Here is a 247,657-nt window from a genome sequence, read left to right as displayed (position 1 = left end):
GCATCCGGCTCCCTGCTCAGTGGGGAGTCCGCTTCTCTCTCTGCCTCTCTCTCCCTCTGCCCCTCCCCACTGCTTGTTCTCTCTCTCTAACTCCCAAATAAATAAATAAAATCTTTAAAAAAACCCCAACACCAACAAAGCACACAGCAGGCTTTAACGTGTGTGGTTTTCAACTGGGGACAGTTTTGCCCTCAGGAGACCTGTGTCAAAATCTGGAGATGCTTTGTTGCTACAACCAGTGAGTGCTACTACCATCTAGTGGGTAGAAGCAAGGAATGCTTCTAGACATCCTACAATGAAGGACAGCCCCCTCCAACAAAGAATGATCCCGCCCAGAATGTCAGTAAAGCAAACCTGCTTTACGGTGATCAGACTCCATCTCTTGCTCCTCCACGTTGCAATCCCAGGTAACTTCGTAGTTCCTTCCCTGATCATCCTTCTTGCTATTGAAGAAACAGGAGTTTAATTCACTAAATTGTGCCGAAGTTATTGGCTGATCGTACAACAAACCATGGTGGCTTTATTAATTAGTATTATCAGTGTTCGTTTAGAGAAGGAGAATCATTAGGATTATGTAGTCTGTCTATATGTGGGATTCATTACAGGGTTTGACTTTACTCAATTATGGCTTTGGTTCAACAGTCTCTGGAAGGTTGTCTTCGTACCTGGTGGTAGAGCTGGGTATCCAGAGGGCAGGCAGTGGGGAAGGGAAGGTGGATAAAATGTGAGGGAAAGCAAGGACAAGACAGAGCCTGTGAGGACAGACAGGAACATGTGTCAGCTCTCACTGCCTCCAGAGTTCAGGAAGTGGTGTCCAGCAGCTGGTGGCCTTTGTTGCAGAGCTGAACACAATCTTGGCCCAGGAATGTGAGAAGCTGTAGAAGGACCCAGGGGAAGTTGTAGCAATTGCTGGTCCAACTGCTGCCCCACACTAACAGGGTTGCTAACAGACAAAGTACCTGCCTTGACCTTGCAAGCGTCAACACAAACTGGCTGTTGCTTCAGTTCAACCTTCCAAATCTTGCACAAAAGTCTCTTGAGGCACACCCCAGCCAGAAACATTCAGGAAGGGAATTCTGGGAAATGTAGTTCAGCCTAACCAACTTGACATGTTACAAAGCAACAACCACTGGATCTGCATTTTGAGAATGTGTTCGTGAAGGATGAGCCTAGAGTCCACACCTGTACAGGTTCACCAGGGCTGCATGATGATGCTGAGTGCGGAGGTTTTGAACTTCTTTTTCCTTCAGAACAATAATATCACATGCAAACATTAGGATAACTACTCACTGTTGTGATCAAAGGAAGTGTTTTCTCAAATTTGGTAAGAACTTCCATATTCTTCACTTCAAGTGCTAAGATTGAGAGTGACATAAGAGCCCTCATATGATGGTCAACTAATCTTCGACAAAGCATGAAAGAATATCCGTTGGAAAAAAGAAAATGTCTTTAACAAATGGTATTCGGAAAACGGGACAGCGCCATGCAGAAGAATGAAACTGGACCACTTTCTTATACCATACACAAAGATAAATTCAAAATGTATGAAAGACCTAAATGTAAGACAGGAAACCATCAAAATCATAGAGGAGAAAACAGGTAGCAACCTCTTTGACCTTGGCCACAGCAACTTCTTACTAAACACATCTCCAGAGGCAAGGGAAACAAAAGCAAAAGTGAACTGTTGGGACCTCATCAAGATAAAATCTTCTGCACAGCAAAGGAAACAACAAAACCCAAAAGGCAACCCATGGAATGGAAGAAGATATTTGCAAAGGACATATTGGATAAAGGGTTAGTATCCTAAATCTATAAAGAACTTACCAAACTCAACACCTAAAAAACAAATAATCCAGTTAAGAAATGGGCAGAAGACATGAATAGACACTTTTCCAAAGAAGATAGCCAGATGGCTAACAGACACATGAAAAGATACTCAACGTCACTCATCATCAGGGAAATATAAATCAAAACCACAATTAGATACCACCTCAAGCCTGTCAGAATGGCTAAAATTAACAACTGAGGAAACAAAAGGTGTTGGTGAGGCTGTGAAGAAAGAGGAAACCTTGTGCATTGTCGGTGGGAGTGCAAACTGGTGCAGTCACTCTGGAAAGTAGTATGGCGGTTCCTCAAAAAGTTAAAAATAGAGCTACCCTATGACCCAGCAATTGCACTACTAGGGATTTATTCAAAGGATACAAAATACAAAAATGCTGATTCAGAGGGGCACGTGCACCCCAATGTTCATAGCATTATCAACAATTGCCAAATTGTGGAAAGAGCCCAAATGTCTATCAACTGATAAACAGATAAAAAGATGTGTGTGTGTATGATTTTATATATATATATGCATATATACATATATATGTGTGTGTATATATACACACACAGAATATTACTGTGATCAAAAAATGAAATCTTCACATTTGCAACAACGTGGATGGAACTAGAATGTGTTATGCTAAGCAAAATAAGAGAAAGACAAAAATCATGATTTCACTCAGGTGAAATTTGAAGAAACAAAACAGATGAACAAAGGAGAAGGGAAGGAAAAGTAAAATAAGATAAAAACGGGGAGACAAACCATAAGAGACTGAACTATAGAGAACAAACAGGGTTGCTGGAGGGGAGGTAGGTGGGGAATGGGCTACATGGGTGATGGGCATTAAGGAGGGCACTTGGGATGAGCACTGGGTTTGTATGTGGTGATGAATCACTGGATTCTGCTCCTGAAACCAGTGCTGCACTGTATGTTAACTAACGTGAATTTAAATTAAAAAAAAAAATTATTTAAAAATCCCTGCTATGAAAGGGATTAGAGAGGCCAGAGACATGAAAGGTCACATATTGTATGGTTCCATTCACATGAAACATCCCGAAAAGGTAAATCTGCAGAGACAAAAAGCAAACTTATGGTGCCAGGGGCTGAGGAGGGTGGCCAGCAAGTGGGGAGTAATTGCTTAATGGGTAAAGGGTTTCCTTTATCGGGAAGATAAAAATGTTTTGGAACTAGAGGTAGTGGGTGTGAGTGTATTGTGAACGTACTGAATTGTTGACTTTTTTTTTTTTTAAGATTTTATTTATTAGAGAGAGCACAAGCACGGAGAGTAGCAGAGGGAGAGGGAGAAGCAAGTTCTCCGCTGAGCAGGGAGCCCGACACCAGGCTCAATCCCAGGACCCTGGGATCATGACCTGAGCCGAAGGCAGACGCTTAACCAACTGAGCCACCCAGGCGCCCCTGAATTGTTCACTTCTAAATGGCTATGTTATGTGAGTTTCACCTCAATTTTTTTAAATTTAAAAAGTGTATTAGAGTGGTGCCTACCTGGCTCAGTCTGTAGAGGGTGCAACTCTTGATCTCGGGATCATGAGTTTGAGCCCCATATGGAATGTAGAGATTACTTTCAAAAAAAGTAGATTAGAAATTTTAGTAGTTTTGATTTCTGATCTCAGTTTTGCCATTGCTATAATAAAATAGAGTTCTAAATATCACTGATTCTTTCCCTGGCTTCACTGAGGTATAATTGTATAATATAAAAAATAAAATTGTATATATTTAACATGATTTGATACATATTATAAAATGATTACCACAGTTCAGTTAATTAACACATCTGTCATCTCATATAGTTACCTTTTGTGTGTGTGTACGTGGTGAGCACATTTAGGATCTACTCTTAGCAAATTCTAGGCATATAGTATAATTAACTATAGTCACTACGGTGTACATTAGATCCCCAGAACTTCGTCATCTTATTCATTGGGATCTTGAATACAAAAAGAAGGAGTTTGAAAAATAACTCCTTGAGCTGTGCTGAGATCTGTATGATATTACAGTCTGGGTAAAAACTAGAAGCCTAAAACCTTCTGTTAGGAAAAGGAGGATCCCATACTTCCCTGTTTCTAGTGCTCCTAGAATTAGTGGAAAGAGGTACCTGAGTGGCTCAGTCAGTTGAGTGTCCAACTCTTGATTTCAGCTCAGGTCATGATCTCAGGGTCGTGAGATCCTGCACTCAGCAGGGAGTCTGCTTGAGACTCTCCCCCTCTCCCTCTGATCCTACCCCGTCAAATAAATGGATAAATCCTTGGGAAAAAAAAAAAAAAAAACTAGTGGAAAGAATTCCTGTCCTCACAAGGCAGGTGTGAAAACCTCTGTGTGGGGCTGGCCCCTTTAAGGCACAGAGACTGAAGCAATCTGGTAGCTAAGGAGTCATAATGACAACTTTCTTGGGTAATTCTCCCTGGAAATATAGTTCTTACTCTCCAGGACCAGAAATACTGAGGAGTGGTGCCACCTTCTCCTCACTTTGGTTGGTGAAAGATATATGTAAATGGGCTTATATATCTCTGGCTTCATTTTCTAAAATCCAGATGTCCTTGCCCTAGGCAGGAGACCATGTTATTTAGTTTGGGCTCTTTCCTATCCTTTGGGGAACACAGAGTTTAGTGAAAAAAATTCCCCTGAAGTGTGGTGTACATGGCCAGTTCTATTTCTAGAGCCTAGGAGGGAATGGAAGGGAGAAGGTCCTGGCCCACGAGCATCTGCAAAACCCACGGCTAATGTAAATGCATCTGTCGAAAAGAGTGCATGTAGCCTACGTGGAGGAACATTACTTTGGATTTTTGTTCAGGTTTTTTGTGAATCCTCCAGGACTCGCACTGCAAGTACAGAATGTGGGAGGAGAGAGGTGCTGAAGCCCACCATCACGAGAGCCTGTGACTTGGGCACACACCCTCCTGCATAGACTCCCTCGTCTTCCAAGACAGGGAGCCAAACTGCTATCTGTCACTGCAGGAGATGGTGGTTTGGAAATGGACATGCTGGGGGACCTTGAGTCCCTGCAGTTTGAGTATGGGATTCAAGAGGAAGATCGCAGCTGGCTGTATTTGCAGGGCCGTTCTCGAGGGCTGATGATCAAGGCCTGTGCCCATGCAACCTTCTTCTGCAAGCTACTCTGTAATTTGAGGTAAGCTAGGTCTCTAAGGTCAGGCAGATGGAGAAGAATATCCCTGTGGAGAATCCAAATGACTTAACTTTCTATATTGGAGGATACCTTTGGCAGGGGGAGTGTCTTCCTAACTTTTCCAACCCATAGTCAATCACTCCTGGTCCGAAGACACTGGGAAATGCATACCAGAGTCTCGGCTGTGGTTACATACCAAAGCATAGCTTGTGGTGGTTTCCTTTTGGTGGGTGGATTGATTAAATGATCATTCATTCACCCATTCACTCACTTACTGGGACCACAGCTACCAATGACTAGCTATCCTGTGGCTGTTGGCCGAAAATGAGGTTGGTTCTTCCTTTCAGGGCTAAGCTAATAGTGGAATTCTCCCTAACAGGAAAGCCACCTGAAACTTTGGGGGTCCTTTTGGTCAAGGGATTTTCATGAAACCCAGGGATACTGATTTGCAAAGAAGCTCAGTCTAGTCCTGACCTCTGGTGTCTTTGTACAACATGGCTTCGGACATTTAAACAGAAAGTATACCTAAGCCCAGACTCCTGAATTCTATAAGCTACTCCTGGAACATTGGTAGCGCCCCCCCCCCCCGACTACTTTTTTCTGAAATTAGATCAACTCCTGGATGGTGGGACCAGATCTGAATTGAACATGTTACAGATAATAGCAGATACACAAAGAGGCAGGCTGCTTAATGAGTCTGCTGATTGGTTGACTGATACGAATACATAAACCTTCTGGTTGCATCCCAGATGAGTGGTGAGAGACCAAAATGTGAATTTTCTGGGAAGCATTTTATATTTGGCACAGAGAATACGCTTAAATAGAATGCCTTAAATAGAAAGTGGCTTGTGATGTTTATATGGAAACTCCAGAGCTTAAGACTAATTTTAATAGAAATAGAGAACAAATAGAAGATTGTCATATAACAACAGTAAACAATGCCTTATATATTCAGACATCAGACTTTGTTCACCTTAGGCCAAGGAAACATATCCAGAACCAACAGTAAGTGAGCCTCTGGAAAGAGTGACCTCAAACCTTTGATCCTCAATTTCTCAGCTTTGTTTTCCCCTATATACCACTTACTTTTATATAAAAAATCATATGCTTGAAAAAAGCTGTTACCTGGTTACCCAGATGTATGCAAAACTAAAATAGTAAACCAGAAAGAGTAGGTGTATGGTAGGAGGGGGCTATGCTTCTCATGGCAATGAAAACTGACAGCTGTCTGCTCAGGAAGCAATGAAGGAGCATATTCTATTCCAGGATGCTGCAGAAACAGTTGGCTGTTCACAAGGATCGTTCTGAGTCAAACAGTTAAATATTCAGACCTTGTGTTTATGAAGGCAGGGAAATGCATGGTACATGTAACAACAGCAAAGTATGTTCACTTAAAAATGTTTTAAACAAGTTTTGGTCCCTGAAGGGGTGTGCTTTACTTTGTGGAAAATTCACTCAGGGGGAACATTTCTTTCCCCAGTAATGCTGGATAAGTAGCACCTATTTGGAATGCCTTATCTCTGGACTACTGAAGGTGCCACCAGGCTGCCACATGAGGAAGTTAAAGCAGAGAACATCGGAGGGTGACAGTTAAGAGCTCCAGGGTGTACGTGTATTTACTTATGTGTCTGTGTGTTCATTCTCCAGGGAATCATTCCATGAGAAGCAAACTTCCAGCTGTCTCTTGACTGGATTGCTTACTGGCATTCGTGATGATGATGAGTTAAAGGTGGGCATCATTGGAGGTGGCCACCTTGGGAAGCAGCTGGCTCGTGTACTGCTTCAGCTTGTCCCCATCCCTGCTGAGAACCTGAGGATATCCACTCGGAGGCCAGAGGCCCTGGGTGAGGAGCAGTGTGTGGCAGAGAGGGACTCGGGTATTGATGAGGCCGTTTTGAAAGGGTCCCTTGAAAAAGGAATCCCTGCACGCAGCATTCTGAGTTGTCTGCTTGCTAGCCCTGAAAAAAGAAAGGTGTGTGTGTGTGTGTGTGTGTGTGTGTGTGTGTTTAAAGATTTATTTATTTATTTATTTATTAGAGAGATCATGTGTGTGCGAGTGGGGGGAGGGGCAGAGGGCGAGGCGGTAGAGAGAGAATCTCAAGCAGACTTCCTACCGAGCATGGAGCCTGAAGCAGGGCTCAGTCTCATAATCCTGAGATCATGACCTGAGCCAGAATCAAGAGTCAGACACTCAACCGACTGAGCCATCCAGGCGCCCCAAGTGTGTGGTTTTTTAAAAAGATTTTACTTTTTAAGTAATCTCTGCACCCAATGTGAGGCTCAAACCCACAACCCTGAGATCCAGAGTTGCAAGCTCCACCGACTGAACCAGTCAGGCGCCCACAGAAATATGGTATTTAACGTTCCTTAGAACAACTTTCTTATGCTCCTGTTTCTCTTCAGATCAAATAAAACTTTATCTTTTTACTAAAAAAAGAGAAAAAGGAAAAAGGAAAACTTTCTTCTCCATGTAAATGTTTGCTATTCATCTCTCCTCCCTGTGCCCTTGGCGGTAAGATAGCTTTCTGGGTCTTTGATACAGAGAAGCTTTCCAAAGAGAGTTCAAATCTTCTAACTGGACCAGTTAGAGTCTGGTGAGTATTAACGAGTTCCAAATATTTGACCTTGTGTTTTTAAAAATAGCAATTAGTGGGGCGCCTGGGTGACTCAGTCAGTTGAGCATCCAAGTCTTGGTTTTGGCTCAGGTCATGATCTTGGGGTTGTGGGATGGAGCCTCGTGTCAGGCTCTGCACTGGGCATTGAGTCTACTTGAGATTCTCTCTCTCCCTTTCCCTCTGCGCCTCCCCTGCTCATGCTCTCTAATTAACTTATTGAAATCTTTTAAAAAATAAATAACAATTACAAAGTTAAAAAAATGTTTTATAATGATTCCACTTCCTAGTCTATGGTGATAGAAATCAGAACGGTGGTGACTGACTGGGGGGTGGGAAGGGAACTTTCTAAGGAGATGAAAGCGTTTTATATCTTGAGAGAGGTATGAGTTACATGGGTGTATGCATTTGTCAAAAATGATCAGACTAGATACTTCAGATCTATGCATTGCCCTGTATATAAATTATACTCTAATAATAAAAATGTAAAATAATAGTATGCATATTATAGAAAATTACCTCTATAAGGAAGTAAATAATAACTATCTGTGATATCTTACCAGGGTTATCATTTCCTTCCTGTATTTTTCTGATTATATCAAATTTGATCAATAATTGGTACTGTGACAAAGTTGTCTGTAGTCTGTATTTTTCACTGAGTATCGTGAGCATATTCTATTATTTAACATTCTTCAAAATCATGATTTTAAGGTTACCTAGTCTGACTCTCAACCAACTGAGCTACCCAGGTGCCCCTTAATCACCGTTTTAATAGGCTTTTTAAATTTTTCTTATTTTAATATATTCTTCATTGATCACTAGAAGAACTGAATATGTTTTATAGCTTTATTACTATTTCATTTTTTTGAGTTCTTTTTGTCCAGTTTTTCTGTTGGAATGCCTAAATTTTTCTTATTAATTTGCAAACATTCTTTCTATATTAAACTTAAAAAAAATCTTACCATGTAAGACAAATTTCTCAAATTTTATAGGACTAGTATATATGTTTCAATAAGGTGCATATATTCGTTGGAAAGCACTATATTTATTAATAATAAAATTACAGTTTTAGAACATCCCTGCATGTTGTGTACGGAAGAAAGAATTCAAAATGCTTAGCATCAATTTCGTTTTTCTTTTTCTTTTTTTTTTAAGATTTTATTTGTTTATTTGACAGAAGAGTGCATGAGCTGGGGTGGGGGAGGGAGAGGGAGAAGCAGATTGCCCACCCAGCAGGGACCACCCTAAGGATCATGATCTAAGCCAAAGGCAGATGTTTAACCGACTGAGCCACCCAGCACCCCTCAGCATCAGATTCTATACACTTTTGAGAACAACCTTTGAAAGAAGAATGGATGAGAATGTTTTCTAAACTTCCTCTTTGTCCTGTTCATCTTCCAGGTTTACGAGGGCCCAGATAACATCAGCATCAAATGTATCATGTACTCTTGGTGGTTAAAATAAGAACTCACTTCTCCAATGTCTGTAACATTCTGTTTTCCAATAACCCTTAAAACACACTACCTTATGTGAGTTTACACTTTTACTTTTGATATTCCTATCGAATAAGTACAAATGATTAACTGCCAGGGACTGAATGCATATACATGAGTCATCACATTTCTCTCAACTTTTAAAACTATCTTATTCACAGTAAGTTGCATATACTTTACTGAAACTGTAAGTATATCTTTCCAAACTCCTCCCAGCCTTTGCCCTATATTCTTCCACCCTCTTAGCCTTTCCCATCAGCTCAAGCCCCATGATTTCTCAAAACCTCAGTTTCCTCATCTATATTATAGGAATAATACTAATCTCAGAAGGTCCTTGTGAGGATTGACTTGGATAATGTACATAAAGTACTTTGCACACTACCTGGCACGTGATAAACCGTCAGTAAATTAGAGCAAGAAGGCTTCTTCCAGATTTTTTTCTTCCTAAAAACCAGACAAACCTACCTAAAAAATTCTAGCGTTTAGTGTAAAAATAGGATAAGGATGAATTATAATCTCAAGCCCGGCTGCAGTGACACTGGCTGCTTTGATAATGGGGTTAGGGCACGGCCCGTGTCTCTTAGAAGATGTGAGGAGGGGGTCTCTTTGATTTATGTGGAGACAGGACTTGAGAAAAAGTCATAGTGATCTTCTCCCCACAGCTGAGGTTTAGGTCAAACTCCTTTGTATTCTAATCTTTCTTTCTTCCTTTATCCCCGCCCCCCAGATGAGTTCCAGAAACTGGGAATCCAGTGTTTTTACCACAACCCTTATTTGGTGGACTGGGCCAATGTGATATTCCTCTGCTGCCTGCCATCTCAGCTGCCTAACATCTGCCTAGAAATTCAAACCCGCCTTGAAAAAGGCTGCATCGTGTACAGCTTCGTAGCTGCCGTCCCAATAGCCAGGTATCCTGTTAGGGTGAACCTGGAGCTGGCAGAACTGCTCCGTCCCCTCATATCTGGCTCCTTACACACACACACACACACACACACACACACACCCCGCCTTGGAGTTGATCATTCCCAGTAATAAGGTGGAAGCAGCTTCACCTGCAACACCCAGCCAGCGTTTCTAATTGTGTCTTCCCCACTTCTCCATAAACAGCCCTTGTGGGTGGACTGTTTTCTTTGATGCGCAAATGTTTAGAACTGCAATGGAGCATTGCTTCCCACCGCTGGAAGCTAACTGGTGTGTTCCCCTTGTGCATCAGTGGGAGGGGAAACCAGCAGTCCACAACATGAAAAGTGATAGACAGCATGTGTCAAATATTATTTTTGCACCCCTGCTGTCTAGCCTAGTGCCTGGCACGAGACAACATTCACTAAATGTCAGGTAGACTGCTGAAGGATCCAACTGATAAGGAGTGCCCTCAGTGCTGCCTCTGAGCGGTGCTGTGCGGGGCAGGAAGTGGTTGGGGTTGGATGCGATCCAACGCAGATTATGGAATGGCTTATGGGAGTCCTGGCTCTGCACCTCCTGTCTTGGGGGCTTTCCTTTTAGGTTGAAACTCCTACTGAACCACACCAATATCTTGCGGCCTCAGTATCATTGTGTTGAAGATTTTGTCAACATCTGGGGGGCCCATAAGGACATCACGGCTGCTCTCCGAGATCCTGTGATTCTTCAGGCTACCTGCCCCTACAGTCCTGCTGGTAATGGCTTGCTTCGTTTTGGGCACTCTTTTGAAAGTTACTTTCCTCTTGGCCTGGTGCTATTTTATAATCCCTGTGTGTGTGTGTGTGTGTGTGTGTGTGTGTCTTGGGTGTGTGTGTAGGGGGATACAGGCTGGACACTTTCTGAGCTCTTTAGTTTTTTGTTTTGCTTTGTTTCGTTTTTTTAAAGATTTTATTTATTTATTTGACAGAGAGAGTAAGAGAGAGAGCATAAGCGGGGGGAGAAGCAGAGGGAGAAGCAGAGGGAGAAGCAGGCTCCCCACCGAGCAGGGAGCCCAGCAAGAGGCTTGATCCCAGAACCCCAGGATCATGACCTGAGCCAAAGGCAGATGCTCACCCAACTGAGCCACCCAGGCACCCCCAGCTATTTAGGTTTTGAATGGGAACAGTTTTGGTGGCAAAAAGCCAGCCTTCTTTTGGGAAAGCAGAAGTCTGAGCCTTCAGACCTGTTAAGGCTGAACCAGAAACAGCCACACATGAAGAGCCTATTGAAACAGGAGAATGTGATGTCTGGCACTCAGCAGCTTTTCCCTGCTCTAGTCTTGTATTTTTCCCAAGTCTCTTCTCCTCATTGGAAGGATCATTCTAGAGATTTCTAGGATGCTTTTGCCATTAGCAATGTCTACATTAGTCATACCTGTCCTCCTATGGTAGGGTTGACACACAATTTGTTATAAAGGGCACAATTAGGGCTCTTGGCTTACAAAGAGGAGTGTTTGCTTATCTTCAGGTGCATATGACCGACCTATCTTGTCCTACATTCTAGGCAAACCCTTTCGGTGGTGCTAACTGGTATTTCCCTCCCCATTAATGTGTAGGGGGAATAATCCTCAATATCAAGTGGTTGGAAGGAGTGTTGTACGTGGTCCTAAACATCTGCACCGCAAGGGACATGCCTCACTTACAAGTGCTACAGCTTCTGAATGAACTGTTACTCTCTGTGCACGTTGAAGCCTGTGAGAAAGATGGAGCATCTTGCCCCATATTTCAGTTACATGATATTGTCAGCCAAGTCTATAGCAAGAACCTATCTCAGCGAAGGTAAGGCATCAGACAGCTGGCTATTCTAATTTCTCCCACACTGTTTTCTTAGCAGGTGCTTTTTTTTCTCTTTTTTGCCTTTCATGTAGTCTTTAAAATAATACATTCTTGGGGTTTTTAAAAAAATATTTATTTGAGGGAGAAAGAGAGAGAGGAAAGGAGAGAGAGTGCACGCGCATGAGCAGGGGGGAGGGGCAGAGGGAGAGGGAGAAGCAGACTCCCCGCTGAGCAGGGAGCCCAACACAGGGCTCAATCCCACAACCCCAAGACTACGATCCAAGCTGAAACCAAGAGTCAGACAGCCAACTGACTGAGCCACCCAGGGGCCCCTATTTTGGATATTTTCTTTTTTTTTTTTTTTTAAGATTTTATTTATTTATTTATTTGAGAGCAAAAGTGAGAGAAGTCACAGAGGAAGAGGGAGAAGCTGACCTGCTGCTGAGTAGAGAGCCCAGTGCAGGGCTCGACCCCAGGACCCTGAGATCATGACTTGAGATGAAGGCAGACGCTTCGGCATTTAACTGACAGAGCCACCGAGAGGCCCCTATTTTGAATATTTTCAAAGATTTTTTAAAAAGTCTCCAAATACTCCTTTTCTATGTAGCATACTGTTGTCATTTCACTATGCAATACCATCTCTTATCCCTTTAAGATTGTAAATGAAAGAATTTTTTTCTTCTGTGAGGAGTCTGTTTCTTTCAGGTTGTTTTCTGATCATTTGTTTTGATCTCTATCACTCATTTGAGCAGCTTTATTCAGTATATGGAGAACTTTGTCTGCTTATATTTAAGATCCCAGTACTAGAAAGTTGCTTGGAAACTCTGCAGTCAAATGTTCTACCCCTGAGCTGACCCCCTTTTGGAAACTCTGTGCTACTGTGGTCTTTATTACAGAGTGATTTGATCAGCTGTTTCCTTGGAAAACCTTGAATATTGGTATCTTTAAGTCTTTGGTACCCAACTTGGGGAAAGAAAGCTGTGTAAGAGGAGGGGTGGTCTTATCACTAGATTTTTTCTTCTTTTTTTTACTTTTCCCTCCTCTATTCAACAAATTCTTTCCTTCAACAGTACCTATTGTCTCCCTGTCCAGAGACCCTCTATTTAACCCTTCCAGAGAATACATCTTCTGTTGGGGAGGAGGAGGGACAGTCTTCTGACTATACAGTTGGTAGGGTGCTGTGAGGGTCTCTCTCCCTTTTAAGATTTTCAACCCATCATCCTATTTTTAGTCCCATCTCAGTTCCACTTCCTGATGTACTTCCTGAGTCTTTTGTGGGTTCTATGATGTAAATGGACTGTGTCTTGGTTTTCCCTATTGTGGACTTCAGATTCAGCTCAGTGTTATCATTTGTCCATATTTTTTCCAGCTTCCAACTTGTTGCTCTTGTGTTCTCTCTCATTCTCATTTTATATTGTTTGTCTATTTTTCTTTTGGATTGTTTGCTTTTATTTATTGTTTTATAAAAGGTTTTTAGTAGGAATATGTTATGTATTTTGGAAATAATTTTCATATTTTTCTTACTTTTTGGTAACTTTTGCTGTTCAAGGATTCTAATTTTTGTAGTCAAAATTGTCAAATTACTTCTTTATGACTTTAGGGTTTCAAGTCATACTTATTAAGAACCTCTTCATCCTAAGATATTCTATCTTTTCTTCTAGTAATTTATTTTTTAAATATTTAAATCTTGGATCAGTTTGGGATTTTTAATATCTTCTATTCATTTTGGAAAGCCAATTGTCCTAACATTATTTATAGAATAGTTGTTTCTTTTCCTACCAGTTTGAAATAAGATTTTCATCATTGGCTAAACTGCAAGATATTTGTGGGTATATTTTTAGACTCTATTCTGAACTGTGGACCTATTTTTCTATTCCCATGTTATGATTAATTACTATAATGTGTATCTATATTTTGGTATCTGGTAGGCCAAGTCCTCTTTAACATTATTTTCCAAAATCTTAATCCTTCTTACACATTTATTCTCTGTGTGCATTTTTTTTTTAAAGATTTTATTTATTTATTCGACAGAGAAAGAGACAGCCAGCGAGAGAGGGAACACAAGCAGGGGGAGGGAGAGGAAGAAGCAGGCTCATAGCGGAGGAGCCTGATGTGGGGCTCGATCCCATGACGCCGGGATCACGCCCTGAGCCGAAGGCAGACGCTTAACCGCTGTGCCACCCAGGCGCCCCCTCTGTGTGCATTTTTAAAAAATATTTTATTTATTTATGTGAGAGAGAAACAAAGCAGGGGGGGAAGGGCAGAAGGAGAGGGAGAGGGACAAGCAGACTCCCCACTGAGCATGGAACCTGACTTGGGGCTGGATCCCAGGACCTGAAGATCATGACCTGAGCCAAAATCAGACACTTAACCAACTGAATCACCCAGCCGCCCCCTTCATGTGAATTTTTAAAAAATGACCTGAAAAATTAGAAAAATAACAAATGTTTGTGGTAAATAGGGTATCAACTAAAATGTACCAAACAGAAAGTGAAAGTACCTCCCTCAAATCCCATTTTCCAGAGGTAACTACTATTAACATATGCTTTGACAAATGAACTTGAAAAATAGGCTGTTTTTAATGTTAAGTCACTGAGTGGGACGTTTGCTCTTGGCTTCTGGCACTACTTATCAAGTTGAAAATGAAGAAGGAGTGATGGAATATCATCTTTTTGCAACCTTTAATGAAATAATGAATCTAGGCAACATTAGGTGAAAAGTTGACGGGGGAACTTCATAATGAATAGATCAGACTGAATCTGTTAATCAGCCTTAACACTGCAGAAGGAGAGACAATGTGTTTCTGGATAAAAATAGACACAAATGAAAAAAAAAATAGACACAGATGAGATATTCTTATCAAAAAAAGTCAAACCTGAATTTGATCAAGTCTATAGATACAAATTCAAGAGACAGTAAAGTGTTAAATGACCATGAGATATAATCAGCAAAATCCAGAATATGGGAAACTTTAGAGGATAAACAACCCAATTTCTTCAACAAATAAACTGCAAGAGGAAAAAAAAAAGAGGAAGGGGAACTTACAGATTAAAAAAAAAAAAAGACTTAAAAGTTACATTAACCAGGCGCCTGGTTGGCTCAGTTGGTTAAGCAGCTGCCTTTGGCTCAGGTCATCATGGTCTCGGGGTCCTTGGATCTAGTCCCACATTGGGCTTCCTGCTTAGCAGGGAGTCTGCTTCTCCCTCTGCCTCTCCCCCCCCCCCCACCCCTCTGCTTGTGCACACATGCTCTCTCTCTCTCAAATAAATAAATAAAATCTTTAAAAAAGAAAAGTCACATTGACCAAAATGTATGTGTAGACTGGGTTTCCTATCTCTCCCTTCCTTTAATTAATGTTGTAAACAACATAAATAGATTTCCTAATATTAAGCTTTCATTGCATTCTTAAACTCTACTTAATAACACGCTTCCAGATCTGTTTTGCTTGTATTTTGTTTAAGACATTTTCATCATACTGAAAAATAAAATTGGTCTGTAGTTTTCAAATTTGGTATCAACACTGTGTTAACCTCATAGAATTAGGAAGCCTTTATTTTCTGGAACAGAACAGAGGAATTTAGAGGTTTCTTGAAGATTTGACAGAACTTTACTGCAGATCTCTCCGGTCCAAATATCTGGCAGGGAAAGTTGCAATTCGACAGTCTTTTCAGTTTTTCCAATTTATGATCTGTTCAGGTTTACTACTTCCTGAGTCAACTTTGGTAATTGGTATTTTTCTAGCAAAAATATTTCATTTTTATCTGGATTTCAAATTTGATGGCCTATAATTGTACTTGTATTTTTAAAATCTCATTAGATTATATCTTATTTTGCATTTCTAAGATTGTATATGTGTTTTAAAATTTTTCTTGGTTAAATTTGCTAACAGCTTGTCTATTTTATTGATCTTTTAAAATAATCAGTTTATAGTTTTATTTATTAATTCTACTGGTCAACTTTTTAATTCAAGTATTTCTACTTTTATCTTTAATAATTAGTTCCTTCCTCTTTTCTTTCGCGTTATTTTGTGGCTTTTTTTCTTAGCTTCTTGAATTGAATATTTATGTCTCATTTAATTTCAATCACATTATTATTATAAAAATAGTAAGAGCTAAGAAGGCTCATCTAGCCTCTTTGGCTATGTGCTATTGGTCTTTAAAATAACGATGACCTTGTTGGGCACAAAGTTCCTGTGTTATTCAAATCCACTATATCCTTGTTACTCAGACGAGCTGGGATCCACGCCATCATCTGGAAATTTGTTTAGAAACAGAGAATCTGGGGCCCCACCCTAGTTATATGGAATCAGAATCTGCATTTTTACAAAATCCCAAGTGATAACCACATTAAAGTTGAAAAAGTGCTGTTCTATATTTTCATCAGATGATTTGTTAGACATGACATATTAGTATTTCTAATTAGTATTTCTAATTAGTATTCCACTCTGTAGTTTCTCACATGCTCTTCATATTTCTGATAATCTTTGTAAAGTTTGAAGCCATATCATCTGATGAATAAAAGTTCATAACATTAATGGCTTCTTGGTGAATTGTACTTTTTTTTCAACACTTGTTTAACGTTTTTTAAAGACTTAATTTTTTTAAAGATTGTATCCATTTATTTTTGTGAGAGAGCATGAGCGGGGGGCGGGGCAGAGGGAGAAGCAGACTCCCCACTGAGCAGAGAGCCCGATGTGGGACTCAATCACAGGACCCTGGGATCATGACCTGAGCCAAAGGCAGACACTTAACCAACTGAGCCACCCAGGTGCCCCTGAATTGTACTTTTTAATTCCATCCCCACTCTTTTTAAATTTTTTATTTAAAAAAATATTTGAGAGAGAGCAAAAGCAAGAAGGATCACAGAGGGAAAAGGAGAGGGAGAAGCAGACTCCCAGCTAAGTGGAGAGCCCAACGTGTGGTTCAATCCCAGGACCCCGGGATCATGACCTGAGCCGAAGGCAGATGCTTATCTGACAGAGCCACCCAAGTGCCCCATCCCCACTCTTTTAAAAAAACAACTTTTTAAAAAATACTTATTTATTGGGGTGCCTGGGTAGCTCATTCACATGCAAAAAATCATTCACATGAAAAATAATACAAACAAATTCCATGTACCCATTTATCTACTTTCCCCCAATGGTACAAATTTTAGTACAAATATCTCTACATGGATATGATAAAACTATAATAGAATACTACAACCAGGATAATGCTACTGATATAGTCAAGATCTAGAACAGGTCTATATCACTGAGTGATCCTTCATATTGGCCATCTCCTCCTCAACTTGGCAATTGTTAATCTGTTTTCCATTTCTGTATTTTGTCATTTCCAGAATGTTACATAAATGGAATCAGAGAGTATGTAACCTTTTGGGATTGGCCTTTTTCATTCAGCATAATTCTCTGGAGATTCATCCAAGTTGCTGGGTATATTAATAGTTTATTCCTTCTTATTGCTGAGTAGTATTTGTAGCATGGATGTACCGTACTTTACTCATTCATCTGTGGAAGGACTCCTGAGTGGTGTCCAGTTTAGCTGTTTTGTTTTTGTTTTTTCTTTCAGTTTTTGGCTATTATGAATAAAGTTGCTATGAACATTCATGTACAGGTTTTTTGTGAACATGAATTTTCATTTATCTGGAACAAATGCTCATGATTACAATTCCTAGGTCAGTTGGTAGTTGTATGCTTTTTGTTTTGTTTTGTTTTTTGTTTGTTTGTTTTTAAGACACTGCCAAACTGTTTTTCAGAGTGGTTGTATTGTTTTACATTATCGCTAGCAATGTATGTTCCAGTTTCACTGCATCCTCACCAGCATTTGGTGTTGTCATTAATTTTTATTTTACCATTACATCTGTAGATCAATTTGTGGAGAATTGACATATTTATTATGTTGAGTTTTCCCATCCATGAACACAGTATGTCTCTCCTTTTATTTAGCTCTTCTTTATTTCGTCAGCATTTTGTAGTTTTTAGTATGCAAGTCTTTTTTTTTTTTTTTTTGTAAAGGTTTATTTATTTATTTGAGAGAGAAAGCACGAGCATGAGCGGGAGGGACAACGGGGAGGAAGAGAGAATCTCAAGCAGACTCTGTCCTGAGCACAGAGCTGGACACCAGGCTCAATCTCATGACCCCGAGATCATGACCTGAGCCAAACCAAGAATTGGCCACTTAACCAACCGTGCCACCCAGGTGCCCCAGTATGCAAGTCTTATACATGTTTTGTTAGATTTACATCCAAGGTTTCCTTTTGTGTGTGTGTGAATGGAATTGCATTTTTAATTTTAGTGCCCAAGAGTTCATTGCTAATATATCTATAAATAGAATTGGTTTTTGTATTGCTTGTTTCCTGTGACTTTGCTGAACTCATTTATTAGTTCTGGGAATTCTTTTTGTGGATTCTTTGGGATTTTCTACATAAATAATCATGTCATCTATAAGTAGGGACAGATTCATTTTGTCTTTGCAATCTGTATGCTTTTTTGCCCTTTTCTTGCCTTATTACATTGTCTACAACTTCTAGTACTCTGTTAAATAAGGAGGGTGAGAGCAGATATCCTTGCTTTTACTCTGATCTTTTTAACACTGTAACAACCCTATGTCTTAATACTTTTTAACTTGAATTGACTTAACTTGAGTAATACTTAACGTTGCTCTGCTTTTATTTGCATATTAACTTCTACTTCTTTCCCTATACAATTGAAGAGGATATCTTATAAGAAATGAGATTTTTTTTCTATTTTTAAAAAAAATTATTTATTTATTTGAGAGAGAGAGGGTGTGCACTGGGGGAGGGGCAGAGGAGAGGGAGAGAACAAGCAGACTCCGCACTGGGTGTGGAGCCTGATGTAGGGCTCAATCTCATGACTCTGAGATCACAACCTGAGCAGAAATGAAAAGTTAGACACTTAACTGACTGCACCACTCAGGCACTCCAGATCTTTTCTATTCCTAATGTCCATGATCCTCTTATGTATCCTTCCTTCCTTCCTTCCTTCCTCCCTCCCTCCCTCCCTCCCTCCCTCCTCCTTCCTTCCTTCCTTCCTTCCTTCCTTTTGAGAGAGAGAGAGTGAGCACATAAGCAGGGGGGAAGGGCAGAGGGAGAGAGAGAGAGAATCTTAATCAGGCTCCATACTCAACACAATGCCTGACGTGGGGCTTGATCTCATGACCCTGAGATCATGATCTGAGCCAAAATCAAGAGTCCAATGCTTAACCCACTGAGCCATCCAGGCGCCCCTTATGTATTCTATTTCTAAATTCAAGGAAAATATACTGAAAAGGATATCAATGTCATTATTATAATCATTCTTTAATTATGAATTCCCTCCCAGATGCACTTAGAAAAATGTACATATATGCAAAATGCATCATAAGTACAATTAAATCCACATAGTGAATAGTTGTAGCTGAATGTTTATGAACTTTAATTAGCTTGATATAGAAAATACAGAACCTTATTTCCAAGTGTTGGGAAACTTTCTTTAAAAGAAATGTTTAACAGCCAAATCAGATGTATTAAACAGACATGAAAAACTAACAGTATTTTTTTTTTCCACCCCAGGCCTTTCCCCTGGTTTGATCTGACTGCTGTGCAACTCAAGGAAACTCCCTTTAGTCAGCATCTCTCAGCCAGTACTGCTCTCCAGGACCACCTTACCTATCGATACTGTGATTCATTTGGTATCTCCCTACCCAAAGAACAGCAGCCAGGGGTTTCCACAGGCTCTGCCTCTCAATAAGAGAAGAGATCTCAGGAATCAGGATTTTTTTCCCTCCACAATGCTTGTACCCTGATTATCACAATTGACATTGGAAGTCATGTGAGTGCCTTGTGTTTGCCACATGTTTGTCCATTAAGGAATTAGAAAAGCATACTAATTGTTCTTTAACATATAGAATAAAACAAGAGGTTTTTTACATCAGTATATTTGGGTATATCTGGCTTTTGGAAGCAACCAAATGAAACTGTATAACCTGACACACTTAAGAAAGCTGCTTCCCCAGGAAAGCCATGTTAATATAAAATATCTTTCTTCTAAAAGCTAAATTCAAGAAGTTATGTCATTATTAGACTGTACAGACTGCAGCTTGTTTTCCTATAGCAGTGTGTAGCTGACAAATGATACAGCTTGATTTTCCTACCATTTTGGATAAAGAAGTAAAATGTGGTAAACAATCTTAATTGAATTATGACTCATTTCATGCTTATTTCAGCTATATAGGACTGTCCTGGAACTATCTTGTTTAAAGCTGCTCCCATTTAAACCACTTTATTTTTATTTTAAATAGGTAAGAAAGTATTTATTGACAAAGAAAAAAATAGCTCATCTTAAATTATTGGACACTTGGAGAGTTAGGACCCTTTCTTCTGAGATCTCTTTAGGCGATTTACATAGAAATTCTTCCTGATGGTACCCTAGCTGCCCCTCACTGACTCATTTAAACCATTTTAAACCATAAAACCATTTTTATAAATAGCTGGCATTTATATTAAATGGCTAAAAATAATTTTGCAAAATATAGATCTTATTCCTACACTGCAAAGTTATTTCCTTAATGTTCTGCAAATACTTTATGTCAGTGATATTGAGTAGAAAACAGTAGAAGTGAAGTGACCATCAGGCTGAGGAGGAGAACTATGCTGTGCCATTGAACAGAACCACTGCTTGCTAAATGTGAAAGTGCTTTTGAACAAAATCATTCACTATACATGTAAACCAGCATGGTGTTAGGTTAATCATTTACATTTTTCTTTTTTGCATAATTGTAAGCCAGGCAAACTCAATGGCATGGTGTAGGATGGTCTGAGATAAAATTTCATTGGTCCTATTTGGGAAAAAAGTAGGTTCATCATCAGATATTAATGTTTGGTATGAATGCTAATTTGAGGTATTGTTCCTTTTCTCAGAAAAGAAAAAAAAGAATTGGGATTCCTTTGACTATTCATTCAGGTGTAGGGAACTGGACAGGGCACATCATTGTCCTTCTGGATTATGGTAGTCCTTTAGTGGCTTTTAGGGTTAAGAAGTGAGGCTGGGAAGAGAAAGAGCAGTTAAGTCTATAAAACTAGACAGGAACTGGAGTCATTCAAGCAAGAAGTATTTTGTCATTTCTTTTGAACCGTCCAGTCATGGGTAGACTCTAGCCTGAATTCATTCATTCCTTCCTTCCTTCCTTCCTTCCTTCCTTCCTTCCTTCCTTCCTTCCTTCCTTCCTCCCTCCCTCCCTCCCTCCCTCCCTCCCTCCCTCCCTCCCTTCCCTTGTAAACCCTACCCCCAATGTGGGGCTCAAACTTAAAACCCCAAGATCAAGAGTACATTCTCTACCAACTGAGCCAGCCAGGTGCCCCCTGAATTTCATTTTATAAAGGTCTGGAAGGTATCACATAAAAGAGTCTTGTAAACAAACCCCAGTCCCTATTCCATAGTCAGTGGTACTTCTATAAGCCAAGTTGTTTGTAAGGATGAATATAAAATTTAAAAAATACTAAAAGCTTTTTTTCTCTGATGCAAAAAAGAACTCCCCTCCTCCCTTTTCTTAAAACATTTGCTTTAGAAAACATGTAATTTAAATCCTTTTTCTGTTTTTGAGATGTATGTAAATCCTCTAACAAGCTGAAGGAGTCACCTGCCAGTTTTACATTCCAAGACTGTTGGGGAGGCTTTGGAGCCATCTCTTTGAAATGGGAGCACTAGGGAGGATGGCACCTTATCTCCCTGGCCTAAGTGACTGGCTCCACATAGTAACTTCCTGTTTGTCACATAGATATTAGAAGTTTTATTTTTCCTTTGGATACAGACAGTTAACATGTAAGTAATGGGTTGTATCTGCCTGGCTATCTAAAAGGGTGGGATTTCCTTGAGTTCGTAATCTTTTTTAGCAGCTTGCTTGTGATGTCCATCACTGTCTGATTTAGTGCTGATTCAATAATAGAACTGTTTCTTTTTCTGCATTTATGGAGAACCTTATTTGGGTTGGCAGGAGATTTTACTTTTAATTCCATTTCCCTAACATGTTCCTACTACCAGGTGCATTACTAGAATTTATCAGGAATCCTTACAATACCCAGAAGGAGAAATACTGCTATCTTTGTTTAAACACGGGGCTAACTTGAAACACAAATAAAGGGAAGGTGCTGAGAGGTGGTGATAGAACGAGGAGTGGAGCCTGCAGTTCTAACTCCAGTCCTTAATGAAGAGGAGAACAAGAGAACCCAAAAGAACACACTTCTTCCCCCAAGTAGTTTAGTTTGATCTTTCAAGGTAAGTGAAATTGCTTTTCCCTACGGTTCAGTGTAATGCAATGCTTCATTCTCTTCGGGGGTGGTTATTTTTGGAGCATAATCCTGTAATCCTGCTGCTTGCACAAATTCAGAGAAGGTCAAGGAATCAGATTTTACCCCAGTATGACCTTTTCGCTCTAAAAATAAGCCGATGTTGTCCCTGTAGGGCAGGGTGATGGTGCGACTGAACAATGGCTCTTCAATTCCCAGGAGCACCCGTGTATGCCGAGAAATTGCCTACAATACAAGGATAATTTTTTAATGAAAAATTAACTGAAAATATAACTAAATCAAAGAAGTTTTACTAATTTTCTTAGGTCTCTTGAATGCTAACCTCTTATATCTATGGGAAAATAAAATAATGAAATAACACATGGAAAGCCTTAGTAGCCAAGTTCTTATTAAAATAAAGTTCTTAAGAAAAACATCAAGTAATTTATCATCTTTTTCTAAGTTCCATTTGTTTCTAGGCCCCTGCATCAGCTTGCCATGGATGGGTTCATTTCTTTCTTTGGGCTGAGCAATCTGATCAACCATATAAGCAGATAATATGTTTAGATTAAGAGCCATGACTATCTCTGGGAAGGTTAATAAATAACAACTTGTCTATAAGGGGCTCAGTTAACTTGCAATTAAGAAAAAAAGTCATCACTCAAATAGTTATGCAATTTGTTTGACTAAAAACAAATCTCAAACACTAAAAAACAGATATTAAAGTTCAGGCTGTATTGGGGAAGGCGCAGGTAAAAAAGTTCCAGGTGTTTTATTAGTACCTATACTTGTGTATTTTTTTACAATATCCTTTGCCACAATTTTCAGTGTCTCTAAAACATATTTTGTATTCATTGAGCACCATGCCACTTGATATCCTAGATTAAACTGTCACTGCATTTTCAAATTCTAGCTTTAATCATAGGTCTGCTGTAACACTCCTATCTGAATTCATATTCTGCATCTGGATGAGAATGTAGCCCATGAAATTTCTGCTAGAACACAGCCAAAGGGGTGAGCGGGTTTTTTCTTTTTTCTTTTCTTTTAGTTTAGTTTAAAACTACTGGCCATGTTACAAGGTTGTAAAATGCATTTATGTTACAATTCTTAACCTAATGCAAAATTGTCCATTAGTAATGCATTTTAGATAGATAAGATACAGGGCACCAGGGTGGCTTAGTTGGTTAAGTGTCCAACTCTTGGTTTTGGCTTGGGTCATGATCTTGAAGTAGTGAGATTGAGCCCTTTGTTGGGCTCCGAGCTGAGTGTGGAGCCTTCTTAAGATTTAAGATTCTCTCTCTCCCTTTCCCTCTGCCTCCTCCCTGCTCATGCATGCATGTGTTCTCTCTTTAAAAAAATAAAAACCCAAAACTATTTAAAAAAATAAATAGACAAGGGACACCTAGGTGGCTCAGCCGGTTAAGCGGCTGCCTTCAGTTCAGGTCATGATCCTAAAGTCCTGGGATCAAGTCCCAAATTGGGCTCCTTACTCAGTGGGGATCCTGCTTCTCCCTCTGCCTGCCTCCTGCTTCTCTCCCTGCCTCCCACTCTCCCTGCTTGTGCTCTCTCTCTCTCTGATTAAAACAAACAAACAAACAAACAAATAAACAAATGTAGGTAGACAAGATACCTTTTTCTCAAATCTTGCTTGAATTGGTTTTGTTTAGACTCTAGAGATGATTTGTGGGTAAGAGAGTCTACACAGTTGCCTTGTATTCCCAGTGGGAAAATAATGGAGGTCTGTAGCAATTGGGGTTTCTAAAAGTTTAGATCCAAATTACTACCCCTTAAGAATTCTCATTTGTAATTGATGTAATTGATGCTGCCTGCACTGAGTACCTTGTTTGGTCTGCACCTCACCCTGAATGCCCCTTACCAGAGCAGATTATTTCACAAATTCACTGAGGTTTACAGATGGTGCCCTGGAGGGACCCTGTAGTCATAAACAAATTGATTCACTATTAACCAGAAGAGCTATGTGCCTACTGTAGGCTGAGAAAGTCCAGTACTATTTAATATTCTAATGCAGAAATTAAAAGTGTTAACAAAACTACTGGTTACACGTGGAATCAGGAAATATAATCTAATCATCTTTCTTCTGCAAAGAACTAAGAGGGTCCTTTGATGGGCTATAAATTAATCTAAAGCTGTGAGTTCTTTCTTTAGTTCTGATGAATAACAAGCAACAAATTTTATTTTTGCCTGAGACTTAGAGCAATTTGTTAGTAACTTAATTGAGTTAGTAAGGATTATTAAATATTGGTATTCATGAAGACTATCAGGGTTTTCTAAGGATTCTTAATTCCACATTCTAGGATGGTGGCCCACGCTCAATGCTTGGCATCACTGCAGGGCACCTACTTCACATGGTCTCAAGCAGATATTTTAATGCCTATAGTTTTCAAGAGGATTCAAATATTACTATATCATCACTGTATTCTGTGTTGATTAGGGTTTTTAAAGGCTGCTATTCTTTTTTTTTTTTTTTTAAGTAGGCTCCACACCCAGTGTGGAGCCCAGTGTGGGGCTTGAACTCACGGCCCTGAGATCAAGACCTGAGCTGAAATCAAGAATTGGATGCTTAGGGGCGCCTGGGTGGCTCAGTCGTTAAGTGTCTGCCTTCGGCTCAGGTCATGATCCCAGCGTTCTGGGATTGGGCTCCCTGCTCAGCGGGAAGCCTGCTTCTCCCTCTCCCACTCCCCCTGCTTGTGTTCCCTCTCTCGCTGCCTCTCTCTCTCTGAAAAATAAATAATAAAATAAAAAATCTTAAAAAAAAAAAAAAAAGAAAAGAACTGGATGCTTAACTGAGTGAGCAAACCAAGTGCACCCAAAGACTGCTTTTCTCTTATTTATAAGCTACTGATGGTTTTGCTTTGTCATTACCAATTTAGTTACACTGTTTGGTTACCTTATAGTATGTAACTATGCACATCTGCATAATTGGAAGCTATAATTTAATTAGACCTGAAGACATCTTGTTATGATTGAAATATAAATCATCTACACCACCATTATTAAAGCAGATGTATAGTCTCCTTAAAATCTGCCTGTCAATTCATATAACAATGTGGATTAATCTTAAATGCATTTTTCTAAGGGAAAGAAGCCAGACTCAAAGGCTACATATTATTTGATTCCATTTATGTGACATTCTGGAAAAGGCAAAACTATAGGGACAAAAAAACAGATTAGTGGTTCCCAGGGCTTGGGGTAGCACTGTGATAGGCTGACTACCAAGGGGACACAAGGGGAATTTTAGGGTGACAAAATTGTTCTGTATGGTTCTGTGTGGTGGATACATAACCCTATGCATTTGTCAAAACCCACAGGACTGTCCACTGCAAAGAGTGACTTTACTGTATGCAAAATTTTAAAAAGCCAGGATGTCTCAGGAACCCATGATAGAATATAGGCTGTGGACAATGAATCTAATTGTATTACAAAGTAAGACATAATCTCACTGAAGCGGGTAGGGAAGAATGGAGCTGACCTAAATAACTTTAACTTTGAAAAACAGTGCTTTGTCTAGGTAGTGTAAGGCTAAAGACAAAAAGAACTGTAGACAAACACTGTACTCTTGGTAAATTTGTTTCTCATAGGCATACATATTTATAGATAAGGAGAGACAGGTTTCTCCTCTCAGAGAAGGAAGTTATAAAGAAGCAAAGTGAGGTAGGGAATAGGAAGGATGGGAAGGCTAGAATGAAGCCAGTGCTGGGCTAGAGCTGGAGATAACAGTATGAACTCATGCTTACAGAAAGAAGACAGAAATCTGTATATACATGGGATTTGTATATATGCATATATTTCCTACATCTTTCTGCTCAGAGTGCCTAGAAGCCATGACACCCCCACAGCAACAAATACAAGTAGTGCCACATCTTGGTTTCTAAATACCATTCACTGACAAAAGCAACCAGGGCTCCTTGGGGACGGTCTGAAGTAACATGTAATGCTCTGGCTAGAGTACTAGTACTAGAAAAAAAGAAGGGGAGCATGTCAGGAGGACACAGGGGCCAAACTGAAAGTGTTCCCAAATGGCGGAGAAGGGACAATTAAACATAGAAGTCCTTACAAAGGGTTCCAATTAAACATGGAAGAGATGAGGAAAAGAGAAAATCACCATTAGAACACCACAGTAATGACTGCTGCAGGCAAGATCCACTGATGGATGCTAAAATCAGTAGGCCAGATTTTAAGGAGAAACTGGATATTTGCATAGCCTCAAACTACTTTCTCCAATGTATTTATTACTGTGGTAGTTTTACTATATGTTCATAAACTCTGGTACTCCTCCCTCCAGGAGGTGGATCTTAATTCCCTCTCTCTGAGTGCGGGCTGGACCTACTAACTCACTTCTAATAACTAGAATATGAAAAGAGAACACAGTAACTTTATAGTGAAGAAACCTGGCAGACACCACCTTAACCAGGTGATCAAGATTCACATCTCCAGTAATAAATCACATTGATATCATGTACTCCCTAATGAGATGAGACCTCTGTGATAGTCTCCCTGAAAATGTGTATCTTCATGGGAAACATGAGATAAACTAAAATTGAGGGAAATCTTCAAAAAACTTGACTACTGCTTTTCCAAGTGTCAAAGTCATGAAAGACAAAGATCAGGAAACTGTCACATATTGGAGGAGACCAAGGAACAATGATAGCTAAAGGCAAAGCAGTATCCCTGATTGGATTCTGGAACAAAAAAAAGGACATGAGTGGAAAAAAATGCAGAAATCTGAATAAAGTCTGTAATTTGTTTAATAGTATTGTACCAGTGTTATTATTATTTTTTTAAGAGCAGGAGAGAAGGGTGGGGGGCAGAGGGAGAGGGAGAGAAAGAATCTTTTTTTTTTTTTTCCCAAAGATTTTATTTATTTATGTGACAGAGAGACAGCCAGCGAGAGAGGGAACACAGCAGGGGAGTGAGAGAGGAAGAAGCAGGCTCCCAGCAGAGGAGCCCGATGTAGGACTCGATCCCGGCACGCCGGGATCACGCCCTGAGCCGAAGGCAGACACTTTAACGACTGCGCTACCCAGGCGCCCCGGGAGAGAAAGAATCTTAATCAGACCATGCCCAGTGCAGAGCCTGAGGTGGTGCTCGATCTCACGACCCTGAGATCAAGACCTGAGCCGAAATCAAGAGTCAGATGCTTAATTAACTGAGCCACTCAGGCACTCCAATTTCTTTGTTTTGATAAATGTACCATGGTTACGTAAGATGTTAATATTAGGGGATGCTAAGTTAAGAGTGTATAGGAGCTTGGTACTATCTTTACAACTCTTCTGTAAAACTAAAATTATTTGAAAATTGAAGGTTGAAAAAAGAAAAATATTTTTGTCTAGTTATAATTTGCTCACATGTTATGAATCTGTGCTATTCAAATAGTTTGCATCAAGGCAAGTGTAGTAAAATTTGCTGGCATATAAAGCTTATGAGGCTATATTTTGTAATATAAAATCAGGCATACCAAAGGAATAAGCAATTCACCTATATTCTTCTTCAAATATTTATCACAGAGTTCTTCTGTTCACTTGATGGAGTTAACAGTTAAAAATATTTTGAGAACTCTTTTTTTTTTTAAAGATTTTATTTATTTATTTGACAGAGAGAGAGATAGCCAGTGAGAGAGGGAACACAAGCAGGGGGAGTGGGAGAGGAAGAAGCAGGCTCCCAGCAGAGGAGCCTGATGCGGGGCTTGATCCCAGGACCCTGGGATCAGGCCCTGAGCTGAAGGAAGACGCTTAATGACTGAGCCACCTAGGTGCCCCTTGAGAACTCTTTTCTAAGAGACAAAGCTGGAGCAAGTATAATGCTATCTTGTCTAGCTTTTCCCTAGAATAAATAAGATTGATTTCTCCCCTTTTTACCAAGCTAATGTATCACTACTAATTGGAAAAACAAGGTAGTGGCTTCAAGAGCTCCCTTGGCCAGGTTCAAAGAATTAGTGTTTCTTTCCTTCTGTACTCCCCATCAGTCTCACCCACCCAGTGAGCTCTTCTCTTGTCTTCTCAGTATGGTGGAGGAAGGGCAAAGGGAGCAGTTAAGCTCTTCCAGCAGGGTAAGCATGAATAATTGCAAAATTAAGGAAGTAAAAGGAAGTTGAAGAGAACAGAAACTGGCCATACATTAATTGCAAGACTTGTCAATGGGATGCACAGTTCAAATGTGGTTCAGTTTCTCAGCAGCATGCCCAGAATTCTGCACTCTCAAGCCACCTGCTCTTTCCCCAGTCCTGCCACTCTGCCAAAGCCCATGAATGATGATGTGGGAGAGGGTTTGTTTGTTTGTTGTTGTTGTTTTAAGATTTATTTATTTATTTATTTGAGAGAGAGAGAGGGAGCAAGCAAGTGAGGGGAGGGGCAGAGAGAGAGAATCTTCAAGCAGACTCCCTGCTGAGCATGGAACCGGTTGTGGGACTTGATCTCATGACCCATGAGATCATGACCCATGAGATCACGACCTGAGCCGAAACCAAGAATTGGACACAACTGACTGAGGCCCCCAGGCGCCCCAGATGATGCGGGACAGTTAGCATGAAAAAGAGTACTACACTGTTTAAGTGTTGTTATGGGATAAATTGTGGATATACTTGGTGCTGTAATGACAATGGTGGGATTAATAATGCTTATATATCAGTAAGAAAGGTAACTACAGCATACTCAACTGTTGGGGAATGTGATAAAAAAGATGTGACTGCCGACTGACCGGTGAGCTGGACCCAGGCACTCAGAGGTTCCTCACCCCTTCCCCTGTCCTTGGAATGTGGGTTCCACTTGCCTTTCCCATTCCCAGAGGCTTCTTCAAAGACATGGCCTTCAGAGCATGACGTGGTGTTGAAAACACTTGCACAGTATATGTTACTGAACCCAGTTAGGGCCTCTTTGTAAACTTTTGAGATTTAGAGGCCAGGCATGGAGATCCATGCATCTTGCTGCGGCCCAAGACAAATCTCACGTGTAAATTTCCTTTGTTATTACTAAAACTGCCACCTACCAACCAGGAGTGGCCTGCCTCTTTCTTCAGTCTCTCCCTGCCCTCTGAGTACAGGAGCCTGTTTCAGATTACACAAGGAAAGAAGGAAAGCTCCCAAGAGGATTGAGAACCAACATTAAGCTCATGTATGATCTCTAAAAAGTTACCTCCATCATGGTGTATAATTAGCTTTCTTATGTGGACCTAAGTGTCAGACAAAGCTTCTCTAAGTTACCTTTAAATGTCTTGATCTTTATCACTCTACTGACTTCAAGGAGAGGCCACATTTGTCTGGTGACTTTGATAAGTATTCTCAAGTTTGCTTATTCAAAGTTCTTGGGGTATAAGGATAGATCACTGGATACATCATTTATTCATAAGGATTTCAGAAGATTTTTAAGACCTCTTATTTCTTGCAAGGCCAGAAAAAGCATAATTAGAATTTTTCTTATTGCGTCGTTGATACTGTATTTTTAGAATCAGAATGTCAAAGAAGCAAAATGAATTGGCAGACTCTGAAAAATGCTTTCTCATAAGAAGCTGAAATTCTTGGTACTTAAACACTTCAGGAATTTGTATTACAAGTTACTATTTTGCTAATTCTATTCCTTATTTTTATTTAGAAAATCCAAAACACTATAAACATAAGTAGAAATTGGAGCTCATAAACACAGTCGTATCATCTTTGAACATAAAGAGAGTTAAGATATTTTATCTAGTGGTACTTGGTAGCTATGTGAAAGTATGGCTGGAAATACCAATTTGTAATGAGTGGTCCTCATCTACATTACGTATGTAGTGGTTCATGGTTACAAAATTGTTCATTTAGAGAGGCAATATAGTATAGTGGTTTAAATAGAGCATGGAAGTCACACAGAATGGATCTGAATTCTGGCTCTTAAACTTACTACCTGAATAATCTTGTGTAAGTGGCTTCATCTTTCTGGGCCTCAGTTTTCTCTTCCATAAAATGGGGATTAAGTGAAATAATATATGTATGTGCCCAACACATGGCAAGCACTCAGAAGATAGCTATTAGTAGAGTTCAAAAGATTAAATGTTCACCTAGGACCACATTTAATAATTTAGAGGATTTCTTTATATCTTGTTGCCAGGAGAAGGGCTCAGGTATTAACAAGTATAATTTTTAAAATTTTCTAACTCATATGACTTATGGAATTACATGGTTTTAATGCCTGATCAAGAGTCATGTACGGAACAAATTCCAGGGCCTACGCCAGACCTAATGAATCATAATCTCTGGAGCATGGAGCCTAGGAATTAAAAAAAAAAACTGATCTGATTCTGAAGACTATTCAAGTTTGAGAACCACTGAGGCAGAGCTGATGTGTAAGAGTGTACTGAATGAACGTTGGTATGTCGGAGTGGGGGGTACTAAAGGTAGGGTTATAAATATGATTAAGTGTGCGAAGCTTCGTGAACTATAAAACACTATAAATGGAGGGTAGTGTTATACAAAGAAGCATGATCATAGACTGCTGGTGCTGGAGAGATCTTAGGAAATTGAGGTCCAGTGAGGTTAATGTAACTTGTTGCAAAGTTAGGCAGCAAAGCAGCCAAACACATACGGTGTTATACAAGTGCCAAATGGGTGGTAGAGACATACAATGTGTGAGAGCTTGGGGGGAGAGGTTATTGGGGTTGGGGAGGTTAGGAAAGATTTCATGGGGAGATGAGAACTGAGCTGGGTCCTGACGGATGAATAAGGTTCATATTGGTCATACAGGGGGAGGGGGACTGAGCAGAGATGCAGAAGGAGGAATGCCCAGGGCAGGAATTCAAGGGTGTGAATCAGACCCCGTGAGGCTGAACAGGAGACTCCTGTAGAGGTAGGGGAAAAGAGCAGTGGCTGGAGAAAACTTGTGGAGTGCCTCAAATCCTAAGCTAAGGAACTGAGACTTTCTTGCAAGCACAGGGGATCCAAAAAAGGTTTCTGAGTGTCTGAATAGTTGGAGGGTGACAGTCTAATACCAAGGGCATTGAATCCAAAGGGTGTGTGGACAGAGACTAAAAGCAGGAGGCTACTGGAATATTCTAGGAATGAGGCAAGAGAGGTCTGAACAAGTGAGAATGGAGAAAACCAGATGCTATACAGGGAACTGACAGTTCTTGGGATCTTTGTGGGGATCAAAGGAGACAGAGGAAGAAACCACTGTGTGTGGGAGGGTGGGGGTAGGGGGGATGGGACTGGGTTTATGATCATATCACTGACAGAAATAGGAGGCCAGGTTGGAAGAAAAGGAGATTGGTCTGAGATAGTGCTCTATAGGGAAACATTAAACACAACTCACCTTCATGTCCTCAAAATCTGTTATCCCCATCTGAGGGAGGTTTGAGCAGTTTACGTGAATGAGCTTTCGACCACAGATGAAGTTTGTGGTAAAACACTCCTGTTAGTACAAGAAGAACATCACTCAAATGATTATGGTAAATAGAAGGAAGAAAAGAAAGAAAAGAAAGGAAGAAAGAAAGGAGGGAGGGATGGAGGGAAAGAGAAGAAAGTGTTAGGGCAAGAGAAGGGAGGGAGGGAGAAATCAGGTTTGTTTCTGGTTCTGTATAGGGAAAATTTTTTAATTTAGTTTTAAATTAAATTCAAATTTAAAATAATCCTAATAATCCCACATATTTTCCATCTAAGCTCTCCATTAAATTTCATACTGTTCCTTAATATTTTGTTTGGCATGATACACCTAATGCTTCTTTCATGCCTCAATGACATTTTTAAGTAGTACAAAAGATTTCAGACCTTGTGGTTTTTTGTGGTACCTAAGAACATAGTTGGCATCAATGAAATAAGAGGATTCATCCTATCTTTTTTTTTCCCAGTTTCCTCTGTTTTTTTTTTAAATTTTTATTATATTTTTTATTGACATATAGTTGACTATATTTATTGACTATATCTTTTTAATAAAACTACTCTTGGTGAATTGGCTATTTATTTATTTTTTTTTAAAGATTTTTATTTATTTATTTGACAGAGATAGAGACAGCCAGTGAGAGAGGGAACACAAGCAGGGGGAGTGGGAGAGGAAGAAGCAGGCTCATAGCGGAGGAGCCTGATGTGGGGCTCGATCCCATAACGCCAGGATCACACCCTGAGCCGAAGGCAGACGCTTAACTGCTGTGCCACCCAGGCGCCCCTGAATTGGCTATTTAAATTAATACTGTTAGGTGCTCATGATATACATGACATATTTGGGGCAGACACTTAAGATTAATAGTACAAATTAAGGGAGCTGCCACTAAAACAACTGAAAAAGTACCAAAAAGTCTACCTTGGACAAAATCTGTTTAAAAAAAATAAAGTTTTCTGTGAGAAGAGGCCTATATAAATTTCTTAGTCTTTATTCAAGAATTGCAGAGAAGTATACTCATTGTGATAAATAGGGAAAACAAACAAATGTGACCCTCCCTTCCTCTATCAAAATACAAAATATATCAGTGGAAAGGACAAACTTTAAATCCAAGTTACCTCTACCATAGTCCAGGGCTTTTCTGTGCTCTTTCTAGTGAAGAAGAGGCAAGAGCTCAGGTAAGGGTAAGAGGAATAAGAGATAGAAGGATGACAGAATGTGATTTTTAAAAATGTTATTTTTGTATACCTTGTATTGAGGGAAGCCTAGCTCACTAATCCACTCTGCAACTTTCTCTGGGCTCCACTTAAGATACTCAAATTGTAGCTCAGTACTTTCTTTTGGCTGGGTTTCTTCATCTTTGTGTACTTGTTTCAACTCTGGGGACAAATCTACAACTTTTTCACTAAAAGACTCTTTCAAATCCCTCTGAGTGTCTGAGATGTAAGAGTATAAATCATCATTGATATCGGTAACCTCAAACAGTCCTTTAAAATCCTTAGAAATCTCATAACTTACACTCACTGTGTCTACTTCACTTACTGTGAGAGACCCGAACATAGACTCTCTTTTAGCTTTCTTGGTTTCATTTACTGACCACTTTGTTTGATTGTCAGAGTGTTCTTGCTCATCCTTGTCTAGAGAATACTTAAATTTGACTGGTTTTGGCCTATCTTCCTTGAAAAATTCTGTATGTGACACTATTCTTAGTGGTAGTTGGGCTTTATCTGGTAACTCTAGATTTTTCTCTTCAGTTTCCTCTGTTTTTATCTTCTCTTGAACCTCTGGTTTGGTCTTCGGTGGTGGTATTTGACCTGTCTCCTCAGTTGATTTTCTCTGCTTATCTTTGTGATCTGATGGTTGAGTGTCCTCTTGTGGTTCTAAAACTTTCTTCACAGTTGACTCTTTCAGTGTCTCCTCTTCAACTTCTGGTTTGGTCTTTCCTGATGGCTCTAGACCTGTTTCCTTAATTGATTTTCTTGATTTTTCCTCAGGAAATTCTGATTTGATCTCTTTGAGTGGCTCTGGAACTTTCTCCTCAGTTGACTTTCTTCCTGTCTCTTCACTAGACGTAGTTGGTTTCTGGTCTGGAAACTCTGATTTGGTCTGCTGAGGTGGCTCTGTCTCTTTCTTCTCAGTTGATTTTCTTTGGTCCTCCTCTGGATTCTCTGGTTTAGTCTCTTTTGGTGGCTCTACACCTTCCTCCTCGGTAGACTTACTTCGTTTCTCCTTTGGAAACTCTGATTTAGTCTGTTCAGGTGGCTCTGTCTCTTTCTCCTCGGTTGATTTTCTTTGTATCTCCTGTGGAACCTCTGGTTTAGTTTCTTCTGGAGGTTCTAGACCTGCCTCTTCAGTTTCTCTTTGTTTCCCTTCTGGAAACTCTGGTTTGGCCTGCTCAGATGGCTCTGTCCCTTTCTCCTCAGGTGACTTTCTTTGTGCTTCCTTTGGGATGGTCATCTTTGGCGGCTGTAGATCTGCCTCTTCAATTGATTTTCTTGGTTTCTCGCTTGGAAATTCAGGTTTGGTCTGCTCCGGAGGTTCTGGACCTGTTTCTTCATATTGCTCTTTAAGTGAATCCTCCAGAACCTCCAGTATGGTCTGTTCTAGCAACTCTAATCTTGTCCCACTGAGTGAGTCTGAAACATCAGGCCCTGTCTCCTTTGGTAGCTCCAGATCTGTTTCCTCAGCTGACTCGATAAGTACATCCTCTGTAACTTCTAATTTGCCCTCCTCCGGTGACTCTAAATCTGGCTCCTCTTTATCATCCATAAGGACCTCCAGCTCCTTGAAAAGCTCTCCTTCCATCTCTCTCAGTATCTCTGACTTTGCCTCCTGCGGCATCCCTGGATCAGTCTCGCTAGGGAGATCTCTCTCAGACTCCTTGGGCAGCTCCTCGTTGGACGTGCTGGTTGGTTTTACGTGTAGGTGTACATTCTCTGGTGCCCCCACTTCGAGATCTTTTTCCTCCGTCTCTGGCTGGGGTTCCTCGTCAATCTCTACAGGTAGCTCCGGGCCTACCTCTGTCATGGTGTCAGCTTCGGCATCTTGAGCCATTTTAAGAGACGCAGGCAGTTCGAGTACCTCATACTCCAGATCTTCTCCTTCAACCGAGCCGGAATCGTAATACTCTGGGTCTTCAGCCATGACGCACATTAGCCGACGCGCCCAGGCCTCCTAGCAACGCCAACTTCCGACAGCGTCTCTATGGATACCATGATTTCCGGCCGAGTCTTCCTGAATCTTCCCCAGGTTTTGTTTGTTCTGTCAAACCCTGACTAAAAACCTGCGATCAAAAGCACGCAGTCACGCTCCCCGCGTCCGCGTCGCCAGCCTCGGCTGCCCAAAGTCGCTGGGGCCGTCCGGGGGCTGGCGCACTGCCTCTTCCGGCCCGCGGGCCCCCCTCGGCTCCTCCCGGCGCGCTGCCGCCGCCGCCGCCGCACTCGCTCGGCCTTCGGCTGTTTCCGGAGCCACTCGCGGCCGGCGGCGGAGGCGCTCGCGGAGCCGGCTGCAGATGTCGGAGCGGCAGGCGGCTGGGGGGCCGGCGGGCCGCGGCGGGGACGGCCCGGGAGTGGAGGGGAGCCAGGCGGCCGCCTCAGGTACGCAAGCCGGGGACCGGCGGATGGGTCCGCCCGGCCTCGGGGCCCCGCTTGTCGCGCGAGGCTCGGCCGCGCCCTGTCCCGCTCTGCCCCGCGCCCCTCGTCGGAGCGGACCCGCCCGGGCATCCCCTTCGCGCGCAGAGCCCCCGCCTTCGCTCCCCCAGGCCGCGCCCCGGCCGCCTTCTCCCGGCCCGGGACTGCGCTCGAGCTTGCTCGCTAGTCCTGTTTCGAAATGCCGTGGTTCCTGCCCCTATTCCTTTCTCCGATCGGCCCAGATGGCGGTGGCGGGGCTGCTCTGCCCCCGGCGCCTCTTGAGCTTCAGCTCGCCCGCGGTTCCCTCCTTGGCCGCGGACTCCAGCCCCGCCGGCCTCGCTGCCCCCTGCTCTTGGCTCCGCACCCCGCTGCGCACCTCTGTCCCGGCCCAGCCTTTCCGCGCGCTCTCTGCCCGGGTCCGGCGGGGCAGCCTCGCCTGCCGCCGGCCTGAGCCCGGCTTGGCCCTGGCTCCGCAGCCCACAGGCCCCCGCGCCTCGCCACGGCCCCGGTCGCTGAGTGCGGGAGACGAGCAGCAGAGTGGGAGCCGGGAGGTTCTGGGGTCTTCTGAGTGAGCGTCGTGGCCAGAGCAACGGCAGGACCTAGGCTGAAATAGGGACTTCGGCGACCTCCCTCATTCGCCGGCGGCACCCTCGTCTTCTGGTTCAGAAGACCGGCTCCGTTTCTACCCACGCGAGTTCCTGCGCGGGAGTTACTTCAGCAGTCAGAGGCGAAGGGTGCATCCATTGCACTTTGACCTCTCGGGCCTCCTTATGCTCACCACACAGGGAGGTTCAGAGGGTAGGGGCAGAGAATTGGTTTCGCTAAGTGGCAAGTGGAAATTAATTTTCCAAGTCTGAAATGAAAATAGACACCATCTACTATAGTAGAGGTGGTGCGGGGCACCTGGGTTGGAGTCTAAATCTTCAGTGTACTGATTAAGTGACCTTGGGCCAGTCACTTCTCCTTGTCTCAGTTTCCTCGCCTGTAAAATGTGGGTACTAATAGTACCCGCCTAATAAGATTGCCGGGAGAGTTACATGAGCCACGGTGGGTGAGGCACCGTGCCTAGCCCCCGGGACACACTGTAACTGGTGTTATTCATTGTCCTGAGAATAAGATCTGTTTTTGCTCACCTCAACTCTGTGTGCTGTCAGAAGTGTTCCCGCATGTGTCTTCTTGCATGGTGATTCTTCTCATCTTTTACTTCCATCTCAAATATCTCCCATCCTCTAATGCTACTTCAGACACACACACACACACACACTTTTGAATCACCCAGCTTTCCCCCATGACTTTATGTTCTCTTACTTTAAAACATCTAACAATTTTTGTGTTTTTTTCCTTTGTATGAACTTTTATGCTTTGTAGTATATTCAAAATTGATGGCTTGTATTTAACATTATAGCCATAGAAATTTTAAGCATTATTTCTAAAAGATTCAGCAGACAGAGTCTCATAAACATCTGTCCCTTGCGTATGTCAATATTTATAAGTTGAGGGTTGGGTGCTTTTTTTTTTTTTTTTTTACTTCCCCTTAAGCTCCTTGTGTGTGTTTATGGCAAACAAATCCAAACATTTTAAATAGCAAAGTCTTAAGAATAGTCAAATATATTGGAGGATGGTGGGTTTGTTTCTGAGTGTGTCTTAACTCCCCCCGCACCCTTTTTAATTGGGTCCTGCATTCACTTTTTTCCCCCAGGACATTGATAGAAATGCTTCTGGTTACTTTCTTCCTCTTGCCCTTAGCAGGGTGAGTGTTGGTTTCTTTTTATGTCATGTACGGACTTGTTACTGTAGCCCAGAGCACACGCTTCCTCTTGAGGTAAGATTTGTTGCTAATAAAATAATAGTAATGATAACTTACATTAACTGAATGCTTCTTTGTGCCAGAAAGTGGACAAAGATTTACTTGTATTATCTGACTTAATCCCATCAAAAGTCATTTTTTCCCATTTTATTTTATTTTTAAAGATTTTATTTATTTGAGAGAGAGCAGGAACAGTTGGGAGGGGGGCAGAGGGAGTGGGAGAAGCAGACTCCCCACTGAGCCCGACATGAGGCAGAGCTGGAGCCCAGGACCCGGAGATCACAACCTGAGTCGAAGGCATACGCTCAACCAACTCAGCACCCAGGTGCCCCTTTCTCCCCATTTTATAGAAGAACAGACTACAGCTGAGAGAGGTTAACCTATCTGCCCAAGTTAGTGTGGCGATTTTACTGTCTGTATGAAATATCACCTTGTTGTGAGGAAGCTTACAATCCTTTGTTTTTATTGGCTGTTGATCCAGTATTGGTATTCCAGGGCAGGTTATGGTCTTTGCCCTCAAGGTGTTTTTAGTTTGGTGAGATAAGAGTACCCCAGGAACAGACATCAGCAACTCAAAACATTATATAATTGGGTGTCTGTTATTACAGTTCTTTATGTACTTACCCCCAAGAAATCTGCTTGAGGGGAGGGACAGAATCTGTCTCCTCTGTTTATCTCCTAGAGCCCTTGATGTTGGGTCCTAGAGGTTCTATAAATATTTGCTGGATTATGAGACAAAGTCTCAACACAGAGATTTGGAGGAGCACCAAATGCATATGAAGAATTAGGTTGAGATAATTAAGAATGTTCCTTGGGTTAAAGCAGTGGTTCTTAAGCAGGAGCGATTTTGCCTGGGGATGCTTGGGGGATGTTTTTGGTTGTCACTGCTGGGGCTGGGGAGGAGGGGGAGGGCTGTCAGTGATATCTAGTGGGTAGAGGTCAGGGATGTCGCTCAAAACCCTGCAGTGCGCAGGGCAGCCCCCACAATGAAGAATTATCTGGCCCCAAATGTCAGCAGTGCTGCTGTTGAGAAATGTTGAGTTAGCGTGAAGCTGGAGTTCCAAAGCAGTGTGGAAATCATGCATCTGGCTTGGCTCAGAGTTGTATAATTTGGGGAATAAACTTAAAAAACTACTTCAAATTAGGAGTTTGATTGGATCCTTCTGCCACCTTCCTCTAGAAAATGATCCAGTTAGTAAACAGTAGAGGGCTGAAATAGAATGAAATTGAAGGAGGTTTCTGCCGTCTTCTCTTAGAGGGAAAACAGCAATAAGAAATGAGTTTGGACATTCTGTTGTTATTGAGTTAAAGGTTTTGATTTTTTTTAAAGATTTTATTTATTTATTTGACAGGGAGAGAGAGCACAAGGAGGGGGAACAGCAGGCAGAGGGAGAGGGAGAAGAAGGCTCTCTCACTGAGCAAGGAGCCCAATGCGGGGCTCGATCCCAGGACCCTGGGATCATGACCCGAGCTGAAGGCAGCCGCTTAACCATCTGAGCCACCCACGTGCCCCTAAAGGTTTTGAATTAAAAAAAAAAAAGTAAAGGTTTTGATTTTTCAATGTATCTTATTCCTTCAAAGCAGGAATTTATAATTACCCAGAATAATCATAACTTGTTTTTTAACAGTATTCTCTGCAAAGAGTACCTTTTGAGTGTCTTCATGTTTGTTAGCTGAAGTTTTAGTGATGGAGTAAGAAAACTTCTTTATGTTCTTCTCAGCTAAGCTTTACGGTGACCACAGTGCTCTTATTGTTTTGTAAACTCTAATTGTTTCTAATAATCTCTTATTTGGGGCACCTGGGTCCTTCCGTCCCCAAGAGGAAAGAGGTATCACTCTATAGTGAAACTCTCTGAGGCATGTGTGTTGCATCACTTAAGAACACTTTTTTTTTTTTTTTTAAGTTTAGGGAACTTCGTGGAAAATAAAGGATGAAGTCCGTTATGACCTTGAAGTCAGCATTAGAAATTAGTTTGGTTGGGGCGCCTGGGTGGCACAGCGGTTGGGCGTCTGCCTTCGGCTCAGGGCATGATCCCGGCGTTATGGGATTGAGCCCCACATCAGGCTCCTCCACCAAGAGCCTGCTTCTTCCTCTCCCACTCCCCCTGCTTGTGTTCCCTCTCTCGCTGGCTGTCTCTATCTCTGTCGAATAAATAAAATCTTTAAAAAAAAAAAAAGAAAAAACAAAAAAAGAAATTAGTTTGGTGTATATGACCCTGAGAGCTATCAAGGCACTTAGATGCTAAGGACCAAAAACGGGTCGGGTGAATTTGTCATGATTCTTATGGAGGTCCTAGAGCAGTACAATAAGTCTTTCTGCAGTGATGGAAATGTTGCATATTATGGCTATTTCAATTTAAATTGAAACTTAAAAATTGGTGGCTATCCTAGTGGATGGAACAAAAAAGTGGACATTTATGCCAAAGAGCCCTTATGGTTTTTTGGTTTTCTATTGTAGTTTTATATCAAAATGGTATAAATTTGTCTGCCTGTGGTAATTTTTTTTTTCTGATAATGGTTCTGCTTTTGTGGTGTTGAGATAGCCAGTTAGCCCTGTCATCATTCGTTCCATGACAGTATAAACCAAGGTTTGTAATCTGAATGACCACTGAGGAGCTGGTTTCACTCATAAGGACTGGTGAGAAATTGGATCACGTGATCTCGGGATTTGGTTGGAATATAAACTCAGCCAGTTTCTTTTTGTTTAAGCCTCTTGAGTCTATAACCACATAACCTGCTTTTGGTTCCTCTGCCCTTGAATCTAAAAGGCCAGGCTAATTATCTCTTTGCAGCCTGTTTAGTGAAGGGGAAGTCCTATGAGACCTGTTCTAAAGAACTCTGACCTGATATTCAAATGCTTTAGAAAAAAACTGTTTTTTGCTTCTCTTTGTAGAGAAAGTATGAAGTACACAATAAATTTAAATCTGTAGCACGATCAGAATGTCTGAGACCGTATTCTGGTAACATAGAAAGAAAACTAGTATTTTAAGTATTGTCAAATATAAATCATTATAGGAAAGTTTCTTTTCTTTCCTCTTCACCTTGCTTGAGAGGCTGTCATCTATAAAATTTAGTTATTCCTGAGCTTCCATTTTCCTTTCTCCGTTCATTGTTTCTAAGATTTGGCCATGTGGGTACCACGTCTTGGTGTTTGCCATGTTAGAGAATATATTCCAAAATTACTTGGTTACCATTTTTCTTTAAATTGACATTTAAAATTTTGTTTCATTCTAAATGATATTTGTGCTATTACTATTTTGATGTAACAGCTTTTCCTAATACGTGTTAAAATAAATACATACCCATTAAAATTTTAAAAACCCCACATTTTCCCATATACCATCTAAAGCTGCAAAACTTGTCCTGGTTTCTCTGGTCTCTTCTTGGAATACTGGTAGAACTGGCCTATATTTGGCTGACATAGTAAAAGCTCTCTATAGAAAAATGGGCTTTTTCTTCTTCATAGTGGTCTAAATGTCACTAAATAAATTTAGGAACCCCAACAAGCTGTTTGTGATGGTTTTCTCTCTCTACAACAGGACTGCATCTTCCACACTTGATACTGCTGGAAATAAACTTAAGTATTTCTTTCTTCTTTTCTTCCTGCCTCTCTCAATCAAGTTACAAGTTGTTTTACCAGTAGTTCTTACATAATTTAGCATATACCTTTAACCTTAAAAATCAAGAGCACTCTCTCTTTTCACTCTTTTCCCCCTACATTTAGCTGTTAAGGTGCTAGGAGAAGTGGCTGCTAGCAGATGAAGAATGCTTAACCTAATTTTTGTTAAGGGACGTGGAAGTGATACATACACTGGGCAGTTTGGTGTCTCACTCTGCTGGTAGGGGTGTGCAGGAACAAGCACTTTCATGCATTGCTGTTAGCAGTGTAAATTAATACAAATGCTGTGGAGGGCAATTTGTCAATATCCATGAAAATTACAGAATATGCTCTCATTGATCTATTCCTTCCAGGAATTTATCCTCTAGATTTATTCTTGAGCCTATTTAGTGACACAGACACGAAGTTATTATAGCATGGTTTATAATGGTAAAAGAAAGGACAGAAATATCTATCCATCAATACGGAACTGGTTAAATAAATTACGGAATATCCAGCCAATGAAATATTAATCAGCTGTAGAAAAAATGAGAAAACTTTTTACGTATAGTTATGGAAAGATCTCTGAGATATAAATGGGAAAAAAAGTATGTTTAATATACTCATTTGTATAAAAAAGAATATATATGCATACACACACTTAATGTGCATAAAGTAATTCTGGGAAACTATACAAAACCTAATAATATTGGTCGCTTTTGGTGGTGGGGACTGAGAAGGGTGGAAGTTTTCACTGTATACTTTTATGCTTTTTGAATTTTGAATAACGCGGATATATTATCTATTCAGAAAAAAACACAAATGTGTCATGAGATTCTTCACTATGCTTATTTGTAAGAGACATTCTGTACATCTCTTTTGCCTTTCTGCTCATCAGGAACTAACCCTTTCTGGACTTTTTTCTCTCAGATGAATTTTTTATGAAATATAGGTTGTAAATCTCTCTAGGGATCAATTTTATGTTATTCTTTAACTCCACTACTGTTTTTCATTCTTTTTGTGCTAATTTCATTTCTGCCTAAGGATAAATCAAAGGGGGATAGAACCACCACTTAGATGAGCTGATACTGTCAGCCAATGACAGAAAGAAGGCAGACTTAAAATTTCTGTTTTGTCTCCATTTTATTCAGTAAGGTATTTTCAGACTGAAAAAGGTAAAGAGGCAATGTTGGTTTCTGTTTTGAGTAATGGCAGACTAGGTAATTAGATCAGTTCTCCCACTGGGGACAATTAGAAAATAATTGTCAGCATATGAATATTTGCTTGAAGATCCTGGAGAGCTAGCCAGATAATGAATTACCAGGCTATAATCAATGTGAGAGCAGAAATATTAAGATAGAAGTCTAACAATGAGAGTCCATTTTGAGGGCTCCTTTCTTCTCTGATGGCATATGCTGGATTCTTGAGTGAGGAAGCTTGTCAAGGCTGCGAATGCGCCTCTCTGGACTAAAGGAACAAGGATTAATGTTCAGAACCAATCAGGTAGGGGGAACACCGGTGAACCCCCTTTTCTCTAGGTTGGGACTATGAAAGGCCATGTTCTGGAAGTAAGGGGAAATTAGAAATAGGCCATTGCAGGGACTGCAGCTCAGTTTCAGAAAAATCTAAGTTCATGAAATTGGGTTAAGGTGCCCCCCAGGCTGCTAGTGTCCCCAGGTATGTGGAAGTAGCAAAGGCAAACCTCTGGAGGCTTATTTAGATTAGGCTTCAGATTGTTTCTACAAACAATTTTGTGAGAACAGTTTCTGGCACATTTCATAAATGACCAGATTCCTGGAAGAGAACGTGAACAAAAATCAAAAGAAACAATAGTATGAATCGATCCAAAGGGGCAACAGACTGAAACATAATTATATTTATTATATTCAAGATAAAAGACAAGTTTGAGAACTTTGGCAAAGAATTAAAATTTATAAAAATAGAACCAAATAGAAATTCTATAATTAAAACATACAGATGAAGATGTAGAACTCAGTTGATAGGTTTAGCAAAAAGTTACTATGTCTGAAGACAGAATAGTGAACTGGTCAGAAGAAAAGTCAGAAGGAAATATGTAAAAATATCCATGCAACAATGGGAAATTCAGGAAAGAGGTAAGAGACCTAGAAGATATGGTGAGAAGGTCTAACCTTTATATAACTGGAGTCCTAGAACGTGAGGAGAGCAAGAATGGACAGAAGCAATGTTTGATGAGATAATAGCTGTGAATTTTCCAAAGCTAATGGAATGCACAGATTTAAGAAGCCCCATGTATCCCAAGCAGGATAAGTATGGTGAAATCTACAGTAGATACACGTTAAGTTAAAACTGCTATAAAACCTGGGTGCCTGGGTGGCCCAGTCAGTTAAGCGTCTGACTCGTGGTTTCAGTTCAGGTCACGATCTCATGGGTTGTGAGATGGAGCCCTGTCTGTGTCAGGCTCTGCTCTCAGCAGGCAGTCTGCTTGAGACTGTCTTCCTCTTCCTCTGCGCCTCCTCCAGCTCACACTCGTGCGCTCTCTCTCTCTTTAAAAAAAAAAAAATCTTTAAAAAATTGCTATAAAAGCAAAGTCAAGAGAAAAGTAGCCAGAGAAAATTACAGTTTGCCTTTAAAGGAATAGCAATTGGACTGACAAGCTGACTTCTGCACAGGGCAGTAGAAGCTACATCATCTTTAGAATACTGAAGGAAATACCAGTATAGAATTTTTTTTTTCAGGAAAATAGTCTTTGAGAATGAAGGTGAAATAAAGACATTTTCAGGCAATCAAAAACAGGATTTATCATCTGCACACTGACACTTAAGGAATAACTAAATTCTTCAGGCAGAATCACAATGACCTCAGATGAAAGGAAAATCACGTTTTCATCTCACTCATTAACATAGATGCAAAAAGTCATGAACAGAATATTAGCAGACTAAATCCAGGAATATATATGTGCAAGTGGGGTTTTTTCAGGAATGCAAGTTAGTTTTAACATTCTTTAAAAGTCAATGTAAATCACCATTTTAGTATATTAGTGGATAAAAATGATCAGTTTAATAGATGCAGAGAAAGTACTTGATAAAATTCAACCTCCATTTATGATTTAAAACTCTTAGCAAAGTAGGAATAAAAGAAAACTTCCTTAATTAGAAAAAACATATCTACAAAAAGCCTATAAGCAGCATCAAACTTAACTGTGAGATTTGAAAGGTTTCTTCTTGAGATTGGGAATAAGACAAGGGAGCCAACTCTTACTGCTTACTATTCATCATTTTATTGGATATTCTAGCTAATATAGTCAGGCAAGAAAAAGAATATATGAAAATTAGAAAAGAATCCTGTTAAATCTATTGTTTGCAGATGATGACTATATACATGGAAAATCCAGAAGAATCTACAGATCAATTATTAGAACCAAGTTTGGCCAGATTGCTGGGTACAGAGCCAATATGCAAAATTTCATTGTGCTTATATATACAAGCTTACCTCAGAGATATTGCAGGTTCAGTTCTAAACCACTGCAATAAAGCAAATATTGCAAAAAAGCAAGTGAAGTGAAATTTTTTGGTTTCTCAGTGCATATAAAAGTGATATTTACACTATGTTGTAGTCTATTAAATGTGCAAAAGCAGTATGTCCAAAAAAAAAGTATAATACCTTAAAAATATTGCTAAAAAATGCTAACCATTATCTGGGCTTTCAGCAGAGGTGTATTCACTGATCATAGATCACTATAACAAATATAATTTAATGAAAAAGTTTGAAATATTGCAAGAATTATCAAAATGTGACACAGACATGAAGTGAGCAAATGCTGTTGGAAAAATGGTACTGATAGACTTGCCTGACACAGGGTTGCCACAAACCTTCAATTTGTCAAAAAGGCAATATTTGCAAAGTGCAACAGAGTGAAGCACAATAAAATGAAGTGTGCCTGTACCAGCAATGAAGTTAAAAAATATATAAAAATATTATTTACCATAGAGTAAAGAAGTTCAAATACCTAGGAATAAGTCTCACAAAATATATGCAAAGCCTTTGTGCAGAAGATTATAAAACATTATTATTATTTTTTTAAAAAACCAGAGCATTTATTGTGTGATGAATTGTTGAAATCTTTAAGAAGAACTGGGTGCTGCAACAGCTGCCCTCTTGGGTTTAGGTGATGTTCCTTCATGGAACCCAGGCCTGAATCTGGAGTATGCAATTTTTAGCTGCCTCATTCGACCAGCCCCAGTGGTATTTTGTCTTTTAGCCTTGGTACTCCAGTCATACTTTCTCTTCCTGTTGGCAGGATAGCTATATTTGCCACAGGTCGACTTCCAAAGGTGGTAGGCCTTAGAGCCATAGTGGTGGCACAATGTGCACGTCTTATTGTGACACTTTCCAAAGGATGATGTCCCCTTTGTCATCTTATTTCTGTGGCCAAGACCCTATAATTATTGAGAGAAATGAAAGAATAAATAAATGGAAAGATGTATCATATTCTTAGGTTGAAAGATTCAATATTGTAAAGATGTCAGTTCTCTCCAACTTGTTATATAAATAAAATAATCCCAGTAAAAATCCCATCAGGGTTTTGGTGGGGTTTTTGCATGGAAATTTGACAAGCTAGTTCTCAAAAATATAGGGAGGAATGAAAAGCCATAAATAGCATATATAAAAATACTTGAGTGAATAAGAACAACAAGATGGAAAGATTTGCTCAATTAGGTATCACGATTTATTCTAAAGCTTTTATGGAATAGTCTAATAGGCCCTAGGAATAGAATAAAATCCTAGAAACAAAATCTTTGATTTGCAATTAAGTTTGTACTGTAGAGCAGTGAGGAAAGAATGGTAAATATTGCTGGGACTATTGAATATCCTAAGAGAAAGGAAAGGAGGGAAAGAAAAGAAACTTGATCCTTACTTCACACACCACACACATAAAAAATCAATTCTAGTTGGATTGGATACCACCCCGTGAAAGGCAATACAATAAGCTCCTAAAAGATAATATAGGAGAATATACTGACCTCAGTGTAGGGGAAGACATCTCAAACAGGACACACGAAGGGCTAAAAAGGAAAAGAGTGATAAATTTTGACTACATTAAAATGAAGAACTTTGCATCACCAGAGGACACCATTAAAAGAGTGAAAAGGCAAGTCACAGGGTAGAAGCAGTTATTTGTAACACATGTAATTAATGAAAGGTTTGTATTTAGAACTCCTATAAGTAATAAAAAGACAATCCAGCTTGCAGCTTTTGGCTTGGAGTTGGCCAAGGTGCAACTTTCTTTGGCTGCCCTTAACCCAGGTTCATCTGACACCAGCTGCCTGCACCTTGCTGCCTAAATTGAACCCCACTGAAATCAAAGTCATATACCTGAGGTGCACCAGTGGGGAAGTTGGTGCACTGTCTGCCCAGGCGCCCGAGATTGGCCACCTGAGTCTTTCTTCCAAAAAGTTTGATGATGACCTAGCCAAAGCAACTGGTAATTGGAAGGGCCTGAGGATTACAGTGAAAATAACCCTTCAGGACAGACAGGTCCAGATTGAGGTGGTACTTTCTGCCTCAGCCCTCATTATCAAAACCCTCAAGGAACTGCCAAGATATAGAAAGAAGCAGAAAAACATTAGGTATGATGAAAATATCAGTTTTGATGAGATTGTTGACGTTGCTGGACAGATGGGGCACCTATTTTTAGTTAGAGAACTCTCTGGAACCATTAAAGAGATCCTAGGGACTGCCAGACTGGGCTGTGATATTGAGGGCCGCCACCCTCATGACCTCACAGATGACATCAGCAGTGGTACAGTGGAATTCCCAGCTAGTTGAGAACTACAAAGGAAAATATTTCAGTAAACAATCGATTAAAAGACACTCCAACAGTAAAATAGGCAAGAGACTTGAACAGGCACTTTATAAAAGAGGGTTTCCAAATGGTCAAGAAACATGATAAGTCATCAGTGATATGCAAACTAAATGATCATACACCAATCAGAATGGGCCAAATTATTAATATGACTAAGTATCGGAGAGGGTACAGAGTGATAGGAGTGTTTCTCGGTACCAGCAGGAGTGCACATTTGGTACAACTCCTTTGGAAAATAATTTGGCATTTTCTACCAAGGTTTATTGTGCATATTTCTATGACTCAACCATTCCATTCCTAGGTTTATATACAAAATTAATGCATGTGCATGTGTACCAAGATACAGGAACAAAAATATTTATAGCATCATTCATAATAGTCAAAAACTAGAAAGAACCTAAATTCATCAATGGTATATTGATAAGTTATGGTATATTCATGGAATATTATATAGCACTGAAAATGAATAAACTTACCTACAACAACATACTTGAGTCTTTCAAACATAATGCCAAGTGAAAGAAGCTAGTCTTGAAATGTTCTGCATTATTTCTCTTTAATAGAGTTCAGGCAGAATAAAGTAACACTATTTAGGAATGCATATTTAAATGGCCCAACTATAAAGAAAAACAAGGACAAAACTTGACCCTAAGTTAGGACGACGGTTATGGAGGAAAGGAGCAGGTAATGATTGGGAGGGTCATGAATGGGGCTTGTAAAGTGCTAGGAATGATCTGTGTCTCGGCCTAGGTAGTAGTTAATATAGGTGTTTGCTTTTGATAATTTATTGAGCTGCACATTTTTGTGTACTTTTCTGTAGGTGTGTTATATTTCACAATATAGATTTGAAAAGGAATCAGTGTATAATATAGTTATTAAGAGTGCTAGCTTTGAACTTGGACTGGCTGAACTCACATCACTTCTGTTCCTATTTGCTGGTCATCTTGGGCAAGTTACTTGGTTTTGCTGAGCCTCAATTTCTTGAATGATAAAAAGGAAGTAACTGTAGTATCAACTTCAATGGTTATGCAATTGAGTGAGATTCAGTGAGGAATCAAAAAGATGATGACTACAAAATGCTTAGAAAGTAACTGACATATAGTAAGGATCACTAAGGATAACTAGGTGTTGGCTATAATAATGAAGATGATCAGAATGAAGATAGGATATCTGACTACTTCAAGTTCAGATTTTTGGATCCAAGCAAATGCTATCTAGGTCTTAGAACTCTAATCAAGAGTTAGAACTCTCTAATCAAGAGTTCTTGATTACAAGCAATAGAAACTAATTTTGGCTGCTTTGAGCAGAAAATGGATGACTGGAAGAATATAGGAGGCTCACCACATTGTTGGAAGGCTGGGGAATAGGCTGGTCTAGAGGCTAAGCAGCAAGAACAATTTGGTGAGGGCTGTTTGGCTACCGCTAGATGAATTCTCTCCCTCCGTTGTGCCACTGCTATTTCCAGTTCTTTTTTTTTTTTTAAAGATTTTATTTATTTATTTGACAGAGATAGCCAGCGAGAGATAGAACATAAGCAGGGGGAGTGGGAGAGGAAGAAGCAGGCTCCTAGCGGAGAAGCCTGATGTGGGGCTTGATCCCAGAACGCTGGGATCACACCCTGAGCCAAAGGCAGAAGCTTAACGACTGCGCCACCTAGGTGCCCCGCTATTTCCAGTTCTTGGTGGGAATATTTTAGGTCATGTGCCTGGTCCCTAACTTCCCGGGTTTGGAAAAAGAAGGATCTTCCATTCTGACTTCCATTGTGTACTGTTTACAAAGTCAGTCCCCTCCAGGAGAAGGTTGAGTATGTGAAAGCCTAAAGATCCACAGGTGACTGCTACATCCAGGGTCCTGAAAGAACCGGCAATTGTAATTGTGTGTAGCTAGTTCAATGCTATCTTTGAGGACTGTCAGGGACTAGAAATGAACCTATGTATCAATTACCCAAAGAGGAAAAGAGATTAGAATCCAGAATCTGTAGACCATTAAACTTGATGCAGCTTCTCAGCAAAGTTCTAGAATATGTCACAGATGGTTTGTGACCATTTAGTAAGGAAATAAACACGGCCAGCACAGGCATCCTAAAAACAAACTTGACCACCTAATGATTTTCTTATTGAGTTCTCTCTACTCTGTCTCTGTTATCACTTACTAGATCCTCATTATTTCTCATGTGAACTTTGCCAAGGCCTCCTATCAGATCGGGTAAGATCCATCTTACCATCAGCTGCTATAGAATCCTACCAAAAAATACAAATTTGACCATGTCATTTCCTAGCTTAAATTTAAGCCGAAAATTCTTGGTCATCTGGGGGATAAAGGTCCTTCTCAGTCTTCCCTGCTAGACGAAAGCTTCATGAGGCCAGAACTCTGTCTGCTTTCGTGCATCATCTCCAGTATCTAGTGTGGGGCCAGGCGCTTGTTAGGAATTCGTTCGGTATTGAGTTAAATTGATGGGACATGTGTCTCTTGGCTCAGGTCTCTGCACACATTGAACTTGCTATACACACTGAACAGCCTTGGCGTTTTGTTTGTTTTACTAATGTTTATTTTTTTATTTCTGTGAAGTGTTTCTAAGTATTTCCTTTTATTTTTTTGTGTACAATACAGTATTGTTAATTATTGGCACAATATTATACAGGAGATCTCTAGAACGTATTCAGCCTATGTAATTTAGACTTTACACCCGATGATTAGCAACTCCCCATTTTCCTCTCCCCACAGGGCCTGACAAACATCATTGTACTCTCAGATTTTCGATACCTCCACAAGTGGAATTGTGCAACATCTGTCCTTCTGTGGCTGGCTTATTTCATTTAGAACATTTCATAATGTTCTCAAGGTTCATGCATGTTACCACATGTTGCAGGATTTCCTTCTCTTAAAAAATATTATAGTATTCCATTGTATGTATCTACCACTTTTTTTTTTAATCCATTCATCTGTCATTGGACAGTTAGGTTGTTATCACATCTTGGCTATTGTGACTAGTGCTGCACTGAAGCATTGGAGTGCTAATATCTCTTTGAGATCCTGATTTAAATTCTTTTGGATAAATACCTGGAAATGGGATTGGTAGATGATATAATAATTCTATTTTTAATTTTTTGAGGAATCTTTATACTGTTTTCCATAGTGGCTATACCATTTCACATTCTCTTGTAAGTGCAAGGGTTCCAGTTTCTGCACATCCTCTGCAATACTTGTCTGTTGTTGTTGTTATTGTTTTGATAATAGCCATCCTACCAGTGTAAGATGATATCTCATTTTTGTGGTTTTGATTTGCATTTCCTGATGATTGGTAATGTTGAACATCTTTTCCTATTCTTGTTGGCCATTTGGATATCTTCTTTGGAGAAATGTATATTCCAGTGTTAAGCCCATTTTTATTTACTTTTTTAAAGATTTTAATGTATTTATTTGACAGAGAGAGAGAGCACACAAGCAGGGGGAGCAGCAGAGGGAGAGGGAGAAGCAGGCTTCCTGCCAAGGAAGGAGCCTGATGCGGGGCTTGATCCCAGGACCCTAGGATCATGACCTGAGCTGAAGGCAGTTGCTTAACCGACTAAGCCACCCAGGAGCCCCAAGTCTTAAGCCCAGTTTTACATTGGGTTATTGGATTGTTATGCTATTGAGTTGTGGGAGTTTTATTTTTTATTTTTTTTTTTTAAAGATTTTATTATTTATGTGACAGAGAGACAGCCAGCGAGAGAGGGAACACAGCAGGGGAGTGGGAGAGGAAGAAGCAGGCTCCCAGCAGAGGAGCCCGATGTGGGACTCGATCCCAGCACGCCAGGATCACGCCCTGAGCCGAAGGCAGACGCTTTAACGACTGCGCCACCCAGGCGCCCCAAGTTGTGGGAGTTTTAAATTTATTTAGGAAATTAACCTTTTTTCAGGTATATGGTTGGCAAAGATTTTTTCTCACTTCATATGTTGTCTTTTCACTCTGTCGATTGTTTCCTTTGCTATGCAGAAGCTTTTCTGGTTGATGTAGTCCCACTTATCTCTTTTGGCTTTTGTTACTTGTGCTTTAGTGTCATATCCATAAAATTATGAAGCTTTGTCATGAGACCGATGTCATGAAGATTTTCCCCTATGTTTTCTTCTAGGAGTTTTATAGTTTAGGCCTCATGTTTTTTTTTTTGTTTTTTTTTTTAAGATTTTGTTTATTTATTTGACAGAGATAGAGACAGCCAGCGAGAGAGGGAATACAAGCAGGGGGAGTGGGAGAGGAAGAAGCAGGCTCCTAGCAGAGGAGCCTGATGTGAGGCTCGATCCCATAATGCCGGGATCACGCCCTGAGCCGAAGGCAGACGCTTAACCGCTGTGCCACCCAGGCGCCCCTAGGCCTCACGTTTTTAATCCATTTTGAGTTGATTTTTGTATGGTGTGAGATAAGGGTCCAGTTTCATTCCTTTGCATGTGGGTATCCAGTTTTTCCAACACAATTTGTTGAAGAGACTGTCCTTTCCCGGTTGTGTATTGTTGGCACCCTTTTTGAAGATCAGTTGACCATATATGTATAGATTGATTTCGAGACTCTTACTCTGTTTCATTGATCTATACGTGTCTTTATGCCATACTCTCTTAATTTCTGTAGCTTTGTAATATATTTTGAAACAGGGAAGTATGATATCTCCAGTTTTGTTCAACTTTCTTTTTTTTTTTGAAGATTTTATTTATTTATTTGAAAGAAGGGGAGGGAGAGACAGAGCATGAACAGGGAGAAGGGGAGGGGCAAAGAGAGAAGCAGACTCCCTGTTGAGCAGAGAGCTTACGTGGGGCTCCATTCCAGGACCCTGGGATCATGACCTGAGCTGAAGGCAGCCGCTTAACCACCGATTAAGCCACGCAGACACCTCTAATATGGACATTTTAACTGTGTGAACATGGGATGTCATTCCATTTTTTTGTCTTCATTAATTTTTTCATCAGTCTTCTATAGATATGCCATGGTGCTTTTTTGTGTATTTGCTTTTGCTCATTTAATCCTCTCTGCCTGCAATGCCCTTTTTCAATGCCCTTGCCTGTGGCCAAGCCCTACTCGCTCTTTAAGATAGCATAATTGCCATGTCTTTCAGGAAAAGTCCTTTGATCACCTTTCTTCCCTAAATTAGTTAAATACCCGCTGTGTTCCTGTGATATCAAGGGCATAATTCTATTCTAAATAACAACACATTTGTATAACCATTGTCTATGAGTTTCTCTTCTCTGTAGACTGAGCTCTTTAAGGGCACAAGTCATGTCTAATGTAACTATATTCCCTGGATGAAATATGGTGCTTGGCACACAGCAGGGACCCAGTAAAGGTCTGTTGAATGTATTGGGCAAAGCCAACAGCTAATGGTTCTCTTTTAAAAATTTAATTTAATTCATTTGAGAGAGAGAATGAGCAGGGCTGGTGGGGGCAGAGGGGGAATGAGAAGCAGACTTCCTCTTGAGCTGGGAGTCCAATGTGGAGCTTGATCTCACGACCCTGAAATCATGACCTGAGCCAAAGACAGACACTTAACCCACTGAGCCACCCAGGTGCCCCTCATGGTTCCGATTTTGATGTGGTTGCTGTATATACCTTTTCTCATCAGAAAGAACCAGGACTCTTTAGAGAAATGACTGGGGCAGAGCATTTATAAGATGAGCTTGACTATAAGCAAGACTACTCGGGCACAGGAACCAACTCTAAAGAGCTCCCAATGGCCAAAACTAGGAAAACTTGAAACACATAAAACATGTTAAAAACTGCATGTTTCTAACAATACTTTACAAAACCCCCAAATCATTATATGGAGATTGCTATGATTCTTAGTATTCTGATAATTAGGGAAGACTCAATCTTTTATCCTGCCTTTTATGAGTAATACTTCAGAGTAACCAAATGGTTAATGGGGAGGAGATATTTTTTTAATAGAAGAATTCTAACTAATAAATGTAGAAGGTGCTAGAATTATGAAAATCATTTTCTAGTCTCTAATGAAATGATGGATCTATTTTAGTCAATGATCATGAATGGCTACTAAAGCCATTAGGTGAAATAAGGCTGAAAACTTGAACCCACTCACCAATCTTTACATCATTAAAGTTGTGATGAGCATATATTTTGTACTTCCTGGTGTGATCCAATAGGAATTTCACGTGCCATGTCTGGAGTATTCTTGTGAGATCAAAACTGAACCTGAATCTATATCTGTAGGTCAGCACTGTCCAAAAGAATTTTCTTTGATGATGAAAATGTTTCTGTGCCATCCAGTACCCACTAGCTTCCTGTGGCTATTGAGTACTTGAAATGTGGCTAATAAGACCGGGAGATTGAATTTTAATTTTTATTTAATTTTAATTAATTTAAATTGAGCTACAGGCTAGTGGCTACTGTATTAGATAGCACAGCTCTAGATCTAAGATCAATTTACAGGTAATACAGTGAACAGAAGAAGGATGAAATCGTGAAAATTCAGTCAGCCAGATTCAGAATGTGGGAAAATCTACAGGTCACGTGACTTTGCATTTCAACAAATATATTGTATGAAAAACAATGGGGTGAGGAATGATATAGATTAAGAGACCTAAAATACATATAAACTAAATTTAGTGTGTGAACCTTATTTGGATCCTGATTTCAAGCAAACTGGTTGTTAGAAAAAAATCTGAGACAATTGGAGGCATTTGAATGTGGATTGGGTATTAAATGATACTAAGGAATTGCCAATTTTGCAGGAACAATAATGGTACCATACCTGTATTGAAAGTCTTTTTCTTTAGAGATGTATTCTAAATGAATATAATAAAGTCTTCACTTTGCTTTAAATAATCTACTGTGTGTATGGTGGTGGGGCAGGAAGGTAGGGGACAAAAGAAACAAGATGTAAAATGTTGAGAAAATAATGAGTCCATGAATCTCTATTCCACTGTTCTCTAATTTTGTGCCTATTTAAAATTTTCTAAAATAAAGAAGTTTTAACTAGAATTTAAATAAAAATTTGAAAAAGAAAATAAAGAAGTTTTTACAAAGCAGTAATATACCTAAAATATATAAAGAATGACAAAGGAATAATTTACTCAGAATTCGGAATACGGGTGATATGATTGGGAAGGGGCATTAGACAGAGGACTTCTAAAGTACGAATAATTACCTCATTACTGACTAAGAAGGTATTGGTATTAACATTTTTAGTTTTGTGTCTCCTTCTCATGCCATCTGCAAAATATGTATTTTTCAATAAAAAGTAGAAAGCAAGCAAGCTTACTGTTAGGACATGAAGAAATCTTACAGAATCCAATTGCAGGGGCGCCTGGGTGGCTCAGTCGTTAAGCGTCTGATTCAGCTCAGGGCGTGATCCCGGTGTTCTGGGATCGAGCCCCGCATCAGGTTCCTCTGCTGGGAGCCTGCTTCTTCCTCTCCCACTCCCCCTGCTTGTGTTCCCTCTCTCGCTGGCTCTCTCTGTCAAATAAATAAATATAGTCTTAAAAAAAAAAAAAGAATCCAATTGCAGGAAGCACTGATGGACGTTATGGGAATTAGAGAGTGGTCAGGTAGACTCTCTGTGTCTCTTTTCCTCCTGGACCTCAAGGTCCCTTGTTTCTACTTCTCTTTGCGTGAATGATCGTTTTCCTGTCTCTGACAGTGGTCTTCAGTGCTTAGTCATCTGCTTTTACTTGGCCTGTGAAGGCTTCTCCCAAATGGCAGGCTCTGTCCCTGATTGAAACTCTTCACAGTCTGCTTTGGCCTGTGGTACCAACCCCAGATTTTGGGGAAGAGAATTGGACTGACTTTGGGGCAGTTATTCACCCAAAACCAATAAGCATGGCCAGCATGGTAGACCCCGGTCACCAGGACTGCCCTTTTAAGGCTGTGAACAGGGGACGTTCTTAAAGGGTTGTAGACATCTCTAATATAAAATCATCATTTATGACAGTGAAAGATTTGAAACAAACTCCAGCTCTAACAATAGAAACTTTAGGATTGGTTGAAGAAATTTTAGTATAGACTATTGGATAATATACAGCCATTTAAAATTATGATATAGTACCATTTCTATTGACCCTGAAAAATGAATAATGTTCAATAACATTTCGTGCATGTCCTTTCAGAAATATAACAAATATGTATGTGTGCGTGTGTGTGTGCATGTGTAGATTTGAGCCCTAGAATGAGTGGAAACTCTGAAACATTAATGGAATAATTAATGAAAAGCTGTATGTTAGAGAACCTTGAGCTAGTTGGTATTGTAGTCCCAACTGATCAACTCATGGTACATTATTTTCCAGGAGAACTATGGTCTTCATGCCCCACACAAAATTAATGACTGGAGATAGGGGGCAAAATATATAAACATATAGATATATATACATCTCTTTTCTCCCCCCATATATGTATAAGTATATTTATAAATATATAAATATATTCTTTTTTTTTTTAAGATTTTATTTATTTATGTGACAGAGAGACAGCCAGCGAGAGAGAGAACACAGCAGGGGAGTGGGAGAGGAAGAAGCAGGCTCCCAGCGGGGGAGCCCGATGTGGGACTCGATCCCAGAACGGCAGGATCACGCCCTGAGCCGAAGGCAGACGCTTAACAACTGCGCTACCCAGGCGCCCCTATAAATATATTTCTGAAAGGATATGCACCAAAATGTTAACAGAGGTTATCTTTGGCTAATGGGATTGTGGTTGATAACATTGTTTTTTTTGTTTCTTTTTGCTCATTTTTCTACACTGAATAATGGATTATTTGTATATTAAAGTCTAGAAGGGTAAATGTAAAATGTTTTCTTATCTGTATTCATTCTACAATGAGCAAAGCATGCATTATTGTAATTTCAAGAAGTTAATTTGAAATAAATAATATAGATATGCAAAGTCCTGCATTAAAGTTAAAAAGTCAATTATTTTCCAAAAATCTGTTTCAAAAATAGAGCATAGGTGAGACTGGGCTTGAAGTAGTTTATTTTTATATGCCCTGGAGATCTTGATTGACTTATTTAGGCTAACAGGATAAGTCTGCAGTTAAATCTAGTGCCCAAACCAAGAAACAGACTCTTGACTATAGAGAACAAGCTGATGGTTACCAGAGGGGAGGTGGGTGGGTGGGGGATGAGTTAAATAGGTGATGGGGATCAAGGAGGGCACTTGTGATGAGCCCTGGGTGAGTTACGAAAGTGTTGAATCACTATATTGTACACCTGAAACTAATATTACATTGTATGTTAACTAACTAGCATTTAAATAAAAACTTAAGAAAAAAGAAAACATAAGAAAACAAACACAAAATCTAGTGCTCCGTTAGAGTATTAGATCAAGAAATATTGTGTCCTTATTAAGAGTTTATAGTCTCAGTGTACTCTTCATGAATTAGAACACATCTGGAAAAGTCCATTTTAGCTCCTTAGTTCAAATGGAACAGAGAGGAGCAACAAAAGGAGGCCAGTGTGGTCAGAGGTCACCTGACGGATGATGGAGACCTGGAGATGCAGGGATGGTGGAGAGACCTGGAGATGGTCAGCCTGAGGAGGAACTTGCGGGAAAGGTGATAGCAGGCTGTAAATATTTGAAAGGGTATTGTGGGGAGGGATTTAAGAGAGAGGTTATTAGGAAGGAGATTCTACTCAGGTCAACATAGGGAAGAACTTTGTGTTCCCATTATCTCTTGGTCAAAGGGCCTCTTCGCAAAGTAGCAGAGACTGGGGGAACATCTGACAATTATCTGAGACTCAGTTTCTTTGTGGGGAGGTGTGAAGAAAGCTTCGTCCTCCTGAGTTTCTCCTTTACTCTCACACGACTCCCGTTCACAGCACTTCTGACAGCAGGTGGGTTTTCCCCTCACACCAAGCAATTCTGTGACGGTGTGTCTGGGTGTTCTACAATTTAACTGAATTACGACGCTCTACCTGGAGACAGTGTCAGATCCCACAGGTGAAGGGCTTTGTCCCATGAGACTGTCACGCACCCCCCCCCCAACTTCAGATGCCAATATCAAGCAGTAGGTCCCAGGTTACCCATAACTGCTGTCTGACTTGACTATAAAGTGGAGATTCCCATGACCTCCTCCTTCTTGAATTTGATTTCCTAGAGCAACTCAGAGAACTCAGGGAAATACTTGCATTTACCAGTTAATTAAAGGATATGAGAAAGGATACAGATGAATGGTCAGATGAAGAGACACAGAGGGCAAGGTCTGGGAGGGTCCTAAGCTCAGGAGCTTCTGTTCCCTTGGCGTTGGGGTATGTCACCCTCCCAGTATATGGATGTGTTCACCAACCTAGAAGCTCTCCAAACTCTGTACTTTGGGGATTTTTATGGAGGTTTTATGACATCAGTGTGATCAGTCATTAACTTCATGTCCAGCCCCACTCCCCTCTCTGGAGAATGGGGGTAGGGCTGACAATTCCAAGCCTCTGATCGTGGCTTGGTCTTTCTGGTAAGCAGTCCCCATCCAGGAGCCCACCCAGAATCACCTCTTTGGAACAAAGGACACTTCTATCACTTCTGTCACCAAAGAAGGTCCAAGGGATTTATGAACTCTGTGTCAGGACAGAGTCGAAGACCAAGCATTAGAACAAAACATGCTCATAGTGTTTTTTTCATTAGGAAATCATCAGGATTTTTAGAGTTCTGTGCCAGGAACTGGGGGCAGAGACTGATGTATGTATTTTCTGTATCGTCACAAGAGGAAAATTGGGTGGCATAAGCTCTAAGGTTTTTCTTTCTACCTATGAGAGTGTGAGCTGATGAAAAGAAAAATAAATCTTTTCACGGATAAAAAAAGTGAGACTAGATTTAAGTTGGATCACAAATATTTGCCCATCATTTGTACTTTTATGTTGCTACCAAACTGACATTTTGCAGTATTTGAGGTTTACTTCATTTAAGTTGTATTTTGTACTGAGAAGTGGACTTTGGGCTTCAGTTTCTTGTGATCGTAACCAGAGGAGGTCCAGCCAGGGCCTATCTAAATACACTATGCTTTTCTGAGTGCTCAAGGGAAGGCTAGATCAATAAACCATAAAGCTTAGTAGCACGTAAAGGTTAGGCGCATGACTGCCTGGGTTTGAATCCTCTCTCTGTGCCTTAGTGTCCTTTCCTGCAAAATGGCAAACATACTGGCCAAAGGCTTGTTGTGAGCTTGGGAACATGGCCTTCATTATGCATTTCACCTGGATACTCCTTGAAGCTACCTACCAGTTCTCCAATAAGTCACTGGTGAATGAGCGAGTGAAAGAAATTACAAAAATCCTTTCCTCTACCTACAGTGATGGGAGCTTACTGAACGTAGACGTGACACTCCACCCTGTGATGCTGGATTTCAGTACATTTCATCCTAAGTCTCACTCTGCCTTTTATGTTTTGCCTAATTTAACCATATACTTCCTGAGAAATGTGATTCTTGAATTGGAATGAATTTTGTAGGGGCTTGTTTTGGAAAGGAATGTATTTTTGTCATGAGTGCGTTATGCTGGTCTGAGAATACTTGGATGTGAGAACTTGAATAACTTATGCACTGGGCCTCTCAGAGGTGGATGCCCAGACTATTTTTGGAAAGAGAAAGATGGTTGAAACTACCAGATTTTTTTTTTAAGATACAAAATAATAATGATTGTGTTCTCTCTCAAATACTGAATTTTTCTTTCCATGATTTTCTAGAGAATGAAGATCTAGAAAACACCAAAGTCACCTCTGTAGTGGCTTCTGCCTCTAATCCGGAACCCAGTTCCTCACCTTACAGGTACGGACAGCAACTGCTTGGTTCCTAGACGTTTGATAAGGAATTGATGAAAGGCGTGGACAGCGACTTTAAGGGGGCAGACAAGTTGGAGTGAAGACTATAGATGATTTGGTCATTAATTAGTCAGCCCTTAGGTGTGTTTAGGGGCAATGTCGGATCTCTTTCAGGTGACGAAATTTTCTTTACTCTCAGAGAACAAAACTGTAACAAATAGTGTAGTGTCTTTGTCTTCTTCTGAAGCCCAGGTTGAAATGTTAAAACATCACACATGGATCCCAGGTGGACTTTCAAGAGAATGTGTGTTTGGTTTTTACCCATAAGATGCACGCACACGCACACAAACACACTTTGGGAGGTGTTTTTTTTTTTTTAATTTTTAGATTAAACTGGTACGATGACCTTCAGATTGTTAATTTCCTGCTCCGTGCATTTCATCTACCTACTGTCATTGATACCACAGTGTATAGGGGAAAGGGAAGAGTTGTATTGGCTCTGGAATAAGGGGAAACATGAAACATTTATGGAATAATTAATGAAAACCTGTATTTTGGAGAAATAATGGAGCTAATAGATATTATAGTCCAATTGATCTGCTCGTGGCACAATATAGTCCAGTAGAACCAGTGTGGTCTCCATGCCTCACAGAGAGTTGATGGCTGGCGGTAGAGAGGAATGTCAAGATATTTAAACAATCTGTTATTTCTCTTTAAAATTTTTTAAAATTTTATTTTAAAGTAAATTCTGTGCCCAGTGTGGGACTTGGACTCACGACACCGTGATTAAGAGTCGCATGCTCTACTGACTGAGCCAGCCAGGTGCCCCCAATCCATTATTTCTTGAGTGGAAGTTCTTTCTTCTTACTTTTATAAATGAAATAAAACTTTTTCCCCCCAGAATTCAAATGATGGAAGATAATAATGATTAATATAATAATATAGTTGGTGATCTATAGCCATACTTTATTGAATTTTTCTCCATAATAATAATAATAAAATACTTACTTTTTATAGAATATTTCTGTTTGCTCAGTACTATACTAGGTGTTAAAACGTATTATATCATGTAATCCTCATAACAGCCCTGCTGAAACAGGGGTTTTTTTGGTTTTTTTTTACGATGGGGAAAACAAAACAGGGAATTGAAAAATTTTCCAGGTTCATAGAGCATTAGGTTTGTTCTACTCTAAAGCTTGTTCTCATAAGTCACATTAGAAGGGTTTTGAGTTCCATGCTTAGAGCTACTAGGTTATTTATATAACAGTCCTTTTAGAAGACAAAGCCTCCCCAAGGCTTTGATGATTTGAGACAATTCCTGTCCTCATCAAATCCCAGGAGAGGAGCTCCTTTCCGTCTTCCTGCCATCACCCTTTTTCTGTACATGATGATTTGAAGGATATTTGGGGGATGGCTTTGGCACAGAACTGATTTTTCCTCCTAAGAGTAAATAAAGTTTTTGAGTGAAGAATGTACAACGTTCTTAGAAAAAAATAGGTTTAATGTTAAAACTTGGTTTCTGAAATCTAGTGTGTGAAGAAAGAAATCCAGCCCAGATGACGCCTGAAGTGTAGCGTTTATGTTTTGTATATATTAGAACTGGAAGGGCACAATTCTCTCTCTTTGCCGGTGAGGCTGGCCTGGCTCTCCCCTCCCTTGGGATGCCCTCCCTACCCTGGGTCAGCACACACCAGCAGGCTTACAGCGGGAGTTTTTCCTTGACGTGGTTTATCACTGGCATCAAATGATTTGCAATTTATCTTTCCCAAAATACCCTTCATTGATTCTTCAGAGCATAAAATGCTAATGTGAATATTAAATTTATGTGGCTGTTGCATGTCCTGTTTAGAATTGTTTTTTAATAAGCAGAACCATATTCGTGCAAAGTAGCATGTGCAAAGGCAAAGAAGAGACTTTAGATGCATACACAGTAAGGTCAGGCTAATGGTCAGGTTCACTGTGGTAGTCTCACATGCCAGCACTCCTCTTTTGCTCCCAAAGAAAAACTAACTTACTCGTTTATTTGTTCAACAAATATTTTGGGGCTGTCTCCCATTTATTCAGTCAACATGTATTTGTTGAGAGCCTGCTTGCTATTTACCTGGCAGTGTTCTAGGCAATGAAGATAGCACAGATGAACAAGCAATCCAAGTCCCTGGGTTCATGGAGTTTACATTCTAGTGGGAGGGCAGACAGAAAGCAAGTGTGCATCATATTTCACGGACTCTTAAGGTGCCATCAACTGTAAGAGGTACTGTTATTTTATAAACTACCAAGAAAGGGAAGAATGCTCAAGGTAGAGAGTCTAGTAAGAGACACACACACCCTCCCCCCACCCCACACTATGGGGCTAGGACACCAAAAGCCTAAACCTTCAGTAAAAAGATAAGACAAAAGGTCCCTCCACACAGAAGGATTGCAAGGAAACTTGAATGTCTCCACCTTGGCACTGTGTAAGCGGTGGAAAAAATATCTCGCCTGAGAATATGAACCACAAGTCTGTAGTCACCAGTTTGTGGTCTAAATTCACTCTGCCAGTGTGATCTAAACAAAACCCTCACACATAACTTATTTCAAGTCATTTCATTTGGAAGCCCTCGTGAGTACTGGCAGGAGCAAACGCAGATCTGGAGAAGGACTCCGTGTCATTCCAGGCCCCGGGCAGTTGTAAGACACTACTAATTTTAAGGACATCCCCCATTTTGTTTATATTAAAATCTGAAAACAAATATATAGTCTTGGCAGTCAACAAAATATGGTAGGTACATAATATGTCGGGCAGTGGTGAGTGCAGTGAAGACGAGTGAACAGGGTAAGGGTGTAAAGACTGATGGGGCTAGGATGGGATGAGCCATTTCACCTGCCCACCTCTGGGAGCCTCCCCAGAAGTGACAGCTGAGCAGAAGCCTGAAGGAAGGAAGCCCTCAGGTAACTGGCAGAAGAATGTTCTAGGCTGAGGAGACAGCATGTGCAAAACCCTCGAGTGGGAGAGGGCTTGAGGTCTTTGAGGATTCTCAGAGGTTCAAGAGGCCACTGCGACAACAGCAGACCAGGCAAGATGACGTGACGTCATTCTAGGGGATGAGAGTTCCATGACAGATCTGGCGTAGATGCTGTGCATACCGGGAGTGAGACCGGTCCCTGCCAGCATCAGGCTCACCTTCTAGTAGAGGAGACAGATCAGGATAAATAGTGTCAAGAAACAAAAGTGGACTGTAATTTCTGGGGTTAAGAGAATAAATAGGCTTACAGCCTAGACTAATTTACATTTTACACAGGATTACCCAAGCAAACCCATAAAATCAACAGCATCCCACACCTCTGATTTTTACAGTGACTGCCTCTTGTTGTTCTGAGGGAGGTTGGAATGACTTGGATATCCCAAAAGATGGCTTTATTTTGTCTGAAAAAGAGGTAATTTGTAGAGTGATTTTTTTCTTGTTTATGTTAAAAAAAAAAAAGAAGAAAGAGAAAGAAGCTAATATACACCAAAGCAGTCTTCTGTTACCCCATGTTGTCTATAGTACTGTTTTCCCGTCATTTACTCAGCTTTCCTGGGAAAGCGATGCTTGAAAGCAGTGGTTCTCAAACTTTTACACAATTCAGAGTTACTGAGGACCCCAAGGAATTTTTTCTGTGGGTTGTATCTGTCACTGTTTACTATATTAGAAATTAAAACTAAAAAATTAAAAAATAGTTGTTGATTAATCTAAAAATGAAAATAACAAGCTCATGGCATATTAATAAGTAATATATTTTAAATGGAAAACAACTATTTTCCAAAGCAGAAATAATTTAGTGAGAAGAGAGATGTTGTAACTCTTTCATGTCCGGCTGCACAAAGCAGTCAGATCCTTACATCTGCTTCTGCGTTCACTCTGTTGTGAGATCACAGGTCACGTACTGGAAAACTCTATACTCTTGAGAAGGTGAAAACGAAAAAAAGGCGATCATATTTTAGAATCATTATAGAAGAGTCTTCAGAGCCCCAGTGGTCCCTGCACCATTAACTGATACTCTAAAGAATCCATGCCACCTCTTGTTGGCAACAGATTTCCAAGAGGCCTGGGGTATGGTGCTACCACCCTGGCCCCTCACTTTCTTTTCTGGGCTCCGGAAGCCAGGGGAAAGGGAGGAGAGCAGAAATGATTCCCTTGCTTCCTTGAAAGTAACTATTCAAATGCTTGCATTTTAAGTCATTGGGATAACAGATTAGTGTGTTTAAAAAAGCAAAGAAAGTGTTGACCGTCTTTTATTACCCAGTGAACTGGTGTGAGGTGGAGGCTGGTAGGAAGTGGAGACACCAGAGAGGCTGCTCCGGGGATGACCAGAGGGGGACTGCCTCCAGAATCCGTGTGCACTCTCTCTGTTGTGGTGAATTTCCAGCTGAGGCGAGGCCTAAGGGACAGTAGACCTAAATGCCAGAGGAAAGCAGAGGTTGGGAGGTGTCCCTTGAGGGGTATTTTATTCCTAAGCTTCTCTAAGACTATCGTGCCTTTTAAAAGAGTCCTTGAATTGACCTGCTCTCTTCCTCTGAGAGGTCACAGATGGTATCTCCCATGAGTGAGGATGCCCCAGAAGATCCACGGAAGACAGCTGCTGCCTCGGAGGCACAGGCCTTGGTGGGACAGGAAGTGCTGCCTGCAGACCAGGCCCAGGTCCTCAACAAGGTAGGGAGGACACTGTCGCCGTCTCTTTCGTGGCACCAGAATTTAGATGCACATGGGTGGGTTGGCACTTAAAGCATTGAGGCATCTTGGTTTTAGTTATTTGGAGAATGGTCCCAGGTATCACCCTCAGGGCCCATCAGTGAACTAGCAGCTATTCAAAAAAAATGAAATGTGGGAATGAATGCTCGCGTGTTGTCTAAAATCCTGTGGATGTGAGGAGCCTTGATCCGTGGGATTGTGTTTCAGCTTCAGTTTTCTTCAGGTAGATGTACTCAGTATTTATGATGAAGTTTCCTTAGAAGTTGTATAGGTAGCAGTGGCCTCCCTGCCACGGAGGAATGGGTTTGTGTGTGATTATTAGCACTATTATAGTGCTAATATAGCACTATTATAATAACAGATGGTATTAGTGTCAATAAACAGTGCCAAACATTGTAATTGCATTTGCATAATGCTTTATAGTTTACAAAGCATTTTATCCACAATAGTTTATTTACTCCTGAGAGCCAACCTGTGAGACAGGTACCATCATGTTCCCATTTTACAGATGAGGAAACTGAAGCCAAGACCTATCAGTTGACTTTACTAATGCTGCGCTGCTAATATGTTGGAAACTAAATCCTTTGTTTAGCCTTCTGGAAAAGGAAAGACCCACTTAAGCAGGTTAGCCAAAGTCTCATTTAGCTCATTAAGCAATGCAGATAAAGAACTGTAGGACTTATTCTCCAGAAAGAGATATTATGAGAATATAGTCTGGGAGTAATTCAAAATTTCTTTCTCGCAAATATAAATCTGAGCTCCTAACTGGACAGCGTGGGCGGTGGGTGTGCATGTCTTGAGTTGCCTGCTGACTGCTTGGAGAAGGAGCAGGAAATTACGGCATCCAAGCAAGAAACAGGAACCCTGATCCGAGTGGTCTGACGTGAAGCCCACAAGAGAGAGGTTGAAGCCTCCTGCCATGGGCTAGCGAGGGCTTTGAGTTTCAAGTGACGCTCAGACTCTCCATGCAGGTTAGATGTCTGGCAGCAAACGTACTGTTTAAATACACTGAAACAGGTGAAATGGCGATTATGTATAGGACACTGTTAGTGGATGTGACAGCCGGTGGCATGGGACGTCCCAGGTGTGTAATGGATGAGACAGAGAGAGAATATAAGCCAGATCCTCCCTCTGCAGTGCTTTGGTGACTCGATTGACAGGGCTCTGGAGGTAACCGGGAGTGGGAATTGTAGCAGGAGCAGAGTGGGAGTCGGGCTAAACCCCGGCTGCAAGGGCTGCCACGAGAGGGGCCATCCGGAGGGGCTGTGCAGGCTGAGGCCAGGCCAAGGCCCGGCACAGAGACGCTGTAGGTGCAGAAGTAAGTGGTGAGCATGGAGGATGTTCACGGACAGATTTTATAAAGGGTCCTCGGGGAGAGTTGCAAAGGGAGGAGGGAACATAGCTGCAGGCTTTGAGCTGGGAAGGTGGAGGCCATGGGGGAGGGGGTAGCACCTTCGGGAAGGAGACTGATTGGAATCTGCCCCTCTAGGAAGTGCTCTAATCAGAGTTCCTTTGTGCAGATGGCCAAGTACCAAGTTCCACAAAGGTCTGGGGATATCTTTATGATCCAGTCTGAGCACACAGGAGCTATAGATATCCTTTCCGCTGATTTGGAATCTGCAGATCTCCTGGGGGATCACAGGAAAGGTGAGACCTCTGGGGGTATGGAAGGTGATTTCTTTGTTCCCAGTGGGTGCTTAAAGAAAGCCAGGCAGGGGGCACCTGGGTGGCTCAGTTGGTTGGGCATCTGCCTTCGGCTCAGGTCATGATCCTGGGGTCCTAGGATCGAGCCCCGCATCTGGTTCCCTGCTCAGCGGGGAGCCTGCTTCTCCTTATCCCCCTTCCCTCTGCCCCATGCTTGTGTGCTCTCTCTCTCAAATAAATAAGTAAAATCTTAAAAAAAAAAAAAAAAAAAAAGGCAGGCAGACTGATGGAAGGAAAGTGAGAAGGTGACTTGTGAAAGGCAGTCAAAGAAGCCAGGAAGTAGAAGGAAGGGCTTTGACCACGACACCCTCCCTAAACCAAATGCCAGATGTCTTTGCATTTCCTCTTAGTTTCTCAGTAGTGAGCTGCCTGTCTTTTCAGTATCCCCACCTCTGATGGCTCCTCCGTGCATCTGGACCTTTGCCAAGATGAAGGAATTCAAAAGCAAGCTGGGCAAAGAGAAGAACAGCTGTCTGGTGGTGAAGCGGGGTGAAGTGGTGACCATCCGGGTACCTACCCATCCAGAGGGGAAGCGTGTTTGCTGGGAGTTTGCGACCGATGACTATGACATTGGCTTTGGAGTTTATTTTGACTGGACCCCTGTAACCAGCACTGACATAACTGTGCAGGTCAGTGATTCCAGTGAGGATGAGGATGAAGACGAGGAAGAGGAGGAAGAGATGGAAGGTAAATTTAATTTTAACGTAATTTGCGATTGGCTTTTTCTGGCTCAACCCAATTTCTAGTGACCATTTCCTGTGTTATACCAGTCCTCTTCCTTAGAATGCAAATGAGGGATCTCTTTCAGCATCGTAAGTTAAACTGAGTGATGTAGGCCAAAGTCAGACCCTCAGACATTCTGGTGGAGATGGTATTGGTGCCTTGGTGGAAAGCTTCTTTTGCTTTTTAATCAGTACCTAGCTATGTCCCCAACATCTCCTTGGGGACAGGGATGAGGTGGGCAGGGAAGGGGTGGGTCATTGCTGCCATATATAGATCATGTATAAACTTGAGATTATTTTATATTCTCTCATAGTTTGGGATATTTACCATTTTTAGTCTGGAGCCAAACCGGGTGATTACAGTTTGCTAACTGTGCTCGCCTCCAAACTGTCACAGTTGGCTGACTACTGTTTACTTCTTTCTTCATGCCCAGAGCAGTTTTCTTTTTAAAGCTTTTTTTTTAAAGATTTTATTTATTTATTTGAGAGAGAGAGAGAGAGAGTTAGCGTGAGCAGGGGGATGGGCAGAGGGAGAGGGAGAAGCAGGCTCCCCGTTGAGCAGGGAGCCCCGACACAGGGTTTGATCCTAGGACCCCGAGATCATGACCTAAGCTGAAGGCAGACACTCAACCAACTGAGCCCCTCAGCCACCCCCAGTATTTTTTTAATTAAAAAAAATTTTGTATTATGTTAGTTTGATGTGTACAATATAATGATTTAATATTTGTATATATTGCAAAATATGCCTGGAGCACAGCACATGCCCAGAGCAGTTTTCAAAGTGCTTTCTGTGCTCCATTCCAGTTATTTGCAGTGCCTACTTAGGATGACCCTGAGGCTTTTTTTGTTCTTTTTTTGTTTTTTAATATTAAGAGTAGGTTGTAAGTAGGTTCCAAGCATCTTGATTTTTCTATATAATCTTAAAATCAGTCCCTTGCTTCTTCGTGGAAGAGCAAGTCTGCAGGGAAATCTTTAGGTATTTAGGCAGGAGAACCTCATGTCTTAATTTGCTATTTTGCAGGTGGCCAAGTAGAAGTTCTAGGTCATTCTGTACAGTGTGTTTGTATTTCCTACCTCTGTTAGCTGTTTCTTTTTCCTGCTGAATGAAAAGATGTCAGAATCTTTCCTTCTAAATATCTTTTCTTGGGGCTTCTGGGTGGTTTAATTGGTTAAGCATCGGACTCTTGGTTTCAACTCAGGTCATGATCTCTGCTCAGGTCATGATTTCAGGGTACCGAGATTGAGCCCTGTGTCGGGCTCCACACTCAGCGGGGAGTCTGCTTGGGATTCCCCCCCCCACCCCCGCTCCTCTCCACTGCTCACGCTCTCTCCTCTCTCTCTAAAATAAATAAATAAATAAAATCTTTAAAAAATAAAATAGGGGCACCTGGGTGGCTTAGTTGGTTAAGTGTCTGCCTTCAGCTCAGGCTGTGATCCTGGGGTCCTGGGATTGAGCCCCGCATCAGGCTTCTTGCTCAGCAGGGAGTCTGCTTCTCCCCCTCCCCCCCACCCCACTTGTGTGTGCTCTCTCTCTCTGCTTTCTCTCTCTTTCAAATAAATAAATGTAAAACAAATCTAAAAAAATAATAATAAAATAAGTATCTTTTCTCACCCTTAGAAATGTCCAGACACTTCTGGAACTAAATAGGCTCTATAAGGCTAAATCATTGTATCTCAGTGGAGACATCACTGGCATTTGGGGTGGAACGCTTCTTTGCTGAGCAGGTACTCTCCGGATGTTAAGTGCTCCTGGACACTTGGGCACCGAATGCCAATATCACCCACTAGTTGCTGGGATGGTCAGAAGGCCAGCAGACATTTCCAAGTCCTGTAGGAGGGCAAGAGCATCTCCCTGGCTAAAAGCCCCTAAGTCACCTGGTCCATTCTTTTACCCTGAGATCGGACTTATTCTGTCTCTGAAGTCACACCCAGACACCGTGCCGTTTTGCTCACACAGACCCTGTCCCCGTTGGCGATGTGGAGAGAGGCTCCAGGAGCTCCCTTCGAGGTCGCTACGGGGAGGTCATGCCTGTGTACCGGCGGGACAGCCACCGAGACGTGCAGGCCGGCAGCCACGACTACCCCGGCGAGGGCATCTACCTGCTCAAGTTTGACAACTCCTACTCCCTGCTCCGCAACAAGACTCTGTACTTCCACATCTACTACACGAGCTGAAGGCCCGCTGGCGCAGGAGGCGGGGCCGGGGCAGGCGCACAGCCGGCGCCTCTTGTTCTGGATAGGCAAGAGCTCAAAGTTGAGCGTGAGGCTCCCGACCCTCACGTCCTGCCTGGCATGCCTGACTGTTGACCCCACGTAGCTTTTCCCCCTTCCTGGCTTCCGCAGGTGGTGGTGTAGTGCTCCTGTTCTGTGGTCCCTGACTCACACTCCTCTTGCTTCAGACTCCAGCAAAACTCCCTCTGTGAAGGACCCCGTCAGGCAAAAGCCTAAAGGGAGGTTGGGTGTTATCGTTTACAATCAGGTCTGTTTGGGTCCAGGGTGTTCCAGTTGCTGCTCTCTCCTCTCCCGGAGCCTTTGTTGCAGATGTGTTCAGTGGCACCCACTCTCCACCTTTTGAAAGTTCTGGAGGATGAAAAGCACATTGTCCGTGAAGGAGCCCAGCCTCTTGGATGGAGAAAGCTCCGTCCAGCCTCTCACCACTGCCATATTCCCGCCTGCTGGTTCTTCGTGGTCTGTAGCACAGGCCGGGAGCCCTCACTGCCTTTGGAGGGGTGTCAGTGGTCCCGATTTTGCGGCTCTGCCTCTTGCCCTCCTCTTGCCTTTCCCCACGTCTGTGTCCGTGCCCTTACAGCAAGACCGTCCATGCCGTCTAAAGTGGTGATCACGTAGTCTAACATCTGGGGGGTAACCGCCTCCATCACTTCCTGCTTCAAGAGGTCGTGGCCGGTAGCCAGGGTGCTGGGTTGGAGGGGAAAAGGTGGGAAGTAGGTACTGGATTGATCTCAGAATCCACACCTTTGAAAGTCAAGTGTTACTGCATTACTTTTCTTGTATAATCAAAGAAGAAGGGGTATAATCTGAGAGAGAAGGTTAAAAAAATACAACACTCCCGATTCCCCACCACTCTTTTTTAATCTTTAGGGTAGGGGTGTTATTTAGAAATTTTGCTTCAGAACCCATCGGGTTTCCAGTGTTTCTGGATTTAGTTTCTTGCATTGAGGGCTTCAAGCTTTCAGAGTTCAAAGCCTCTTAGAAAAGGTAATGAAACTTCACTGTTACTGCTGGTGGGAGTTGTTCTTTACCAGGCCAAAGCTTGCATCACCCTCCCCACCCCCGCTGCATGTGACTGCCTTCCCCCCTGCATTAGCCCGGAGGCTGGAGTGCTGGGGGGGGGGGAATCAGTGGAGCAGCAGCGCAGGGCCTTGGGCACAGAAGGCACCACTGTGCTCGTCTGTGCCTCCTTGTTTCTTATTCCTTGTGTAGAGTCTGTTACTGCCTTAGAATTTTGAGGAATAATTCGATTTATTTATTACTTTATTTATTTTTGTAGCACATTTCATTTTGCCTTTGAGACAGTTCTGTCTGTTTCTTAGAAGGCTTCGGTCTGCTCTGAGCCATTGAGGCCCCCTCTTCCGTGGAGTCAGATGACGATTTTAGGAAATGTTAGGAAGTGACAATGTTCCCTTCCTGCAGGTCAGTCCCGGGATGCTTTGGGAGGAATCTGCCCTTCTGAGATGGATGATACCATCTTACCCTGGCACCCCCTGTGATGAATTCTAGGTTGTGAGGGATCCGGCCCAATCGCCCAGATGGAGTGCAGAGGAATTGACTTGCCAATCAGGACATCGTCTGATTCTGGGATTTCAGAGTCCTACTCCGAGGGGTCATCTTCTTCATGACAGTTCCTTTGGCCCATTCCTTCCTGCAGGTGTCTTGCGCCAAGCCTCCCCCCGCTAGGGGGGCAGGAACTCGAAGACCAGGGCCCCTCACCATAGTTCTGTAGTCGAATCTGTGTCCCAGAACAAAGGGCCAGACAGCCTGTACTTTGTGTCGTCCTGGGAGCAGAGCCTCAAGTAGGACAGGATGGTGTGGACTGAGCAGCACCTTACCTCCCTTGTCTTCTATTTCAACGTTTTGTAGAGGACACTGGCCAAAATGCATCTACCTTGTAAGAAATTAGAAATTATTCTAGTGACTGTTTGAGCCACGAAAAGCAGACTCGCTGTGCGTCATGTCATCATCAGATAAGCCGAGGCAGCACTCTTTCAGCGCCGAAGTTGAGTCACGCCTTAGCTAAGTGAGAATAATCCTTATAAAAGAAGTTTCTACTGAGCTGTTCTCTAGTCAGCTCAAGCCTTGCTTATTGTTCCTGTTTATTATTAACTTCTGGCTTTGAGCTGTCAGGCCAGAGCAAGCACCCCAGGACAACACTCTCCGTTTATTTTTGCCATGAGATGCTCGGTACTTATTTTCTTCGGCATCCTAGTTCTGGTGTACTGGGGAAGCCGGAGGGGCCTGTTCCCATCACCTCTGTGTGCCTCTTATTGTCTGGGCACTTTTGAAGTCCTGGACATGGTTACATTTCATCCTGCACGGGCGTGTCTTTGTCCCATTCACACAAAATGGCTACAAGAAGATATTGTCACTATCTGATCCATTCCCTCTTCTACTAAATTTCTGAAATCATCAAACTTTAGGGACCAAATATTACTTGTGGAAGCACATGTAATTAGTGAGAATTTCGCAGCCCAGCAAATCCTCAGTGGTAGTCCTTTCCTTAATCTCTCCCTGCCCAAGTTTATCGAACCAAACAATGAAATCAAAGTCATCTGTCTCACCCTGTTCTCCAGAGCACAAATAAACACTAACCAACAGTCGGAAGAGAGCGCTTTGTAGTGGGGGAGAGACTGAAATTCTCTACACAGAGCGGCTGGCTTCTTCAATTTCTTCAGTTTGTTTAGCCTTGCCACACTGTTGGGGCTTTTAGAAAGGAAGACCTATTTAAAGTGTTAATTTGTTCTAACATTTCATCACGAAAAATGTTCAGCAAACAGAGAACTTAAAAGTAGATAGTAAACACCCTTAGCTATACCCACCACATAGGCTTTAAAATTATAAGCTGCTAATTCATTAAAACAAAAACGATTCTCCCATTCTGTTCCTTTTGACAAGTGTCCAGTTAAAGTGTGTTCCCTGCACAGATATCAGCTCTCCTGTGTCAGAGGACCCCTGATTTTTTAGCAGATTTGTTTCGTTCAGCATGAGTTACTTGGAAGATGGTCCTCCCACATTTAAAAAAAAAAATGTTTCTTGATCTCCATCTTTCAAAAACTCCTGCTGTATTTCCCCTTTCCTCAGGCCAGAGCTTCACTCTTTTCTTCTCGAACTGGCACCCTGGAGGGAGGGGAGCCGGGAGGCTACTCTAGAAGGACTTTAATCTGTTGCTTTACAACAGGTCCTCAAACCTCCGAACTTAAAACTCTATCCTTAGACAATGAATAGCTTTGTGATGGAAGTAGGTAACAACTTGAAATAAGGCCATTCTTCTTCTGCTTCTTTTTTTTTTTTTTAATAATTCATGCACTTTAAAAAAATATTACTTAAGGAAATCTCAGACTTTTTAAAAGTACATATTGCCCCTTATTATGTGTATACGAAAGAGTTAAATCTGAGAGTTCTCTGTCTTTTATTAACCAATGGGATTAGATATTATTGTAAAACCAGTTACAGAAAATATCTGAGTTTAGATGTTTTTGATGAGCCCCACCCAGTTCCTCTTTGAAAGAATTGGGTGAAACCCACATCCTAAAGTGTATCTTTATATTGATTTTTTAAGACCATTTTTCTGCAAAAAGCTGCCTTTTAACCCCGAGGTATATAATTCTAAGGTATGGAGTTGAGTGACCCTACCCTTTACATAAAGGACTATTGTTTCAGTGGAGGGTGAGGGAGGGCAGGAATGAAATAGTTTTGTGAAGCTTGAGGACTGCTTTTTAAAATTGATAGTAAGAAAAAAAAAACAATAGAATGAGGGGAAGAGAGATAAACTGTCAAATGTATTCTGAAATTTTGCTCATATCCCAATTTTGTTTAGTTCTTTGTCTGTATGTCATTAGTTGGAATTGTTCTTTAAGCCAGAAGCTTACTGGTTTTCATTGTGCTTGTTGGAGAAACACCAACCCCCTTTGCTGTCTTTTCCAACGGAATCGACTTTAGGAATCTTTTGTGAGTAGATCTCCTCTACTAAGTGTAATCCCCTGACCCACGGCTGCATTTCCCCTCCCTATTCTCCGGGTCTTAGAGTCCAGTGCCGTGCAAAGGGTGGTGAGACTAGCACGAGGCTGGGAGGGGGTGCAGCTGTGGCCCTGCAGCCCCAGTTGGTTTCGACTGTGGCCAAGAAAGGGATGAAATTGGTTAATTTTGACCAAATCACAGAAGGGCCTCGAGCCACAAGCTGTGCCCCTCTAGGCTGACCTCCCTGTAAGGGGTAGGACTCACCATCTTCTGTAATCTTTGTGGGATGGTCATACACACAGCCGTAAATGGACTAGTTTGTTCTCCCTTTTAAGAGCTTCCATTTAGAATTTCTCCTGGGCCTGAAAGGTCCACTAGTTAAAGGTCTTTAGTCTCTTTCCACCTGGCTAACAGTGTAGAACTCCTGGAAACCTGAATTGGCTGGAAAAGGGAAGAGCACCGTCACTATAGAATCTCAGTGGTTGAAGAGAGTTGGAAGGTGAGTTGGAAGGAAGGTCATTTCATTTCTTCTGTTGTGAGCGGTAGCACATTCAGGGATTTATGTTCTTTAGAGAGCAAGTCATTGCGTTCTTTGTGCGTTGGATTGTGCTCAGGGAGCCATGATGCATGATTCTTTGGGAAGTAAGTAGGGAATGGGTGTCTAAAACCAATCACAAGCTGGGTGCTTTCCAGCAACGCCGTCTGTGATGAGTATCTTCATGGCCAAATACTCAGTCTTCACACAGAATCCTGTCCCTGGGCCCTTATTTCCATATAACTGAGAGATAAGGAGGGAGTAGGCTCCCTCCATTTCTCTCTGATGTCTTGATTATTTACCATATTGTTTAGCATTGGCAGAATGGTATCTAAGGCCTCTGTTTACCTGATTAACCAGAATTGATTAACAGTGTTTGTTGAGAGGGTAAGGCAGTCAGCTTCCGTTAGAAGTAGGACCGGGGAGGGATTGTGACTTACAGTCCCATATTGGGATAGCTGGGAGATTTGTGGGGCTGTCCAGTCGTCAGTTGGAACTCTTGTGAACCTCACCAAGTGAATGAAGGAGGATGTGTCAGTGAGATACTGATGAAGACAACAAATTATTTGAGTTGAGTAATAAATAGAGCAAGCCTTCCATCTACAGGAACTGTTGTCTGTCACTGGCTATACAGGCAACTGTAATGTGAGTTTGGGGCTCCTCAGTGTTCTCAGAAGTAGAAGAACCGCCTGGGAGTTGGTTCTCGGTGGCTGCTTTCCTGGAGAAGGGGGAGGCACCCAGAAAAACACTGCTTTGGCTCAGTGGGTACCTGGTGATGGTCAGTGTCACCCCTTTGCTCTGTCTAACCCATCCAGCACCTGTGAGCACTCCTTTGATATCTACGGAGTTATTTAGATTCTGAGGTTCGGGCAGGATTTGGGACCCAAAGGGTGAGAGAAACTTTGCTAAGTGTCGTGTGGCCAGATTTCAGAAATCACCGCTCCCTCTGAAGTGTTGCATTGTCCCTGCCTGAGCCACGAATGCCACACAAAGCCCCTGCTGTTTGAATCTATTGTCATTAAGCTAAGAAAACCCAGTTGCCCAGAGCCTTGGGATGGAGTTCATTTACAAATAGTCGTTCCCTCACAAACTAAGTCCAAAAGTAAGATGCTGGCTTTGAAATTATTTGTGGTCCTGGTCACTGGTTTGAACTCATGATCTGATTGCCATTATATGTACTTTGATTTCTTTTAGGCCCCAGGCATGTGGACCAGAGTTAATTTCATGGCTCTTCTTTACCCTGAGACTTGAGGAGAAGGTGTCTCAGAAATCTAGATATATAGGCTTAAATTCCATAGTTTTCTGTCCCTTTAAGTACTTATTTAAGGGTCAAATAATATATGTGAAATGATCTATATAGCAACTAAAAGTTGCTATATAAGGTCATGAGCAAGTCTGGAGTTTAGGTTTGGAATATTCTAGCATATAGGGTTCCAGAAGAGCCCTTAGCTAACAGTCAGCTTTAGGAGTTCTCTTCCTGAACTCATTTCTTCACTCAGGTTTGATATCTCTCCGTCGAAAACGTTCCTTGTTGTTGTTGTTGATTTTTAGGTTCAGGCCAAGAATCGTCTGGAAAACATTATCTTAATTCCTTCTCTCATGTCCTAATTAGTACATTTTACTAAGAAATTCTATATTAAAAACTCTACTGACATCCGTTTCTGAGATTATTGTCCCATAAGTGAAGTTGTTTTTATTTAATCAAGCTGAATTATTTCCATTTAGCCACGTTCAAGAGCAAGTCAAGTCTAGAGAAAGCCATCCTGTAACCCATGACTCTGGCGTACCCATTCGCCCTTAGTGATGGGAAGCATTTTGAAATTCTCAGGAGAAATTTGCTTTGTAATCGAAGTGATGGATTTTGAGAAAGCCGGACTTTGGGTAAGGATACTTGGAAGAGAGGGAGGTGCTTGCAGACTTCCTGAACTACTTCATGCCATTTAGCTTGTATTCCTGAAAGGCCTGGTTTGGTGCCATGCACTGAGATCTGTCGGTTGATTCAAAGATGAGTATGCTTTCTTGGCAATATTTAAGCAATTGGCAACCACAAAGGCATTCTTTCCTTACTGTTCTCTACCGTGCATTGGCACTGATGTTACAGAAAGGGGTCCGGAAGGGAAACGGTGTCGCCGTCTTTTCTTTAAAGTAGAAAATAGCCCAACAAGTCATTTATTGCAGTCATCTTGTTTTACGTATCCCCAGAGAAACGCTGTCAACATTTCCTGTGATTTCTAAGAGCTCCGTACCAAATTGTCATTCAATCGTTTTGTCCTGCTGAGTGGGTTTTCCTTTAAAATACCTTCTCTTACCACCCTGTGGCACTGAATGTGTTGCTGTGATACACAGATGATTCCTGAGCTATGGGTCTTTAAATAGCTCAGTTCTTGTGTTTTTATATTATGTAACAGTTTTGTGATGCTTTTGTGCATTTCTCTTTGTCTTCTCTTCCAAGTTTTGAAATCTGTCCTAAATAAACTTTTTCACTATGCACCTGAAACGTTTGAGTTCTATCTTAATGAACCTGATTTACATTTTACATTTTTTAATTCATCTCTGCATTCCTCCTAGACAAAAGGTATTCTATAAACCTATATGAATTATTCTGTAATCTATTGATTATAAAAATTTAAGAAAAATCAACAATTAAGAAAAAAATTGAGAATGAGATTAATGACAGATCTTTCAACTGTGTTTAAATTCATGGCAGAGTATTACAAAATGGGAACCGGGTTTGGCCCAAGGGCAGAAAAAGTGGGTTTAGAGCGATGATCACTAAATAGAACATTATACAGTTTAATCAGTATCTGGTGGTTTCCAGTGATGTTCATTTTCCAATGAACTTCCTGTGTTCAAATTTGGAACTGGTACGTTGGACACCAGGGTAATCATGAACACGGTCTGGGTGATATTAATTCAGTCTATTTTCATTTCAAAAATGACGTCCTAAGATGTCTTAGACATCTCTTAAAATGCTGCCTGTGCACGTCTCTGGCGTTTATTACAAAATGACAAAGACTCCTAATCTGAGCAGGAAGGGTACCACTGAAAGCTTTTCCTCAGTGATATGTGTGGTTCTATGAAAAGCCTGTTAGATCTTTCTCTGCTTTCCTTGCAACATAGTTTAGAGGCTGGTGTATAAAGGAGGAAGAGATTGGAAATAATTGTGAGTTAAATGAATATAATCCGTCCACCAAACTACAGCACAACCAGTAAAAAGCCCGGGCGGACTACATGGATCTAGAGGTCTTTAATGAGTTATGTCTGGGTATGCTGCGTGTAATATGTCACCGCTAACACATAACACATTGAAGTTTATTTTATTTATTCATTTTTAAAGATTTTAGTTTTACGTACTCTCTACACCCAACGTGGGGCTTGAATGCACAACCGCAAGATCAAGAGTTGCGTGCTCCACTGCCTGAGTCAGCCAGGTGCCCCATACTGAAGGTTACTTTTTAACTTTTAAAGGCACTCCTATCAGGGGCTCCTGGGTGGCTCAGTCGGTTAAGCGTCTGACTCTCGATTTTGGCTCAGGTCATGATCTCAGAGTCGTGAGACTGAGTCCTGCTTCGAGCTCCATGCTGGGCCCAGAGGCTGCTTGAGATTCTCTGCCTCTCCCTTTCCCTCTGCCCCTCTCCCTGTTCTCTCTCTCTGAAATAAAAATAAATAAATAAATAAATAAATAAATAAATAAATAAATAAATAAATGACAGACTATGGACTCTGGGAAACAAACTGAGGGCTTCAGAGGGGAGGGGGTGGGGGAATGGGATAGGCCGGTGATGGGTAGTAAGGAGGGCACGTATCACATGGTGCACTGGGTATTACACGCAAGTAATGAATCATGGAACATTACATCAAAAACGAGGGATGTACTGTATGGTGACTAACATAATAAAAAAATATTATTAAAAATAAATAAGTAAATAAATAAATAAAATAAAAATGACAGGGCACTCCTGTCATTTCACTGACCGTGACCCAGCTCGGGGTTACACGCTGCAGCGCTTGACATTCCATCTGATGTGCTTTAACCCATGAGGTTCTGGCTAAATTCTGCGGCCATGTTACTTCACAGGTTCTCCCAAAGTGGAATGATGCCTGCTGGTGACTTTGGAATCGAGAACCAAATAAGTTATGTTTAAAAGTTAGGAGGAGCCGATACAATGAGTCCTTATGAGTATGTGTATGAGCCGCGTGGTCAGTAAGCTTACTACTTCCCTCAACGGATATGTATTTTGCTTTGGAACAAAATCCTATATAGTCTGCTTTGTCCTCAAGTATTTCCTGGCAGCTCCTCTTTACTGTTTTCATCCTTTTAGGAGGATTTCCCACTTCTTAAGCGGTGAAAGACCCTTTGCACTAATTGGCAGCATCAGGCCACTCCAGCGTCTGCCCGTCATCCCCTGGGCCCGCTCCCACCGTGGCTGCAGAACAGGTCTCCCTGTGGCCTCTGACGTCCAGAGTCAGGGATCTGCCAATTGTTCTCCACAGACCTGACAACTGAGGTGGAAATGAAGGACTTTTACCACCCACTCAGCCTGTGGAGAGAGGCCCCTGCTGGAAAATATCCCCTAGACAGGTGATGGTTTTGTTTTGTTTTGTTTTGTTTTTTTATTATTTTATTATTTTATTATTTTATTTTTTTATCAGGTGATGGTTTTGAATCGAGAGATACCTCCGACCCCTGAAAACAAGAACTTAGTTGCAGACCAGGAAGTCACAGAAGAGGTAGTCTTCAAAACCCTTTAGAGAAGCCTAATTATTGCTAAGTCTCACAGCCATTTGGTCTGACCAGTCTGAGCACTTAGGGCAATTTTTGCTCCTTCATGATCTTCTAGGGCCCCCAAAGAGGAGAGACATTCCAGGAGGGGAGGGGGTTGCCAGCCATGGTTGTACAGGAAGGACAGGTTTCCATCTAACAAGCACTTACGGAACAAGGCTAGCCACCTTGCACGGCACGGGGGTAACGGGGGGTCAGGAGTGCAGCCCTAGAGATGCTGGAGGGAACTCTGCTCTCAGGCAGGGAAGATGGTTAGAAATTCTCTCACTCCCTGGAGCACAGCTGAGTTCCTCTAGGAATAAAGAGGGTTCTCCTGTCTCCCATGTGTCCAGCCACAGATCCCCAGAGGAGGATTCCCAATGCTGGAACCAGCAAAGTCTCGGGTCTCCACATCCCTCAACAGCAGGTCAAGCTAACCATGCTGTGACCTGGACTCCACGGAGGGCCCAGGGTTGGAACACAGAGTGACAGCCTCTCTCTGACTCAAAACTGTAAGCCCAGAAACCAGACCGCTCTCCTTTCTCATAAGCTGTGGTCCTTCGGCAAGGCCAGAGCCTCTGCGCATCCCAGCACCCCTCTCCACACACTCCTACCCCAGTTCACCCTGAGGCGGGGGCTGCCTGGGCCTGCCTTGTCTTGCAGCCCCCCAATGCCACCACTTCCTCACAGGCCCGGCCCCCCGAAGCCTGCGGGAGACACCCAAGTCGTTGTAGGCCCTGGAGAGCCCAGGCACTCTCCTCAGGTCTAGGCGAAGAAGGTAGCAAGGATGATCCCCAGCCCCGGTCCTGAGACGAGCCTGTGGTGCTACCAGCTGTGTGGAGCGCTCCGAGGTTCAGGTTCTAGCTTTAAAAGACAAAAGTCTCCTTTATGAAAACATCGTGAGATAAGTTGTTAAGTGTCTGCCTTCGGCTCGGGTCATGATCTCAGGGTCCTGGGACCGAGCCCCACATTGGGCTCCCTGCTCAGCGGGAAGCCTGCTTCTCCCTCTCCCACTCCCTCTGCTTATCTCTCTCTGTCTCTCTGTCACATAAATAAATAAAATCTTAAAAAAAAAAAAAAGGAAGATGGACCACTGTCCTCGTAAAGCCAGTGCAGCCGAGAGCCACAAAGTTTAGTCACTTCCTCTGAGTGGTGCAGATAATCCATGTGGGATGCTTGCAGGAACCCAACACGTTCCAGGTGAGTCACCCCAGAGGAGCCCAGGGTGAGTTTCTCTGGCTTGGACACATTTCTGTTTTTGTGGGGGACGGTCGGGTTTGTCTGAGTTTGGGGGTGGAGGCTCACCCAGGAAGGAGAGCCTCAGAAATGGGACTCCAAGGATCTCTGCTGAGCCCAGAGGAAAACCCACAACACTTGTTCTCTCTCCTCCCAGCCCCCCACAGCTGATGTTCAATGTACATCCGACATATACCAGAAAACTGTTGACCTAGAGGACCGGAACTATGGGAACTTTGAGAAAAATTAATGTAAAGTGAGTTTTGTGCAACAGACGAGGGATGGTTTCGATAATGTTTTGACAACAGAGGCTGTATCACCACTTTACCTGATTTAGGTTTCCTTACAATCCATTAGGCTTTTGCCACCAGTTTCAGGATGGCTGATAGAGTCTCCGGTTAGAGTTAATACTCTGACAGTGTCTAGGAGAAGACCTGAGCTGAAATACGGCAACTCCCAGAAGTCATCTTGGATTGGACAGACAAGCAGATAGGTAACAGACTAAGCATGTTGAACAGGAGAGTTCCAAGTGACCAAGTAAACGTCCCAGAGGAAGTGAGGGACAAGAGCTCAGGAAGAGCAAGCGCCATGTCTGCCACATTCCCAGTCACAAGGCCACACATTCCAGCTCCCAGGTGGGGAAGTCACTGGGGAAGGCTCACTGCAAGCTGATGGACTGAATGGCAGGGGTGGCAAGCCCATTACTAGCTGGAGAAGGACAGCCACCAGTTTTCTTCCAGGAAAACCCATTCACCCCCTCAGTGTAACGAGTTTTCTCTAGAATCATTCGGGGCAGGGGAAGCAGTCTCAGGTTGTCTGTCCCTGTACCCTGTCCTGGATGCGGACTCTATCCAGTTCCCTTACTTCCCAGAAGTCTCTTGTCTGTTGCCTGGAGATGGCACTGGGAGGAGGAAGGGGTGGAAGGTGGTAACCTCAGCAGTGGTGGAAACCAGCTCCGATCATCTGGGCTCCCAAAAGCGCCTGCCGGAGGGGGGCAGAGCAGCCGCCTCCTTCTTCCCTGGCAAGTGGCAGCAGCACCCCATCTGGCCTTGCGCACTCACTGCTCCTCGCCCATCCCACTGCCTCTCCAGGGCCAGCCTCCTCTGCCAGGGGTTCCTGCTGTCTTACACTCTACTGGGCCTTTATTCACCTTCAACTTCCAACGTCCAAATCAGGTGCAAGTCCTGATCCCTGGGCTGAGATTAGTCTCTTGAGTCAAGGTTTCCTGGAGAGAGCCCAGGTGGGAGCTTTACCCAGCCAGGCAAGTCTGGAGGAAGCTGGGGGAAAGATGGCGGCGGGGCAGGAGGAGCCACCGAGTCCCCCTCATCCCTGCTCTGTCTCACGTACCGCCCTGTGCTTGTTTCTGGCTCTGCCAGGACCAGCGCGTCTCAGGAGCAAGAGTGGCCCGCTTTGGTCACCCTAAAGCCTGGAGCCCAAGTTCAGGAAAGAAAGGCCACAAAGGAGCCCAGGAGGATGGGAGAACTAGGTGCCCTGGGATCAGGGCTGAAGAAATGGGACTCACGACTGAGAGCGGTGGCTTCCATTTGAACCAGACACTTCTGATTTCACTATTTAAGCCTTAGCCATGCAGGGGAAATGAAATCTCAGGTACAGGATGGAGAAGTCATCTTGTTCCACTTCCAGAAGGGACCTCAAGGTAAGCTGCTACCTGGGTGGGGTCCGGAGCCAGCCCGGGCAGTGGCGGGTCACGCTGCCCATGGAGGAGCCTGCCTCCGGTTCCCAGGGCCCTTCATGATGGGATTTATTCCAAGTGCCTCCTCCTGGGACTGGTCCGGAGGCCGCTGGCCCTGAAGGTGTGGGACTGGGTTGAGAGGGCCAGCTTCCCCCTCCGTGCCCCAGTGGAACACTTACTGGTACCATTCTAGCCCTGGGAACTCGGCTGGTCACAAAATGCTTTCTTTCCTGCTGCTTCTATCTGTTCTCTTCTGGATCTGATCGGATTCTCTCTGGCAGGATTTTGGACTTGTTTCTCTCCCGGCCCAGATTCAGGGATTCCAGCTAGGAAGAGTGTTCGTCTTCTGGAACGCAACTTAGCCTTAACTGACCAGTCTGGAGGCTGGGCTTCAGTTTAATGATCACGTTTCGATGTGGGCGTTCTCGGGACTCAGGCACCGCCGCGGGATGGGAAGAGGCGCGCAGGCTCCCTTACGTCTCTGGTGAACCCGCCAAGCATTTTAGGCTACATTCTCACCTCATCTTCACGACTGCCCCGCGACACAGGCGACCGATCATGTTCCTGCCCCGCTTCCTCCCAGCATCCTCTCCCCCACCCTACCCACACTGGACAGATGAGGGGACTGAGGCACAAAGAGGTTCAGTGGGAAGGCGGATCCAGGGCTAGCGTCCAAGTTCAAGGAGTTCGGGTCTCCTGCTTCTCCAGTGAGTGCGAGCTTGTTTCCAGGCCTGTTCAGCCACCCCCAGCTTCTGCTTCTGCACCCTCTCCCTGCCCCCTCCCCCATGGGGCACAGTCGGAGAGCTAGGCCCTCAGTTCAGGGGGTGTGTCTGGCTGCCGGCAGGGGTGAGACACTTGGAAAGCCTCCAAGGCCATTAGGGTCTTGTTGATGCGGCTGATGGTAGGGTAGGGAGTGAGATCCACCTTGAACCTGTGGCAGAGAAACACCTGTCTAACACCATCTCAACACCAGTTCTGCCGGGGCCCAGGGAGACTGCCCTGGGGGCAGCGAGGGACACACTGAGGCAGGCTGGAGAGGCCCCGGGGGCTGACCAGGGAAGGACCAGGAAGATGCCCGGCCACGTGGGGACCTTATTCACAGGCGGCTCTGCGGATGGGCGGGTCTCATGCAGTAAGTCTAGCATCTCTGCTGCTTCTGTTCCTATTCCAAGCCATGGCTATTCACAGAGAACCTACTACGTGTAAGGCACAGTGCTCACCATTTACATACACAGATAATCTCTCCACCCATGTCATAAGCTTCTCAGGGGCAGTGAATGTGTCATAACCCCTGTGTCCCAACGGGGCCTGGTGTGATGCCTTCCACAGAGGTGCTCTCTCATGCCTCACTGAAGGGCTGATGGACAACAGCAGAGGAGAGCTCCCTGCCAGGCACGGACACAGCACGTCGGGGGGAGCAGGCTCTTGGGGTGGTTTCTTCGAGGGGTATCTACCAGGCGAGCCGCCGTCTCTTAGGAGCAGAGGCTAGACAGGATCAGATGGACCATGATGGGCCTGGTAGGGGGCGTTCCACTGATGTCTGCCGCCTGTCTCTTCCAGGCCACAGGGGCGGGGGGGGGGGGGCTGCCACAGGGGGCTCCTTGGCCAGTTTGGGAGAGTGTCTGCGTGAGAGGCTTCCCCAGTAGCTGAAGTTAGGGCCTGACTGTGGGAGGAGGCTGGGCATTCTGAGGGGAGGAACCAGGTGGAAGAGGGACGGTGGCAGGGCTCTCTCTTACCTTTCTGCGTTTGCCACCTGAGGCACTAAGCAGAGATCAGCCATGGACACCTGAAAGAGGGTTGGGTGGGTCTGCATCCGGGTGTGTGTCCCCGACTCACCGGCTGCACTGGGTGTGTCCCCTGGGGTGCCAGCCCCTGACATTTCTGTCTGCTTCTGGCTCTTCCTCCCCACCCCCACTGCCCCACCTCTCTCCTCCTCCCCCCTGGGCCTGTCTGGGTCTGTCCTCAGAGCTGCCATGCTTCTCCCAGGCCAGGTTCCAGTTGTCCTGACAACCAAGTCTGGGGGTGGCCAGAGGTCTGATTGTCTCAGTGGATCTTACTGTGCTTGTTAAAAACCACCAGCATAAGCACTGAGGGCTCCCAGCAGGGAGGAGACATCTCAGGATGAGATAGGAGGCCCTGGAACAACAGTTATGACCTTGGTGCTCTCCCCACCCCCACGCCTCCTCCAGAAGCTCTCTGGCCTGCCCCTGCCCCCGGGGTGGAGGGAGAAGGCTGCTGTGGGAAGGCCGGGGGAGGGCTTACCTCGTCTCCCACACAGTACTTCCCTGCTGTGCTCCACAGGACCTGCTCCAGAGCTGTGGGGAGGCCACGCGGATAATCTTACTCAGGGCACAGAATGGACCTCGGCCCCCACACTTCTGAAATGGGCAGCTCTCTGAGTGACAGGCTGGGGCATGTGTGCTAGAGGGAATGTGCCAACAAGATCTGGAGAGAGTTCATGGGGACGTGGGGACAGATGATGTTTTCCTGGGCTCCTCGAGCCCAGCTGCCATTCCCTCCCCGAGAAGGGACAAGATCCATCGCTGGCCAAGGCAGCAGCTCTCACGCGGATGGGCTGGTGCGTTACTAGCCTTTGGTTCCTGGCTGGAGTGGGCAGGGAGGCAGAGTGTGGACCATCCAGCTCCAAAGGGTTGTGGGCCTCAGGTACTGAGGTTCTCGGAAGCGCCCGAGGTTGAGGCGAGATCTGGATGCCATCCAGCCCTACTGCCTCCTCAACCCTGCGCCCCTACCCTCACCCATGCCATTGTCAGGAGCAAAGAGCCTGGGAGGCTGTGTCAGATGCCCAGGGCCCTCGGCACCAGGGCCATTTCTCTGAGCGGTCACAGGGTGGCCTGAAGGGGGAAGGACTCACCGTTAAAGCCAGAACGGATGGCCTTCTGGGCCCAGGTCAGCTGGTTCTCCTGTCCCACTTGCTTCAGGACAGACAGGTTCTATGCAACCAAGGATAATCAGTGACCGGCTCTGGGAGCCGGGCTGGGCCTGACCCCCGGCCATGCCCCCTCAGGGAAGCTCAGTTCCCACCCCGCCCCCGGCTGTCCATCTGTCCTCTCCTGGACTCCATGAGCCCCCTCTCCCCATTAGGGCACTGGGAGGGGGTGAGTGACCCCAGCAGCCACCTTCTCAAGTTGCTCGAATGGTCCGTTACCTGGAAGCTTGTGGCCCTGGCAGAGACGTGCAAGGGTCGGGGCACAGGGCGCTGCTGTGGCTTTTAAGTGTGTGGCCATGACCTAAGGCCCATCTCCCCTGCATCCAACTCATCTCCCTTACATGGCTCCCCATGGGGGGTGGGGTGGGGTGTGGGGGGGGCGGTGCAGCACAGGGGCGGGGCTTGGAGGAGGAGCATAGGAGTGGCTTCAGGAGATCTGGGCTCTGGTTCCATCCTTACAGTCCTGGAGCCATTTCACTTCTGAACTTTGGCTTCCTCATCTGTGAAATGGGGCTGTCTGTCTGCCCCAACTTCCTTTGTTAAACAAGACAAGCTAACACGGGGATGGGGGCACAGTGCACAGTTGGGGGGCCTGGGTTGCTCTGGCATACTTAGCTGAATGACTCTGCAAAGTCCCTCCGCCTTTCTGGGGCTATTTCCTCATTTGCAAAGTCAGGGGTTAACACAGATGAATCACTTGAATACTTCTTTTTTTTTTTTTAACCAGTGAAAACTTTAAAAAGTAAAATCTTTTGGGACGCCTGGGTGGCACAGCGGTTAAGGGTCTGCCTTCGGCTCAGGGTGTGATCCCGGCGTTATGGGATCGAGCCCCACGTCAGGCTCCTCTGCTGGGAGACTGCTTCTTCCTCTCCCACTCCCCCTGCTTGTGTTCCCTCTCTCGCTGGCTGTCTCTATCTCTGTCAAATAAGTAAATAAAATCTTTAAAAAAAATAAAATAAAATAAAAAATAAACTCTTTTGAGACTCCCCAATCTAGAACACAGAACAGATGAGAGGGGGGCTCTTCTGGTTAAAGGCGGGGTGGGGGGTGGGCCTGGGCCTGTGCTGCTCAGCCTCCTCCCCCCACCCCACCACCTGGCCCCTCCCTCTCCTCGAGCACATCTGGACGAGTCCTTGGAAAACCTGGGGTTTCTCAAAATGCGGCTGGGGACCCAGCAGGGCAGATGATTTCTGGGACCCCTTGCCCCTCTGCCACATGGTCTAGGTCTAAGCCCCTAAGAATCCCTCCTGTCCTCCTGCCACCCGCACTCCCAAGCTGGGTGCCCCACTGTGGCACCTCACAGCGTGTGTCTAAAGGTAAGCGCGCGGGAGGGGAGGCATGCGAGAGGGGTGCAGGGGTCTGCAGCCACACCTGCAGGGGCTGGATGCCGCTGGTGATGACGTCGGAAATCATGCGCACCTGGGCCCTCTTCTTCGGGTCCTGCGGCAGGAGGCGTGGAGTGGGCCGAGTTTCCTCCAGGTACTCAACGATGGCCAGCTGTTTGGAGGGGAGCAGTGAGGCACGGCGAGGGCACGCGGGCCCCTGGACCAAAGTGACAGGCCAGCAAGCTCCTCCTCGCCCTCCTCAGCTCAAGCCCCTGAACCCAAAACTCCCCAAGGGAGGAGCTCCTTTTGGACCCCCGTCCTGCAAAACTTGGCTCCCCATAGGCTTGAGTCTCCCTTCGCCTCCCCCAAACAACCAGCCAACCTTCCTTCCTATGACAAAAACTTATTATGTCCCTACGAAGGGCTAGGCGCTTGGCCACGCAAACAAGAGCTGTGAGGTCCTCTCGTTCAGGGCATGGCTCTCACCAGGGGCCTCCCAGGCCCTGCACTCACCGACTGGGCAATGGTGATTCCGTCAATCTTCAGGGCCGGCACCTGCTTCATGGGATTCAGTGCCTGGAATTCTTCAGAGAACTGTGGAGACAAGGCCCTGAGGAGCGAGGTAGCCTGGCCCAAGCTGGCTAGAGCAGGACCAGGCCAACAGGAAGTCCCCAGGCCTGCGGCCCACCCTACGTTCCTCCCCTGGGGAAGGCCCTGGCTGCAGAGAGACACCTGGGGGATCCACGCCGTATCCCCAGATCTAGTGGCTGCTGCGCTCCAGGATTCATCCCAATGGCCTGGCTATGTGTTTTTCCCTGTACCGTGTATCAGGGAATGTCCAGAGGGCCCAGCATGGGGCAAGGACCTACTCACCTGGGGTCAGGCACCGAGAGACCTGGCTGTGACATGGGGCCTGGAACCTGGATCCTTCCCATGGCTCCTTGTGCTGCACAGCCTGCCCCCCCACCCAGTCCCCTGAGGGAATGCCGGCAGATTCACCTCTTGGGGGACAGAAGACTGCACCCTCCGCTGGGTCCCTCTCCAAGACCTCCAACTCCCACATTGTGGCCCGGGGATGGCCTCCTTACCTGCTGTCCCCCATCCTTTATGAGGTTGATAGGTATGGTCTCATAGTCGATGCTTTTCAAGGCCAGAGCTATGAGAAACAGCAGAGTCAGGGGACAGCGTCTGGCTCTACTTCCAAGGGCTACATGAGGCTGCTGAGGGAGGCTTCTTTCCCCACGCTGCTGGGTGATCAAGACCCAACCTGGCCCTGTCCCCGTCTCTCCAGCTTCCCAGGTCACCAACCATTCCCCCACCTCAGGTCTCTGACGCTCTGCCTCTCTTACCCCTTGAACTCCCCAGCCTTACTCTCCACACCCCCATGGGGTCCCCGCACCCCTGGGTGGTGCTGTCCAGGTGTGCACCCCAGCAGCCTGGGAGCTCCTGGAGGGCAGCGGGGAAGTGTCCTGATTACCTCTGCCCCCTGCAGGGCCGTAAACAGTGGTGAGAGGGTTTCTTTGTTGGAGACTTGCCATTATTGCCTCATGAAGGCATCCGAAGACCAAGGAAAGGTGCTCAGGTGACCACAAAGGGCTCACACAGGCAGTGACACCCGCTAGAGAAGGATCCCTTTCCCATCCATTTTCTCTGGCCTCAGAGGTGCTGACTACTGATTCTAAGCAGAGCATCAGGGCTCTTCGGTGGTCTCACAGCATCTGCTGTGACTCCCAGGGACCAGATTTCCTCTCTGTGCCCTCTGCTCATTTTCCCCGGCAAGGCGAGGGTAAAAACACTGGGTCAACCAAGTGGCGACTGTGTGTGTGTGTGTGTGTGTGTGTAGCATACACGCACACGTGCACTGAAACATGGGGATGGCTGGTCTCAGGCGAAGGCAAGGGAGTGAGGGAAGGAGAACGAGACACGTCGCAGTCTGAAGAGAGCCGGGGAGACACAGGGCCCCTCCTCAGCACTAGTCAGTTCCTTTGTGGACAAGTGGCCGGGGCCACACGGGCCCTGCAGAGACAGCACTCCTGTGGCTCCCATCTGGCCCGCTAGGGCAGAGGCTCTGGGCTCAGGGGAGGTGTCTTCTTGAAGAAATGTGTCCTCTGGCACCCCAGCGCTCTTGCCTACTGATTCCAGCAAATACCAAGTGACTGACGGTGGGGTGGGGGAGGGTCGCGGTGGCCGGCTTCCCGGTGAGGGCCACTCCCTCCTGGAGGCAGACAGCTTGGGTTCAGATTTCATCACATTTGCTAGCGGTGCGGCCCTGGGCAAGGAGCTTAATGCATTAATGAGTCTCTGTCCCTCAGTCTCCTCATCTGACAGGCAGCGCAGTGCAGTCGTTAAGAACATGGACTCTGGAGTCAGATTAGCTGTTCGAATTCCATCTTGGCCTCTTGTTAGCTACACAGTCTTGGGCAAGTTATTTAACATCCCTGTGCCTCAGTTTCCTCACCTGTGCAATGGGGACAATAATGATCCCTCCCTCCTAAGGTTGCTGAGGTTCCAATGGAATCATGTACATAAAAACACTCAGCACGGTTTTCCCTCGGTATGAGTGGTGCCTATGATCTTTGCCAAGGGCTGTGCTAAGCTGAGGGAGGGCAGGGTCAAGCCAGGACCACACCGGAGGGCCCGACGTTCTGCTTCCTTGAAGCCTCTGGGGTTGACACTGGCCAGTTCTGTTTAATTTGCCAGATGAAATAAGATAAGAACTGAGGAAGACCAGCTGTTCCCTGCCAGTTACCAAGCACCTCTGGGTTCTGTGAGCCCGCTTTAAGTGTGGTTGCTAAGTGGCTTTCGAGAGCAGTGTGGGAGAGGGAAGAACAACCCACCCTTCCTGCCACCCTCACTCTCTTCTTGTTGGACTTCCTAGGTGGAGATGCCCTGTCTGACAGAACACCCCTCCGTCCCTGGCCAGCTTTTCACTCAGGGCTCTCTCTACCCCCATCCCATCCCACCGAGGCTCTTGGTGGAGGCCCAGCTCTTACCAATTCGAACTCTCCACGAGCAGGAGCTCCGGAAATAGGAATAGAGGATGGGCTGAGGAAAGACAGGATAAGAATGCACGTTAACCTATGCTCCTGGGATTCTCAGCCCCTAGAGCCCACTGGAGAGGCAACAGCACTCAGCCAGGGGGCTCCAAGCCAGCTCTGTTTCTTCCCATCCGCCAGGCCTCTTTCCGCACCTGAGGCCGACTCAGAGCTCTCTGGGTCAGAGGACTCGGGGTCCCTTAGCTCAAAAATGTGCCGTCATGAATCCCTGAGGTCCAAGGGGCCCCCAAAGGGGCAGCCAGCCAGCAAGTGCTCTCCTTACCTTGCCAGACTCAGTCATGGTGTCGTGGTGACCCTTGGCCTCTCAGGAATGTCCCCTCTCCCAGAACTTGCAGAACAGGGGGAGGAACCCTGAAGGGGGTGGATCCCATGGGCCAATGGGAAGCTGGGCGAGACAGGCTTCAGGGAAACTTTGACTCTGGTAGGAAAGGGCATCTCTTTCCAACCTGTGGGAAGGTTTTTCTGTTCCTGGTGGAGCCAGGTTTGGTGTCCTGATTTTGAAGCAGTAGTTCATGTGATGTGGGCTGAGAGCTGGCGTACCTGAGGTCTGGTCCCAGGGCAGGAACCAGCCCGGCATGACCTTGGGCAGATCCCTGCCTTCTCTATTCCCTAGTCTTTTCTCCCTCATCTGTAAAACAAAGGGTTGCCTTAAAATGATAGCTGAATTCTTTCCAGCAGGGACAGAAAGACCAGGAATTCTAGTTTTTTGATGCTTTGGTACTCCTCTCTTTCAGCCCACCACCTACCAGTCCTCCAGGTTCTCAGCTGGTCTCCTAAAAGCAGCTGGGGGATATGCCCATTGACTCCAAAGCTGAGGTCACAGGAGGACAGCCCACAGTGTTTGGTCTACTTGTACTTAAAAATGTTTCAATTAGTTGCCAACATTAAAAAATCGGGCTGTTTCATATACAAATCCTATTGTCTGTTTTTTCTTAAAAAGATACAGTGGTCTTGGGTTCCTCCCATCTGATAGGAGACAATGAATAGCCTCCTTCAGTCTGGGCATGCCCTCTCTGATCTGCCATGTGCCCTACCTGGCCCTCTTCTCTCATTTTTGTTACCTCGAGACACTGGAGGAGGCGAAGTGCGTGATCTCTAATCTAAAGTTTAAGAGACTCAAAGTTAACCCCCCTGGTGCTTCTTGGGTGATCAGCATTTCAAAGCAGGGCCCAGGATGGAGTTATCAGTAATCAGCACTCATGAATCTTTGGGAAGACATATGTGTATCCATATGATGAGGGACAGAGAACACAACAGAATTTCTAGATCACCCCTGTCTACCATCCCTCTGACTACAGACATTTCACCCAAGTTCCCTCTGTCTTCTGCACCCCTCAGCCCACCAAACTTCTCTGTGACCCTGCCTTCCCCATCCCTCAACTACCAATTCTGTCTTCTAGGTGGGCAAGGGCACAGTGGGAACGCAGGCCCTCCCAGGTTGGTTTCCAGGAGACACCTTTTGTGGGGAAAGTAAAGATGGTCCTGGTATGGAGGGCAGGTGATAGACAGCAGGTGTCCTTGGAAGGGGAGGATTTAGGAGGCCAAAATTAGCTGTACCCTATTCAGAGGTACACCCCTGGTCAGGCTGGAGGGGTGCCTGGGGCCAACAGGCAGGGACTGCTGGTGAGGCATGGGACCACTAGAGAGCCTCAGACGTTACCTTAGAATCCCCGGAGAAATGCTTTACCAACTTACTAAATGTTCCATCTTGACCTGTACTAAGGGTGACCACAGTCACTGGGAATGCCACTGCTCTCCAGTTTTCTACTTATGGGCCATCAGGAAACATCATGGAGAGCAGTTTCTGCTCTTCCTCTTACCAGTGATATAAACTAGCCCGTGTTCCTTTTTGCACTTGTAGAGCCAAGTTTTAAGCCCAAGTAAAGTATTCACCTCGTCACCACTCCTGGAAGAACTTTGTTTTCAATTCAAATATGGATTCTGACCACTCTAGCAGATTTTATTTTAAAACCATTTCTCATGCATGTTTTGAAAGAAAGACTCCTAAAATCCCATTCGGGAGTGGGCGGGCCAGACATTATTAAGGTGATGCTATATTCCACCTGATGTGCCTGCCACCTTTCTGGGTGGTTCTCAAACTTGAGTCAAGACTTTAAAAGGCTCCTGGGGGCGCTTATTAAGCATGCAGATTCTCGGGCCCCTTCCCCCAAAGATGATCCCACGGCTCTGGGCCGGGGAGTGCAGACTGAACCCGGGAAGCTCCCCAGGTGACGGCGACGACCTGGAGGGCTACTGGCTCCACTCGCCCCAGGAGCTCTCTTAAACGGCAAACCACCCGGAAAGGCCCTCGCTGTTGGACCCGTCGGGCCGAACGGCCAGAAAGAGCACGCGACGCTGTACCGAAGAGGGAGGCAAGGGACGACGTCTGGAAAGTCTAGCAGAGGGGACTATGAGAGACAGCTGAAGCGCGAGGGTACAGCAACTCCACAGCGCCCCGCAACTCCACGAGCGCAAGCCGCCTGCGGCCCAAAGCTCCCGGGACTACAGGCCCCAGCGGGCAGCCGGGAGCTCGCCGCGGGCAACGCGCGTGCGCGCAGAGCGCAGTCCGCGAGGCGCTCTGCATGCCGGGAGTTGTGCGTTGTGGAAGCCGCAGGAGGGGACTGCCGGCGCACCTTTGACCCCCGCCCCCAGGGTTTCTCAGTGTCTCTCAGTAGCGCCCCTCTCCCCGGATGCGTGGCACAGACCTTCCCCGCTTGCATCTCGCACCTCGGGCCACCCCTCTTCCAGGCCTGGGACTCTCGTCGCGGACTGAGGCCCAGTGAGGTCCCGACACGTCAGAACCAGCGCTTCCGTCGTGGTAAAGCGAGGGGTTAGACTAGAATGATCTTTACGGTCTCGTCTGGCTCGCCCCGCCCTGCCGCCACGCCCCCCCTCCCGAAGCTACTGGGAATTGCAGTTCTTTGAGCCCGTTTTCTCCCCGACCGGCCCGCCGGGCCCGGGCGATCCGTCATGCTCTGCGCCACCAGCCGCCTCCTAGCGGCCCGGACGGCGACCGCGCTCCCCGCCCAGCCCAGAGGCGGGGGCCCCGGGGCCCGCTGCCGGCGCAGGGAACTACATTTCCCAGGGCACCCCGAGGTGCCCCTGGGTGACTTCTTGGCGGGGCGGCTCGCAAGATCGAGCGTGTTGGCGAGCCGGAGGGCGATCCTGAGGAGGGGCAGGATGCCGCCGGCGGTGGGCGAAGGCTCGGCAAGGTCCGAGCTGCGTCCCCGGCGGGGCCGCTGTGGGCACCAGGTTACTAGGGCTGTGGGCCCGGACGTGGCCGCGGCGGCTGCAGCGCGGAGCCCCAAACGGCCTGCTCGGGGCTCGCGGCGCTTCGAGGCAGCCGGCCGGTGGGCCCTGCTGGCTCTGGTGACGCTGCTGTCCTTCGCCACCCGCTTCCACCGTCTGGACGAGCCGCCGCACATCTGGTGAGTGACAGGAGGGACTCGGTGGGTCCCATGGCAACCGGGTGGGAGTGATGCGCCCTCTGATTGGCCCGGGGGCATAGAGGGGGCGGGAAACACAGGAGGAGGGGCGGGACTGCGCTGGAGGTGAAACATGTTGCTAGAAGTTGCTTTCCGCCAGGTGCAGATTCCGTGAGACCAGTCGTTTTTGCTCCGGTGGGTAGCAGTGGGATTCCTTAGGATCCGAGGAAGCAGTCTCTCAGATTGTGGCTTTGACCTTCCAAGGAGAATTGGAAATTCTTAGTACAGAATTTCCTAAGGCCTGAGTTCCTAATCTGCAGGATTTCCAGGCATCAGGGGAGGTGAAAATCATCCTTGGGAGCAGGGACAGTTTGTGTGTCCAGAGATGGTGACAAGGGAAGCAGGTCTGGGGTCATCTTGTGAGGAGAGACTTGTTTTCTTAAAGGTTTTATTTTATAGGACTCAGATTTCATGCGATAAGCGTAAAAAGTCTCCAGCTAGAAGGAGGAAAAGTTTTGCACAATCTGAAAATAGTTAATTTGTTTAGCCAACAAGTGATAACATGTTTTGTCAGTATCCCTGACCAGAAAGTTAGTGTAGGGGATGTTAGAAATGGAAATCCTTGACCAAAAAGCAAGCCAGCTAAAAAACTATCTGAGCTGACCTGCTTGGAAGTGAATAAATTAGCTTGTTATTGTTTCATGAGTGCTGGCAGAAGACAGGAGACTCATGGGTCAGAGACAAAGGACTCATTACTCACAGGGCAGGAAGCAGGATGAATATCAGCGAACCGGATTAAGTTTGAATCTCCCCTCCCTCCCCTACCCCGCTGATCTGGAGTTGTTAGAGGGAGAGAAAGATCATGTCCAGGAATAGTCCAGGAAGAATCTAAAGTTTTAAAAATGTAGGTTTATATAATCCTCCACCTCTTTCGTCCTGATCATTACCCAGTTGGTGGCCAAGAGGAGACGAACCCTTTCTGGTGATGACTGCATTAGGTGACCAAACTGCTTTACCAAGGTGTGTGAACCAGGAGGAGGTGAGGGAAGTAGAGTGAGAAATCATTTTGAGAAGATTGTTCCATGCTTAACAATATCAAATGCCTTTGGAGGGTAGGGAGTGTGGAATGTCATCAGATACTTAGACTGTTGGCTCATTATTATGTGGCCATTGGGGGAAAAAAGTGCGCTATTGTCAAACTGTAGATGGTTTGGAATGACATGGTTTAGTTTCAAGTGCTGCAGTGACATATGTGGAGTCAGATGATTGGACTGGAACAGCATCATCAACAATTTAACCTGAAAATGTGTCAGTAGCAATGAGGTACCAATGATAGCCAGGAGAGGGGAACAAAGTCCTAATATGGTCAGTTTCCTGTAGCAGGCAGCGCCAGTGCCCCATTGTGGCCTCCTTTATTACAGGATAAATTGGCCAACTTTTGGCAGGAGTCACGAGTCACCACAATTTCTGCTTCAGAAACCTATAGTCCTTTACTTTGTGCCCAGTCCATGATGGTAGATGTGTTTCCACGCATGGAGCATTGATGAATCAAGGTGGCAATGGCAGTAGCATGGTTGGTACAAGCTTGATCTGCAGCTTGATTTCAGTTAGTCTTATCAGAATACTGACCTTTACGGTGGGCATCTATATGAGTGATCCAGATTGTCCCATTGACAGGCAGCCATGATTTTTTTGCCACAGGTCTTGGCTCTGAAGAGGGGTGATTTACATTTCTCAGTATATAGTCCTATAGGTGGTACACCAGAAGCTAGGCTCATGGCAAAAGTCCACGAGCCAATAAAAATAGAACTTGTCTGTTTCTCAGGAATATTGTGTAAGGCAAGGGTGATGACTTTCAATTCAGCCGGTTATGTCCATCAACCCATATTGCAGTTGGCCTTCCCGAGTTGTCACTGGGACTGGATGATTGCTGCTGCCCAGTGGACGCTATCAGTGAACCAGGCATAAATCTTGAGAGAAACCTCTGTGAATCAAGGCTCCACTGAGCCAGTGGTTTTGCTTCAGGTGGCAGAGTGGAAGATAGTTTCTCCCAAAGTGGGAGCTCCCACCTCGTATAAAGTCAAGATGCCTCTAGGGCCAGGCCAGCTATATCACTTCCATTTGACCAGCAAGCCTTATTGAGCCTTTTTGTTGGCCTTATATTCCAAGTTGACTCACCCCAAAGTGGCAATATCAAGTCAAAGAGTCCTAAGGCCTTCATCCAATAGGCACTCAGTTTCAATAAAAGATTAGTAGCAGGATTGATAGCTGTCCTTTTAAAAGAAGTGTGTGCTTGGTACCTGCGTCCAGCAGATGGCGTTGTTATCCTGGATCATGGCCTCTCTTGACTCCAACGGCCATTATGTCTTCAAGGCTGTGATTTCCCTTTCTCTTCTTGGAATTTATGTTATTTCTCCTGGACCACATGGCAGTCCCTGATGGCATAATCGTCTTTGCCAGCATACATTCCACAGTGGGAGCCACAACAGTAGTACAAGGGCCCTACCCACAAGGTTATTTTACCTTCCCTTCCCCACTGGGAGCTTGGCTCAAACCTATCAGTTGAATTTGGGTGCTTTCCCCTCCTTGAATTTATGAGTCTAACAGGCCTGCATCAGTAACTACAATGGCAGCCATCCAGAGATTATGCCATTCCCCAGTGTGGAGTGCTGGATGCAGGGGATGGGAGGAAGCTTTTTTCTTTCCTTTAGCTCCTCCATGGGCGTGGCACCCCTTCTTTCCAGCGTGCTTCCGTGTGTCAGTGTACTTCCGTGGTAAGCCCCTGGGCTTAAGGGCCTTTTTCTTTCAGTCCCTGTACACACTGCTAGGGCTCTCCCTGCAGTCCTCAGCACCTCTGGTAACCCCTGTATCTAGCAGATTGTCCCTGCTCCCTGCCATGAAATTGAGTGAGCTGGAGATGTGGGTCCCTGCCCTGAGTTTGAGTCCCTCTTTTCTCTGGAGTTCCCCAGCATACTAGGATGCATGTGTGTGGCCTTCAGGCCCCTTTAGGGACAGGGAAACCTTGGCCCCCGCCTTTAATCATCTTACTCCTTTAAACACAGCTGAGATTGGGGGGGGGAGGGATCATGGGACAGAGGGAGAGAGTGGCCGTGAGCAACTAAGCAAGTCACATTTCCTTTTGTCCTGAGCACACAGCTCACCCAGGGACTTTTCAATGTTTTCATTTTGCCCAAAGTTCTGTATTGAATAGCAAGGTCCTCACTGCTGGCATCATTTATGTAAACTTTGGCGACTCCTTGATTTAGCAGCCACCTCCATACTGCCTTTTGGCTAGGGCTGCTAGGCTTGCTGCCCCACTGTTAGGATGACATCTCTTTCTGGTTTTACCCAGGAGAGAGAGAGCAGTAACCAAGGCAGCATTCAAACTGTTTCTTTCTCCATTCAGCCTCATTAATAGGTAGGACAGAGGGAGACTCTTACTATCTTCCTTGCGCACCACTCGGGCAAGGGCTTTCACTTACCAGATTCCATCCCCAGCTTATTGTCCTTTCTCTTACAGGAAGGTATGTCTCAGCATCCTATGCTTGTGACCACAAACTGTCAGGGTCTGGGATTTTATTTTACCCAACTTGCAAACTAGTAAGTTAGCCTGTCACTGCTTTATGGATGCTGGCAAATGACAAAGTACTGAGTCAGAGACTTGGACTTTATTTCTCGTGGCACAGCAAGCAGGGTGAGCATCAGCATGTTGGCCTCAGTTCCTCTTGCCCCCGAAGTCCCATGTGATGCCCTGGGTCTGAATGAATGCCTGCATGTGCAGGGCGTTGTATTATAGCTGAGGGATATCGAGCTTGGGGAAGCCACTGTTATATAATAAGCAGTAAACAAGAATGCTCTCTGTCCCAGGGGGAGATCTAACTCTTCCCTCAAGGTTGTTTTCTGCAAACATAACCCTGAGAACTGGCCTGAGTAAAGTGGCCAGGACCTTGCGTTCTTGGCATACCCTGCAAGGTCTGCAGGAACAAGAGAGAGCCAGGAAGGATTGTCTCTCCCAACACAAACACAATAAAAGCTGAGAAGAAATATGAATGTTACTACTAGTTTTACTTGGGAAATTTTTGAAGTAAAAATCTCGTATGTTTCCAAAAAGACCTCAAAAGTAACCACAAGTGTTGGGACAGTTTAAATAATGCCCAGTTGGGACAGTTTAAATGTGTGGGACTTTATAGTCTACAGAGTTCTTTCACATTTCTTTTTTTTAATTGAGTCCTAATGCTTCCCTGTGAAGGGCACATGGCAGATATTTTTGTTGTCTTCATTGTGTAGACAAGAACAGAGATCCAGAGAGGGTGACTTTGGCAGGTTGATCCATTAGTAAGTGGTGGAGCTGGGACTGATCTCTCTTCTTTCTGCAAATCTATTTTGTCACACTGCTTGGGAATTATTTCTTTCTTTGACATCACCATGCCACTGTCCTCACTTTCTGTCAAGCAGAGTGTTTAGCAGATAGTGGACACAGAAGTAGATTTACTGTTCTGCCTATTTATTGGACCCACTAATTAAAGGGAAAAAAAGAACCCTACATTTTGGGGAAAAGCATTTTCTGCCCTAATGTTGCAGGTTGGTAATAATTGCTTATGGAAGCTGACCTGGAGATGGCTAGTCACTAGAAAGCAACTGCTCTTCTGAACTGCGGGAGGGACTGACAGAAGTGGCCAGGCTGTACTGGATAACCAGGCTGCTGCCGTCAAGTCTTTGTGTAGGATGTGAAAAGGTTTATGTGGTTGTATGGAAGAACAAGATTTTTGTGTTGTGTTTAACAGCTTAGGTATTAGAATCACTTATTTACTTGCAAAACAATTTATGCAATAAGGATAGCTTCTAGATAGGCTCTTAACTCAATTTTTATATACTGATTAGTTCATTATAATAAGCTCAGTGAGTTCGGTGTCAACAGGTTAATTATCACAAGGTTAATGAGCAAAATTAGACCCCTGTGACAACCGTAATTTGTAGGCGCTTCCTGATCTGTAGCCCATGGTGTAGTTTATAATAGCAGTAGTAGTCTACGTTCTACTAGCAGAAGTAGTGTCAGGGTCAGAATGTAACAGATTTGAAAGAGACTCTTACTACAAACCTTTCTATATTATAGAAAAACTCTGCTCTTTTAAAAGAAATAGAAACTCAAGCTACAGAATATAGATTTCACTTAAATTTATAACTGGTTGGAATGTATTTGCTAACCTTTCTCATCTATCTAAATGAAAGTTAACAATCAGCCTGATGGGAACGCCTGGGTGGCTCAGTTGGTTAACTGCCTTCACCTCAGGTCGTGATCCCAGGTCAGAGTCCTGGGATCGAGTTCCGCATTGGGCTCTTTGCTCAGTGGGGAGCCTGCTTCTCCCTCTGCCTGCCGCTCCCCCTGCTTCTGTTCTCTCTCCCTCTCGCTCTCTCTCTGACAAATAAATATGTAAAATCTTAAAAGAAATAAAAAACAATCAGCCTGATGTCTTGCTTCCTCAAATCACTTGTGTCCAAAAAAAATTTTTTTTTTAAGTAAACTCTACCCCCAATGTGGGACTCAAGCTCATGGCCCCTTGGGTGGCTCAGTTGGTTAAGCATGGGACTCTTGGTTTTGGCTCAGGTCATGATGTCAGGGTTGTGAGATTGAGCCACATGTGGGGTTCCACACTCAGTGGGAGTCTGCTTGAGCATTCTCTCTCTCCCTCTGCCTCCCCCCCATCCCTCCCCCAGCTCTCGTGCACACATGTGCTCTCTCTCAAATAAACAAATAAATAAAAAAAGAAAACCTCAGAACTCACAATCCCAGGATCAAGAGTTGCATAATCTACCAACTGAGCCAGCCAGATGCCCCAATGCGTCAATGATTTTTTAATCCAAATTTTCTGATTAATTGCTTGAAACTTATAGTCTTTGGTTGTTGTTTTTTATATAAAGATTTTATTTATTTATTTGAGGTAGCACAAGCAGGGGGAGGGGCAGAGGGAGACAGAGAAACAAACTCCCCACTGAGCATGGAGCCTGACCCAGGGCTTGATCCCAGGATTCTGAGATCATGAGCTGAGCCAAAGGCAGACACTTAACTGACAGAGCCACCCACGTGCCCCATAGTCTTCGGTTTTCACTGTAATTTTAACCATGTTTTATTATGGCTATTTGGATTGCATGATAATTTATTTATTTTTACGATTTTATTTATTTGAGAGAATGAGAGAGAAAGAGAGAGAGAGAGAGAGCACAGCAGGGGGAGGGGCAGAAGGAGAGGAACAAGCAGACTCAAGCAGGGAGTCCGATGTGGGGCTTGATCCCAGGACCCCAGGATCATGACCTGCCCTGAAGGCAGATGCTTAACGGACTGAGCCACCCAGGTGCCCCAGATTGTATAATAATTTAAAAATTCTCATTTCTCTTTCTGTTTTTCCTTCAGTTGGGATGAGACTCACTTTGGAAAAATGGGAAGCTATTATATCAACCGCACCTTTTTCTTTGATGTGCACCCACCTCTGGGAAAGGTGAGTAATGTGGTGACTGAAAGCTCTCTTCAAAGAGTTGGAGCAAAGTCTCAATGTTGGATTTAAATCTTGGGCTTGTGGAAAGAAATCCATGACATTTCAGGCCAGCTGCTTATGTGGAAAATCTTTGATGTTTTGAGGAGTTCTCTGGGCCCAGAAATGGAGAGGGAGTCCATCAACCAATGGATGGATATACAAAATATGGTATAGCTATATGATGGAATATTATTCAGCCATAAAAAAGGAATGAAGTGTTGCTACATGCTACAGCAAGGATGAATCTTGTAAACATTATGCTGAGTGAAAGATGTCAGATACAAAAGGCCACATAGTACATGATTCCATTTATATGAAATGTCCAGAATAGGCAAATCCATAGAAACAGAAACTAGATTAGTAGTGGCCAGGTCTGGAGTGATTGCAAATGGGCAGGGGATTTCTTTTGGGGTGATGAAATGTTCTGGAATTAGGTAGAGGTCATGGTGGCACAACCTTGTGAATATTCTAAAAACCACTGAATTGTACACTTTATAATGGTGAATCTTATGGTATATGAATTTTATCTCAATTCAAATAAGTAGTGGAGAGAAGGAATATGTTGCATAAAGCAGAGATTGCTGGGAAGAGCTGAGAAGAGCAAAATTCCTTTCGCCTTCCCGCTCCCAGCAGGCACATTCTTTGACCTGTACCTCTCACATGTTTTACAATGAGAAATCCCACAGTGAGAATTCATTTTACTCCCCTAAAAACAACGACCTCTGAGAAGGCTCATGGATCAGCCCTTTCTTCCTAACTGGAGGCTGAGATCTTTGGCACCAAGGGGACAAGAATTGTTCTGTTAGGAGTGGGGTCATGATCCTGGAACGTGGAGTACTTGGGGATGAAGGCAGAGGTGATGGGAGGCAGGGGTGGCAGTCCGTGAATGGTGGGCTTAGGGGCACGAGAGCGTTGGGTAGGGACCAGAGAGGGTTGGAGAGGGAGGTGGGATAGTGACCTATTTCAAAATTAGTTCTGAGCCCAGAGCTGGAGTAGAAAATATTATGCCTCTTCCTGTCTTCTTTATAAGCTAATAGCAATAAAAATCAGAACAATTGAAAACTTAATCTGTTCTAGTCACTTTTGGTGATTATCTTATATAATCCTCAGAATAACTTATGAAGTAGGTACTGTTGTATCCCCATTTTGCCAATGGGGAAACTGGGGCACAGAGAGGAAAAGAAGTTTGCCATAAGGAAGAAAGTCAGTGAGTGGCAGACTCAGGGGTCAGGCTGGTTCAACGTCTACTCTCTTAACCCTTATGGCACACTGCCTTATGATACTTGCCCTGCCCCACCACTTGGATGGTATCTGTCAACTACCGTAGGAATAAGCAATACAATGTGTTGAATGTTTGCACTGGGCTAACCTGGGAACCAGATCCCCTGGTGGAGGAGATTTTTTTTTTTCCTAGGGAACCCAGCCCAGTCTTTCAGCTGGGGCCTGCCTGTCCGTGTTTGGAGTCCCCGAGTGCTCGGCACAGTGGAGACGTGCATGTGGAGCACTGGCTGATTTGTTTTTACCTAGGCCTCCCCTGGCTCACATCTGGTCCCTGTGGGCAGGGAGAAATGTGAGGTTTCTTTCTGAAGCTGCCCCTGGGGAGTTCAGTCCGTCTGCCCCCCTCATTTGTCTGCTGACGGTCCTGTGCTCTACCTGGTTGAAAGAGAGTGATGAACACAGTAGCTTTCACAGGTTCTAAGGCCAAGCCAGTCAAAGAATCAGAAAGCCCCTTGAAGTTGTGAATGGGAGGTTTTCTCCTGCAGTACTGAGGCTGCTGGCTGTCCCTCCACGCCAGCCCCCGTAGAAATGCCTGCGCAGAGTGAAACATTTGATCAGCACAGAAGGAGGTCAAAGGTCAAGAGCTACCTCTCCCCACATTTCTATTAGTTTCTTATATATGTTTTCTTAGAAATTCTTTACACAGGGCGCCAGCGTGGCTCAGTTGGTTAAGCATCTGCCTTTGGCTCAGGTCATGATTCCCGCGTCCTGGGATTGAGTCCCACGTCAGGCTTCCTGCTCAGCAGGGAGCCTGCTTCTCCATCTGCCTTTTGCTCTGCCTACTTGTACTCGTGCTTGCTCTCTATCTCTCTCTCTGTCAAATGAATAAATAAAATCTTAAAAAAAATTCTTTATACAGGGCACCTGGGTGGCTCAGTCGGTTAAGCGTCTGCCTTTGGCTCAGGTCGCGATCCCAGGATCCTGGGGTCCCACATTGGACTGTTTGCTCAGTGCAGAGCCTGCTTCTTCCTCTGCCCCTTCCCCCACTCATGCTCGAGCTCCCTCTCTCTCTCCCTCTGACAAATAAATAAATAAAATCTTAAAAAAAAAAAGAAATTCTTTATACAGATATGTGATTATATTTATAGACGTGCACGTGAACAGCTTATATATACAAATAGGACCAGACTAAAATTGTTCAGCAACGTTTATTTTAAACGTGATCTATAGTAACTTCTTTCCACATTAGCACGTAAAAATGTACTCCATTTAAAAAAATGTATTGTATTTTATTTATTACTATTTTAATTTGCATAGTTGACAGACGATGTTATATTAGTTTCAGGTATACAACATGGTGATTTGATAAGTTTATATGTTACGCTGTGCTCAGTGCAAGTGTAGCTGCCATCTGTCCTGTTACATCGCTACTACGATATCACTGACTGTAGTCCTTATGCTGTGCTTTTTATTTCCGTGACTTACTCATTCCATAAATGGAAGCCTGTATCTCTTACTCCCCTTCACCCATGTTGCCCATCCCCCACCCCTTTCCCTCTAGCAACTACAGTTTGTACTCAATATTTATAGTTCTGATTCTGTTTTTGCTTGTTCTTTTTTTTTTAATATTCCATTTATGAGTGGAATCATACGGTGTTTGTCTTTCTCAGTCTGGCTTAGCATAATACCCTCTAGGTCCATCCAGGCTGTCTCAAATAGCATGATCTCATCCTTTTTTATGACTTGTATGCCATTCATTTTAATGGCTATATATTATTCCATTATACAGATGTGTCATAAATTATTTTACTCATCTTTAATTGGTGGACATTTATGTTAATTTCCGTTTTCAGCTATTACAAAAGATTTTGCAGTGAACATCCTTGTACATTTATCTTTTCATAGTTGTGCAGGTGTATCTAAAAGGTTCTTAGCAGCCAAACTAAAGAGTCAAAGGATATACACATTTAAATTTGTGTTAGATTTTTTCTGCAAAATATAAAATGTATTAAAAAAGTTTATCTGCAAAAATATTGAGTAATATATATTCCCACCAACAGTGTATGAGGGTTCTTGCTTCCCCCACACCATTGCCAGCACTGGTATGATAATACTTTCAAAACTTTGCCAATGTGAGAATAAGAAATGGTGGGTCACTGTTTTCATTTGCATGTCTTTATGAGTTGGGTTGAACATTTTCTTCATATTAGCCATTATTATTTTGTTGCCTATGAATTTGCCTGTTATTCTAGTAGGTTCCTTTTCTTATTGATTTGAATGAGTTTGTTAGGAAATTAGCTCAGGGCTACTTTTAACCTTCAGGGAACCAAGAGGGAACTGAATTTCAAGTACCTGGTAAGGGCTCGGCAGAGTGCCAGGTGTTTGACATACTACATAGTCTCTGATCCTCACAGCCCTCCCCGCGCTGCAAGGGAGATTTTATTACTTGTAGCTCAGACATATTAAGTATTGTCCGCAGAGAGCTGAGATGCAAACCATCAGTGCATTTCTTCAGTCTACCAGACCAGCCAAGCAGTCTGGGAATTTAAACCAGCACCAGGCCAATTTGTCCTCTGAGATCCCAGGTGGGAAGGGGCATGCATTTGTTTGTCACCTGTCAGTTTTTGTTCATCTAGGTATTTGGATGACTCTTTCTTTTCAGTACCTTCTCTTACTTTATGTTAAAGTAGTTACATTAATTTCTGAGCCTTAGGATTCCTTTTTTTTTTTTAACAAGGCTTAATAATCATTTACTGTTGAATTTTGGCCTCTATTCCTTGAAACTATAAAGAGTGACTGGTTAGAGCTACTTATAATAAAAAGTGAGCTGGTTCATGGTCCAAACCTAAGGCCCACAGCAGTGCTGCATGGAGGGGCTTTTTTCTTTTTTTTAAAGATTTTATTTTATTCATTTGACACAGACAGAGAGAGAGCACAAGCAGGGGCAGGGGCAAGGGAGAAGCAGACTCCCCACTGAGCAGGGAGCCCGACTCGGGACTTGATCCTAGGACCCCGAGACCATGACCCGAGTCAAAGGCAGACACTTAACCGCCTGAGCCACCCAGGTGCCCAGGCGCCCCTTAATACAGGCAGTATATTCTGTCCCTCTACACAGCTTAACTGGAGCACAGAGGTCCGGCTAGGGCAGCCTGGGCCTGTTAAAAATGCTTGGTATTTGCTGACAGTTTTTATGGCTTAGCAGCTTCTGGTTGCTTGTGTGGAAAAGCAACTTCTACACTGTAAAAAGATGGAGAGATAGAAGTGAAGAAGCTGATCTTCTTGAACGTTTTGAAGGACTCACAAATCTCAGTCTTAGTTTAATAGTTGATTTGTTCTGGTTTGAAATGTGCCACGGTTGCCCTCCTTTGAAATATTGGAAATAGGAGAAACTGGTCTCTGGCCTCTTGGTATTTTTTTCCACTGGGACTTTTCTCCTCTGGGGAAATGTGTCTGTCTTAGCATTCTTTTTCCCCACTTTCTTCCCTTCCTCCTGTTTCTGGTGTGGAACTCCTTGGCCACTTTTCTTCCTCCTCATTCTGACTTGGAACCTCATCTTCCTTTCAGAGGGTCAGTATCCCAGGAATCAGCCCCTGCACACGGCCTCCCCCATGGGCTGTCATGTTTTATTTCTTAGCAAATGAAAGAAGGTGAATGAGAGAGCCCTTCCTGGCCCTGCCCTTCAAATTGTGGGATTTTTTCTTCCTAAGTGTTCAGTCTGCACTATTCCCATGAACTTGGCCGTAACACAAGGGAGGATTTGTTTCAAGAAAAGAGCTCTGTAGACAAAAGATTCTTTGCTCTGCAACAGCTGCAGGGGAAAATGTCACATTGGCAACTCCTATGGACAGTTACCAAGGGAAGCCGAAGTCTGGGTGCAGCTGGAGGGAAGTTCAGGGGATAGAGGAATCTTAAAGATCTCTCATCATCTTTTTGTTTGTTCTCCTTCTCTCCTCAGATGCTGATAGGTCTTGCTGGCTACCTGAGTGGGTATGATGGGACTTTTTTGTTCCAGAAGCCTGGGGACAAATATGAGCATCACAACTACATGGGAATGAGAGGAGTAAGGCTTCCTGACTTGCTCTAGACTGAACCCTGGGTTCATACTCAGTCAGAACTTATAGTTGGAAGCCCTGGAGTGGTGGCAGGTGTAGACAAAGGGACTTTGGGTGGCAGTGGGAGGGGAGGATGATTGGACCCACATCATGTAGTAGAGATTTAGGTGGAGAGATTCAGAACTAGGGTGGGCAAGAAGGGGAGGGGAAGCCACATATAATACAGAGATTTCACGGGTAGGAGAAAGCACACACTGTCACCTATTGCCGAGCCCGTGTGAGGCTTCAGACTTTGGGTTGGAGAGTAACCTAGGACCCAGGCAGCCAGGAGTCTCCTACAGTCCCGACATTGGCCTCGGCACATTGGCAAGTCATTCCTCTCCACGGCCACAACTGCTAGAGTATTGCCTACCTCTGAGGGCCCCTGTTAAGATTTCAGTATCCCATATTCCTGACACCAGCTCTCTGCTTCTTTCCCCATGAAGGTTTCAGGCACCCAAAAGGGATTTTCCAGTCTTGTAGAGGGGGCTGTGTGTTTGCCCTGAGTCACAGCACCAGCCTTGACGGAGCATCGCCAGGCTTAAGTACCCAACCCTATGGGACCCCTTATCTGTAGCTAAATGAAACCTGCAAAATCTGACTTCGGACACAGAGCTCTCAGGGCAGGTTGATGCATTTACAAGCTCCTTTCCTTAAGAAGGAATGTTGTGTGCTTATGTGCGCTAATCATTGGGTGATTTGCATGGTCATATTATACTGTATTAAATAAGGATTGCCCCAACCCTCGAGTTCATATTCCTAAGTGGTTCTGCATCTTCCTAATGACTTTTGAATATCACATAGCATATGTAATTGGATAGAGGCTGACTTACTGTGGGCTTGATGTAGAAATCGAGAAGGCCAAGTATAACAGCCTTGTTCTCTTTCACACTAGGACCCATTGCTTTCAGTTGACAAAAAGTGACAACTCAAATGTGAGAATTTCCATTTCTCTGGGCTTGTCTATTAACTTTTGATGGACAGGGTAGGGAGGTACAGAGAGAGCTGGTGGTTCCAAACAAAAAACAAAACAAAACACAACTGTCCACATACTGAAGTGTTAGATTTTTTTCCCCCCGGAATCAAAATGCAACCTGTAGATAAAAGAATGATTTCTAGTGTGATTGAAGAAAAGAACCAAGGGAAAAATAACAGAAATAATATTAGAATTCTCTAGAATATTAAAACAACATAGAGAGGTCTTTCTCTACTTGTACCCACAGTTTTGTAATAGAAGCTAATGTTTATTGAGTACTTTGTGTGTGCTAATAAAACTAGATGACTTAATCTCCAGAGAAACCCTCTGAGGCAGGAACTCTAATTTTTCATATGACACAGACGGGGAGGCTGAGATTCAGAGATGTACTATTTTAGGGTCACAGCTAGCAGTTGATGGGGCAGTCCCACCTCAGAGTCCCCTACTTGAAACCATATGCCATCCTGCGCACACCTCCGTGGCTGAACTCTGCTGATTTCATGTCAGTGTTCGAGGTGGTGCTCAGTGGGCACATACATGTCGCTTGATTTGACGATTCACTGTCACACCATCCCTTTCTTGTTTATAGATATTCCAGGTGATTTCAGGTCACCAAATCATGCCTGTATCAAGGTCCTCCATTTTAAACATTAGTTTGTACCAAGTCAAATAGGTCTCTGATGCTTAGCTTAGCTGGCTGTTTGACTGCTTCTCTTTTCCTTCCATAGTTCTGTGCTTTTCTTGGTTCCTTGCTGGTCCCCTTTGCCTACCTCATTGTATTGGAGCTGTCCAAGTCTCTCCCCGCAGCACTGCTCACTGCTGCCCTCCTCACCTTTGGTAAGTTGTCTTATACCATGTTCTTTAGGAAACCGACTGCCACATTATGAGCGTAGTTGGAAATCAATACATTGAAGGATCCTATCCGTGGGCCCAGTGCTTAAGTAACTTTAGGACTGGGTAAATGTATAACAACTCTTATTTTCTTCACCAGTGATATTACATATAAAAATAGTTGTGTGTAACAAACCTTTGTATTATTAGAGGGGAGTGCTCACATTTATAAGTAACTTTAGGACTGGGTAAATGTATTACAGCTCTTATTTTCTTCACCAGTGATATTACATATAAAAATAGTTGTGTGTAACAAACCTTTATATTATTAGAGGGGAGTGCTCACATTTATAATCTTAAAGAATGGATTATCTCCAAGTTATCCACATTTGAGTTTGGTGTGGATAAGAAGATAAATTTGTGTGTGCTTGTGTGTGTATTTGAAGGAGGCTTGCAATTCTAATTCTGCTTCTCTCAGGTTACTATCAAGATCTCTCAGATTACTATAAGTTTGCACTCCTTAAATTGATTTCAACTGAATGCAAGGGCAGATGTCTCAGAAGCAGCTGGGTGGCAGGAAATAGCAAAATAGGAGCTTTATTTTCTTTGGATAATTCCCACATGGATAAATGAGAGTTGATCTGTAGAAATTGATTCTGTGCTATTCTGATTTTTATGAATGTGAATTCATGACCTCATAGCACTTAACATTTAAAGAAGTCCAGGCCAAGTTAGGTGGGTATTTCAGGGGTAATTCTGGCTTTGTTTTGATAGATATGTTGCAAGATTACAGGGCTTCTCTGTAGAGGATTGGTGGCTTTTTCCTTGTGTCTTTAATTTCCCTTTTCAGTTATTCATCCTCTGTATTTATTCTTTTTTTCATTCCACAACTGTTTTTCAAGCATCTCCTCTGTGCCAGGCCACTTTTCTGGGCCTCAGAGGATATGCTGATGAGACCCTGTGATGTCATGGAGCTTACCCGCTAGTGGGGCAGGTGATAAATAAACAGGTAAATTATAAGTCTGAAATATAACAACATAAGCCATAGTGCAATGTAGAAAATAGAGTAGGGTAAAGGAGAGAGTAATGGGGAGGGATTCTGTTATAGGTAGCGTGACCTGGAGCAGAGACCTGAGCGAAGAAGATTAAGCCATGCAGAGATCTAAGTGAAGTGTGTTCAGGCAGAGGGAACAGCATGTGCGGTGGTCCTGGTGCAAGGCAGCATTTGGTGAATTCAGGGAACAGCAAGGAGGCCAAGTGTGGCCAGAGTGGAGTGAGTGAGGCAGAGGGTGTTGGAAGGGGAGGTTGCTTAAAGAGCGAGACCATGCCGGCTTTGGCAGTCGTCATGAGGACTTGGTTAGTCTGAGTGAGATGGCAAGACATTGGAGGCTTCAAGCAGGGGCTTGATATAATGAAATTTTGTTTGAAGAACAATCACTTTGGTGCCTATGCAGAGAATCAGCTTCCAACAGAGACTTCAGGTAAAATGCTAAGACTCTGTCCTAGGTTTAGGTAGTTTGTGGCTATATAAGCAGGGAGACAGAACTCCCTTTTTGATGGTGGGAATGAGGAAGAGCCCTCGTCTCTGGACTGCTCTATCTGATCGAATGACATGGTTGTTTCTTGGGTCACGGGCCTGAAAGCCGTGTGAGATACAGTTTCCTATCCCTGGGCTTTTGTGTACCCCAAAGCTATGGCCTTCCACCTCCCTGATAACTCAGCGGATCATCTGGTCTTGACCGCATAAATGCTTGCATACAATTCAATATAAGGGACACTATTTCTTATTGTTGGGGTGTTTGGTTCTCAGGGAGACCCATCTCTGATTCCCTTTTTGACTGCTGAACTCATGTTTTTCAGATACAGGTTGCCTCACTCTGTCCCAGTATATCCTCCTTGACCCCATCTTGATGTTCTTCATCATGGCTGCCATGCTGAGCATGGTCAAGTACAACTCCTGTGCCGACAGGTCAGAAACACCATCTTTGCGGGTGGGCGTTGGGGGTCAGAAGCTGTAGCAGCTCTAGAACTTCTGTAATGGCCAGGGACAGGGTGGGTGCCTACAGGACTTATCTTAAAGCAGCACTTAAGACAAGCATACTTTTTTTTTTAAACTTAGATTGCCCATTTTAAGTCATAAAAATAGATTTTTAATATTTATTTATTTATTTATTGAGAGAGCACACACGCCTGCTTATGCGCAGAGGGGGAGGGGCAGAGGAAGAGGGAGAGAGAGAATCCCAAGCGGACTCCACACTTAGCGCGAGTCCGACGCAAAGCTTGAGCACATGACCCTGAGACAATGACCTGAGCTGAAATCAAGAGTTGGATGCTTAACCGACTGAGCCACCCACGCACTCCATAAAAATAGATTTTAATATGTTTTCTAAACGTACTTTTTTATTTTGCATATGACAAAATAAATGTCAATTATCTTTTTTAAGAATAGTATAATGGGTGGATTTGGGTAGGGGTTTGTGGATATCATGGAGGAGTTCTAATGCCTTCCCCCACCCCACCATCTTCTAAGCCACCCTTGGCACCAGTGCTGGTTAGGGATCCCAGGATAACTTTATCCTTCACATTCTGTGTCCTAGAGGGGAAGGAACCAAGACAGAAACTGCCTGGGAGCTATTTGTCTCCCTGCCCTCAGTGGTTGCATCCATTCCTGACCTACTGACAGGAATAATGTATATAGAGGTTGGTTTAAGCAGTCCATACCAGTCAAGAGGATCTCTGCAGGCCCTGGTCAGTTCTAAAGCTGTTCTGGTCTTCTTCCAGAACGGTCTTTTTCAGATCATCCTTTTGCCTCTAAGAGAGTAGAGTAGGTCATTCATTTTATTCAAACCAAAAGAGCTGGCTCCGCCTAGGCTTTTCTGAGTCAGCTTGGTTTCACCGCGACCAGGCTCATTAAATCACATTATGCTACTAAAGCCAGATCCAGTGACTACCATCTTTCTCTGGCTTTGGGTGATTGTCTTCTTCTACCATGTCCACCTCCACCTGCCATTTCTTGAATACGTACTATGTGCCAGGTACTGTGCTGGGAGTCGGGGGTGTGGAGGTACATGAGTCTCCCAGTTAAGGAGCCTTCACTCCAGCAGAGGAGGCAGCCAGCTGGTGGGAAAACTGCAGCACCGAGCACTGGGTCTGTAAGTGCAACAGACCTTGGAACGGACTGCCGGGGTTAGGACCATGCTCTACCGCTTGCTAGCTGTACTGCTTACCCTCTCTGTACCTCGATTCCTCCTGTGGGAGAAGGGGATAATAATAGGACCTACCTCCATGGAGTTGTAGTGAAGGTTAAAGAGTTTACACACGTAAAGTGCTCGAACAGCGCCTGACACATAGTAAGCACTCAATAATTGCTGGCTTTACAGCAGGTGACCCCCCAGGAGAGGGCTGACTGAATCCAGTGGGCTTCTCTGGATTTGCCTTTTTCCTTCCACTTGATTGGTCACTACTGAAGAATAAGCCTTTGCTTGCTTTGAGCCCTGTAATTAGCCGGGAAAGCTATGGCCCCTCCTCCCCCAGAAAAGTACCCTGCTTACTCTCCTGCGGTTTCGGGAGTTTCATAGACCGCATGCTCCTTGGAGCCACGCCATGGTCCCCTGAGGTTAGGAGCCCTCAAGAAAGGGCAGGCACAGCCTCTCAGGGTCACAGAACCTCTGCCCTTCCCCACTGCTGCTCTCTTTTTTGAGTTTGGTTCCAGCTGCCAAACTGAACCTGTGTCTTGTTGGTTTTCAGGCCCTTCTCTGCCCCCTGGTGGTTCTGGCTCAGCCTGACTGGCATTAATCTGGCTGGTGCTTTAGGGGTCAAGTTTGTTGGCCTCTTTATCATCCTGCAAGTGGGGTGGAACACCATTTCAGACCTTTGGCACCTGCTTGGAGACCTCAGTCTTTCAGTGGTGAGAACGCAAGTGCTTGTAGAAATGTCTTTGCTCCCTGGTATTTCTCAGCAGAGCCAGTGGCCTTTCTCTGCCTCTGCTGCAGGTGGTCAAGTGGCTGTATTCTGGGCCCGAGCTGGGCTGGATCCGGCTGTTGTCTGTAGGCAGCATGACAGCAGGAAGTAGGCCATGCTCGGAGGCTAGAGAGATTTAAAGGGAGAGGATGAACTAACATCCTTGGAATTTTCTTTTGGCATTTGTTTCTGTGATATTTTTTAAATGCTCTACAAACTACCCAGCCAGGGGAGTCTGTCTAGCCGGGCTCATGCCAAATCTACAGCAGACGCAAGCTGCATGTGATCTTAGGTAAAATGGTAGGATGACTTTCTGACTCACAATTTTCTTTCTCTGACCCAGGGTCTCCAGATGTGGAGGCCAGCAAGGGCCTTTAGAGTTTATTAAAGTATTCTTTACTAAGAGCTGATTCTGCGCCAGGCGCTGTGCAGAGTGCTTCACCTTCACTGTCTCGTTTACCTCTCCTAACAGTCCTGGGAGGTTGTCATTACTACCCTCTCTTTACAAATGAGGAAGTCCAGACCTAGAGAGGTAATAATGTGTCCGAGACCATACAAGTGGTAAAAGGTAGATGTAGGATTCAGACTTAGAGGAGGCTGACTCCAGACCTGAACTGCTTTGCCACAATGCTTCACCATCACCTGTGAACCAAAGTCTTGATAAGTTCATTTATTTATTCAGAAAATATAGACAGACTACCCTTTAAGTCTGAAACACAGAATATGCAGATGAATAAAACAAGGATTCCTGCCCTCCAGAGACAATGGAAAGAGAGAAATAAGTAAACAGGTGATTACAGTCCAGCCAAAAAGTGCTGTGAAGGTACAGTGGAGGGTGTGAGCTCGGGTCCCGTGGTCCAGGAAGGTTTCTGGGGGGAAGCCGAGGCCTGAGCTGCAGATCCGGAGCACTTACGCATGTGGTGGATGGGGCTGGCTCAGTACAGGAAGCGTGGGGACCATGCGGGGAGCTGTGTGGCTGGGGTATAGAGGGGACCGATGAGTGACGAGGCTGAAGATGCAGGGACGGGCTGGGATCCTGAGTGAGGGCCTGCACAGGCAGCAGAGGGTTTGCCCATGTTCGACCCCTTGCAGTGCTGGGGTGGTGGGGTGTTATGGAAAGGCTAGGGTTTCCACGTATTTTTTCTTGTTTGCTGTTAGTTTTTCAATTTTTTGTGATTTTGACTTACACTTAAAAAGTTACATATAATGCGCGTATAAGGTAGAATAAAACCCCATATGCCCAGCACCCCACACTGGCTCTCTTTGCAGGTGACTGTGGGGAAACACCTGACCGCTCGCATCTTATGCCTCATAGTGCTGCCGCTGACTCTCTACACGGCCACGTATGCTGTTCACTTCAGGGTGCTGAACAAAAGGTACAGCAGAGCCTTTCCAGCCTCTTGCTTCCCATCTTCCTCTTGCCTCTCAGCCTGTGGGTGGGCTATGTGATTTCCTGGGTCTGTGGTTGGGATGTTAGAGGGACCTGGTGGGTTTTATCTGTTTGTTTCCCCCTATGCTCCATCTTTTGGGTATCCAAAGGGCTCAGAAAAGCCAGCACCTAAAGAAAGAGGAGAACTTCCTAATAGCCAAACTGCCCCTTATCCCTAAGCACAGTCCCTGTGCTTAACAGCGATGGGCCAGAATGAGGTGTGCAGTTGGAGGAGGGTGATAATCTCAGCAACACTAGCCGTGGCTCCCATTTACCAAGTAGTGACAAGTGTCAGCATTTTGTACATATTATCTCACTTCATCATGATCGTTTTTGAGTTCTTTTGATTTTTTATAAATCCCCAATTTATAAATGAGGAATTGAGGCTAAATAAAGTTAGGTACTTCTGAAGGTCACCCAGCTACTAAGTGGCTGAATTGAGATTTGGACCCCCGGTTCTCCAACTCTGTCACCGGTGTCTGTCCCATGATACCACACTGCCACTCTGAATGTCTTCTTTTAAACCAGTTGCACAAGGCTCTTCCTAGGGTTCCCAGGAAATTAGAATTTCTCTCCAGGAACTTGTGTGTCTTCTGCTCCTTTCCCCACAGTGGTCCTGGCGATGGCTTCTTCAGTTCTGCCTTCCAGGCCCGGCTTTCAGGCAACAACCTTCACAATGCTTCCATCCCCGAACGTGAGTATCTCTTGGCCTTTATGAAGGTAGAAGGGCAGAAGCCTTTCTGGGTAGGTGACTTGAAAAAGACAAGTATGATAGTCTGAGTTATTTTAGCCTGTAGATGGCAAACTGAGAGAAACATCCAGTTAGATCCGGTATGAGCACTCAAAGAGAGCGACTGGGGTCACAGGAAGTGCAGCCCTGAGCAGCAAGCTCTTTGACTGTAAAGAATAACTTCTCCCTTGTGGCTGTGGAAGAATCCAAGTCAGCTCCATGGGAAGGCAACCAGAGAGAATCTGGTGAAAGGACAAGGCCCTCTGGTGCTAGTGGTCAGTTTCCACCATCGTATTCTGTGACTCATAGCCAGTCACTTGTTCACAGATTGTAACTGAGCACATGATAGCCACATTGGAGGCTGTAGATGGATGCCCTCCAGAGTAGAGGATCCAGTGACCGTGTGGGTTAAGTATATAAGGGGGATAAAAGGGTGCAAGAGATCACTCCTGCTAGGGGGTTGGAAGGCATCAGAGATACATAGAGAGATGCCGTGGAGTCTGGCGCTGGAAGAATGGGAGATTTGAACAAATGGAGAAGGAGGAGAGGGCATATAAGACAGAGGGGACAGCAAGATCAAGGCCAAGAACAGGGCACAACGTAAGGCACAGATTATCCTAGAAGATAAGGCTGAAAGGATAGGTTGGGCCCAGATTATGAGGGTTTGAAACATTTGGGTGAGGTGTTTGACTTAATTAAACAGGCAGTAGAGATCCAGTGGAGGCCTTTGATCAGGGAGGAGGACAGGAAGGCTGTGCTGTAGGGAGGCGACACTGATGGCAAAGCACAGGATGGCTAGGGAGGGATGGGATTAGAGGCAGGGGGTCCCCTCTGGAAAGCTATTCTGGGCACTTGAACTGGGCACTGTCGTGGCAGCCACAGGAGTGGGGCAGATGGGCATGGACAAAGGAGATTGGACATGGAAAGAGAAGAAAGGTGTCACTGAGGACTTGAGCCCAGGTAATTGTTTCTTGGAGGCACAATGACATCTTCTAGCCTCTCCAGTGCCTTGCACCGTGCCTAGGACACAGGGGGCCTGCCAAGACCATGCATAGAATGAGAAATAGGAAAGCAGGTTAAAAAGTTGGTTTAGAAAAGCAGATAGTGGGTTCCACTGTAGGGACGTTGACTTTGAGATGCTTGGAGAAATCCATGCAACGGGGCCAACAGGCTTGCAGCTGATGCTTTCAGAGGAAGAATCAGCCAGCTGAAGGGGAAAGTGATACCGTGGCAGTGGCTGTGATCTGTAAGAAACCTGTAGAAAGAGAATGAGAACTGGGCTGGCTAAGGTCAGGTCACTAGGAGTGCAGGAGGGAGTGGGTTAGGAAAGGATGCTGCACAGGACAGTCCATGAGGGAGTGTGGGTTGAGAAGGGGGAACAAAGAATTTCCAGAAGCAAAGGTGGTCAGCAGTGTGCAGGTCTGCATATGTTGGCCTGCGTGAGAACGTAGAAAAATGGAGCTGTGGGCCTTAGCAAATGCCTACTTGTTATTTAAAAGGCCTAGCTCACTGTGATCTCTTCCATCAAGCCAGCCTCTTCTTATTCCTTGCATGAGAATTCATCCTACTCTGCTCTGGGCTCCCACCATGTCACACATTGTCACTCCTTTGCCGGAGCATTTGCCCATGTCCTGTGCTCATCGGTGTGTGCAGCCATCTTCTCTAAGACTGGGCTCTCCCAGGGCCACAGCGAGGCCCCCTCCAGCTCTGGGTCCACTGTGTAATTGGTATGATCTGTTGACAAATGAACGAACAAAGGAAACCCTGAGTAGCCTATCACTGATGGAACGAGACGTGTTTCAGAGGACTGGGGAATGGCAGGGCATCCAGATTACCGGGGACCGAGAAGAGGGACAGTAAGGAGGAAAAGAGGCCTCTCAGTTACCCAGGGTCTATAGGCAGAGGGGATGTTCTTGGGTAAACTGTTGATTCTTTTTTTTTTAATTCATAGTTAAAAAAAAAACAAACAAACCCAAACACCATTGAACAGCTAGTTTACATAGTATTAGATTCAAAAGGCGCAAAAGGATTTCACAAAAGTGAAAATTATCTTAACAGTCTATCATAACATTTTATCTATCTTGAAGAATATTCTAGGTAAGACATGAAATGCTTCTTTCTTTCTTTATTGTGTTTAATGTATGTGTAGACTTTGAAGGACGGGTTGTTCCTAATCTTTTGCTATTACAAATAGTGCTTTGATAATACCACTGTTAATACCAGCTTCTTTTGAAGTCCTTAGGAGAGAAGGGAGGTGAGGGCACCAGTGAGACCTTGTAGTGAACTCCCACTTGAGTTGATGCCATGGGAGTGAGAAGGCACCCGTGCGTCTGGCTTTAGGTGGTGCCGGGGCCCAGTGTAGTCCGGTAGAGGCCTCGTGAGTCCTATGGCTTCAGAGGCCCCTCCCAGTCAGGGGCGCCGCTAGCACCGTCCCAGCTCACGCCCTCCACTGTCTTCCTTCCTCCCAGATCTGGCCTACGGCTCCGTGATCACCGTGAAGAACCTGCGGATGGCCATCGGCTATCTCCACTCCCACAGGCACCTCTACCCCGAGGGCATTGGTGCCCGGCAGCAGCAGGTCAGCGAGCCTTTTGTACTTTCTGTACTGCGGCAACACCAAGCTGTTGGCTGGGACGGAACCCGCCCTTCTCTTTCCGGCCCCCGTCCTGTACCTGCGCCGTTTTTCCTCTTGGAACAGTCTTCCTCCTGCACCCTCCTCCTCTTTCCTCTGGCTAACTCCAGCTTCTTTAGGCTGCAGTGCAAGTGTTCCGTCTGATTACCACGACCTGCCTCTACTTGATACTTGGTAGATGTGTCTCGCATGAGAGGCTCGCCGGGCAGGCTTTGTATGCCTGTGCGGTAACCCTTTTCATGTTGAAGTGTGACTGCTTCCTTCCTGCGGTCTCTTTGCTGCTCGATTGCTAGCTCTTGGAAGGCTCGAGTGCCCAGCACGGTGCCTGGCTTGACATGGATGATGGTCAAGTGTTGTGGTTGTAAACACAGACCTGGAAACCAGACTACATTATCTGGGTTTGAATCCTGGTTCCGCCAGATTATGACTTTGAACAAGTTACTTGACCTTTATCTGCTTCAGTATTTTCATCTTTAAGTTAGGGAAAATAAAGAGTGCCTTTCTCCATCATAGGGTGGTTGTGCAGATCAAAAGTAGGAAGTAATACATGTGACATGCACCCTGGGGGATTAGCCATGACTGTCACCTGAATGAGTGAGCCACACTGCCCGTGTCTGCGCTCGCGAGTGTCGGGTGTGGGTGTGGTGGACAGTGTCTGAGAGGGAGGAGCAGGATGTTGGAGAGGTTGGGGGAGGCCAGGCTGTGCAGAGGCCTTCCATGTTACAGTAGATTTGACTTTGTTCTGTGGACAGTGATGAGGCATTGAGATTTTTTAAGGCATAGTAAGATGTGATTAAATTTTTAGGTTAGAAAGGTAACTCCAGCAGGAGGGTGATGGATTGAAAGGAGGGGCATAGTGGAGGCAAGAAATGAGTTGGGAGGCAATAATCATGACAGAGGATGGTGAATAGAGGCAAAGACCATGATAGAGGAGGAAATTGATCAGGAAACTTCATAGGTCAGTGTCAGGGCCCCATCACTGGTGGCTGTCAGGGATGAGCTATATCTAGGTTGGTAGGGAAGAATAGCTCTGGAGATGAGAGAGTTTCCTTTGAGTATTTTAGGTTTGGGGCTTATCTCAGGAAGGAGATCTGAGTGTGTAGCATATGGGGTCAGTGACGCAGTGGGGTGAGTGGCATTGCCCCGGAAGGATGAGCAGAGGGAGGAGAGCCAGGGAAGGAGCCCGGGGTGGGGGGCAGCAACACTTAGGAAGTGGTGAAGATGCTCCCAGGGGTGCCAGGGGAGGAGGCTGAGAAGGAGGGTATGAACAGGGAGGGGAGAGGAGAGTACAGGGCAGACAGTGTCCCCAGGAGGGCGGGTAGTCAGCAGTTCAGGCGCAGCAAAGGCCTCAGAGAAGGTGAGGGCTGAGAAAGAGGCCTTTAAACGACAGTAAAGGGGGCCTTGTCACTCACTGGGATTGCTTCTGAGGAGTGGTGAGGCCCCAAGTCTCAGCTGCCGTGACAGGGAATAGAGGAGAGGGGAGGCGTGCAGGCTGCCAGACAGGCTGTTGTGCTGCGAGGCTTGGAGTGATGTTTCTCTTCTGGCAAAATGACCAATATTTTTACTTGGCAAAAAAGTTTTGCTTCTCAAAACTCGTTATTATTATTTTCTTATTTACTAGTTTACCAGAAAGTTGACCCAGAGTGTTGGGTTTTATTATCAGTTTCCCATTCTTGCTTCTCCACTTGTCTCTAGCGCTTTAGAACCCACTGGAGAGCTCTTAAAACATTCCAATGCCTGGGCACCACACAGCAGCTCTGACTCCATCGATCAAGGAGGGGGCCTATGCATTGTGCCTTTCTGTTTTGCTTTGACATTCTCCAGAAGAGTCTAATGGATAGGCAGGGCAGAAAACCACAGCTAGCCCTTCCATGGGGAGCTGCAGCTGTCATGCAGAAGGTGAAGTTACAGACGTGGTGGCCAGGAGTGTGTACACTGTGCAAAGGGAGAGAAAAACCCTGTTATGCGAGTCCTGGTGTTACACACTAGCAGCCCGTGCATGGAGGTGTGAAGTCATGATGCTGGTGTAGAGAGAGCATGTGGGCCAAGGCATGGAAGAGTCTGGTTCTGTCATGGCTGAATCACACTGAGCCTTTCTCAGCCAGTTTCTTCATCTGCCAACTCGGGGGTTGGACTAAACCACTTCTAGTGGCTCTCACTGCCCTGGAGTTTAGCGTCTTGTCAACAATTCTAAGTGTCCATTTTTAAATATTTTTAAAGTATAACATTTATAAAATAAAATTGGGAAATAGAGAAAAGTAAAAAAAAAAACAAAAAACAAAAAACAAACAAAAAAACCCCCCAGAAAACAAAACAAAAAATCCCCCCAAACTGAAAGCTACACGTAATTCCAGAAGATCAGTGTTTACCCACATAGTTTGGTGTACAACATTCTGTTGTTATAGGATACCAGTGTTTCTAGGAAACCTTGTGTTGTAAAAAAATCCATTGTAAAAATAAATGTTTCAATGGGAAAAAGAGGCATGGACTATACTCATAATAAAGAAGTAATTTTTCTTATAGGAATTTTAATAATAATTAGTTTTGTTTAAAAAAATAACACTGAATACATACCCCTGAGGACCACAAAAATCTTAAGATCCTTAAGCAAATCTAAGCCAGTGGACTCTGTATACTTTTGTTCAGGAGTATGAACTTAATTTCTCTATGACTCACTGCCAAAATGTTTTAGTTTCTTGTATATTCTTCTCCTTCTCTTTCTTCTTTTCTTCTTCTTCTTCTTCTCCTCCTCCTCCCCTTCTCCTTCTGCCTCTTCTTTTTTTTTAAATTTTTTTTTTGTAAGTAGGCTCCATGCTGGGCTTGGAGCTGGGCTCCAGTGTGGGGCTTGAACTCATGACCCTGAGATCGAGACCTGAGCTGAGATCAAGAGTCTGACGCTTAACTGACTGAGCCACCCAGGTGTCCCAGTGTCTTGTATATTCTTAATACCATCATTCCTGATTTTTTTCTGAGAAAGTAAAAGCCACTGAAACAAGGCAACCATAATACATACATAATTTTTCCCTAAATGCTGATTCCAAATCTCTTTGCAAGTAAATCAGTCATGTTTTGTCCAATCGAAGTCATAAAAACTCACTTTGTATATGTTTCTATTGTTTCCGTGTATTTATGTTCTTGTTTATATAATTGGCATAATTGTATGAGTATAGTTTCTATCCTGGGAGCATTGGAGTTAGCTGCCTTGGTTTGAATCCTGTCTCTCCACTGATAGGCTGTGGTGACTTTGAGCAAGTTACTTAACCTTTGTTTCCTTGTAAGGTGGGAATGACCATAGCACCTACAGCGTAGAGATAAGACTTGCCCAGTGCTTAGAACAGTACCTGGTGATAAATGGCAGCCATTTTCAGCATCAATATTTTATTAACCTTTTCCTAAGCCTGTAAAAAATGCTCAGAAACATTTTCTGTGGCTGTGTAATATTCTGTCCTGTGGACATATCATCATGTTAGCTGTTCCTCTATTATTGGACGTTTATTCTGTTTCCAAATTTTTGCTATTACATTCATCACAGCATGACATGCATGTTCACATACATACACACACATACACATTTAATTTTTAAAAAATCAGTGTCTATGTAATGGCTACAGTCTAAAAACTTAGGCTTCTAGGACGAGATATTTATGGAGCTATTTAGTTTCATTTGGCCACATTCTAAAAAATATAGCATGAATTTTTCATTTAGAAAATTTGAGGCATGGTCTTAATTACTTCTTAAAATGCACTAAATCAGGGCGCCTGGGTGGCTCAGTCAGTTAAGCGTCTCATTCTTGATTTTGGCTCATGTCATGATCTCAGGGTCCTGAGATGGAGCCCCACATTAGGCTCCATGACTGGGTGTGAAGCCTGCTTGGGATTCTCTTTCTCCCTCTCCCTGTGCCCCTCCCCCAGCTCATGCTCTCGATCTCTCTCTAAAATAAATAGATATTTTTAAAAATGCACTAAATCCTTTTTGTATGCTGGAGACTATGTTACACAAGGTATCATGGTTCCTCCTCCAGGAGGCTGAAGCTTTAAAGATAAGATGCAGAAAGATACAAAGAAACTAGTCAAAACGGCTATTGTCTAAATGCAAATGGAAGGAGAGAATCTCACCAGTGCTACTTCTGAAAGCCACTGGGAAACACGGCCCCTCGGGGCCCCTCGGGTTGGTGGCTGGGGATTCTGAAAGAGGCTTAAGCAGTGTTGGTTTGCTATTGATTGTCCTGTGGCTATGCTGGTATTGATGGTATTCTCCCCCCTACCGCCTCCCCCACCCAGGTCACCACCTATTTGCACAAAGACTACAACAACCTGTGGATTATCAAGAAACATAACACAAACGCAGGTAATGTGGTAGGGAACTGATGTTTCTTGCATTATTGATTACTCTGAGCCATTTTTAACATTTTTCATGCCTTCAAATGGTACGGAGATGGGCATTCCTGAGCATTCTTTGGCAATACCTTTACTGATCTCAGTTATCCTTTCAACAACAATTTATTGAGCACCTACTATGTTCCAAGCACTGTTGTCAACATAGGAGGTAAGAAGTGAGCAAGACAGATAAGATCTTACTTTTTTTTTTTTTTAAGATTTTATTTATTTATTCGACAGAGAGATAGACAGCCAGCGAGAGAGGGAACACAAGCAGGGGGAGTGGGAGAGGAAGAAGCAGGCTCATAGAGGAAGAGCCTGACGTGGGGCTCGATCCCAGAACTCCGGGATCACGCCCTGAGCCGAAGGCAGACGCTTAACCGCTGTGCCACCCAGGCGCCCCAAGATCTTACTCTTAATAGCTGTCATGTTGAAGCCAGAGAGCCCAGCCAAGGCCCACACTTAATTCAGCCTGGTTACCTGGACATGCTACCGGGGGCTGGTTGAGTAGCCCCAACTGAGGGCACACGGTGGCTACTGTCATTTCTAATGAGAGCACACTAAGCCTTACAGACCCCAGCATATGGTACAGCTCAAGTTGTCTTGATATGCTAGAGTATTGCTGCCCACTGGTCATCTCTGGACTGGACCAGTCAGTTGTAGATCTCAGAGCCTGTGCTGGGCTTGTCTAGCCTGGTGCTTGGGCCTTCACTCAGTACCTGCTGACCTGCCCCTGACTGGCCTGGGCAAAGCTGCTCTGAAGCACACTTAATGGGTTCTTGGGGCTTTATGACATGGGCTATATCCAGATCTTTCTTTGGTCAGGGAGCTAGCTACCCGCAGGCTGTGCCTTCTACTATAGCTGAGAAGAGAACAGAGGGCATCTTCTGCTCACCTCTGAGCCCCTGCTGATTGTCCTGTGTCCCAGGCATTCTCTATGACTCCTCCGTAAACCCCACCTGGCTCTCCGCCTTTCTTGAGTCAGCTACTCCTGAGCTTTTTGTGTGGTAGTGGGTGGCTATTCATCTAAATTCACCTTCTTTTTTCCTTTCCCCACCTTATATTGCTGCGGTCTTGAGACTAGAAATGTGACGCACACAACCACTGTCTCTGCCTCAGTAATATACGTTAGGACACCATTTGTCAGAGTCTGTTTCTGTCCCTTTATAATACCAGTATTGATTGTTTTGGTCCAATAGGACAAACGTAAGTGGCCTATCACAATGAGGGGTTATGAAGCAAGACCACTTTACTTCTAAAATTATGTGGCCATGAACCAAATTTGGAACATCTCTGATCTGTTATTCGATGTGGCTTCTAGTGTAAGGTGGTTGCATTTCACCCAAGGAACTAAGGCTGTGTGTGAAGGCAGAGAGCTACAAGCACTTTGGGAAGTGGGAGCCATACAGATTCAGGTCTTTGTGTTCTTTTGGTAGTTTACATGTTTCTAGTAATTTATCCATTTCTTCTAGGTTGTCCAGTTTTTGGCATATAGTTTTTCATCATATTCTTTTGTGATTGATTGTATTTCTGCACTGTCGGTTGTTACTTCTCCTCTCCCATTTGTGATTTTGTATATTTAGGTCTTTGTGTTCTTGATGCTAAAAACGCTTCTCCCCCCACATCCATGTAAAATGAAACTTCCCTCCCACTGACCTACTTGATTTGTCACCTTTGCTTATTAATCTTTTTCGGAGACCTTAAAGTCCACATAGGAGTGGGCATCTTTACACTTGAGTTCTCTAATTCTCTTAAAAACTAGTGATTTGTTCCAGCACATTTCTCTTTCCTGACCTTGAATGTTAGTGTCTTCTGTTTGGGACAGAAGTTTGCAAGGATCTTTTTGTGTTGCTGGTTATTGTCAGCTCCTTTGCCATTGTCATTGCCTTGCTAGACCTGATCGGACTTGGTTTCTAGATGTTGTGGTCCCTTTCTTTTGTCACTTCATCATTTTCTTTGCCTCACACTTAGCAATTTTGTTGCCAGAGACAGGATAATGACTGACAAAATTTGCAGCATTTAACATTGGACTCTGAGGACAGCTAGGCATATGGTCCTTTACATGGAATTAATTTTTGGAAAACTGTGCTTTTAGTATTAAAAGGAAAATCTTATTATTTGACTTCTCAGCTTAAAAACCTTCCTATGGAGGCTTTGGTGCCTGTCAGATAAAGACCACATTTCCTATCCGGACATGCACCGTCTGGCCCTACTTGTTCACAACCTCATCTATTCCCACGGTCTTTCCTGTCCCCCCCCCACCACCACCACACCCTACCCACTCATATGAAACCATTTGCTATCGGTCAGTGCATTTTGTTCTTTCATACATCTGTGCCCCACTTGTTGACCTGACAAAATTCTCCTCTCCTTGAAGAGTCTTTTCAAGCATATCTCTGAGATACTCTTCCTTGAGACAGTGAGGGGCCCTTTCTCTTTATTCTCCCAGCACTCTGTCTATACCTCTGGCACCGACCGTATTATACTATAACTCTTTACCTGTAGGCCCTCAATTCCTACTAGCCTAATGAGTAAATGATTTCAGATATCAATGCTTGTTTCTTCTTGGCAGATCCCCTGGACCCTTCCTTCCCAGTGGAGTTTGTAAGACATGGAGACATCATTCGGCTAGAACACAAAGAGTAAGTGAATTTGCTGTCTGGGATGAGTGAGTGGTATGGGCACCAATGGTAAGGAGTTCTGCAAAGCTGGAAATAAACAGAAGTCAGATTTGGATGAGGTTCTAGTAAATGGAACAAGGCTGCTGTGCTAGATGGGAAAGCCATTTTATGAAGTCTGGTGAAATAAGCAGGCCAGTTTTGTCCACCTGTTTTGGCTTTGGGGAGCTTTGAACATTGAAGGTACTGTTCAGTTTTCCTTTTTCCAGAAGAAAAAAAAATATTTGAGTTACCCAATGCTTCTTCTCAATTGGCTGCCTTTAGGAAGATGTAGAAGTCTGTTTCTGAGAATATGGCAAGCTGGTTTATTTAAGCAGTGTTCTCACTGAAAATGACAAAAAATGCTGGAATAACATGAAAACATCTTAAAGCATCAAAGAGCTGACAAGGCAGTGGGGAATTACCAGGCCAAAACCTAAGTGAAAGGGGGCAGGGGGAAATCCAGAGAAATGAGTGGGGGATGCTGCAGCCACTTCTGCCTTGATCCCACAACCTTGAGTTTCAATCTTTGGTTTTGACTGCCCCTTGAGAGAAAGAGTTGTAAATTCGAAGCTCTAGGCTCACCCAAAATGGTAAATTTATTAAGTGATTCTTCCCCCAAACTTGAGACCCCAAAGGGCTTGAGCAGGAGGAGCAGGGTTAAGGAGGGGCTGTCTCTGGTTCCTGAAAAGTTGTAACTACCAATTGATCCTCACGTGGAGTTGTGGCCCAAATTAATTTCATCTGGATGGTCTCAAAATCTTTAGGCCATGGATTTAAGTGCTATAATCCTAGACTGGTAATATTTTCTAGGTGCCTGGCTAAAAGCAGATGTAAATCCTCTTTTGGGAAAGAGATTGCCATCCATTCCCATAAATAGTTTTTCAGTGACAGTGAATAGTACATAGTAAAAAATAAGCACACAAGGAAATAGGGCACCATGTGCAAGAGCGAACAGTTACAATAGATAGCAGAAGCAGCCCTGCAAAAATTTTGTATACTAGAAACATCAGATATGGTGTTTTTAAAAATCAGGGATTATGTATATAGAAAAACTATAAGCAGTGTTTTTTTCCTAGTGGGATTATGGTTACTTTTTAATTTTTATTATTTATTACTTAATAAATTTCATTTTGTTTTATTAACAAATTAAAAGTTCTTTATTATTTATTGTTAAATTTTATTTTTGGAAATTTCCAGAATTTTTTAACGGACACTTATTTCTTATTGTGGATAAAAGTAAGAATTATTGGGGCGCCTGGGTGGCGCAGTTGTTAAGCGTCTGCCTTCTGCTCAGGGTGTGATCCTGGCATTCTGGGATCGAGCCCCACATCAGGCTTCTCCGCTAGGAGCCTGCTTCTTCCTCTTCTACTCCCCCTGCTTGTGTTCCCTCTCTTGCTGGCTGTCTCTCTCTGTCAAATAAATAAATAAAATCTTTTAAAAAAAAAGTAAGAATTATTATAAAAGTCACAAAGTAAATAAAAGCCAAATTAATCCCCCTTCCCCCACAGATCCCCACTTTGTAAAACTGTGATGAGGACAGAAAGAGTAAACTGGAGGGAGGAGGCCTACCTGGCTCAGGCATACCTAGATTACAAATTCTAATTTCTTCTCCCCAAAGCTGCCTCATGAGTCAGGCAAGCTAAGTGCTTCAGAGCCACCAAATGTGGTCATCCCCCCAGTGCTGAAGTTCACCCCTTTCTTGGGATGGAGTCCAGGACTCCTACCATCTGTCCCTGCTGGTTTGGGCAATTCTCTGATTCTCTGGATGTTTCTTGTGAGTAAATATGCAAGACGTTCCTGACATGTTGGATTTTATAGCTCAGATTCTAATTTTTCTTGCACTAACCAATGACTCTGAATATCCTCAGTAAAAGAGGAGAAGTTGCTCGTCTCTTTTCTCCAGGGTAATGGCATTACTCTCTCTTAACTTCTAGGACCTCTCGGAACCTGCACAGTCACTATCACGAGGCCCCCCTGACCCGGAAGCACTATCAGGTCACTGGCTATGGCATAGTAAGTGAGCAACTGGAATGTGAGCAGACTGTAAAAAATTGTGGGGCCTGGTTCAGGGCCACGTAACAGAACATATCCTCCCCGGAACTCTGGAATGTTCCTAAGGATGACAGGCTACACAGGGACTTTATGAACATTGGGAACTTTTTGGCTAGGCTTGCTGTGGGAAAAGCAGCCTGTGAGTCTGTTTGTCTCCATTGCTCCCCTCCCATAATAACCATGCCATTTTTATGTTCTGACACTTAATAAATGTCACATATGAATACTATTTGGGTCCCTGTTTAAATCACATTGGACATAGAAGCTGTGGACCCACAATATGATCCTAGGTGAATATATAAGTTTATTCTTTGCCAGATCCCAAGTCCACATTGGCTATATTTTTAAGGATTACTTCCCTGTTCTGCAGGGGGATGTTAACCACATTGCTTTTGGATTTTTTACTACCTTGGGGTGATGCAGTTAATAGAATAAGAAGCTCTAGGAGTACTTGTGGCTTGGGGAGTGACTTGGAAACAAAACAAACTAGAGAGGGCAGCTAGACTTAGGACTATCTTATGCTCCCTTGCAGGGGCTTTGGTGCATCAGTAAAGACCCTGGGTTCCTTAAGGTGCACTTCCCAACCCTCCTTCTGTTTGCTTATCCCCCAGTACAAGAGCCATAGCTCATCTCTTTCTTGTGGGCATGTCCCGAGGAGAATTAAGACACAAGTGTCTTAATTTCCAAAATAGAATCTCCAGGCCAAACCTTTCTGGCTTAAATGAGTGAGTGTCCAGATGGCCAAGTAATGGGTACAAATGGCCCAAACCTATTTCTGGATGTGGTGATGTCTTGAGTTTGGTTTAAGAGCAGAATTTAAACTCTAGGCCTGTGAAATGAAGAGTTGGACTGCAGGCTGCAGGAGTTACACTGCTTTTCTTAGTTGTGGTAGGGAGTGCTGGGGGAATGTCCATCATGTGGGATGTTTCTCTGGCCCTCTCGTTCCCCTTCCCACCTCATCCACTGAGGCCTGTTTTGTCTTTGACCTTTGTAACATGGTGGCATCGGAAAGGTGGCAGTCTCCCTTTCCTGACACATCTTCTCTAAAGTCATCTTACTTTCTTTGTATTTTTTCCTTGATTTACATGGCAGAATGGGACAGGGGACTCAAATGATTTCTGGCGGATTGAGGTTGTAAACAGAAGATTTGGAAACCGGATCAGAGTGCTAAGAAGTCGCATTCGCCTCATCCATCTGGTCACAGGTTGTGTCCTGGGCTCCTCGGGAAAGGTCTTGCCTAAGTGGTGAGTCTCTGGGGTTTTGATTTCCCAACGGAGGCTCATGCTTCTCCTTTCACACTACAAGGAGTATACCAGAAGCTTCTGTTTCCCAATTGTCAATGTTCACTTCATGTTTTCTTGTTTTTAGTGGTGGATGGAGGGAGAAAAGGCATCACGTGTGTTACAGAGCACAGAACTCCAGAGTTCCTTTGGTATTTTATGTGTTCTGAGAGTTGAACAGAATAGTTGTTCATCTGGCTTGGACCTTCCAAATACTCTGGGCCTTTCTAAAGTGGGAATACTCTATGCTGGACTCTTCCTAGGATAGTCATGGAATATAAAAGAGTGAGGTTGAGAAAAGCATGGCCACTGGGTTGAAAAGAGCAGGGTTCTATAAATTTAAGAGATTGCGTGACTCTCTGGTGAGTTTCATGTCTTCTGAGAGACCTCTGTGACTGCTTTTCACAGGGGCTGGGAACAGTTGGAAGTTACTTGCACCCCATACCTAAAGGAAACCCTCAACTCTATCTGGAATGTGGAGGACCATATCAATCCCAAATGTGAGTGAGATTACTTCCTGGAAACATTTATAAGTAACTCTTGTCTTAGAAAAATCAACCTTCATAGATTCTGCTGCTACTTTATCTCGCTGTCATTTCCTGCCTTTTTTGAACCTAGTCTCTTCATACGAGTTGTCTCAACAGGTAGCTCCTTTTCCTTCCCATCCATGTCAACTCCCCATCCTCCTTAAACTCCCCCTAGAGTGATCAGTGACCTCACTGTGGACCAGTGTTTCCTCGTCCCATTTTCCTTGCCTCTTGCTAGATCTGACGCTTCTCCTTGCCACCTGCAATGCAGGTCCACCTGTCTTGTCTCCTTCTGGGCTTTTCTGTCCCCTGCGCGGGGATACCTCCTACCCTCAAGCTTAGAGCAGGCTGGTACTTTCCCTTTATGCCCCTGTGTAGAGCTCCTCCCCTCCCCATAGCCAGCTAACACTTTTACAGAAAGCGGTGGCCATAGTCCTTGATCTGAGCCCCAGTATCTGTACTCCCAGGCTCCAATTTGATGATTCTACATCAGTGTCATCTTCCACTTGGTAGTCTTTGGATCTGTCATTTGTCCTCCTCAACCACCCCTTTTAAGCGTCTGCTTGATTTCCCCTCTCTGTGCTTCCCATTTCATTCTTCTTGCTACCTAATTTAGCCAACCAGCTAATTAATTAACTATTAAACAACTCTTTAGTGAGTACAGTGGGAAGCCTGGGGGCCCCAGGGATACACTGGTGAATGAGGTGTACTTGGTCCCTGTCCTCACAGACCAGCCTAGCAGGGAAAGCAACATTTGAGCCTGTACTATAATGAAGGGTGATGGTGCCAAGAGTGGTGGCAATGCTGGGGACAGGCCTCATTGTCTCTTGCTTTTGTATTTCTCCAAATGCCTCATGAGGGCTTCGCACAAGCTGAAGGAACGATCAAGAATTGGGCCAAGCTTTCTTCTGTCTCCTTAACACTCTAATCTACTCGTTAGCCAACACATCAGAAAAGCTACACTCGGACTCCAGGTGTGGTGTTGGTACCATGGACAGCTGTGACAGTGTGTGTGTGACCAAGGTTTTCTTCTCTGTCCCCTCTTTGTCTAGTGCCAAACATCAGCCTGGATGTGCTGCAGCCCAGTTTTCCTGAGATCTTGCTGGAGTCCCACATGGTGATGATCCGGGTACTGTGACCCTTTCTCATTGGAAGGCTTCTCTATGAGCTCTTGCCCATCCACAAATTTGCATCACAAATCAGTAACCATGGTATAGATCGACTGTCCCCTGGTGGAGGACTTTGAAAGGGTCTCGCTTCTGGTTTACTTGGTCTTCAAAGGCATTTCCCTTATTGCAGAATGATGACGGTGATGATGACAATGGTGACGACAACAGACATCAGTGCACACTTACGTAGCTCTTATGTGCCAGGCGCCACTCTAAGCGCGGTGCCGCACTAACTTATTCAGTAGTTATCACAGTCCTATGGGGACTCTTGTCCCCACTTTACAGATGAGGGAGTCGAGGCACAGAGAGATTAAAGAACTTGCCCAGGGTCACGGAACTAAACAGAAGAGATGGATCCGGGCTTCAGAGCCGGGCTGGCAGGCTTTCAGAGTCCGTGCTGGTCACGCCCACATTCTGCTGCTTCGAAGTGATTCTCAAATCTCTTCAAATGGCAGAGCCCCTGAAAACCAGAGTGCTCTTGGTTGAAGATCTTGAGACATCGATAGCTCATTCTATCATATGAAATTGGAATAAATTAGGATGACTAGCTGGTCTGAGCATGTGGTTTATCTGCAGCATAAAATTCCCAGCACGAGCCCACTCATGTCCCCAGACTGTTCAGGGGGCGTGGCTGAGTCTTTTGTAGGTTTTGTAAGACTCATGGTTGGTCCTCGCCATCATTAGTATCTGACAGCAGTCCTAGCCTCAAAGCTGTAAGAACAATTGAGAGAGGAGATCTTTAAGTTGAGAAAGTTCTACCCACTAGCTTAGCTTCTCCCCTGTGCAGTAGAGAAAGCCTGCTGCAGTGTTGATGTGTAGGGGAAAGCCAGTGTCCTGCAGGAATGGTGTTTAGGAATGTATCTTCAGCCAGGTATGTGATGGCCACTCCACACACAGGGGTGCAGAGAGGTATAGTGCTGGTTATTTGTCCCCTGCTGAGCATTGTCAAGAGGACTTTCCTGGAAGTGATTATGTAAGCTGTACTGAGTAAGTATAGTTGATTTATTTCACCAGATTAGATAAAAAAATTCAAATTTTGTCATTTCTGCACATTCGAGGTGATGACTTGACATTAAGTGATCTCTGGGTCACTTCTTCTCTGACTCCCTGCTTGTAGCTGTCACTGTGGCCTGATGACATAGCTCTTTTGAATATGTGCCTGTCAGTCAAAATATTCCATGTCTGGGTAAGAATTTTAAGACTAAGTCTAAATAGTCTCATTTCTTCTTTCATTATCTAAAAGGTAGAGCCAGAGAGTAAAAGGGCATCAGGGAACTTTCGTATTCAACCAACGTAGAGTCAGGGTGGGGAGAGTGATCAAAATAGTCCAGATGACGGAAACTGCACGGGAGAGGGCTTTTCTGCCTGCTGAGTCGAGGGTCTGAGCTCTGTGCAGAGAAGGCTGCCTTGCCTGCTGAGGTCAGCTAGAATGAGCCCGCTCTAGAGTTTAAGCATAGAGAACGATGTGTAAATGCATAGGCCTGTCATGGTTACAGACTTTTCCTCCCTTCCATGTCTTGGATTAGTAAAGGAGCTGGATTTCTGAGATTAATGCAGTGAACAGGATGCCCCTGGTTGGTTATAGCTCTGGCTGGAGTCCCCGAGTCTGGGACCGAACTGTAGTAGTTTGAAGGAATCGATTTCCCTTAGCAGCTCCTCTGGGGCCCAGGATGAGTCATTCTTCGTTCTGAGCCCTTCAGTGGAGAAACCCTGACCTAACTCATAGCACCTCACTTCTGTTCTCGGGAAGTGTCTTCTCAATTTGTTCTGATAATGAGGCTGCCACCACTCCTGGTGCTTAGCATCCAGGGTCCTGATCTTTTCCTTCTTGTTTTTGAAAAGCCCTGATTTTGGTGTGTACAGACTGTACACCCAAGTGTTGGACAGTCTCGGCTGCTGGATTAAAGGGGCTGAGTCTGGGTCCTTCAGGCTAAAGTGTGCACTCTGAACGGCTGTACTGTCACTCCCAGTGGGTAAAATGTATTCTTGGGAGGCAGAAACCCCTTAACTTTTTAATGTGTGAAGCGTAGGTATTCATCCAATATATAAACACGTTTACTGTAGAGCCGTGGTATTCAATATCATGGGAGGCATTTAGAAACAAAAAGTCTAAAAATCCCCAGGAAGGGCAAGAATGGAAAAAAAAAAAGTTGAGAAACACTAGACTAAAGTAACTTTTTCCAAGTTCAGGAACTCATCAGAGTGTCTGGTTTTGTGTTTGAAATTGGCCTCCAGAGGGAACAAGTACGCCAGCCTGATTTTGTATCTGTCTCCCACTAGCCCTCTTGACACCTTCTACTTGGTCTGGAAGACAGATTATCTGTTTTGTGCTCACAGGAAACGGGTCCTTCTTTTTTCTCTCAAGCGTAGTGGGTCTGAATGTACTGTCTCTGGTGGCAATGCAAGCTTGTGTGTTGGCAGAGTAAGGCAGTCGTAAGCAGGTGAACAGTGACTGAGAACGAGCACCAAATTCTTCCCTGCAAGGGAGGGAGACGGGGGAGGTTTCTCTTGACAGGTGGGTATCTGTCAGAGATGCCCATTCCTCACATTTCCGTCAGCTCTCTAGATCTCTGCCTTGACTAGCTTTTTTTCTGCCACTTTCCTGCAGGGGAACAATGGCCTCAAACCCAAGGACAATGAGTTCACATCCAAACCCTGGCACTGGCCTATCAACTATCAGGTAGGTCTCGAGGCTAGAGCTGCTCCCAGGAAATGGAGCCAGAAAAGAGACCATTGAGGCTTGGTGAGGGTGGGGTGGGCCAACTGGGCAAGGCCTGACCTGGCATGAGGTGGCCGGAGACAGGGCTCTGTTTTCTGTCCTGGTTCTGACCTGGCCTTCCCAGAGAGCTCACATAGAATCAGCACTTTCTGAGCCTCCTGCCCAGGCTCCCTGTCTGGAAGGGAACTGGTCTTCCTCTCCGCCGCAGCACATGTGGCTGGGATGCACTGGGCTGTGGATCAGCAGTGTGTCCTCTGTCCCGCAGGGCCTGCGCTTCTCAGGGATCAATGATACAGACTTCCGCGTGTATCTGCTCGGCAACCCGGTGAGTGCCCTGCAAGCTCCCTACGTGGGCCCTCAGCCTGGGAACTTGGGGGGCTGTGGCTCTCCTCTCACCCGCCTATTCTCCTTCCCATGCAGGTGGTTTGGTGGCTGAATCTGTTGAGCATTGCCCTCTACCTCCTCTTGGGGAGCATCATTGCTGTCGCTGTGCAGAGAGGGGCACGCCTGCCTGCGGAGGTTGAAGGTCGGTGCCTTGGGCTGGCTCTCCCCCGACCTAGCAGCTGGCCGGCGCCTGTACTGCTGATGGGCCGTTCTGCCTTCACCCCCCTCTTTCCCCTCTCCTTCGCTTTTTAAAGCTCAGTCACCAAATGCCCAGTACCGTGTTAAACACTCCATCCTCCCAGCAGCCCTGGAGAGTAGAACATTCTTACCCCCATTTTATGGCTTAGGAAGCAAAGGCACAAAAAGAAGAGACTTACCCAGGACCTATACTAGTAAGTGTAGAGCTGAGGTTCAGACCCAAGTAGTCCGAATTTAGAGCCCTCACTTTGTACCTCAGTGCTCTGTATAGAGCTGCCCACCTTTTCTCCTCTGTCGCTCTGTGTCCCGTGGCCCTGTCCTCTGGTGGCGTGGGGACCACAGCCCCTGAGATGTTCCCCTGTGCAGCTTCTGTGTGAACTGCCACAGCCCTAGACCCCCCTCCCCTCCATCCTCATCTCTGACTTCATCTCTGCCCTGTCTGCCACTGCAGAGATCTGTACGGCAGCAACGATGGGGGAGATGGTGGTGGGGTGGGGGCAGCTGTCTGTGGGGCGTGCCGCGTCTTGGTTTCTTTAGAGGCTGGGCTGCCTCCTGCTGCTGTTCGGTGCATCTGCATGGGTACCGAGGCCTCTCCAGGCAGATGCTGAGCCACGCTCTCGGGGGCCAGCTGCTCGTCTCGTCCAGCGACTGTAGGCTTGCTCAGCGGCTTGCTGAGTATGCTCCAGATGAGGGAGGCAGGCCCAGTAAGGGCACGGGGCATCGTCTAGCCACCCAGCAAGGGAGGGGCAGAGCTGGACGAGAGCCTGGGGTCTCTGCCCCCTCCCTGGCTGCTGACCAAGCTGTGCTGCTTGGGGCCCAGGGCTGTCCCAGGTCCTGTTGCAAGGAGGCGGTCAGCTCCTGCTCGGCTGGATGCTGCATTACTTCCCATTCTTCCTGATGGGCCGGATCCTCTACTTCCACCACTACTTCCCGGCCATGCTCTTCTCCAGCATGTTGACAGGTCAGCACTGCCTACCTGGACTCGGGTGAGAAGGGTGGGGGAGCAGCACTGAGGGGGTTCTGTCTGCTTCCTGACCTGGGTGGCTTCTTAGTGCTGCATCCCGGGAAGTCATCCTCTGACAGACCGGTGCTAGCTCTGTCTCTCTTCTTTCTTCTAGGGATTCTGTGGGATACTCTCCTGCGGCTCTGTGCCTGGAGTCTGGCCTCCTCTTCCCTGGCCAGGGGTGTATATGTGGTGGGACTCTTGAGCCTGCTCCTGGGAACTGCCTATAGGTGAGTATCCCCTACCCCTTGCATTGCGGCCCCCCTGCTCCCCACCCACAGCTCTGATGCCTCTGCCTTTGATGCGTCTTAGAATCCCCTGGGGTGCTTTTAAAGCATGCTGGTGCCTGGGCCCCATCCCCAGAGGCTCTGATTCAATGGAGCCAGTTTTCAGAGCTCCCTAGGTGACCCTAAAGTGGAGCCGGATAGGAGAAACCTGGCGCTAGCTGCGCCTTCTTTCTTTTTGCCCATGGGTCCCAGCTTTTGTACCACCCCAGCATACCGGCTGCCTCTCTTTAGTCATCTTGGCTCCCCACTGGACAGCCCTAGAGGGGGTGGGGAGAGGGGTGTGGGGTGTGGCTCAGAATAACTGGAAGGAGGGTGTTGTTTGGCAAGACTCACCACCCCCGCTTCTTGCCATCCTCACAGATCCCCTATTGAGAGTCACTGGCCTTTAGGGGCCGGGGAGGCAACGTTAAAGTGTGAACAGGAAATGATGGGCCTGTGACCTGAGGACACATGCACATTTTAACAAATACTCTGAGCCAAACAGCCATGACCAGACCCCGGGACTGGTCTCTCCCCTGGGCCTCCTGGGAGGAGCCCTTTCCTTGGTTGTCATTAAGCCAGCATCTGCTAAGCTCTCGGACTACAGTGTGCCCACATGGTGAACTCAGACATTGTGATGAGGAGTGGGTCTTGTAGGTGGAGAAGAGCTGGTAAGCTCCAGCAGGGGCTGCTGAATTTCAAAGCTCTGTGGGGCCCCTTGCCCCTGCCGAGGCACTGCGTGCCAACCGCCTCCCTCTGGATTCTCTCTTAACAGCTTCTACCTCTTCCACCCTCTGGCTTACGGGATGGTGGGTCCCCTAGCCCAGGACCCCCGAAGTCCCATGGCGGGACTAAAATGGCTCGAATCATGGGACTTTTGAGACTACTGCTACTCCAGCCTGAGTCCAAGAACTTCTGGGGACAGCCAGCTGTGCAGCCAGTCCCTGGACCCTCCCAGCTGTGGGCAAAGCCTCCCGAGGAGCCCGAGGAGTTCTGCTGCCTGCCGGGATCAAGCTCTGGGAGCATACCCCGAATTTAACCCAGCACTAGGGAGAGCCGCAGCACTGTCTACAGAGATCCCACCACTGGGAATGCCCCAGCAACAGAGGACATCTCTCAGGCCCGTTGCCCCGAGTGTGCAACATAGGAAGGATGAGTGTGTGAGAGAGTGGGCATGAGTGTGTGGGAATGGGAGGGTTCATTTGTCCATATACCTGTGGAATATAGACCGTGTCTGTGGACAAGTGGGTGTCATAAACTGTAAGAAATAGTCCAGGGCTATAGTAGTATTTTCTGGTATTTCTTTCACACTGGATTTGGTTTGAAAGCAAGAGCCATCAAAAATTCTCTGACCTCCAAGAAGGCTGAGCTCAATGGCCCTACTTTGGAATATCATCAAGGGCAGAGCAGAGGGGGCCATTAAAGCTCTGCAGCCCTTCTCTCCACAAACAAACAGAGCTGAGGGCCCCTGAGCTGGAGGGCTGACCTCCCAGATGCTTCCCCAGGGGGCAGCTGCTGGGAAGTCTCTGTGGCAGCAGGTGGCTGCACTTCCTGCCTGCAATGTGCACAGAGGACTGGGCTCTGGGGTGAGGCAGCCGAGAACTCATCAGCCCTTGGTTCCTTGCTCTCCGAGAATATCACATGATGACTGGTGGGAGGAATGGCGTCCTAGCCTTGGCTGCTCTGTGTTCCCAGGCCCTGCGTGCCAGAGGTGGTTTCTTGCTGTGCGTCCTTTTCCCTCTGCATCCAGCCTGGCTACGAGGTGGGGCAGATGCATTCTCCGCATGGTTGGGGGAACCTTTGGGGCCCCTTGGCAGCCGAGGCTGGTGGGCAGCAGGGCAGGGAATCTCTGGTGCTGGGCTGGGCTCCCAGTGGGCTGCTGCAGCCCAGCTGGGTTGATGTTCCTGTCGCTCATGAGGTGTTCCCCACTTTTACTTCTCTAGTCTTCCCTGCTGCCCTGGATGCATTTCATTTCATTTCCCTTTCTCTGTGTCACTGTTTCACCGACCTCTTTCTCCCAAAGACCAGAGCACCTAGAAATGCAGCAAAGCATCTACTCTCTACCACTTTAAAGCCCAAGCAAGAAGCTCAGAGCCGCTCCTTTCACTTCCTCCCCAAATGGAAGAGATTCAGAAAACCCTTGGGTCAGAACCGACCCAGCCTCAGGCCCGCTCTTCAGGCCGCCTGCCTCCTGCCGTGCATGACAGAGTGTTTTGTCTCTGGGGACTGTGATGCTTCCAGGTTTAATGATGAGGCTCTGCCACACTTCATCTTCCCTCCTCTATAGCCCCCACTAGTTCTGACAGGGTCAGAGCTCTTCAGAGCATCTTCGGGAGGCGGTTGCCACGGAGACTGGAAATTGGGCCCAGGGACAAGCTGTGCAACGTACTGGGCGGTGGGGAGGGAAGCTTCTGGCCATCCTTAGCCGTTCAGACCAGCCATCATTAATGTTAATAGAGGAAATGCAGCAATGTCAAAAGCAAGGCAGTTTTGTTAATTAGATCTGGGGTGTGATGACCTCCCTCTCCCAGGGCTGCAACCCTCTTGACTTCCCCTGGCAGGAAGTGCTGCCTGTGTGCTGAGTATGGGCTGTGGGCTTAATTGCGCTTCTGGAAGGGGAGGAGAGCAGGGATGGAGAACCTCTGCTCACCCTTTCTACCGCACCACTGTCCCTCCTCCCCAAAGATGGAGTTGGTTTCTTCTGAGCTGGGTGTGGGTAGCCATCTGGGTGGGTTCTCCTGGAGGGAGAATGCAGGAGTGTGTGCTTGCTTCTCAGCCAAGAACAGTGGCCCCGTGACAACTGGGACGTGGCTGAGGTCCCCTCGTACCTTCTTATTTGCTACTAGGAACTTTTTGGAAGGGAGGAACTCTCAAGGAGCCAGAGGGGCAGCCACTCTGAGTGAGGGTGAGGAAGGAGAAAGCTCAGCCAGCTTCCTGCCCATGGCTCCCTCCTAATTTGGCTACACCGGGGACAGAGGGTTCCTCTGTCTCTTCTGCGTTCCAAGGATGAGAGAAGAATTGTTGGCTCACTCCCTCCTCTTCCTCTTAGCCCAGACTGGCAGACACTTCCTGAGGACAAGGCTGTATGGGTTGATGCAGCTCCCGGTGCTCAGGTTTGGTCGGTGGAAGACGCTGGGGAGAGGGGAGATCAAGGTGGTGCTCTGAGTGTGGGCTCCAGTGCCTAGGAATTGGCGGAAATGTGACACGCCCCACACACCTGCTGGTGGAGGAAGAAGGTGTTTGTTAGCCCAACCTCCAGCCAGCTTTTTGAGCCACGATTTTATATATAAAAAATAGTTTCCACGGATAATCAGAGGCCATTTACTTTTGTAATAAATAGCTCTTGTTTTGAATGCCATGGTGTTTTTCTTTTCCTTAATTGAATCTGACTTTCCTTCGGGTTCCCAGAAAGAAGACAGGAATGTTTTGAGTGCAAGAACCATTCCACTGTGTCTCAGTGTTTGAGGCCATTCTAATTTGAGCAGAGCCCCTGGCTGGCCAGGTGAGCCTCGTTACCCCGGGGGGCATTTGGGCCCTCACATGTACAAGGTTACTTGAGTAATGTTGGTTGTACTTTTGTTTTAACTTATTCCAAAATAAGTAGGAAGCTGGACCTTACTTTTTCTCTTGTAACCCGCCACACAGTAGGGCAAGGAGCGTGAGAGAGTGACAGTCGTCCACTCCTGAGGCAGCTGTGTGGCCCAGCACGGTAGCAGCTTCCATCGTGCTCACCAGAGGCCCCATCCTGGCAGGGGTCTTCTGTTACCAGGGGTGATGTGAAGGGTCCAAAGGACGTGTGTTGGCAGTAGGCAGGGAGGAGAGGAGTAGCACTGCTCTGTGAAGTGGGGGTGGCCTGACTCCCCCTCCCTCTTGGGACCAGAGTGGCTGAAGGGGGTGGGGAGGGGCTCATGCAGATCTTCAGGGGATGGAAAATGCCCAGTCGAGGCAGGTTAGAAAAGGACCAAACACTTCTTGACTGGCACAGCTTAGTTTACCAAGCTCCAACGCCTCTGTGACCCCCTATCCTCCTGAAGGCACAGTGAAGTCAGTGCTGGTTTGTCTCCATTCTACCCATGAGAGATTAAGTTATTTGCCTCAACTCCTGTGATTAGTCAATAGCAGGTCCAGGACTGCCACCAAGTTGGGCTTTTCTGCTGCTCCAGCGTGGTCCTGGGGCTGGAAGCACCTTCCCAGAACAACCTGGCAACCCTGGATCCCTTGGGGAGAAGGCCTGGGCTCAGCTCAGAGGTGTCCAGGTCTAGCACGTTCCTTCATACATGCTGCTTAATGCAGCCGCAGCTCACCCGGCAGCCGGTGTGTGCTGGTGCACCCAGCCCCGTGGTTTCCGGGGAGGAAAAAAAGCCGTGATAGGCAGTACTTGCCAATTTCCGTGGTGTAAATACTCCCACCGTGACCCATTTCAGGCTACCATCCTGACGTCACTACACGAGAGTTGGGAAAGATAGACATGCACAGCTAGCTCTCTGAAGCCATCGAAGAGCCAGCTCCAGGACACCTCTGACCCAGACCCGGTGACCTTGGCTTGGTCTGAATTATGGGCACAGCTCTTGGTCACAGCCCATCAACGTGAAGGAGGCAGTGGAGCACAGAGGCCTAGAGGATGGGCTGGAGACAGACTTGAGGGCAAAGCCTGGCCCCACTGCTTACAACTATGTGCTCTTGGACTCGTTACCAACCCCCTGGGCTTCTATTTCCTCAACAGTGGAACCAGATGACAACAAATGGTACCTGCTTGATAGAGGTCTTGTGAGGATGAAGAGTGAATGACATAAAGATCCTTGCAAAGCATCGGGACAGGAGTGCTCGGTGGGTGCTAGCTCCGTTACTGTCGGCAGCTCCACCTCGGTGACAGCACCCGTCTAGAGCAGCACTCAACGCTCCTCCGTTAGAATCTGCCGCCCAAGTCCTGGGCAGATGCCAGGCAACGAAGGGAGAGCCTGTGACTTCTTCAGCCCTCAGACACGGACTCAGACCCTCCATGTCCTGGTTGGAATACCCACCCTCCCCCCGGGCCCTGCATTGGCCCAGCCAGGTTCTCAGGCCTTTTTTCCAGGGAGGCAGAGATTACAGGGCACTTAGCCCCCTCCTCCCGCCTGGCTTGAGACGGGCAGAGTGAGTGCTGACTCCACCGCTTACCAGCTAAAGCCATGAACGGCAATTAACAGACCCAGACCCCGTCCAAAGGAGAAAGGAGGCAAGAGGGTCCCAAGTATAGACTATTGCCAGGAAGTGCACACTGGGTGGAGTGGGAAGCCTTAGATAAGCCAGGTGGCCTGCACAGAGCACAGGGCATCTGGGCACTGAAAGGTGAAAGTCACCAGAGACCTATGTGGCCTTCCCCGCATGACCTGTTGACCTGGCTGCAGGGCCATGGATACCAAATGAGAAATCTAGTCCCAGAATAACCTAGTGTTCCTCTCCCTTTTGCCCCCAGTCCCTTTGTGCTCTTACTTGGGGATCTCGGTTGGACTCTTTAGGACACAAGCCAGGCTGCCTTACCATTGCTCTCCTGCTCAGCCAGGAGACCCCAGAGATGTGTGGGGACACGGGGAAGAAAGGAATAGGGTGTACTCCAAACTCCTGGGCATGGAGCTTCAGCCTGTCCATGACCACTGGCCCAAATATCATCTTGTATCCATGGAACCAAAGGAGGTGGGTGGAAAGGCCCCTAGAGACCCCACTACCCGACCCCCTTACTGAGGACACTGAAAGAAGTAGGGAGGATAAGAGGAGCTAGCTAGGCTCAGGAACTGGAAATAATGAAGGATAAATGAAGGTTTGGCTCTCCAAAGCCTGGGCCACTAGCACTGGGCTGGGGCCGGAGGAACTTTAATGCTTGAAAGAGAAAGGCTTTGGGGTGCCTGGGTGGCCCAGTCGGTTAAGCCTCTGACTTGATGTTTGGCTCAGGTCATGATCTCAGCGTCCTGGGCTCTAGCCGGCTGTGGGGCTCCTTGCTTAGCGGGGAGTCTTCTTTTCTCCCTCTCCCTCCCCCTCTCGTACCCCCTTAAAAAGAGAGAGAGAAACAGAAAGGCTTAGGCCTGACAGGTGGTCAACTGCAGACCCTGAATGGCAAGCATGAGACTCCGCTACCCGAGCTTCTATTTAAAGTCCATTGAAAATCATGGAATAGTAGAATGCTGGAACTTCACTCGCTCAGTGTCCAGGTATTGCTGTGGTCACAGCTGCTGTGCCCCAGACCTGGTTCTGGCCAAGCAGAGCTGGGGCCAGAACTGCAGCTGACAGATTGTTAAGATGCTGTCTCAAGAACCCCCAGGCCTGGCTGGAAATGGCAGCGGTCCTGGGCCTGTCCCTAAGGCTGAGAGCCCTGGTGGCCCCATGTGCAGGGACGGGGTTGGGGGTGGGGGGATGCTTCGGTCAGACCCAGAGTAGGGCAGAGGGCCTCTCCAGCCTCAGCCTGGTCACACAGGCTGGTGCTCGCATCCCCTGGTCCCACGTCGGGGCAGAAGGAAGAACCTGGGCCAAGGGGGTGGCAAACTCTAATGCCTCCAGGTAGCGCGGGAGGGAAGTTTGTGGAGAGGCGGCACCGGCAGAGCCTACCTAAAGCGATCAAATTCAGTTGGAGCCCTAACCAGCAAGGGGTGAAATCATCACCAGTTTCCAGATGAAAAACTGAGGCCCAGAGAGGCTCGACGATTTCTGTGAAGCTCTGAAGGCCAGGCGTTTCCCGGGCCACCAGGTCGTCCCTGGCCACAGCCGGTTGCCCAGAAATGAGCGCCTTGACGGACGGCGGGGGGGCGGGGGCCGCGGTTGCTTTAAAGCGCCCGGGCCGGGCGGCGCGGGGCGGGGCGCTGTCGGAGCCGCGGGGCGCAGGGCGCAGCGGCCGGAGCGGGGTCCCCGGAAGCGCCAGCCCGGCGGGCACGGCGGGGCGCCTCCACCTGGGGCGGGGAGGGAGCGGCGAAGGCCCCCGCCCGGCTGAGGGGAGGGGGCCGTAGGGGGCGCAGAGTGGCCCGCGTCGCCGCGGAGATGGCGCGGCACGTGCGGTGACGGTGCCCGCGCCCCGAGGGTCCCAGCCTCGCGCCCCGCGTCGCCGGGCGAGCATGGAGCGCCCGGAGCCCGAGCTGATCCGGCAGAGCTGGCGGGCGGTGAGCCGCAGCCCGCTGGAGCACGGCACCGTGCTGTTCGCCAGGTGAGGGCTCCCCGAGCGCCCCGGGGGTACGGGTGGCGGGTGCCTCGCCAGGAGTGGGCTCCCGGCGGCTGGACCGGCGCCAGCGGAGCGAAGATTGGCCCGCTGCCCTGGCGCCGGGGCGCCTCCAGATGTGCGCCAGAGGAGCGGGAACGGCGACGGGTGGCGCAGCCCCTTGGGCGCTTCCCCCCCCCCCCGCCACGGGGGGCGCGTTTGCGGCGACTCCCCGGGGGGGGGGCAGGCGGGGGTCCTCCGGGGCGGATCTCCTTACACTCTGGCCAGGAGGCGCTGGTCTCCGCGCTGCGCCCCCTCCGTGGTTCTGCTCCTGAGTTCAGCCCTTGGGTGGTACCTGAAGGGGTGCCCCGAGGGCTCCTGCGGGGAGGCTGTGCCACGGCCTCTGGACCGAGGGCGCGGTCCAGGCCCTAGGAGTGACACGGCCAGCAGCCAACAGAAGGATAAATCTTTCCGAGGAAGGGACCAGGCTAGGACCAGAGAACCACCAGGGAAGGAATGACAGACCCCCATGTTTCACCACTGGGGAGAGGGGTGAGGGGTGCGCAGACCCCAAGGGGAAAGGAGGCCAGTCTCCAACCTTACCTTGAGAGTCTCTAGGTAACTCCTCTGCCATCCCCAGAGGCAGTGCTCTGTCACCATGGTTTCTCAGGAGGTTTGGCTCCCAAAGCTGGCCCAGAACTTCTGAGGAGGCTTTCGCAAAACCTCTTCCCCAAAGGGGGAATACATTTGTGGGGTGACACAAAAGCCAAACGAGCCCTCTCAGATGGGACTGAGAGCTTCTGCTTGTGCCACTGTTTTCTCTGTGGGCTTAGGGACCCTCTGTGGTTCTGCTACTTCGGAGCTGTGTGACTATAGGCAGGTTACTTAAATTCTCTGAGCTTCTGTTGCCTCCTCTATAAGGTTGGGTAACAGCAATACCTACTGCTTAGGATTGTGAGGGATACGTAAATTAACCACATGTAAAGTGCTCAGTGTCCAGTAAGTGTAAGGAGTTCTTAAGAGCACCGTTATCATCATTGGCCCAAGCCCCTGTAGACATGATGAGACTAGGAGGTTCGGACCCAAGAGAGGAAGGAAGAGAGAGAAAGAGAAAAAAGAGAGAAGGGCTTTCCTATTTGAGGTCCCCTCCCTGTCCCAGGCCTCTGAACTGTTTATGGAGGGGCTGCTCTATGCCGGGTCCTATGAGAGGCCTAGGGACTCATTGCTCTTTTCAGGGTGCCCCTCGGAGCCAGTGGAAGAGGCGGGAAAGGGGCACCAGCACAGCTGGCAAAGGGGTCAGTGCCGGGTTGGAGGGTGGTTCTGGCTTCCAGCTGAATCCCTGCTCCCCACCCTCACCCCACCCCACCCCACTGCCGCTGGGCCGGGCCACCGGGAGCCAGGGCTCCTGGGGCTGGCTGGGCCTACAGGGACCGCAGGGCTGATGTCTGGGCCTCCCCCCACAGGCTGTTTGACCTGGAGCCCGACCTTCTGCCGCTCTTCCAGTACAACTGCCGCCAGTTCTCCAGCCCGGAGGACTGCCTGTCTTCCCCCGAGTTCCTGGACCACATCAGGAAGGTGAGGCGGAGGCTGAATGGCCTCAAGATCCAGCAGAACGCCCTCCCGGGAGAGAATGAGAGACTCGGACTAGGGAAAGTTCCTTCTGCCCTGGCCTGGTCTCATTCCCCTTCTTCTGCCCCCCACCCCCACCCCATGCCAGAGGCGTCTGCTCCTTGCCGTCTGTGCTGAGCTGGGCAGAGCCTGGGGCCCCCTGTGCTCAGCCAGCTGGTCCCTGCTCCACCCTCGCCCTCAGTGTTGTCCCCGACTCCTGAGGGTGGTGTTGGCACTGATCCACGAGGGGTCATCTGCCTATGACAACATGACAACCAAGCTGGGGTTCCCGTAGAGGCTCGTGACTCTCACAGTGCCTCAGTTTCTCCTTGTCTGGGGCAGACAGCACGGTCCCGCTGCTGTTTAGGGCTTTGAGACCCTCAGAGGAGAGGAGCTGCCGTCATAGAATAACATTAGCAGTTTGGCCACATGTTGAGTGCCTACTGTATGTAGACACAGATGGCCTTGCGTTTCTTTTCTTTTCTTTTTTCTTTCTTTTTTTAAGATTTTGTTTTATTTTTTAAAGTAATCTCTACACCCAGCGTGGGTCTCGAACTTACAACCCTGACTGAGATCAAGAGTCGCACGCCCCACCGATCCAGCCAGCCAGATGCCCTGGGGCCTTGCATTTCTGATCCTGGAGAACTGAGGGTCCTGACTGACCTCTCTTACTCCTGGTTGGGACCCCCAGGTTCCGGACTGTGGTTGTGAGCAGGTGGGATTGCTCTTGTCTCTCCGGTTCACTGCTCCCTTGGCCTTGGCAGGTGATGCTGGTGATTGACACTGCAGTGACCAATGTAGAGGACCTGTCCTCGCTGGAGGAGTACCTTGCTGGCCTGGGCAAGAGGCACCGTGCAGTGGGTGTGAAGCTCAGCTCCTTCTCGGTGGGTAAAGGGGCGCTTCCTGCCCCAAGGCCACCACTCTCCCAGTGCTCCCTGTCTGTCTGTTCTTTCTCTCCATTCCCATACCTTCAGATGACTAGGGCTGGGGGGCTGCAGCTGTTACTTCCGTGCTGTGTGACCCCTGGCACTGCCTTGACCTCTCTGAGCCTCCGATTTTTCTTCCCTGGTGTGGCTTCTCTTAGAACCATGGAAAGTTAAAGAGCCTCTGGGGTTAGCCAGTCTGCTCAGTTTCCTATCGCTGGGTATAAAACCATCCCAAGCAAACGACTTCGATCTCTCTGGGTGCAGTGGGGCAGTGCTTTTGTTCCACGCGGTGGGGCTGGAGGCACTCATGGACCACACTCGGCTGGGAGCTCAGCCGGGGCTGCTGCATCCAAGATGGCCCGTCATCCTTCAGGGTCTCTCTCCCTGTGGCATCTCATTATGTGGTGGACTCGCTGAGCTTCCTTGCCGAGTGCCAGCTGAGTCCCCAGAGGGCAGAACCCCAGTGTGCCAGCCCTCTTCCGACCCCTGCTTGCATCCCCCGTGGTGACGGCTCAGGGTGAGGGACTCCACTCAGGGGGCGTGAAGCCTCGAGGTGTGGCTCACCGGGGGCCGCTGACGTGACAAGTCTGCCACAGAGTCCACTCCCCCTGCCAGATGGTAAGCGCCCCGAGGAAGGGACCGAGTTAGTCTTGGCCTCTCTATCTCGGGCACTCGTACCGGGCCTGTCTTTAGTGGATGTCCGGTAACTCTTCGTGGAAGAAGTAAACCATATTTTGTTCTGACAGTAACAAATGAGAGCCATTATTATTCTTGAAGGCCTACTGTATACAGATGCTGTGCTTTCTGTAGATGACCTCCTTTGCGAGTCCCAGCAATCCAGTGAATTGGAACTTTCACTTTCCCTGTTTTACTGATGAAGCAGCGGAGGCTCCGAGAGGTCACAAAACTTGCTCAAGGCCACACAGCTCATCAATGGCAGAATCAACAAGTGAACGCGGGTCTGTCTAGTTTCAGAGTCTGGGCTCTTCACACCGTGAGCGCAGCCTTGCAGAGGACGAAACGTAGGCCTGGGGGCAATGACTTTACTTGCTCTGAGCCGGAGTCCCAGGCAAGGCCTTGGCCCTAGTCATGGGGTGATTGCAAGGCTGGGAATGGAGTGAAATGCATAGTTCACTATAAAGCCTCACATTTAAGGGGAAAGAGGGGGTCCCACGTGGTACCCCAGGATTGGGGCACAAGCCAGATCAGGAAGCATGGACACTGTGCAGGAGAGAAGAAAGGTCCGGGCCTCAGTTTTCTTACCTGTGGAATGGAGCGATGCCTGCCTGCCTTCAGGAATGACAAGGTGCTACTTGCCTCTGCAGACGGTGGGGGAGTCCCTGCTCTACATGTTGGAGAAGTGCCTGGGCCCCGCGTTCACACCAGCCGTGCGGGCCGCCTGGAGCCAGCTCTACGGGGCCGTGGTACAGGCCATGAGTCGAGGCTGGGATGGCGAGTAAGAGGCGGCCGCTGCTCGGCAGCCTCCACTTGGAGGCCCCCGTCCGTCTGTGTCTGCCTGTCGCTGTGTGTCTGTGGTCGCCCAGGCTCCCTTAGGCCTCCCTGCATCTTGGTCCTTGTCCCCTTGGCTGTTCCGGAGAGGTGATAGAGCTGGACTGGGTCTCTGTCCCCTTACCTCCAACCGTAGACAGGGATGGGTGGCTTTTCCTTCAGGAAGGGGCTTCTGGATTTCCCTGCACCCCCAGTAGCTTCTTCCCTTCCTGCCTTCTCTTCCCTCTGGCACACCCCCCTCCTCTAGGAGAGAGCAGTGTTTTGGTCACAGAGGTGGCATGGGGCTGGGAAGGTGGAGAGCTCTGAGAGCATGGGTGCTTGTCAGCCACCCACGTTGGGTGGGCCTGGGCCAATAGGGGAGTGGGCGGCTGAGCTTCGGGGACCTTCCCATTTTGCCTGCCTTCCATGCTTTTCTCTCCCAGGGGCATTGCCTTTCACCAGTAAAGAGGAGGGACTTTTTTAGCCTTCATGGTGGAATCCCAGGTAGTGGGAGCAGGTAGTCAAGGGAACCGCTGAGGACGAGAGAGTTGACCTCATCTGGGTCTCAGATGCCCCTGCCAGAGTAGATTTTTCTCTTGCTGTATCCCATTCCCCCATTCAAGCTGCTGCTGGGGGCTTCTTTAGTACCCCTCTGCAGGAACCAGCCAGCCAGCCAGGAGGGGTGGGGCTGGGGAAGCGCAAGGAAGGAGGGGTGATTTCCTTGCAAAGGGGCCTGGGTTCTGGTGGCTGTTCCTTACCACCCCCCTCCAGCAGGGCTGGGTCTTATCTCCCTCCAGCCTCCTTTCTGCCGCCGCTCACACCGACTGTGGGGCCACAGCTCCCCACGTTTAATACCTGGTGTGTGCCTGGATGTAGGCTGCTGGATAGAAGAGAGAGTGGCGGGAGAAGTCCTCCGCTTTTGCCCCAAGCTGTCTGCACTTTTACCTTCTGCTTCGTGCCGTGGTTGTATAAACTCATGAGGAATAAACCTGTTCTGTGTGCCTCTCTGACCTGCCAGGACTGGTGCTTTCTTGGGTGTTGGCTTGTGGCCAGATGAAGCTGCAGGGCAGGGGACCTAGGGCAGGGTGGGAGGATGGGGTCAGGAGGGCCAAGGCCGGGGTGGGTATAAAACAAAGGAGAGGCTCGGGGAAGGCCAGAAGCTGGTGGAGGAGATGGAGCTAGGGGTCTGTAATGGAAACTGGTGGGCAGGGCACCAAACTCACTTCTTTTTCCTCTTGGGCACACAGCCAGACTACATTTCCCAGCCTCCTTTGCAATTGGGTGGGGCATGTGACCGAGTTCTGGCCAATGGAATGTGTGGACATGTGTACCACTTCTAGAGCTGATCCCCCAAAACTCCTGCATGCTCCTCTGTGCTCTGTCACCCCTCCACTAGCCTGATGCAGATTTACAGCAACCTTGAGGGCCATGTGTTGAAGGTGGCAGAGCCACAAGGTGGAAAGAGCCTGGGTCCCTGAATTGCTGCTTGGAGGAGAGCACCCACTAATCAGAAGTGCCTGGTGGGACCCAGGAACTTCTCCATCCTGTGGAACGAGGACTCCCATTTTGAATTTTATAGGAAAGAGACACAAACTTCTGTTGTGTTTGTGTCATTATACATTTGGGGTTGTTTTGTTATAATACACCCCTCCACTAATCCCTGGTCTGAAGTAGTTTACTGGTCAGGAGTCTGGGAGCCCACCTCCTGGGGGACAAGGTGAGGCCAGGATAGAAGGGGGCCAGGCTCCAAGACAGCAGCAAAGGGCCCCAAAGATATATAGGGTCTCTGGTGTCAATCCCAGAGTGGGTTTTTTTAAAGAGATTAAATGGGTTTAGCTGGGGTGTACATTGGAGTTGAAGAGCAAGTGTGAGCGTGTATGAGCGTGTGTGAGCGTGTGTGAGTGTGTGTGGTCAGGAGGATTGGGCAGATGGAGGTAGAGACCAGCCAGGGACATGGGGACAGGCGGCAGCATTAAGAGTGGGCCTCACGGGAACAGGATTGTGGGGCCCTGGAGCCCAGCTGTGAATGGTTGGAGGGGTCGCACCCGGCCCCCTGCCCTTGTCCTGAGGCTTCAGTTTTCTCAGCCAAGACCAGGGTTGCTGCTGCCGCCAGGGCCTCCCCAGCTCCCAGCGGGAGCTCGTTTTGGGGAAGCTCTGGTGACCAGCCTGCCAGGCTGTGTGACTGCAGACATTGAGTCTGGAGCGTGTTGGGAATGCTTTCCCCACTGCGGCACCACAAGCATTTTCTCTCGAGCCCAGGGCTCCGGGGAGGGAGGGCCTCCTCCACCGTGAGACCTAGGAACCGCGGAGACTCGGGGGGCCACGCGGGCCTGTAGCTCCCAAACGTCTTACTGGGGTGACCTGGCTCTGGAAAGGCCCAGCGCCCTTCTGGGCCTGGGGCTTGAGCCATCCTCAGCATGGTGTGTGTGTGTGTGTGTGTGTGTGTGTGTGTGTGTGTCTCCGTGTGTGTGTGCGCGTGTGTGCATGCGAGTGTGTGTGCGCTTGTGGTGGGGGGTGGTTCCTTCCTCCTCCTTTCCATCTCAGCCCTGAACCCTCTCTCCCGTGTTCCTCCGCATTCTGCCAGCCCACATGTCCCTTCTTCTACAAGGAGCCACCCCTCCCTCACCCCTTCCCTCACCAGCTACCACTCTGTTTCTCTACTTCCTCTGATAGCCAAACTCTTCCAAAAGGTCTTCGCTCTCCGTTTTCTCCATTCCTGTGAGAGCGTGGGAACCTACTTCAACCAGGCTTTTGCCCCCACCCCCATCTGCTCCACCAAGCTCACCCAGGACCTCCGCCCTGCCCAGTTCAGAGCTGGAGTCCCTGTCCTCACCTTGCTCTTCTGCTCAGCAGCCTTGGAAAAGTAGATCACTCCTCCCTTTTAAACTTTTTCTTATAGAAAAATGTCACATACACCAAAATCTGAGTCTAGTGAATCTCCGTGTTCCCTTCACCCAGCATCGACTTGAGCAACTCAAGACCTCCCCCACCCCCTTTCTTCTGCTGGAGAGTTTTTAAAAGCGAGTCTAAGACTTCGTGCTCTTTCACCTGTAAAGTCTTCCATGGGAACTTGTGGCTGATACCTTTTCCACCTTAATCCACACCATCGACATACCTGCCAAGACGAGCAGTATCTCTCAGCATCGCCTAGTGACCAGGCTGATTCCAGATTCTCCTGATGTTTTTTGCAGGTGGTTTGTTTCGTCAAGGACCACACATTGCATCTGGTTGGGTCTCTTAAATGTCTCCTTCTTGGCCAGCCCCTGTCCCATGCCTTTGATTTGTGGGAGAAACCAGTTCACTGGTCCAGTGGCATCTCCAGCGTTCTGACGTGGCTGATGCTTTCTCAGGGCATCTTTGAACTTACTCCTCTGCGCCCCATAATCACTGTCAAGTGTAGTTAGTGCTGGGCGCTCCCTGCTTACTTTCTGAGTTCTTTTCTTCCCTTGGGTTCCAGATGCCAGGGTCTCCTGGGTTTCCTCCTTCCTCAATGCTCGTTCTTCATTCTCCCTGCAGATTCGCCTCCCATCTCCCCAGGCCCTCCTCTGGTCCTCTGCGCAGGTCTGAGCCGGTCCCGTGCTTTCAACACCCCAGATGCTGATGACTCCGGGTCCCGTCTCCAGCCTAATGCCCCCCCACTCCAGACCCGTATCCAGCCCCCTGCCCAACGTCCCTACTAGGCATTTCAAGTGTAACACCACCAGAGTAGAGCCTGGTATGTTTCCTGACCTGCTGCTTCTGGCATCTGCTTTGGTAAACCTGTCTATCCTGTCGTTCAGGCAGAAGAACTGGGAGCCACTGCACTTCCTCGCTTTCTCTCAGACCCCACCCTCATCCATCCATGAGTCCTCAGACCTGTTTGGAACTTCTCTGTCTCCCTCCTCATTGCCCATCCCATTCTTGTCTGAGCTCCCATGGCATCTCACTGGATGTCTCCTGCAGATCCCCGATGGGGTTTTCTCCTCCACCTCGTCCCCACCCGAAGGCTGCAGTGATCGCCTCGGAGCCTAAGGTGATCACATCTCTCCCCCACTAGGAATCCTCCAGTAGCCTCCATGTCGCTGGAGTAAAGCCCAGGGTCCTGCTGCCCTCCCAGACGGCCTCACCCTGCTGCGTGCTCCGGCTCCCCGCTGCCTAGGACCCTGGATTTATTCCTTCCAGATCTGCCCCGCAACCCCTCCGTGCAGCCCGCACATGCCCCCACGTCTCATTCCCAGAGAAGCTCGCTCCAGATCCTTCCCATCTGCAGTTACTCCCACCCTTCTTCAAAGCCCTTGACCCTGCTGACATCTGCCATATACGTTGGCTTATTGCATTTATAATCTCTTGCAATCCAAATGGGAAGGCTGCCGTGAAAGCCACTTTGGGCTCTGTGTTCAGAGAGGCGAGCAGAGGTGACTCTTCAGGACTTGCTCACAGGGACGTTTTAGCCAGAAGTGATCCTTGAGGCCCTGTGTGTGTCCCTCCGGCCCAAACAATAGTCCTTGTTACAAAGTAAGATGATGATAATGGAAGTTGTGCCGGCTCTAGGTATCAATTGCTTCGAAGACAGAAGACAAACGTCTGGGCCTGTTGATGACCTACCCGCACCTGACACTTGAGCTCCCTGGAGGCCTTCCCAGCCTGCGGCTTTGTACTTAGTTATGGGCTGCAGGCCTACACTCCCCAAGGGGAGACACAGCGTGGGGTGCCGAGACCAAGCCCCCCTTCCGGAGTGCCAGGCTGCAGTTGTCTTCCTCATCCACAAGAGACTTGCCTTCTCAACCCTGCCTGACACTAGAGTCACCTGGGAGGCTTTTGTAAAATAGGGGCACCTCGGCCCCACCCCAGAAATTTTGGGTTGTTGGGGATGGGACCTGGACACTTGGATTGTTTGAACTCTCCCAGGAGACTCGCACTTGCAGCCAGGCTAGAGAACCGCGGCACCTGCAGCTGGGGTCCTGCCAGATGATCAGGGCGCAGGGGCCATCCGATGTTCAGAAAGCAGCTCCGTTGAGGCGCCTGGGTGGCACAGCGGTTAAGCGTCTGCCTTTGGCTCAGGGCGTGATCCCAGCGTTATGGGATCGAGCCCCGCATCAGGCTCCTCTGCTGTGAGCCTGCTTCTTCCTCTCCCACTCCCCCTGCTTGTGTTCCCTCTCTCGCTGGCTGTCTCTATCTCTGTCAAATAAATAAATAAAATCTTAAAAAAAAAAAAAAAGAATATGGGAATCTTCCTTTAAAAAATAAATAAATAAATAAATAAATAAATAAATAAATAAATAAATAAATAAATAAAGCAGCTCCGTTGAGTAAACTGTGCACGGCCTTCCTGTAAGCCGGCCCCCTGGGTTCCCCGGGGCCTGCCCCAGAGCCGACTCAGGAACCTGGCTTTGGCCAGCTCGGAGTGTCCTTGGGACAGACCTGAGCTCCCGCCAGCAGGACGGGATTAGGCGGTGGAGAGCCAGCCCTGGAGGAGCCCGAAACTGCTCCAAGGTTTGGCCTCCAGGCAGAGGCTCCCAGAGCCCAGGGCCCTCCTGCTTCCTCCACAGCCCTGCAAAGTACAGCCGGCATAGCGCAGCCTGGCATGCAGTCAGGGGCTCCAGGGCCCCAGTGGGCACAGCCCTGTCCGATCGGGGTCCTGGGCTTCCCTCTTGGCTCCCTGTTGGCCTGTGCCACAGCCCCACTCCCAGCCCCGCTCTATCGACCTTCTAGGCCTCCAGTCCTGCTGGCCTGCTGAGTACAGAGAAGACTGACCAATCCCGTCTTCCTTTCAGGACTTGACATGCCTGGGGCTCTAGCCCGCCCTCTGCAGCTTCTTTGTCTGTCTCTCCCTGAGCAAAGGGCCCTGAAATGTCCGCTGAACCAAGGACTGGCCCAGGGCCTGCGATCTGGGGGCCCTGGAGGCTGTCGAGGAGAGCCTGAGAAGCGGCTCTTGTGACGAGGATTCGAAAATCCTAGAAAAAGGCCCCTGGTCCTACAGCAGCCATCAGCCCACCCTGAGATTGTCCTGTCTTCGCAGGGAAAGGTGAGGGGGGAGACCCGCGCCTGCAGCCCCGTTCCCTCTGTCCCCCAGCTGAGTCTGCTCCACTCAGCGATAAGGCAGAGCAGCTGTCCTCCTACCCCTGTTTTCGGGACCAGCCTCGGTTGCAGGAAGGCCAGAACTTTGGTCTCCCAGGCCAGGACACAGCAACCCCCAGAGCAGGGAATTTTCCCCCAACTTACGGCGGGTACAACAGCAGACGTAAGTAGCCTTCGCTGGAGGGTGTTTCTTACCCCATTCGGGCCTGACCTGGCAGTCCCATTTATGTCCCCAAGACCCAGCCTCTCCTCCACGTCCCCCTGCCCTCGTGCTGCTGGCCGCAGCCAGCGTAGACCTGAGCCCCGTCTGCCACTTGTTCCAGTGGCCTTCATCTTTTCAAGTCCAGCATCTAGTCTAGCCAATGGCCCATGGGGGGGGAGGGGCAGCACTCGCCCTGGGGCTTCTGCTGCCCCGGGGAGGCTGCTCGGGGCTTCATGGGTGGCTCCCCGACCAGGAAGTCCTCTGCTCCTGCCCAGGAGGCTCTGAGAGCACCCACAGCAGAATGAGGCAGATGCCCCTCACCCCCAATCTCTCCAGCGGACCAGGCAGTATTTGTCGGGCCTTCCCCTGTGAGGACAGGGGCCTGGGAAGCCTTGGGGGCTACAGACATGAAGCAAGGTGTGAGGCTCCAGCCGGGCAACCTAGGGACGTTGGTTCATCCGTTAGCAGCTCTGGCTCCTTGCGGGAGCGGGAAGACCCTGCTGGGCCAGTCTGGAGGCAGAGGCACAGGCCAGCAGAGGTTGGGAGGACTTGTTTATTCAAGGCACGGTCATAGCATTAATAACAAGAAGGTTCGGCATTCTGGCACATTCCTTTAGTGGTGGTGGCCAAGGGAAGTCCATACCCCACACCGCAGGCCCCAGAGGATGTAATGCTGCTGATAGGCACTTTGCTTCCAGAAGCATCTGAGGAAGAGGCAGGCAGGCATGGAGCTACTCTTGGCCCATTGGGGCACTTCATAGAGGCTCTAGGCAATCCCTCAGAGGCAGCCCCCTCCAGAAAGAATCAAGTCTGAGAGGTGGTGCTTCGGTGGAAGGCTGGGGAAGGACAGCCGGGAAGTAGGTTGCGGGGTGGGTCAGACGGGAGTAGGTGGAAGTCAGTGGGTGAGACAAGTGAGGGCTGAGAGGGCAGGCCAGGGGAGGTGCCAGGAGGGGCCTGGATGGGGTGTGAAAGGAGCCAAAGCATGCCCACCCTGCCTTCACAGTGACCGTGGAGGTTGAGCAGCTGCGGGGCAGGGCAGGGCTTGCCAGTTGCCCTGGGTCTCCAGAAAGAGTTGAGAAGTGAAAGGATTCTGGAACTTTCCCAACATTTGCAATGTCTTCTCTCAGAACCAACTGCACTTGGCCCAAAGGCAGAGGGGCGAGCCCGCAGCCATGCCACCATGTAATCTGCTGGGACCCTTTCCCTAGGCAACATCCAGAGGCTGCCGGGTGGGCAGGGGACAGAGGAGGGACAGTGGCAGAAGTGGCAGGAATAGTCCAGCAGGGGCTGTGGGGATGGGGGGCAGATGCCAGCAAGCAGTGCCCAGTGAAGGAGAGCCTGCAGGCCAGCTTCTGGCAGGAAACTCACACGCACACCAAATATACCTTCTGGAGGCCAGGGAGGGCCAAGAGCTGGCCACCTCCCCCATGGCATGGGCAGAGCTCCCTGGTGGGGACCGGCCCACTGCTCCGGAAAAGACCCTTCCCTTTGTTGGCTGGTGAAATGCTAACAGGGGGCCCTGAGGGGCCTGGGTTCATGAGGGACTGGATATAATTTCCTCCTTATTCCTAGCTGGACAAGGAGTGGGAGAGACTGCCGACTCTCTAGATGACTGAAGCTCTCTGGAAAGACCCCTTATGCCAAGGTCTGGGCCAAGACCTGGGGGTATGGCAATGTTGGCCTCGCGAGTGCTATTTCTCAAAGAGAAGCCTGGAGCTTCTGCAGCTGAGATGTGGGCACAGGTGGAGCAGGGGTGAGCCCCAGGTGGTCTGAGTTCAGGGGCACCCATGTGCCCGGGACTTGGTGGGGAAGGCTCAGGTGAGGTGAGCCTGGGGCCGACTTTTGGCAGGTTGGCGGCGGGGACCCAGACCCTTGGAGGAGGGAGCTCAGGAGAGCTCTAGAGCACGAAGACCGCTTTTGACATGGCTCCTTCTGGTCCGCTGAGGCCTCAGCCAGCCCTTTTCTGTGTCCTCCCCAGCTGTGCGGCCCAGGGCTCATGATGGGGGCCTGTCCTCTGAGGCAGAGTTCTGCACCCCCCCTGACTATGGCAAAGGTGCTGGGTGTCACCAGCACTGTTCCTACTCAGGATTCAGTTCCTGCAGGTCCGGAGTGGTGGCGGTCCTGGGAAGGCAGCCTTACTCCACCAGAAAAGGCGTCTCCGTGGAGGCCACAGCCCCTGCCCCCACCCCATTCTCGGCAGGGTGTCTGTAGCGTCTGGGCCAGGCCCGTACTGGAGGCCACTTGAGTGGTCTTCAGTCCAGAGAGGAAGGGTCCTGCTCGGGAGGCCAGGGAGTGGCCCGTGCCTTCAGTCTGAAGCATGGGCTTCTTAGTCTAAGCTGCTGCCCACCTTGGCTTTGCTGGGGCCCAAGCACTCAGGAGGGTGTGAGGCAGGAGCAACTTTTAGTGGCCACATCCTTGACCTTGTGGGTCCTCTCATTAAGGCCTGGGGCTTGGGGACTGTACCTGGTTTCCCATCACCCAGCATCTGGGAAGAAGACCCCTCTCCATGAATTGTGCCTCTGTCCCTCCCACCTCGTAGTAACCAGCCAAGGCCGCCTTCATCAAAATGCACACAGGTCCCGTTTAATGAGCCCGGAGTGATCGTGTCCCAGCTGCCTTTGCCAGAATGGGAAGAAGGGTCTCTACCCTGCTGCTCCCGGGGATGTCCGCCAGGGGGCAGAGGAGCGGGAAGCGTCTCGCTGCCCTTTGCTCTGGGTGATCCCCATGCAGGGGATGTCCTTGACGAGGCCCAGCACACACACCTGTGCTTCCTCAGCCTGCAGGGAGGGGTTGAAGGAGGGCCGGGGGCCGGGGTTGGAGCAGCCGTGGAAGGTCCTCGGCAGGGCAGCTGGTCAAAGGGCGGCAGAGACCCTGAAGAGTTCGGTGGGCGTCTCTCTGCCTCCTCCTTGATGCGCACCTTCTCCACTCTGACCCCAGGAAGGTCCCTCAGCCTGCAGTCTCCATGCCCAGGGCTTCAGCCCCCTGGCCCGAGATGTGGTGCCCGCCTGGAGCCTCCATCCCATCCCGGGGTCCCTCTGCACTGCCCAGCACCTCCCATTCGAGCTGGTCAGCAGGTCGGGGCCTCCGTGTGGCCAACAGTCGAGGTGCAGACTTCTCCGTGGGGGCCTTCCCAAAGTCTGCGGGAGGTCGTGGGGAGGTCTGGGTGGCCCTCCCGCCTCCCCCTGCTGGGCCCTCCCCTGGCCGCCACTCCCGTGGAGTCGCCAGGTGGAGGCCTCCGGTCCGGTCAGTGGTACTGGCTCTGGCCCTCCAGTTCCAGCCCTTCCTGGAACTGGGCGGAGCCCAGCTCCTGTGCAAAGCCCCTCACAGCACTCTCCTCTTCCCCGTCCTCCGGCTGTCTGTTCATGGTGCCGTAGGTGTGCCGAGCGGGGGAGGAGGCGGGGGACAGGTTCATCTCCGGCTCCTGCAGCACCGTGGCCACGTACATCTGCTTGGGGGGGAGACGGGGTGAGGTCAGACCTGGGGCCGGGCCCTGGGCACACCCTCGCTCTCACGCTCTACCCCCTGGAGCCTCTGCCCCTCTCGAGCCATGGATCCTTCCTTCTCCCGCAGCAGCCAGGGGCCTGGCCAGCCCACCTGCCGAGGTGCTCTTGATCATTCGAAGAGCAACTCTGAGCCCACTGCTCCTTCAGTAAGGTTCCATTCATTCTTGGTTCCAGGTCAGGCTGAACCCGGGGGGGGGCGGGGAATGACACGAGGCTCCCCTGTGCTGGGGTCTGGAGAGACCCCCATCCCTGAGCTAGTGCGCTTCTTAATACAGCGTAAGAGGGGCATCCACACCTCCCCTGGGGTGTGTCATCGGCTGGCCTGTGAATCAGGATTTGAAACGGAGATTGCTAGCTGAGGTCTTGGCCATGTGACCTGTCAAATCCAGGAATGGTCCCGGGAATACCGGGGAAGGGCAGCAAAATAGAAAACCAGGAAGTACTAGGGACAGAGCTGTTCGTCATCCTTTGAATGGCTTTTAAATCAACTCCTGGTTTTGAAAATAGGTAATTATGGAACAGAATTAAATCTTTCCTGTAGGAATTCATGTCAGTGAAACCAAAGAGTGCTGGCTGATGAGGGAACACTTTTCCTACAGAAGAATCTAGATATTTGTAGGATTCCAAAGCGAACCCCGTATAAACCTTCTGGTCCTAAGGGGCAAATGGTAAATGAGCAACAGAAGAGGCCGGCTGTCATCCCCCTCATCTGGGTGTAACCAGCATCCTTAGTGGGGAAAGAAAAAACGGGATAGTCTGTGTCTCCTGGGGTATGCCCAGCACCGCCTACAATGTGCTTTAGCCCCTAGGGCTGAATCAGGATCTCTCCAGCCTTTGGATTGAACTTCTGGTTTTCAGGCAATACAGGAGATAGTGGAAGCTGCTGCAAGACATCATGAAGAAATAGCCAGAAAAACCCAGAAGGTTGGGAATTCTGCAGGACCACTGGCTGGGTCTCTCCTAACAGGCCGTAAAGGAGAGGCTGTGAGAAACTACAAGAGACATTTGCAGGGACCGGATTCATCTAGCACGAGCCTGCAGTGGATTTGGTTTGGCTATGCTTTGTGAAAGATGTCTCTGGAACACTTAGGGTGACTTGAGTATGGGCTGAGTATTTGAAGACACAGAAATTTACGTACATGGAAAGATGGAGATTGTTAACTAAAAATGCAGATTATAAAACAGTATGAACGGTATCATTTCATTTTAGCAAAAATTATATATCTACCTGGGAGAACAGACACTATCAGTAGTTGTCTCTGGGTGGTGGGAATATGAACTTTTAATTTTCTTGTTTTTGCTTCTGTTTTTTTCCCATAATTATCTGCAGGATTCATATACAACTGTGCTCATCATGAAAGATGAAGAAAATAAATTTCAGTAATTTTTTTTAAGCTCAGCCTTCCGGATGCAGCAGACCTGGTTCAAACTTCGTCCTGCCACTTCCTTGCTCAATAATGCCCTAGGGTCTAAATGAACTGACCGTTTTGAGCCTCAGTTTCCCCATTTGTAAAATAAAGATAAAGACTCCCTACGGTGTGGGTGTATCAGAGCATAAAGACTAGGAGTGAGAATGGCAAAGTGTCCGGTTCCTAAGAAGATTCCAGAGGGGTCGTCTTACGAGGGCCCCAGGGAGAGATGCTACGCGAAGAGAGGCCCCTGCTTTGAAAGCTTTGTAGACTCCCCAACACCGAAGTCCCTTCTCCCCATCACCTCCCAGAGGAACTCTGCCCCTCTCTGTAGACTTTCCCCCCCAACGTGAGGCGGACCCACAGCTCTGTGCACCAGGGGTAGGCGTGTCCACCACTGTCGTGTCTGTGCACTTTTCCCCACCTCGGGGGCGCCCAAAGAGCCCCGTCTCCCCCCGGGCCCTGCTGCCCACTCTGCATTTCCACCACGGCGAAAACTTCCGGTGCCCAAATGCTCCAGATTCTCTCTTCTGGGCCTTTGCACAGGCTGATCCTCTTCCTTGAATGCTCTTCCCCCACATCCTATTCCACCTAGCAACCCCTACGCCCATTCCTAGAGTTGGATTAGATGTTCCCTCCTCCAGGAAGCCTTCCCTGAGTGCCCAGGCTGGCTGGTGCCCTTCTTCAGTGCTCCTCCAAGGCGCCCTGGCATCCACACTGATGGCAGGGATGGGGGTGAGCACTCGGGCCCCTCCAGGCTGAGCCACAGTGAGGGAGCCGACGCCCAGCCTGCCAGGCCCCTGTGTTCTGACTTGGCCTCGTCTCTTCACATGCTGATGGGCTCACTCATGCGGCGCTCCCGCTGCCTTACCATTCGGTGCAGGCCTCCGAGAGCTCCCTGCAGCTCTGTGTGCGCAGCTCGGCCTGGCATCTGTGCCCCTGGAGGCAGCCTTCGGTCCTGAGGCCAAGCCCCAGCACGTCCCTGTGTCTACACGACTGAGCTGGCTGTGGCTGGGCCCGCCCTGACCTTTCTCTTCCTCTTTGAGTTCTTTTTAGAGTATGTCTTGGCTCTTCTCTCATCCCATCTCTTCAGCCACGGCCACGGCAGCAATTTGACCTGGGCCAAGTCCTGCTGTGTCAGGGGAGGGAGCCCAGGGGCCCTCGCCTCCTCCCCAATCCCCGGGGTGGACACTGAATGCCGGTGCCCTCCACACTGCTGCTGGAGTAGCCCACCCCCTGCAGGTGCCCCCCTCCTGACCTGTCCCCCAGGGTGAAGGCAGTGACTCACAAGGGAGGTGGGCGTGGAGGAGGTGCTGCTTGGCTCCATGTCGAACACGGTCTCCATCTCCTCCTCGGGCTGCAGCAGTGGGGAGAGATGTAGAGGGTCACAGAGTGGGGGTGTCCACCCTCTGCTCCCACCCTCCCCAAATCTGCACCTGGGCCTCCTGCTCCCCTGGCGCGCCATGCCGTCTTCTGTTTTCCCAGACCTGCAGCCCCGGGCTGAAGCCCGGGGGGACAGAAAAAGGCCAGGGATGCTGGTGGCCCTTCTGAATGTTCCAACCCTAAGAACCATAATGGGGGCAAGTAAGGAGAGTTGGGATTGGGATTCAAATGTGAGTCTGCTTGGACTCTCGTAAAAGCCTTGATTTCAACAGTCTCTTCCTTCCTCTCGGGGTTCCCTTCTCTCTGAGACCAGTCCGACATCATGGTCTAGGTCCCCTGCCATCTCCCTTCTCTAGAGTGGACACCTGGGCCACCAGATCGCATGGCATCGCTGGATGGGGAAGACAGAGCCAGACGCATTGTCCACTCTGGTCCTCCCGGTACTCGAGCCAGTGACGGAGGAGGGGCTGGGCAGAGAGGGCAGTGGGAGCCCCCAGTGCAGGGCCACTAAAAGTAAAAGGATCCTCTTCCAGGAGGCTCCCTCCTTTGACTCAGCAGGACGTTAGATTAACTTCCTTCCTTCTCTTTATATACATTCACTTAAAAAGGACACAGTTTACTATTATAGACAGAAAACCTGCATCATTGACACAAGCAGAAATATAAATAAATGTGAACCAACAGAAAAATGGGTGACCATGAAAAAATTTAAAAACATGTTTTAGTCCCCGGAAATCATTCTAGCATGTCCGCACAGACGTGCCACTTTGGAAAATGCCAAAGGAGAGGGCACACAGCATTGCTGGCATGGATCTCAGCAGGCAGGGACTGGCTCCCTTCTCTAACGACGAGGCCAGGCTCCACTGGCAAAGAGCCAAAGGAGTCACAGGGTCCAGAGAGCCAGGCCTCAAATTCAATAGACTGGGATTCCTAAAAGGGTGATAACTACCCCTCTTCCCCAGGGCATCGTCTTTTTCTGCACCCATCCTTCTGCCCTTTACCCCATCCTCTCTCTCACACGCCTCCATCCTTGGACTGGTGCCCACAGCTCGGTGGCTGGACAGGCTCGCATTGTAGGAGGGCTGTTTGGAGGAAGTGCCGGAGGGGAGGACAGCTGTCTTTTAAATCTCCCCACCGTGTGAGGGGGCCGGGGCCTGGGCCACACAAGGGCACGCACACACGCACCCTGAGTTTGCACACCCCCACCATCGGAAAGGCAAGAACCTTTCATCTTTGTGGCCGTGGGTGCGCAGGTCAGGAGGAAGCCTAGAGCCGTGTCCCAGGGGCCAGCGAGAACGAAGGGAGGAAAGGAAGGGTAACTCACCTCATAGTCAGATACCCCCTGGAGCTTCCCCAGAAGAGTGCTAACGAAGGCGATGACCATGGAAATGATGAGCGTGGACAGGGAGAAGAAGGTGATGTTGTGGAGAGTACCTGCCAAGAAAAAGAACAGGTGTGGGGCTTGCTGCTTGGGGCTTGGGGCTTGAGGACCGGCGCTGTGGGCAGGAGTCTGCCCGCCGAGATGCCGGGTCCCTGGGGGCCCTCCTCAGCACCTCTGTGGGGGCTTCATGTCCAAGGCGGAGCGGCCCCTGCCCCAGTTCTCCTCCTAGCACTGGAATCAATGCGCCTGATGCGTGACGTCATCCCTCAGTGCTATGGGCCCAGTTTGGAATTCGGCATCTTACGGATTCCATCACAAAATTTAATTGTCTGAAGTACCCACTCAAGTGTCATGAAACATGTCCTTCTCGACCCGTCAGTTTACGTCCCACCTCACAGTCCCCGGGCAGTAGGTCCGGGTTACCCACTCACGCCGCTGCCCCCAAATGCAGTCTCTGACCCACGCCTGTCCCTGCGAGCTCCTGTGGCAGCTCTTACCCGTGCTCAGGGCAATCCAGAATTCAAGTCATTTACATGTCGCTCACGATATTCGGTAACTTTTTTATGACACCAGTTTTCTACTGAGGTAAAGATTACAAATCAACCTTTACGGTCAGAAGCTAACCCATAATGATGCTGGTCATTGTGTTTCTATAAGAGCAAAAATGGCCAACAGCTTCGGTACCCAACCATGCAGGGTGGATGGAAACAGCTAGAATTCAAAGGCCCGTGCTCAAACAGTATTTCAGTAACACAGGAAATAGCTCAGGACGCTATGTTGAGTGAAGAAACTCAGGAGACAGGACCGAACATTATGAAATGGAAATCACAACTTTGAAAAGTAAGAATAAACCAATAAACCCCCTCCCACTCTGCCCTCTCCCCAGTCTTTTCTACTTAGGAGAAAAATTTTTAAAAAATGAAGTCGGCTACATGGCAGGGAAAGGCTGGGGGATGAGAAACGGGGAGATGGCGACAGACGGCTGACGCACGGAGGTAACTGGGAGCGGAGCTGTTTCCAGCTGCCGCCGGGGCACCACAGGAAGAAAATACGGTTTTCCTTCTCGCTCTGCTGAGGAGATGAAGGTCCGGGTCCCCGAGGGAAGACCAGTGTGGGGAGAGGGCAGGAAGCCGTCTGGTGGCGGAGAGGATGGGGAGGTCAGTGTGAACCTCGTGCCTCAGAGGGGATCACTCACGTGTGGTCCACAGGGACAGGGACAGCAGCTCTGTGTAGCCCAGAGCAGGGGAGAAGCTGGCCACTGGCAGACCCGAATCCTCCTCCAGGTTTTAGGCGATCATAGGACCCCAGGGGGGATGGCAGCAGAATTGAGCCCCAAAGCTAATGTTTTATTTCTGCAGCCTTGAGTTGGAATGAAGGAATTGCTGTTTCTTGCTCTGAGGGTTGGAAACCAAAGCGCACGCGAGCTGGGCCGCGTTGGTCCAAGCCCGCCCCTTAGCGGCAGAGGTCGGCTGGGACTCTGGTCCGAGCCCTACCTGAGGTCTAGAGAAGCCACCGGGGGGGGGGGGGGGGGGGGGGGGGGCTGCAGTCGTGCGCAGCTCTTGCTCCTCCCGGGCCCTCTCTGCTTGCACAGGGCAGACGTGCTGTTGAGGGCTTTAAAGGCAGAGGCAGGAAGGCCAGGCAGGCCTGGTACCTACCTAATCGCAGGATGGAGAAGAATAGCATCCAGAAGAGACCGAGGAGCGGGGCGAAAATGGCCTGGTAGACAGCGGCCATGTGGATCTGCTCGTTGAGCTTGGTGGGCGCGTAGGAGTAGTACATGTTGTAACGGTCCGTGACGTGTTTCATGCACAGGTACAGCAGCCCTGCGGGGCCGCAGAAGGCAGGTTCGGGTCTGCCCGGGCGGCGGGAGCCCTGTGGCGCCGACCGCCGGGACCCCCGTCTCCCCTGAGACCCAGAGTCTGTTCTGCCCGTTGGGCGAAGGGTCACTCCCCCGACAAACATCCCGCGTGACCAGCCATCCAACCTCCCCTGATCTGCCCGGCCCCTCCCTGCCCTGCCGACAGTCTGTCCCCGGCCTTCTCATACTCCGACGCTGGGGGCTCTACCCCTCCTCCCGGCCGGAGGGCGCGCAGCCCTGGGGGTGCCCGAGGAAAGGCTCACCGAAAGGGACAATGATAGGGCAGGTGATGCTGTAAGCTATCACCACGCTGAAGACGTTCATCATCCACGCGTACTCGCGCCCGTACTGGAAGTCCATGGCCTGGCTCTGGGGCGGAAGGCGGGGCTCACGTGAGGGGGCCTGGTCCCCTGGGCTCGGTGCCTTCTCTGGCTCCTTGTCTAGCCCCAGGGAACTGCCCGGTGGCTCAGGCCTGGAGGCGGGCTCCCTGCCGACCCCGGTCCACCGTGCCTCTCACCTTGGGTCCCTCGTGCCCCTAGCAGGCCCCCTTCCTGACGCTCCCCCCGCAAGGGAAGGGCTGTGTGCCGGGAAGGGCCCGGCCCCCACCTTTCTGATGTGGACTCTCTCTGGCTCCGACCTGGAGAAGAAGAGGCGGGTGCTATACAGGAAGAGGGACCCCAGGCGCAACAGCTCCATGCCCGTGCCCAGCAAAGCCGCCGTGATCACGTAGTTGACGAAGAAGGCGCCGTTGTCTGGCAGGAACACACACCTGGCCGTGTGGACAGTGGAAGACGGCACAGACGCCAGAGAGAAGGAAAGGGCCGGGATGTTGGGAGGGGGGTGGAGGGTGGGGGTGGAGGGTAGAGATGGGGAGGGGGATAAAGATGGGAAGGGGGTAGAGATGGGGAGGGGGCGGAGGGTGGGGGTGGAGATGGGGGGGTGGAGGGTAGGGGTGCAGATGGGGAGAGTAAGCTCCATATGCACGTGTCCCCAGACCGATTTAGGTTAATGCACACCCTTCTGAGCAGGGGTGGGGTTGGTCTACATCAAGGGCGGGTGTGTTGGGAAATACACTCTCTGGCTTGATCTAAAGCAGGGGTGCTTGACCAGGACCCACAGACCGCAGACAGTCCATGGGGAGAAGTTTGGGGGTCTGTGACCTTGACTGTGAGCAAATGAAGGAGACACGTGTCTTGACATTCATGAGCCTCTAATTGCAACGTACCGTATCTGTCCATTAAGAACGTGGGCAACAAATCACAGCAACTGGCAGCTACGGTTGTGCCCAGTCACCAGTTGAAATCAGATACTTTCTTGGGGTGCCTGGGTGGCTCAGTCGGTTAAGCGTCTGCCTTTGGCTCAGGTCATGATCCCAGGGTCCTGGGATGATGGGGCTCTCTGCTCAGTGGGGAGCCTGCTTCTCCCTCTCCCCCCCCACCGCTCCTGCTCTCTCTCTGTCAAATAAATAAATAAAATCTTAAAGATATTTTCATAGCCCACCGCAATTAGTGGTGATATCTGACAATACCTTTGCGCTCACCGTCACTTCAAAATGACAGTCATTATTAAACACGTGGCTAAATTAGACGTGCTAACTTTACGTGACCCCAATGTTCCTGTCTGCAGGTGTGTACTTGGCATGCTGGTCAGCTTCAGCTAGAGGTCAGTCAGCTAGCGGAATGAATGCCTGTGCTGCCTGTTCTCACGCTGGTGACGCAGGCATCTCTGTGGCTGTCCGGTGTCCCCATCTACACAATTCCGTCGACTTCTTTGAAACGAGAAATCTGTGAGCTCCCTGGATACGTTTCAGAACTCCTTCAAAAACTATTCTTTCTTGGGGCGCCTGGGTGGCACAGTCATTAAGCGTCTGCCTTCGGCTCAGAGCGTGATCCCGGCGTTCTGGGATCGAGCCCCACATCAGGCTCCTCTGCTAGGAGCCTGCTTCTTCCTCTCCCACTGCCCCTGCTTGTGTTCCCTCTCTCGCTGGCTGTCTCTCTCTGTCAAATAAGTAAATAAAATCTTAAAAAAAACAAAACAAAACAAAACTATTCTTTCTTGATGGCATCAAAGTTGAGTCATGGCCCTACAACTCTTTTCTCTCTCATATATAAACTGTATCGAAGATCCCGACCTAACCAACGATGAACTCATTGATCTTAGAAACAAAAGAGTCCAACTTATCAACTGCAGAAACCTTAGAGAATTCTGGTCCTTGCCCTAGAAAGCATGCTGTGAACGCCTGCGTGTCATTTGCAACGTTACATCTTTGAAAATTGGGATTTCCAACATTTGTTAACCTAAAACCAAACCAAACAAAATCAAAATGGGCCGGATATCCAACATGACCCTTGTGTTGCTTCGTCAAAGATCCCGCCGCCCTGCACAGTTGAATGTCCTACTGCCGGCTAAGTAGCCTCAGCGTTCACACTGATGCCCGTAAAACAATAAAATGTAACTGCAGCGTGCTGGTATTTAAAATGCACTGTCCTCTTATTAAATGTGCTAATAAAGAGTTTATTACAAATTTGTTTTTTAAAATATCTTGGTAACATTTCAGTATAATTGGTTTTCTTTGTAATCCGGGTATTTTGTGCATTTAAAGACATCTATTCAGAGTGTATATAAAACTGGCAAAATCTAGACAAGCCCTGTGGATGGTATAAGGTCAATTTCCGGGTTGTGATTCGGCACTATAGCTGTGCAAGGTGTTCCCAGGGGGGGACTGGATGAAGGGTACACAGGACAGTGTGTAAATTTCCTGTAAATGTACAATTATTTCCGAAACATCATTTGGAGAAGGGATCCCTGGGCTTTACCAGATTGCCAAATGGGTCCCGGGAAAGGTTAAGAGGCTGCTTAGTGAGAGTCTTTGCACGCATTCATCTCGACCTGCGTGAGCAAATGAAGGACGCACGTGTCTACCTGGCGTGGGCGCATGGGAGCCCCAGCGTACACGGGGGGCACGCCTGGGGCACGTGCTCTAGTACTCACTGGAACCTGATGGACGCCTGCTCCAGGTAGTAGATGTCAAAGAGCCACCGGAAAAAGACATCCAAACTAGGAGCAAGAACAGGGCAGGCCCTTTAGTTAATGAATCTTGGCCTGGCTTGCCTCCCTCTGCCTTCCCTGGCTCAGTCCCTAGAGACTCCGGTATTCTAAGATTCCAGCTGGTCAGTCCACACTGCCTCTCTGCCTTCTTAATGCTGGGCCACCCCTGCCCCGAACCCTCTGGCCTCTCATCTCAAGGCTGCCTCTTCTAGCAAACCTTCGCCAGCCACTTTTCCGAATTTCCACTGCACGCTGGCTGTGTTTTTCCCACCAGTGAGCTGACAGGCATGGCTTGTTTCCCCAGAAGGCAGAGTTCACGGCTGACACCTTAGAGTTCACGGGATACCTGGCTCATGCTAGGCTCATGACAGGCCTTGGACTGTCATTTGAGGAAGGGATTTGTAGCAACCGCAGGTAGGCCTATAGTATCTGAAAGAGGAGGGTCCAGCTCTAGGGTGAGGCTGTCTGAGAGAGGAGGGATACTTGGAGGGGAGGTACCTGGTCAGTCCCATAGAGGGCAGAATAATCACCATGAACACCAGAAAGATGTAGCACTTGTTTACGATGATCAGATTCTGGCTTGATCTAGAAGGGAACAAGGAAACATGGCGTAAGAACCAGAGGCCTAACTACAGAATGGATGGAAAGACAGAGACAGCTACCTGGCCTAGGAAATGGGCTGGACAGTGCAAACCAGTGCCAGCCTCATGGAACCCTGGGAGCTGTGCGGCCGCCGGGAGCACCAGGCACGGGCAGCATCAACTAGTTGTGCCAGCATTGGGCCCAGGACGGGGAGGAAGGGCACAGGTGCTGTGTGCTTGCTATCTTTGTGAGAGGGACGTTACCAATGGTGCTCAGATCCCTGCAGAGTTTCAATCATCTACAGAAGCCCTGCTCTGGGCCAGAGAAGAGACTAGTAAGGGTTTCTGTCAGGACAAACCTCTTGGCTTACTGCCTGGTAGGATGGTAGGAACTTCTGGTGCAGGAAATCACTTTTGAGACCCACACAGCCTTCGGGCAAAAGCAGGTCCACCTGCCCCAGGAAATGGTAAATACTTTCCACCCAATCGGCTACCACCATAGAACAAGGAGGGCTAACCAGCTATTAGGGCGAAAGCTGCTATCAGTTAAAACATGGGTGCCGGGGGTGCCAGGGGCCTGGGTGGCTCAGTCCGTTAAGCATCTGCCTTCGGCTTAGGTCATGATCCCGAAGTCCTGAGATCGAGTCTGCGTTGGGCTCCCTGCCTAGCGGGGAGTCTTCTTCTCCCTCTCCTTCTGCCCCTCCCCCATGCTCGTGTGCTCGCACACACGCGTGCGCTCTCTCTCTCTCAAATAAATTATTTAAATAAATATTTAAATAAAATGTGGGTACTGCATGGGCTACATGGGTCTACAGTCAGGTTGAGTTCACGGGCTCCTCTGTGCCAGGCTTCCTGACGTCTTTAGACAATTCCTGCTCTGTCCTCCTCACCCTGGGCCTCCTCCCTGCAGTTTCTAGCTGCCTATCTCTGCTGACAGCTCCCTCCCCTCAATGCATGGCTAGAGGCTGAGGGAGCAGCCCAAGGAGCACTTGGTTTGGGCCTGAACATGCCTGAGATGGTGGTCCCATCTCAGCATTCCCGAGGCCAGAGGCCCAGGACCTCTTTCAAAAAAAAAGAAAAAAAAAATACACACACACACACACACACACACACACACACACACACACACGTATATGTATATGTATATGTATATATCTTAGTCTTTTGGGATGGTTTTGGGTATCAAAGCCATCCCATGTCAATTTGATTCCTTAGGCCAAATGCGAGGCCCGAGCACCAGGCTGGTGGGGGAGTGGGCAGGGGAAGGGGCTGGGGCTGGGGCGAAGAGCAGGGCTGGGGGAGGAGGCCCCATCTCACCTGGTCCAGTGGGCCTCCAGGAAGGCGGACAGGTAGACGATCAGAGGCATTATCACCGTAAATGCCCAGAGCAGCAGGGAGGGGAAGAACTGGGTTACGACTGGGCTCTGTGAGGGTAGAGTGGAGAAGGGCAGAGAGATGTCAGTCGCCCCTACCCCTTCCAGGCCACCCTTGCTTCTCCTGCACCTCTGGCCTCTTCTCCCCGAGCTTAGTCCCAGAGCAGGTTAGGTTTCCCTGAGGCTGCGCAGTGGACCTGGCCGTCTCCGTCAGCCTTGCTGGCCAGGGGTCTGCCTGGCTGGCGTGGGCAGAGGCGGACACCACAAGGTCAAGTGGTGCCTTCAAGGGGCATGGGTCTTCTATGCTGAGGTCTCTGGAGGGGCAGCCTGGGCTTTCCCTGGGGACTTCACCTAGGGCCAGAGCCAGCTGCTGTCACTGACATCTCCCAGCTCAGACAGAAGACACTCCCTTTCATGTGATGTCTTGTGAAAGGTGGTAGAGAAGGGGGAAGGTGTGAAGGAAGAACCCCTAGGGGAGCTGTGGTGCCCCGGGGCCTCCTGTGAGGCTGACAAGGGGGGACAGAAGCAAGCAGCGCAAATGGTGTGGCTTGACTGTGCATGCGTGTGTATGTGTGTGTGCACGTGTGTATGCATGTGCGTGCATGCGTGTGTGTGTGCATGTGCGTGCATGTGTGCAAGCGTGTCGCTCGATAGGGATGGGGATAATACGGAAGAGGAGGCCTTCTAGGCCCGTTATGACAGCCTGGAGGCTACAGGATTTGGAAATGGGCCCGCCCAGCTCCTCTGCACTCCCCGGTCAGGACGAAGCAGCCTCTGACTTCAGGGATGGCTCCCCCAGCCCTGGGGCTCCCAGCCTGGAGGGGTGTGTCTGGAAGTGAGGGAGGTGGAGGTCCCACTTCTCTCAGATGGCTGTGTTGGAACTGACCTCATTCTTCCCCACCCTCAACCCTCTCCCTCAAACTTGGGACCCCCAACTCTAGAGAAAGTGGGGAGAACAGAGCTGTCACACTGGCCACACCCTCAGCTGCACCCCTCCTAGCTGGCCTCGGGTGGCCCAATCTAGAGAAGCCCTCCAAGCCCCCTCTTGACTGGACCACCCATTTCCTCCCCAGCTCACCCCAACATCTACCTGCAGCACCCCCACCCCCCGCCCCTTCCTCTCCAGCTCCAGTCCCTCAGATGGGCAATGACCTGTGCATTCACCCCTTTAGAACGAAGGGAAGTCTACACCACCATTGACATGGCCACCGCCCCCACCGTGTTGGCAGCGCACAGGCACTGGAGCCGTGTTCCAGGGCCCCCCCACCCCAGCCTCGCCTGAGCCCTTCCCGCATCTCCCTGGGGCCCCCACGGCGGGCCCGAGCAGAGGCGGCACCTGCAGCTTCTCAATGGGGCGGGTGACGTTGTACATGTCGATGGTGTTGATGATGATGGCGGGTGTGGTGAGGAAGAAGAAGAGGAAGAAGAGGAAGGTGTTGATCGCGATAAAGCGAGCCCACCAATGGAAGCGGCGGACGGACAGGTGTTTCCTGGGGAGGGACGGAGGACGGAGACGCACTTAGCACCCCGGCTCCCAGCCTTAGATGCGGCCCACGTGCGGATTCCTGCATGCCAGCTGGAGACCCAGGCTGCCCTGGTCTACTTCAGCCCCTGGGGCGCAGACCCCTGCACCAGGCCCTGGATCTGCCCCCAGTCCCACCCTTGGCGAAGGCCCTGGTGGCGGGCTGGGTCTGGGGGTGGGCAGAGACTGGGTGCTCAGAAGAGGACAGGCTCCAGCCCCGAGTAGGAGTAGGAGAACAGGCCCCGATTCCTTTCCCACCCTGTTCCCTTCTTCAGTCTCAGAGGAGCTGAAAGGAGAGGGGAGGGGCAGCAGGGGCTTACCAAATAATGTCTTTAGGGTGTGGGGCCAGGGTGACCCTCCAGCGGTAGGATTTGACGACGGTGCTCACGGAGGACTGCTGGGGGGACACGCCGCACTGGATATACTTGTAATCTTCCCGGATGCTGCGGAGACAGGGCGAGGAGACAGAGGTCTGGGGCTGAGGACAACAGGCTTAGGAGGGGTCTCAGGCCAGGGTCCTAAAGGTGGCCCCAATTCCTGGGGATTCTCAAAGCCTCGGGGATGCCAACCAGGACCTTAGAGGTGGGCAGCTCCTAAAGCCTAGTCCCTGGAGGAAAGGGGCAGCAGCAGGAGGGACTGTCTGGGCAGGGAGGGGACCACACAGTTTTTAGTTAACGTCTTTTCCCCTTGACAGCGGGGACAGCACAAAGACATGCTCTTTCTTTGAGGTTGACGGGGGAGGTGCTAATTTCAGCCTCACCTTAGTATTAATAGCTACCAACTGAGCTCTTTTTGTGTGCCTGACACTGTGCCTGACAATGAATAGAATCCCAATCGTACAAAGTACTAAATTGAGGTGCCTGGAGACACAATCGAAGAGGGACAGGTGATGGCACTGGAGCCTTTGGTCTTATGCACATTTCTGCTGTAATTAAACCTCAGATCCTTTCTACCGGTGACAGTGTCTCAGAAAAGAAACAGTACTGGGGCGCCTGGGTGGCTCAGTTGGTTAAGTGTCTGCCTTCAGCTCAGGTCATGATCCCAGGGTCCTCAGCTCAAGCCCCTCATTGGGCTTCTTGCTTGGCGGGGAGCCTGCTTCTCCCTCTGCCTGCTCTGCCTGCTGCTCCCCCTGCTTGTGCTCACTCTCACTCCAATAAACAAATAAATCTTAAAAAAAAAAAGAAAGAAAGAAACAGTATTGTCTTACATTGCTATACTGTTCTGTATAACATATGCACTAAAGAGATCACATATCCCTGCTTAACCCTCTGGGAGGTGGACAGAGAAGTTTTAAGCAAACAAATACGATAGATAAGAAATTTGAGAGTATAAGTGCCTTGCAAAATTGCACACAATTGCATCTGACTAAATTCTAGGCTGTTCCATTTGTGGGTGGATGAGGACAAAGTGGTATGTATGATCAGGCTCCCTCAGAGAGAGAAGTGCCTCCACAATCCTCAAGGGACTGATGCAGAGTTCCCATCTATTTGACCCTATCCTAAGGATCCTTCCAGAACATTCCTGAGTGCACCTAAACCACTCCCTATCAAGGCAGAGTTGCCAGAAGCTGGGGCAGAGGAGGGAGGAGGCTGTAAAGCTATGAATTCGGGGAGGCCTGCAGCAGGAGAGCAGAACCAGCATGCAGAGCTTCTCTACCCTGACTCCGTCACTTGTGGTGAGGAAAGGGGTGATGCGTAATGGGGGGGGAAATGGATTCATTCTTGTCAAGGCCTGGAAGAGGAACCAAGATATCTACTCTGACCACCTCCATGCTGAAGCAAGGACATATGAGGATGGGGGGACTAGGGCCTGGGTATCCCTGGAGACAAACTGAGTCTGGCAGCTGTGGGGAAATGGATGCAGACATGCTCTGGAAAGCAAGATGGCGGCTGCCTGTGAGAAGCACAGAGGGGTTGAGGGGCCGTCAGAATACGGCAAACTGGAGGGAGGTTCTCTCTCCTTGTCCCTTGGCTGGAATGGGGGTGAAAGAGGATGGTTTCAGAGCAGCAGAAGCCCACTCTCAGGGCTGGGCTGGGCACAGCAAGCTGCTGGCCCCGGCACTCACTGCTTCGTCATCCTGGCGTCCTGGAAGGTGACAAAGATCAGGTCCAGACGCTTCAGCCGAACGCGGTTGAGCTCAGCGTTGAACTCATCGGTCAGCTGCTCCTCCAGCTCACTGTAATACTGCTCTGCGTCTACCTGGGGCGAGATTCGGCCCTCAGAGCTGGAGAAGCCAGAGCTCTAGGAGGCCTCGCCTGGACATAAGGCCTCTCTCCACTCAGGTGGCGGGCCTCAGGCCTTGGCAAAGAGCTCAGGATCCCAGCGGGCTCCCAGATCCCAACTCGAGAACAAGAAAAGACTAGGACTCTGAAATTAGCTCCCTGCTCTTAGATCGGGGGAAGGTGACGCACCCTTGGGGCCAGGGAGTATTTTGGAATTTGGGCGGGACTCCAGAGGAGTGACAGAATGTGTCTCCAGCATTTTCAGGAAATGCAGATGATTCTTTTTCTGGACTGGCTAGAGTTCAGTCCTGCCCAGTGGCCTCCTCCTAGTGGTTGGGTGATAAGATGGAGCCCAGTGCCTTTAAATGCTCCTGTCCTAGCCCTCTGAAAGCCTGAGGCATGGCAGTCTACAGCAGTCTACCATGTTCTCTCTGGTCCTCCCAACCAAGACTGGAAGTGGGCAAGAGCAAGCCAGCCCAGATCACTCCAGAAGGGGTGATCTCCTTTACATTCTCCATGGGGAGGCCGGGCAAGGTGGAGAGGGTGAGAGGAGCTGGGAACCACAGCACCGGATGGTGCTGAATGGGGCCTGAGGGTACAGGGCCCGGGACAGAGCCGGAGCCCCAGTGCCCCAGCCCCTCGTCTACCATGTCCCTTAATCCCCAGGGCCGGGTACCTCTTTGAAGCAGGTCCAGCACTTGCAGAAGCACAGGCGGGAGCAGGGGTGGACCTTGATCATCATCTTCCCACTCTTCTTGGCCTTGGCAGTGTAGTAGAGCCGGCCCCGCATTGCATGGCGCCTGTCAGCCGGCGGGCAATAGGAGGAAGGATCTTGTGGTTGGGGGGGGGCCAGCAGAGCCACGTCCTCCCCTTGTACCCTCACCCCAGTTCCAGAGAGACCCCGCTGCAGACTCACCTCTGATCATCCAACTCGATCAGCGTCCTGACGTCATAGCAGAAGTGAACTCTGGTCACTACGCACCCCGGATAGGCCTCACTGTAGCCACAGACACAGAGACTGAGCCAGCCTGTGGCGCTGGGGATGGGCCATCCCACCCCCACCTCTACCCAGAACTGCAGCCCACAGGGCCGAGTGGCTCAGCTGCCTGGTTCTTGGATGGGAGACTCCATTCCCAATGTTAAATTTCAGAATTGATCCCTGGTAATCTGGGATTTGCCACATCCTCCCAGATGATCCAGAATAGGGTCAGGGGGCAGAACTGGAAGTTGCTGCTCATGAGAGATAATTAGCTCCTAGGGCTAAGAACTTGGGTCGCAAAAAATGCCCCAACTGCTCTAGATAGCTGTGGTCCAGGAGCTTGCCAGGCTCCGTCGCAGGAGCAACGAGGGAAAGGAAGAAAATGATACCCCCACCACACTCACGCCATGCAGGAAAGCCCTTGGCTTGAGAAACCCTGCTCTGGCCCCAGGGCCTCCCCCATTCTGGAAGGCTAATCCTGAGCCAAGTCCAGGACGGGCTGGGGTGTCTCTCGCGCCACCATCCTATGCCAGGTTACTACCCACTTGAAGATGTAGGCGGGGGAAGTGGGAGGAGGCAATCCCTGCTTCAGCCCACGCGACCCACTTACTGAAAATGCTTAATGATGATTTCTGGGTCTTGGATGTCCGTGGGGACATAGGTGATCATTAGTGTCCTTGTGACCTAAGTGGGGAGGGCAGATGGAGAAACACGACCGTGTTGACACAGAGCCCCCGGGTGTCTGGAGCAGGCCCGCTACTCAAGCAGGCTGCCCCCTTGCTGGGTAAGCTCAGTGCCAGCTTCCCTGGCCGGGCACCCTGACTTCAGCGGGCTGTGTGCTGTGTGCGGCCGCAGGCAGGCACGTGCATCTCTGGTACTCTCTGGGGCGCTGCTGCAGGCCGCCTGCCACAGACAGCAGAGGTGGAGGGAGAGAGAGCCAGAAGCCGCAGACAGAGCCAGAGCTCCGGGACCGACAGGAGCTGCTTGTGCTCTTGTGCTGACTGTCCCCACCATCACTCTGGCCAGCTATGTCTGCGTGGCGTTGCCTGAGGTCCACGTAGCAGGGCCGTCCCTAACATTACACCGGGGAGGGGGGTCAGGAGGTGAGCAGCCTCTGGGGAGGGGATGGGGAAGCCCCTCCAACTTCACATTCTATTCTGTGAATGGGAAATGTCTTCCTGAGCCATCCCCTCAGGGTGACAGTCTGGTAAACTGAGCTTCAAGACATGGGAGTCTCGGCAGAAGCTTCTGGTGACAAGAAGGAAAGCTGAGGTAGCCAAGTCCGGACTAGTCAGGGGTGCCCAAGCCTCTTTGCCTGCAGGCCAGCGCATTTGCGGTCACCTTTCAGGGGCATATGGATTTGCGTTCTGGGGTGGGGTCGAGTGGCTCAGTCCTTTAGGACGGATGGCACCGAGGGAGCTGATCCCACTCAACTGAAGCTCTGACTGGCTGAGGACAGAGCCAAGGATGTTAGCCTTCCCTGATTCCCTTCCCCACCAGAGCCAGGACAGCCCACGTGTGCACCCCTTCCCTTGCTGGTGCTGGGGCTGGTGCTGGGGCTGGGCTGGGGCTGGAGCTGGGGCTGGGGCTGGGGCTGGAGCTGGGCTGGGGCTGGAGCTGGAGCTGGAGCTGGGGCTGAGCTGGGGCTGGGGCTGGGGCTGGACTGGGCTGGGGCTGGGGCCGGGGCTGGGGCTGGAGCTGGGCTGGAGCTGGGGCTGGAGCTGGAGCTGGTGCTGGGGCTGGGCTGGGGCTGGGGCTGGGGCTGGGGCTGGGGCTGGAGCTGGAGCTGGGCTGGAGCTGGGGCTGGAGCTGGAGCTGGGGCTGGGCTGGGGCTGGGGCTGGGGCTGGGCTGGGGCTGGGGCTGGGGCTGGAGCTGGGCTGGAGCTGGAGCTGGAGCTGGACCTGGGGCTGGGCTGGGGCTGGGGCTGGGGCTGGGGCTGGGGCTGGGGCTGGAGCTGGGCTGGAGCTGGGGCTGGAGCTGGGCTGGGGCTGCTGCTGGGGCCGGGGCTATGTGGGTGCTGGTGCAAGTGTGGGTGTGGTTGTTAGCTTGGGCAGGCAGCACTGCCAGGCCCACTTGTAGCCCCTCGGCCTCATCCCTATGCCCAAAGGGCAGCTGTGTGTTTTAAACCCTGGGACTGCCTGTGCCAGCCAGCAAGGTGTGAAGAGCTAAAGCCTCGAATGCAGGCTCAACCAGTGATGGACAGGGAGGGAGTTGGTGGGAACATGCCACTGCTCCCCAGGCTGGGAAAACTCTAGGCTGCATGTTCCACCCACTCCCAGGGCAGTGGCAGTCGCTCCCTCTTACCTGCATCTGCTTTTCCATCCCACTTCCCCACCCTCTAGTGGTTTTTCTGAGAATCCCTTCAAAATAAGTGAATGCTTATGCAAGCCCTTACCTTAGGGTGGGGTGACCCAAACTAGGACAGTGGGGATACCTGGGCCAGCCCCTGGGGTCTCTGACCTCAGAAACCATGGACGGGCAAGGAACTTCGGCACTCCCCAGCAGGAAGCACTGAGCACCAAGGATGGAAGTGCCCTGCGGGCTCAGGGGTTTGTTAATCTGTTCGTTTGAGGATGGTGGGGGGCCAGGGGTCTTCAGAGAGGGGCCGGGCAGTGGGGCACAGGGGTAGGAGGCACCGGGGAGCAGCTGTTTACTGACCGGTTTGGAAGCGTTCCAGTGGTTTGCCAACCAGGATAGCTGTGCGAGGGGCCGGGTAATGGTCACCGGGCTAAGGGAGGAGGCTTGCCCAGCTCGGTGAGACCGCCCCCCCACAGGTGTGCAGAATGTGGGGAACTGGGATGCCTCTGAAGGCTGGGAGGGGGGTGGTCCAGCAGGGGCGGGCTCTGGCTGCGAGGGAGAGTTCTGAGTTCTTTTCACTTGCTCACCTTATAGCTCCTCTTGGGCACAAACCCTAGACAGTGATGAGCCATGAAGACGAGGTTGAGGAGGAAGTAGAGGAAGGAGAAGCAGCTATGCAGCCACAGGACCTTACTCCTGCCAGGAACAAGACACAGGAGCGGTGAGACCACCCCCCCCCGCCCCAGGCAGTCTCCCCTGGGCCGCCCTCTGGTGCTTCCCGACACTCGGGCACCTTGGAAGGGGATGGCCATGGTAAGAAGGGGGTGACCCACGCCGGCTACTGCAGGCTAATATTTATTGAGTGCTTACTATATGCCAGACCCGGGGCGGGGGGGGGGACTAGATGCTTTCTGTACATTTTCTCACCGGATTCTCACACCATAGGAGGGTACTGTGACTCTCTTCATTTTATCCACAGGGAAATGAGGGTCAACGTGGCAGTGACCTGCCCAAGGTCACGCCTCGCCGTGGCAGCACTGGGAGGGGAGCCTGGGCCAGCAGACGCATGGGGGCTCCTGACCACCCACCATGTGGTGCTGCTGGCGGCTCACGCTCCCACAGCTGCCCGGCAGCCCAAGTGGAGGGGCCGTCGGCCCTCAGTGGTGAGGGATGGGGGGGTCCTACTCAGGCCCAGAGGGAGGAGGGCCCGGCGGATTCGCTCTGCCTCTCCTGGGATAGCAAGAGTGGCAGCACCAGGGCTTTGGGCTCGTACGATGCTGTCCCAAGGCATCTGGCCAAGAGGACTGCTCAGAAATAGGGCCCACCTTATTTGGTGCGGTTTGAGAAGAGAAAAGCGGCCTTGCTTCAAAACCTCTCCTCGCCACTTGTCCCAGTGCCGGACGCTTCACCGAACATTCCCTATCCAGCTAGGTGTCTCAGCCCCCGTGTCGTCAGAGGGGACAAGTTTCTATGGTCTCTAAGGACCACTCCAGCTCTCTGTCGGTGTGGGTCTATGGATGTTGAAGGGTCTTCCCTGCCCCACTAAAATTAACATCTTGTCAGGAAGGCGTAGGCACCTGGCGCGGTGGCTGGCCTGGGAGAAGCTGGTGAGCTCTGCTCCGGTGTCGGCAGCAGCAGGGGAGGGGCCGGCTGGAAGGGGAGGTAAGAGGATGCCATAGCCCCATTCTGCTGATTTTAGAGCTTGACAGATGGCAGGGGGCAGGGGCGGAGGGGCCAGGGTAGGCAGGGGAGGTGGCGCAGGGATATGAACCCCCATTCACACCTGCTGGACCTGCCGCTTCAGCTTTGTCAGGAAGTCAGCCACGTGTGGCCAAGACCCCCAGGGGGCCTGTCTTCTCACCGTGGACCAGCAGGGCCACATCTGGCTCGGTACACATTGACTGAGCCATCAGTTGGGTTGGCTGCTGTTGAAATCCACGAATCACATCCAACAGTTGTTCCCCCTCCCCCCTCCCCCCCCCCCCAGACTAGGAATGAAGCTCGCGGTGGGCGTGCACTGCCCCAGACTAAAGGCAGAGGTGGGGCATGAAGCCGGGTCACACGGGTCCTCAGGCCCACACTACCCCCCCCCCCCGCCATGGGAATCAGGTCTACGTTTTATTCATTATATGAGGGTTGACGTGCACTGTTCTGTGGGCAGGAAATAATATCTTCAGCCTCTGCTTGCTACGGGGTCCTTGACACTTGGGTGCTGGACGTATTAAACAAGCAGGACCATCTTTCCAGGCCTTCAGGAGTGGCCAGTTTGGGTAGTTCTACCTATTACAGATATGGGGACACTGAGGCACCAAGAGAAAGCATCTTCTGGCCTCCCACTCAGTACCTGGGTCCCAAGGAAACTAGGCCTTTCTTAGCAGCAAGGCAGTGCCCACGTTTTCGACCCGCACATTGGACCTTCTCTCCCCACCCAGGCCCCAGCCAGTAGAAGGGGAGGGAAGAGGGTCAGGTACCTACTCTATGGAGACATTGACAATGGTGGTCCGACCAAAGTGGCTATTCCAATCTGGAAGAGAAGAAAGCGGCTGACCTCAAGGCCGGTTCCTTGACTGAGTGAGTTGAGGGGGCTGCTTGAATTCAAGGTTCTTGAATGAATGCCTGTGGTCTGGAAACGCTTGCCCATGTCCTGCCCTTCCTTCTCATTCCCTAGAACTTGCCCCCAACTCTCAACAAAACCAGCAGAGGCCTCTTCTTCTCCCTGCGACTACTGGTTGGGGCTCTATGGCTGTGATGTGAGACCAAGTCTTGGGGTGTCATCCCCAGTGCCCACAAGTGGCGGACACCAGTAAATGCTTATTGAAGGAGCCCAGGGCCCCGCCATGAGTGGAGGGATGAAATTAGCAAGACTGTTACCACTGGCAACAATCACAACAAGAATGGCACGTTGCCTCATTGGGACAGAGTAAATCCTTCTGGCAAAGTGTACTCGTTTGTCAGTTTAGACATCTCTGGGTGTTAGGAAATGTGTCCAGAAATCCTGCATTCATATAACATATACACGATATACAATATCTTGTTGCCAACACACTGGCTCTCAGGAAGAGAATTCGGAAAGACAGCAGTTACTGACTCGGGTAGCGGTATTTGGTGGCACAGACATTGCACGCTACCTTGAATTGACTGACGCCTACCTCTGGCTGAGGAGAAACAGCCATCTGAGGAACCAGGGTACCACTGGCTGCCACCTGGGCATTCTGGGTGCTACATGACACCACCTAGTTACACAGCGTCCAGCTCTGTCCCTCCTCATACTGCTAAGTGAAATACTGGCTGTTATTCACTGAGCACTCACTACGTGCCAGGCCCCAGACGTGCATTATCTCCCAATCCCGGTGACAGCTGAGGACCGACGCCCGGGGAGACTGACCTGCTGAATATAAGATAGAACAATTTGCTAGATTGGGCGAAGGTATTTTCTGGGAAGCAGATGTGGGTCAAAGTTGGGGAACCAAGATTTTTCTGTCTTTGAAGCCTGGGCCCACAAAGTCAGTCTGTCCAAAGGACTTGCCCTTTTATAACAAGCATAGCAGAACTTCCTGTCTGTCACCGTGGGGGTGGGGAGAGATCAAGTTCAGGGATCTCTGCCGTAGGTCACATGCCATAAAAAGGCCTCGCAAGCACCTGGCCAGGCGTAGCGTGGGGCTTCAGATAAACCTTCAGTTCCAGACGCAATTACTACCGCGTGCCCACTGTGCCAGGTCCTGAGCCAACCTCGTGACGACGGCCGTCTCATCTCCAGTCTCCACGTGGGAGAACTGAAGTCTGGGTGGCCTCAGGTCACATAACTAATTTTGAGAAGTGGAATTCAATTTCGGGTTTCTAGACGACTGAGACCCGAGCTCTGTCCCGCCTACGGGGCTGTCCCCTGCCCTGGTGGCCCAGCCCCAGGCGCGCTGAGCTCCGCCTACCCAGAACGGTTCCGGTGTAGTTGATGGGCAAGACGATGCCCAGGGAGGGGATGCAGAGGATAAGCACAAAGATGATGAGGTGATACTGGAACGTGATGTAGATGCGTGCGTCGTCTCCACACTTGCTGATCAGGTCCTCGTTCCTGGAAGAGACGCACAGACAGGGACACTCCTCAGGAGCCCGTGCGGCCGCAGCCTAAGTTGGAGGGAGGGAGAGGGAGAGAAGGGGCTCACCCCGCCCCTAAGAATTATCGCCCTTCATCTCCAAGCCTCTATGGTGCCCGACACGCATGTCGCTGAGTTTCACAGGCATGTCCCAGACAGCAGCTGCCACACACACGTGGGAATCCAGGGGCACTTCTGAAATCAGGCAGTCATTCCATCTTTTCTCGCTCCGTGTGGAGAACCTGCGGTGGCGTGCGCACCAGACAAACCAGCAGGGACACGGAGATCAGCCGCGTTTTTTTTAAAGTTGTTTCTTCTACTTTGTAAATTAAAAGGGAGTGCTTAAGGTCACAATGAGGTATCACGCCACACTGCCAGACTGGCCAAAGTTAGACAGACAATACCAAGGGCTGGCGAGGCTCTGGGGGCACTGGGCGCTCTCCCCCACTCACGGGCACTACCCCGGCACTGCTGCTTTGCCAGCAGTTGGTATTATCTAAGGAAATGGACGACATGCACACCCTATGACCGAGCAACTCCACGCCTGGTTTTATTCCAGTGGATGCACATGTGTGTCAAGAGACATGTATGAGAACCTCACATGCGTTGTCTGTAACCGCCCCAAACCACCTAAATGTCTACCAAAGGCGGAAACGGACACAAGAACTGTGAGATATAGGGGGTCTGGCTGGCTCAGTCAGTGAGGCGTGCAACTCGAGATCTCGGGGGGATGAGTGGAGGCCCCACATCGGGCGTGGAGCCTACTTAAAAAAAAAAGAAGTGTGAGATCTATACGTGTGTGTGTGTATGTATATACATGTGTGTGTGTGTGATCTATGTGTAATGATACAGATATGGAATGAAATACTATATAGAGACAAAAATGAGTGACCATAGCTGAACTTCACAAACACAACGTTGGGCGGAAAGACCCAGGCACAAACAATACATACTGAAGGTTTTCATACACAAAGTTCAAAAATAGGCAATACTGAACAATGGAGTGAGAAGTCAGGATACTGGTTGTCTTTGGAGAGGGGGAGGTGGGGGAGGTGACAGGGGGCTGGGAAGGAGCAGGACGAGGGCTCCTGGAGTGCTGGCAATGTTCTAATCCTTGATCTGCTTTGCTGCAACTGAGCGGGACCTTGATTTTTGGGGACTTTTCCATACGTGTGTTATACTTGAAAAAGAAATTTAAAAGCAACACATGCTTATTACAGAATTTTGGGGAAATACAAAGGAGAAGAAAATCTTTCCCCTCTAATCTCATCCAACCTAAGATAATGACCATGAAGCACTTTGGTCCATCGCCCTTACTTTTCCGTTGTTGGGCTGGTTTAACTTTGTGACTATGGTATCAGCAGCATTCGATGTAAGGCTGTGTTGCTTAGCTTTTCAACTGAAGCCGTTTCTGACTGTTCCACGTTCTGCCTAAATGTTTTCATTGCTGCACTGTGGTAAGGGTGATAGTGGCCTCCACGTACAGAGTGCTGGTTCGTACCCAGCTCCAAGGTGGCCTCCCCACTCTGCTGGTGGACGTACCAGAGTTTACCCACCCCTGCTCTCCGGTCAGGCTTGTAGGGTGTATGCATTCAAGCATCCAGTCCAGGATTCAGATTTATTTTTAAACAATACTATAAAGAGCCTATCTTTAAGGCGTTCCAATAATCCCCATTTAGGGAATTATTTAGAGCTCTCGATTTTTTTTTTTTTTTTAACTGCAAGCTGTTAAAATACTTCTTGCCCTGGACTTGAGAATTCAATCCCAAGAATGAGGTGGGTGGGAACTGGCGAGAAGGCAGGGTGCTGGAGAGCGGGAACGAAGGGAGGGTCCTGCTGCAGGCTTGGGTGCCAAGACGTGGTCACCTGACAGGAGTGTGCCTCAGACAGGGTGGGGCAAAGAGAGCCTCCAGTCTCAGGAGGGAGCCGAGGGGGGCTGGCGGGACCAAGGACACAAGGTCCACGATGCGCTGGGCCTATTGCTCCCTCTCTCCCGGGGGGAAGTCAGGTTATCCTCAGCAGCCTACCTTACAGCCCCGGGGACAGTTTGCAGTTCTGAGCCTGTCTGCACTCCTCTACTCCATTCTTTCCTCTTCTCAACCCCGACTTTCCAACCACCACCCTCCTCCTCGCAATGAATTCTCCTCTTGGCTCTAATCGCTTCCCTTCTGCTATCTCTTTCTGGAAACCCACTGTATCCACTGTACTCTCTCATCTTCAGATTCACAGCCACCTCTCTCCACACCCTGGAACTACCACCGGGTTCAAGGGCACACTGGCTACTCTGAAATCCGAGAAACTCCTCGAGCCTCCATCCCTGACCCGCTTTCTCTCATGTTCCAGCCAACACCTTCCTTCCTCCCTCCCACCTCTTCCCCGGCCTCTACTTCACGGACATCTTACTCACGAACCACCCTCCCAATGGAGACCCGAATCACTGATGTCCACGTCCTCTCCTTGCTCTCATTCTGCTCAACCGGGGGCTCTGAGCGCACAGGCTGCCCGCCACACCCTCGTGGGCTTCAGCGAGTCCAGCCCTAAAGATTGCGGCCTCTTCCTCCTGCCCCAATGACACTCTTTTTTGATCTTGCTTCCCACTTTGGGTGACCTATCTGCTCCCACAACTTCAATTATGACCTTGTGCACCCATCTCCCAGGCCGCACTCTCCTGCTCTGACCCTTCTCCGAAGCTTTAACTAACCCCGCTTTTCAGTAGCTTGCTGGTCAACTCGCAGGTTTGCCCTAGCCATCTCACATCATTCCCCAACTCCTCATATCTCATCAGCTCCCAACGAGTGGCATCGCTTTCTTCCCCAGAAACCAGCCCTGGATCACTCCTCTTCTTAACCAGCTGGAGGCCAGGTGCAGACCACGGCCCAGGGACTATAGCCCCATGATCTCTCCAGCTGCCTCCTTCCTTGGTCAGCATCCCCTCTCACCTGGACACTGGAAAAGCCTCCTGAGGTGTTCACCTTGCCCCTGGACCTTCTCCACTGCCAGTGCCCCCCATACTCCTGCCTACAAACAGATTCTCACCCTGAGTGTCCTGCTCAAAAATAGGAATTGTTCTCTACTGCCTCCAGACCAAAGCCCAGGGTTCTCAGCACGACAGTCAAGGTCCTACTGAGCCTTCCAGCCCCATCTCTTAGCCTCTCTCTTGCCATGTATCCTTGTTTCTAGCCACATCTAGACCGACCATTTCTGGATGCTTCTGCCCATCTCTGCCCCAAACCTTCACTCATGCAGTCCTTTCTTTGTGATGGACCCTCCACTGGGCCTAGCGTGGAAATTCTTCCCATCTTTCAAGGCCTCGCTCATAACTTGCTTCTCCTGAACCCCCTAATTGGAATTAATTTCTTGCTCCCCCAAATGCCCTTTGCCTGGCAACTATAATGCCCCCATGATGAATTAAACATAGTGAGTCTTGTTAACCTTTGTCTCTCCAGCTGGACTGCCTGGGCTTTTTGCCCAGGGACTCTAGCGACCCTGTCCCTGATCAGTAAATGCGTGAGACTATCTTCTAGACACAGCCCCCAAAGGATGCAGGATGCAAAGTGCAACAGCCAGCCTTCCTCCCTTCCCAGGGAATGTGTTCCCAACGTTGGGTAGGGGGAAGAGGATGTTCACCCAGACACATACACTGCTATGCACACTGACCTCCCCTGACACGCAGGTCCGGGCACACACACCTCAACAGCTGCACACAGATTTGCACCAATGCAGTGATATGCCTCTCATATTTCGTACTTGGCATGTACACGTCTCTCCTGCAACATGGACACGTTTCTCCCCGCCCTGTATACATCCATTGACGTGTCAGCAGATGGCAGAGAAAATCCAGAAAGTCAGCCCCAAGCTATCCAGGACTGAGGATGTGGTCAGCTCAGACAGGCCCAGGCGCTCTGGGATTCCCTCCCTCTCATCCCTGCAAAGGGCTGGCTACCGTGCCACCCTGCCCCTGCCCAGCATTCATGACTTTGTTAAACCCAGGCACCTAGAGCCAGCCTGGACAGCCTCCCAAGGTCACCAGCTCCAAAAGGTCATACACCTTAGTGGTCATTTAAAAAAAAAAACATTTTTTTAAAAAGTAAATGCTTGTGGGGCACCTGGGTGGTGCAGTCGTTAAGCGTCTGCCTTCGGCTGAGGGGCAGGATCCCCACGTTCTGGGATCGAGCCCCACATCAGGCTCCTCTGCTGGGAGCCTGCTTCTTCCTCTCCCACTCCCCCTGCTTGTGTTCTCTCTCTCAAATAAATAAATAAAATCTTAAAAAAATAATAATAAAGTAAATGCTTGTTTAAGGGAAAAAAGGTAACATTCCCTAGAAACTGTTGACAGGGTCTGCATCTCTGCAGGAGGGCTGGAGGTGGACTTTCATGTTTCTCTGAATGCAAACATATTTAATGTGAGCTTGTGCCTGTCTTAAAAATTACCGAAGCAAAACCAGAGAAGGTCGCAAGAGATAAAAGAGATAAACCATTTCCCCTCCCCTCCCCCCACATGTGGCTAAGATCCCCGGACCACACACAAACTAGCCTCATCACTCACTCCTGGGGACTCTGATGAATGATGTAGGTAGACTGGGGGAGGGGGCAAGGCCACAGGGACTCCCCCATCAGTGGGGTTGGAGCTCAAACACCAGAGGCCCATGGCCCTAAGCCCAGCTCAGGGTTCCCAGGGCCCAGGCAGGGTGCCTATGCCCCCTTCAGCAGGTCTGGAGAAAGACAGGCACCCTCAGGTGGCTCATGGGGGTGGGGTGGGGTCTTGGGAAAATGCATGAGTGCTCCCAGCCAGGCCCTTGACGGGTGAGCGTGGAAGTGCATGCAGGAGGAAGTTCCAGGAGCCTTTGCCAAGCAAGCAAATTAGCAGGCCCAGTCCAGCCCCTTGTTGCAGGTGGCCTCTGAGGGCAGCAAGGCTGTAGCCTAAGGCAGGCGCCAGGTAAGATAGGGCCCTGGATGAAGGCTTTGAAAGATGGGCAGGGCAGGACGGACAGGGGGTATTTAGGGAGCGCCCAGAAATGTGCAGGGCTATGAGGCAGAGGCAGAGCCGTGTGCACAGGCACGAGTATGTGCGTGTGTAAGCACATGTATACACACACATACACACAGTGGGGGCAGAGAGTTCAGGAAGGTGCTCAGCTGAAGCAGGGCAGAATCAGGAGCGTGACATCAGAATCCTGAAGCATGGGGGAATCAGAAGGAAACAGGGGACCTGGGGTCTATCTCCTTGCCAAGTGGGGTCTGGCCCTAAAAAGATCGGGGGGGGCAAGGGGCTGTCCCTCTGTAATTAGTGCCAAGGGAAGAGGAAGCACGCCCCTCTGCCCACTGTTTTCTTTTCCATTTCAATATGATGAAAGATGTTCGCAGAAATAAAGCAAATAGCAATGCAGGAAAAATTTCTTTTTCCTAGGGTAGAGTTCATAAAAGCGTTTTTGTATGCGTGAGAAAGTGGTCCCTTCCTGAGGGCTGTAGGCTCTGTCCAGTTCCCATTCCGCCCACCTCCGGGAACCCCAGAGGGCATCCTCTGCCTGGGCAGGATGAGGTGGTCAGGGGGGCGTGGGGGGTGGGGCACAGAACCCAGGCCCAGCCCCAGACCTGCAGGGCAGCGGGCTCCATCCCCATCTCCCCCAAAGTAAGGCAGCTGCGGGCACAAGCTCAGAAAGTTCCGGCACAAAGGGACTCCTGGGTGGCTCAGTCTGTTAAGCTAAGCATCTGCCCTCAGTTCAGGTCATGATCCCAGAGGCCTGGGACAGAGCCCCCGCATCAGGCTCCCTACTCAGCGGGAGTCTGCTTCTCCCTCTGCCTGCTGCTCCCCCTGCTCGCTCTCTCTCTGACAAATAAATAAAATCTTTATAAAAAAAAAAAAAGATTTAAAAAAAAGAAAGAAAAAAAGTTCAGGCACTTACTTCATGGTGACGGTGTTGAAGAACCAGGAATAGAAGCCCTGGGGAGAAAGGAGAGAAGTGTGAGAAAATCCAGCCCCGGGCCTGCCCTCCAGCTATGGGAACCCAGGTGGAGTGAGTCAGCGTCCATTAGGGGCCTCCTTCTAGGCAAGAGATGGCAGTGAGAAAGAGCTTGGGTTCTGGAAGGAAGTGGGCTCCATCTGGAATCCGTGGTGACCGTCCAGGAAGAGGTCTCCCCGGAAGTGGGCTGTGAGTTGACATTCCTGCCATGTGGCATCCTGTTGTAGGAAATGGGGGCTTCGTGGGCTTTGGACCAGAGGGAGAGAAGGGACCCTTTGTGGGGTGGATGTCAGCTGCTTTCTGTCTGTCCCTAGTTGCTTCCTTCTGGGAAATGCCCCCACACCATGCATGTGGCCTGGTGGGCTGTCCATGAAGTAGGGGTCTGCCACCAGTGGCCAGCTGATCAATGGAAGCATGACCCAAGTGGGGCCAATCAAAATTCTCCTAAGGGGATTAACAGGGATGTGGGGAGAGGAGGTCTCTCTGCACCTGAGCTCCTGCACCTTGGTGAACACCCCGGAGCCTGCAGTGGCTCGGCGCCATCTTCAAGGCCACAGGCAGGAGCTTGTCTGAGAAGAAAAGCCCACTCAGAGGAGAGAGGACTGGAGGGGGGGATCCTGGTGGTATTTCTGGACTTCCTGGATCTCCCTGTACCCAAGGCAGCCACTTCTCTTGAATTTCCCGACTCAAGCCACAGATTACCTAGTTTGAGCTGGGTTTCTTCCCTTACATCTGAGAGTCTTGCCAATTATGTCTTCCTCTCAAGGTCTTGCTGTCTGGTTTCTAGGTGGTAGGAAAGGGCAGCCTCAGCCATGGAGAAAGAGGAAGTGTGCTTGGAAGACTGTGCCTGAGGATGGGCTGGGGCCCATGGCCCTAAAATCCGCCAGATCTGGTAGCTGGTTAAGTCGCCCTGGTGCGTGCTTCCTTCTGGGATTCTGCAGGGTCTAGCAAGATCTGGGCAAAGGTTGCAATTCTTGATTCACCCCATTTGCTCACAAGCACATCAGTGAAACAGGCAGGCCCAGCTGGCTGACATTCCCTGGCACCACACTGATTGGGGAAGGGGAACTGCCCAAAGGGAAGCGATGGGGTCAGGCAAGCAAGAAGCAGAAGGAAGTTCCTTGCTCCCTTCGGCATAAGGCCCACCAAGTCCCCTTCCCTGGATTGGGGTTGCCTGAGAGTCAGATGTCTGCCTCAGGGGGGACCATTTCTCCAGTTCTGTCCTGGGGAACTAAGATAAGGACACTCTAAAAAAAAAGAGGGGCGGAGTGGCTCAATCAATTAAGCATTTGACTCTTGATTTTGGCTCAGGTCATGACTTTGTGGTAGTGAGACTGAGCCCTGCGTTGGGCTCCATGGTGGGCGTGGAGCATGCTTGAAGTTCTCTCTCTCTCTCTCCCCTGCCTCTCCCCCCCAAAATAAACAATAAATAAAAAAAGGACAGACGCCCAGGTATGAGTCATGGCAATGAAGGGAAATAGCATGCTGGTGGCATCGACTGGGAAAGGCCCCAGGGAAGGAGTGAATCACTAAATAAGAGTTGGGCTGAGAGTCTGACCACCCCTCCCTGCCCTGGAGGGTCCTTCTTCACCACCCACCTTGGGCACACAGGTGTGATTTATTTAGGGAGCAAGTAGGTTTGTTGACGGTCCCTAGGGGTCCTGCACAGGGGAGGACACAACTTCTTGGGACTCCCTTCCACCCCCTCTACTCAGGTGCCAAGGGGGATACCACACACAGCACGCGCGTCCTGGAATTCACACAGGACAGGACTGTCCGTCAAAGGGCAGAGGTCGTGAGTACAAGTGTGGCCTCTGTGTCTGTGAAAACTGCAGACACGGATGTGCAGCTAGCCTGTGTGGACTCTCTCTGCACTCCCAGACAACAGACACCCCCCCCACACGCTCCCCCGCACGTACACCACAGCTATGAAAGGCATAAACCATTCAGAAAACTCAGCAGCTGAACAGCGAGCCCGAGAAGGGCTGCCACCTCCCCTCTTGCCTCACCCCTGCAGGAGAGGGCCGCAAGCTCCCAGGAGCCAGCTCAGCTGACAGGGCCGGGGGACAGTGCTCAGTTCACTGCAGCTCTCTTGGTGCCCCACCCTCTTCACTCCCACCACGTGGGGTAATGGCCCCTCTGCTGCCCCCAGGCCCCTCGGCCTGGCTGAGGCCCTGAGGCCCCAGCATCGTGGCTGGGGCGCTCCAGAGGCCACCTCTGGCCTCCCAGTCTCCCTGCCTGCCTCATTTCTAGCTCTGCAGTGTGACTGTCCCACTGCTGCCATCATGATTTCTCGGCTATTTTTAAAATAAATGATCTTTTTGCCATTATACAAAAAAAAAAAAAAACCCCAACCAAAATAATGTTTCTGAAAATAAACTTGAGAACCACCTTGTAAGGTAGGTGTGACCGTCCTTATTCTACGGAGAAACTCAGAGACAAACTTGTCTACCGCTCCCCACACAGCGTGGGGCGGATCGTGGCAGGTAACACGACCAGGTCTTGGAGGGATGATAACGGAAGGAAGGTGGTTCTCCTCACTTACTGCCTCCAACACGTACCCGTCAGATGCTAACTACACGGGAGGCTGGCCTGGGTGCGGGGACAGCGGCGGCAGGACCAGGTCAGCGCCTGCTCTTGCCGCGGGATCTGACACACGGGACTGATCGGGTAGATGAGGGATCGTTACAGACTGGGTTAAGAGCCAGAAAAGGGATGCATTTTCCATGCGTGCGTAGAGAACAAAAGATCTGGACCCACGTTGGGTGGATGGGGCTCCTGGGGCAGCAGTGCTGGGGCTGAAATCTGAACAAAGGGTCAGTCGGTGTATTGGCCCCTAGCAGGGGCCACTGGGGAGGGGGACAGGGAAAAGCAGGTGAAAGGCCATGTGGAGGGAAGGAGGTGGACTTCTGAGGATCTGAAAGGTGGCCAAGGTGGCCAGGGACGGGGGAGTTGGGAAAGAAGGACAGGTGGGCAGCAGACCAGACCATGAAGCCACAACAAGGCAGCTGGGCTTCATTCCAAGAGCACTAGGAAGCCAGTGAAGGGTTACACAGGGGACTGTGTGTCCCCGCTCGTGGGGATCGCTCCGGATGTGCGTGGACAGTGGATGACGCAGGACACAAGTGTGGACATAGAGACTGGTTAGAAGCCAGCCTGGTCATCCAACAAGAGGCCGACGGGGGCCTGGACTGGGGGGTGGGGGCAGAGGAACAAGACGGGGAAAGTGACAGCAGTACAACTCGGTAATGGACTGGCTGTGCCCGGGGGCCTGGGCCGCACCAAGGGGGTGCAGCTGGGTGGGTGGTGGCCAGAGCCTGAGACCAGGGATCTAGGAACAGGTGGGTAGAGGGATAGCGTGGCATGTTTCGGACATACTGAATCCCAAATGCCTTCACAGTATCCAAGTGGAGATATTTTGAGGGCCATTGGATAAATGTGTCTGGAGCCCACAGGGAGGTTTGGCTGGAGACGGAAATTTAGGAAGGTCTGCGGAAAGGAGGCAGTTGAGGTGGTGGGTATGGGTGACACTGCCCAGGAGCGCGAGGAAGAGGTCTGGGACCCGCTGAGGGAAACTCCAGCTGTGGAGGACGAGCCTGCGGAGGGGACAGAGAGGAACAGATGGAGTGGCAGAAGGGAACCCCAGAGAGTGTGGTGTCAGAGAAGCAGCCGGGGCTGCCTGTTCAGCAAGGGAAGGGCCTGAACTGCCTGTCTACAGGGCCGATGTTTCTTAGCGATCAGAGGAGATGAGAACTCAGGAAAGTCCGTCGGATTTCACCTTGCGGGACAACTGATGAGCTGTCCGGGGGAACGGAGGGGCGGAAGCCACACTGCAGGGGTTGAGGCATGAGGGGGAGCGAGGAAGTGGAGAGTACGGGTGCAGAGGGAGTCAGGCCGCTGTGGGCTGTGGCGGGGCCCAAGACCGTCCCTGACACCCTCCACAACACTCCAGCTCCGTCCCATTACTACGGCGTGCCTTCCTTGCCCCTTTTGGAATTCATGCCCTGACCACCGTCCTGTGTGCGTCGGTCTGGGGTGTCTCAGCCAGGGAGAAAGTCCCATGAAGCAGGACTTGGTCCGTTTTATTCACTGCCCGGCCCCCAGTCCCCAGACCAGCGGTGGCCCGCAGAGGGGCACCAGGGCAACTGGCTGAGCAAACGAACAAGCTCGGGCAGAGGACTGGCATCCGACGGGGAAGAGAAGGGGGAGAAGACCGGGCTCCATGGGCAGGGTGCAGCAGGTTGCGGGAATCCTGCCTGATGTGAGGAATCTCCTACGTGAAGTGGGAGGTGAGTCCTCGGCTCGGCGTGGGGGCTTAGGCAGGACCCAGGCTGCGACGAGGGTTGAGGATTTGAGAAGAGCAGGTAAATTAGTTTTAAAAATCCCTGTAAAATAGAATTAACTAACTCTTACTTGGCGGTAGGAATGGTGAACAGCTCCATCCTTCTGATGGGGAAGCGGAGCCTTGGCAAAGCTGAGGAATGTGTCGAAGGTCACATTGCCAGGTGGGGTGTCGCTGGCTGCCAAGCCCCTGAGGGTGAGCGTGCTCCTTCCTGCACACGGCAGGGCTGCTGTCCAGAGCCAGGAACCCTCTGGGCCCAGGCCCACCCTAGCACTCACCTTGTCCTTGTGTTCCATCTCCAGGGAAATATCCGAGGGAGATGTCTTCTCACTCTGCTCCCCATAAATCAGAGAGGTCAAGCTGCAGCCAGGGAAAGCAGTGAGCAGGGAGGCAGAAAGGGAGAGAAAAGGCCTCAGGCCTTGCTGTCCCTCTGGCTCCCAGGCCAAGAGCTGCCGTGCCCTCCTGTCCAGGACCAGACACGCCTCAGCTCTGAGCACACAGCTCTGGGGACAGATGGTAATCACCCCTGTTGCCAGGTGCCCAATGTATCTTGGGAGTCATGGGATCCAGAAAGTCTGAGATTCTAGAAAAAGGTGATCTCGTGCCCAGAGGTGACTGCCACCCCCCCCCCCCGCCAACCAGGTTCTCTTCCTGTGAGGAGGGCCAGTGCAGGGGCAGGAGTGGGTGCCAGGAGGACACCTGCTGGGTCCTGGTTGTGGCGGCACATCCCCCAGAGGAGGCGAGCAGCTCACTCGCCCTGACCCCCAGCGTCCCCTCACCTGTCATTGTGTATCAGCAGAGCCAGGCGCCCGTAGTCCCACGCAGCTTTCCGGAGGAAGGAGTAAACCAGAATGATGACCTACAGCCAGGGAAGGGGGTGTGGGGATGTGTCTTCTGCTTGGCCGGCCCCTGCATCCGTGTGGGGGAGACCCTGTCCCGCAGGTTCCCAGGGACACCCTGGGCTCCCCAACAAGGTGGCCAGCTCTGTTAGGGTAAAGGTCACGCCTTTTTCAGCTCTGGATGCCCAGTGCCTGTCAGCTTCCCTGCACAGAGTGGATTCTTGGAGTTTGCGGTGTCATGTTCAGAACTATCTGACAAGAACATTCCTTGAAGGGGCGCCTGAGTGGCTCTGTTGGTCAAGCCTCTGCCTTCGGCTCAGGGCATGATCTCGGGGTCCTGGGATCGAGCCCCACATCGGGCTCCCTGCTCAGCGGGGAAGCTTGCTTCTCTCTCTCCCTCTGCCCCTGGTTGTGCTTTCTCTCTCTCAAATAAATAAGTAAAATCTTAAAAAAATAATAATAAAGAACATTCTTTGAAGAAATCAGCAAGGGGAGAGAGAAGGGAGGCCCGAGGGCGGTGGCCAGGCGGGCCTCTGGCCTAAGCGCAGGGAAGGGAGTCTTAGGAATTCTGTCTGTTCCTGTAGCCCCCTCTTCCCCGACTGCCCTGGACACGGCTGACGTTCAGGGAGTCTTCACCGCTGTGGCCGGCGTGCATTTGGAGAGCCGAGGCCCCTGCTGCGTCACCCGTGACCATTTGACGGTCTGCGCCTCCGAGGCCTCACTGCCCACCGAGGAGTCCAGGACTTACCACCCACAAGAAGATGTTGAGTAACAGCACGGTGGGGATGCCCCCAAAGGGCTGCCCCTGTAGGACGGTGCTCCGGGAATTGAAGCATTCGTTCACTGTCATGTTCTGAGTCTCTTCCACCGCGTTCAGGCTGCCGGGCGGGACAGCCATCCTGGGAGCTCCCTGGCGACAAAGGGACACTCAGGTCAGACAAGAGAGAGCCTCTCACTCTGTGAGCGCCAAAGCCTGCCGGGGACATGGGGCGGGGCGCACTGCGTGTCCATCGCCAGCCCGTAACAGGTCAGGGCCGGAGTCTCAGCCCCGAGACGCCACGCAGCCCTATCTTGTAAGACAGCAGCTTCTCCAAACCCAGAGCCATGATGGCCGAAGAGCCCAGATCCCCTGGAAGAGTTTTTATTTTGTACCCATTACCAAAAGAGTCGTGAAATGTACCTCCAAACGGATCTTCCCTATTCCTACCTTTGTGAAGCTTTTCTTGCATAGAAACGAACAAATTTCACAAAGGTGGATAGGACCCCAGAGTGGGAGCGTTCAGTTTGGAGAACAGAACTGCACTCATGGGAAGCCCGTGCAGACAGGGTCTAACATCCTATGAGTCTCCATTCCAGTTTCCAGGAAAGGAAGGTTCCTAGGACTAAATGAGGTAAAGCTGGAGGGTGCCTGGCACAGAGCAGTGACTCGGTATATGTCCCTGTCTTAATGTCGAACTTGAACCAGGGAGATTGGTGCCTGCCCAGGGGCCTGAGCCAATCCGGTGAGGGCTCAGGGTCACAGGCATCCATATTCTCCAGACTTGGAGAAGCGTGGGAAGCACCAATGAAAACGGGAATTGACTAGTAGCTTGCTTGAAGTTACCTGCAAAGTTGTTCTGGTTTTTAAAGACCATTCCTTTTGGCTCCAGACCTCATCTCACCCTAGGACCTCTTTACTCCCATTCAAGAAAAGTAGGCTCACTCCTTCTTTCCTTCATTCAGTAGGTATTTAGTGAACAGCTGCCTTATGCCAGACCGATGCTGGTCATGCATCAGCAAACGTATTAAAGGGATCACTCTGACCATTGATTTGAGAATAAATGGGGGGGGCGCCTGGGTGGCTCAGTCGTTAAGCGTCTGCCTTCGGCTCAGGGCGTGGCCCTGGAGTCCTGGGATCGAGCCCCATGTCAGGCTCCTCCGCTGGGAGCCTGCTTCTTCCTCTCCCACTCCCCCTGCCTGTGTTCCCTCTTGCTGGCTGTCTCTCTATCAAATAAGTAAATAAAATCTTAAAAATAAATAAAGAAAGAAAGAAAGAAAGAAAGAAAGAAAGAAAGAAAGAAAGAAAGAAAGGAGAATAAATGGGGCAAGCATAGAAGTAAAATCAGACAGGTCAGTTAGGAGGAAATTGTAGCAATCCAGGCAAGAGGTAGCCACAGCCAGGACTGGGATGGAAACAGAGAGGTAGTGAGAAGTACTCAGATTTTGGAAGTATTTTGAAGGTGAAGCCAAGATTTGCTGATAGAATGGATGGTGAGGGGTGGGGTGTAAAAGAGAGGAGTCCAGGATGACTCTGAGGTTTCTGGGCCCCGCGACTGGAAGAGGGGAGGTGCCGTTACTGGGTGCGACAGCCAAGAAGTGCAGGGTGGGGGCGGTCAGGAGCCAGGTGCTGGACATGCTGAGTGGAGATGCCAGGCGGGTGGCTGGAAATGAGTCTGCAGCTCAGATAAGAGTCAGGAGACATAAAGCATCCCCAGCAGACAGAGGACTCCCGGAGGTGTGGGACTGGATCGCCAAAGGAGTGAGCACAGAGTGAGGCTCAAGGTCTGAGCCCCGGGCTGCTCCATCAAGAGAGCTGAGGCAGGTGAGGAGGACACAGGAAAGGGACTAGAAGAGCAGCCGTCGAGGAAGGAGGAACAGCAGCAGAGCATGGTGTCCTGGAAGCTAAGTGTCTCCAGGAGAGGGGACGGACAAGTTGTGTCGATGTGGGCAAGATGACAACTGGGAATTAGCCACAGTGAAAGCAACATGGAGGCTGTCGGTGGCCAGACTGGCACGGGTGCCAGACAGAATGATGCCATGGGATCAGGAGCAGTGGGCGTGAACAATTCCTTCAAAAAGGAACGAGAGCTTGGAAGTGGTTAGGATGGGAGAAGTAGCAGAACGCGGTATGCCAACGGGAAGGGTCCAGTAGAAAATTAAAAGCTGGTGATGTGGGAGAGCCAGGGCATTGCTGGAGCAATGTGAGGATGTGGGAAGGGCTGGGAACTGGTGCACAAGTGAAGTTGGCCTTGGCCCAGAGCTGGATACTGACCCACGACAGCAGGAGGGAGGCAGGTGCACTGGTGGAGCTCGTGGGCGCGCCCTCCCACGGCTTCTATTTCTCAGCCTCAGAGGGAACAAGGTCGCAAGGTGACTGGGCAATGCTGGTGGTGGTGGGCAGCTGTGGGATGTTCGAGGACAGGAAAAGAGGCAGGAATAGAAATCTAGAGGAGTGATGCAGTGAATGGATGACGGGAATGTGGAGGACTGCCGGGCAGCACTAAGGGTCCACTGAGGTTCATGGTCTTGAATCCACAGGGAGAGCAGCCGGCCTCACTGGGCGTTGCCCGCAGCTGTACTCATCCATGTGGCGGCAGGGGTGGCAGAGGTGCCCTGCTCGACCTAACCAGGCCACAGGTTTTCCCAAGTGAGTCTGAGAATAAGACGGTCAGAACCGTGTATGAGGGAGTAGTTTTAATGATTGGCCGGGTAAGGAGAGAAAGGAGACATGAGATGGGCAAGAGATGGTGACAGGTGCCAGAGGTCCAGGGAGGTAGAATTGTCGAGTACCACAGGCTGTGAGCTGACAGGAAAATGAGCTGTGTGACACTGAGACTGAGAAGGGATTGGTTATGGGTAATGAGAAGGTCTGGGGCATGACCATGGTGTGAGCAGGGGAGTGTGTCAAGGAACCGAGAGGCTGGAGTGTCCTTTGTGGAAATCAGTAAGAATGAAGACTGGAACAGCACTGGTGTGACGACGAGGCAGAAACTGAACTCTCCCAGGAAGGAGGGGAGTGACCTGGCAGCGGGCAGGGGTGGGGGTAGTTGGTGCTTGTACCAAAGATGGGGAGCAGGATGTCTAGGCTGACACTTTGGGTCAAGATGGAGACTTTAGCAGGGAGGAAGGAAGAAGAGTCTGGAAGTGGCAAAGAGGAGTAACAAAGATGTGTCTCCCATCCCCTGGCCTGGGAGGGTAGTAAGAGAAGTCCTGTCCTGGGGAGTCTCTGGTTTCCAGTCCCAGTGGGCAGGTGAGGCGCTGCAGGAGCTGGGGCTGTTTCTGGGCATTGTGGGGTCTGTGGCACTGAATCCCAGCCCAACTCTCACTAGCCACCTCGAGCAAGCTACTTATGGTCTCCCTGCCTGGTATGCTCATCTGTAAAAGGGGTGTGATGTTAGTAACTAGTACTCACTTCACAGTACTGTCAAGAGGGATAGGTGGTTAAGATTTGTCAGTCATGGAGAGCAATGCCTGGAACATAGAAGTATTCCATAGGCACTCATCAGATGAAAAGTGGACGCAGGGCTCCAGGGGGCACAAGGGAATGCTGGCTGGAGTTGGGGAGGCTGGGGGGATGGGGATGGAGAAGGGAATAAACGTGAAGGGCTTGTGTGCAGGACACAGGAGGTGGCCTGGGGGTCTGGGCTCCCCTGTGCTAACTCAGAAATAGAAAAACACCAGCACTCACCCTGCTACCAGCCGGATTAGCATCTAATGGGAGCAGGGAGCCTCCTGCCTGTCTTTTCTGCTCCCCTCTCTGCCTTAGGCTGCCCATGATTTTGTGACCCCAGGTCACTGCTTAACTCATTGACACAAGCATGCTTAGCTAAATGTAAACGTAAAATGGCTTACACTGAACGGAGTACCTCTAAACCGTAAGCTTTCTGCCAGAGAGCCAGAGTAGCCCAAGTCGCGAGGGGCGTTTCTCCTGGCATCTGTCTGGCAGCTGCGGCAGGAAGCTGCAGTTCTGCTCGTGGCCACCGGGAGGAGCCCGCGCCGAGGAAGCCGCTGGGGAAGGGCAGGGAGGCGCAGGCGCGATCTGAAGGCCTTGGGGAGCCGGTCCTCACCTGAGCCAGTTCTCCAGGGACGGGCTGAGGCAGGCCTGGGGGCGACGCTCCGCTCCGCGGCCGCTGCAAAAGAACAAAGGCAGTGGAGAGACCACAAGACCTAGGGTCCCAGGCCGTGTTCACGGGCCGCGTCATCTCTCAGGGCGCCTTTCCTTGTCTTTATGCTCAGGATACTCAGCCTTCATCACACGCGTGTTTTGCAAATAGTTTTTCTCAGGCTGTTGCTTCTCTTTTCGTTTTTTTCATGGTACCTCTGAAGCGTCACAGTTTGGGATTTTGACAAAGGCCAATTTAATAAATTTTCTTTGATGGACCTGGCTTTTGGTATAGTATCTACGAAATCTTTGCCTCCCCCAAAGTCTTACAGATTTTCTCTCCTACGTTTTCTTCTTAAAAAACCTATCATTTTAGCTGTGACACTAAAGTCTAGGATGCACTTCGAGTTAAAGCTGGCATAGGAGGCGGGGTAAGGGTTCAAGTCCATCTCTCAGCATGTGGCTCTCCAGCCGCCCAGTACCCTTTGTTGGATTCTCATCTTTAAACCGAGAAGAGCTGGGAAGCTGTCTGGGGGGACTGGAGCCAGGCCAGGAATGTGAAAGCACTTGGCGACCTGCAGCACAGCCACAGGGACATGTGACTCACTGGACTTACTGGTTAATACGGTGCGGTGCGTGATGAGGGAAGGGGCCGGTCCTGGGCTGGGAAAAGCTAGGGCTTCCATCTGGCTCTAGGGAGGTTTGAGTCCTGGATGCTGCTCTTTTCCACTCAGTTCCCACACACTCCTTCTCTCTCTTTCCAAAAGCACCCCCCTTTCCTCCCTCCTCCTTCCTTCCACAAAAAAGGGCTGAGTCCTTACCAGGTGCCAGGCATCCTGCCAGGTTCTGGGGGCCCGGCAGACCTGGTTCCCTTCCATATGAGGCTCCCAGACACATCGGGGAGACACGTAGGCATGCCGGGCCTATGCCACCACACACTCCAGCACACCTTGATACCCCAGGGAAAGGGGGCCATGGGGCGGGCCCACCTCAAGTGGTCAGGGAAGGCTTCTCCAGGTGAGAGGTGAGGAGGTGGAATCGGGACAGTGTGGTGGGAAGCATGGACGGGGGAACCATGTTGACCAAGACCTAAAGAGGGGACAGAGCATGGTGTTTCTGGAACGTGAAAATGAATAGTCATGGCTAGAATGCAAGGTGGATTGCTGGTTCGCGCTTTTGTTCACTCATGTATTCATTCGACAAGAATTCGTGGCATAGCCACTCTTGCCAGGTCCTCTTCAGGGGGTTCCCAGCCTTTGGGATTTGGGGAGAAGATTGCTGTTGGGAGAGGTGTGGCCCAGGTGGCCATTCTGCCTGGAGGGTCTCCAGAAACAAGGTGCAAGCCTCGAAGCTTGGAGAGGGATGTAACCCATCGGCAGGGCCGGGCAGGTGCAGCTTCCCGGAAGGTGAGGCAGGTGAGGGAAGCGGATGAGGGAAGGAGGTGGGGAAGGACAAGAGAGGAGAGCCTTGCCCCCACCTCGGCCCCCTCTCCAGCGTCCTCAGTGGCAGGTAGAGGTGGGATGAGGAAGGCCGTTGTGGAAACCCAGAGCATTGCCCTGCCTTTTGTCCTCACCCCTAAACTGCACCAGGACCTTCCTTTCTGGACAGCTTTCCTCCTTCCATCTTTCTAGCTCTTGGGTGTGAAGAACAGGGGGTAGAGAGCTTTCTGGAGACCAAAGTATCAGCATTAGAAAGAACGAAACTTGAAATCTGGGGGATATAAAGGACCACAGAGCGGGGGCACCTGCCTGGCTGGGGCAGGGGGCAGCAGGGGAGTCCTCTTAGGGCATGAATTTCACAGCAGAGCACAGGGCAGCCATCAGGGCAGTGGGAAGGAGTGGGCTGCCCGCAGCCAGACTATCTGGGCTGAAATCCCAGGTCTACCCTTGCTAGCTGTGTGACCAAGGACAGTGCCCTCACCTCTCTGAGCCTCAGTTTCCACCTCTGGACAGTGGGGGTAATAGAAGCACGGCCTCACAAGGTTACTGTGAACACGAAATAAGTGAATTCACACAAAACCCTTTGCAGAGCGCTTGAGAAAGCGGGCTCACTACTAGTCAGTACTGGCGTCATTGGCACTAGCTTATCTGAGACAACAGCGGTGAGGGGCCCAGACTAGCCCATTCCTGGTTTCCGTCCACCTACTCCGTTCTGGAACAGGCCAGGGGAGAGATCTGGACTACGGGAAGGACTGTCCAATACCCCATAAACTGCAGCCCGTAGGTGTTTGTTGCCTCTGCTCTTCCTGTGCAGGAGAGACACATGTCAGCCTTGCTTTTTGGGCCAACGAGGGGCAGGGAGAGACGGTGGCGATGCTGGCTGGTGAGTCAGGACTCTCGGCCCCCTCCTCCAGCTTCACGTCCTATCTGACAGGGACGTGTTTGGCCTTCCTCCCTTCCCATTTCCCCCCCAGCCCGGCCTCCAGGGGCAGAAGCTGGAGGCTTAGCAGTCCCAGGCCTGGACAAGGTTTACTTTGGCAAGTGGGCAAAAAGCTTGGACAAGGACGAGCTCTGTCTTTATTAGTCCCCTGGCCCATCGCTCACCCCCTTCCTTCCAGACCTGGCCTGGTTTCAGCTACTGCTGTCCTAAGTAGCCAGGCCAGCACTTTGCTCCCCTCTCCTCAGGTTAAGGCCAAGTCTTCTGCGTGAGGTGAGGAGCCCAAATCCCCCAAATCCCAGAGCCAGGGCAGTCCAGGAAGCCCTGAGGGTTAGGGGGGAGGGAGGAGAGCAATCTTATTAAGAGTGAACATTTACTGAGCACTTATTATAGGAGAAATTCTTCCCACTTAAGTATAGCTCATTTAATTCTCACAAGTACCATAGGGTACTAAAATCATCCTTAGATGCAAGAGAATATTAAGGCCCAGACAGGTTCAGTAACGTGGTTAAGGTCACGGTGTTAGCAAGCGGCGCGGCTGGCCCTTGAACCTGAGCAGTTTGTAACCCTCTGCTCTCTACCTCCTGGACCCTCTGGACCTCTGCTGGGGTAGCAGTGCCAGGCAGGGGGCAGAGGAAAGGGGGTGACCTCGCTCAAGCCCTAGTCCAGGGATGGAACCTTGCTCAGCCTTTCAGAGTCATGCAGTGGAAAGTGCCATGGACAGAGGGAGCCCCCGAGAGCTGGGCTCCAGGTCACCTGTGCTTCTCTTCTCCAGACCCCCTGCCTGTAAGATGAGGGGTTTCTGTCGGAATTCTCCAAGGGCCAGACTGGACCAAGGATTCCAGCTGTCTCCGAGACACAGCCTGCAGTCCGCAGCCTGTACATCCCGGCACTGCCCAAAGCCATCATCCCTGTGGGCTCTCAGGAACTGATCCAGAGGGCCTGCAACTTGGTGGGACAAGCAAATCACCGTAGGCCAAAGCCATGTCTTAAGGAAAGAAGCTGCGTGGGGAGGCCACCCCGCCTCATCCTCTAACCCTGTCCCCCCTTGAGGGCACAAAGCCATAGCACCTGCTCCCCCCCCAATCTGGCCTTCTCACTGGCTTCAATTATTCATCACCTCCCACCCCTTCTTCTCTGGGCCTTTCCTCATGTCCCTTCCATGCCCTCTGCGCTCAGATCTGCACCCCCCTTTCCACGGTCAGCTTAGCAGCTGGTTCACTGGGGGCCCAGAGGAGGAGGAGGGAAGCGGGGTCACTGCAGAGAGGGTTCTGGGGAATGTCCCTCCCCAGCCGCCACATCCCTCTGAACTGCCCTGAATCTCAGTCTCCTCATACCATCCCAGTGAAGGGGGTCTTGCCCGACTTTACACGTGAAGCCATGGTCGCCAGCAGGCTAAGAGATTTGCCTAAGTCTGGGGAAAGTGGTGAAAGGGACATCAGACCTGGGTTTTCAGCGCTCTCAGGCTTGGATTGATGATTCCACAGCCTGGGGCTGGGGAGCGGGAGACACCGGAATCCCCGGAAAGGTGTTTCATAGACCCAGATACTCACACCCCACTCCAGACTTTAAGAATGAGAACGTTCTGTCCATTTTTAGGTCCAGCCAAGATAGAGAAACACCAGCTTGGGGTTCCCAGGCTTATCTGCATCTAGATAAGGCATTCTTGCAGGTCTAAAAGGCTTTGTGACTCCTCCTGAAAGGAAGGAGGATGAGGAGATGTGGCCATACAGGGCGGTAGCTCAGTGCCCCTTAAATCCTGCCACAGCGGCAGCTCAGGACGGGGGTCCTTGCATCCTGCTATCAGGAGATCTCCCCTCGCCCTCCGCTCGATCGGAATCTGGGGAAGGTTGGTTGGAGGTCTGCGGAGGCCACACCACCCCTTCACATGAATCCTCGAACTACTGCGTTTCTCCCTGTGCCTGAGGTCACAGGCCTGGCCACTTCACGGGGCAGCAGGCCTGCCGTCTGTCCCGTCCCTGTGTCTCCCTGAGCTGTGCCACTTGCCCCGCCCCAGGGCTGGCTGGGGCCTTTACAGCCCCGGGGTCCAGCTCAAATCCTACTTCCCAAAGCCTCGCAGCCTCCATTGAGCAGCCTGGTCTGCACCTTGTCTCCACCCTCTTAGACAGCTGCCCTGTGCGATCACTGCCTGGTACTCTGTTGCTTTTCCAGCCAGTTCCCCGACAACTCCACAGGTCCCTTGATGGCAGCTCCCGTCACTGTGGTTCTCCCACAATGACCAGCATGCAGGAGTCCTCAAAGACAGACAGATGGTCCTGCCCCCAGGGCCATACTCAGGGCAGGAAATAATGTGATTTGCATAGCATGAGTCACTCATTTTGCCGCCCCCCCAGCACATTCTGGGTTACCAGGTCTTGCTTCCCAAGTCACAGCATGAAGTAGAGGGAACATGTATGATTTGGGGTCAGGAAAATGGGTGCGATCTGGCTCTATTAACTGCAATTTAACCTACTGCTACTCAGTTTTCTCTTCCATAAAATGGATATAATCAGGGGTGCCTGGGTGGCCCGGTCGCTTAAGTGTCTGCCTTCAGCTCAGGTCATGATCCCAGGGTCCTGGGATCAAGTTCTGCTTTGGGCTCCCTGCTCAGTGGGGAATCTGCTTCTCCCTCTCCCTCTACCTCCCCCCCTGCTCAGGCTCGCTCTCTTTCTCTCACTTTCTTTCTCTCAAATAATAAGTAAAATCTTAAAAAAACACTTCTAAAAAAAAATATGGACAGAATCATGTCTGTTCTGCCTACCCCAGGGTGGCTATGACAGTCAAAGGAGAGAGTACGGGGAGACGCTTGTAGAAACCGTGAGCACCATAAACGTTGGTTATCGCCTTTGCTATCCTTTTCCTAGGACAGTCTTCCCCCCTCAGCCACCTCTGAAGGCCCAGGATGGGGTGAGCGGGCTGGGGTTCCACCTTGCCGTCAGGTCCACCAACATAATCAGGCAGCCGGCGGCTGGGAGCGGCAGAAGGACATTCAGCGCTGTGCCCAGCACCGCACAGAGCACGGCACTTGCCCCCCGCTCTCTCTGTGGGCAGGGCCAGGCGGCGCTCGCTCGGGCCCCAGCCCCATTATAATAGCGAACATCTACTGAGAGAGTCCTACATGCAGGCACCTCGCCAGGGTTCTTAACGCATCATCTGGCTAAACAAATCTATCAGATCACGTGTTAGGTGCGGCCAATGGCCTTCAGCACCCGTTCCACCTCCTTCTAATGGATGTGCCTTCTACAAGCTGGAAAGTGAAACACGACAAGTCCAACACTCGCTTGCAGCTGGGGCTGTGACTACAGGTCAGGTGCCATCAGTGAAATGCACCGCACATAGATTTGCAAGGTGGAAAGGACGAGGAGGCATCCTCGTGGGCTCGGGCTGTGTTCTGCCAACCAGCAGTGTTGAGGAGAGGAAGGCATTCTTGGCAGCAGATCGATGTCCCGTCGCTGGCTCCTGGGGGTGGGGGGGTGGGGGGGCCGCAAGAGGCAATCATGCCAAACGCTGTAGGGGATCCCTGATCCCTGGCTTGCAGGTGGCGGAATGTGAACTCAGGGCTCCAGGAGTCTATTTCTGACTTTCTCCTGGCTCTGCTCCTTCTGACACCTGAGCTCCCGGCTCCCGGCCTGCTCCAGAGGAAGGCCCTCTTGGCCCCAGGGATCCCTCCAGTCTTACCTCCCCCGTGTCCCTGTAAGAACACTCAGCCCTAGCAGATGAGAGGCTCCTTGTCCCCTCAAAGGCCTTGGCTTTCTCGGCTTCCTCCATTCCTCTCCTTTGTGGAAAGGCCTTCCGATCCTGCCCTAGGAAGAATGCTCCCTCCACTGCCCGGCCCAGCTCAACTCTGCTTCCTCCAGGCAGCCTTCCCCCAGCACCCCATCCTCAGCAGCCCCTTCCTCCCCTCAAGCCCCGTAGGCCTCCATCACCCTTTCCTGAGCTCTCTACCAGGGAGTGGGTGCTAGGGAGAACAAGATGTGTCTCTCCCTCAAACCTCCATCTAGAAGGGAGTGACAAAGGCCATGGCTAAGAGGCAAACAACACAGAGTATGTGAGAGGCTCTGCTTCTGCAGCAGGACCCCGAGCCCTGTCTCAAGCATCCAGTGAGCCTTCCTGGAGAAGGTGAGGCTGCGTTGTCCTGCAGGTTGTGGTGGAATCAGCTGGAAGGGCTCTATGTCACTCTTCTTAACTTGGCCAACAAGGCCTGCCTACCACTCCAGCTCCATCTTACTCAGCTCTCCCCTTCTTTCATCCCCTGGCCTCCTCCCTCCTTCCCTCAATGCCCGGAGCATGCCACCTTCTCTCTTGCCACCACAGGGCCTTTGCATATGCTGGTCCTTCTACCTGGAGTGTTCCTCCATCCCACTAGTTAACTCCTTCTCCCCTAGTTAATCTAAGCTCGATTTTTGCTTCCTTAGGGAAGACCTCCAGACCAGGTCAAGCCCCCACATTCCATGCCTCAGAGTATCCTGGGAGACAGAGATAGCATGACATTTAGGTACGGATCCCTAGGGACCCCAATCCTGTCTCTGCCATTTACAAGCTCCATGTCTTTGGGCAAGTATCTTAGTTTCCCTGTGCCTCAGTTTTCTTATCTGTAACATCCCCCTTATTGGGTGGGTGTCAGGATTATACGAACCAATTCACTTAGAACAGTGTCTACTACATAGCAATGGCTCAGTTCAGTAAACTATTATTTTCCTTGTTTGATGTTGATTGATGGGATAACACACCAAATGGCCGACTCCCCCAGTGGATACAAAGCTCCGTGATGGCTATGTTTGCTTCATATTGTCTCTGCTGTGCTGGTCAGAGCTTGGTGCTTTACCAGTGTTTGTGGAAGGAAGGAATGACTGGCAGTGGGCTGGCGTGGGCCTCACCTGACTCCCACCCCACCCCCACGCCCCGAGCTCCATCTCAGAGGCTTTCGCTGGAGGGGCGCCCACAAACGCTCTGACCTAAGTTCCCCCCCCACAGATGAGCACAGGTTGCCACTGCCAAGTATTTTCCTGGCTTCCAATCTCACAGGGCGGGGCAGCCCCCCCCTTCATTTCCCTCTGGAATTTGGCTCAATCAGTAGATAGAGGGCACGGTGAAATCTCGGGCTGAGCGGCCAGTTCCAACTTGATTAAAAAAAAAAAAAGTGGCCCATCTCTTTTCTGAGTGTTGTGGAGCAAACACATCCCCACCACAAGCAGGTAAAGCTGCAGGCTTCAGCTCAACCCTGAAATGTTGCCATGATTCTCGTCTCCGTGGTAACAAGTGGGACTGAGCCTTTAGCAGGCAAAGACTGGGCAAAGGCTCGTCATCATCCTCATCGTGGGGCCAGAATGTTGCTCTCTCCCCAGCCTCTTCCCTGCTGGATTTCCCTGCCGGAGTCCCCAGTGGACTGAGAGCGGAGGGCCCAGGAGGGGAGAGGCAGCTGGATGGATCCCTGAACTAGCCCCAGTCAAAGCGGGAGGAAGGGGCCCGGCAGCGGGAGCACACAGGCTGGAGGACACTGTGGGGGGTCATCCCCCTCAGTGCCTTCTGCTCGCCAGGACGGGCTCTGGCGGACGGTGCCACATGCTGGCGAGACAGAGAGACCCAAGGCTCTGCCGCCAGGACGCTGAGCCCCAGCCCACGCGGCCCCCACCAGCTGTTGATTGGCTGACGGTAGCTGGAACCAGCCGTAACTGAACGCCTGCTCTGTGCTGGCCCTGGACTAGGCAACGGGGAGGAAGGATCAGCGGCAGACGGACCTGGCCTCAGTGAGCGCTGCGTCAGGTGGGAGCACCGCGGAAACAGGAAAGCGGGCCAGCAGTAAAGGGCAACAGACGCTCTATGCAGGGAGGAAAGCGAGATGTGGACGGCACACAGACAACGCTGCCTCCTACACGCCTGCCTCACCTCCGGAAGGAGACCCAAGAAAGTCTCGACAAGGGGTTTGCCTTCGGGGAGGGAAACTAGAAGCTGGAGCAGGGGAGGAAGACTGACTTTCTCACTTTCTGAGTTTTGTACTGTGCCTACCTAACTGATTCAAACAAAACAAAGCCAGACCGAGCTGAAAGGTGGCCCCATGGGAGAACCGCGGGAGGAGGGCGCGACCCGGAGAGGACGACCGGGCAGCCCTGGCCTTGGGGACTCTTCTCCCTGCAGGATCTGAGGCTTCTCGCCTGCCAGGCCTGCGTGTGTGTGTGTGTGTGTGTGTGTGTGTGTGTGTGTGTGTGTATGTGTATGTATGTGAACACGCATGTATGCAGCCAATGATCCCTAGGGTCTTTCTTAGCCCGAACATTCCGTAAGCCTGTCCTGAATTTTGCTACAGGAGTTGGCCTCGAGGAGATGCTGGCCCATGGCAGTGGGGAAGGACGAGCGTCAGGCCCAGGTTGGGGCAACACCCTGTTCCGGTCTGGAGCCACTTGAGAAAGGGGAGGTCTATGGGGACGGCGTTCTCCATGGCACCTAGCCTGTTAGCCAAGGGGTCTCCAGCTCAGGGGTGTGGGGCCAGCTATGCCCTGGGGTCCTAGCCTGACAGCTTTCTTGAAGCCTTCTGCAGAGCAGAGACCCCTGAGACTTGACCTCCTGGGAATCTGAGTCACTTGGACACATGACAGTGGTTCTCAAACTCCAGGGCATCGGTATCACTGGAGGATCTGTTCTGCCACAGATGCTGCCCCCTTCCCTGGGTTTCTGATATGGCAGGTCTGGGCTGGGTCCTCAAGTTTCCGACTGAGGCCGACACTGCTGGATGGGGCCTCACTTCAAGGATCACCTCATTAGACCACGGAACAGGGGATGGGGGCTGTCTTCATCCTCCTCCCCCTCCCCCAGGCCTCAGTGTGGGCATCCTGGTCTTTTAGGACAGGCCCTGGAAAAGTCAGGCCTTGCAGGCTCGATCCTATCCTCTCAGTCTGTCTCTCCCAGCTGCCCACCTATCCCTCATGAAATCATTCATTCAGCGAAATAACAGGCCAGACTCTAGTCCTCGCACTCAAGGTGCTTATGGTCAAAGCACTCGATTCTAGTGGGTCCACAGACCCCAATGGAGCCGTGACAGGTCTGCATAAGGGCACTCCAGAGGCCTGGCGAAGGGGTTCTGGGAGCCCAGCGGAGGGGCCCTGGACAATCCGGAAAGGATGCCTGGAGGTGGTGCCAGCCAAGGCAAAGCTGGAGGGCGGGAGTCACATGAACCGAGGGCTTACTGCCAGGTGCTGTGCCGAGAGCCCGTAAGCACGAGCTCTTTCATCCTCACAACTCAAGATGGGAACTACTGTCGCTGAAGAGACTGGAGTCCAGCAGCCGCATACCTCTCCTCAGGGGCATGTGGGGCCTCCAACCTGGAGTTAGGAGTTGGGGCCACAGGGAGGCCAAGGGCACGACATTCCCGGAGGAGACCACGTGGAGAGGGAGGTGGGCTTGGACTACGTAAAGGCTTTCCCCTGAGACAGTCTGGGTCCCAGGTGGAAACATGCCACCCTTCGGGGCAGCAGAGATGGGAGGGACACCCAGCTCTGTCCCCATCTGTCTAAATAGGGCAGGAGCCAGGCTGGCTGCCTCCGGGGGAGTCAGGGAGAGACGGAGGGAGGGGCCGGGGCGCAGCTGCTCCAGCGACGGGTGGGAGCCAGATGGCAGAGGCTGCGGGGCTGGCTCACATGGCTTCACAGGGCCCAGGGGGCAGACAGGGCCCAGAGCAGAGTGGCCTGAGAATCACAGCGCTGTGGTAGTGGGGGATTTCTGGTTACAGATCTGATTGTGCTAAAGGACAGCGCTGGAGAGGGGCTGAGGCACAGCCTTCATGACTTAGGGCAGCCCCCATACTCTGGTCCCCAAGCAATCTCTGGGAAGCTCTAAAGGTCCTGGCCTCCTCAACTAGAGCGTAAAGTCCCAGGCCAAGGGCCAGCCTCATCAGGACCTTGCTCCTGCCTCTTGGATGGGGGGTCAAGAAAGCCACTCTGATCCATGCTGAATGAGGGCTCATATAGCTCCCTGAATCCAGAGGACAGAACCAAAGAAAATGAGCGCAAGCTGCAGCAAGAGGTATTCTAGTTGGACACAAGGAAGCACTGGTCTGGGATGCTGAAGGGAGTAGCAGCTATTTCTGGGGAGGAAGAGACACATCCTTCTGTCTCTGATGGTCTATCTCTCTGGAAAAAACACGGTGGGGATCTCTGTCCCCTTTCTTCACTAGTTCCTCCATCCTGTCTTACCTATGTCTTGGTCCCCTCTCTCTCCTTTCCTGCTGGCCTCCTCCGTTTTGTTTTGTTTTTTTTAAGATTTTATTTATTTATTTGACAGAGAGGGAGAGAGAGAGAACAAGCAGGGGGAGTGGCAGGAAGAGGGAGAAGCAGAATCCCTGCTGAACAGGGAGCCTGAGGCAGGACTCAATCCCAGAACCCTGGGATCACGACATGAGCCGAAAGCAGATGCTTAACCGACTGAGCCACCCAGGCACCCCTGGCCTCCCCCTTTCTGCCTTCTTTGTGTGAGTGGGCCACCCTTCCCCAACTTGTCCCAGTATTGCTGGGGGCCTGTGAGCTTGGCCACACTCAAGTCAGCCAATGTTTGCTGAGCCCTCTACCTGCTGGAGGTGTAAGAGCCCCCGGCCCTGCCCAGGGTACTTCCAGCCACATGGAAGGATCACACAGGGAAAGCAGTGCACATACCCAAGGGCCACAGAATGAGAAAGATAAAAGCCAGGGTAATGGGGCTCAGGGACCACAGCTCCCCCGGGGCAGGGAAGGCTTCAGAAAGGTGGCAGGCTAACAGAAACCAGTGGGGACAGGGGCAGTTTGGGCAAAGGGGACAGATGAGTGATGGAGGGAAGTAGAGAGTGGAATATTCCAGAAATGCCAGGCAGACTGGTGTGGCTACAGAACTGGCATGAGCAGGGTCTGGTGAGATAACAGGAAGGTCCTGAATCTCAGATTGAATGATCTGTACTTAATTGTGTGGGCAATAGGGAACTATTGAAGGCTTCAGAGGAAGGGCATGATGTTACCTGGCTGGTACTAGAAGGGTTTCTAGATTTAGCTCCTATCTGGGGAGCTCATGGAAGGCACCCGGCCCTGATTCTGAGCTCACGGGCTTGTCAGGGGTGACTCGAATGTCACCTTTTGGTGAGGCCTGTCCTGATGACCTATATAATAATGAAACTCCCCAGGCGCTCCCAGTCCCCCTCTCCTTCTCTGTTTCCCCCTGCATTGATCCCCTATCACCCTTTGTCCATAGAGTATGCTGTTCACTGTCGGCCCTCACCCCCATGAGAATAAAGGCCCCATGAGGGCAGGGCCTGTGTCTGTCCGTCTTGTGGCTGAATATCCCAGTGCTTCGCCTAGTGCCTGGAATCCCAACAAATTCATTCATTTCTTGCATGAATAAAGAAAGACATAGCACCCCGCATGAAGCAGCATGGTCTAGTGTGTTCCTTCCCTGTCACTCCACTCCCAGCTTCCCGAGCTTGGCAGCACCAGAGCGGAAAATCTCTGCGAAAACCACACAGAGCTCTGCTTCTTCCCCACTGAGCCTCGCGCCCCTGCCAGGAGTCTGGGCAGACTTGGACTGTTCCTCCTCCCCACCCTTGCCAAAGACACCACCACTTCCCTTCATCTTGGAGCGGACGCCAAGCGAGGAAATTTTCACCAAGGAAAGCGAAAGGCTCGCAGGATTGAGGCAGCTGCCCACCCCACCCCCGCAGCTTGGAAGAGCTCCTCTGATGGATGGAACAGAATAACCACAAGTCACCATGCGCCCAGCCCACCCGCACAGGCACTGGACAGGTGCCCTGGGCACGTTGGTCCATTTTGGTCTCTCATCAACCCTATGGAGTGGGTTTTATTCTCCCATTTTACAGATGGCAAAATGGAGACTCAGAGACGCTAACTGACATGGCCAAGGTCTCCCTGCCCGGTGAGGAGCCTGGTTTTGGACATGGGTCTGTCCTACTCCAACCCAGTGCCTCCCCCTCTGTGGCACAGGCCTCTCTTCTGCTAGGGAGACAGCGGAGCTGCAGGGTGTGGGGCGGGCTAGGCTCGCTGTCCAGGGTGCCAGACCACGGGTGGTCTCTGCTGGCCTCGGGCTTCCCACCCAAGCTTCGGGAGCAGAGGTTCTGGTCACCTCCTGGTAATGAGTGAGGACAAGCACGTCATGTCTGCCTGGCTTGAACTCATCCAAGAATGGGAGTTATAACCGTGGTCGCTGTCGGCTCTGGCCTGTGCTGGGCGTCCTCTCCTTACTCTGATGTGTACCTGGAGGGCTGAGTCCAAACGGTGCTCCCTGAATGCGAGGCCCCAGCAGATCCAAGGGAAACCAAACCCGCATCCAGGGCTGCTCAGGCTGGGGCATGCTGGGGACGCAGAAGAGCCTGGATCAAGCCCTGAGCTGTGGGGCTGTCTGTGGCTGCACTCCGGTTCCTTACTTAGGGACTCAGTTCGCCCACCTTGAGGGTGGAAACCCTGTCTCTCAGCAAACACTACTGATTCCTTATTATGTGCAAAGAAAATGATAAAGCTTCTGCTTTTGAGGCCCTTAAAGGACAGGTTAGACATAGTCACTGAATGGGCAATGGGGAGCCATGGATGATTCTGGAGCAGGGCAGCAAGAGGATTGCCCTGCTTCAGAAGCAGCGTGTGGCTTTTGTCATGACCGGAGCGAGCGTGTGCGAAGCACTCACTGACTGCTGGAGGTTGTTCTGAGTGCTTTGCAGATATGAGCTTTAATTGTCACAGCCCCCGTGGGGTACTGTTGCTATCCCCATTCTACAGATGAAAAGACTGACGTCCACAGAGACGGCAAGGCTAGTAGGTGGTGGACTGGGACCTGAACCCTCCTTGCTCCTGAGCCTACATTCTTCACAATTCGATGCTGCCTCTCACAGTGATTGGAACTGGAGGGACAAGGGTCCTGCATGGGCTGGGGCGGTGGGCATGGCCGGAGGGAGATCCTGCCTCTGACTAGGACTCCTTGCCCTGGAGGCTCTTTCAGGCTGGACCAGGCAATTAGGAGGGAGATGTGGCATCAAGCACTTTGATCTGCACAGAAAAGAACTATATCTACGATCGATCGCTTCTGTTGATAATGGCAACAGTCACAACGTTCTTGGCCAAGAGTCCACACAGGATAACTTCTTTGGCGGCAAAGAGATCTTAGAGACTCTCAAATAGAGATTATCTTATTCCTGTAAGAGCCTGCCTTGACCACGCAATCCTTTCTTGATTTTATTAACTTACTTAAATTGGGAAGAAAGCCTCACTGCGATGCTAACTTGGCTTTAACGCCTTCTAGATTGGGATGTCTGATGACCACCAGTGTCCCGACAGGGATGAGTTGCTAGGAGTCACTGGATAGGTGGAAAGAGAGGAAAGGTGAGGGGGTGAGTAGGAGGAGAGACTGGCTGCGGCCGGGCAGGGAAGAGGCAGCTGAACCCGGGAAGGGCTCCCTGAGACTCCTACGCTGTTCTAATGAAATTATAGCTGGTTCCTCTGAGACGTTCAGCTACGACACTGGCAACAGCACTACTGATGTAAGTTAATGCTTGAGACGTAAAAAGAGACTGAGGTTGGATCTATCACTAAGATCCCTACCAGCTCTAAGAGCCTACGAAGATACCATCTGTCATAATCCCTTCCTGAGGAACAAGTGTCGAGAGGCAGGGCACTGCTGAGAGGGCTGCATCTGGCTGCGTCTGGGCCTGTCCCAGACTGGGCTCAGCTAGCCAGGAGCCATATGGGACCCAGCTAACTGCTCAGCCTGGGGGCGTTTCTGCGGGGCAGGGGACATCCTGACCACAGCCAGAGTAGTCTTTGGCCCCCTTCCCAGGCTTTGGGAGCCAAGGTCACCTGGGACAGTGTCCTTTGGAGAGAGGACTGGGCTTTCCTGCACCGCCCCCCCCATCAGGTTGTGGGTTTAGGAGGGCTTAGGGAGAAGCCTTCATCCAAGCAGTGGCTGGAGAGCCACAGGGCACGGGCAATGGGGTGGCCACACTTCCTAAGGCCGACAGAGTTGCTGGGGCTAGGGTCTCAGCACTGCGGGGTGGGACGGTGGTAAGAGCGCCTACCTGGACCAGCAGGTGAGTTGTGTGGCTCAGGCCAATGGGTGGTCACGGGCCCTCCCTCCTCCTGATCAGTCCTCAGGTGCTTCTGAGTGGCCCAGTCTTGTCCCTGCTCGGTTCCTGACCATGAAGCTGGCTCCTCCAAGGCTCTGTGGCACAGGGACAACAAAGCACTCTCAGATCTCCCCAGCCTCCCCACGGCTCCTCACCCAGCCAAGCGGCCAAGCCCAACATGGTCGTCAGCATCTCTCCAGGAGGCCTGCCTCAGGAGAGTCCTCATGGCAGGAGGGGCACTCCAGATGACCCCCAGTCTGTCCCCTATCTCTGCATCCAGCTGCCCATCCTGGGGTGGGTGAACTGGGGAGCCAGCCTTCATCCTAGGTGAGCACGAGCCTGAGGGGAGGGAGCCCACGGAGGGAGCACTGCACTAAAAGTCCAAACACTGGGATGCCTGGGTGGCTCAGTTGGTTAAGCACCTGCCTTAGGCTCAGGTCATGATCCCAGGGTCCTGGGATCGAGTCCTGCAGGGGGTTCCTTGCTCAGCAGGGAGCCTGCTTCTCCCTCTACCTGCCACTCTTCCTGCTTGTGCTTTCTCTCTCTGACAAATAAATATAAAATCTTAAAAGAAAACAAAATTAAAAATAAAAGTCCAAGCACCTAGGTCTGCTCTGCCACTTCCCTCCTGGTGACTTGGGGGCACCCCACTTTCCCACGTGGGGGGGGTTCAGCCTAGATACCCAGACACTGCCAGCAGGGACTCCAAGTAGGACTTCAGCATCATTTGGGGGGGCTGGCTAAAATGCAGGTTTAGGGGCCCTACCCTAGCCCACTGAATCAGAATCTCCAGGAAGGTGCTGGGGATGTGCATTTTAACAGGTTCTCCACATGGATGCACACGAAATAAGGCTCGCTGGACTACGTGCCAGAAAAGGGCCATGACTAGGGATGAAGCTTTGATCACACGCATAAAGGGTCATTGGTCCCTTTCCCGCAAGCAGCATCACAGCAGGCTTGTCTCTGCAGACAGACCAGCCAGGGGCCCCCGGCAGCTGCTGAAACCTCTCTAGGCCTCACTTCCTTGGGGCCGAGATGAAGAAGACTATCGCTTTGGCCCTTCCAGACTGAAAATTACAAAAGTAAGAGGAGGGGAGCCCACTGAGAAATTTAAAAAGAAAGTTCAGGGTGAGGCCCTTAAATAGTATTCTCCCTTTCTAATTGCTTTCTTCTTAATTATTCTTTTTAAATTCTGAAAATAACATGCTTATCGGGAAAAAAAAGCATTCAGAATAACGCACAGTGAAAAGTCCCCTTGTTCCCCTAAACCTCTGTCCCACTCCTGAACACAGCCTCATTTCCTGTGTAACTTTTCTGCAAACATTTTCCCATAAATATTGACAAATACATATCTACACCTGCATCTTTATTCTAAACCCAGCTGGGAACATATTGCCGGCACACTTGTTAGTTAGTTAGTCTTGTTAGTTAGCAAGCATCACACAGCTCTGCAAACCAGCGCAGACAGACCCTTCACTTTCGTGGCAGCTCGTGTGTTCCACTGAAAAATTTAATATCTGTAATTTATGGGCATCTATTCCTGTGGATGGATGTTTAGGTAGTTTCTACCTTTCTCCTGCAAAAGACACCTTGGATTATCTTTGTGCCTATGTGTGAGGTTAGCAGCAGGACAAAGACTCAGGAGTCGACGGTTGGGTAGATCTCAAATTCCGAGAGATGTTTCCAAATTGTCTTCCAAAGAGGATGAACCCGTTTGAACTGCCCAGCCATGCACAAGAGGGCCTGCTGCCCTCCACCCTCAACAACACCATGTGTTACCGAACCTTTAAACTTCGCCAATATGAGTGTGGAAAAATGATCTCTTGTTTCCGTGTGTCACTCTGGAATTATCAGAAAAGGCAGACATTATTTTCATGTTTATTGACTGATTGACCTTTGCACTTATTTTTCTGTGAACTGCCTATGTCCTCTCCAATTTACCTTACTGATTTTTTAAAGGATCTTTTTTTTTAATTTAAATTTAATTTAGCTCACATATAGTGTATTATTAGTTTCAGGGGTAGAATTTAGTGATTTATCAATTGCATGTAATACCCAGTGTTCATTACATCAAGTGAAACTCCTTAATGCCCATCACCCAATTAACCCATTCCCCTACCCCTCTCCCCTCCAGCTACCCTCAGAGTTCAGCATCTCTTATGGTTTGCCTCCCTCTCTGTTTTTATCTTACTTTATTTTTCCTTCCCTTCCCCTATGTTTATCTGTTTTGTTTCTTAAATTCCACATATGAATGAAATCATATGATATTTGTCTTTCTCTGACTTATTTCGCTTAGCATAATACCCTCTAGTTCCATCCACGTTGTTGTAAATGGCAAGATTGCATTTTTGATGACTGAGTAGTATTCCATTGTATCCATACACCACATCTTCTTTATCCATTCATCTGTTGATGGACATCTGGGCTCTTTCCATAGTTTGGCTACTACGGACAATCCTGCTATAAACGGGGTGCATGTGCCCCTTTGAATCACTATTTTTGTATCCTTTGCATAAATACCTAGTAGTGCAATTGCTGGGTCGCAGGGCAGCTCTATTTTTAAGTTTTTGAGGAACCCCCAAACTGTTTTCCGGCGTGCCTGCACCAGCCTGCATTCCCACCAACAGTGTAAGAGGGATCCCCTTTCTCCGCATCCTTGCCAACATCTGTCATTTCCTGAGTGGTTAATTTTAGCCATTCTGACTGGGGTGAGGTGGTATCTCATTGTGGTTTGGATCTGTATTCCCCTGATGCTGCGCGATGGTGATTTTTAAGAGTTTTTTCTAAACTAAAGCAATTAATCAACTTTTTGTCACGTGTATTGCTAACCGTCATAGTTCTCTTTTTTATTTTATTTATATCATCTTTGGCTTACAGAAATTTCATATTTTTCTATAGTCAAAAGTATTTCTTACTAGAGCATCTGAAGGATATTTGCCTCTGTTTTCCACTAGTACTGTTCCGGGTTTTCTTTCTTTCTTCATTTTAATCTTTTTTTTTTCTAGACTATATTTTGGTGTAAGGAGTAGAGTAGGGCCCAGCTTTATTTTTCTCCCAAAGGGCTAGAGAGTTGCCCCAAAGTCATGTAGGAATAATCTATTCCCTCCTTCCACCCCACCACCCTCCCTCTAAATTCAAGATCTCAATTTAACTATGTAGTAGGATGGACACAAAGAGCATGACCTCTGAGTCAAGTGCTGGTTCAAATTCCAGCTTCCCTGGATCTAAGAAAAGTTACCTGACCTTCCTGCACCTTGGTTTCCTCCTCTAAAAATGGTAATAAAAGGAACACCATCTATGGTGAGGATTAAGGGAGTTATTTGGGGTAAGGGGCTGTCTGTAAGAGACTCACCAGAGTGAGCTGTGAAGACACATATAGGCGGTAAGCAAAAGGATGGGAGAAGATATTGCATGTAAATGGGAACCAAAGAGAGCAGGGGTGGCCACACCCGCCCCAGACAGAGTAGACGCGAAGTCCAAAATGGCCACAGGACACAAAGAAGGCTATTCCATAATGATAAAAAGGTCAATTCTCCAGGAAGAGACGATAATTATAAAGATACGCGCACCTAACAGCAGAGCACCTAACTATATGACACAGAATTGAAGGGAGGAAAAGTAACTCAACAGAAGAGGGGGTTTTAATAAACCACTTTCAGTAATGGGTAGAACCACCAGACAAAAGATCAATGAAGGACAGAGAGGACTTGAATATCTTCAACACCATCGAGCAACTGGTCCCAGCACACAGATGCGGGACACCCCACGCAAGGGCTGCGGAACACACGCTCTTCGCAAGCGCGCACAGACCGGGTCTCCAGGGTGGGTCCTGCGCTCGGCTCCCGGTGGGGGGCGTCCCACAGAGCCTGGCACGCGGGGACCCCCGCATGGCGACAAGGACTGTGATCGCCACTGTCTCCCAGATGTGCTTGGGTCTCTGTCTAGATACACGGTTCTGTTCCCTTGATCTGTGAGCCAGTTTCACCATTTGACAAATAGTACCAATGTCAGGCCCTCTTCTGAGTGCTGGGGAACCGGAAGTCAAGGGCAGTAGTGAGACCGGTTCTTTCCACCTCCGGTTAGACTGACTTCCAGTGACGTTTAGCGCGCTGACTGCTACTGTAAATGTCTCCTTCCATTATATTTTCTAAGAGGCTAAAGTTTATATGTCATAAATACCATTTTAATATTTATTAGCAGTCGTCTTACTATATTCTTTTATTATTTCTTACAGTTTTTCAGTGGATGACCTTGTTCTTTTTTTCTCCAGGTAATCTCGCTTATGGTCTACAACTTTCACGGATAAATTGGCCTCCCTTTATAACTTCTGCCTTCAAAATTTGTATTGGAGTGTACTTCTAGAAGAGTGTTAAAGAAGGTTTAAGGTAAGAGTGGTCATTTTTCCCTTGTGTGTGTGTACAGATATACATGGATATACCTGTCCAGTTTTCCCAGCACCATTTCTTGAAGAGACTGTCTTTTTCCCATTGTGTATTCATTCCTCCTTTGTCGAAGATTAGTTGACCTTATAATACATGTATATACATGTATATCTGTACACACACATACACACACATGCATAAAATTATGTTAAGCAATATCCATCTATTCCTATTAAATAAGAGTTAAAATGGAGACCTTGAGTAGTCAAAGCCATCTTGAAAAAGAAAAGAAAAGCTGGAATATCAGATTTCAAGTTATATCACAAAGTGGTAGTAATCAAAACAGTATGGTATTGGCACAAAAAGAGACACATAGATCAATGGAATAGAATGGAAAACCCAGACATAAACCCAAAAGTATAAGGTCAACTAATCTTCGACAAAGGAGGAATGAATACACAATGGGAAAAAGACAGTCTCTTCAACAAATGGTGTTGGGAAAACTGGAGAGCAACATGCAGAAGAATGAAACTGGACCACTTTCTTATACCATACACAAAAATAAATTCACAATGGATTAAAGACCTAAATGTGAGACCTGAAACCATAAAAATCCTAGAAGAGAGCACAAGCAATAATCTCTCTGACATCAGCTGCAGCAATATTTTTCTAGATATGTCTCCTGAGGCAAGGGAAATACAAGCAAAAATTAACTATGACGACTACATCAAAAATAAAAAGTTTTTGCACAACGAAGGAAACAAAACTAAAAGGCAGCCTACTGAATGGAGAAGATATTTGCAAATGACATATCTGATAAAGGGTTAGTATCCAAAATATATAAAGAACTTATAAAACTCAACACCCCAAAACCAACTAATCCAATTTAAAAATGGGTAGAAGTCATGAACAGACATTTTTCTAAAGAAGACATCCAGATGGCCAACAGACACGCGAAAAGACACTCAATATCATTCAACAGGGAAATGCAAATCAAAACTACAATGAGCTATCACCTCCCACCTGTCAGAATGGTTAAAATCAACACAGTGTTGGTGAGGATGTGAACAAAAAGGAACACTCACGCACTGTTGGTGGGAATGCAAACTGGTGCAGTCTCTGTGGAAAACAGTATAAAGGTTCTTCAAAAAATTAACAATAGAACTGCCCTACAACCTAGTAATTGCACTACTGGGTATTTACCCACAAAAAACCAAAAACACTAATTCAAAGGGATACATGCACCCCTTTGTTTATAGCAGCAATAGCCAAGCTATGCAAGCAGCCCAAGTGTCACCCATGGACGAAGGGATACAGACGATGTGGTATATACAACAATGGAATATTATTCCACCATAAAAAAGCATGAAATCTTGCCATTTGCAACGACGTGGATGGAGCTAGAGAGTATAATCCTAAGCGAAACAAGTCAGAGAAAGACAAATACCATATGATCTCACTCATATGTGGAATTTAAAGAAACAAAACGAACAAAGGAAAAAGAGAGAGAGAGGGACAAACCAAGGAACAGACGCTTAACTAGAGAACAAACTGATGGTTAGCGTAGCGGAGGTGGGTGGAGGGATGGGTGAAATAGGGGATGGGGATTAAAAAGTATACTATCATGATGCAAGAAAATAAAATGATAAAAACATTTTTAAAAAAGGAGATACAATCAGGAACATGTGTTGAACTTTACCAAATGCCTTTAAGCCATTTTTAGCATTTATGGGGCTGTTTATGTGAGTTTTCACCTCTTTTGACCTATTACTTTGTTCAAGATAGTCCCACTTGCTTGTGGTGTATTGGTTTTTTAAACATAACGCTCTGTGATTCCATTTGTTGCTATTAATTTGTGAATTTTGCACCAATATTCATAAATTTGATATATTTTCAGTGATTTTTCTCTTTGGTGCTCTTTGTCAGTGTTGTGGGGGCTTCATGGAGTAATTGTGGATCTTTCCTTCTCTATGACCAGGTCTGGTTGGTGCAGCTTAAAAAACATGTAATTAGGGGCATCTGGGTGGCTCAGTCAGTTAAGCATCCGACTCTTGATTTTGGCTCCGGTCGTGACCTCAGGGTCATGGGATCAAGCCCCGCATCGGGCTCCGTGCTGGGCATGGAGTCTGCTTGGGATTCTCTCTCTCTCCCTCTCTCTCTCAAAATAAATATTTTTTTAAAAACAGAATTATCCTTTCCTTGAAGGTTTATAAAAATTCAAAGTTGGCTAAACCTCAGGTTTTTGGGGGTGGAGTTTTATGAAAACTCAGTTTCTCTCATGATTATTGGTCCATTCAGGCTTTCTAGTTAGTTCTTCAGGGCTCAAACTGGTGATTTATGTCTTCTCAGAAAACTATCAGTTTCAGCTGATTTTCAACTGAATTTACATGTGGTCAAGCACAGTATCCTCTAAGAATTCTTTCTCTTTTTTCAGTATCAGTGGCTGTTTCCCTGTTCTAATGTTCAATTTTACATATTTGGCTCATTCCTCCCCCAACCCCCATTAGATTACTTAGACCTTAAAAAATCATCCATTGACCCATGCTGTTCAAACAGGAGCCTACTCACCATGTGCACAGCCCAGAGACAGAGGAGCTGGCATCAGGGACGGGGACGAGGAGGGTAGCGAGGGAGGGGCATTCAGAAAACATTTAAAAAGTGCAGAGAGCCCCTGCACATATGCCCTGGCCTTGAACATCCGGCATCTCCCTTTCACAAGTCCCCACACCCAGGAACACCCAACAACTCCCACCCTGTCTTCAACGCCCAGCTGTCACCTCCTCTTGGAACCTTTCCTGGCTTCCCTGGGAAAAGTCGACGCCTTTCCTCTGACATTCAAGATTACATTTTTTTTTTAATTTTGAAAAAATTTTAAGATTTTATTTTTAAGTACTCTCTACACCCAATGTGGGGCTCAAACTCACAACCCCAAGATCAAGAGTTGATGCCCCATTGACTGAGCCAGTCAGGTGCCCTTAATTTTTAAAGCTTTTTTTTTTTTAAGATTTTATTTATTTATTTGAGAGAGAGAGCACACAAGCGAGGGGAGGGGCAGAGGGAAAGAGAGAGAAGCAGACTCCCTGCTGAGCGGGGAGCCAATGAGGGGCTCAAGCCCAGGCCCCGGAATCATGAGCTGAGCCGAAGGCAGATGCTTAACTGATAGAGCCACCCAGGTGCCCCATAATTTTGAAAACTTTAAAACACAAAAAATTAAAAGAATAAAACCAATGGAATTGACCCATGTTAACATTCTGTCATTTTTGCCTCGATCTATTTTGTTAAAAGAAGCATTACTGACAAATTAAAAGTCCTTCCTTCTATCCACCAGCGCCAGCTCGTCCTTCTCCTGCCAAGACCACAAGTGTGAATCTGGAAGCTACTGCCACATGTTTGTATCCAGAAATCACAAACAGTTTTGTTTGGGATTTCCGCTGAAATTAAATGTTCATGAATGGTATTATTCTGCAATTTCCTATTTCTTGAAATATTGTTTGAGATTTAGTTTAGTTAATATAGATAGCGTGTGTGTTTCTTGAGGTGTAAGTTACAAAACATAAAATTCCCCAATTCCGTGTGTTTTAACTGCTGTGTAAGATCACGTTTTCAGGTATCTGCTGCACACTGTGGACGCTGCAGATACCGACGTGGAGACCTCTTTCATGCTTCCAGCACTACTGCCCTAGATATCCTTGGAACTGTCTCCTCCCGCACACGCGTGAGTGTCTCGGGGTAATTAGACACCTAGACGCGCAACTGTTGGCCATAAAGTATGTACATTTTCAGCTTTGAATGTCATTGCCAAAACGTCCCCTGGCACTTCATCCCGCCATTATTCTACCATTTCTGCAGCTGTTGCCATGGTCAGTTGACTTGCCTACCTGTCCCCTCCCCACAGTTAGCAGAGGGCATGTGTGTGACTGGCACTCAATGAACGCTTGACAAATGGAAGGATGAGCTCACTGTCTAGCACAAGAGACAGACTCTAATGGGACAAGTGCATTAAAGGCTACGAGACCTCCCCTGGCTGGGATCCAGGGAAGGCTTCACGGAGGAGGTGGCATGGGAGGATCTGACCGAAAGAAGATGGGGATGACAGAAGGACTGGGTTGGGAAGAGGGGGTGGGTCAAACTAGTTCAGGCATGTTTGATTTGCCAGAGTGGTGGTTCTTAGCTGAGCTGAGGGGTGAGCATGAGTGGGGAGGAAGGGTAGAGAAGCCCAGGGTGTGTAGTTTGTAACATCTTCAAGGTGATCTGAGCCACCCCCCATCCCATGCAGGAAGAGCCCCTGAGCCAGAGCAGAGTGTGTGGGAAGCGGGAAGGAAGCAGGAGGCCAGGCTAGAAAAGGTAATTGGGTTTAATCCTAGCTCAGTCTCCAATGGCAGACTCTGGGGAGCCAGTAAGAAGTGACCAGGTCAGAGATGGGCTCAAAGATGACTCACCTGATAAGCAGGCAAATCGCTGTGATACCCACTCCCTGGAACAGGCGTAGGTCAGAGAGCCTGCCCCTCCCCATCTCTCTCCCTCCTCTGTCTCTGGGGACTGATCAGGCCACCGGGCCTGGCCTTCTGCCCCAGACCCACAGGAGTGTGCTGGGACTTGGGCCCCTCCACGTCCTCCACTTTGCAGCTCTGTGAGTCCAAGCCATTGTGCCCGTCCCCTCCATTCTGGCTGTTCCAGGCAGGTGCCCAGGCCAGGAGTCTGGGGAGACCCTCCATGAAGCATGAAGCCAGGGCCCCTGCACCGAATCTCCTCCCCCTGCCTAGCTCAGGCCCTGCGATCAAGCCTGCAGTGTGTCCTGGGGCCTGCGGTGAGGGTGGGGTGGGAATCCTGCCTTCCATATTCCCTGCTGTCCTTCAGCAGTGCCCGGCTCTGGGCACCCGGCCCAGAGTGGAGGGAAAGGGGAGACACGCGCGACCTTCACTTCCAAGTCCTTTTGTCTTAAGCCACTTCAGCAAAACCACGGGCAGCGGCGAGAGCAGGTGAGTGGCAGATGTGTCAGCTGTGCTCTGGGGAGCAGGGACACTCCACGGCAGTCAGACAGGCCCAGAGCTGCTTTGGGTTCGGCTGCTTTGGTGGCTACGTGTGTGTGTGTGTGTGTGTGTGTGTGTGTGTGTGTGTGTGTGTGTGCAGCTGTGGCCATTAAAGCCTCTCTGAGCCTCAGCGTTCCCATCTATCAAGTGGGCTACTCACACCTGCTCTGCCCCTTCCCCGGGGTGTGCAGGGGATTAAAAGGAACCACAAGGAATGTGAGGTCACTCAGTGGCACCAGGGCCTCAGGGCAGGGACATGGTTCAGGCTGTGGTCCCCCTACCTGAGCAGCTCTCCCCAAAGCCTGGCCTAGTGTGCGGGTCTGGGCACATGAGATTCCAGCCCAGAAGGGCTCCAGTCCTACTGAAGGACAGACATCCCCCACGCGCATCCCCCACGCCCCACACACCCCCTCCGGTTCTGAGACCTCCCCATCTGCCAGCTCTTTTGGAGGGAACAGCTCAGTTCAAACCCTGCCAGAAGCCATCCACACTGTTGGTCGGCCACTGCCACCAAAACGTGGCCAGCCCACCCAGTGATCTTGGACAGCCCGCCACTGAGCAGGTAAAGGGGGAGCTCATGGAAAGGGGGCTCCTGGTCCCTAAGCACACGCAGGCACGTGCGCCTTCCTGCTTTCTGCCCCTCGCCCTCCGGCTGGCCCCCCAGGCGATTATTTCACCAGGGTGGGAACGGAAGACTCGTAGGTAAAAGCGAAGCGAGCATATAAGGAAGCAGGTGGAAACTCAGCTCCCAAGTGCCCCCAGACAAGGTGTCTGCGTGTACCTTGTCCCTCATGCTCCCATGCCCCCCAACACAGCCCAGTCGGTGTCCCCACGGGGCTCATTTGCCCTCTAGTATTTCCCGCCTAGGGTCCAATCATGGCCACTCGGACACCTGAGGTGCTGAGGCCCCCACATCAAAGCCCAGCCCACGGCCATATCCCCAGCCAAGTGGCCACAGGCACGTCTTGCCCATCTGTATCTCCAAAGACCTCAGGATGCCCTTCTCTTTTGACAGGATCCCATGGCCTGAGGCCAGTGTCCCTCTGGCTGGGCCCAATTCTGAGAAGACCAGTTGATCTTGTCTTAAGAGGGCTCGTGCTGAACAGCAGGGTGGAAGGGTGGGAAAGACAGACCTTGGGAGCCCAGGACACGTGGATCCTGGTTTTGCAAGCAGGTTCAGGCTTCAGGTCCCTTTTGGAACAATCTGAATCTCCAGGAGGAGGCAAGGGGTGACTGCGGGCATCCCCCCACCCCCGCCTCCCTGCCTCTGCATGTTCCAGAAGCCCCAAGGTGCTGGGAAGTAAGACAGCAGCTTGGTCGCATTCCCTGCCCAGAAACATGGGACCACAGGTGGTCTTCACAAGAGCTGCCTCAGTTTGCCCAGGGCAGTCTAGATAGGTCTATGACAAGGACACACGGTACCTCATGAGCTGCCAGGTTCTCATCCCAGCTCCCCCTGGAACCCTGTTTTGCACAAGTTGCACCAGCCAACTCATGGAACGAATGCGGAGTCAGGTCCACATCACCCGTGCTGATGGGTGAGGAACCCAGGAAAACCATGGTTCTCCCAGGGCAAACAGGAGAGGACACGGGGCCCTGCCTCAGGGCTTTAAAGTGCTTTAAACAGTGCTTCAAAGCTGCTGATCTCACTTCCTCAGAGCATTTTCATTACAGCCGTTCCCAGAGTGAGCCTGCCGGAGGCCCTGAAGGCCCCATGGACTCCTGCACCCTGGACACTGTGTGCAAAGAGCTCCCAGCCCTTTATGCCCATTATCTGCAGGGTTCTTCCACCAGCTGCTTCCCAGGAAGAACCAGAGGAGAGAGAGTGTCCCAGGGCTCCGACAGGCAGTGGAGAGGACAGCCAACGCGAGGGCCCGGAAGCCCTCGGGGGCCAAAACACAACCTGAGGTGTGCTGGGGAGGGACGGCCTGCCTTCCAAACCTTGGAGGGGTGCCCCAGACTGGCTGCAGGGGAGAGGGCATCCTCCATAGATGAACAGCCACACTGTCGCCAAGGAAGCTGGAAACAGACGGCTTCGACCTACACCACAGTCTCCAGGAATAACACTTACCATCTGTAATGAATGCGTGACATGTTTCCAAAGCCTTTTGACCCAACCGGGGAAGGTGTTTGCACACCCAGCTGTCAGGTAGGAAAACCAAGGGCAGGGTGCCCGCCAACAGGGACTCTGGTCCAGAACCAGGTGCCCCACTCCTCCGCCAAGGTTCCTCTCCCACAAGCCAGGAGCCTCTCTGCAGCCCGACCCTGGCTCTGCTGTCCGGGAGGGACACACCACCAGCTTCCCAGGACCACGGGGCAGTGGCCTTCCTCCTGGAGAAGGGCTGGAAGGGACCGTCTGGGCATCCCAGCAGAGAGGCTGGACACCTGGTGGGTCCTCTTCTCTCTCTGGCATTGTATTGTCTGTCACCCCAGGGGCAGCTGGTTCTGATCTGGTTTACTGGGAGCCCCATCCCTTCCCACAGGTCACCCCAGTGATTACTGGTGACCCTCAGACAGCCCAAGCCATCCTGCAGAATCACCAGGGTCCAGCTTCAGGGGCTCCGTGCTCAGGGGGTGTGTCCGAAGAGCCCCACCTCACGCGCCAGGCACGACGTAACTCCCTTTCACTCCGAATAAGACTGGGCTGGGCAGAAACTGCCATCCTGCCATGCTTAAGAAGGGTAACTGAAGGCACCAGCCCGTGGGTCCTCTCCCAGCTGTGGTCACAACTGCCAGCACCCAGCAACAGGGAGAGGAGCACTTGCCCCTGAGAGCCCCACAGAAACCATGTGTCCCCTGTGCGAGCATAACAGGAAGGTAACCGAGTGCCTTTGGCTCCCCTCTTCTAGCTGCTTCTTTCTTTCTAACTTGAAAACATCTCATAAAGGAGGAGAAAATGCTGGAGACATCCCTTCTCACCGACAGCCCCCGCCACCCCTCAGGAGGCACTCAAGGCCTCACCCTACCAGGGCCGGGGGCTGTGGACCGAGAGGAGAGAGGAAGGGGCCTCATCCACAGCCCTGTGGTGGGCCAGGAAGTAGTGACCTGTGTGTAGGTGAGAGACCTGGATCAACTCACGGCACCCTCTGTGCCTCAGTTTCCTTGCCTGCACCATGGCGCTGGCTGGCTCTAGCCCTGCAATAAAATATAGCTCTCTCCCTACCTCAATTTCCCTCCAGAGAAAGGCGTCTGCTTCGGACAGAAGGAGGACAAGGTGAATTCGGGAAGAGTTCACCTCCGAGAGCCACAGATCCAACAGTAGTCCATTTCTCCTGGGGACAGGAGTTGGGGAGAGAGCAAGGGTGAGCTGCTGCACCACAGACTGGCGGCGACACAAGGCCGTCTCCCCAACATGGTTCCCGGCCTCTTCTCCAGTGAGATACAGGCCGTCAAAGCAGAAGTCCATCTCCTTGTCCCCTGCACTTCCCACAGCAGCCTGGGAACTTGCAGTTGGCTTTCATCAAGGCGGGTACAGAGACTGAAGCTCGGAACTGGGTGCCCCCTTGGGCCTTCCTCTCCCAGAAGCCAACTCTCCCTCTCGCCCTGAACCCACAAAGAGGAGTAGAGGCCCACCGTCCCCTCTGCTCAGATGAGCATTTTTCATGAACGGTTTTCTCCCGTCCCCAGACAATTCTTTTCCTTGCAGTGTTCACACCCATAACACCTGAGAGCCCATGCAGAAGTTGTAACCTCCTCCATTCTAGGGGATGGGGAAAGACGGCCCCGCAGTGGGGTGGTTCACCCCAAATTGGACTAGAGGTCTAGAGAGCAAGACTGCCCCCTGCCCCTCCAGAGAGCATCATATGGTCAAGGAAGTCACCGGGAGGACAGCTCTGTAGGACCTGCCACGTGACCTTGGTGAAGCCACAGCACCCCTGGGCCTCAGTTTCCCCAGGTCCATCACCCAAATCCGAAGTTTCTCTCTCAAGGCCAAGAGGGGGATGGAGGCAAGAACCTTTCTTTGAAAGCATATGAGAAAAGGTGGCATCCTCTAGCCCTGGGCGCCCAGGAGCCCAGCCCACTAGCACAGAATGAGACCCCCACCCGGCAGCCAGCAGCAGTGACGCTGTCATAACTCATAACGGTGAAGTAGACTGGGGAGGGAGGGGGAAGCGCACACCCCTCCCAGCCCAGCCCGGCGAGTGGGCGGCACAGACCCGGGGAATCCCTGGGTGGGGGTGGTCCAGAGAGGCAACCCCACCTGGCTGTCAAGCAGGCGGCGGGTGGGGGTGGGGTGGAGGGAGCCTCCCGCCCCCCTCCCCCCACCCCAGGGAAGACGGTCGACCAAGCCAGGGCCCTCCCTGGTGGGCAGCCCATTCCACCCTTCCCTGGGTCCAGGCCGGCAGCCAGCCAGCGTGGCAAGGGAGTGTGGCGCAGTCTCCCCCACCCCCACCCCTCCCAGTCCGAGGTCCCGGAAAGCATAGAACAAGCAGTCCCTCCCCACCCCCTCCCCTGTCCAGGACCCGGATTCTGGGCCCCTTCTCCCGGCCAGATCAGTCCTGGCTCAAGCACCCGCGTGCTCACCACATCTGCGCCCTGGGCGTCACGGCCCAGACCCAGGCGGGGTGCTCCGGCCTTCGGGAGACGGTGACAGGCAACACGCTCCTTACCTGGGAGGAGACAGCCAGCGGGTCCTCCTCGCGGGCCTGGTGAAGCCAGCCCCACCTGGCAAGGGACTGTCAGCAAATTCCCCTCTGCATCACCGCGGGAGCGGCATCCCGGCTCCTCCCCGGTTGGAGCCAACCTTGGCTCCGCCCCAAGGCTGCTCTGACCCACCGGGGAACCCAGGCTGGATTATCAGATACAAAGGCCCAGGCTCCGCCTCAGAGACCCTGTCGCTACCAGGAACCATCTGCAAATTACCATCGCAAACGCACAAGGCTGCCGGTCCCTTGCAGCAATGGCTCCAGCTCCCTCTGATGCCCTGGGCCTCGGCAGCTGTCTTGCTGCTCTCTGCCCACCCTACCACCTCACTCCTACCCCAAGCTCTCCTCTGAGGCTTGCCCCCCTTCCGAACCTCCCCACCGGTGCCAGCCAAAGCAAGAAAAGATGCACAACCACGCAAGGTAGCAGGGTTCTGCCCCGCCCTGGGACCGGCTCCTAGCGCCCAGTGGCTGGCACCCCCTCCTTCTTCCCCAGCAGAGCAGAGATCGACACATTGGCCACAGCCCTGCCTGGGAGGCCCAAAGGAGTGGGCTGGGTCATTTCCAGTTCGCCTGGGCCTCAGTCCCCTGCGTGTCTGCAGTTTCATCAAAGTCCAGGCTATTCTGCTAGAGACACTACTTTGGGCCCTGGAGGCAGGTCCCAGTGTTTGAACCCCCAAAGATCAATATGCAGAGTAAGGGGTAGTAGTGAACACAGCTCTCACTTTACCAGGCAGGGGCCCAGGCACGTTTATTTAATAGACATTGTCCCATACTGTCAGTACAATAGCTAATGGGTGAGGAGAGCTGAAAAGGGACTGTCCACAGTTTTCTAAGGGTAAGATATTGATCATCAGGGGTCGTTAGCAATCAGAGGAGAAGACTGTAGAGGAAGCAGCTGAATACAAGGTAGAGATGCTGCAGGGAGGGGAGCTGTGCTTTCAAGGCTTGCTTCCCAATGAGATAAATGCAAGAGCAGTGTTTAAGAACTCTAGCTGCCTGGATTTGAATCCCAGCTGGGCCTTCTAAATATGGGGCTCAACCTCTGGGAGCTCCACTCTTTGCATATGTAAAATGAGGGCAATAATAATAATAACAACGTTGGAGGGTGGCTGTGAGGATGAAACGAGATACTGTCTACAAGGTAGGTGCTCAGTGACTCAGTGGATGTTGCCGTTGTTATGGTACTGGCGGTACTGACGGGGGACAAGCCTGAACAGAAGCAGCTTGTCCTCTCTTTCCTCGCTTCCTCCTTACAGAACTAGTGTCTGACCGCAGGGTGGAAAGACTAAGGGTCTTGTGTAATGGGGCTCATAGCTGTTGCTTTAGAAAGGTCCTGTGATAAGTGGAAAAAACATGGTCTTCAGACCCAGTTGAACAGATCTGGGCTTTGTCTCTTACTAGCTGTGTGACCTTGTACCAATTACTTAACCACGCTGAGCTTAACTTCCTCATCTGTAAAACAGGTGCCCTGAGGCAAATGCAAAGAGTCTGATAGTAGTACCTACCTCATAGGGTGGCTGGGAATATAAAATGCATACAAGGTACTTAACTCAGCTTTTCACATACAGAAGAGGTGGGTCTCCCTTCCTGGAAACACCTAGATAAGTGGAGGAAAGACCCAACACTGAAATTCCCAGGCATCCTGGACTGAGGGACCTGGAAGGAGACTGAGTTGTGGGTATTCTAGCCCAGACGAAGAACTGATTTCAGCAGCTCGCCAACCCCTTTGCCAAGGTGCCATCCACACAGAACCCGTGCAGCCCGCCTCCCTACAGGAGCCTCCTGGACATGCCCCCAGGTGGGAGCTGAGGCCAGCATGGAAAGCAGGAAGCAGGTCTTCAAAGACCTCAAAGACAAAGCTCAGAAGTTTGGACTTTACTAGGTAGGCCAAAGGGAGCCATGGCAAGTTTTTGAGCAGAAGCGAGGGATGAGACTGATAAGCCCACACCTAACCCCCTCCCACTCCTAGAGGCAAGACCTAGGAGGCATCAAGGATGTACACCAAAGGGAGACACAGAAGAGGAGGAACAAGAACCCGTAAAAATGCCAGGTGGGCTTTACAGTGATCCAGTTGAAGACATGACCCCAGTGTCCTAACCAGTGTCCTAACCAGCTGAACACCAACCACCTAGATGAGTGTGAAGCTGGTAGAAGGTGCTCAGTAAAGGTGTATAGAAATGAATAGCTGAGGCTTTGTGGACCTGGGAGGCTTTTGAAGGAAAAGCTGCTTCCAGCTCTTGGGTGCTGAGATCATTTTTCATGCTCCTACGCGGATTGAGGTGGGAGTTCTGTGAAAGACAATGACTGCTATGCTATTGTCCTTATGACTCTTTTGTTAACCTCCAGTGTCTTGTCTAGGAGCATAATCCACAACAACAGCAAAGAAACCACAGGCCTCTGAGCAATCCAAACAGATGGACCTGTCAAACTGTCAAAATCCATGCTTTTTCTGCAGAAAAGCACCTTGTATCTTCAATGAGAGCCCACCTACATTTACCCTACACACAATTTCAACAGATCCAGTGTGGCAGAGACTGCCAAGGGTCCCCTAAGATCTTTCCTTCCCACTTCCTTTTAGCAGTAGAGCTTCCAAGATTAAAACCTGGATTCATGGCTACCTTGCCAGAGACTACATTTCCCAGCCTCCCTTGCAGCCAGGAGCATCTATGGGACTAAGTTCTAGCCAATGGGATATGAGTGAAAGTGACATGTTTCACTTCTGGACCACATTCTTCAAAGGAAGCTGTCTGCTCCCCACTTCGTCTTTCCCCTTGGCAGACTGGACCATGGGCATGGGGATGGTGTGGGGGGGCAGCTTTGATGAAGCTGACAAGGACAGCACCCTAGGGTTGCCCAGCCAACAAGACATTACAAACCTGAGTTTCGTGATGACCTGATGACCTGGAGGAGAAGAGCCTTGGACTGTTGACCACCTTGGTCTCTGTGGCAACAGCTGAACCAGTAGCCTAACTGATAAACCTAGTTTCCTGATTATCAAGCCCACAGCAAATGAGCAGGAACACGCCAGAAGAAGAAAGGACTCATAAATAATCAAGAACAGTGAAATAAGCAAAAGTCAAGAGCAAGAGAAGAGAGAACAACTATGAAACAAAGTCAGAAGTCATTGAGTCAGGGTCACCCCAAGAGACCTGGGGACATCATTGTATTACAGGGTGATGTTGGAAATATGCTGAATCATTAAGAGAAGGTTAATTCTGACCTAATGTTTTCTTTTAAAATGAAAGCAATGTTATATTTAGAAAGTATTTCTGATCAAAAATGGTTAACGTAAAAGAAAACATATATGTTTAAGGGTAGAGACCGTCAGCATCCAGAAAACTCAGCCATCCAAAATGATACTTCTCTTCAAGAGTCAGAAAGCAGAGGTTTTGATTCATTGATATTTACTTCTCCCCTACTAGATTATGGGTCAGATTGTATCTCCTTTTTCTTTTGATTCCTGTTATCTAGCACAGTGCCCTAAATCAATAAATACTTCTTAATGGCGCTGGTGGGGTGGGGGGTAGATTACAGAGCTTAGCAAGGTCTTACTAATTTGGATTATTGATCAGTGAAATTGCCTGAGGTCCTCGACCATTCCAGGGAATAAATGCAGGGGCATAGCCCTCACAAGAGTATTACAGTGGCCTCGGGACCGCTGTTGTCTAGAAATCATCTCATCAGAAACATTCCCCTAAGCTCATAAAGACCTACATACACAAGGATGTTCATTACAGAACTGAATGTAATTGCAAAAAACAAACACAATTTTACACAACCTACACAACTGTTCATGGTCTTTCTGTCCTGCCCAGATGAGATGTTCAGGAAAACTCAAAGTGACAGGGGAAAGGTGGGAGACCCAGGAAAGAGTCAGCTGGATGTGTTCACTGCCTATTTTTCATTAGACTCCACTGGTTTTAGGCTTCAAGGCAGGCGAGCTACACTGGAGTCCCCATCACCCCAGACCTGGTGCTGGGTCAAGACTGCTGGGTGCTGGGTAAGACTGCTAGGGAGTAAGCAGAGGAGGGTGGCTGTGGGTCCAGAGGCAATGGGCATGAGACTCCACAGATCTTGCTTCAGGACCCAGAATGTAAACTTATGCCACGAACAGGGACAGTATTTTTAAGGCAGAACCACATCACTATTCAGACTTCAAAAGACAATCTAGATAGTCTAGACTATCTGCTGCTCCGCAAGAGCCAAATCAAAGTCTCCAAGAATGTGAGTCCATTTTTGGACCTCGGGTTTCTGTCACCCACTCTAATCTGCTTTTCTGAACAGGAGGGAATTTGATTTCCTGTGCAGAAGGTAGGGGAGCAATATATTGGGGTGGAAAATTATTTTTCCTGTGTCTTCCATCTAACCAGACATGAGGTTGTAGATTTCAAGATAGAACAAGGCCTCAGGCTTAAGTCCAGAAACATAGCACTGACCCATCATTGGAAGCTGGCATTCCCCAGGTTAGTGGGGTCAGAGTGGAGAAGCCAGGGCCCAATAACCACTTGGCCCTCCATGGCAGAGAATTTAGGCCTCCCCTCTGCTGGCACTGCCTGGCCTCCCTGTCCCCCCTTCCGCCTGGCCTCAGGCTAGAGCCCCACTCACCAATGCTCCACCAGGTGGATGCTCTTAGCTAGTAGTAGCCTCTTTTACTAGTACTTCTCTCCAGGAAGAGGGGAAATTCATGACTGGTGGGAGGTCACTTTCATCCACCACCAATGGCTACTACCAATTATCAATATTAGAAACTTCTGGTGGGCCAGGTCAGAGGCAGATGCTGATGACATCACAAAGGAAGCACCTCTGTTGTGCTAGAACTCTGGGGGGCATTTGCTAGGGAGGGTTCTCCCATCCAGAATTGAGACAACCTTGAGCGTGACCAGACAGATCTGAGTGTTTGAAGCCTGTGCAGCTTCACCTCAATTCTGTCTTGAGTCTGGCTGATGCCCTGCAGGATTTGGTTGATCAGAATACTGGAGCCCTCATGTTGATAGTCCATTAAGACTAAAGCCCCACCAGGTAGATCCTCACAGGGCAAAAATATGGCTTTCCTATTGGGTTTTCTCTGGGCTACAGAGAGAGGATCCCCTCTTCATTGTCAGGCTCTTTAAATAACAATTTTAAAAAGATTTTTTATTTATTTATTTATTTATTTATTTATTTATTTATTTATTTAAGAGAGAGAGTGAGAGAGAGGGATCACGAATGGAGGGGAAGGGTAGAGGGAGAAGCAGATGCCCCACTGAGCAGGGTGTCCAATGTGGGGCTCCATCCCAGGACCCTGAGATCATGACCTGAGCTGAAGGCAGATGCTTAACCAACTGAGCCACCCAGGCACCCCCATTGCCAGGCTCTTGAAATCAACTCTGTTATATCCATTCCACTGGGAATTGGCATCTGTTTCAGTAATGAGCCCTTTTTTTTTTGTTTTACAGTCTTTATTAACTTCATGAAATACAACACACATGCAAAAAATGTATATATACATAATATAAATGAGCACTATAATGAAGAATTATAAAGCAAAGTTGTGTAACCACTACCCAAGTCAAGAAATAGGGCCTTGTTACCAGACATTTCCCTGTGTTGTTTCCCAATCACACCTCTTCCTCCTCCATCAGAGCCCCATCCAGGGATAACCCTGTCCTGACCTTAATGGTAATCCTGTCTTCCTTTTCTTTACACTTTTACCATCTGCAACCAGTATAGTTTGGCTTAGTCTGTTTTTTATGTGAGCATTAATGGAATCAGAGTCTCTATATACTTTACATTGGGCTTCTCTTAGTCGACATATTTTTAAGATTCATCCATGTGTTAGCACGCATTTGTGGTTTATTCTTTATTATGGCTGTATGGTAGGCACTAAACTCTCACCTCTGGTTGACCTTCTGTCTCTGTGCAAGCAGAAAGTAAAGGGTAAGGCAGAGTTGTAAACTGCCTGGCTGAGTTTTGAAGGATTGCCCCAACACAAACACACAGTCTATCTTCAAAGACTAGGAGACGTTTTTTTCTGTTGTTGTTCCAGATGTTAAATAAATCTTTATCAAATCAGCAGGTGACCACAAAGCTAATAGAAGAGAGACTTCAGTGGCCACATACAACAGATTTTGCAAAATTAGTTCAGAAAAGACATTAAGCAAACAATTTCTACAACAAGCAGCAACAACAAACCCTGGAAAGAGAAAGACTGTAATTTCCAGAGTTGCCACATTATAACATTTGAAAAGTCTAGTTTTTAACAAAAAATTATGAGACATGAAAAGAAACAAAAAAGTATGGCTCATATACAAGAAAAGAGGTGATTAATAGAAATTGTTGCTGAGGAAGCCCAGACATTGGACTTCCTTAAAAAGATTTTTAAATCGACCAGTTAAAACATGCTCAAAGAATTAAAGGAAACCATGAGAATGATGTCTCGCCAAATAAAGAGATAGAAATTATAAAAAAGAAAAGAAGGAAATTATAAAAAAGAACCAAATAGAAATTCTGGAGTTGAAAAGTACAATAACTGAAATAAAAATTCACCAGACAGGCTTAACAGCAAATTTGAGCAGACAAAAGAAGGAAGCAGCAAACCTAAAGATAGGTCAATTGAGATTATCCAGTCTGAGTAGAATAAGGAAAAAAGAATAAAGAAAAATGAATAGACCCTAAGAGACCTGTTAGACCCAATCAAAAATACCCATATGTGCGTAATGGAGGGCTAGAAGGAAAGGGAGGGGAGGTGAAAGAATATTTGAGGAGATAAAGGCCCCTTACCTTTCAAATTTGATGAAAAACAATCTACACATCCAAGAAACTCAATGGAGTACAGATAGGATAAACTCAAAGAGATCGACACCAAGGCATATGATAATTTAACTGTTGAAAGATAGAGAATCTTGAAACCGGCAAGAGAGAAGCAACATGTCATGTACAACGGATGCTTGAGAAGATTAATAGCTGATTTGTTGTTGGAAACCATGGAGACCAGAAGGCAGTGGGATGACATATTCACAGTGCTGAAAGGAAAGAACTGTCAATCAACAGATTCTCTATCCAGCAAAATTATCCTTCAAGAATGAAAGAGAGGGGTGGTTGGGTGGCTCAGTGGGTCAAGCATCTGACTCTTGGTTTTGGCTCAGGTCATGATCTCAGAGTCCTGGGATCAAGACCCGTGTCAAGTTCTGTGCTCCATGGGGAGTCTGTTGGAGGTTCTCTCTCTCCTTCTCCCTTTGCTCCGCCCCCCCAAGCTCACTCTCTCTGTCTGTCTGTCTAAATAAACCTTTTAAAAAAAGGAATGGGGGCGCCTGGGTGGCACAGCGGTTAAGCGTCTGCCTTCGGCTCAGGGCGTGATCCCAGCATTATGGGATCGAGCCCCACATCAGGCTCCTCGGCTATGAGCCTGCTTCTTCCTCTCCCACTCCCCCTGCTTGTGTTCCCTCTCTCGCTGGCTGTCTCTCTCTGTCAAATAAATAAATAAAATCTTTTAAAAAATAAAATAAAATAAAAATAAAAAAAGGAATGAAGTGTAGCATTGGGGTGGCTCGTTTGGTTAGGCAACTGCCTTCTGCTCAGGTCATGATCGCACAGTCCTGGGATGGAACCCATATCAGGCGCCTGCTCAGTGGGGAGTCTGCTTCTCCCTCTGCCTCTGCCCTTTCCCCCCACTTGTGCACGCTCTCTCTCTGTCTCAAATAAATAAATAAAATCTTAAAAAAAAAAAAAAGGATGAAAGGGAAATTAAGACATTTCCAGATAAACAAAAACTGATACAGTTTACCACTAGTAGACCTGCCCTTTGAGAAATGCTAAAGGGAATCCTTCAGGTTGAAATGGAAGGACAGTAGACAGTAATTTGATTCCATATGAAGGAACAAAAAACACTGGTAAAGGTAACTGCATAGGTAAATACAAAAGTCAGTATTAACGTATTTTCTTTCTTTCCTATATTATTTAAAAGAAAACTGAATAAAACAAAAGATTATAAATCTATGTCAATAAGCAACACAAAGTATAAAGGTGTGATTTGTGTCAATAGCAGCATAAAGATAGGTACAGAGCTATATAGGTGCAAAGCTTTTTGCATAGTATTGAAACTAATCTGAACTAGATTGCTATAAATTAAGATGTCAATTGTAATCCTCAGAGCAACCACTAAGAAAATAACTAAAAAATATATGGTTGACAAAGAAATTAAAATGATACACTAGAAAATAAGTATCTATTTAACACAAAAAATGGTAACGGAGAAAATAAACAAAAATAGCATAAGGCATACAAAAAACAAACAGCAAAGTGATAGAAGTATGCCCTATCTTTTCAGTAGTTACTTCAAATATAAGTGAATTAAACTCTCTAATCAAAAGGCAGAGACTGGAAGAATGAATTAAAAAGAAATATACAAGTACGAGCTCACAAGAGACTCACTTTAGATCCAAAAACACAAATACATTCAAATTAAAAGGATGAAAAAAACATTCCATGCAAATAGCAACCAAAGAGAGCTGGAGTGGCTATGCTAATATCAGAAAAAAATAGACTTTAAGACAAAATTGTTACAGGAAACAAAAAATGACACTATATAATAATGAAAATAAAAAATAAAATTATATAATAATTATATAAAAAGGTCACTCTATCAAGAAGATATAAAAATTGTAAATATATATGCACCTAGCAACAGAATCCCCAAAATATATGAAGCAAAACTGATAAGATTGGGGGAAATAAACAGTTTGACCATAATACCAGTTTTGATAATGGGTACCACAACTAGATACAGATCAGCAAGGATACAGTAGACTTGAACAACACTGTGAATGAACTAGACCTAAGAGACAACTATGGAACACTCCCCTCCAACAACAGCACAGTCTTCTCAAGTGCACGCGCGACATTCTCCAGTATAGACCATAAGTTAGGCCACGAAACAAGTCTCAATAAGTTTAAAAAGACTGAAGTTATGTAAAATATGTTCTCTAACCACAATGGATAAAATTAGAAATCAGTAACAGAAAGAAATCTGGAAAACTCAAAAACATGGAAATTAAACAATACACCCTTAAAATAACCAATGGATCAAATAAGAAATCTCAGTGAACATTAGAAAATATTTTGAGATGAATCAAAATGAAAATACAACTACTACAATTGATGAGATGTGGTGAAAGCAGTGCTCAGAGGGAAATTTATACATGCAAATGCCTCCACTAAAAAGGAACAAAGATCTCTAACCAATAATCTATACTTCCAACTTAAGAAACCAGAAAAAGAAGAGCAAACTAAACTCAAAGAAAGTAGAAAGAAGGAAGCAATAAAGATTGGAATGGAGATAAAGGAAATAGAGAGTAGAAAAACAGCAGAGAATCAACAAAACCAAAAGTTGGTGCTCAAAAAAGATCAGCAAAACTGACAAACCTTTAGCTGGACTGAACAGAGAGAGAGAGAAGACTCAAATTATTAAAATAAAAAAAAATTGTGGGGACATTACTATTGACCCTACAGGAATAAAGAAGGATGAAAAAGAATATTGTGAAACAAATATATACCAACAAACTAGGCAGTTTAGATGAAATGGATAAATTCCTAGACACACAATCTACCAAAACTGACTCAAAAAAAGTAGAAAATATGAATTGACCAGTAATGAATAAAGAAACTGAATCAGTAATCACAAAACTTCCAACAGAAAAGGAAGCCCTTGTCCATTGTCGGTAGGATTGTAAACTAGTACAGTCACTACGGAAAGCAGTATGGAGGATCCTCAAAAAATTAAAAATCAAACTACCCTATGATCCACCAACCCCACTTCTGGGAATATAACCAAGGAAATGAAAACACTAACTTGAAAAGATATCTGCACCCCCATGTTCATAGCAGCGTTGTTTACAGTAGTTAAGACATGGAAACAACCTGAGTGTCCATTCACACACACACACACGCACACACACACACACACACACACGCACACTGGACTATTATTCAGACATAAAAATGAGGAAATCTTGCCATTTGCAACAACTTGGTTGAATCTTGAGGGCCTGATGCTAAGTGGAATAAGTCAGACAGGGAAGACAAATAGTATATTATTTCACTTATATGTGGAATCGAAAAAACAAAATAAATGAATAAACAAACAAAAAGCAGAAACAGACCCATAAATAGAACAAACTGATGATTGCCAGCAGGGAGAGGGGCGGGGAGATGAGCAAAATGGGTAAAGGGGAGTGGGAGATACATGCTTCCGGGAATGGAGTGAGTGAGTCATGGGAATAGAAGGTATGGCAGTGAGAATACAGGCAGCGGGACCGTGATGTCCTGTATGGTGACGGGGGTAGCTGCACTGGTGGTGAGCACAACATAACGGCTAGCCTTGTGGGATCCCTCTGTTGTACACCTGAAATGAATGTAACACTATATATCGACTTTACTTCGATTTTTAAGAAGTGTACAACTTGGGGGAAAGCTTGGGTGGCTCAGTCGGTTAAGTGTCTGCCTTCAGCTCAGGTCATGATCTTGGGGTCCTGGGATCGAACCCTGAGTCGGGCTCCCTGCTCCGCGGGGAGTCTGCTTCTCCCTCTCCCTCTCTCTCTCAAATAAATAAATAGAATATTTTTAAAAAATTAAAAAAAAAGTGTACAATTCAATCGTTTTTTAGCCTATTCACAGAGTTGTACGATCACCACAATCTGATTCTAGAACCTTTCTGTCAGGCCGTAAAGAAACCTCGTGTTAATTAGCAGTCATTTCCGTGCCTCCACCCTATCCCACCCTCAGCTCTAGAAACGACTAAATTACTTTTTGTATTCGTAGATACGCCTGTTGTGGGCATTTCATATAAATGGAATCATCCAGCACGTGGGCTTTTAGGACTGGCTTCTTTTACTTAGCGTATTTGCAAGGTTCCTCCGTATAGTCAGTCCATTTACTTTTAAAATAATTCTGTGGTTGGTTTGAAGTCTGCCATCTTGCTATTTTTTCTCTATTCATACCATCAGTTCTTCGGGCTTTTTTCCTCCTTTCCTGCCTTCTTTTGGTTTGAGTCTTTTTTTTTTTTTTTTTTTGACAGGTGATCTAGTTCTCCGTCCTTTTTTTTTTTTTTTAAGATTTTATTTATTTATTTCACAGAGAGAGACAGCCAGCGAGAGAGGGAACACAAGCAGGGGGAGTGGGAGAGGAAGAAGCAGGCTCCCAGCAGAGGAGCCTGATGCGGGGCTCGATCCCAGAACGCCGGGATAACGCCCTGAGCCGAAGGCAGCCGCTTAACGACTGAGCCACCCAGGCGCCCCTGGTTTGAGTCTTTTTTAAGAGTTTTTTTTATTTCTGTTACCTTATTAAATATTCCTCTTTTTTTTTTTTAGTGGTTGCTCTAAAGTTCACAATACGCACAATATGTATCTTTAATTTCTCACTGTCTGCCTCCAAATAATATTATTCCCCTTCATGGATAACACCAGAAACGTGTAACACGGTAGTTCCTTTTCTTCTTCTCTTGTCCTTTGTGCGTTTTGTTATACATTGTATTTCTACATATGTTGTAACTCTTTAGTACATCGCTACCATTTTTGCTTTACATAAACTCTTATTTTTCTTTTACACAAGTTTTTAAATGAGGGGGAAAACATCTCTTACTTTTACCATGTCTGGTATTTCTTTCTTTCCACGTACTTCTTTGTGGGGATTTGATTGTCTCTACCTGGTATCATTTCCCTCAAGCCTTCAATGTGCCTGCTGGCCACGAATTCCCTCTGCTTAACACTGGATACAGACTTCTAGGTTGATAGTTTTTTGTTCAATTCAATTAAATCTTAAAGATTTAATTCCACAGTCCTCTGTCTTGTATTATTTCTAAGGAAAAGTCAGAGATTATTTTTATATTTTCCTTTGTGTATAGAATGCCCCTCCCCCGCCCTGCAGCTCCTTAAAAAAAATTTTTTTTTTTTGTATCGTTGGTTTTCAGCAATTTAACAACTATGTGCCTTGGTGTGATTCTGTCTGTGCTCGGCATTGACGCAGCTATTTGGATTTGTGGGCTTCTGTTTTTCATCCAATGTGGAAAAATTTCAGCCATTATGTTTTCAAATGCTTCTGCCCCCCCCGCCTCCAGAGTCTAATGACATATATATGATTCCAGTTGATATTGGCACAGTGTTTACTGAAACTCTGTTGCTTTTTTCAGACAGTCCCTAGTTCCTCCCTGCTTCTCCTGCAGCCTCTTTAGAAGGCACACAAGCCCGAGGGACAGCCCCAAGCTTTGAACTGGAGCTCAAATCCTTATAAAGCAACGTGTCCTTTCCATCAGATTTATTTGTGTATTTGAAAAATGAAAAAGTGCAAGGATATAATCAGCATTCAGAATAGTGGTCCCCTCCACAAGAAGTAGGGAAAGGTGATGGGAAGTATGCCAGGGGATAGTTAACTGTACTGGCATGCTTTGTTTCTTACGCAGGTAATAAGAACCTGGGCTTTGGGGGGGTTGGGTTGTTTTTTTTTTTTAAGATTGTATTTATTTATTTGTGTGTGAGAGAGGGAGAGAGAGAGCACAAGCAGGGGGAGCGGGATGCAGAAGGAGAAGCAGGCTCCCCGCGGAACAGGGAGCCTGATGTGGGATGCAGGACTCCATCCCAGGACCCTGGAATCATGACCCGAGCCAAAGGCAGACACCCAACTGACTGAGCCACCCAGGCGCCCCCGAACTTGGGTTTTTTGTTGTGTTATTCTTTATACCTTTTTGTTTCAAATATCACCCAATTTTAAAAAACCACAAGGACATGCATCTCTACATGTTAAAAATCTCTGAGGGGCGCCTGGGTGACTCAGTTAAGCGTCTACCTTTGGCTCAGGTCATGATCTCAGGGTCCTGGGATTGAGCCCCATGTCCTCGGGCTCCCTGCTCAGCAGGAAGTCTGCGTCTCCCCCTCTCTCTGCCCCTCCCCCTCCCGCTCATGCTCTCTCTCTCTCAAGTAAATAAATGAAATCTTTAAAAAAAAATTTTTTTTTAAAGAATTTATTTATTTATTTATTTGACAGAGAGAGACAGCCAGCGAGAGAGGGAACACAGCAGGGGGAGTGGGAGAGGAAGATGCAGGCTCCTAGCGGAGGAGCCTGATGTGGGGCTCGAACCCAGAACGCTGGGATCACGCCCTGAGCCGAAGGCAGATGCTTAACCACTGCGCTACCCAGGTGCCCCTAAAAACATTTTTTTTTTAAATCTCTGAAAGTATAATGAAAGCATTGAAGCAAGATATTTGGGCCTAGAACATCCGGGTCTAGATTTTGGCCCCCTGGCACTATTTCTCCTGTCCTTCCAACATGCATCCTTGGTTCTCTGCCTCTTCTCTCTGTTTCCTGAAGCAGCTGGAGGGGCTCCTGTGATCGAGCGAGCAGGGATAGAGGCGGGAGACACCCATGGGTGATGTGTGGAGTCTGGTGCCTTGAGGCTGGCACTACCTGCCTTCTAGTCTATTTTACTCCTGACTTTATTACCAGCATATTCTTAGTGCAGGAAACTATGGCCAAGAAGCAAGGGCCGTTGTGCTGCAGCGAGAGGATGCTTTCCCCCAGATTTCATTTCCTCTTCGGCTGAGCAATGCTTAATGCTCTTAGCTCTGTTCCCTGCATCCTTTCAGATGCTTCTAGTCCCTGCAGAAATCTTCCCTTTCTTCGTGTCTCACGGTCTGAGGAGCTGGAGAACGAGCTCCCGCCCTGCCCCGCCAATTCCCTCACGAACCCAGGCACGGGATGGCAGCTAACACCTGTCAGACTGGAGCCATACAAACTTGTTTAACTGTCATGACGACTGTGCATGGTGGACCCTACTATTCTAGTTCTCATTTGATCTTCGAAATATCTCGGGTAAGGGAGATATCACTGTTCTCATCCAGAACACTTTCTGGATGAGGAACCTGGAGGTTCGGTAATTTGGCCAAGGTCACCCAAGCGGGAGGGGGCTCAGCTAATCCGGGACTGGTTTTTCTCTCTAGACTCTGTGTTTCCTGGGGATGGCCAGGAGGACTGCCTGGGCAACCTGTAGATTCATGAGAAACAATAAATCATGGTTGATTTCAGCTGCTGGGTTTCTGGTGGTTTGTTGCACAACCACGTTTAACTAAAACAGATGCTGAAAATTAGATTGTAGATGAATGTTTTCTCCATTTTACAATGTGTTCTTAAGTGAAAAAAGCAGGTTATAAAATAACACATACAACATGATTTCACTGTGAAAGAAAGAAAGAAAGAAAGAAAGAAAGAAAGAAAGAAAGAAAGAAAGAAAGAAAGACACTTAATCTGAATCTGTTCGATTCCTGATTTGGGTGGAGTGCTTGCTGAGGAAGGATGCTTGTATCCCTAGCCGGGTGTTGACAAGTTCAGATCCGATTGCCTGGGCGATGATGCCTGGAGCCCAAAGGTGGAGGTGGGAGGCAATAATGGGGTGGTGGGGCGTCCCTCACTCGGAAGAGAGGTGGAAAGTTCTGCCACATGTGGCACTCCCAGGGGCATTTACAGGCTCCAGAAAGAACCCTGCGACTCTAACCAACGTCTCTCCTCCTCCCCCTCCTTTCTACCAGTGGATGATGGTCAGCGAGAAATGAAAATGAATGGCTCCTGGTTCAAAAACTATGAAGAATTTCAAGACAGCAGAGCACTCGGCCAAGCATGGGGCGCTTCTGGTCCTGGGGCTCTGTGTGACCGCACAGGTCAGATGACCCCAGGCTAGGGCCGCAGGGCTCCGGTTTCCCTCCTCCTTTCTGGGAGTGTAGGTAGGCTGCTAGAGAGTCCTCCCAGAGTGGGGTGTCTGTGACGGAGGACTGGCACCCCATGCCTCAGCTGGGCACCTGCCCTTGACCTCCGGGAAGGAGGATGGGAAGGAGAATGGACCCAGGCGCAGGGTAGAGCCGGGGGCGGTGCAGGGGGCCTGCCTGTCTCGTCTGGCCAGGCAAGGGTTCGGGAGTTTCCTGTGGGGGGGTGTGGCTGGGGAGGAATTCCAGTGGTGGGCCCCTGGGGCTAGAGTTGACTGGGTATACTGGAAACAGTCTACCCAGAGAAGCCTGTCCCCAGAGAACTCAACTACACCCCACCTGGAAGCCTGTCCCAGGAAGCACTGGTCATCAGGGAGCATTGGCCAAGAAAACAAGAGCTGTGGCTGGCTCCCTCCAGCTCTCACCACCCCCCATCACACCCCAACCTCAAACCCTGGAGGTGAAAGCAATCTGATGGTGGGGGAGGGAGGAGAAGCCCCCCATTGTTAGTCTTGGTTGGCACTGGGGTCAGGGGAGGAGAATCAACTTGGATTTGCTTATGATGTTTAATTCTTAAATTGGACTGGATTAACTTGGGTTTTTAATAATTAAAAAAAATAGGAAATCTGATCAGACAATTAGGAATCTGACTGGAATATTGTTCAGAGCCAGAAAAGATGTGACAAAGCCTGTTGGAAGGCTGTGGTTAGAGCAAACATGCTTCCTGTTTGGAGCCTGTCAGACTCAGACTTTTCCATAAACCAGGTCCACAAGCATCGAGATATGTCTGGAAGGATATAGAGCCAGGTGTTAGACAACAGTTGGGTTTGGGGACTTTTGTACTAAGACAAAAAAATGACTTTCGATGGAAGGAAGCGTTTTGTCCTCCATCCAGCCGGCCCCCTGAGCCCGACGCTGCTGCTTACAGGCAGCCCTGCCCTCGGGGGCCCAGCACCCAGCCGGCTCTCGGATCTCGGATCTCGGGAAGGAGTCCATCCTTAGGCTCCTCACCTCACCTGTGTGAGTCCCTCTGGACCCAGCGGCCCAGCCCCATTCATTTCTGTCCCCCACAGTGTGGGACAAGTCTCATAAAAGTCTGTTACATCAAAACACCACATCCGAGGTAGGAAGGCTTCTATGAGGGGATGATTTACAGGTAACGGGCCAGGGGCAGGTGCAGGATGGTGAGGGGAAATGGAGATGAGCAAGTAGGGTGACCGAATTGTCCCCGGGACTGTCCCTTGTCCTGGGCCATCCAGGATGGTTAGTTGCCCTAGGCGCAGGGTCGGGGTTGGATGGAGGAGAGGGCTGGTGGAAATGGGGAGAGGACAGAGAGAGGGGTGGGGAAATGGCAGCTGAGGGACAGGGACAGTGGGAGCTGGCTTTCCTTTGTCTCCTTGGCTTTTATTATCTTGTGAGGAACAAAGCCTCTCTCTGCTGGGAGGGGCTCCTTTTCCTTAAGCTGGGACGGGGTGTGTGTGTGTGTGTGTGTGTGTGTGTGTGTGTGTGTGCGCGCACGTGCGCACCCCACTACAGCTGCCTCCCTCCCACCCCCCTCGCTCTCCCTCTCTTCCTCTCACAGCAGGCCTGCCCCCCTCCTCTGAAGCTCCAGCGGGAATGACTCAGCAAGAAAAGCAGGCCTGCTCCTCACTGGGCCCCCACCCAGGACTCCCCGCCCCCTGCTTCTCCTCCCTGTGGCCCCTAAGGCATGACTCTCCCTGACCCCAGTCACCAGGGCAGGGGACTTCCCAGGCGGAGGCCCCTGCGATCTGACTTGGTGGCCTGGAGGAGAGGTGCTGGGCAGCTGGCCCCTACTCGCCCCATTCCCAGCCTCTCCCCCCAGGAGCCAACATTCCTGGCTCCCTGAGCTGGGCGCGGTGCTGGACCCTCAGTGTGCACAGTTTCACTTTATCCTCACAGGGTGAGGTCGCTGCTCTGATTATTGTCACCTACAGATTCAGAGAGTGAGGTGCAAGAGACTGGGTCACTCCTTCATACCCAGTTCTGAGGGATACACACGCCCACGTGGGCTAAAGTATGGGCAGGCACTCAGCGAGCACTGTACCCCAGAGGTTACAGGGGCCCCGGGCGGGCTCAGTTGGAAGAGCACATGACTCCTGATCTCAGGGTTGTGAGTTTGAGGCCCACATTGGGTGTCGAGATGACTTAAATAAATAAACATTGAGGAAAAAAGAAAAAAAAGAACTATGGGTAACAGGTGGAAACCATCCGTGCTCACCCAGCAGGGCGCATGGAGCAGGCCACTGCAGCTGCGTGATGGGACACCACGCCCCCATCACGAAGCCCAGGTGAGGGGCGCGCCGGGGTGGCTCGGGTCGTTGGGCATCTGACTTCTGGTTTCGGCTCCCTTGTGATCTTGGGGCGGTGGGATGGAGCCCCCATGGGCTCCCCTCTCAGCCGGGAGTCTGCATTGCTCCCTCTCTCTCTCTGTCCCACCCCCCGCTGGTGCGCTCTCTCTCTCAAATAAATAAATAAATCTTTAAAACAAATAAAAATTAAAAATAAAAAGGCTGAGGTGCTGTGTGTGTCCATGAACACGAGCCATCGCAGGTAGAGCAACCAGGCTGGGAAAGGCTGTTGGACATCTTAGCAGCTTGGAGGGCTGGTAGACAGGTTCACCCAGCCCTGCTGCTGGCCCAAGTAATGCGTTTGCACAAACAGAAAATCAAGCAGAGGGCATAGCCGTGTGCCAGTGGGCTACCGTGTGTGTGTGTGTGTGTGTGTGTGTGTGTGTGTGTGTGTGTGAGTACAAGCATGCTTGTGTGCACGAGTGAGACGGTATTTGTACGTGGGAGTAGGGGTATGCAGAGAAACTGTCAGAACATCCAGGTCTTGGGGCACCCGGCTGGCTCTGTCAGGGGAGTGTGGGACTCTTGATCTCAGCGTTTTGAGTTCAAGCCCCATGTTGGGTGTAGAGATTACTTACACATAATATCTAAAAATAAAGCAAACAAACAAAAAAAACAAAACAAACAAACAAGAACATCCAGTTCCTGGTCCCCAAGTCTAGTCTCCCAGATGTGGGCCGTGAAGACCTTTACCCCTCCCCGCCTCTGCCCTCCCTGCCTCCGGAGTGCTGCGTGAACTGTGTGGACAGGGAAGCGGGCTGCTCAGACACAGGCCTCCAGGTGCCAGACTGCAGAGTTAGCACTGGCAGAGGGGAGAGGGTACCACCCTTTTAGGACCTTCTGGAAAGTTCCAGGCACATCCCTGATCCCGCAGCCTGAGATGCAGAGGGGGAAGACGACAGGCCAGGGGAGGAGCAGGGAGTTGAATGCAGGGGGTACGTGGCCTCCTTTGCTGAGTGGAGGGGTGACTTTTCTGGGCCTGGAGATATTGGAGAGCAGGCAGAGCCAATGTCCCTGGAGATCAGGGATCAGGGTGTGTGGCAGCTGCCCCGGGGACTGAGGCAGATGGGCAAAGGGAGCAGGCAGTGGTGCCCACAGCGATGTGTGTCAGATGACCACCCAAGCCACAGGCCAGGTATGAGGCTTATTGCCAACATTCCCAGCAGGGTCGTATTTTCTAGCCTTGCTTGAAACATATCCCTGAAAAGCTGGGGGAGACAGTCAAGACTCTTGCCCCCAGAGTTTCCTCTACTTAAAATTCCACCATCAAAACCCTACCTGGGATATATAACTCACGGAGATGCTGTGGCTTGAGAGTCAGAGGGCTGGTTTCAGTCCCAGGGCTGCCACCTGCGAGCTGGCTGGCCCGTGCCAACAGTGAGGCAGCCCTCGGTCTGTCAAATGGAGGATGAGGTTCCTAAGGTGCAGGGCTGGCCTGAGGATGCAGGGAGAACAGTGTTAATGTCCGACCCCTGCCCCCTCGCCCTGGGGTAGCTGAGGGCTTAAGATCCCCTTCTTTCAGGAAGAGGTAATGAGCAGGCAAAGGAGTATTTCAAAAGGGTGGGAGGAGACAACAAGGTGGGACCAAGGAGCCTCAGCCCCCAAGAAGTGTCTCCAAAGCAAGAAAGAGAATGCGGTGGCGGGTCAGGAAAACACATTTAGCAGCATTCTAGAAACCTCTGCCCAACTCACCAAGGCAACCGCCACCGCTCCAGCCTGTGCAGCAGCCGCTGTCACAGGGCCTCCCCCTCACGTCTCCCCACACCTTCGCTTCAGCCAGATTCCACTCTAGAGAGGCATGAGGGGGCAGTGCTGGATGCCCAGGAGGCTTTGTTTCGGGGGTGGGGGAAGGGACGGCAAAGCTGAACCTGCTGGAACAGGACTGGGCCGCTGAGAGCTGGGGATTTGCAGTACTGAATGTTGTCAACAGTGATAATTACAACCGAACACAAAGGTCACTTACACACAGAGAGAAAATGACATCCTTATTGCCTTTGCATTAGTCTTGCTCTGTGATCTTATGGTTATTGAGTTATTGTCTTGTTTAATTTATGCCACAGGCACTGCTTGGCGGAGGCACCTCCTGCATTTCACAGACAAGAAGTGCTAGAGAACTCTTAGGGTTTCTCAGTAACCGTTTTCTTCCCCCACCCCTCTTAGCAATTGGACGCATCCGAAATAAAGACCATTTCTTAGCATCTAGATATGATCACATGACTGAGTTCTAGCCAATGGGAGATAAATGGAAGTAGCATGAATAACTTCTAGGGAATGTTCTTAGGCAGAAAGGGTATGTCCTTGCTCAGTTGTCTTTCCTAATTCCCACTGATGGAATGTTGACTTGATGGCTGGAGCTTGAGCAGCCATTTTGGATCATGAAGTGGAAGCTGCATGCTAAGAATGGTGGGGAGATGTTATAGAAGGGGCTTGGGGCCTGATATCATAAAGGGTTTTGCCAGCCCTGAAATGCCACCTCCACCATGGTGATGGATTACACTTGACAGTTGACCTAACAGGGTACTGGAAAGAGCTTGAGTCCTTCCTCACACTGTACAATGACTGTATTAGCTCTGGACTGCCTGCCTCTAGACTTCATCTACATGTGAAGACAGTGCATCTGTCTCATTTAAGCCATTACTACTTTGGGTTTCTTGTCTCTTCACAGCCAAACCAACTTGAAGTGAAACTCATAGTGAGTTTCTTTGCTGCTTCCTCAACCTTGCCCCAGTATGAGCAGAGCAGAGAAGACCCCAGCTAAGCCTCTCTTGGTCTGGACCCTGGAGAGTATTTATCGTGGTTGGGGCCAAAGTGGTATCTACAGTGTCCAGTCATGAAGTGGCCTAGGAACTAGAAAGGGAGGGACTGGGCAAGGATTCTTTCTTCTTGGAGACCCAGAGGAAAGGGATGGGGCCTGATGGCTCAGAAACAAGATGGCAACTATGCTCATTTTATTGCCCCCCATGAGACTGTAAGCGAGTAGAAAGTCGAGACTGGCTCAGAGCCCAGCACATAGTAGATGTCAATAAATATCTGGTCACTGGCCGACGGACTGTACTGTACTAAGGAGCTTAGAGCGGAGACTGAAGTGGCCAAAGTCCCTGAAGGGGGATGGAGTGGTGACGGAGACCAGGAAAGAGATCCTTTAGAAGAAGATGACTGGCAGGGTGGGTGACAAAACAAGAGTCACGTGGTCTGCAGCACACCCCTGCCCCAATAGCACAGCAGATCCTTCCAGGGCCATTGGGGAGAGTCCTGCCTTTTATGAATGGACACTTCTGGGCAAAGGTGCTTCACAGCTAGCGATGCCCGGCCGTGTTCAGGGTAGCGTTTGTTCCTCACAACCTCAAGGGCAGGGATATTACTGCACTTTTCGTAGAAGAGAAAACTAGGTCCCAGAACTGCAAGGTCACTTGCCCAAGATCTCTCGCTAGGAGATGCAGGAGTTGGGACTTGAACCCAGGGCTTCCAATCACAAGTATTACCTCCTTTGGAGCTAAGGATGTGGGTGGAGATTTCTGATTCTAATGTCTCTTTCCCCTGAAGTTCCCAGGCCAACACTAAGGCCTTGGGCGTGGGTTGTAAAAACGGGAAGGGAAGAGGAGGTGGGACAAGGCTGGAACAAGGTGTCAGGCAACTTCTCAGCCGACTGGAGGGCTGGTGGACAGATGCACCCAGCACCGCAGATAGCCCAAGCAGTGCATTGGCACAAACAGAAAAAAGTGCCCTTAACTTAAGATACTTTACTGCCATCTGCTGGAAAATTGTCACAACAACCATACAAATCTATGTTGACTAAAGTGTGAAAAAAACGATGCCCTGAAATTGTAAAGTGCAGAACCTGAACAACTGTACAGGGCAGCCCTAGATGTATCTTCTCTTGCCTGAGAGAATGAAAAAGACAGGGTCCCTGCTACCATGATAGTTCAAGTTCTGCCCTCTTCTTTACTGCTTGGGAGTCCCTGATTCAAATAATCTATAATGGTCTGCCTTGCACAGGTTCTCCACACAGACCCTGTCCTTCTGTTCTGCTAGTCTATGCATGCGTCCTGAACATCTACCCTAGGCCAGCTTCCACGCTGGACACCGGGGGTACAACGTGGGCAGAACCTAGTCTCTGCCCCTCCTGAGCTCGCAGTCCAATGGAGGACAACCGACCAAGCCATTCAAACCTGGGGTGATATGGTGGTAGGAGGACATGTGTCAATCGGACTTGGAGGCTTAGGGAAGGTTCCCTGGAGAAAGTGACAGCTATGTGAAGCCTGAAGGATGGGTACAGTAAGGCAGGCAGAGGGGCAGGAAGTGTGTTCCAGGTGGAGCCCCAGCCCATGCAGAGGTCTGAAGGCTCAGTGAGCGTGTAGCCTACAAGGCTTTGGGTAGAATCCTGGAGCGTCCCAGATGGGTCCTTGGAGTTCCAGGAGTCCCAGGATTCTGCCCAGGGCAGCTCCCTGTAGGGGTGGGGCTGGCTTCTGACTGAGGTGGCAATGGGGCAGGAGCCTTTACTCACTCAATCTTAAAACTGCTGATGAAGAATGATTACTGTGCCCACACTCTATGGCTTAAACTGAGGCTCAGAGAAGTCAAGCAACTTGCTCAAGGTCACATAATTGGAGAGTGACTGAGCAGATTGGACCCAGATCTGTGTGACTCTGGGACCTGCCCCCGGTGCTGTGCGTGTCTCTGCTGAAGGATGCCAGCGGGGAGAGCAGGCCAGCTCCTTCCTCACCAGCTCTAGGCGCTCAGGTCTCACTTCCCCAGTTCCAGATGAAGAGAGAATGAGGGAGGAGCAGGTCCTCACATGAGAGGACAACACTCCACGGCCACCGACCACACCGCCCAGGCAGTTCTGCTCCAGGCTAGCAGGTCGGCGCCCGGCACCTTCCCCAGGCCGTCTCCCCTCGTGCGGCCCCCTCCACTCAAAGACAGTGCATTCTCCCCCTGCAAGGCCCCACAAGGACAGCCTGCCCGCTCCTCTGCGGTCCTGCAGCCTCCTTGTTTCTTTCTCAGGGCTTCAGGCTCGTACAAGGGCACAGAAACATACTGAAGTACGTTTTCCTGTCTGGGTCAGAGAAAGGATGTGCATGGCTCCGGGACTGTTGGGTCCTTCGCCGTTTACTAACTGTGACCTCTGGAACATTTTCCTAAGCCTCTGGCTCCGCCCCAGGGAGACGTGGACAGTATCTCACCAGGCACTTTGAGACCTATATGAGATCATGTGTATCACGTCCCTGGCACGTGATCACGACTTACCCCATCCCCCCAGGTGGTCAGCTGTCACCCTGCCGTGATGGAGGACTCAGTGGCCAACCACCTTGACCTGCTCCTGGTGCTGTGAGTCTGTTACTACACACACACACGCACACACACACACACACACACACACACACACGCACACTGCGCAGAGGGGCAGCTCAGCTCACTCCGGGAAGGCAGAGTCTCTGACTCAGTTTCCTTCAGCAATGACCAAGAAGCAATGGACACGAATTCATGTAAAGCGCCTAACGCAGAGCTGAGCCCAAAGCAGAGGAGGGCTCCGTAAGCGCCGCCTCTCACCTTTCTTCCACCTCCAAGCTCTGGCTGGAAATGGACGAAGCGAGGAGGGCGTGGGAGCCCCTTTAGCTCTCTCCGGGGTTGGACAGTTGGGGTCACAGGGATTGTACCTTAAGGTTTCATTTACCTGCAAGAGAAAGCTTTCAGGCTACTCCCTGGCCAGGCCTCTGGAAATTTCCATTAGGGGCAGGAGCAGGTCCATCCAACCCTTGAGCTTCAGTTTCCTTATCTGTAAATTTAGGTCTGTAATATTTACTTTGCATCATCATTGTGAGGATTAAAATGCAAGAAGTACCTAAATTGTCTACCACGATGCCAGAAAGAAGATAAACACAAAACAAATTACAGCTATAATCATAATGATGGGATCCAGAAGGGTTTGGAGCTGTCTGAAGGCTGCTAGTCTCAACCACCCAACTGCCAGCCATTGTGGGAGGTTGCAGACGCGGTACCATCGCTGCTGAGGAGCCAGGATGCGATCTCTCCCTACTCCACTCCTCTCGTGGGAGGAAAGCTGGTACAAACTTTTAGGAGGGTAGTATGGCGATAGGAATCTTTTTGACCCAGCCATTCTCCTACTAGGAATTCGGCCAAGGAAATAATCACAGAGCCCCATGGAGTTGTTTGTGCTAGGACACTCTTTGCAATGTTGCTAATAATAGGGAGAAATTGGAAATAATCTAAAATTAGAGATGCACTCGATACACGCTTTGGCTGAATGCCAGGTGGCCAAGTGTTAAGATCGGTATTCAGCCGAAGTCTAGGCCAATGTCTACTCTCACCTTCCTGGAGCAAATGCTTTTGATAGAGGAGTCCATCTAAAATTGTAATTGAGATTATTCCTGATGATAATTTCATGGTTGATGAATTGCATTGTCCGTGCTGAGCAATGTAACATGGCAGGTGTAGGAAAAACATTCTCCCAGCGCCTGCAGTGGCTGGCTGGCTCCCGGACTATATGTTATGCACGTTTGTGTTAACAGATCAATGCTTCCTTTTGACTGATGATGGTGGAGGACTGTGATCCTCACTTTTTCCCATAATTTCTTCTTCTTTTTATATCCTTTATATTCTTCTCCATGTTGGGTCCAATATGATTCACCACGGATAGTATTACATATGACAAAGGTTTTCTTCCTCATGAAATTAGGAGGTTGATTGACATCCTGCTTTTAGTTTATCTTTACAAGCTGAATCGTAAAGATATTCACAATTGGGCTTTTTTATTAAAGCCTAATGGCCTAAAAATGAAAAAGTAACGAAAAAATTGAAATTTTTAAAGGTTATTTTGTGTAGTGTTACAAATGCTAGTATCCCAAACGATTCTACAAAGATCAGAACTCTGATATAATCTAATTTCCATTATTCTGCTTCGTATTCTTATTTTAATGTTTTATTGTTGTTGCCTCAAAAGTATCTTCTAAAAGGATCTGGCTGACACGCGTCTCAATATTTGCGTTTGTTTCCAGACCGCCTGGGTGGCTCAGTTGGTTAGGAGACTCTTGTTTTCGGCTCAGGTCATGATCTCATGGGTCATGGGATCAAGCCAGTGGCAGGCTCCCTGCTCAGCGGGGAGTCGCTTGAAAGATTCTCTCCCTCTGCCCCCTCCCCATTCTCTCTCTCTCTCTCTCAAATAAATAAATCTTTTTAAAAAATGATGTTTGGGAAATGAATTTGTCAACATGGGAGGATTGTCTTAAAACTGCAGAAGTTTAAATGCTGGTTGTAAAAGAGGATGAAGATGTGAGCCCAAATGGATAGTTAAAAGGAAAAAATCCGAATGACTAGAAGATTGAAAGACACATACAAAATATTAATGATTATTATCTCTGGGTTTAGGATCAAAGGATTTCTGCTTCATTTTTCATTAAAATTTAAAAATTTCATACAAAAAATATTACTCAGATGTTTTTTTAAAATATCTGTGATGTGAAGAGCACTGGGTACTATCTAAGGCTGAAAAATCACTGAATTCTACCTCTGAAATGAGTCATACACTATGTTAAATAATTAAATTTAAATTAAAAAATAAACATATTTTGAAAATAAAATAAAATAAAAAATATTTAAAGTGCGTCTTTCCTGTCTCCCCTTTCTGTTTCATCCAGGACCAGATGTCAAGCTTGCTGAGCTGGCCAGATGGTCTGGGACACTGACCACGGTCGCCTGTAATGCTCACTGCCCATGTTCATTTGAGGTCAAGGCTCTGTCAGGCTGGAGCTGCTTTTCCTGGGCCTGTGTCTGTGAGGACAAATGCCCAAAGGAAGGCACAGCTCAGTGGGAGGGTGGGAAAAGGCAGAGGTAGTAGCCCCATTTGACCAATGAGGAACCGGAATCTGAAAGAGACTGAAAGTTCCAGGAAACTCCTGCTTCTGTCCTGAGATCTGGGGGCTGGGTAACTTGATGTGTCTAAACTTTCCCACAGTAGAAGAAAAAAGGCCAATTTTGGCCCCCAAATTAATTTTCCTTTTCCTCTTTATTAACACAAACCACAAATTTTAACTGGTTCCATAGGTACCTGTAGCTAGGTGTGGCCACGTGACTAAATTCTGGCTGATGAGAGGTAAGTGGATGTGTTGTGTGCAACTTCCAGAAAATGTCCTTAAAGAGAGGAGTATGTCCTTTCTCTTTTTCTCCTTCTTATTGACTGGAATATGGACATGATGGCTGGGACAAGAGCAGCCATTCTGGGCCCCAAGGCAACATGCTCAGGATGATGGGACAACAAAACAGAAAGAATCTGGGTCCCATGTGATCATGACATTTCCATACCAGCCCTGGACTGGATCTTTTAAACTTCATTAATGTGAAGGGGACCTGGGTGGCTCAGTCAGTTAAGCATCTGCTTTTGGCTCAGGTCATGATCCCAGAGTGCTGGGATGGAGCCCCACATCGGGCTCGCTGCTCAGCAGGGAGTCTGCTTCTCCCTCTGTCTCTGTTGTTTCCCCTGCTTGTGCTCTCTCACTCTCTCTGTCAAATAAACAAATAAAATCTTTAAAAAATAAAAAAAAATTTTTTTTAAGTCATTAATGTGAGAGTGGAGTAAACTTCCATCTTGGTTTAAACCCATGTTTAATTAATTAAGATTAGGTACACTCGCTATCATTTATTTAATACTTAACTATGCCAGACACTATTCTAAGTGCTTTACAGGTGTTATCTGGTTTAATCTGTAAAGCAATCCTATGAGGTGGGAATTATAATTAACTCCGTTTTACAGATCAGGAACCTGAGACAACAAAAGGTCCACTATTTGCTCAAGGTTGCACAGGTGACTGGTGGAACTGAAATCTGAACCTGCATCATCCAACCCCAGAGCCTGTCCTCTCACTGCTCTTCAGGACCCTCTCCTTTGGCTCCCTTTCATCTCCTGGTCCCATCTGGCACTTCCATCCCCTACTGCACACTTGTTTATATTAACTTGACCCCCCATCCCACCCCATTCCAGATCTCCAGCAAAAAGCCCATTCTCTCTACACCCTGTTTCACCGAGAAAAGATTTCGACTGGCTAATTCATGCTAAAGTGTAAGAAATCAACATCAGCGTAATATGTTACTTTGCCATAAGGAAAACAGCCTCTTTATTTCTACGTCAGCGTGAGGGTTTAGGTGTGAGAGACGGAAGGAATCACATTGGGTGAGACTTGGGCATTGGAATCATGGGACCTGGATTTTATTTCTGCTGCCAACACGCTCTGCAATCTTGGCCAATCCCATAACCATTCTGAGCCTCCACTCCTCCCTCTACAAAACAGGTTGAGTCAGACTTTCATCAGAGCCGCAGTGAAGATTTAATGAGTTAACCAATGCCAAGGCCCCCTATCAGCCTGACACACAATGACACACAATCAGTGTCATATGAACCTTTATTAGTTGAATTCTGTTTATCCATTGCTTCCCATAGCCTCTTTTTGAAAGGTCAGATACTGAGGTATAATTTACATGTAGTAAGATCCACCCTATTGAGAGAAAGAGTTCTATGAGTTTTGACAAACCTATACTCCTGTAATTATCACCACAATTAAGGTATAGATTTTTTACACCCCAAATAGTTCCCTCATGCTCTTTGTCCCCCAGACTGTCTCTTATTTATTCTAATATTTATTGAGCACCTACTGTGTGCCAGGCTCTGTGCTGGGCCTAAGCTACAGAAACAAAGCTGGTGGGCAAGTTCTGGTCCTGGGGGGGGGGGGTTATGGTCTATCTGATGAAAAGAAACAATAAACAAGTAAACAACCATACCAACGAGATCATCGTCAGGCAGTCCGTGCTATGCAGCAAGCCAGCAAGATTATTTGGTGGCTGGTGGCTGCGGGGACTGTCTCAGTAGAAAGGACAGGTGCTATTGAGTTGGCATCTTTGTCATGTAAAACTGATGACAAAATGCAAATTAGCTAAAATCCCCATTTGATGGGCAGAGAATTTGAGGCTCCCAGAGCTAAGGAATGTGTTCAAGGTCACACGGCAAGTAAATGGGAAAACAGGGATTCAGGCCAAGGCCAGCAGACACTGAAAGCTCACACCAAAAGCTCTTGCTTTTGTTTTGTTTTGTTTTTTTCTTTCCTAATCACACCACACTGCCTCTCTCCTGGGACCCGGGCCATGTCTGCTGGAACACTGGGGGAGATGGAGGCAGGGGGTTCAGGGGTGTGAGGTCTGGGCTGCCTGTGGCTCTGTGATCACTACGACCTATCCAAGAGTCTTCCGAGCAGCCAAGGGCACTGCAGTGACTCTCCTGGTCCCACCTCCCTCCTCCTCTAATTGAGATGTCAACCTTCTGCCTCATTCCCTCCCATCCTGGACACCTAGCCTTGCAGCGCTCTCAGTGGAGATGGCTGATGCCCCCCCCCCCTGCGCCCCTGAGTGCCCTCCAGCATGAAGACATAAAGTGAGGTTATGTCAGACAGAGGAGTGTGCACTCCGTCAGCCCCTCTTCTTTGCTTTCCGCTCTCTTTTCCCTCTTCTTCCCTCCGCTCTCTCGGCCTCCCTCCTCTTTCCCCCCCATCTATGTCCCCTCTTTCTCCCTCCCTCTGCCTCCTGCAGGCTTTGAGACCAAAGGGCCAATTAATCTTGCTGCCACCACCTTGGCTAAGCCACGCACTGGTCCACAGGCAGGGGCACCCCTACCAGGACTGCCTGCTTGGTCCCTGGAAACCGTGGCTAATTGGTAAAAGATCACATTTGTTTTTCCACAGCCTGAGCACTCCAAAGGTTCTGCCAAGCCAAGAATTCCACTCTATGCATCAATCACCAGGGAGACTGCTGGGGTTACCTGTCACCCAGAGGGTGACATTCAGACCTGCTGCTCCTACCTTGACATGTGGGCTCTGCTGATGAGCATCATGGCTCCCAATTCCATATACACTCTCCAGCACCACACACAGCAGAATGCTCGAGAACATTTGATTAATGTGCTGCAGGCTTGCTTTATTCATGTAATTTTACATAAATATCTCATGTAAACATCACGTAGGTCTTTTATTCTGAGGGAGTATGTTATCTACCTGCTTCCTCTATGCAAGTGAGATGTTGCAGAAAAGTTAGGTATCAATGAGATTCTCCCATCTTAAGTCACATTTTAAATCGAACATAGGCAAGGCTTGCAAATTAACATGAAGCACATCTCTGAACTCAGTTTCTTATAAGAAAAATGGGTTTAATAATTTTTGCCCCAGCTAGCTAGCTTACAGGGCTGTTGAGAGACTCATGGAATAAAATTTTAATTTTGTGGATGTACTTTGTAACCTGCAAAGCACTTTATTACATCAAAGTACTGTTGTTATTGCTAAAATGAAGACGTCGGTGGCCAAGTACATTACCACCTCCAAACAGAGATTCTGTAATAATCCAATTTCCACGAATTTGGTTCGCTAAGACAAAAATTATACCTATATGTTTTTTGGATCCAGGCAGGCAGGGTTGGCATCTCACTAAGCCTTCCGAGACTCGGGGAGCACTTCGTGGTTGCCCCTGGCTATCTGCAGCAAAGAGCATCCTGTCTGAGAATGTCTATTAAAATTTTAATTTCAGGGCATCAGTTCACCTTGAGACCCCAATTTATCTTCACCCTGATCAAGGAAAATCCCCAGAGCCTCGTTCATTGTGGCCCCTTCCATCTTGGAATGTTCTCCATCCTAAACAGCAGGGGATTGTAGGGCCAGATAGACATGTGTGTGGGGTTCCCCACCCCAGGGAGAAGCTGCTTGCTGCTCAGAGTTCTTCTCTTGGTATACAACATTTTGAGGCAAAATGGAAAGATTGCCACTTGGGAGGGAATTTATTTTATTCAAATAATAGCATGAAATAGCAAGATTTATGGCACATATTTCTGGGAAAGTGCTCGGCAGCAATCGGATGCCTGTCTGTGTCGCTGCTCCCTTGGGATTGCCTCCGGGTACAGTCATAGCTTAACTATAAGAATGTATGACAAGGGCAATGGGGAGTGTAGTTTCTAAATTATTTTCTGATGCTGTTTATGGAGGATGAGACTGTAGTTGGGGTGGGTAGCGGCAGGACACAAGATCAATGGTGACTATGTCCTTAGGACATTTCGAAGACCTTGGGACACCACTTTTCCTCTCAGAGATAGACCAGTATCAACTCATCAGCCAGTAAACTTGTACTCAGTGTCTCTGCTGGACAAATCATCCTGTTAGGAGACATGGAAGAGACCCCAAAATATTTCCAACATAGACCAGGAGCTCTAGCTTTAGCTGGAAAGGCAAGATGATCTTGTGGGGTAAAGACAAGGGCCCAGAAGTGAGCTAGGAGGAGGAAGAAGCTAACCCTGTCCCGTCTCCTGCCAGGACAGAGGGGCTGAAATTACATCATCCCATTTGATCACCATCACCACAAGGTAATGTCTTCAGCCCATTTTCGGGGTGAGAAGACTGAGAGCGGAGAGGTTAAGTGACCTGCTCCAGCTCCCACAGCTGGTAAGTAGCAGTAAAGTGTTCATTCTTAGCCTGCTTAATCCTCAGGGGTCCAGAATCGAGGTGAAGTTTTCAAATTAACCTCCCTATTGATTTTGTCAGGGATAAGCACCAATTTTAGAAAAACAAAATAACATTTGGCTGCCCTTCCTCTTACTCAGTTCCCTAAGTGGGGGGGGGGGGGCACTGAAGAAACACTAGCTCTAGCTCCCGAAGCTTTAATGTCCTTTCCTGTCGATAGACTATATTTCTAAGTAAGTAATTGTTCTTGTCCATTTGCGTTTCCACAGCCAGACTCTTTCCTGGCTGAATACTCCCTTCCCCCACTGCCATCTTCCCACGTTCATTTAGCTTCTCTCTCTCTCACCCTCCCCTCACACACACACACACACACAGACACACACACACATCCAGACGCACACCTTCCCACCACACACCCATATGCAAAATAAAATTAGAAATACTGCCCGACTCTCAAGGTATTTAGGGAATGGAGATCTTCAATCAATATAGCCCAAATCAAGCACTCCAGGCTCCCTCCCTCCCCAGCCAGTGCTGGAGGCCAGCAGAGCTTACTGAAGAGGGCCCAGACAGCCATGATCTTGACACAAAGCAGCTCTAAAGGGAAAAAGGCCATTTGAGCATCCCTGTGTCTGCCCTGTAGCCACTGGAGTCACAGAGCGACCAGAGTCTCAGAAACCAACCCTTTGCAAGCTATTCTTTTGCTTACATATAAGACCCTTTGAGAACATGGAAAGCTTTCCCAGCCCCCTTTTATTTTGGTGTACGTTGATAAAATACTGAGAAAACAATGTCTGATGGTTCAAAACTATAGGCTGAGCTGCTAAGCATATGGTCCTCACGTTAAGGGATCGCCCTTATTTTAATCAACCAGATGAGAAAGCAATCAACATTTATTTGTGACGCTAGCCTTCACCCAGAGGAGTGGAATAGGCCGGATGAGCGGGCTTTGACAGCCCAGGAAACTGAGGCAGCGGTGGCACCATTATTCCTGCGGTGTCTCTAAAGCTTTCTTTGCGCCATCCCCATCCCCATGGACACACACTGGCCAAATGTCCCCGTCCTCTTGGTGCCCACCTCAGAATAGTGGAGAAGGGGAAGGACTGGAACA

The 247,657-nt window shown here is 48.5% G+C and overlaps 8 protein-coding genes and 1 pseudogene across 19 annotated transcripts; 5 read left to right on the top strand and 4 right to left on the bottom strand.

Annotated features, from left to right (window-relative positions):
* The first annotated feature begins 4,700 nt into the window (after positions 1-4,700).
* NOXRED1 (NADP dependent oxidoreductase domain containing 1) lies at positions 4,701-19,533 on the top strand. Its single transcript, XM_045807736.2, has 6 exons — positions 4,701-4,970; positions 6,615-6,811; positions 9,800-9,980; positions 10,576-10,727; positions 11,567-11,789; positions 19,356-19,533. Exons 1-6 carry the CDS (start codon positions 4,816-4,818, stop codon positions 19,531-19,533), a joined length of 1,086 nt encoding a protein of 361 aa, XP_045663692.1. The 5' UTR covers positions 4,701-4,815.
* Positions 19,534-21,992: 2,459 nt separating this feature from the next.
* TMED8 (transmembrane p24 trafficking protein family member 8) lies at positions 21,993-77,719 on the top strand. Of its 5 annotated transcripts, none has more exons than XM_045807739.2 (7): positions 21,993-22,056; positions 22,981-23,081; positions 57,941-58,022; positions 62,556-62,685; positions 64,245-64,371; positions 64,810-65,115; positions 67,108-77,719. In XM_045807739.2, the coding sequence occupies exons 2-7, from the start codon at positions 23,051-23,053 to the stop codon at positions 67,323-67,325; spliced, it is 894 nt and encodes a 297-aa protein (XP_045663695.2). In that variant the 5' UTR covers positions 21,993-22,056; positions 22,981-23,050; the 3' UTR covers positions 67,326-77,719. The 5 variants fall into 5 exon arrangements, with proteins under 5 accessions (XP_045663695.2, XP_045663694.2, XP_087712278.1 ...); XM_087856152.1 differs by lacking the exons at positions 21,993-22,056; positions 22,981-23,081 and adding exons at positions 35,699-36,874; positions 61,350-61,429; XM_045807738.2 differs by lacking the exons at positions 21,993-22,056; positions 22,981-23,081 and adding an exon at positions 34,850-35,019.
* Positions 22,048-34,844, bottom strand: SAMD15 (sterile alpha motif domain containing 15). Its single transcript, XM_045807724.2, has 3 exons — positions 32,672-34,844; positions 31,361-31,459; positions 22,048-22,313 (listed from the first exon to the last, which is right to left on the bottom strand). The coding sequence occupies exons 1-3, from the start codon at positions 34,574-34,576 to the stop codon at positions 22,077-22,079; spliced, it is 2,241 nt and encodes a 746-aa protein (XP_045663680.2). The 5' UTR covers positions 34,577-34,844; the 3' UTR covers positions 22,048-22,076.
* LOC123798944 (large ribosomal subunit protein eL37-like) lies at positions 44,561-44,854 on the bottom strand. The gene has a single exon (XM_045807743.2). The coding sequence runs from the start codon at positions 44,852-44,854 to the stop codon at positions 44,561-44,563; it is 294 nt and encodes a 97-aa protein (XP_045663699.2).
* LOC148107698 (large ribosomal subunit protein uL11 pseudogene) lies at positions 45,542-49,233 on the top strand (annotated as a pseudogene).
* Positions 77,720-79,946: 2,227 nt separating the features above from the next.
* GSTZ1 (glutathione S-transferase zeta 1) lies at positions 79,947-89,743 on the bottom strand. 4 transcript variants are annotated; one of them, XM_045807748.2, is made up of 9 exons: positions 89,624-89,743; positions 86,834-86,885; positions 84,929-84,996; positions 84,354-84,434; positions 83,887-84,012; positions 82,441-82,519; positions 81,831-81,883; positions 81,305-81,354; positions 79,947-80,499 (listed from the first exon to the last, which is right to left on the bottom strand). In XM_045807748.2, exons 4-9 carry the CDS (start codon positions 84,402-84,404, stop codon positions 80,373-80,375), a joined length of 486 nt encoding a protein of 161 aa, XP_045663704.2. In that variant the 5' UTR covers positions 84,405-84,434; positions 84,929-84,996; positions 86,834-86,885; positions 89,624-89,743; the 3' UTR covers positions 79,947-80,372. The 4 variants fall into 4 exon arrangements, with proteins under 4 accessions (XP_045663704.2, XP_045663702.2, XP_045663701.2 ...); XM_045807746.2 differs by having other exon boundaries at positions 89,602-89,739; XM_045807745.2 differs by lacking the exon at positions 89,624-89,743 and adding an exon at positions 87,159-87,248.
* A 28-nt stretch (positions 89,744-89,771) lies between these two features.
* On the top strand, positions 89,772-130,380 carry POMT2 (protein O-mannosyltransferase 2). Of its 4 annotated transcripts, none has more exons than XM_045807744.2 (21): positions 89,772-90,324; positions 96,731-96,815; positions 102,025-102,129; positions 103,865-103,973; positions 105,828-105,936; positions 107,715-107,874; positions 109,197-109,303; positions 109,968-110,050; positions 112,555-112,664; positions 117,000-117,066; positions 119,668-119,737; positions 121,690-121,768; positions 122,900-123,051; positions 123,496-123,587; positions 124,667-124,743; positions 127,392-127,463; positions 127,768-127,827; positions 127,923-128,028; positions 128,905-129,045; positions 129,203-129,317; positions 130,129-130,380. In XM_045807744.2, the coding sequence occupies exons 1-21, from the start codon at positions 89,867-89,869 to the stop codon at positions 130,232-130,234; spliced, it is 2,463 nt and encodes an 820-aa protein (XP_045663700.1). In that variant the 5' UTR covers positions 89,772-89,866; the 3' UTR covers positions 130,235-130,380. The 4 variants fall into 4 exon arrangements, with proteins under 4 accessions (XP_045663700.1, XP_087712274.1, XP_087712276.1 ...); XM_087856149.1 differs by lacking the exon at positions 89,772-90,324 and adding an exon at positions 90,450-90,516; XM_087856148.1 differs by lacking the exon at positions 128,905-129,045 and having other exon boundaries at positions 89,858-90,324.
* Positions 130,381-136,222: 5,842 nt separating this feature from the next.
* Positions 136,223-141,544, top strand: NGB (neuroglobin). The gene is made up of 4 exons (XM_045807981.2): positions 136,223-136,521; positions 137,976-138,087; positions 138,885-139,004; positions 140,372-141,544. Exons 1-4 carry the CDS (start codon positions 136,433-136,435, stop codon positions 140,504-140,506), a joined length of 456 nt encoding a protein of 151 aa, XP_045663937.1. The 5' UTR covers positions 136,223-136,432; the 3' UTR covers positions 140,507-141,544.
* A 7,806-nt stretch (positions 141,545-149,350) lies between these two features.
* On the bottom strand, positions 149,351-217,004 carry TMEM63C (transmembrane protein 63C). 2 transcript variants are annotated; one of them, XM_087856147.1, is made up of 25 exons: positions 216,922-217,004; positions 202,852-202,994; positions 188,410-188,472; positions 184,332-184,493; positions 183,524-183,603; positions 183,023-183,104; positions 178,346-178,383; positions 172,278-172,420; positions 170,827-170,875; positions 168,939-169,047; positions 166,663-166,736; positions 165,990-166,070; positions 165,750-165,873; positions 164,917-165,050; positions 163,172-163,294; positions 162,666-162,819; positions 161,274-161,380; positions 159,874-159,960; positions 159,319-159,384; positions 156,934-157,096; positions 156,591-156,696; positions 156,125-156,292; positions 154,413-154,522; positions 152,994-153,062; positions 149,351-150,241 (listed from the first exon to the last, which is right to left on the bottom strand). In XM_087856147.1, the coding sequence occupies exons 4-25, from the start codon at positions 184,479-184,481 to the stop codon at positions 150,038-150,040; spliced, it is 2,421 nt and encodes an 806-aa protein (XP_087712273.1). In that variant the 5' UTR covers positions 184,482-184,493; positions 188,410-188,472; positions 202,852-202,994; positions 216,922-217,004; the 3' UTR covers positions 149,351-150,037. The 2 variants fall into 2 exon arrangements, with proteins under 2 accessions (XP_087712273.1, XP_045663705.1); XM_045807749.2 differs by having other exon boundaries at positions 149,351-150,238.
* Between the last annotated feature and the right edge of the window lie 30,653 nt (positions 217,005-247,657).

This window comes from Ursus americanus, chromosome 26 (assembly GCF_024610735.1).
Source record: "Ursus americanus isolate L20-20 chromosome 26, mUrsAme1.1.p, whole genome shotgun sequence".
NCBI lineage: Eukaryota > Metazoa > Chordata > Mammalia > Carnivora > Ursidae > Ursus > Ursus americanus.
This window is presented reverse-complemented; position numbering and strand designations above follow the sequence as displayed.

Excerpts from the sequence above, each read along its gene's own strand:
- TMED8 (XM_045807738.2), top strand. The coding sequence starts at position 34,935 with ATGTCGGAGCGGCAGGCGGCTGGGGGGCCGGCGGGCCGCGGCGGGGAC. Across the intron at positions 64,372-64,809 it reads CCTGGGGGATCACAGGAAAG|TATCCCCACCTCTGATGGCT; the intron begins GTGAGACCTCTG and ends CTGTCTTTTCAG. Across the intron at positions 65,116-67,107 it reads AGAGGAGGAAGAGATGGAAG|ACCCTGTCCCCGTTGGCGAT; the intron begins GTAAATTTAATT and ends TTGCTCACACAG.
- NGB (XM_045807981.2), top strand. The coding sequence starts at position 136,433 with ATGGAGCGCCCGGAGCCCGAGCTGATCCGGCAGAGCTGGCGGGCGGTG. Across the intron at positions 136,522-137,975 it reads GGCACCGTGCTGTTCGCCAG|GCTGTTTGACCTGGAGCCCG; the intron begins GTGAGGGCTCCC and ends CTCCCCCCACAG. Across the intron at positions 139,005-140,371 it reads TGAAGCTCAGCTCCTTCTCG|ACGGTGGGGGAGTCCCTGCT; the intron begins GTGGGTAAAGGG and ends TTGCCTCTGCAG.
- LOC123798944 (XM_045807743.2), bottom strand. The coding sequence starts at position 44,854 with ATGACAAAGGGGACATCATCCTTTGGAAAGTGTCACAATAAGACGTGC.
- NOXRED1 (XM_045807736.2), top strand. The coding sequence starts at position 4,816 with ATGGACATGCTGGGGGACCTTGAGTCCCTGCAGTTTGAGTATGGGATT. Across the intron at positions 10,728-11,566 it reads CTGCCCCTACAGTCCTGCTG|GGGGAATAATCCTCAATATC; the intron begins GTAATGGCTTGC and ends ATTAATGTGTAG. Across the intron at positions 11,790-19,355 it reads AAGAACCTATCTCAGCGAAG|GCCTTTCCCCTGGTTTGATC; the intron begins GTAAGGCATCAG and ends TTTCCACCCCAG.
- POMT2 (XM_045807744.2), top strand. The coding sequence starts at position 89,867 with ATGCTCTGCGCCACCAGCCGCCTCCTAGCGGCCCGGACGGCGACCGCG. Across the intron at positions 90,325-96,730 it reads GACGAGCCGCCGCACATCTG|TTGGGATGAGACTCACTTTG; the intron begins GTGAGTGACAGG and ends TTTTTCCTTCAG. Across the intron at positions 110,051-112,554 it reads CAATGCTTCCATCCCCGAAC|ATCTGGCCTACGGCTCCGTG; the intron begins GTGAGTATCTCT and ends CCTTCCTCCCAG.
- GSTZ1 (XM_045807745.2), bottom strand. Across the intron at positions 82,520-83,886 it reads GCGGCATCCAGCCCCTGCAG|AACCTGTCTGTCCTGAAGCA; the intron begins GTGTGGCTGCAG and ends TTGGTTGCATAG. Across the intron at positions 81,355-81,830 it reads AGTACTGTGTGGGAGACGAG|GTGTCCATGGCTGATCTCTG; the intron begins GTAAGCCCTCCC and ends ACCCTCTTTCAG.
- TMEM63C (XM_087856147.1), bottom strand. The coding sequence starts at position 184,481 with ATGGCTGTCCCGCCCGGCAGCCTGAACGCGGTGGAAGAGACTCAGAAC. Across the intron at positions 183,105-183,523 it reads CTGCTGATACACAATGACAG|CTTGACCTCTCTGATTTATG; the intron begins GTGAGGGGACGC and ends CCCTGGCTGCAG. Across the intron at positions 166,737-168,938 it reads TGCCCAAGAGGAGCTATAAG|GTCACAAGGACACTAATGAT; the intron begins GTGAGCAAGTGA and ends CTCCCCACTTAG.
- SAMD15 (XM_045807724.2), bottom strand. The coding sequence starts at position 34,576 with ATGTGCGTCATGGCTGAAGACCCAGAGTATTACGATTCCGGCTCGGTT. Across the intron at positions 31,460-32,671 it reads TAGGCTTCCCTCAATACAAG|GAGTGTTTTACCACAAACTT; the intron begins GTATACAAAAAT and ends TTGTACTAACAG. Across the intron at positions 22,314-31,360 it reads CAGATTTTGAGGACATGAAG|GCAATTTCTCGGCATACACG; the intron begins GTGAGTTGTGTT and ends CTTGTATTGTAG.